The sequence below is a fragment of the Peromyscus leucopus genome, chromosome 9 (assembly GCF_004664715.2).
Source record: "Peromyscus leucopus breed LL Stock chromosome 9, UCI_PerLeu_2.1, whole genome shotgun sequence".
NCBI lineage: Eukaryota > Metazoa > Chordata > Mammalia > Rodentia > Cricetidae > Peromyscus > Peromyscus leucopus.
Window position 1 is genome coordinate 4,046,884 of NC_051070.1, and position 288,358 is coordinate 4,335,241.

A 288,358-nucleotide genomic window follows, 5' to 3' on the forward strand; every position below is an offset into this window, starting at 1 on the left:
TAGAGGATATGTGCCACATCATTTTTTTTAGTTAGGTCTTTTGATAATATTTAATTACCAAAAAAGATGCTTTGTATTTATTGAGTGTGTTGTCAAAAGAATAAAATAAAGGAACACATGGATGGAGAATAAAAGCAAGCACTGGCAGGTGGAGTGGAAGCTTCCTGTGAGCAAAGAAGCAGCCATGTTCCGGAACACCTGTTAGAGAACACACATTCCTCTCCATGTCGGAGTTTCCAGACTGTTAGAAGCTTTTTATCATTCCTGGGAACATGTTATTTAAAGCCGAGTCCCCTTGAAGGGTCTCTGTTGAACTGGCCCCAAGAATTCTAGGCTCCTCAATGTCATCCTGTTTGCCAACTGTTTGTCTTTACTATCTACATAGAAAAGAGGCTGAGAATTTCATGGCCAACTTCCACCCTTCTCTGGGCAGGGTGGAACTACATAATTTGAAAAGACCAGTGTGTATGTTCAAGATCCCCACAATAAGAATCAAGATACCAAGATGGTGGGCTGGGCTTCGTCATAAGCATGGGGACCTCAGTTTGAACCCCAGAAGCCACCTAAAAAAAGCTAGGTATGGTAGTGTGCTATAGTAGTTGGTGCTGGAGAGGCAGAGAAAGGTAGATCTCTGGGTTTCACTCAACAGTTATCTGGTCTCATTGGTGCGATCCAGGTCAAAAAGACCTGTCTAAAGAATGTGAATGGCTTCCTAAGGATGACACCTGGGTTACAGGTACACACATACACACAAGCACAGCACACACACACACACACACACACACACACACACACACTACACACACACACACAGGGTTACAGGTGCATCCATACACACAAGCACAGCACACACACACACACACACACACACACACACAAGGTTACAGGTGCATCCATACACACAAGCACAGCACACACACACATATACACACACACACACACACTACACACACACACAGGGTTACAGGTGCATCCATACACACAAGCACAGCACACACACGTAACACACACACACACACACACACACACACACACACACAGATTGAAAAAAAAAGTTTTGCCCGATTATGATAGCATTCAACAGCCTCAGCCTTCCTATGAGTGGGGCCATCTATGACCACACAAGTGGAACTCTTGACACTGGATGCTGCAGCTGAGTTCTTAGTCCTTGTTTCTGAACAAATCAATTTAAGTTATATTAGAATTGTAATTTTTTGTAGAATTGATGGAGATGGCTTGTATTTCTGCTGTCTGATACACAGTATTCAACATGTAGCCAGTGTCAATTGCAGTTTGGCTAGGGCTAAGAGCCACATACTTTCTTCAATTCAATGGCTATAAATTTAAATAGCTTCATGGGAGGCGATGTAGTCAGTGGCTGCCATATTGGACAGAGCTACTGACTGAATCAGCCAAGCTAAAAGCAAGAGAAAACAGTTCTATCTAGAAAGGACTTGGGAAAGCAAACAAGGTCTTTCCCCTTAACTGGATCAGTGGGAGCAGATAGGCTTGCCAGTTAGCTGGATTCTAAGTACAGTGCAGCTTTAAACTCACACGTGGAACAAGAAGTTTCTTTAAGCTACAAAACTGTGAAACTTGGAGAAGATCCCTGTCTTCAGAATCTCCCAAGACAGAGTTCCCAAGGCTACAGAGAAATCATCAAAGTCACCCAATCATCTCTAGAAGAGGGTGACTAGGTATCTACATTGTTTGGTTCTATACCTTTTACCTTTGCTGATACTTTTTTCATAGGCCAAGGACATGTTAAAATGTATTGTATTGTTCAGTATTGTTCAGGAGGGAGGCCTGCAAGGCGCTGTTAGTCACTATTGTTTAAAGGACATTAGAAACTGCGCATCTAAAATAAGATGTATTCTTGGCTACTATCCGAAATTCCTTTGAGAAGATGAACTATTACTTTAGATTCCCTGTAGGATCACATTTCCTCAATGAAGATTACTGCCAGCCCGACTTAAAGATGTCTGCCTCAGCCTTTCCCAAGAGACCTGTGTCCTGTCTCCCCAGCTTGGTTTTAGCAGCCGAGAGGCTGACGCTAACACTAACCACCTCACTGTCCTGATTTAAGGTTTGAGCTGAGACGATGTTTCGTTGCCTATATTTATGAAAAAACAAAACAGTCATCTAAAAATATTATACAATGAATACTGCCGTATGGGTGAACAAGTTTTGTTTTATATTTTTATTTCATTTTATTTTGGTTCTGAGTCACAACCTGAGGTCCTGGCATGCATGTGCAGGGAAGGCACACACTATTTCTCCCCAGTAGGTTAGTTGGTATCTGTCTTTTAAAGAACAGGCAGGCAGAGGAGACTCAGACATTTTCAGTATTTGAGATGACCGTATGTGCCTCTGTTTCTATGGCCTGCACAGGGCCAAACTACAGAGTAACCCTTGAGATGCAAGGGCTGGAGGAGGCAGATTCAACATGAGCATAAGAAGTAGTAAGTGAGGAAAAGGTGATTTTTTTTAAATAATTTATTTTTAATTTATGTGCATTGGCCTGCATGTACGTCTATGTGAGGGTGTCAGATACTGGAGTTATAGACAGTTGTGAGCTGCCATGTGGGTGCTGGGAATTGAACCCCAAGTCCTCTGGAAGAGCAGTCGGTGCTCTTAACCACTGAGCCACCTCTCCAGCCCACTGATTAGTCAAAGGTGACGGCTCTTGCCTTACAACCCTGGCATGCAGAAAGCTGAGGTGCAGGACAGGAGCAAGTCTGAGGCCAACCAGGGCTACAGTGTGAGAGAGACCCTGAGAAATGGAGCTCCGCCGCTGGCAGCCATGTGACCTTCAGTGTGAACAGACTTGTCTCCTCAGGAGCATCAGGCTGTGCATCCGGTGTCCGTGGTGCATCCACCTCTGTGCAGACAGTAAAGACGAGGCTGTTTCTAGAATGGGGAGTCGGGCCAACTTCCCCTTTCTGGTTTCACTAGTACCTGATTTCCTGCAAGTCAGGCACAAAACACAGTCACTGTACAACTGTAAATATGAAGCACAAGGAAATCTTGGGCAGCTGCACCTTTGAAATAGGAAGATCTTATACTAAACATAAAATCAAGCAAGCCAAGTGTGACCTGAAGTTTCCAGAAAAACGCCTCATCGCCGTGAAGGATTCTATAATATGGCTGATGGTCAGAACTTCTGAGTGTGGAGGCTTGGAGTGTTGCAGATACAAAACCAAAATGTTGGGTTATCTTTAGCCCCCTTGACAGTTGGTCACTGCCATTCTCTGTTTGAGTCAACATCTATCCCTGTGACTAGTAGGTAACCATCATATCCTAATAGACAACCCAAGGGCTAGGAATGTCATCAGTCTCGGAGGCCTACTGTGGTGGTATTGTGTTCCCCAAAATATTGTGCACCCTAATAAATTTATCTGGGGGCAGAGAACACACAGCCACTAGATACAGAGGCTAGAAAATGGTGGCACTCATGCCTTTAATCCTAGCATTCCAGAGGCAGAAATCCATCTGTTCAAGGATACAGCCAAGCATGGTGACTCATACCTTTAATCCCAGAAAGTGAGCCTTTAATCCCAGGGAGTGACAGCAGAAAGAGAAAGATATATAAGGAATGAAGACCAGAAACTAGGAAGCTTTTAGCTGGTTCAACTTCAGGCTTTCAAGCAGCAGTTCAGCTGAGAGCCATTGGGATGAGGACACAGAATCTTCCAGTCTGAGGAAACAAGATCAGCTGAGAAGTTGGCCAGGTGAGGTTAGCTGTGGCTTGTTCTGTCTCTCTGATCTTCCAGTTCACCCCAATACTTGACTCAGGTTTGATTTTATTAATAAGAACTTTTAAGATTCATGCAACAGCCTACTGCGGCCAGACAGTTCCCAACTGCTGTAAGCTGCCAAGCTGATGCTCCCACAAGGTATGTGAAACCAGTCTTGACCTAGAGTCATGAAACTGCTACCTAGTGAAAAATGGTATTTGGGGTCATCTGTGCTCCCAAGCTAATGGCCCATAGTTGGCTTCGGGATAAACGCTGAAGTGTGAGTGTTGTTTTGCAAGGACACAAATGGTCACCCGTGTTTTCCTTCTAATACACACATGCTGAACAAGTTCTTTTGTATTAAATCTCTCAAGCAGTCTGCCCTTCATCTTTTTGTGGGTTAGCATGTCTTGAAGGTGTTCTCAAGAGGTAATGAGATTATGTTTTAGGGAAATATGTGAAGAATGCAACAATGCATCAGTGTACCTAGGAGATACAATTATCCTAAAATCCAATGCTTAATGAATTGGGAGAGAGTGTGCGAGCAAAAGCTATTGAAATACCATGGAAAGTGTAGGCCGTCCAAGTGATCTTGTGTGACAAATTTTTCATTTGTCACATGCTTTATTAGTATTTATACAATCACAGAGTTACTATAAGAAGTAAGGGGGTCCATGGCTTCTCCTGGGACTCTGTGACAACCAACATCTTTGGCCTTGTAGGTCCTAGAGGTCATCAGGGCTTGATACTGGGTGATTCCTGATTCCTCCTGCCAGGTATCTTTTCGTTCATGCACCTCTAAGAAACAGTACGTGCAAACCTGACAGAGTATCAGGGCACTCCTTTTTGGCCTCAGATATTCTCTCACCTAAAGGAAGAATCTGATGAAAGTATACCTTCTAAACAGTTCAAATGAGACTATAAAGCCAGTCCACAGATACTGAGTACGAAAATATAGGCATTTTCCTTGAAATATTGACATTCTGCCTACAGTGCCTCTGTTATGTTCATTCAAATCGTTCTTATACTCTGAAACAATGAAGCTTCTCAACTGGTGGAATGCTGCCAGGGAGTTTGAAGAGCACATAACCAAAGGCAGCCTTTAAATTGGCAGGGGAATGAATGGCTGCCTTATCAGCACAGCTGAGGCTGTAGACAATCAACAGCCACGGTCAGCTCACAGGGCCTCACATACAAGCTGCCCCCCAGCCCCACAGGACAGCAACCTCCAGCTTCTGGCACCTTCAGACCACATGATCTGACAACAAAGACAGCCTCCTGGCGTCGTGGGTGGACACCGAAGACCTCCAATGGTGCTGGCAGGCCCATAAGACAGCTGCCAGTTAATCTGAATTACCGAGAATTCTGCCAGGTTTCAAGTTGACCAGCTATCATTAAGATAAAGAAAATACTTAGAATGTATTTATGCTGATTCCAAAGCTTCTTGTGTTATTTTAAAGGCCATGAAAACGATCAATCAGCCTTCCTTCTTATGGAATGAACCCTTGATTAGTTTGGTTCAAAGGGTTCTGGATGAAGAGTATTTGGTCTTGTTATGTGTCTTGTTATGTTCTGCTTTTGTATATAACAAATACATATCCCAAGTGGAAGCAACCAACAAGCCAAAGTTTCATTAAATAAATTTATTTGTTAAAATAATTTAACTCCAAATACAACTGTTGAATTTGCATTGAGTTATAACTACAATTCATGTTTCAATTGAAATGTCGGGGCTTACTCGACATTGTTACAAAACAATAAACTGTTGTTCAATTTTAAATGGTCAGTTGTATTAGAGTTCAACAATTAACTGTGAACTGTATCTCTGGGAACCCCCAAATCAATAATGGTAAGTCTGTTTTCAAAATCTCCTGCAGCCATTCTAGAACCCCTGATGGAGGATTAACGGATGCACAAGGACAAGTTAAACAGAAGGACCCCACAGTCTAACATCTGATTGGCTGAGGAGACAATTAAAGCTTAACCAGTGCTAACAGGGGGCTACTGATGGAGGACTGGGGAACCAAACAAACCCACGAGCAGCAGACAAAGCAGCTTCACATTCACCAGCAACACTCACACTGGAAAGCACAGAGCAGGCGCCCTTGGGCGACACGGGACGCAAGCATCAGTAGTTTCAGCACAGAGAGTGACGGCAGCTGCAGTGGCCGGGTCAGACCCCAACTCTACAAAGCAAAGGGTGGGAGCATCAGAGCACCTTTCAGTGGTGGAGGAAGACCCCGGAGGCTCCTCAGCACATGCTGGCTTGTCTCACGGAAGCTCACGGTGGAAAGGCATCAGCTACCATCACTACCACAGCGTAAAAGAACCCACAAGTTACACTTTAAAAGAAATAAATCTAAAAAAACCTGCCTTTTGATAAATGTTTAAAAAAAAAAACAAAACAAAGCAAAGCAAACTTGGTAATAGCTAAAGAAAAAGTGGGTCTTTGGGTCAAACCATAATATTCTTAAGGCATGTTAGAACAGACTTTCATTTATCTAGTTACTAGTTGGATGGGGCTTTAAAGAAATGGCAGGCGGAGCCACTGGCTCTCCTCTGCGGCCTGCCATCCCATGTGCCAACAAGCGTCGTGTTCCTGTCCCTGGGCTGTGATTCCCATCTTGGAAAACATCATGCACAGCAGTCAGATTCACACCAGAGGAACAGAGGAGGGCATGGCAGAGTCTGTGGTGGGGAAGTGATGCCTGGGCACTATGAAGGACCAGCGCAAACACCGAGTTAGGAACCTTAGCCTCCCAGGAAAGCCGCCTGAATGTACGGCAGACACTTCCACCTCACCCCCTGCCAGGCTTCTCACACGTGACCCTTTTCCTGTCTGCATGGCCATCCATGATGTGAACCGTGAACCGGGACAGCTGCTTCGAATATGCAATTCACAACCTGCTATTCCTTAGGGGAGTTTAACAATCAGAATTAGTCTCACAAGTTAGAGGCCTCAGGCCAATGCACTACCATTTCTATTTCAGTAGATAAAACATACTCCTTGAATCTGATTTCTCGATATATCTGAGTCAAATCAGCTTTCATATAATGAACTTTGTTCCAAGAAAACTGGTTAGAACTTTTTGCCCTATGAATGCAGTGCCTCCTAACTGGAGAAAATGACAGTGAAAATAAAAACATTCAGACTCCCTAACACCACGACCTGGTTTCACCCACATAACTTGTTTATTTATTTGTTTTTCTCACATATGACTCCCTAACACCATGGCCTGGCTTCACCCACGTTATTTGTTTATTTATTTGTTTTTCTCACATATGACAAACACCATTGACCTTTTTTTCCCCTCTATCTTCTAAGCTTAAAGCCAGTTACTAAAACACTTGCGGGGGGGGGGGGGGGGGCTGGGGAGGGAGTTAATGGCTTATAAGAGACTAATAATTTAAAAACGTTTCCTTATACATTATGTTCTGTAGTATAGATTCTCAGTAGAGGCAATGATCTCTGAATTGTGCCAAATTCTTAGGAATAAACACACATGCACACACAAACACACACTCTTCTCTCAGTTACACACATAAGACTAAGCGGTTACTTGCACAAGACTGTGGAACCAGGAAAGTGTGGGTGCCAAGTGTGTCCGGGCTCAGGGGCACTGATCCGGAAGGCCTAACTGGTCTCAGGCGGGCTCCGGCGTTCCCCAGCACTTACCTCTTCTACACCGACCATGAAACTCCTGGATAGGGTTTTCCTGTGCCATTACTCATGCAAATGATAAACGCTCCACGGCTATGGAAACCAAACATGCTGAGCTTCAGCACCCTTTTAGAACAAAAGCTTCAGTCTAGACGTATGTGCCACTTCAGTAATCAGGGCAGAACAGCTACAAGAAACCCTTCCATGATCCTCCAGGGAAGGGTGATCAAAAGGTTTCGTCCCCTTCCATTCCACTCTATAGTAATTTATATTCTACTTTTAAGCCCAAATTACTTCACAGATTATTCAATCTGTTTTTGTTTTGTTTTATGCCTACAATAAAGCTCTGTTACAGCAAATTGGATTTCCAAAGCAGGTGAGCCAAGGGTCACATTGCAACCACAGCCCTTAAAGGCTGCTTTCATGAACACACACACACACAATGTCAAATATCTGTCCTGTCCTGTGAGGGTCTGCAAACGGGAACGTGTGGATGTAACATGGCTTCATTTTCCTTCCCCGATGGTACTGGTTAATCGACTCGTTAGTAAGGCTAGGCAACCTCTCCATCTCAGTTGCTTCCTTTTTGCTCAGTAAATAGACCATGCCTGCTCCGTTAAGAGAGGGTGGGTGTGCACTTTCAACTCTCACGAGCCCTCATGAGAGCCTATTTCCTGTGGTAAAGCAGGTGAGTCAACAAATTCTAAAGCCAGATTGGATTTCATTCAACCTTGTTCTGACTTTTACTCTACTGAGGATTGAGAGGTGAGTGGATTTCATGTCACAAATTAGAAAAACACCTACAATTAAGCATCAATTTGAACAACAGCAGTGTGTCGGCTGAGCAGACTCTCCCTGCAGGGCTGTGGGCAGGCCAGCTGTTCACCTGGTGGGATACACCGGCTGGAAGGTCCATCAACTCATGACTTCAGCACTCTTGTAGGAAAATATTTCTCCTTTACTTTTTTTTTTTTAAAGACAACAAAATATTTTAATTGTTAGTGGTTATAGGAATTCATCTGGTTTTTCTCTCCTGATTATTTTTAATTAACACAACAGCGGCCTCTGCTAACTCAGTGGCAATACCATCATCACTTCAAGTGAGATCACCCTGTAGCTCAATGGTGTGCCTTCAGGTTGCAGATGCACAGAAGACTGAGGACAGTGGGGGAGACTGCAGTCACTGGACCCACAGTGGACCACAGGGACTCAGAGGCGTCACCTGACCATCCAGCCCGAGGGCTGCGGTGCACTGTGGACTCACACCACCCATCCTACAATCTGCGACGGAGTAGACAGGTTACTGGGACCTACGAGTCTGGACGCGTCCTGTCCGGGGCAGCCATGTCGGTGCTATTGTATGTTACAGGCAGAACAGCACGGGTCGTCCTTGTCAGGCTGGGCGGCATAGTTCATCTGCCTCACAATTTCTGCAAAGAGTTCGTCCACCATGGTTTTACTCTTAGCAGAAGTCTCCATAAAGGGGCAGCCCCACTCTTCGGCCAAGGCGCGGCCTTCATTGGAGGACACTTCTCTCTCACTCTCCAGGTCCACCTTGTTCCCCACCAGGATGACTGGCACCTTCTCATACCTGAAAGAACACACATAGTGCAGCAGTTAGCAGGCGGGGGAAAAGACTTTCTTTCTGTTTTCACAGTGCAGTATAAACGGTCTCTTCAGCCCCATGAAAAATGACCTGCACCAGTTGGCCTGGCGTCCGCCTAGGGCATTCTGTTCTCAGAGGGGATCAGAAACGGGCTTTTCAAATGATGTTTTCAATTAATCAATTATGTATCCTTTCCAGATACACTTGGGGAATCATTCTCAGCATCCTGGATGGACCTCTCTTAATTTAAATGCTATCTGTTTCATGAGATACTTGCTCAGAACTTCAGCCAGTCATGCAATCATGGCTTTACTGCTAACATAATTGTTAGTATTTTACTCTATTCTATAAGAACACAAAACAAATCATGTTCTAAACAGCTCCTGAACACAACAAAGAAAATGAAAACCAAGACTGTAATAGAGTTCATCAAGATGGGAAGCATCAAATAGAAGCACACCCTACTTCCTCAGCCAGCAGAAAGAAAAAGTGAAAGTTTTTTACAGTTAAGGATTAAAAATTTTAGTCATTAGCCTTATGAGATGTTGCCTCTCTTTCTTCTGACCTAGAACTTTGAAACCAACAAATGATTAAAAAAAAAAAAAAAGAATAGAGAAACAGAGGTCCCAAGTCACACTGGCACCCAATAATAATTCTTTCAGCGGGTGCTACATGAAGAGCAGGACACGAAAGCTGCCAGAAGACAGAAACACCCAGCGCTGCTCAGTGTTTATGTACCAGGCTAGTTCTGAGTTCTCGTGCTGTGTTTTGAGACAGGCCCTCGCTGTGTAGCCCTGGCTGGCCTGGAACTCTATATAGACCAGGCTGGCTTTGAACTCATAAGCAATCTGCTTGCCACTGCCTCCCAAATATTGAGATTAAAGGCATATACTGTGGTGGTATTGTGTTCCCCAAGATATTGTGTACCCTAATAAACTTATCTGGGGTTAGAGAACAGAAAAGCCACTAGATACTTAGGATAGGCAGTGGTAGCACACACCTTTAATCCTAGCATTCCAGAGGCAGAAATCCATCTGTTCAAGGATACAGCCAAGCATGGTGACTCACGCCTTTAATCCCAGAAAGCGAGCCTTTAATCCCAGGGAATGGTGGTAGAAAGCAGAAAGATATATAAGGTGTGAGGACCAGAAACTAGAAGCATTTGGCTGGTTAAGCTTTTAGCTGGTTAAGCTTCAGGCTTTCGAGCAGCAGTTCAGCTGAGAGCCATTGGGATGAGGACACAGAAGCTTCCAGTCTGAGGAAACAGGATCAGCTGAGAAGTTGGCCAGGTGAGGTAGCTGTGGCTTGTTCTGGCTCTCTGATCTTCCAGTGTTCACCCCAATAACTGGCTCCAGGTTTGATTTTATTAATAACAACTTTTTTTTTTTTTTTTTTTTTTTTTTGGTTTTTCGAGACAGGGTTTCTCTGTGTAGCTTTGCGCCTTTCCTGGAGCTCACTTGGTAACCCAGGCTGGCCTCGAACTCACAGAGATCCGCCTGGCTCTGCCTCCCGAGTGCTGGGATTAAAGGCGTGCGCCACCAACGCCCGGCTTTAATAACAACTTTTAAAGATTCCTGCTACAATATACCACCACTCCCAGCCTTTCATCTTAAAAGTTACTTGAAAGCTTTTTTGTTGTTTTGTTTCTGTGATTTTAGTATAAATTAGTGCATGTATATGTTTGGCAATACTGTATGGAGGTCTTACACAATCTGACTAAAGATAGCTAACCTTCCAAAGAGAGAAGCAGGCAAGACCCCATTGAGGCACAACTCCCACAGCATATTTGGAAATGGAATTATGGGTAGGTTCCCCCACATAATATCTATACAATTTCACTGTTCTGTCAAGTATCTCCCCAAAGGACACCCATGTTTCCTTTGGCAAGAGAGCAGGTCAATGGCCTAAGTGAGGTCTATTCCAGGCAGCAACACACAAGAGCAATGGGAAAGTAAGTGGGAGCACCCGGTGTGGTGCTCAGCCAGCAGCCCCCGCACTAAGGAGACAGGCTGCTGGACTATTTGGTGTGAGGCTAGCACAGGCTACACAGCTAGACCCTGTCTCATAAAATAAGAGGGCTGGGGAGACCGTGCAGTCAGCAAGGTGCTTGCTTGCAAGCAGTGAGAACCCAAATTGAATCCCTAGAACCCACGTAAAGAGCCAGGCACAGCTGCACATGCTTCTAATCTCAGCTCTGGGGAGCCAGTGAAGGGAGCATTCCTGGGGCTCCATGGCCAGCCGGTCTAGCTTAACTACAGGACAATGAGAGACTGTTTTAAAGATGGATGATGTGCGAGGTTGTCCTCTGGTCTCCATACATACAAGAACATGCAAACACACACACGCATGTATAAAGAAGTAAGGCCAAAAGAGTGGGACGACATCAAGGTGTCTCTTCTGGGAACAGAAGGGCAGCTCGGATCTGCATCCAAGTGGCCTGGATGAACTCTGGCACACTGTCCCCGTGGCCTCTGCACGTGACACAGGGACTAACACCTTCTAGCTCAGGACTCTTGCACACACATACTGGCCTCTGGGGGCACAGATGACAAGGAAGCCGCAGTACAAAGACCCATTTACCAATTTACCAGCCACGGTCCACGTCAGCTTTACCTGGGGACTGAGCAGCCTGACTGTGAGCTGACAGTGCTGACTGTATCAGACGTCAGTTCCTAATCTGTTCTATCCACGAGGATGCCTCTGCACTCTCCTCTCCTGGCTTGTTAATGGAGCAACTTAGGAAAGGTACCAAGGAAAGCTTACTGAGCTGGAGTTAACACCTAACCAGGCAAGCGCTAAAGCAGTTTTCCCTGACGCTGGGCTGGGGAAAGCACACACAGCAGGAAGGTCAGGACTCCAAGGTCACCTTCAGTCACACAGTGAAGTGGTGGCCAGCCTGAGGTAGACTGCAAACAAACAGTTTCTGTTTTATTAGAGAAAACATCTTAAGGAAGATTTTAAAGCTTAAATACAATGCTATATCCTATTTTATACTGAAGAGAGACATACTTTTAGTTGAAAAGATCTAATAGAATATGTGGATTTTTCAAAACTTGCAAACATATCAAGATATCAGCAGCAGGCTGATCCATGTGCCTTTCAGTCTGGAGGTTCAAAGTTACAACAGTCAGGGTGGGCCAGCCTACAAACGCCACATCGCCTCGCCTCTCCTCTCCTCTCCTTGACCAGGCCGACAGCCGAGGGCCTGGCATGTTCTACAGCTGATTCTCAGATGGGCCGGCGGACACAGGGCCTCATGCAGTGGGATCCAACGGCTACTAGTCCAGGTAGTAGTGAGGGTGAGAATCCAGGCAGTGTCAGAGAACCTTGTACCTCTGCTAACTGAACTGCCAATAGTCTTTCCAGCCACCAGGTGTTAAAGATGCTAGAGAAATGCAGATAATAACCTGAACAAGAAACCTGACACACAAAACAAAACCAAAAAATGTGTATTTCCAAGTACCAGATGGTAATGGATTTTATCTCTCTGTTAACACTAACATTTGGGACAGTGGAAAAAACTATAAACTACGGTTTGGATGGAGCTTTCACTCCTGTCCATGAAAGGCTGCAGAGCCGAGCACAGCATTTCCTGATATCTGAGTCTCATCTCTTTGTTGGTAAAATGGAGTTCAAGTGTCTGCTCCCCCTTAGTGCAACAGAGCTGCCGAGCAGGCCAGATGAGCCAGTTCAGGGATCCAGATTAGACAGGAAGGGCCACCCCCTCATCCTGCAGTGCCCACCCCCTCATCCTGCAGTGCCCACCCCCTCATCCTGCAGTGCCCACCCCCTCATCCTGCTGTCCCCACTTATGTTAGACCAAGCTTGGCAGAAGACAGTGTTGAGTTCAGAAATCAAGAGATGGAGAGATCTGCTGAGGAAAACCAACCTGTGCCAAGGGATTAGGGCTGTGAGGTAGATACAGACAAGAGAGAGAGAGCAAAAGCAATACCATGAAGCAACCAGACACTGCCTGATCCTTCTCTGTCTCTTGCTAAGGGTCAGAACAAGAAGCAAGGCAAGCAGAAATGAAATCTCAAAACACAGGGCCTTAGAGAAGACACTAACAGTAGTGGGAAAGGGTTGGGACGACAGGGAGGGTCCTCTGTGGAAAGGTAAGACCTGGAAGAGCTGGGTCTCCTTGGGACACAGATGAAAAGACCCGGGAAAGAGGCAAAGCCTTGTGCTGACAGACCACAGCAAACTGGTCTGTCTACTGCTCTGGCAATATGGTGTGTTTAAGAAAAAATAACACAACTCCCAAACCAGACCAAGACTTTAGCCTCAGAAGCAACTCTAGCTAATTACATGACTTAGATCAATATAATACAGTCTCTGAAGTCCCTGTGTGCTGGACTAGGTCTAAAGCGTTCTTAAACCTGAAAGTTAAAAATCACATCACACATGGTAGACCAACCCACAATCAACACCTACACATTACCAGGTTAATGGCTGAATGTTTGGCACTGTTCTGTGAACACCGGCAGGCTGATCTTTAGAAGAGATATTCAAGTGCACTTGAAGGGCGGAGTCAAGAAGGATGAGAAAGTCTTAGGAGATCTTGTGGGACCAGAGTACTGAGCAGCTACTGTTAGTGCACCCTGACTCTATCGGGAGGAAGGATGCATCCAGGAGCCATACAGCAATACTGTCTACACACAGTGCATGGGATGCTTTAACTCTGCGATACCTAGGGCTGCCCTGAGGAATTCTATTGTGCAGTGCAGAAGAGTAGTGGTGTATAATCAGTAGTACTTTGGGTCATACACTTTGACGTCCACTCAACCTATTTATTTGCTAAGAGCCTATTACATCCTAGATACTACTGTGCCCACTTATGATGCACAAGAGACAAAGACATCCACCCTCATGCTGATTATAGCCTAGCAGAGGAAACAGGTACTAACAAAAAAGATAGTACGTTCAGATTAGTTAGAGACAGAAGAGCCAGACCAGAGAGCATGCTGGGGCACAGGCACCATCCTAAGAAAGATAGTGCACACCTCACTAGGAAGGTGGCATGTAATATCAAGTGAAGGGGTAAGGAATCTGTCACTTAAGTATCAGGGAAAACTCCCAAGTGCGACATGGACTAGATGTTCAGAGTCTGTTGGTTCAATGAATAGCAAGTGGCTTGTGGGATCCCTTCCATCCCTACTCAGTCCTGCAATACAGGTCACACACTTCATCTGAGAAACAGAACTGGGGGGCTGGGGTGCAGAAGTGACCTCATAAGATAGACAGCATTTACAGCAGGGTCAGCTTTATTATTTAGGAGAGCTAGACACTTTGTCAGCAGTGACAGCAGTTACTTTCATGTTTGATTTTCATCACAGTCCTGTGGGTTTTCCTCATCTCTCCCCTTTCCAAAGCATACCATTTGGGAAGAAGTTGAAAATGCAAAATTCCAAAATTGCTCTATTTATGAATCACTCTTAACCTGATCATAGGTGGGACACCAGTCAGGGTCAGAAGGTAGCTGATATGGCTCAAATTACTTTTGTCTGTAGACTGTGGAAAACATTTGTCTTACTATTTATTAACATGAATTTACATGCTGTTTGTTATATTCATGAGTGTGATTATATAATGTATGAATAAATAAACTAGCTCTTAAGCAGCTGTGCTTAATGGATTCTACAAAGCATTGCTTCACTGTAGAACACTGGTGGGCTCCTCAATGAGGCAGCTCTGTAAATACCAATGGTTCAGAAGCACTGGAGTGTGCTCATCAATCAGCTGTTTGTGCTTTATAACTGTCCTAATACGTGTGTTTATGTACACTTTATTCTGGGACTGTCTAAGCATGCTGGTCATTAAAACAACTTGAGAATCTGAGTACTGACTTCTGGGCGCTGTTCCAGAGCTCCTGAAACGTGTATCTATACATCCATAAGCTCTGAAGATTGACTGAGCTTCAAGAGGGTGTCAGGAAGCTCCAGGCTCATCTCTGATGCTGATCCCAAGCAGCGTCATATACTTACCTTCGATGGCTTCAAATGCAGCAAGTCTAAAATCAACACCCTCTCCTCTTCTTGCACCCATCAAGATAAACTGTAGTGAGATCTATGGCAGTTTCTTTTGCGGGTACTGTACTGTGTAGCACATTAAAAGAAGGGCATGTCTCACTGGGATTTTGTTATGATGTTCTTGGCCATAAGCTGGTTGAAATAAAATTCTCTTTGAGTTGAGAAGAGAATCAGAAAGGCTTTTCTTAGTCCCCTTGTTCAACTTTCTGCCCAGTGAAAAAAATCTCCTCTACTAAGAGTCCTGGGGCAAAATGGCCAACACTTGGTGCCTCCATCACCGTGGGGCCAACCTCACCAGATGTCTCTGCAGTGTGTCAGAACACCTTGAGCGACACAGAACTCGCACTAGGCAAGCTTGCTTCGCCCTCCTGTCAGGTCGGTACATATTAGTGATAAGAACTCGGAGTTTAAACGTTTGCTGTGTTCAGAGCTGTGATGTCTGACCTGGTCCCCTTCCCAGGCTAACCTGTGCCCGCAGGGAAGGAATCTTCCTTTTTACAAAATGGACACAGGTTTTCTTCCTCAGGCTTCTTTGCTCAAACCAAACAATGTTTCAAATATTAAACAAACAAGAAAAGCAACGTCCCAGCAATACTTAAATGTGTGTGGGGGTATTCTTAATCTCACCTGTGAGAATGAGCACTTTAACTATTGTGGTGTATAAACTTCCAGACTTTCCTCTTCATATATATTAACATAAGCATACATTTTTCATACAAAGAGATCATATCACTTAGTAGTCTCACTTTTGCTAAGTATTATGGAGTTATCTATTTCAATAAATGGTATATTTTCATAATGGCCAAGCAGTATTCCATTTTATAGAACCATGCATATGTATATAATACATATATATATATATATGTATCTCCTAAAACTACCATAATCTACTCTTACCCCATATATATATATATATATGATATATGTATCTCCTAAAACTACCATAATCTATTCTTACCCCATTAGTGCCATTTTTTTTTTTTTTTGGCAAACATAACCAGCAATCTAATGGATGTACTAAGAAGTGTGATTTCTGTACCAAAAGATATATAAAATGTGTATTAAAAAAAACTAGTATGTTTGTTTTTTTTAGGCCTTTGAACTAGAAAAGTCTCGTTTCTAGACAGTTCATCAAGCTGCTGTGGCTGCAAACATAGCTTCACTGGACGGCTGGAGATCTGCTCTTGAGTGTTGAGGACACCTCCCACCTCAGGACTGACTCTCTGCATCCGGCACGGTGGTCTGGGGCTGCTCTCAGGCAGGTCAGTAGCTGGTGTGAGGGGCATGGAATAAGTGAGGCTGCCCGCTTCCTCTAAACTGATCTCTACTCAGCTGACTAAATATCTCATTTTGTTCATTTCAACAGGGCTTCCTTTGCTTTGACTTTCTCTTGGTGTTTTAAAAACACTAAACTTAAACACTGAGAAACTTTTGTCAGGGACTCCATGTCCATAAGTAAAAGTCAACTTCATTCACAGAAACTATAAGAGTCGACATGGTACCCCACAGTTTAGTTAGGATGGCCCAAGTGATGATCGGATGGAACTCAGGCATTTTAAACACATTCAAAAACCACACCGGGACTACATACAAGGGCAAGGTAACAAAAGCCCACAAACAGTGCAGCAAGATACAGTAAGCAAATCCTCAGCTCTATTCTTCTAACTAAAGAACCAGGAAGGAGGCCAAAGAGAGAAGTTCCCAATTCCTCTCCTCTCATCTACTCACTATGCTTGGAAGAAGAACCCAGTTGTGAGAACTCTATGGAGGGCAAAGAACTAAAACTGTGAGAGAAACGACCTACTCTGGCCGGGAGAGCGGGTTCTGTGGTCTGCAGGGTGTGGTAGGAAGCTGTGTTACCCAGGCTAAGTTAACAGGAGCCCCAAGATGATCGTGACAGGACCACAGACTAGGACCAGGCAGCAGAAAGCAGGGAGCTTGGCAGGCACAGGAGAGGGGCCTGCAGTGCTGCAGGGCTGCATGGCGGGATTCCTTCAGCATGTGCATCCAGCCATGCATCTTAAGGTATGCGGACTCTACTGTATGAAAGTTGTACCTCAATAAAAAAAAAATGAACTGAAACAAGAAAATAGGCAAGAAAACAAAACAAAGTCTTCATCTGAACAGGACAGCAGGATAACCTCAAGACATACTGAGGATATATGCATGTGGGAATGGTGCTTCAACATAGAATGCAGTTAGGGTGGCTAGTGCATTTATTACTTGGCTGAATCCTGCCAATCAATTTTAAATTCAGCTTTTATGTTGCTGAATTTCTATCCTTAAGCTGGCTAAAGATTGAAAGAAGGCCAGGGTGTTCGGCCATCCAACCACCAGAGCAGGTCAGCTCAGGCCCTCTTTCGACCACTGCCAGTAGTCTACAGTGGAGGTGTCTTTGTGGATTTCTGGGGATGTCTCTAGCACTCTGCTTCTTCCTATTCCCCTGGGATCTATTCATCATGGTATCTCCCTCTCTGTTCTCCCACTCTGCTCCTGATCCAGCTGGGACCTCCCACTCCCCTAAGCTCTCTTTCTCCCCAACCCTTGCCCTCCATTACCCCACCCCCACCCCCCAGTTTGCTTATGTAGATCTCATCCATTTTTCTGTCATTGGGTGATCCCTGTGTTTTTCTTAGGGTCCTCTTTACTAGGCAGCCTCCCTGGAATTGTGAGAACACCCTGGCTGTCATGATAGAACATGATAGAACATCCAGTGTCTGATGGAAGCAGATGCAGAGATCCACAGCTGAGCGGAGCTCCGGGAGTCCAACTGGCAAGAGAGAGGAGGGATTGTATGAGTGAGAGATATTGAGACCATGATTGGAAAAGGCACAGGGACAAATGGCCAAACTAGTGGAAATGCATGAACTGTGAACCAATGGCGGAGGAGCCCCCATGGAACTGGGCCAGGCCCTCTGGATAAATGGAACAGTTGATTAGCTTGAACTGTTTGGGAGGCCCCCAGGCAGTGGAGCTGGGACCTGTCCTTGGTGCATGGGCTGACTTTTTGGAGCCTGGGGCGTATGCTGGGACACTTTGCTCAGCCTTGGTGTAGGGAGGAGGAGACTGGACCTGCCTTGGCTGAGTCTACCAGGCTGGGCTGACTCCCCAGGGGAGACCTTGCCTTGGAGGAGGTGGGAGTGGGGGGTGGATGGTGGGGGGGAGGCTGGGGGTGGGAGGAGGGAGGATGGGGGAATCCATGGCTGATATGTGAAATTAAGTTAATTATAAAATAAAAATATTAAATTAAAAAAAAGAAAGAAAGAAGGCATTGAGTATGCTAACATAAAGAACAGTGTGTTACTGGAAATAAAACTGACAATAGTTCTGAAGGCTTTCTTCACTATCCGATCTACAAACTACACCCTCAGATCTTTCCAAGAGTGTCAAGATGTTCAAAACCCACATTAACATGGGAGGAGAGGAGGGAGGGAAAACTGCAATCGGGATGTGAAATAAATGAATACATTTAATTTTTAAAAAAGGGAAATGTAACTATGATTACATTACATTCAGTCTGGCCTTTTGTCATTAGAAATGGAGATTATTCATGCCAGAAACATGTATCTATGAGGAGATGTTTGCAAGTCCAAGCCTGAAGCCTTGTCATTTAGAAACTGAGTGGGAGCCGGGCGGTGGTGGCGCACGCCTTTAATCCCAGCACTCGGGAGGCAGAGCCAGGCGGATCTCTGTGGGTTCGAGGCCAGCCTGGGCTACCAAGTGAGTTCCAGGAAAAGGCGCAAAGCTACACAGAGAAACCCTGTCTCGAAAAACAAAAAAAAAAAACAAAAAAAAAAAAAAAACAAAAAGAAACTGAGTGGGAAAACATAATCGAACCAGTTGATTCTGCTAAAAGCACCACATACATGCTCACGATGAGGGAGAAGGAGCAGCTGTGGGCAGACTCATGGGTAGCCTCTTTTCACTCTAGTCTGTAGGTGCCTTTGGGCTCCAAACTAAACTGAACCATTGAAAAAGAAGTCGAAAGTCAGACTTCTGAACACACAGCTTTATCAAAAGGGGGAAGGTATTCAAACACAAAACATGTATTTCCTCTTTAGTTGAAAATGCTGAACTCTATGGTTAAAAACAGGCTGACTATTGGACTGGACAAGATTTGAGTCAACTGCTAGAATGGGAGCTGTGTCTCCACTACACTGGAGTGCAGACCTTGTCAGCAACCCCCAGTTCAGAAATCCTACTACTCAGTTACAACTCATTTTGTTAAAGCTACCCCCAACAAGGCACACTTAAGGATGCTTGAAAACTGTGATGAGCTAAGGCTTTCAGAACTGTGGACAGAGGAGTGTTTATCCGGGAGACCACTTATTATCATAAAAAGACTTAAACATAGTTCTTTCTTTCCTCCAAACCACTAAGCAGAAGAGCCCCCAACCCCAAGAAAAATTTAAAGCCAAGAGCCATAGGATGTGGCAGCTCATGCCTATAATCTTCACACTGGAGAGGCCAAGGTAGAAGGCCCTCCATGAGTTCAAGGTCAGGTTGGGCTACAGTGAGTTCTTGCCTCAAAACAAAACAAAAACAAACAACAAACAAGCAAACCCACAAAAACCAAACAAGCAAAAATGCTGAATTTCAACAATTCACATTTCTAGAAAACAAAGGTTATGACATTAATGGAATCAGCACTTATTCTCCCCAGCAAGGAAATTCCCCAGAAGAAAATCCCTTCCTTTAGGAGGGGAAGAGGGCATCAGTCATATACACCACACTAGGCAAGCTGCGTCCACTGTCAGGAGACTGACTAGTAAGGTCTACAAATACAGATCTTTAGATTTGAAGCAAGGAAAGTATCAGGTGACCGATAGGAAAAGAAAAAACATTTCAAGTGAAGGAGAGAGGGTCAATTATTATCGGCAGAGTGAGGCTCTTACAGTAGCAAACAGAGTGACAGATACATGACAGAGTTTTAAGTCAACACTCATGTAAAAATCACGTGCAGACAAACTACTTGGGATGTGGAAGAGTGGGAGGTAAGGTGAGGAGTTCTCTAACCATCATCAGGTCCGGGACACGAAGGTCTGTAACAACAGGCCCAGGGCAGCAGGAATCACTGGATGTGAGAAAGTCCATCCCGTCATTTCATATGCAGAAAACCCTTCATTTCTAAAATAACTCACACCTGAGCTCCAGTCTCTAACAGCTCTAATATATTTCTCACCCCTCTACCCCAACTCCACGGTGATTAACTTAAAACATTGCTTTTACCGGCCACTGTCCTGTAACAATGTGTGGTGACTCCATGGTACCTGGAGAAAGGCTTCCTCCTCGGCTAGTAGTCAAGGCTGATCAGTTTGGTCACAGGCTAAAATCAAGACACAGGGCACAAAGCAGCGACTGGGTTTGGGTTGAGGTTTGGATTTAGAGAACCATGAAGATGTTTGTTTTCTTGGATATGTTGCCTGCCTTTCCCGGCCCTGGCTCTTTCCTTGTGAAACAGAAATATTAATGTATGCCGGGCAGTGGTGGTGCACGCCTTTAATCCCAGCACTCGGGAGGCAGAGCCAGGCGGATCTCTGTGAGTTTGAGGCCAGCCTGGGCTACCGAGTGAGTTCCAGGAAAGGCGCAAAGCTACACAGAGAAACCCTGTCTCGAAAAACCAAAAAAAAAAAAAAAAAAAAAAAAAGAAAAAGAAAAAAAGAAAAAGAAAAAGAAAAAAATTAATGTATAATGTTAATGCCAATGACAGCAAGAGCATTACTAACAACTAGCATCTACAGAGGGCTTGGTATATGCCAGACTCTGCACTCAGCAATTCACATGATTATCCACTAAAGTACTACGGATACTGCAAAAATACTACAGGGATGCTAACTATTCATCTTTAAGTTCCCTCAAACTATCTGTTAGCAAGTCAGTTCTAGGATCTTAATTGCAGTAATACAGCTATTTAAAAAAAAAAAGCAGCAGCAAACTGGTGTTAAGTATTCTTCCCTCTTGTTTCTGACTTACAATCTCCGGCCCAAGTGTGACCAAATCTAACTATTTTGACTAAAAGTCATTAATTGCCATGAAAAGAGAAAAATAAGAGACATTATTCCCGCTAATATACGTAAGCTGACCATCTAGCATCTTCTACAAACAAGCATCTTCTTTTCTCATCACATACTGCTGTCACTCGATGTGAACCATGGCTCTGATGTCATGGTAAGACAACGTGGGGCACAAAAGAAGAGAAGCAACTCTCCCAGGCGTGCACAGTATTAAGGTATTAATACTGTGTTAATACATATCAAGTCTTAACCTGCCATAAACCGGCAGTGTTGCCTCTGGAGTTACAGTCGGCACCCAGCAAAGCCATGGCCAGCAGCAATGTCTGATACACAGCTGTGTCCCACTGCTGGAACGCTTCTTGATGTTTACTGGTACACAGAGCAGGACGATAAAGTGATGGATTTCAAATCACAAGTTTCCTCATGACGTTCATGGTGCTTCAAGTGACAGACATGTCCCTGAGACAACGCAAACACACAGCCTTTCTGGACATGCACTCCCTACAATGCCGTATTGCTTTATTATGCCTTCCCGTGATTGCTTAAATTGATTTATTAAGGGTCCCTGAAGATTTGGGGGAGAGGGGGATGGCCAAAACACAGCATGCAATGAACCAGAGGGACCTTTATTCATAAATTCAACCAACATTTGCTGAGATTTTTTTTCTATATTCCAAGGTACTGGATGTCAAATGTCTAAATTCCAATGTACTGGTGCAGCAAACACCAAATACATGGAAGAAGCTTTTTTATTGACATGAATTAGATGGAGATGAAACTTAAAAATCAAGTTGTTTTAAAGACTGTACTTCTGTATAAGTTAGAACTGTCAAATATATATTCACTGACAGTACATTTTGGCACATCAGCTAAAAATAGTATCCTGCATTTATTCTGCATAATGCCCAGGGCAATGCTATGCAAATGAGGTGGCTTAAGCCATATTATTTGATGTTGACAGTTTTGATTTTTATACAAAGTCAGATAAAACTTTTTCAGGAATTGGTTTATTAAGAACAATCTGTCAACACTTTACTATATATAACCAGCCACAGAGTGTTAGCATTATCTTTATCCACCCAGAGCTTCTGGCATTCACAAAAAGGTCTACTGTCATCTCCAACTTCTCAAGATAAACAATGTCATTTAAAAATACTAATACTCTATGCTGATTATGTTTTGTATATCATTTTTGTAATTAAAACACATATACTCAAAACCACTACAATTTCCTCTCAGCAAAGAAGTCCCTGTCACCAGAGTTAAGTTCACCAGGGGCAGGCAAAGACCCAGAACTCAAAGCAGCAAAGGTCTACGGTATAAGCCTCACACGCCCTGTGAGGCTGAGCAGAGGAGCAGGCAATGGAACCGTGGCTCGGATTAGCTCCAGGATACACCTAGTCAGTTCCCAAGAAACCACACAGTCTCACAAAGGTCTGGGTTTAATCCTCCTGTGATTTTTCTTGAACTGCTTTTATTGGTAATTTGGGGTTGTTGTGTATTTCAGTTATGAATCATACTCATGTTGTAGATGAGGAAATTAAGCCGTGGAGAAGGCTGACTGCATAACCAGTGAGGGCCGGAGTTCAGCTTCAGCCACAGCAGCACTCATTGTCTCCAAGATGAAAAGGCAACGTCATTATGCACAAGAAAATTTCATATTTGAGAAGTATAAAGAATATTTCAAGCATTCAGTGAAAACTGGATGAGCATGTTTAGAATCTGTAATAAAATAATATAACAAATTACAGAGGAAAATACTAATATTTCATTTTGAGATCCATAAGGACATCTGGTAAAGTGGAAAATATTAATATGTACTGAATAATTAATATGATACAGGATTTCCACTCTGAATTATTAACTTTTGAGGTGACAAAGTATGAGAAGCAACTCCCTTAAATGAAATGTGTTAAGCAAAGGTTTAAATGTGCCTCCTGGGTAGTTTTACCGAGTGATCTGAAGTCATCCACACTCATGGTCTTCTTCACCTAACTCACAGTCTTCACCTATTTTACTGAATCCACACTATCTTGAACTAATGCAGCCCACCCTCCCAATTGTCTCAGCAACTAGATGGAGTGCCAACTACAGACTGGCTAACTCTATCTGAAACATGGGGGACCAGAAGCACTTCAGATTGTAGATTTCTGGAAGGTTTGCAATATCTTGTGAATAGAACCCATGTCTAAACATGAAATTCATTAAGTTTAATGTACACCTTGGACATCCGGCTTGCAATATTCACACAATATTTGTAGTACACCTATGATTTGAGTGCAAGTGGTCACATGACGTCAGCTGTGGGGCTCCTCCACTGAAGCATCGGGCTGCTAAGTTTTAGGGTTAGGAGCACTTTTGGTTTCAGGTGAGATTGTCGAGTACAGATGCTCATCCCGTACAGCATCCCTTGTTCTACCTTAGGTCGAGACAGGCCATTTCCCCTTCCTGGATGAACAAGGTACATAACTAAACACTACCTTTGCTTGTGACTGTGATGCCAACTCACACTGGGAAGTAGTGTAGCAGGAATCTTCAAAGTTCTTATTAATAAAATCAAACCTGAGGCGAGTTATTGGGGTCCATGCTGGTAGATCAGAGAGACAGAACAAGCCACAGCTATCTCACCTTGCTGGATCCTCAGCTGGTCTTGTCTCCTCAGACTGGAGGCCTCTGAGTCCTCATCCCAATGGCTCTCAGCTGAACTACTGCTCAAAAGCCTGAATACTTAACCAGCCAAAAGCTTCTAGTTTCTGGTCCTCACGCCTTATATATCTTTCTGCTTTCTACCACCACTCCCTGGGATTAAAGGCTGGCTTTCTGGGATTAAAGGCGTGTGTCACCATGCTTGGCTATTTCCAATGTGGCCTTGAACTCACAGAGATCCAGAGGGATTTCTATCTCTGGAATGCTAGGATTAAAGGTGTGAGTGCCACCATTTTCTAGCCTTTGTATCTAGTGGCTGTCTGTTCTCTGACCCCAGATAAATTTATTAGAGTACACAATATTTTGGGGAACACAATACCACCACAAAGTAGTTTGTCTTCACACTCTTAAATAACACAAAATGGTAGAAAGCCAGGAAAACCAGGAGAGAAGAATCGTTTCAAAGCATTAGATAGTTCCATTTAGTGTTCCTGGAGTAAAATTATCTAAGACAGCAGTCTCCAAAGTGTGTGAGATGAGAGCAGTTTGGTAGGTCATGGGGAACACTTAGTGAACAGAACAGAAAAGAGCAAACAGAAATGGGGCACAAACAACAGGGCAGGTTTCACATCTGTGTACTGATCAGCGTGGAAGTGGACGTGGACCCTGTCTGTGTAAGGAAACGTGAAGGTGACTGGTGAATGACTAAGAAAAGGAAGCATACAGTGTATTCATTACTACAAGAGTTTTAAACGCATAAAAGTTATAAGTCATTGTATTTCTCATCAAAATATCATTTTGGGCATGCCTTTAAATCTTAAATATACCATAAAGGAAAAAAAATAAACAAACAAAACAACCCCCCTAAACACAAACGAAAAATAAAACCGAACCCCTCAAACCACAACCTATCTATCCTATTCAGTGACTATATTTCAACATCATGAACAGGAATGTCTAAGTATGTCTATTGAACCAGCTGCAATCTGTCTTAAATAGCATATTCAGAAACACTCTTCAGCAACATGTGACTAAAAGTACAGTTCCAACATTCAGTATCTAGCTGCAGCAAATTTTCAATGCTGACATGTGACAGGGCCTCCCAATCATGACCTTAATAAAACATGCTAATAATTGACTCCAATATCCATAACCTCACTTTAATTCACATGCTTCAAAACATCAACATCTAATGTCACTAATAACCTTCAATTTATAACCGTAATTTATTAAAAGCTAGACTCTTTTATAGGGGCAATGATGCCCACTAGACACTAGAGGCTAAGTAACTAAAAGCCCAGGGTCAGGAAGGAGCTACTTCTTTTAGTTGTTGGCTAGTAAGGTCTCTCTTATAGACCCTGAAACATAACAAGATATTGCCACTGCTCTTGATTACCCTCTAGAACTGGACTGTAAGGCCCTAATGCTGAAGATACCACATACTTGAGTTACAGAATGGGGTAAAATCAAGCTGGTATGGACCTTGGAGCTTCATTCCCATTGGCTAGCTTTCCTAATACTGGAAGATGCTATGCACGCTACCAGAGGAGAAAAGGGATCACCAAGCATAGTCAGCTATGAACCCTGTGAACCACAATGACTGGCCTGACAAGCCATAGCCACTGATGCAATAACAGCACACACATTGGCAGAAGTTTCTGACTGCATTTAAGTCCCACTTCACGGGCCAAGACCCATACCTAGCACCATTATTGGCCCAAGAATCTAGAGACAGGTCATAGACCCTACAGGAGAACCTACTATTATGCTGCTAAATGGACATGGGGATTAAACCTACTCCTAATGATTTAGTGTTAGACCCACAGGCCATGCACCTCTCAACTCTCATCTGAGAAGCTTCTATTTGCAGTAGATGGTGTGCAATGACCTGCAACTGGCCGAGGTGTGGAAAATAAGACACTACAGAATCCTCAGCCCAAAGGGAACAAATATCCCATCCCACTGCCAGCAGCATCAACTGCAAGCCTCAGGAATCACTGCAGAAAGAGGAGGCAGAAGGTGTAAGGGCCAGAGATGGTCGGTGACTATACAAAAACAGTGTCTTCTGGACAGACTGAAGCAGCTGTACCTTGAACTCACAGAAGTGGAGACAGAAAACACAAACCTGTGCAAGCCCAAGCCAGACCAAATCCCAAACAAGACAAGCGAGCTGGGCACCAAGTCCCATGCCTGGCCATTGAACAGTTGGAAACTGTTAGCTGCTGTGCGAGGGAGAGACAGTTCGCTTTAAGTCAGTGGCTCCCAACCTGTGGGTCACAACACTTTGGGGGTTGGATGACCCTTTCACAGGGGTCACATATCAGATATCTAGCATATCAGATATTTTCATGACGATTCAAAACAGTAGCAAAATTACAGTTATGAAGTAGCAACAAAAATAATTTTATAGTTGGGGATCGCCACAACATGAGGAAGTGTACTAGAGGGTCGCAGCGTTGGGAAGGTAAGAACCACTGCTCTAGTCAGCCACGCTCCAGCTGAGGAGGACACATCCAAGAACATCTGGGCAGCATAGCTTAGTTTCAAAAGATTTTCTTTAAAGGACACAAAGTTGGGTGTATAGAAAAGGAGGTGCATCTGGGGAGGGTGGGTGGAGGAGTGTACATAGGATTAATTAAAATTAATTAAAAAAACTCAAGTTGTTTGGTTTCTACTACAGCTCTCACACAACTAGAATAAAGGTGGTATTGTTGGAATATTAGGCCTATGATTTCCAAAGAGATTTCCATCTTTATACAAAAAGTATAAAGTTAAACCATTTAGTATCCAGTATATACCATTATAAAATCATAGTGATTATTTTCAAATATTTTTTATTTCTTTAAATTTTACAGGCATATTTGTGTTTTATTTACACAATTTTATATTTCTGGATACTATAAATATTCCAATAAAATATGGGGCATTATGGCACACACCTTTAATCCTATCACTTGGGAGGTAGAGGTAGGTAAATCTCTATGAGTTCTCCAGAACAGCCTAGTCTCTATAGTAAGTTCCAGGACAGCAGGACTACACAGAAAGACCCTGCCTTTCACAAAAAAAAAAAAAAAAAAAAAAAAAAAAAAAAAAAAAAAAAAAAAAAACCCAAAAGATCCCTGAGAAATTTCCTACAGAAATACTTCTATTTTGACTCTGGGTACCTGGATGAGTCAAGAGATTAACCTCAGGCACTGTCATTCTAGACAGCTGAGATAAGGAAGTTAGTGATTCAGACAGGCTGGCTCCTGAGGTAGCCCAGGGTCCACCACACCTGGCTCTTCCAAGGGTGCTGGGAACCAAACATGCTCTTCACGCTTGTACACCAAGCATTGGACTGCACTCCCTCTCCAGCCTTTACTCTCTATAACTACCCTGTCTTTTTTGACTCTTGCATGAAAAGTCTAGTCTACTCATAGTCAAACGCCAATATTTTTCCAAGTAGATTCAAAAGTGTTTATAACTCTTCTTACACCATTATCTGGAGAACACAACGCACGAGAAAACAGTAGATGAGAACAGAGAACAACAGTCAAAGCGGAAAGTCAAAACCCCACTGCAACCCCAGAGTAGATGCTCAGTCTTCCCCAAGGGCTGGAGTCTGAAGATGAAGACGAGAGAAAAGCTGTGCATGACAAAACAAATCCTCCAAGAATTCTCCTCAATCAAGCACGATGCACATGGTTTCATGTAACAACCCTTGTTTAGAAATATGCATAAATGTGAACTACACTTCACTTTAATGTGCCATATGTAACCTAGAAGCTTCCACAGCCATTAAACCATCCAAGTGTTATCAGCACTAATAAACATTAGCAAATAAGACTCCAAGGTTGTCATCTCTTGCTGTTGCTGTGCTATTTTCAGACATTTTTATCAGTTCCTTTAATCTTCCTTAATGTTAATTAAGTTTAAAAATTCCAGTCCTAGAATAGCCAAGAGAAAAGTACTATATAGTAATAACGATATTATGTTAGCATTTTACAATGCAGCAAAAACAAGGAAAAATAAACAAAAAGAAAAACAAACCAACCGAAGTTGGAACACAAAAATCAACTCGTTATAAACAAAGGTTTTATTATGCAATGAGTTGAGTCCTACAGACTGATAACTGCATGGGTGTCTCTAGCTAACAAAACTAACAGACTCTTAAAAATCTGTTAAGGAAATATATCTTAAGCATTCTTGGAGCACACAGAAACAAATGGATCAAGGTAAATGAATGGACATAGCTCAGGGGATGGTTCCACCGATGTGTGCTGAACATCAAATAAAGATGATGTGTACAATTAGTGCAATAAACTGATCTTTCAAAGAGCAACTGTCTTAGAATTATTTTTAAAGTAAAGTTAGGTTTCTAACTACTTACTTCCTCTAATGAAAGGTAAGGAATTGAACCCTTAAAATTCTTCATTCTGTTCTTAGTAGTTAACATTCTTTCATATTGTTGAAGTTTTTAAAGCTATATTCCATTTTGTAACCACAATTATTACAGTTTTTGTCTTAGTTTTGTGTTTAAATGGATCAACGTTTCCTATTAATCTCTTTCTCCATATTTAAATTCTTTGTTCTATGTTTGGCTGTCAGAATTTAGTCATCAACTTTTCATGACACAGTCATTAATTTAAAAAGTGACTCACAATTATTAGGCTCTGTACCTCACAAGCCTAGCTTTGGATTCAGCTGGCTTCTGAAAAGGGCTGAACACCTTGTCCCCAATCTCAGAACCCCTGGTGGTTCAAAGCCTAGCACAATGTACGCAGTCTCCATTGTTTTCCTTGTGACTCTCCAGCTCTGTCCTTAATTACATTCATTTATTCCTAATTACATCTATTCATTTCTGTTGTACATGGTAGGTCTCATCTAACCTCAACCTGAGCCATGCAGATGACGCTGAGTTTCCACATCATGCAGAACCTGACCTTCAAGCCTTTTCTAATATTCTAGTTATTAGACACAGCTCTAAAAGATCATCTAAGCTGAAATGGCTTCCCAGTTATTCCACTCTAGTCACATTTACTCGTGTTCCAATGTGAAGGGCACTTCTGACCTTCCCCTCTCCCACAACTTGATGAATCCACTCCTGACAACCTTACTCGGGCCTTCCTCCAGACACCTGCTAGTTCTCAATCTTTGTACATCTCTCACACACACACCCAAATGATGCTACTTAGAACAGCTCTCCTGTCATGAAATGGAGCGTCCATCATGCCCCCAGCATCTCACCTCTAGTACCACGTCTGTAACAGTTCTGACTACTGTTCTTCACTATGGGCTCAAATCCAACGCTTTAGCCTTCTGGCACTGTTTTACAATCTGTTACCTCACCTCCCGCAACACGTCTAGGTACGTTTCTAGTTTAGTCATTATGGTCTCTTTAACACTCAGAAACTACTCTGTCCATCTCCCATGCCACTTCTCCCATCCAGAAGATATCCTCCCTGATTCTTTACAGTTCACCTGACATTTGACCTTTCTCTCGCTGGCCTAACTGGAAGCGCTCTTACAGAAAGCTATCTCCTCCATCTGCAAAATCAACTTGAAACACTAAAATGCCCGGGGAAACTGAGTCCAAATGCTTTTCTTTCTGAACATTCCTTTCGTCACATTTTTATTGTTTCCTGTAGGCTGGTTGTTGTGCTAGCCACCTGGGCTTAGAGCTCAGTGAGAATGCTTGCAAGTCATCCCAGTGACAAATAATGCTCATGAGTACTACAAACCATGAACAGGATGAAGCGACTGCAGACTGGAGCCGGCTGTGAGCGCGGTCTACAGAGAAAACCACACAGGCGTTCATTCAGTTTGGTAAGAGGAAAGGGCTTCTCTAAGTTAGGGGAAATCTTTTAAGCAGGGATGAAAGAATGAGTAGAAGTTAATTCTGTAGAAAGACAAACAGGTTCTAAGGCAGAAGAAGAACCCAGAGAGAGAGCTTTCCAAGCAGCTAAAAGGTGAAGATGATGGCAGAGAGGGTGTCTGTACAGCCAAAGTGGGACCAGAACATGCTTGGACTTGAAGGTCATGCTCAAAGTCTGAGATTGTATCCTAAGATGTGGGAACAGTATGTCCCAAGATACTTCAAGTCAGGACCACAACTAACCCTAGAATGGGTATGAACAGAAAATGATGAAATCAGTTAGAATTCTGGTTTTATTAAAATATATGTGCTTACCACTCTTTTTTTTTGTCTGATCCAAACTCGAAGAAGGAAAAGAAAAGAAAGCTTATGAATTATACATAAGGCCAATTTTCAGATGGTTCACTTGGCTTTGAAAAGAAGTTGTGTGTGTGAGTGTGTGTGTGCGCGTGCGCATGTGTACAATTGGGAGACCATGGGTAGCTGTGGAGACGGTGTTTGCCCTAAGCATTAGGACCCGATCTCAGAACCTAGAATCAACATAAAGCAGCACACATCTCTAAACCAGGATTTGAGAAGGCAGAAATGGGAAGATCGCTGCGCTGTCCAGTCTGTCCAGCTGAATCATCCAGGCAGAGGGAAGGAAAGAAGGCTTAGAGGTGAAGAGCTCTTGCTGCTCTTGCAGAACTGAGTTTGGTTCCCAGCACCAACATGCAGCTCACAACCATCTGTAACTACAGTTCCCCAGGAGGCCTAACAGCATGCATGTGGTGCACATACGGATTTGTCCGCAAACATTCATACACACAAAAATAAACACGTTTTTAAAAAAAGGCAGATGGCTGTGGTGGTTTGAAGAAGAATGGCCCTGTAGGCTCCTACATCTGAATGCTTAGTTACCAGGGGGTGGCACAATTTGAAAGGATCAGGAGGTGTGGCCTTGCTGGAGGCGGTGTCACTGGGCTCTGAGGTTTCAAAAGCCCACGCCAGGTCCAGACTGCCCCTCTCTGCCTGTGGATGGAGAGGCAGCTCTCAGCTACACCAGTGCCATGTACCCACGAGGACAATGACAGACTGAGCCTCTGAAACTTTAAGCAAGTTCCCAGTTAATGCTTTCTTTTCTGAGAGTTGCCTTGGTCATGGTGTCTCTGCACAGCAACGGAAGAATGACTGAGACAGTGACTCCGTGGGTAAAGGGGCCGGCTGCACACGTCTGGCAGCTTGAGTTGGATCCCCTGATCCACCAACAGGTGGAAGGAAGGTCAGTTGTCTTCTGACCTCCACATGTGTATCACAGCACATGGGTCATGGCCTCCACGCATACATGTGTAATAACAAAAGCATTTTTTAAATGAGGTGTAGAGCAAATGAATAAGACCCATGTCAAACTCTGGCCTCTACACGAATGCACACACAAACATGTGTGTATGCACACAGTTATAACAATGAAAGAAATAAGGGCCAATTTTAATATTTTAAAAAATGAAACAGTCCAGAAAGTATCAATAAAACGAAAAGCTCCATTTCTCTGTTGCTATGCTCCACCTGAAACTTGGGTCAAATGTTCATTCTCCTGTCTTTTTTCCATAAGGTCTCCCATAAGGGAAAGTAGTTTACAAAACAAACAAAATACTTTCCCATGACTAATTTACATTGCTCCTTAGTCTCACTGTCTATTTCAAACTGTGATTATAAACATGAGTTATTTCCTCCCAAACTGCAATTATGTATCAAGGGTAAAGCCAAAGGAAGTCCCAGTGACAAGTTACAAGAAGGACAGGACCTAGAAGTGGGTGCCCAAGCCCGACATAGGCACTTTGATCTCAGTATTCCACTGGCAGAGGCAGGAGAATCTCTGTGACTTCGAGGTCACTGGTCTACATGGTGAATTCTAGGACAGCCAAGTCAACATAGAGAGACCCTATCTCCAAAAAAAAAAAAAAGGCAGTGGGGGCCCACGGGGTTCTCATGACACCATTATCTATGTTTCCCAGTGGGAAACGCTGCTCAATTCTAGTTCAGTTCATCAATGGTCTTCTTACATCAGGAGTTGAAACTAGGGAGTCCAGGTGAGTAGAACCCTAGTCTATTGTCCTGGGGGGAGGTGCCAACCAAATCAATTGCTGCAATAAACCAATTAATCCATTATCATAACTGAGCTGCACAGAAAACACAACATGACGTAGATCATCCCATCCAGTATTTCAACATGCTCTTGTGTTAAGGAGTCATTCCTGCACAGATGTGTTTGAATTGAGGTGTGAAGGCCGGACAGCTGGAACACTTAGATCATTATTTGTATCTACAAACAACGTCAAGAAAACACATTAGTACACCCACATGTGTGTGCCCACATGCATATACCACGCATGAAAACAAATTTCTAAAAAATAAGACTAGAAAAGTTGAAGCTGTAAGAGTCACCAACTTTGGGAAGAAATCATAAAAATATCCACTGTTCTCTAATTTGGAATTGAACACAAGAATGTAGAAATTTTTAGTATGGTTATTAACACGCATACTCAAGTAGCTGGGAGGGGCAATGAGGAGGGAGCATGTCCTTTGACTTCACATACAGGGTTAAAACCCCACCACTTGGAATGAGTTTTTTGAGTATTCCTTGAATACAAATAAATTACTCTGGGCTCGGAAATGAGCACACCCTAACTGACTGATAAATGTCATTGTATCTACTTTAACTTTCAATAGTGACTTCAGATTTAGCTACAACTAGAAGAATCCTGAAAGATTATCAGTAGTATTAGTTTATAAGGATCAGAAAAGAAAGTTATTAGTTAAGAGGAACTAGAAAATATTGCCCAAACTCCCCAATAACAAGTTAGATTTCCAATATTTAAGTTAAGGGGGAAATACATGGCATCAACTTAAGAGAAAACATTGAAAGCATTCAGACTACCAGCCACATCCAAAATGCATTCTTTGAGCAGTTTACACCCGGAAAAGCTTGCTTGCATCAACTCCTCCACCCCCCATTAACTTTAAATTAGCTGATACATAAGCTACAGCTTACACTAAACTTCTGTCTGGTTTCCAAGAATAGTCTCCTTCCTTTTTTGAGCGGGAGAGGGTAGATTGTATGAGTGAGTGAGTAAGTAGTGGTAGGGGGGGAGGAGGGAGGAGGGAGAGAGACGGGGGGGGGGGGGGGGAAGAGGGGGGAAGCTGCGTTATTTCAATGTAAATGTCACAAGCGTGCTTCTATATGTCAACCCTGATGAATGTTGTGAGATCTTCAAAGTATTTGACAATGTTTCTTTAAAGTTTTGCACTAATTCATTTCTGCCAACCTCTTGGCAATATGTAATCTTTTCCGCGATGAGAAAGGCCCTTTTAACTCATATTGACATTGTCACAGAATACATGTGTGCAAGTTTGGGCTGTCAAACCTCATAAGGGTGGATTTGGGCGCGCGCTCACTCTGCACAGGCGCGCCTACACTTAGCTTCCCTTTTCCCAGCGCCCACCTACTCATCCCTTCTCTCCTTGCAAGTTTGAAACTTTGTTTTCTCCGGGGTACAGAACAAGCGCTACCAATGTCCTAGAGACAAAGCGCTGAGCTGGGGTTTAACGGGATGCCCAATTTTAGTTGTGAAACAAAGCCCGCAAATCTGAGCCCCAGGAGGAGGAGGTGGTGCATCCCGGGCGGGCCGGGGCCGGGGATCGCCGCGGCCGCCGAGCCCCCGCGTGCCCCGATCTGCTCACCGCTTCACGCGGATGATCTGGTCCCGCATGGGCTTGATGTCCTGGAAGCTCTGCTGGTTGACCAGGCTGTAGACCAGGATGAAGCCCTGGCCGTTCTTGATGTACAGGTCCCGCATGGACGCGAACTGCTCGGTGCCCGCCGTGTCCAGGATCTCCAGCACCGACGGCGACGAGTCCACCTCGATCTCCTTGCGGTAGAAGTCCTCGATGGTGGGGTCGTATTTCTCGATGAAGGTGCCGGTCACGAACTGCACGGTCAGGGCGGATTTGCCTACCCCGCCCGAGCCCAGCACCACCACTTTGTACTCGCGCATCGTCCCTGCGCGGCCGCCGCCGCCGCCGCCGCCCGCGACATAGACCTGCGCCCGCGCGCCGCGCCCCGACCCGCGGCCCCGCCGCCCTCGCGGACACGCCGGCTCACGGCCGCGCCAGCGCCCTGGGTTGCCGGCGGCGGGGCGGCAGCCGAGCGAGCCGCGCACGGCCCTGGGAGCGCGGCCAAGCCGGGCGGCGACACAGCCCCGAGGGCGCCGGCAGCGACGGAGCGCGAGCCCGAGCCGGAGCCGCCCCAGCCGCGGGCCCGCAGTGCCGCCCGCCCCGCCCCGCCCCTCGCGCCTCGCGCCTCCACGCCCAGCTCCCGCCGCCGCCGCCGCCGCCGCCGCTTCCCCGGCGCTGGAGCGCGCGCCCGAGCCCGAGCCGCAGAGCTGCCGGGGGCGGGGCCAGCCGGACGGGGCGGGCTTAGAGGAAGCCCCGCCTCTCCCGCCGTCGCCTAGCGACCGGCCGCGCGCTGCCGCGAGGTCCCGCTCGGCGCCGCCGCCTGCGCCGCGCCGAAATAAGCAGGTTCCGCAGACGCCTGGCAACACCCAGCCCCACAGGCCTGCGCGCTGCGCCTGCGCGCTCTTTTCCCCCGCCCCCTAGGCGGGCGGCGACGTCAGACTCCCACGCTCGGGCTTTGCCGGCGAGGTGAAGGTGGAGGGGCCGCGGGGACAGGAAGGTGTGTTCACGGTGTTTGGGGACCCCACGGCAGGCTAGCATTAGGAGGGCTTGGTTTTCTCTTGTGAAGCGGGACGGCGCGAGCCCGGGGGGCGACGACAGCCTCGCGGCCGCTGCCTGAACTTAACACAAGCCGAGGGGAGCTCGGCGCGACTCGGGCGAGTCGGCGGCGCCCAGGCCACACGCAAACCCGGTCTGCGCCCGATGACGTCGCCGGGCCCCACCCACCACCCTCCAGTCCCGCCCTCCTCCGTGATTGACATAAGCCGAGCCCCTCCCACACCTTGGACAGGCAGCCGCGGGCGCCTGGAAAACCTGGAGCGCGGCTGCGCCCGTCACGGTCAGGAGACCTCAGCAACACCTCAGCAACAGCCTGAGGGACGGTCTACGCGGGAGCTTGGATTCACTGCAGCCAATCAGGTCGCGTTCCTGGACGCTAGCCTGCCACTCTTGACCAATAGAAAGGCGTCTCATCTTGTGAACCAATCGGGATGAAACCCAGTCCTAGACGGAGCCAACGCCCCTCCCGGAGCATGGCGGGCCTGGGCGTGTGCGCCTGCGCGCGCCCTAGGAACCAATCATAGACCAGTAGGCTTAGGCTGAGCCAATCAGAGCTCTGCCGGTGCCTGGCCTCCCAGTCTGGGATGGAGGCGGCGCCGGGCTGCGGGCGCTGGGAGGGGCGGAGGTGGAGGGCCCGGCGCGGCCGTGCTGCGGGGAAGGAGCGGGGTGTCGGCAGGCTGGAGGCTGGGTTTTGTGTTAACGTCGCTCCGTGGCGTTCTGCCTGGAGATGGGCATGGAGGTGGTGGCGGAGGAGGCGGGCTGGGTCGTGGGCGGCATGGAGGAAACGGGGTGAGCCATCTTCCGGCCCCCCGGGAGGCGTCCATCCAGCATCGTCGGCTGTGGTCCTCCATAGGCGCCTCCTAAAATGTGTATTTTCGCACTCAGCTTTAAAACAGCCTGTCTCTGGCCACTGCATCTTCGTCATCCTCTCCCAGCCATAATTTATGAGACGTTTGACCCTTCAACCTGCACTAACTGGCCATTGCCATTTATCTCCATTAAACTGTGTCCTTGAGATGACGACCCCTCACATTTCTTGAGAATGCCATATTTTTCCAGTTCTGTCAGAGCTCAGTGTACCCTTCCGCCGTTCAGATTTCCCACAAGGTCACTGTAGAGTGGCCCTGGGTCTGAGTTCCTCTAACAGCAAAGCATTCTTTGCCATCTTTTCTGTCACTTGTCAGAGTACAAATGTGTATTCTAATACAGGAGTCCCTGGCTGCCCGTTATTTCTGAACATTTAAAAAACATTCCGTATGCTTGAATTATCTAGCTCCAATGTAACTACAGATTTTCATTGAAAACAATTTAGAGCAACTGCCCTGTCAGACTGAAAATGTAAACTACTGTCTCTCCTTCTTTCATATCCATGGAGGTTTGGTTCCAGGACACCTCCCAGACCAAATGCCGGCACATGCTTAAATCCCTCACGTGAAATGCCATATTTGAATTTAGCCTACACATCCTCCTATATACCAGTTATCTCTAGACTCCTTGCAATACCTAATATATTGTAAATGTTAGGCAAATCGTTATTGTATAGTATTTGGGAGGGGGACATGAATCACATAACAAACATATGCTCAGTACAGAACACCATTCTCCAATGTTTTCGGACTATTGTGGGTTGAATACAGGAATACAGCGGATTGCTGATAAAGCTCAGTCATTATTTTGGCCTACATAGGCCGGTCATTACTTCTTGATTCTGTGCTGTGAAGATTTAAGAAGTTGAATCTTAGCCAGAGATAGGCAGTGAAGAAAAATTATGAGGAAGCATCAGGATTATTTCTGGGAGTTGAAACTCAAGAGGGTCTCCTCTCCCATTTTAAGCTAGTCGTGTAAGGAAGTGAACTAAAATTGAGAGAGCATGCGCAGGTGCTTCATGTCTGAATGGCTTTGGCAGCAATGTGTCAAGAGGTTTACACAGGTGGTGCTAGAGCTGGGCTTTTAGAAGTCTGATTTTCTGAAGACGAGGAGGCTTGCTGTGATATCTTCAGCTCAGTAGCAGCTATGGTTTTCTGAGGAACGGCAGAATGCTCCTGGTACAATTCAAACTATGTGTTTGGATGATGGCATTTCCAGGTACACTGGGGACTAAATAGAGCCAACAAGTGCCACATTTTCTTTGTGGCTATACCAGCCTGTGTTGGTTGCTTTTCTCACCGCTGTGACCAAACACAAAGCCAGCTTACAGGAGGAAAAGCAGCTTATTTTCACTCTTGGCTCGTGGGATTCAGTCTGTCGTGGTTGGAATGGCTTCCTGTGGCCAGAGCAGGAGCCCGCTTACCTATGTCTCTGAGGGTCTGGAAGCAGGGGACAGAGTTCTGGCTGTCCGTCCTCTTTCCCTTTTTAACCAGTCCAGTACCCTAGCTAGTGGGATGGCAGCGCGTACAGTCCAGGTTGTTCTTCCCTGCCCTCGGTTAATCCTCTGCAGCGTAGCCCTCTCGGACATGCCCACAAGTGTCCGCAGGTGCCGTAGGTGCTTCTTGACCCGGTCTAGGTGGCAACTGCAGGTAACTGTCATAGTTGATCTTTCTAGTGCCATGCAATATGGTGGGGCAGGAAATCTAATAGGGCCAGTGTTTTGGGGTGTGGGCTGGTATTAGGATTTGGGGTCCAGGGGATAACCTTAAGCAAGTCTTTTTCTGATTCCTAGTGCCCCCTAGAGTTGGGAGACTGTGAACTAAAGGAGATGTGATAAAAATTATCACAAGGTCCTGAGTCGATCCTGAGTCACGTCACCTAGCATGGCTGGGAATAAGAGCTCGGGCTGTTCTCCCTGACGTTTCATTTTGATCGTGTGTGAAGAATGCAGCCTGTGGTGTGGCTGCAGTTCGTTTCTTTCCATACTGATGGGCCTCGGTTTTTCACTTCGTGAAAGTCTTTTTTTTTCTTTTCCCACCAACACAAAACAAAAGCTGTGGGCAGGAATGTACCCCCTACTGTGGTTGGATGATGGCACAGTCCTGATCTGTTGTGGCGTGTGGGACATGGGTTGAAAGCAGAGTCGCTACAATAAGAAGGATGTCAGGGTGGAGTGAGGTGCTGCTAGCTCTAATCCTAGTTACTAGCATTTCTAAATGCAAAAGTTCAAAATCCAAGGCTTGCCTAGGCTACGTGGTGAGTTCAAGGCCAGGACTGGAACTTAGTAAGGGCTTACTTATACACTAAGATTAAAAAGGGCTGAGAATAGGACTCTGTGGGAGGACACATGCTTTGCATGCAGAGCAGAGGGCCTTAGTTCAACCCCCCAGTGCAAGGTGAAATAGAGGTGAACATATCCTCACCTTAGTCACATGCATATCGATGTCGGTGGAAGCCCTAGTCCAACAGTGATTCCAACAGTGAAGTCTTCACTCTCGTGCTTGTGGGAAAGACAAGAGAAAACGCGGTGAGAGGAAATTCAGTTTTGCTCAGAAGTGTAAACCTGCTTGGCAGTGGAGACCTAGCGCTGAGCACTGGCACCACAGGACCCCTCAGAAGTGTGCTGCTGGGAGAAAAGGGGAAAAAATGAAAACTTAATTTCTCTTCTCCCCACTGGATCTGAAGGGAGATATCTCACCTATATCCAGATACCCTCAGTTGTCACACTTGTGTTACCATGGAAACAGCTCCGTTCTATCTGTAAAACATGCTGAAAAGGGTGGAACGGAACAGAAAATGTGCTGTGTTTTCTGGCTTCGTGGGTTCAGCAAGAAGCAACTGTGCACAGAATTTAATATAAACGCGTTTGTAACGGGCATTTGTGACTTAACTAGTGCTTCTTAATCGTTAAGCCCTGACTCCTTTTGTTCCCTACTGAAGCCCGGTGTCTCATGAATCAGAACAGGGAGAACATGAAGAGCATGAAAGGCTGTTGGGCTTCTGGGAAATGTTGCTGGTGATTATGAAGGGGATGGGTGACTGACTTTCTAGGCCTCTGAGACTACTCACATAGTATGCAATGAGTCTGCGAAAGAAATCTATCGGGTGAAAAAATAAATGTTTCAGAAAGGCAACTTTGAAGAGATCATTTCGGAAAGAGAAGGCTCGATGGTTAAGGGAGAAAAGGGGAAGCCTGGCGAATCTGAGCTCGAGGTTCTGAGGGAAACAGAACTTCAGTGTGATTCACTTCCCACAGCAGAGGGCGGGTAGTGCTGTTGGCATACCCAGCGGTTTCCCTCCGTCATCGCCGAGGAAGCTGGGGTGAGCCAGGATTGGCCATTAACAGCAGAGTTTTGGCCTCTGCCCCTGGTTATCCAGAACTAGATACACGGCTCTGTTCTTCTCATCAGGATGGAAAGACCACCAGGCTGGGTGTGTCTGGGATTCAGGTACAAGTAAGCAAACACCTCATTTGTGACTCCACAGAGTGGTGTTTAGAAAGCAGCAAGTGTTTGAGGGCATTTTCATCCCGTAAACATTCCCAGTGCAGTGCAACAGTATTGTATTAATTGGGCATTTGCTCTCGTTTTCTGTGTTCTCGGGATACAACAGTAAACAGTTGACCTAAAGAGCTTTATTCTGGTGGGAGAGATGAGCATACTGTCAATTACATTTGAAATAGTTGTAATTAATCCAAATAAGAGAACATCAGATGAGAAAAACTATAAATAAACAATGAAATGTCATATAATAGATAAAGAATTAAAATTACAGAAATAGTTTCCAGGGCCTGATAATATTATATATAACTTATATATGAATTCATAGAACTCAAGAAAAATGGAGAAAAGGGAGTGGGCTAGTCAAAGATTAAGGAGAGTTAATCCAGAGCCCTGATCTGTGGTGGGTAGCCAGCCAGTCCAGCTTTGACCTGGAAGTACCACCCCCATTGAGGCTTCAGTTAATCCAGAGCCCTGATCTGAAGGAGGTGGCCCAGGACTGCCCGGATGAGTCCTAAGGAAGATGGAAACAAAGAAGAAAGCAGGATGCAGATCAAGGTAAGAGAAACAAATTTAATTGTTTTTTCCTTTATCAATAAGTAAAGCACACTAAAGCAACTTCTCCTTAAAATGTAGATTTACTCCAGATTGTGTGATTGAGGACAGCATCCGGTATGTTTGCCTGTCCTGTCATGTTTCATGACTATTCCCAGGATTTCTAATGCAAAAGTGGTCAAAATTCAAGGCTTGCCTAGGCTACATGATAAGTTCAAGGCCAGGCTGGGAAACTTAGTAAGGGTCTGTTTTTAAACTAAGATGAAAAAGAGTTAATGTGACTCAGTGGTAGGGCATCAACTTAGCATGCAGAGTGAAAAGACTTCAGTTCTGTGGTGGTTTGACTGAAAATGGCCTCCAAAGGCTCATAGGGAGAGGCACTGTTAAGCTGTGTGTCCTTGTCAAAGTAGGCATGGCCTTATTGAAGGAAGTGTGTCACTGGGGGCGGGCTTTGAGGTTTCAGATGTTCAAGCCAGGCCCAGTGTCTCTCTCTCTCTCTCTCTGCAGCCTGTGGATCCTGATGTAGAGCTCTCAGCTGCCTCTCCAGCACCACGTCTGCCTGCTTGCCGCCACGCTTCCTGCTGTGACAATAGTGGAGTAAACCTCTGAACTGTAAGCCAGCCCCAATCAAGTCCTTTCTTTCATAAGAGTTGCTGTGGTCATGGTGTCTCTTCACAGCAATGGAAACCCTACCTAAGACAGATTCAATCCCCAGTACAAGAATAAAGTAAAATAAAAGGTTTAGGTGAAATACTGGTGTCCATATCCTCACCTTAGTCACATGCACTTCTATGTCGGTGGAAGCCCTATTCCAACAGTGATTCCAACAGTTAAGTCTTCACTCTCGTGCTTGTGGGAAAGACAAGAGAAAACGCAGTAAGAGAAAATTCAGTTTTGCTCAGAAGTGTAAACCTGCTTGGCAGTGGAGACCTAGCGCTGAGCACTGGCACCACAGGGTCCTTTTGGCCTCAGAAGTGTGCTGCTGGGAGAAAAGAGGGGGGGATCCTAATTTTTCTTCTCCCCACTCACCCTACATCCAGATGTCCTCCGGTGTCACACACGCTGCTTTGGGAAGCTGTAGGACGATGCAGGAATGGACTCGAAGCCCAGCTTCACCTCCAACACTGTGGAACAGGACTGTCCATCATGGGTTTTACCCAGTTCTTTAGTTCAGTGTAGGAATCACCATCTACCAATGCTCTCTGGAGAAAAGTCAGAGGCCAGAGTCTCAAAGCAAGATTGCAAACTGTATAGAATAATAAAAGAAAGATGTATACAGAAGAGGACTGGGGATTTGGTCATTCAGTAAAGAGCTCACATGAGGACAGAAGAGGACACGGAATGTGGACCATTTGGTAAAGTGTGCACTTGAGCGCCAGAGTTTGATCCCTGGAATCCATGTAAAAGTATAGGTATGCTGGAATACATGTGTGAACCCAGGGCTGAGGAGTCAGAAACATGTGGATCCTGGAGCTCACTGGCCACATAGCCTATACTACTTAATAAATTCCAGTCCAGGGAATAATTCTGCCTGTGGAAAAACAGTGGAGGAAAGGTAAAATTGTCTGAGGAACAACATTCAAGGTTGCCTGTGGTCTCCACACTGTGTGTGTGCGTGTGTGTGTACATGCATGTGAACTTGCAGACACATGCACCTACACACAAACATGTACATACATACACAAAAATATTTAGAAGACAAAGAAGAGTGCAAGGCTGCATCTGAAATTAAGGCATTATTCCAAAAGGGTGACCTAACTGTGGGCGTCAGAAGAGAATTCTCGTCAGAAGTAGTGAACTCAAGGGCCTTGAATAGAAAGGACTCAAACTTTTACACAATAGAAGATGGAAGAGTAGACTAGATGAAGACAGGCAAGAAAAAGTTTTGCTTGTAGTTATTGTTCCTGGGAGCTGTCCTGGTGTGTATTATGTGGAAATGAAAAGAACTGGATTGAAAAGAAGCATTTCAATAGACTAGTAAATATAAAAATAATCTTTTTTGCATAAATAATTTCATTTAAAATGTTTCCCTCAGAATGCCTTTTTGTACTTTGTTATAGAAAAGTCTCTTCAACAACAAAATGAAACTGAGGAATAACAAGTTATATATAAATGAAATGTTTTAGGGAAAAAATCCTCAGGTAATAGTAGATAAACTACAATAAAAACTTGTAATTAACATCACAGATTTATGTATTTTCTGGTTAAATATGGTTGTAATGATTTTTCTAATGTTATTTTCTATACCTATGTTAGAATACTTAAAAATCTAAACTAAACACATCTTTTATTATTGGAGGTACAATTTACTGCTCACTTTTTTTTTTTTTTTTGGTTTTTCAAGACAGGGTTTCTCTGTGTAGCTTTGCGCCTTTCCTGGAACTCACTCTGTAGCTCAGGCTGGCCTCGAACTCACAGAGATCTGCCTGGCTCTGCCTCCCGAGTGCTGGGATTAAAGGCGTGTGCCACCACCACTCGGCATACTGCTCACTTTTTAATGACCCTGGGATGGTTTGAAAGAAAATCACCCCGCAAGGGGGGAGTGGCACTAATGGAGGTGTAGCCTTGTTGGAGTAGATGTGGTTCTGTTGGAGGAATTGACTCCCATAAATTGACCTTTGACCTTCACACAAGCTTCATGGTAGTCCACCCCATAGTCGAAAATAAATAAATATAAAAAATTAGTGTGTCTTTTATTTTAAAAATCCACTGGTTGTCACTGCTACTTGGGTTGAGTCGTTCCAAACCTTGACATTTGCACCTATCTTGCGAGTACCCGAGAAGTGACTGTCCTAGGCAGGATGGAGCGCCCCGAGATGGCACAGCTGCCTTGGGCTGGGCCTTCTGAAACTCATGAGGTGGAGGAGTAGGTGAGATCAAGTCTGTAGGAAGAAATACAAGAAGGAACTTTAGATGACCTGGCCACACTGTGGTCAGGGCACAGGACTCAGAAACACGATGACCAGAGTTCAAGAGAGCACATTCCATGCTTCAAGCTGAGGGTTCTGTAGTGGAGGGTACTGGAGGGCGAAGGGGTTCCACCAGGGCAGAATGGGAGAGGTGGCTGTTTGCCTTAGGTAGCTATTTGTGAAACTGTAGGGTCTGTCTCTCTGTGACCACATGGTGTCTGGGGTGGGGTCGCCCCTCACTGTCTGCAGTTCCCAAGTAGCTGACTTCCTGGAACATTGAGCTCCATTCAGGGTCTTGGCTGTGTGCATGTGTGTGTCTTTGAACAGTATATAAAATGGGTCTACAAAAACATTTACTGATAGTAAGTCATAAAAATTATTTAAAATTATTCTTTGGTATGCATATAATTTTAGCATTTATCAAGGATGAAAGTAAATTTGCATGCTAATGAGATGGATCGCTTATTTATTTTTACAGAGAATTAAAGCTTGGCTGAATGACATTCAGGATGCAGACCATCTTTGCTGCTTTTCAGAGTTACTGATATTTTGATTTTATAATTGTCACTGTTGAGAATGCCAATTCAAATAAATGCATAGTACCAAGTAGCAGAAGTATATTTAGGGACATTTCTCAAATTGTTGGAAAATCTGTCTAATCCCAAGCCATAATTCATTGAATTATTTTTTATATTAGTCTCAAGTGAGCAATTCAAGCAGCAACTTTAAAAATAAAAAAAATGAACAGAATTCAATATATAATAATTTGATACATACTGAGGAATAATGATAGGAAAATATTAAAAGTTTTTGTTTTCTCTAATTAAACAATTGTGTTGCCGTGAGACATAAGATGACATTATTCTTTAAAGAATCATACCAACTTCTGTTTCAATAAAATTAGTAAGGTTGTTCTGATTAGGTAAAAGTAAACTGACAGGAATAAACCATTATCAAGGCAAATTTGAGTTTTAGAAATTTGTCATCAAGGATAAAAAGCAATAGGCTAATTTATAAAACTCTTAAGCATGTCCTTGATAGTTTTGGTCCCTTTAACATTTCGTGAGCTTCCCCTTTCCATCATCATTGCTTAGAAGGCAAGGATGTCTGAATTCCAGGACTTGGGCAAGTGGCTAAGGAAGTGTGTGTTCATCCTTTTCTACGAGTCTCTCCTCGGAGCAGCCTGAGGGCTGGTAAAGGCAGAGGACAGCTTAGAGGATCAGAGCTTGACTGCAAGGGGGCTCAGGCAGGAGCCAGATGACAGCAGCCAGGGGGAGACACCAAGGAGGCTGCCTCCGTGAGTCCACAGTGGCTGTCTGGTTGGGGCCTTGGCATGATGCTCATGAATTACACAATAATCTGCTTCTGTACAGAAGTTTTTAGAGGCACAGTTGAGCATGCAAAAATGGCATTTCTACCTACTCAGAACACGATGCTTCTGTGTGCCCATATGCCCAACTTATTTTCAAATGTATTTGGGAAAAAATAGAAAAAAAGAGATTCTTGGTACTGAAGCCATGGAGTACAATGCACACAATCATTTTTATCTCTTTGTAGGTCCCTGTGAATTTTTTTAAATTGACTTCAGAGGATCCATGTTTGTAACACATGTATACCTTGGCATAGAGCATGTCATGGTACATCTTTCCAAGCTCATGGGACAGCCTGGTATATTTGCTTTTAGCAGCTTAGAACTGGAATCCAGAGGACTGGACACTTGAACCCTGTCTGGGAACCCTTTGGACTCTAATGCAAATAAATCTTTAGAGGACAACAACATAGAAAAATGTCAGCAATGTTGATTCTCAGAGCATCTGAGCAAAGCAGCGGTGGCTCACCTAGTTATAGAGGTGGTATCTCTTTGTTCCAGAGAGCTTTCCTCATGGGGAGATCTAGTGCATGAGATGCCTTATCCAGGCCAGCCATATACTAAATGTGACAAAGACTGAGTTATTCTGCTATAATGTGTTCTCACAACTTCCTATTGCATTCACATTAGAAATAAATGTCTTTCTACTGTTATTTTGTCAGCACTAATTACATATTAAGGCCCAGCCATTACTCAGAATCGAATTGCATCTAGCTGATGACAATGGCTTCTGGAGTCTTTGAATGTTCAAGGTCCTGCCCAATGCCCTGAGGGGAGATAGTTTGTTGTTTCTATGATAATGGACTACATTCTCACTCTCAGGTTCAATAATCAAGCATAGTACAGCAGCTGCAGCCAACAGCTGGGTCAGGCATAGTGGGGCCTGGGCTGCCCCGTATCTCCCAGCTGAGCCTGGTGCTAGTCCTCTAGGAGGGTTTGAGTATTTCCTGCAGCTAGTCCACAAATACAGAAGGAGGTGTCTTGCTTGACAGGCACTTACTGCTATTCCTATACAGCAATCATTTTCCAGCTGTCTTCTAGAGAAACCAAAAAGTAAAATGAAGCCATCTGGACCTTCAGACAACATCTAGCTTGCCCAGAAAACAGGTGGAGTTTCGTCTGTGAATATGGGCAGTTCCATACTGGCATCCCTACAATGAAGGGGCCTGGGCACTTCCAAATGGGGACCTATGTCATATTGGCAAATTTGCCCCCCAAATAGCTTTATATTTAATTAGTTTGAAAATAGAAACCCCAGGCCATATAATTAATTGCCTAAATTTGGACAGTTTTGAGGGCAAACCATGGTGCTATGAAGAGTAAGTCTGTGACAACAGGCTTGGAACAGACTCGGGGAAGCTGCCCCCCTATTCATAGGTTTTAGTCATGGTTTCTAAGTAATGCGAAGCCTGCAGACTCAGGACATGGTTTTATGCCCCTTAGCTGAGGTGCTCAACCTGTCTTCAGGCATGGCCCTGGACTTAAGATTGGGGTGAACAGTCTCAACTCCAGTTCCTACTTTGTATTCTAAGTCTGACTGTCTCCTGTCTCTATACCCAGAGATTCTTCTTCTTTTGGCTGCCATTCATGACTTTAATTTTTATTTGTGTGTGTGTGTGTGTGCGCGCGTGCGTGTGTACATACGTGCACTTCCACAGTGATAGGAACAACGCAGGCGAGTCAGTTCTCTGTCCACCGTGTGGTTTCTGAGAATCCACAGGCTTTGTAGCAAGCCCCCTCGGAGCCATCTTGCCAGCCCTGACTCTGATATAATTGTATCTGATATAGATAACATTTTTGTGTGTGTTTGGAATGGGACCAATGGCTTTCCTTCACTGGTTTAGACTCCAGAATTGAGTAAAATAGAATTTTAGCTCCTGACACCAGGGTCCCACAGTGCAATGTCTGATGCCTGTCGTGAACAGTGCCGTCACCAAGGAAACCACAGCCAGGATTCACGTCTGGGCGCCCGGAGGTTTGTCTGTGAGGACAGAGCAACAGCCTTGTTCTGAGATGTTTGTAACCTGGGTCAGTCTAAGGCTTCAAATCTAAACTCGGGGAGGAGCTGGGGCTACTGTTTACCATGGCCGTTAGCTTTCTGTCACCGTGCAAAACACCCAAGGCAGCCAGCTGAAAAGGAGGAAAACCGGCTGGAGTTCACAGCCACTGGGAGCTGGCTCCGTTTCTTTCATGCCAAGGGAGCAGAAGACGTGGAGGGAGGACTCATGGCGGGGCAGTGCTGCTCTCTGCATGGTGGCCAGGAAGCAGGGGGGGGGTGGCTGTACACCTAGGACCTAACTTCCTTCCCCAAAGCTCCACCTCCCGAATGCTGTGGGATGGTCTCTATGCTCTGAATGTGTTGCTCTGATTGGTTAATAAGTAGGGTGCTGATGGCCAGTAGCCAGGAAGGAAGTATAGGCGGGACAAAGAGAGAGGAGAAGTCTGGGAGGTGAAAGGCAGAGTGAGGAGACGCTGCCAGCCGCCACGATGAGGAGCGGGATGTAAAGTACCGGTAAGCCACGTGGGAAGGTATAGATTAATAGAAATGGGTTAATTTAAGATAGAAGAACTAGATAACAAGAAGCCTGCCACAGCCATACAGTTTATAAGTAATTTAAGTCTCTGTGTGTTTACTTGGCTGCAGGACTGGCCAGTGAGAGAGATTTGTCCTGACCATGGGCCAGGCAGGGCCAGGAAAACTTCAGCTACACCTGAAGGTTCTGTCCCTTTCCCGTAGGCCACAGACTGGAGAACAAGCCTCTAGTACATAGCCTCTGGAGTCCTTTAAGAGTCAGATCACAACTGGGTGGTGGTGCACATGCCTTTTATTCCAGCACTAGGGAGGTGGGGCAGAGGAAGGTGGAGTTTGATGCCAGTCTGATCTACAGAGAGAGAAAGAGGAGAGAGAGAGAGAGAGAGAGAGAGAGAGAGAGAGAGAGAGAGAGAGAGAAGAGAGTAAGAGAGAGAGAGAGAGAGAGAGAGAGAAGAGAGAGAGAGTGAGGAGAGGAGAGTCAAATCACGACACTGGAGATATTCACAGAGGTGTGCTGTTACTTTTTGGTAGAAGTGTGCATATCCTATTGAATCAACTCTGCCTTCCTGGAGAATGGAACTTGTCAGGGTGCAGATGGTGTACTTGCTCTTGTGATGTCAGAGTTCCCACCAGCAAATCACTGTTACCAAACCCCAAGGCTCACAGTCTCATATCTTAATATAGGACTTAGTACCCTGACCATGTCTTCGGAAAAGCACCTGCCCATAGTCGCTCGCCTGGTTCCTGGTTTTTTATTTGCTTACAGGTTCGGTTGACTGGTTCCCTGAGGCTCAATGACAGTTCCCAGCACTCTGCACAGGCTGCACTCTGACAGGGACTGAGGAGGCCTCGGGGAGCAGGGATGCACGAAGACTCTCAATATTACTTTTTCTTTCTTTTCTTTTTGGCATTTAAAAATAGCAGATTACATTGTGGATAAACCCACTCTGGAAGGTTACTGCAGTTTCTATGCACCAGTCTGCCAGCTGTATAGACTGCCTAAAGGAAAAGTAGCTGCCAATGCTTTCAGATGTCAGGACTTGCACCCAAGGATCAAGGTCTCCTTGTCTGCATCCTTTAGCAGAACCAAGAAAACAAACAGAAAGGCAAACCCAGGTAAGACATCGCATGCCCACGCCCTTCTCACACCCACGCCCTTCTCACATGTCCCCTCCCCATCTCATGTGACCACCCCATTCTCACCATAAGGCAGCACTACCCCGTGAAGGCAAGCTAGGCAACAATGGACTGCCCATTGGCAGAAAACCAAATATGCAGAATGTGATACTGTATGTCTACATAAAGAGAGTATCATGCACCCAGTAAGAAGAAGGGAATTCTCATATATGCTGTGGTGTGAATGTTGATGGAATTCTTTCCCCCAGGAGAAGTAAGCAACATCTGTATCTTCCCTGTAAGGTACCAATGACAAACCACTGTACTATCTCAATAAAGTTCACTATGGGAACCAATAAAGTTATCAGGCTTAATTACGGAGCATGAGTGAGGGGCTGCTTACAGAACTGTGTGCTGCCAAAGCAGATACACCAGAAAGTCTTTATCCTTCATGATGGCTTCCCCATAGCTGCATAGGTGCTGCCCCTCACCTCCATTACCTTTCGCAGCCTATATTCTAGCACCTCCCAAGGTCCCATGGCCATGTACAGGTAGAACAGAATTGCATACAAATGGCTGAGAAGAGTGGAATTCAGGTGGTGGTCAGATGACCCTCCCTGACACCTTCATCTCTGAGGAAACATCAACAGGCCTGATCATGATGGTCGCTTACAAGCAGCCACAGCAAAGGGAGGAAGATGGCCGTTGTTTGGATTGCAGGACAACCATTCACAGCAACTGACAAACCTTGAACACGTTGTACAAAGTAAAATTAGCCAATCACAGATGCAGAGGTGCTGCCCGAGTGTATGGAAACCCACAGTAGGAGAGAAAGGAAAGGATGGGCATAAGATTCTACCTGGAGCAGCGAGGGATTCTGGGAATGGTGGTGATGGGAACTGTGAATGTGCTCACGCAAGAAAGCGTGCACATTTAGGCACAGAGAATTTATAGTACGGATATTTACCCTGGCCACTGAGGAAGAAAAGACAGGAGGACGGCCACTCTGGGAGAATGACAGAGCTGTATTTTCCTTATGTCTTTGATTAAGCACAGCCTAAGACTCTGGTGGCGACCCATGAAACAAACTTTAGACTCCGAAAGCTAGAGACTAAGCAAGTCTAAGACTGACGCAGAGGGCAGTCACCTGAGGTTGCGTTTTCCTTAGATCCTAGGCTGGGGCCCGGAGACCTTGGCAGCCTAGATGCGCAAACCATTCTGGGAAAGAAGGAACGGAGGGAGGGAGGAAGGACAGAAGAGAAGGGAAGGAAAGAGTAATGGAAGGACGACAGGAGAGAAACATACAACAGACACATCAATGGAACAAGCAGGCAGGCAGGCCCAAGGAAAGTGCCAGACACTGAAGGGGCAGGGTTCGGACGTGATGGGGGAGGGGCATCGGCAACCACAGCAGGGCGACTCAGAGCTTTCTATGCCAGAGCCCCACCACAAAGGTTGGAGTTTCAAACCTGCTTGCATGGACTCAGAGGTATCCAACAACTCCATCAAAGGGCCAGGTGCAAAACCTTGCTTGGTTTAGCCTCCTTCCTTCGTCCCTAGCCTCCGCAGACCCTTGTCAAACGGTGACTTGGTTCTGGATGTAATGGTGTCATCCCAGGCCACGTGGCTCATAGCCCCGCCAGGAGACTTCCTGGTGTGCCCAGGCCACTGCAGTCCCTGATGACCGGCACTGCTCCTCTGCCCACACTTCACCAAACCATGGGTTTCTAGAGTGTTAATCATCATCCCTGATAAAGACGACTCAACCTTTGATTCCGTGAAAACAAATTCAACACAAAGAAGAGCTCAAGTGTTCAGTCTCCTCCGCTTCTTCACGTGCAGCGGGGCAGCGGGAGTGCCAGGGCTGGGTGGGGGCCATGTCACTGTCTCTCTTTGCAGCTTTAGACCAAAAACATCGCACGTTTTTATAGTGATGATTGTTATCTAGTGGTTAAAAAGATCAAATTAACTACGTAGTTAACGACAAAGTCAGAAATCTTGTAAAGTATCCATAGAACATTCCAGAAAGACCTAGCCTGCTTTCTTTAGACACCTAGGCAGAACTTAACTGACCAAGCACTGTGCTCCCTGTTGAGTGTTCAGTACCAATCCTCAAGTACTCTGTGAGCTTTTGAGGCTGTAGAGTGGCTTATCTTTGCATCTCTGTGGCCTCTGCACCTGGTCATGGGTTCCAGCCCCCTCTCATCCCTCGGGCAGGGCTAATGAGTGATATTCTCCACTGAGCACAGTGAAAAGCAACCACGTCTTCTCCCATTTACAGGTCTTCTGGACAGGCTCCCGGTGGTATCATGGCTTTGTCTAGTCTAAGCTGTGGAAGTAGATTTTAACTCTGTCTGCCTTGCAAACCAAAAACCAGGCTGGGGGGTGAGTGGTTATGTTACTTTGAGCCACACTAATTTAAGTAACATAAGAAGTTTAACTATCAACACTTACTCCATATTTTACCTTTAGAGATCCACTCAGTAGGAAATGAAAGAATCTGAGTCTGCCACTCATACCCTTCATGACAGTTTTACCCCTCCCTTGGTTAAGGTATTGGAGGGGCTTTAAAACTTCTAAACTGAAGATTCACTTTATAGTAGTATAAGAAAAACATATACATTACTTTTTTAGAGGTCTGGATATTTAGTCTTTTGTTATTTATTCAACTTTAATGAGGGAGCCTGTTTCAAAACACAAGGTAGAAGCTAATTGAAGCAGACAATGGACAGACAGACACACACACACATATGCACACACACACACACACACACACACACACACACACACACAACCCTCCCCCCCAATCTCTACTTAAAAATCAGGTAGGAGAGTTTTCTTACATAACACTGCACTCTCAGGTGATAGTTAGAAATATGTCAACAGGATATCCTAAGTCAGAGTTCATGAAGTCTGTCGTTTATTCCACAGACTTTATTCTTAGATGTTTGCTCTTGCTTATTTGCATGAATTATTCATCTCATGTCTAGAATGTAATATATGTCACAGAGCTACAGATTACATGATCCATCTTAAGTTCTGTGCATTGCCATCTAAAGGGGTGATCAGTCTCAGCCATTAGTTTTATTTATTAATCCCAGCTCAAGAAGGAGAGTCTCGACCCATCTTGCATTATGCTGAAACTGTAGATATGCTTTGTCCAGAATGTTGGAGGCAGTGCAGCCAAAGGGAAACCAATTTCAGTGAATTCATAAATTCTGTCAGTCCTGCATGTCAGGATGATGGAGGTGGGTGAGATTAATGTGTGGCCTCTGCTAGGCAAGAACCAGAGCACACTAGCCAGTAGGTGAAAACAGAATTCGACAGTCGGTTCCAAACTCACTCTGAATCAGCGAAGTCAACTTTGAAAAAAAAATTTTAATGAGTTGTCAAATGTACAGAATGTACCAGAATCCCCTTACTTTATTTTTCTTTTGTAATATTTGTGCATGTGTGTGCATGTGTGTATGAAGGCCAGAAGACAGCCCTGGTGGTTATTCCTCAGGAACTGTTCAGTTTGTTTAAGACAAGGCCTCTCGCTAGCCTAGGGCGTACTAAGTAGGCTAGGCTGAGAGAGTTCCATCTGTCTCCATCCTCATCCCCACCGCCGCCTGGGCTAGGATTAGAAGCACATGTCCAGCATTTTTTATGTGCGTTCTGAGGATTGAACTCAGGTACTGGTGCTTCCGAGGCAAGCACTTCCTCAGCTGAGCCGCCCCTAGCTACATAATACTGGTTTCTATCACAAGATCCTCCGGCAAATGGATTCGAATGTTCAGTTGGTTTAGTCCTTAAATCCAGGGACAGGCTGATCTCAAAAATTGATGGTGAGAATTCTTTCTGAGTTGTTTTTTTGTGTGCCTGGCTTTCCTTTGAAAATGCACAGAGTAAAGAGTAAAGTAAGAGTTGGGTACGATAGCCGTGCTTCTGGGCTCAGGGAAGAGGTGAGATTATCACATAAAACAAGTGGATTTAAAAAACTTCAGGTCACAGCTATTCACATCTTCTTTTGCTCTACTCCATATTAAGATGTATATATATATCACTCATATTCTTCTTTTAAAGATTTATGTATGTTTACTTTAGATGTCTGTGTGTTTTGCCTGGATGTGTGTATATACCACGTGTGTGCCCTGTGCTGGCAGAGCCAGAAGAGAGGGTTGGATCCTTTGACACTTGAGCCGTCCTGTGGGAGCTGGGAACAGGATGTTGGTCCTTTGGGAGAGCAGCCTGTGCTCCGAACCATTGAGCCATCTCTCCAGCCCTCAAATTCTTAAAACAGGCTTTACTTTTAAGATTTCCGAACAGCTAAATAGTTGTATGAACTCACATGTTTTGTGGGCGCTCAGGTCCCAGACCAGGACATAATGCTGCAGATTGAGAGAGGGCAGTGTACTGAGGTCACAGTGATCAGCTGTTCAAGCTGTCCCTGCCATCTTCCCATCACTGTCTTTAAACGCCATACCCTCCATGTGATGTCCTGCTAAAGACCGCTGCTTTCCAGCTTCCCTTACAACTAGGCAAGGCCAGCAAGGAGAGGCTGCAGGAGGGAAAGCTGGGCTGTGTGGGCTGTGTGCCAACTTTTCTGACCCTTACCCCAATCCCTGTAAAGAGTCACAGTCGTCTTTCCCGCTGGCAATCTCAGCCACTCACCCAGGAGAGAGGCTGCCCTTTGCTGTGTACACCCATAAACAATCTTCTGCTGAATAGCCTCTCTCTCTCTCTCTCTCTCTCTCTCTCTCTCTCTCTCTCTCTCTCTCTCTCTCTCTCTCTCTCACCTGCCCCTTTTACCCTGTCTCAGATTCTAACATACGGTACTGAAACCCAGGAAAGAAATCTGAGGTTCACAAGTGACCCAAGTCCTCTTCCACATGGACAGACCTTCATTACCCTTATCCATGGGGCTGGCAGGGTCACCCATTTGTCTCAGACTGCCATTTTTTCCACTCTGTCGCCATCCTTCTCTCTGCTCACTTTTCTCTGTCTCTCTCTGATACTGTGTGAGCTTCTGACAGGAGACCATACTCAGACAAAGTCATGCAGGTAACACAGCCAAATGTCTGAGCAAGGTAACCCATGGCCCTAACTCAGAGGCTCATCTTGTCTCGAGACTCACTTGGTCAAAGCTTCCAGGGGCTTTTCACCTACCGAGGGATACTCTGTCATCCAATTCACGGCTTTGGAAAGTTATTCAAGATATCCAATGGTGTTTTTTTTTGAAACCTTGCTAGACAATCCTATGAAAATGATGCTGTATGATTCTGTTTCTCTTTTAAATTGTCAGTTAGGTGGTGACTCTAACTGACTTACTTTACAAAGCTTCCAGGTGCTTTTCTTATGCAGGAGTCTAATATAACAGAGAACTAATTAGTTACCATATGATTCTATAGAACATGGTCCAGCCAGTTGTACAATTGCATTTAACCTTATGTTAACTTTATATTTAACCTTCTATTGACTTATGGTAATCTAGATGTTAAAAAATGTCCTCATTAACTCTCATGTTCCCTACTAGGTTAAACCTCCCGGTTTATGCTCTGGATGTTTGCCACGTGATACATTTTCTCGTGGCCTTGGATGGACTTTCTGGTGAGGCACCCTAACTGTGGCCCTTCTGCATTTCTACTTCTTCAGCCGGAAGAACTTACAAAGAGATTGGTGTCTGTAGCTGGAGGGCTTCTCTCCAGGTTCCACCAAAAGCCCCGCAGTCCCACAACCCACGTATAAAATAATCACTCTGACGCTTATATTACTTATAAACTGTATGGCCGTGGCAGGCTTCTTGCTAACTGTTCTTATAGCTTAAATTAATCCATTTCCATAAATCTATACCTTGCCACGTGACTGGTGGCTTACCGGCATCTTCACATGCTGCTGGTCATGGCGGCAGCTGGCAATGTCTCTCTGCCTCAGCCTTCCGCTTCCCAGAATTCTTCTCTCTCCTTGTCCCACCTACTTCCTGCCTGGCCACTGGCCAATCAGTTTTTTATTTATTGACCAATCAGAGCAATTTGACATACAGACCATCCCACAGCAGGTGTCCCCTCCCCACCAATAAAAACCCTGAAAGCAGTTCTGGTGACCTCCGAAAGTGGGACTAACGGGCCATGGGCCACCCAACTCTTTCCTCTTTTTGCCACTCTGACTCCAACAGCTGACCTGGAGCCTTCTTTGTGTCAGTTAGCCTTTCTGTCTCACCAGCTTTCAAAATACCTTAGAAAAATGTCAGATCCGCTTAACAACCCTCAAGATCAACTCGATTCTTTGTCTACCACTGCACCCCAAGACTAGATCTGACTACTACTGGGATTTGAACTCTCCTCCACCAAGGGTGCTGCTTCCACCCCAACAAATCCTAACTGCTTTGAGATGGGGCCTCAGAGCCAGGGACCAGACAAAACTCCAGCCCCAAGCCTTCTCCTCTGTGAGCTTCTGGTCCCTCCTACCTGGCTCCTCCTCTGTGTCGCTTCATTCTTCCTCAGTGTCCCCATGCTTGTGTTTTTACCCTGTCTTTTAAACAGTTACTCACTGAACCTCTATGACAGCTGGAAATCCACATCTGTCCTTGAAATGATCTTCGTGTCTGTCTCTCCCAAAGGAAAGGAAGCTCCATGAGGTCAGGGTTCAGGCCTGCTTTACTGCATCATTTGGTCTCTAGCTGTCGGCCCAGGGTTTGGACCTCTGCCAATAGTTGGTGAATGCTTAGCTGAAAAGCAAGGGCATTCCTGAATTTGGTGAGGAAAGGAATGGAAACTCCCAGGAATTAGCATTCTTGAGACTTAAAGACAAGTATTTTAATCCAAAGGCTGACTGTGTAAATGGGTAGCAGCCTTCTCTTTGAGAGCAGGCTGAACTGAAAATCACTGTGAAAGATGCTGTGAATGGCTGATTCCCTGTTGTTGAACAGATAAACCTACAGCTGGCTTTTGTATGGATGCCAGCTTCCTTCTTTCCATTGGAGGGTGGAAAACCGAGGGAGCAGAGTAGACTTGACTGAGAGTGACTTCGTTCTTCTCCCACTGTTGAAACCACCCAGAACTCCCAAGCCGTGTTGTTTTGCTGTTATTGTTTTTCACTTTCTCGTCCACATTCTGTTATTTGTACATACGTAGTCAGGGATGAACATTCCATAACCAGTTGGCACGCTCTTCCCTAGAGAAGGCTCTCTCTCCCGCTCTCAGCATTTCTTAGTTGCCGGCAGCTCTTTGCTCACTTTACTAAACCCGTGTAATTCCTAACTACAGTCTAGATCTTATCCTTTTACCACAGATAAGCATGGCTCTCAACCCTCTCAAAACCTCTCTTTGCAACAGACAAAGACAATTGCAGAAAATACACGACCCAAAGCAGAGTTTCCCAGCCTAGTCCCAGCTGATGCACCTACAACACAAGCCATGCATCTTCACACCCAAGGCTCAGAGAGCATTGCAGGAGAGAATCCAGAAAGATTGAGAGCCAGTGGAATAGGGGATGTTCTGGGAGGGGGTGTCTCCTGGGAATGTCAGAGGCTAGACCCATGAGGTCTCACCAACATGGCTGCCTAAATAAGTCCTGAACAAAGGGAACACCAACAGACCTGTCAACATGGAAGCAGGGAAAATTGGGAGGCAATTAAGGTGGGCTTGCCTTAAACCACTCCAGAGAGATGGGCAAAGTAATAGTTGCCTTAATGAGATCCTGGACGTTTCCTTCACAGAAGTCCCGCCCCATTGCATAGTCCCTACAAGCCACCACGAGGTCGTTACAGGCTTTGTTGGATCTGCCCACCTTTCTTATTTGGAAAGGTGCAACTTTTCTTTTTCTTGTTTTTGTCTCTTTCTTTAGTATTCTTTTCCTGATACTTTGAATTTCCTCTCTTCTCTGAAGCTGGCTCCTTACCGAATTGCTACCTACTCCAAAGTGGCTAAACTCCTTGCCAATTTAACTCAAAAAGTTAAAAACAAAAACAAGCATGGCCTTTTCCCCCTTCTCCCCTCCATTCCCCCCTTCTGGGGAGTTGTTGGGATTTAAAGCTTCTTTGCCCTGGGGTATATTCCTTTTAAACACTGACAAAATTGTTCTCAAGTCTTTTTAAAAATTCTTTTATTAATGAGACTAAGAACTCGTGTGCGTGTGCGTGTGCGTGTGCGTGTGCGTGTGCGTGTGCGTGTGCGTGTGCGTGTGCGTGTGTGTGTGTGTGTGTGTGTGTGTGTGTGTGTGTGTAATTTCCCTGGTATTATATGGCTCCTAGTAAGGGATTCCCCCAAATCTCCAGTCACGAGGGTTGGTGGTAAGCCTTTACTAGCCAAGCATCTCCCATGCCATGTTTTATTGCTTTAACTCAATAGCATGGATCAACCACTTGGAAATTAGGAAATAGGATTTCCTTTTGTTCTGTGGCCCCACCCTTGTGGATTTAGTTCCTCTCTTTCTTTCAGGATGGTGTCATTTATGGGCTTCCTCTTCAACACTGAAAAGGAAATCCAAGATTTAATTCTTTTTCTGCCCAAGGCTTGACTCAGTGACAAAACTATTGTTTTAAAGATAAATATCGAGTGGAGAAGTAAAAATTGGAATCTGAGAGAGCTAAACTTTTTGTAGTTCATTTTCATCCAGTTTTCTTGGACAAATATTTGTTGCAACTCTGGTGCAGAGGACATTGTGCTTGGTCTTAGCAAATAAAACAGGCACAGAAGCGAAGTTGTAGATATCAATGTGAGACAGACAGGCTGGTATTAAGATAGAAATATGAAGGAAGTCTGTGTAGGAGGAAGAAGAAGGCAGAAATTAATTCCAATGTGGGGATTTTGGAAGATGTTGGGAAGGTTTTAGACCTTAAAAAATAATTTTTTTTTTTTGGTTTTTCGAGACAGGGTTTCTCTGTGTAGCTTTGTGCCTTTCCTGGAACTCATTTGGTAGCCCAGGCTGGCCTCGAACTCACAGAGATCCACCTGGCTCTGCCTCCCGGGTGCTGGGATTAAAGGCGTGCGCCACCACTGCCCAGCAAAAATAAAATTTTAACTATAGTGTAGGCATAATCTGTCCTTCCAGCCAGTTCCCAAATAATCACACAGAGACTTATTATTAATTATAAATGCTTGGCCAATAGCTTAGGCCTGTTACTTATTAGCTCTAACAACTTAAATTAACCCATATTTCTTATCTATGTTCTATCATGTGGCAGTATCTTTCTTTAACATGGCATGCTCATCTTGCTTCTCCCTGAGTCTCCTGATGAATCCACCCTTCATCATCCCAGTGCTCTCTCTCTGTCTGCAAGTCCCATGTAACCTCTTCCTGCCTAGCTATTGGCCATTTAGCTCTTTATTAGACCAATGAGAGCAACATATCTTCACAGTGTACAAAAAGAGTTATTCCACAACACAATGGGGCAGACTTTAGTGAGCTTGAAGAGAAAGAAGAGGGAAGCCTGGACAGTAAGGTGGGGTCACAGAGAATGCTGTAGAAGTACTGAATAATACCCAGTACTAAGAAGTACTCATGTAAACAGACAACATGATCACTTCACGGTATGGTTGAGTGGAAGGTTTTCATTGTAGATATGGGAGAGAGGCTGTCCAGAGGCATCTGAAAGAGTCCAGAGCAGAGAGAAGGCAATAGATTGTACTTGGCCATGAGAGAAGCAGGAGGCAGTGCAGAGAGGTGGTGGGGAGTGGTGGAGACCAAGAAAGAGGGAGGGAGAGAGAGAGAGAGAGAGAGAGAGAGAGAGAGAGAGAGAGAATATTGAAAGAGCAGGGTTATAAGGAGAACGAGAAGCTGGGGGAAGAGAAACCTGTGAACTGGAGGGAGTTTAGGATAAAGGAGGAGGTGAGAAGAGCTGGGATGCTAGCATGGACTCTGAAGTGTGACTGCTTCAGCGGTTGGGATTGGGAAGCCTACTTGGGTTTGACTCAAGTCTGTAATTCTCTTGACTAGTGGATACCCAGGAGCCAGCAAAGCAGCTCAGGAAACTCCTTCCAATGGACTAAAGGAGTAATACTATGGTGGAACACTTGCCTAATATGCTGGAGGATCTCTAGTTCAATCCCAAGTGATGCCTCCATAGAGGTGGGACTCCCTGAAAACACCACTTACTTGCTTCATAAAGGAGCAGCAATTGCTCCATGTGGATGTGGAAGACAGAGATGCTGCAGCTTCAGTGGGACAGGAAGCCCAGAACACTAGTTGACTTATAGGCATGAGAGACACTTCAGGGCCTAAAGTTTAGGCTAAGTAAGGAAGTTTTTTTTGGAGCCTTTAAACTAAAGCTCATTTGGTGGAGTACTTGCCTACAACCTATGAGGCCCAGAGTCCAGTCTCAAGCACCATATAGATTGAGTGTGGTGGCACATGCCTTTGTTGCCAACAGGATATACAGTCAGTTCAAAGCCAGCCTGGGCAACATATAAAAATAAAATATAATAAAAAGAAAGCAATTAAAATGCTCCTGAGATTGAAAGAAAGGGCAGGGTCTCCTTCTAAGCCAGCACTTGGACAGAGAAGAACACATGGATTTAACAACAACAAAAAGTGCAGCTGTATTTTAAAAATGAGCAATGAAGATATTAATGACTAACAGTAGAATGGATGTAGTGAAGAGATAAGGAAGAGCAAAGGGTATTGGTAGGAGCCGTACAGAATGTGTTGCAGAGAGACGCGATGGGAAATACGAGAGGAAGGAAATAAGTGACGGAGGACACTTGAGAAACATCAGTAAACAACCCATGAGAGCTCCAAGAGGAAGGGAAGAGTCTGGGGAGAAATGCTGTCCCAAGGAATCACAATGTTGTTAAAAAGAAATATTAAAATTGAAAAGGCATACAGAACCCCAAGCAACACACCTGTGTGTCTAGGAACTTTGTATTAACTCACATCATCAAAGATAATAGGGAAAACTGCAAAACTGTAGATGGTAAGATTAGGTATAAAGGAAGCCTCCTCTTGACGTCCCATGCTCCCAACTGTGGGGTTCAGGAGGCAATACAGTATCTTCTAAACGTGGGGGAAAATGAATTGCATGTTTTCTTCATTAGTATTCAAAACAGGCATGTATTTTCCCCACTCTTGGGAGAAAGATTACTATCCACTGGCTTTTCCAGCCACAGCTACTAAGGGGACCATTTCAATGAAAAGAAACAAACTTCTTCCAGAACAAAAGAATAGGAAGCCACACGCTGCATATAGAAAATTGATTCATGCCTGTGCAAATGGGCAGACCTGTGGGTGACAGATACACCATTCAATAAATAGTGCCAGGCATTTCAGTACCCTCCAGGGAAAAACAAAATGAAATTCACTCTCCACATAAAGACAAACTCTCAGTGGAATAATTTGAAAGGTAGAATTACCAGAGATGAACATATAGGTAGATTTCTTTATGACCTGAGGGTAAGGAAGAACTTATTAGGCCATAAAGAAAAAGCTTTATTAATCTGCTGATGTTCAAAGTGGAAAAGGAAGAAGTATAACAGGAGGAGAAGGAAGGAGAAGGAGGGGAAAGTGTCAGAGGAAAAGAGGTTGGTGTACAGGACAAGCTTTGGAAGAGAATTCCCAAACAGGTAGAAATGTTAGGAAGCAGAGAAATCAATTTCACAATTAGAACAAAGAGTTCAATCACAAGGGAAGAGCAGATCAAAGGCAGTATCAAAGGGTGGGGGTGATGTCACATGAAAAGCTGGAGATGACCGTGAGGGATGCTAGACCTCAGGGTGTTTCCAGACAGTTTGACCTGGCAGGGAACACCCACCCTGCATGTGGGGCTCGGCATCCCATGGGCCCAGGTCTGGACAGAGAAAAAGGGGAAAAGGAAAAAGCTGCCTGAGCGCAATCATTCATCTTCCCACCTCCTGACTGAGGGTGTAGTGTGGCCAGCTGCCTCGTGAGCTCACTGCCACGCTTTCCCTGACGCGGTGAACACTGCTTTCAAATGAATTGTGAGCCAAAATAAAACTTTTTTTTTTTTTTTTTTAAGATAGGCTTCATCGTGTAGCCCTTGGCTGTCCTGGAAATCCCTGTGTAGACCAACCAGACTGGCCTTGAATTCTCAGAGATCTGCCTGCCTCTACCTCTACTTCTGCACTGGGATTAAAGGTGTGTGCCACTATGCCTGGATTCCTTAGGTTGTTTTTTTCAGATATTTTATCACACCATGAGGGAAGCAATACACAATGTTGACACACGTCAGTGAACAAATATTCACAGCAGTCACCAGGCCAGGGTGTATTTATACAGTGGGATGTTACTTGGTGATGATGGCCATGAACCTTATGCATGTATATAGTGACTCTGTACATATAGTCCTGAGCAAAGTAAGTTACAGGAGAATTTATGAATTTATATTCTATGACACCATGTACATGAAGTTAAAAATTCAAAATAACATTCCACGTGGTTCTAGGAGACATCCCTCTTAAAATCTGTGTGGTACAAACTCAAGAGGACAGGTGTGAAATCAGGAAGGCTTCCTGGGACTCAGCTGAGTTGTATATGCTCATAGAATATGAAGTCTGGAGGTGGGTCCATGATCCTTGCTTTATTTCTTATATCTTAATTCCACAGTAGATTCTTGAATGGCCAGAAATGTGGCAATGAAGTTGATACATGGGTGCCATTTCTCTCTTGATTCCAAATGATTTGGAAAAATTCAAACACCTGTGCAAATGTTTAGACAAACTCACACCTGCAACCAGACTGAGAACTCACTATACTCAACCTAGTGAAAGCAACTTCTCCTGTTTGGATCCCACCAGGTACAGGGACGAAAGCAGAACCCAAGTTGAAGCTGCACAGAATGGGATCAAGATGAGACAAAAATACCCAAAAGATTTTTTTCATATTTATTTGTTAATCTCTTTTGAAAGAACCAATCACATACATAGAGAGAAACTCAAAGTAGGGGCCAGGAAAATGGCCCAGTGAGTAAAGACACTTGTCACCAAGCCTGACCGGATGAGCTTGATGGTCCCCAGGACTGACATTGAGGAAACAGAAAACCAATTCCCACAAGTTGTCCTCTGCCCACCACAAAAGTGATGGTATATGTTCTCTCCTTCTCTCTCCCCCCACATATCTCCTCCTTCTCACACACAAATAAACACATAAGTGAATAAATTAATGTAAAAAACTATTAAAAGTTGAAAATACTGAGAGTCAGGTAAACATATTTATAAGGAATATTCAACCATTAAAGCTGATATTTAATGACATGGTAATCTCTTAAATTCCACCATAGATCAATTGTAGATGCTGTGGTCAAATCTTTACTATCTTGAGTTCTACACTCCATGACACACACATACCCCTTCTCTCTCTCTCTCTCTCTCTCTCTCTCTCTCTCTCTCTCTCTCTCTCTCTCTCCCTCCCTCTCTCTCTCTCTCTCTCTCTCTCTCTCTCTCTCTCTCTCTCTCTCTCTCACACACACACACACACACACACACACACACACACACACGATATCTTTTATGATCTCTGCTTATCATAAAACCTTCAAAGTCTAAGTGCTCACAAATGCTCCTTTCTCCTTAATGATGTGGTATAGATATTTTAAAATGTGCTCAGAAGTTATGTGCTTTAACTCTTTCCCCTTTAAAATTAAATCAGTCATTTTCTGACTAGGGTACAGTGTGTTCTGTACCAAAGGGAAAAACCCTGCTTGGAACCAAGGTGTTGTTGAATGGTTCTGTCAGAGACCTTTATTTCAAAGGCAAGATTTAATTTCACTGGAGATGGGAATGTGAAAGTGTTTTACTAGCAATTAGCTTTTAAAATAGTAGTGACTTCATTTTCTACATTTATGCTCAGAAACTGGACGTAGGATTTATGAGATTCCTTTTCTAACTTAGGTAAAATTGTTAAGAACACTTGTTCAGGCTAAGAAAAACAAATATGCCAAGTGTGACTTTTCCCTGGGACTCACCTGTGGCCTCTGTCACAGTTCTGAGAAGACAGTAAAATTAGATAATACATGAAGTCTAAGCTTGCTGAGTGGAGGCCATTCCAGGCTGGGCCACCCTGGTCTTCCTATGTCTTCATATCCTCTACAATTTTCATTGAATTAGTAACCATAATGACAAAGACACTCACTAAATATTCGCCTGCACTGTTCTCATTTATAGATGGTAAAACAGACCTTCAGAGGTTGTCTTGCCCAGGGATGACAGTTACTATGTGATCAGTTAAGTGATCAGAGACAAGATTGGAGGCCAGGAAATCTGATTTCCAAGGCACTCACCCAACCACATTATCACCTTTGTGGGTTTTTTTTTTTAAAAATATAAGTACTACTTTTAATTTTCTTCATGTAATTTTTAGGTTCACATGACTTCTTTTTTATCTAATTTTTTTCATTTTATATACCATCCACAGTTCCCCCTCCCTCCCCTTATCCCAAACCCCACTTCTGTCACCCAACCCTCCATCCACTCCTCATAGGGGGAAGTCCTCCTTGGGTAGTCAACACATGTTGGTATACCAAGTTGGGGCAGAAACAAGCCCCTCCCCTCTGCATCAAGGCTGAGCAAGGTATCCCTTTGTAGCTGGAAAGTTTCTCTTCAGGTCCCGCCAAGCCCCCACAGTCCTGAAGCCCACTTATAAAATAATCACTCAGAAGCTTATATTAATTAAAACTGCTTGGCCATTAGCTTAGGCTAACTACTGACTAGCTCTTACACTAGGGAATGGGCTTTAAAAAGCCAGTTCATGTACCTAGGATAAGTACTGGTCCCATTGCCAGGGACCCCTTAAACAGACCATGCCACACAGCTGTCACCCACATTCAGAGTTCGGTCCCACGAAGGTTCCCAAGCTGTCAGTCCAGAGTCCAAGAACTCCCACTATCTCGGGTCAGCTGTCTCTGTGATTTTCCCCATCATGATCTTGATCCCCCTTGCTTATATAATCCCTCCTCCCTCTCTTCAACTGAACTCCAGGAGTTCAGCCCAGTGCTTGACTGTGGGTCCCTGCATCTGCTTCCATCAGTCACTGGATGTAGGTTCTCTGATGACAATTAGGGTAATAACTAATCTGAGTACAGGGGAAGGCTAGTTCAGGCGCCCTCTCCACTATTGTTAGGAGTCTTAGCTAGGGTCATCCTTGTGGGTTCCTGGGGATTTCCCTAGCACTAGTGTTCTCCCTAAGCCTGTAATATCTCCCTCTGTGAAGACATCTCTTTCTTTGCTCTCCCTCTCCGCCCCTCCCTCTACTCTGCCATCTCAGTCCCTCCCATTCCCACCCTCCATCCCTTCCCCTGTACCCCATCTCAGTTTGCCCAAGAGATCTTAGTTAAGATCACTTCCCTTTCTGGGGCCCTCCATGTGTGTTCCTCTCAGGGTCCTCCTTTTTACCTAGTTTCTCTGGGATTGTGGATTGTAATCTGGTTATCCTTTGCTTTGAGTCTAATATCCACTTATGGGTGAGTACATACCTTGTTTGTCTTTCTGAGTCTGGATTTTTTCTAGTTCCATCCATTCACCTACAAATTTCATGATTTCATTTTTTTTAAACCACTGAGTAGTACTCCATTGTGTAAATGTACCACATTTTCTTTATCCATTTTTTGGTTGAGGGGCATCTAGGTTGTTTTAGGTTCTGGCTATTAAGAATAATGCTGCTGTGAATACGGTTGAGCAAGTGTCCTTGTGGTATGATTGAGCATCTTTTGACTATGTGCCCAAGAGTGGTATTTGCTGGGTCTTGAGTTAGGGTGATTCCCCATTTTCTGAGAAACCGCCACACTGATTTCAAGAGTGGCTGTACAAGGTTGCGCTCCCACCAGCAATGGAGGAGTGTTCACCCTTGTGTATTTGATGACATTCACCTAAGTCATTGGTGCAAGTGCCTGATACAGGTGGTCCAGTTGAATTTTTATCAATCTCAGCTGTTGTCATCATTGGTTACGATGGGTATAGCACGAATCTTAAAAGGTCTTATTAATAAAAACAAACCTGGAGCCAGGTATTGGGGTGAACGCTGGAAGATCAAAGAAGCAGAACAAGCCACAGCTTCCTCACCTTGCCAACTCCTCAGCTGATCCTGTTTCCTCAGACTGGAAGCCTCTCAGTCCTTATCCAGAATGAATCTCAGCTGAACTGTTGTTCAAAAGCCTGAAAGCTTAACCAGCTCTAGTTCCTGGTCCTCAGGCCTTATATACCTTTCTGCCTCCTGCCATCACTTCCTGGGATTAAAGGCTCTTGTTACCACGCCTGGCTGTTTCCAGTGTGAATTTGAACTCACAGAGATCCAGACGGATCTCTGCCTCTGGAATGCTAGGATTAAAGGTGTGTGCCACCATTTTCTGGCCTCTATGTCTAGTGGCTGTTCTGTTCTCTGACCCCAGATAGGTTTATTAGAGTTCACAATATTTGGGAGAACACTATATCACCACAGATGGGCTTAGCGTTCAACCCAGGCCTTTACTGTTGTACATACTCTGCTTTATGAGATAATGTCCAAAAGTTTTCTAAAGTAATGGTACCAATTTAAACTACCAGCAACTCTATGCTGTAGAATTTATTGTTCAACATGTGATGGTCTGATAGATGTGAGCTGGTGCTGGGACTGAACCCAGGCAAGGGCTCTCCACTGACACCAACCCAGTCTGTGCTCTACTGACTGCTTGGTTGGCATTTTTTGAGTCAGATCTCGCTATGTAGCCCAGGCTGCTTTCACACTCCCACTCCTGCTGCCCGTACCTCCTGAGTGCCGGGGTGACAGGTGTGAGTCATCATGACCATCTCACTGTGATTTTAATGTGAATTTCTCTAAGTATTGATGAAAGTGGTGAATTTTCCACATCTTTTCTCTTCTGTGAATGCCTTTTTAGGTCTTTCACCCATTTTTATATTGGGTTGTTTTTCTTTTCGTATTGAGCTACAGGCATCCTTTACATATTCAGATACTAAGCTTTTATCTCTTGTAAAGACATTGAGCATCTTCTTCTGGCTTGTGCCATCTCATGTCCTTCTAGTGCTTTCTGCATACACGGAAAGTCTCAATCTTGTAAATTTTATTTTATTTATTATTTGTGTGCACTTGGGTGTGTGTGAGGATATCCAGGTACGTGGGTGCCATGGCACATATATGGAGGTCAGAGGACAACATCACTGGAGTCACATCTATTTCTCTACTTCCCATGGAAGTCAGGCTTTCAGGCTAGTGCCCACTGAGCCAGCTCTCCAGGCCTCTGAAAGTCTCACTTTTAAAAGAGTTAAATTAGTCAGTCTTCTCCTTCAAGGGTCTGAGTTTCCTTTTAAGCATCTAAGGTCTCTCGCCCTACCCTCAAAGACGTCCCCCCCCCACTGCCTTAGTCTGCTTTCTATTGATGTGATAAAACACCATGACCAAATGCAGTGTGGGGAGGAAAGGGTTTATTTTGTCATGCAGCTCTCAGGTCACACACCCTGTCACTGATGGAAGCCAGGAGCTCAGGAACCTGGAGGCAGGAACCGAAGCAGAGACGCAGAGAAACACTGTTCTGTGGCTCGCTTACTTTGTTTCCCCATGTATCTCAGGACAACCTACCTAGTGTGGCACCACTCACAATGGTCTAGGCTCTCTCACATCAACCTTCAATAAAGAAAATGCCCAACAGGCACAATGCCGACAGCCCAGTCTTATTTTCTCAACTGAGGTCTCTCCTCTCAGATGACTCTAGCTTGTGTCACATTGACAAAAAACTAGAGAGCACAGCCATGTTCCCCAAAATGTTTAGTTTTACACTTAAGTATACTGTTTAAATGTATGCCTTCACATCTGACCTTTCCATCTGTTGTATGATATTTTGTTTGTGTTCTGACAAATAAAGCTTGTCTGGAGATCAGAGGGCAGAGCTAGCCACTAGTTAACCATAGAAGCCAGGCGATGGTGGCTCACGCTTTTAATCTCAGCACTTGGGAGGGGAGAGAGGAAGTGATAAGGTGGGGTGGAGATGGCATCTCGGCTCTTTTGTTGGAGCAGAGAAGTGACTGTGGCCGCTCCCTTCCTTTTCTGATCTTCCAGGCTTTTACTCTGATATCTGGCTCCTATTTTGTTTTGTTTTTTTAATTGTTTGTTTATTTTTGTTTTATGGGCATTGGTGTTTTGTCTGCATGTATGTTTGTATGAGGGTGTTGGATCCTCTAGAACTGGAGTTACAGACAGGTATGAGCTGCCGTGTGGGTGCTAGGAATTGAACCCGGGTCCTCTGGAAGAGCAGCCAGTGCTCTTAACCATTGAGTCATCTCTCCAGCCCCCCTGGCTCCTGGCTTTTATTGATAAGACTAACGAGGTTCACGCTTCATCCATCTAATTAGAATTGAGTCAACGATTTTCCTGTATGGTGTAGTATTTAAACTTTCTGTTTTTATCCATTGCACAACCAAAATGTGGAGTACCACTTCGTGCACTGTCTCTGTGTGCCCATGACCTTCACTGTCTGCCTTCCCCTCCGTCATGAGCCGGGCTTCCTTATTTAGAGTAGGCTGCCTTCAGCTTTACGCTTGTGTTGTGTTCCAGTGGTCAGACCGTGACTACCTGTTCCATGCTGTCTTAGCTGCTATTTCTATCAACCAGTCTATGTGGCAGATAACCTTGCTGTCTATTGAGGCTCTTCCCCTTCCTCCCCACGCTCCAGCTTTCCTTCCAGTTAGGTATGGCCCCATGTGACTGACTCCTGGAGTGCAGTGTGAGCAAGTGTCTGTTCACTGCACTGGGTTCTGGCTTCGGGCCACCACCGTTAGAGCCTCCACTTTGCATTGCTGGTGTGCTGTGGGATGCTCATGCTCTGGCATCTTTGGAAGTCACATGCTGTATAAGGGGGCATCTCTTGGCAGTTGAGTTCCCAAGTGACTGCACTGAGCTGGGCCCCTCTTGCACCTGCTCTCTATTAATTAGCCTTATGAGAAACAAAAATTTTTTAATGAAACCACTGAGATGTGTATATGACAACAAATGGGATTAACTTAATTAGTTCATATTGACTTTAATCCTGCCTATTTGATATGCACATTTGCATAAACATCTAAATAGCTGATGATTCTTTGGTGTTTTCTTTGTCAAACATGACAGTCTGGAAAAATGAGCTTTGCCTATTTTTCTTCACATTTTTTTTTTTTTGCACATTTCACTTCTTATATCTCATTAGTAGCCAAGAGCTCCTGTACAGTGTGGAAATAAAGCAACTGTGGTTCATAGTTGCCTTGCCCTAATGGTAAAGGGGACCCTTTGAACACATGCCATTCATTGATATGTATGGTGAAGGACTTTTGTCTAAATCCTTTTGGGGTGGTGCTAGTTTGTCAGGAGACTTTGTATTATAAACAGATGCCATCTTATCTAACGCTATGCTAATATCCTAGAGAAGATAACATAGCTTACTTCATTGAACTGGTAATGGAGATGTGTTCTCATAAATGCATTTTCCTGTGGCCTTCCTGTCTTTGTCTAAGTCGCAAATCAAGTAAGTAGCAGTAGCCTATCTTTGTTTACAAGTTTATTGTTTTGTTTACAAGGAAATTTTACAATAATTTTCATTTTTTGTGTTTGTGTGCTTGCATATGAGTATGTGTGCATGTTCATGTGTGCAAGGGTGAAGGCATGTGTGTGCTAGCAAGTACACATAGAAGCTAAATGTCACCCTGAGGTGTAATGGCACTCAGGGGCTATCCACCTTGCTTTTAAAGACAGTCTCTCACTGGCCTGAGACTCACTGACGAGATTAGATAGCTCCCCACTTCTGGGGTTGCAAGCATGTACCACCACATCTGGCATTTTTACAAGTTCTGGGAATTGAACTCAGGTCCCCATGCTTACAGGGCAGCCACTTCACTAAAAGAATTGTCTCTCCAGCATTGATAATTTTGATTAAAAAAACATTAAAGTTATTTCTTGAATCCTAGCAATTTTTTGTCTCTTCCTTCAATTTGTGCCCAAGAGAGGCTGCTGAACACTGGCCCGGCCTTCAGGCTGCCAACTGGTTCTTCATCAGCTTCTCCGCTGGCAACAAGCACCGTCTTGCTGGCGAGTCCAGCTTATTAGGGGAAGATGGATGTGGTGTTGGGTCAGGCTACAGAATCGCCCCTTTACTTCCTCCTTCATAGCTCCACAATCCAATTCAAAGGCAGTTTTGACATTTTATCTAGCTGTCTTTGCTGCTCTTCTCCAGAGACTCATCCAGTGTATTTATTCCATCATGCCCTAGAAATGGTCTTCTGGAATGTTCATTACTGTAAGATACAAATTGCTGAATTATTTGCTGAGATAGGCCAGTACCTGACAAGTGCCCTGGTTCACCTAATAGCAAGGGAACTTGACTATCCATCCCAGTTAACCTTCCCAAGAGCAGGACTGAGTGCTTGGCCTGCCTGTGGAATGACATTCACAAAGAAACTCATTGTAAGTAGTAGACACCAAACACTGGATTTGTCTGTCAAGGGTGAGGCTGTGGATGATTGACTGATAAATAAAACACTGATTGGCCAGTAGCCAGGCAGGAAGTATAGACAGGACAAACAGAGAAGAGAATTCTGGCAACAGGAAGACTGAGTCAGGAGATCCTGCCAGTCACCGCCATGAGTACCAATATGTAAGATACTGGTAATTTATTGGCCAGTAACCAGGCAGGAAGTATAGGCAGGACTAGCAGACAGTAGAATTGAGAGAACAGGAAGGCAAAATGGGAGGAGACACCAGCCTGCCATCCAGGGAGCAGCATGTAAAGGCAGCAGGTAAAGCCATGGAACACATGGCGACATATAGATCAACAGAAATGGGTTAATTTAAGATAGAAGAACTAGATAACAAGAAGCCTGCCATGGCCATACAGTTTGTAAGCAATATAAGTTTCTGTGTGTTTACTCGGTTGGGTCTGAGCGGCTGCAGAACTGGTGGGTGAGAAACATATGTCCTGACCATGGGCCAGGCAGGACTGGAGAAAACTTCAGCTACAAGGTGACTATTGCTTTTTATATTTCAGGCACAGTCCTAAGACTTTTGTGCATAGTAACTCACAATACTCATAGGCACCCCATGAGACCAAACCTTATCATCAAAAAATAGAGCAGTAGTCTTAGCTGGTGTCATTCTCGTGGATTCCTGGGAATTTTCCTAGTGCCAGGTTTCTCCCTAATCCCAGAATGGCTCCCTTTATCAAGATATCTCTTTTTCTGCCCTCCCTCTCTATCCCTCCCCCTACTCGACCATCCCATTCCCTCATGTTCTCATCCCTCATCTCCTTCCCTCTATCCCCCCTCCCAGTTTGTCCATGAGATCTTATCTATTTCCTCCTCCCAAGGTGATTCATGCCTGTCCCTCTTAACAGTCTTATTACCTAGTTTCTCTGGGGTTGTAGACTGTAGCCTGGTTATCCTTTGCTTTACATCTAGTATTCACTTATGAGTGAGTACATAACTTGTTTGTCTTTCTGGGTCTGGGTTACCTCACTCAGGATGATTTTTTTCTAGTTCCATCCATTTGCCTGCAAATTTCATTTTTTTTTTTTAACCACTGAGTAACACTCCATTGTGTAAATGTACCACATTTTCTTTACCCATTCTTTGGTTGAGGGGCATCTTGGTTGTTTTCAGGTTCTGGCTGTTAGGAATAATGCTGCTATGAGCATAGCTGAGCAAGTGTCCTTGTGGTATGATTGAGCATCCTTTGTCTATATGCCCAAGAGTGGTAATGCTGGGTCTTGAGGCAGATTGATTCCCGATTTTTTAAGACTCCTAGCAATAGTGGAGAGGACACCTGGACTGGCCTTCCCCTGTAATCAGATTGATGCTACCCTAATTGTCATCAGAGAGCCTTCATCTAGTAGCAGATGCAGACGTCCACAGCTAAGCACTGGGCCGAGCTCCTGGAGTCCAGTCGAGGAGAGGGAGGAGGGATTCTATGAGCAAGGGGGGGTCAAGATCATGATGGGGAAACCCACAGAGACAGCTGACCAGAGCTAGGGAGAGCTCACAGACTCTGGACTGACAGCTGGGGGGCCTGCATGAGATCGAATAGGCCCTCTGAATGTGGGTGACAGTTGTGTGGATTGATCTGTTTGTGGGGCCCCTGGCAGTGGGACCAGGCCTTATCCTTGGTGCATGAACTGGCTTCTTGGAGCCCATTCCCTATGGTGAGACACCTCACTCAGCCTTGATACAGAGGGGAGGGGCTTGGTCCTGCATCAACTTGATGTGCCAGACCTTGTGACTCCCCATGGGAGGCCTTACCCTCTCTGAGGAGTGGATGGGGGGTGAAGGAGGGGATGTGGGGGGGGGGGGGAGGAGGAACTGTGGTTGGTATGTAAAATGAAAAAAATTAAAATAAAAAATTAAATAGAAAGAAAATGGAGCAGGGAATACACTCATTTACCTGAGGTCACACAGGTAGAAAATGGATGGCCAGGCCTTGGGCTCAGCTGGCATGCCTTCCCCATCCATGCTTGGAGCCACTTCTGAGGCCTTGGATGGTCACAGCGCGTAGTGAGGTTGGTGAATGTTCATCTAAACCAGCAATCAACAGAGAGTGCTCATGCTCACCTACTGTCAAGTTACCCATTAAAAAAATACTGTAAAAGTTACAGGATTTGTGTCCTCAGGAAGCAATCAGCTCATGCCTTAAGTGTGTTGGTTGATCTATGTAAAGATTTGAGCTCAGGGAAAACACCTAATATGTGGTTTGCATTCAAAGCATATTGATGACTCTTAGAGTACTTGGGATAATCTACACATTGACCACATGTACATGTGTTTTTAAATTATTCCTTGATGTCTTAGTGGAAACTGTTATCAATAGTGCATTACCAAAGGTGTTAGTTCCCAAGTGTGACCCACTTAAACTTGCAAACAATATGTAACAACTCAAAGACATCTTCTCAGTTAGCTCTAAAATGACTTTGATTGGTTGTGAGAACTGCATTCTGGAGTTCTATAAATTTTGCTTCTAGTATAGATTTAACAAATGTAAACAGTGTATTTTATTTGAATTTTATACTGATACTTGGCTTTCATGTAAACTTATTTTTTTCCTGGTTTCTTTTCAAAGAAGTATTGATATGGGCTTAGGAATGTAAACCACTGTGAATAAAAATTCAGACTTTAAAAAAAGTTGTATTTCCCCTCAAGGTATGGGGAAATTTGCCATATCTTGAATGGATAATAAAAATTTTAATTTTGAATTTTCTTCTCACTATTCTCTCTTTTCTACAGGAGTGAATTTAACACCGTCTTTGGTAAGAAACTTTCATGATCAAATTACTTTGTTAAAAAAAAGTTAAATTTTAAATTTAAATATATTTTTCATATCAGATTAGAATGTTATCAAGTGCTTGAGTAGTGGGGTTTGAAAATGATTGATCTCTACTTGGATTCCCTGGGAGGCAGAAGACCATCACGCACAGAATTTATTAAAGAGCACTCAGGACCGGTCCATGAGGAAGAGGAAGGAGGCAGCATGGTTGGGTAGAGGCTGTGAAGCCGACTCCAGCAGGCCCCGGCTTGTCGGGGAAAGGGAGCAACTGCAGAACTGTTCCAGGTTCCACAAAGCTGCACGTCGGCAGCCATCCTGAAGGAGGGAGGGAGACTTTGGGCTGGGCATTTCTCTTTGGCTTGTAGGATTTTAAAAGGAAGCTGTGAGCATGGGCTGATTGCTTAGCACTCTAGGATGCAGGAAAGGAATGCTTCACCACAGCACCCATGGCTCCATCTTTTTAAAGTTGTTTGTCCTGTAAAAGCTGACGTTGCCCCCTATTTTGTTTTCAGCTTGTTGAGATGAGGTCCCATGTAAACGACTTGCTGGCCTTGAACTCCTTGATTCTGCCTCCACCTCCCAAGTGCTGGGATGACAGGCACAAACTACCACCTCCAGGCTCCCTCCAGTGTTTGGAGTACCTTTCATGGGGAACATCTTCCATCCATTCTATTTTATTTCACTTATGTGTGTGTGTGTGTGTGTGTGTGTGTGTGTGTGTGTGTGTGTGTGTGCAGGAACTGCCAATACCACACAGTGCATGTGTGTGGGCCAAAGGACAGCAGTGTGGAGTTGATTCTCTCCTCCACCTTTCTGTGGGTCCAGGGATGGAGCAAGTGCTTTACACTGGCCCTCCCTCAGCCACCCTACCACACACGCCTACAGTTATCTTCCTGTTGTTTCCTGTGTAACAGGAGTTCGCACCTTGCCCAGCTCTGTATTTATTGCTCCTACAGCCCATCTCTAGAGCCCTCTGTGGGGCCCTCTGTAACATTTCCAGTTCCCACCAGTCGGTGTGGGCTTGATGTCAGCTTAGTGATTTGGAAAGCATCAGGAAACACCTCCAATACACGTCTTGTGTTTTGCTTGCATCTATATTTTCTCCCCAAAGTAGATTGTAACCAGATTATGGAAACTTCAGGCAGTTTTATAGTCTAATAAGGAAGTAAATTATTATTATTATTATTATTTTTTGTGTGTTTTCTGGTACTTTGGAACACACAAATTAAAGGCTCAAAATATTATTAAATGATTAGGTTTCTAGTTAGCTCCTTAGGCAGGAAAGTGATTGTATTTCCTGTTTTAGATTTTTTTCCTGTCTCTTCTAATACCACTAGTGATTCATCCATGAGACATTTATTGAATCCTAGTGTGTTCCAGACACCATTTTATTTCTCTCCCTCCCTCCCTCCCTCCCTCCCTCCCTCCCTCCCTCCCTCCCTCCCTCCCTTCCTCCCTCCTTCCCTCCCTTAATTTTCTTCCTCCCTTCCTTTTTCTTTCTTTCTTTCTTTCTTTCTTTCTTTCTTTCTTTCTTTCTTTCTTTCTTTCTTTCCTTCCTTCCTTCCTCCCTCCTTCCCTCCCTCCCTCCCTCCCTCCCTCCCTCCCTCCCTCCCTCCCTCCTTTCTTTCTTTCTTTCTTTCTTTCTTTCTTTCTTTCTTTCTTTCTTTCTTTCTTTCTTTCTTTCTTTCTTTCTTTCTTTTGACAGGATCTTATACTACAGCTCAGAATGACCTGGGACTCATAATGATTGACCTGCCTTAGCCTACTTATTGCTAGGATTACAGGCTTTTGCCATCAAATTCAGAGCTGGATACCATTTTAAGCAAGGAAGACATGGTGATGAACTCCATCATAGTGTCACAGTCCAATGAGAGAGGTAAATCTTGCATCCACATCAGAAGTGAGAGAAAAAAATCATTACACGCCGTGGTAGGTGCTAAGAGAGCAATGCACACAGACGTGAGATGGAAGGAGCCATCTGAGAGCCAGGGTGAGGTGACATTGCCTCTGGAAGAAACAGACTCCGCACAATGAGAGAGAGACAAGAACAAAATCCATGAATTCAGGAGGCAGAAAGCACGCCATGTGTTTGAAAAGTGGATGCTAGAGGGGTTGAACAGCAGTTGGTCTAGGATGGGAGCTGTGTTGGTTTGAATGAGAATGGCCCTCGTGGGTTCACATGTGGCACAGTTAGTCTCCAGTTGAGAACTGTTTGGGAAGGATTAGGAGGTGTGGCCTTGTTGGAGGAGGTGTGTCACTGGGAATGGGCTTTGAGGTTTTGAAAACTCACGATAGGTTTGGTGTCTCTCTGCCTGTTGCCTATGAAGCAGGATGTAAAGCTCTCGGCTACTGCTCCAGCACCATTCTTGCCATGCTCCCTGCCATGATCAAGGACTAACCCTCTGAAACTGTTAAACAAACCATCAAATGCTTTCTTTTATAAGAGTTGCCTTGGTCATGGTGTCTCTTCACAGCAGCAGAGCGGTAACTAAGACGGGCAAAGCACAGGCTGAGTGTGGTGATGCCGCTCACCACAGGCTGAGTGTGGTGGTGCCGCTCACCACAGGCTGAGTGTGGTGGTGCCGCTCACCACAGGCTGAGTGTGGTGGTGCCGCTCACCACAGGCTGAGTGTGGTGATGCCGCTCACCACAGGTTGAGTTTATGGTGATGCCGCTCACCACAGGCTGAGTGTGGTGGTGCCGCTCACCACAGGCTGAGTGTGGTGGTGCCGCTCACCACAGGCTGAGTTTATGGTGATGCCGCTCACCACAGGCTGAGAATGGTGATCCTGCTCATCAAGGAAACAAATTTGAATTTTACCAAAATAGTCTCGGGAAACCAGGAGTCAATGAAGGTTTTCTGTTGTCATTTGTTAGTTTGTTTAAAATAGAGGATGATGGCAGACTTTCCCTGTTAGGGTGTAAATAACCTAACATCTTTTAGTTAGGATCTAGTTAGGGAAAGTAAGAAGTTTCAGCATCAGGACATCCCACATGCTTGAGTCCTTTAAAGACATGGGAAGGGTCCCAGTAGCTTCACTGGGTAGGGTGAGGCCTGGGAGGCTGCATTTCCAGCAAGGCCACAGCAGTTCTGTAGCTGGGCTGAGGTCTTCGCTTGGAGGTCTTCTGATGGCTGGTCAGGCCTGTGTGGATGACTTTGGCTAAGTTATTAATACATTATCCTTAGCTTCTCACCTGTAGATAAGGATGTTCCTAGAGAGTCAGCCATAGAGAGTCAGCGTAACGATTAAACGAGACATTCCATGTTAAGAAGTTATCCCAGAATATGGCCACAAAATGTTAATATGTTCTTGTTGTCAACATATAGACAACTTGGGGCTGGAGAGATGGCTCAGCGGTTAAGAGCACCAACTGCTCTTCCAGAGGTCCTGAGTTCAATTCCCAGCAACCACATGGCGGCTCACAACCATCTGTAATGAGATCTGGTGCCCTCTTCTGTATGCATAAAAAATAAATAAGTCTTTAAAAAAAAAAACAAAAACAAAAAAAAACATATAGACAACTTGACTTTTCTTTTTTTTATTAATTAAATGTATTCATTTGTTTTACATCCCAACTACAGTTCCCCCTCCATCCTCTCCTCCTGCTCTGCCCACCTCCTCTCTGTGCCCCCGTCCACTCCTCCTCTGTGTCTGTTCAGAAAGGGGCAGGCCTCCCACAGGTGTCAACTGAGAGTGGCATGTCAAGTTCAAGTAGGGTTAAGCTCCTCCCCTTGTATTAAGGCTGGGCAAGGCAACCCAGTATGAGGAATAGATTCCCTAAGCCAAGCCAAGCGCTAGGGGCAGGTCTGATTAAAGCGACTCTGCTTAACGGGCAAAGGAATTTCTTAGGGGAGAAAAACTCACTGTACAGAACAGAATTGTCATAGGTTCTGGAACACTGTTCCAGCCGCCTGAGTCAGTCTACATCTAAGCCCAGGAGGGAGAGAAGGGAGAGTCTATGTGTGTGTCAGGTCTTAAGGGTCACCCCAAGCCATGCCCCAGGAGTAGGTACTTCAAGGTCATAGGTAGGGAGGGCAGTTCCCTGCTGCATCTTTAGGGTGGTGCTTCAAGGTCATAGACAGAACAACTATCGACTACACCTGATCCCACTGCTCGGAGTTTCACAAATAGACCAAGCTACACCACTGTGAAACAAAAGTCTGTGTGTTTTACCAAGTTACTGTGAGGTCCTCAGGGTGGGCCTTTATAGACATGACCAGTGTCTATACAATGATGCGCAGCTGGTGACAGGAAGAGAAGGCCAGGTGACAGCCGCAGCAGAGACTGGAGTGGCGGTTCCAGAAGCGGGGGATGGTGAGAATTGGGGGTGGCCATCAGAAGCTCAAAGAGTCCAAGAAGGATTCTAGCCGGAGCCTAGAAATGAACATAGTCCCACAGGCACCTTCAGAGCTGTTAGAAATGCATTTCTGTAATTAGAAACTTCTCTGTTGTATCTTGTCAAGGCAGCCCAGGGGAGGAGCTCCTTCTGCTGTTATTACATTGTTTACCTTCCTTAATACTGCGATCAGGTGCCTGAGAGCTCGCAGGGTTGTTTATTTCTGCTCACAGTTTAAGGGGCACAGTGGGAGAGGGCGTGGTGGCGGAAGTGTGAGGCAGCTGGTCACAATGTATCTGCAGTCAAGAAACAGAAGTTGTATGGGGAGTGGAGCCTGTGACCCACTTCCTTCATCTGGTCCTCACCTCAAGGCACACTCCTAGCTGGGAAACTCAGTATTCAAACGCAAGAGCCTTTGGGGAGCATTCTGCCTTGCAACCAACTTCCCCATTTACTTGATAAGGGTCCAAATGTGTTCCTCTAAAGTGCATCTTGCATTCTTAACTCCTGTGAATATGTCTATACTTGAAAACAGTCTTGCAGATGTTACTAAGTTAATCCAAGGTCATCAGTGTGATTGGTGTCCTTATGAGGCAATCTGAAGAGACATACAAGGACACCATGTGACACCAGAGGCAGAGGCTGGAGCAGCATGGCTACAAGCCAAGGAAGCCAAGGATGGGCAGCCCCCACTAGAAACCGGACTGTCCAGAAGGATTCTACCCAGAGCCCCGTGAGGAGCTAACAGAGAGCCTCTGGTGGGCAGGGGGTTGGACCTTGCTTGTGTTCCTGTCCCCTGAACTGCTAAGATGTTCTTACTCTGGGCTTACTGAATATTTGTAGATGATGTAATTGGAGGCTTCCACAAAAAGAATGAGGCTCATTATTGTCATTGTAAATTTCCTATAATTTAGTCATAGGCTTTTGGCATTAATTGTTATTGAGTAAACAGAAGAGATACCCCTTCCTTGTCAATAAATGGATAGAACAAGGGGATAAATAATTCTGGTGGGACCCAAGCACTCAGTTGAATGCTATTTTAGGGGAGTAACTGATGGCCAGCAAGCAATTGTGTGTCATAGCCTGCTCCATGGGGCTGTTACATATCCTCTCACTTAAATCTCATTATGTCTCAGTGGAATAGACTCTATTGTGAGGCTCAGATTATGGATAAAGAAAATTGATGCTTAGAAGTTGTTCAAATGTAGGCATGAGAGTTAAACTTGGGCAGAAAATCAGCTCTAGGCCACTAAACTATTGTGACATGCAGACGCTGATCTTTCCTTTCTTTAGATCAAGAAAAGAATTTGTCATTACAGATGATTAATATTTGGATCATACTCCATATAAATATGCGAGAGTCCTGAGTATGCATTTATTCTGTGCTTTGTTTGGTACATCTGCATAAACCTAATCAATTTATCCAGACACGTCTGGAGCTCTGGGCGCTAGTGTTCTTTAAGCTACTTTGGATGCATTTTCTCCCTCTGTAAGTCCATGTATTTCATATTTCAATGCACGGACTTGACTTGAGGACTCCGTCGAGGCCAGGGAAGGGGTCCCTGGCAACCACTGCACTTGGCTTGTGTGCTCATGAGAGCTTTCCTGTGAACAGAAGAGTTTCTAGCAAAAGAAAAAGACTGACCTCATTTCTACTGTTTCAATGTGCATACAAGAACCAATGTGGATCTCTTGCTTACATAAACCAGAGGCCTGGGAAGACCCACAGTAAAGTAGGAGACAAAGGTGGACAAGAGCAGCAGCCGACTTCTCAGCCTCTCTGGACACAATTGGATTTTACTGGGATGCCTTCCATGTGTGACCTTTATGCAGAAATTCATTCTCTCTGGCTGTTTTCCCCAGACATTCAAATTGCATCTTCTCAGCAACTATATCTATGGGTCTGACTGCTCTGTGACTTCATGGAGCATCATTACTTGGCAAATTCCAATGGCTTTCATTCTGTTTTATTTTAGCAGAACCATATGGAACTTGACAAATCTAAACAAAACTGGGATACCCTGGAGAGAGGGTACTTCTGGTCCTAATAAAGAACTAAACACTGTCCTAAATGTCTAATGGTACTTTGTAGTTTGTAACTACAAAGTATTTCTTATTACATTGTATTCTTGTGATAGGGAAGAAAAGCTATTTATTTGAAGTAAAAATTTTTTTCTTAAGTTTACACTTCACTTTAAGCCTACATGCATATTGTGCTCAGAACTATAAAGAAAGTTTAGCTCGGAGAATGCCAAAGTAAGTTCACTGCAACATGGCTGTGGAGTCAGAATGAGCCAAGGCTTGAAGTTCCAATCCATGAAAGGGTTGCCTAATTTTCATGAGTTTTTATTTCTCATCTACATTGTGGGTGTAAGGAATCCTTTGTAAAGCTTGAGATTGTGTAAAATGCATGTGAACCAAGCCAGTCACTGCCTCTACCCCATTTCACGGAACAGCTCAATGTGGGGGGGGGGGGCATCAGAAATGACCTTATTAAGTCAAGTAACACATGCGAAAGTTACATGCAATGTGCTGGGAAGACACCTCGAGGTGGCAGGCAATCAGCTTTTGAAGGAACTGAGGCAGAAGAAATTGAAGTTGTGTGCTGTCTGGCCAGGCATGTGGGATGTGCCGGGCAAAGGTGCTGGGCGGAGCTGTGGCTCTCCATACCCGGGTGGAGGGGTAGACACTGAAAGGAACTGTTGCCCTCGAATCACACTGTACAGAATGGCATGTGTTTGCTGTGCTCTGCATCAGGAATGTTTGCAGCAGCCGGAATCACTTGTCCGTTATTAGCAATTCTCTTCCCTGACACAGCGTGGACTCAATGGAAATCTACACAGACTGTTTACCACGGGGTCTGGAGCCTGGATCTCCTGCCCGACGACTCACCCCCTCACCTTCTCCACCAAGGAACAGGGCGAAGTCATCATCAATTCATTCTTGGTGAATCACGTTTACTCAATGACTCAGTCATTTCTGTGGACAGGGAAGCACCCAACAGCCACAGCGGCTCAATTCCTCACACACTCGGATGCTTTAAGTGGGGAAATTATCCTCTAGGGAGTCAGTGTGTTGAATATTTCTGATGCTTTAGAAGCATCAGAATGTTGAAGAATATTTCACTTTGCCTGGCTGCTCCTAATTCCATAGTGTTGAAAAAACAAAAAACAAAAAACCCAAAACAAAAACCAACCAACCAACCAACCAACCAACCAACCAACCAACCAACCAAATAAAACCCACCAAACTTTGGTTAAGGACAAAGAATGATTTCTGGTCTGAAATATCCTTTTTATATTAGTTCAAAATGGAAATATTTTTCTTTTGACAGAGCATTACATAAGACACTTGACATCTTATATCTCAATACTTTCATACTAAAGAGATAAAGTAGGCTGCTTTCATATCCTCTCAGGTTTGAGATCAAGTGTTTTCTTATTGTTTATTTATACATATGGGTGATCTGCCTACATGTATCTCTGAGCATCATATGTATGCAATGCCTGTGATGGCCAGAAGAGAGTGTCAGATCCCCTGAAACTGAATTTACAGACAGTCGTGACCCCCCCCCCCCACCATGTGGGTGCTGGGATTGAACCCGGGTCCTCTGGAAGAGCAGGCAATACTCTTCAGCACTGAGCCGTCTCTCCAGCCCTTGAGATACTACACTGTGGTTTGTGGATACTAGGAGTCACAGATTCCCTTCCAACCCAGGGTATGTTCTGTTTTTTGTCTGTGTGGTCAGGCCCTTTGCATACAGCACCTAACTTTTCTGTCCTCCGCATCAGCTACAAATCACACTGCTCACTTAAGCTCCTTCTAGAAGCCTGTATCACAGGCCAATGGTCACTTTCTTTTCTTTTAATGAAACATGTTCTTTCCCCTTGCCCCCCTTTGCTTACCTATGTTCATGTCTCTTTATTATTAGAATCACAAGCAAAAGGACTGTATAATGTTGTGGAATTATTTTAAGGTGTGTTGCACTTGTTTATGCTGTGGAGCATTTGTTTAATGATGCAAAGATGTGTTGCATCTTTTATGTTGCATTTGTTTAACACTCTGAGGCTGTGTTACTGTGCCTGTGTAAAACACCTGATGGTTTAATAAATAACTGGGCAATAGCAAGGCAGGAGAAAGGATAGGTGGGGCTGGCAGGCAGAGAGAATATATAGAGGAGAAATCTGGGAAGAGAAGAAGAAAGAGCAAGAGAACAGGAAGAGGAGGACACTAGGGGCCAGCCACCCACCCAGCTACAGAGTAAGAATGAAAGTAAGATATACAGAAATAAAAGGAAAAAGCCAAGAGGCAAAAGGTAGATGGGATAATTTAAAGTTAAGGAAATCTGGTAAGGAATAAGCCAAGCTAAGAGTGGTTATTTTGGTTATTTATAATTAAGAATAAGTCTCTGTGCGTGATTTATTTGGGAGTTGGGTGGCGGGCCCCCCCAAAAGAGTAAGAACAAAAAATAACCAACAACATTTTGGTGTTCCAATGTGGGCCTGCATTTCCAACAACATTGGATGGTGGGATGTATTATTGCTAATTTTAAATGATGCTGAATGTATTTCCTAAGTGATCATATTAAATTATTTTTCTTGCTGTGAAAAGCCAAAGCCCGGGGCTAGGAAGCTGGCTCAGTGGATGCATGTGCTTGCTGCCAAGCCTGACAACGCGAGTTCAGTCCTTAGGTCCCGTATCGTAGGAGAGACTCAGCTCTCTCCAACTGTCCTTTGAGTTCCACGTGCACAGTGACATGTTCCCCCTCAAACGAAAGTGTGAAAGGAAAGAGCCAAAGCCCGAAGCAAAAAACGTAAGTAGTTAAATAAATAAAACCAAAGCGTTGCCCATCTCCCATCTGAAAGTACTGTTGGTTCTTTCATATCATTAAGTGATGTCTGCACCAAAGTAAAAACATTTCCGTCCAACTAATTAACTGTCTAAACAAGAAGGAAGCCCACACAATCCTTTTAAATGCTTCTTTTATTTCATTGGTTGTACATTGGGTGAGTGAACTGAATATTACAACCAAAACATAGAATTGATACAAATTAGACTCCTGTTTACACTGTAAGATAACGAATGAGGGAATTCTGTAAGAAGTGTTACGGAAAGATTTAGTAGAAATGTGACCAGTGGTATGTGGCTGAAAGAACATGTCTGTGAAGTGCTGTTACACCCTGAAAATCAAGAGTGAAATGGAGTCCCGTACAAGTGGAGTTAGTTTCCTAACTGCTGTAGCTGTTGAACTGACATCTTCCTGTCTTGGATATTGGTGATTTTGTTTTTGTAATTAAACAAAGCATTTAAGATTTATTCATCATAGTCAGACTTCTGAATATAAACAAACTTTTGGCAAATAATATTTATACAGAAAAATAGTTTTAGATCCTCTCAAATCCCAGAATTATTCTATAAAATTACATTATAAATAAATAAAAAGCAAAATCTGTTGTACATATATTTGTACATCTATGCATTTGCCTTGCCTCCTCCTTATTGTAAATGGCATATTTGACTCTCTGCATATTATAATCACAATTCTGGAAAATGGATATCATAGTAAAAAATACAGTCATCTATATTTGCTGGGGGATACAGGTGATGTTTTTGATGCTCCATTATTAAAGGGCTGAAAATAGCTATGTGCTAATAATTTTTAAAATAAAAATCATGAAATGAAAGAAAAAAAGACAGTTACAACAATTAGTCTACAAAAATATTTCAGTGATTCCCATAATTTACCTTTTAGTCTACTATCTTCTCCATGAGTTTAAATGAATAAGCAAAGAAAAAAATAAGTATGAGTGTTTTAGGCAAGTTGTAGCATAACTACATTGTTATAACTGAGAAAATTACAAATATCAATAATACATAAAGATGAAAACTATCGAAGTGATACAAGTTAGATACAATATCTTTCCACAAATTAAAACAAACACGATACAAGCACTACGCAAGATTATACTCAGAATGTGATTTTTCTTTTGATACAATTATCAGATCTATGATGTAAGATAAATAGATAGTAATTAGACTTTGACCAACATGAATTAAATGCAGATTTTTTTCTCAATCAAAAAAAATTGATATGGTTGATGCCTCTAGTTTTCAGAACAGGTGATGATACCAAAATTTAAAATATTTTACATTCAATCTCAAAAGTCAAAATACTTCAATCACTAAAATGTCCACAAAGAAAATGGATGTTTAAAACAATTACACATAATATCCATTTATAACAGCTGTTTCATTTCTTAAACAATAATTTAAAAACTATGTAGGTACTGTGTAGGCTATGTGCAACATATAAAATGTGAAATATGAAATATTTGGTACGATAGTGCTTAAAATAAACTTTAAAACAAACTTTCTGAACAAAATTTAATTGTATCGCTATTACCTTGAAGATCAACCAAGTATTTAAAAAAGTAAACAACATTAAAATATGTTTCATCCATATATAGTATATATATGTATGTGTATATATAATATGTATGTACTTGTATTAAAGTTTTTTATACTTTTGAGACATAAAATATGCTTTAAGGTGAAAGAATTAAAAGAACTATTTTTTTCCATGCTGTAGTTAGTTACAACCCTTTAACCCAACTTTTGAAATGCAAAAACAGTAATGGATATTTTAAAAAGTGAAACTATCTACCTCTTTTTGTTTACATAGTAATTTAGATTAAAGTCACATTTGCAGCTGTAGTGACTAAACTCAGACGAACTTAAACTGGAATATTATACAGACCTCCCCACCTACAGCTTCCCTGTTGGACTAGGCTTTAGTTTAGAAGAGCTATTCGGTAACAGGCAACCGGAGGGCGAGTTTGAAAGACCAATCCCTTAGATTCAACTAATTGGCATGAGCCTTTCATTCTTGTCAAGCTGGATGAAGTCTGGCAAAATCTAGGCACTTCTACAAAGTCTCTCTTATAAAACAACTTTAAAAATATACTTGTAAAATAATACCTTCAAGACTTTGTTGGGTGGGGTATGAAGCTCATACCGTGCAAAGTTTTTTTTTTTTTTTTCAATATATGCAATGTTATTCTAGAATCCCATGATTCAGTGCGGCATCTCCAGGCAACCGAAACCCACACTCTGATGTGTCCCCAGCAATTGTGCTTGAACTGCCATTCAAATTTTAGACCTGCGAGGCAGGTATCCGTTTTACTTCACTTCTCATCTTGGCTGCAGTGTTCATCTCGTCAAGAAGTGAATCATACCCTTTGATCCAGTCAGGAAATGAAATGGTGGTGATTGGAGTTAGAATCGAACCTGCCCTTGGAATAAGTACTTAAACTAATGCTAACTGTTTATTGCTAAATTTGAAATATTCTGAGTCGAAATGAGTATATTGGCTGGACTTTCTGCATCAGCTATAGTTACGGAGATAAGACAATATTCCTAGGACAGAAACTATGCTTAGAACCCTGTAAAAGAAAACCTCATCCTTTATGCCTTTGAACATCGCAGCTGGTCTCAGGTAGTTAACTATCTTAGGCTGGAATATACTAAGCATACCATATTTAATACTCATATATGACATAGCAGAACTAGTCTTAGGGTTGTGATCTGTCCAGAAGAACTAAATTTAGCATGCAGTTTGTGGCAATTCTATCGAGGAGGAAACAGGGTAGTATGTACAGTAACAATGTTTAGTTATTCTCAATGCAGATTCTTGGCATTCCATTCCATTTCTGTTGATTATTTCAGAATTATCTGTTGAAGAAAAAGACAAGTGCAATTTAGACTTTCTGCAGGGAAAATAATGAGCTTAAGTCTTACTCTTTGCAAAAAGACATTTGAAAGTAGAATGATCTTCAATTTCTCATAATTCTGATACAACCATTAACTTTGAAAAATCTCCACCCTTCATGCTGATGATTTCACACTTAGCAGTTTCTTCTGTGTAGCTGTGGTAAGGAACGGTGACTCTAACACACACGTGTTCTCTGTGGCACCATGACAGCATGTATGTGGGCAGGCAGTCTGTTTGGAACTCAGTCTCCTAAATCATTTGCTTCATATTTCTTTGCTATATGTTCACATGACTATCAAACTGATATTTGCTCTAGCAAATAAGAAAGACCAAGCAAAGAACTTATTCTCTGAAAGTTGTTTATGAACTTGACTATAAATATCTAAGACTTAATCAATCAGGTAGTTTAATTATTAACTTATAATTCAAAGATATAGCCTTATCAAACATAATCTTGTTTCCAAGATATGACAGCAACCAGTTTCAAATGCAGAATATGCTTAAATGTCAGAGTAAAGAGAAAACAGATAACAATCTAATTAAGCAGTTAAGATATTCTTAAGAAACCCAAAAGCATAGATAAAGCTCAAACAAGGCTTTAATAGCTTACTGTCAAATTCAAGCTGTGGTCCTCGGGATTAATCTCCAAGGTCCCCATTCCTGCTTTTGCATTACTAGATTTTGAATCCTGGGCCTTGCACATGCTAGGCAAATGCTCTGCCACTGAGCTAACCCCAGTCCAATCATGTCCCTTTCAAACTCTATCCTTTTGTAAAGGTGAGGGAGTTCTGCCTATGGGGTTCATCTACGCCATTAAATATCAAGCTTAAATGAAAAATTTTATCAAAACTATTTGTTCTTTGTGCAATGTTTTGATTTAACTCTGCATAACTAATGAACAAAAGTTTATTTGTTAAATAGCCAAAAATCTCCAAGAAATAACTGACAAAGCCACTATGGCAAATATCAGCTGATATTGCTACACACCAGGCTTCAATTCCTAGTAAAAGGGCCATGTCTATAAACGTAATTTATTATCCTATTATGTCAGAGTTTATGCATATGGATATTTTTCTTTGAACACTTCAATAGTTCATAGGTAGTATTTTTTCGTATGTCTAAGTGATAAACATGTTCATCCTTTATTGAGGCATACAGATGTATATAGAACTGATGAAAATGGGCTGATTTATAGAAAATATTTACGTGAAATGAAAGTTCAAAATTTCAGACACCAAGGTTATTCATTTAAGATTTATTTACTTATATTTAGTTATATGGATGCACATGTGTCTGTGAGTGAGGATGCTACATGTGGGTGGGTGCCCAGAAGAGGGTGTTGGAGGTTCGGAACCGCCCAACCTGGGTGCTGGGAACCAAATTAATAGCATTCCTTGTTTCATATATTGGTAGATGTGAATAAGAATAACATATAATTTTTATATGTAGATACTATCCCAGGATGTAGTATGTGAATGCATTTATCATATTGTCTTCGAATGACACCATTGCAGTTAGGTAATATTTAGATTCTCCAAATAGATTGTAACGTTTTTAAAGATTTAGATAGTTAATTATTAAATAGGAATTTCTTCTATTTCATCCCTCCCCCAGCTTCCATGCTGTCTGTACAACAGGACCATTTCCTGAGACATCAAATCATGTCCTGTTTGCCCCCTATTTGTCATTGCTGTAGCAAGAGATCCTGAAAGATTTAGGGGACTCTTCTAGTTCCTGAGACAAACATATAATAATGTATGTTTTGAAAATGCACAATCCTGCTTATTGGCCGAAATTAAAAAGCCAGACAGAATGAAATTTACAAACACCTGGAAAGACAGGCACCCTACAGAAAGCCCCGTAAAATGAGAATGGGTAGATTTGCATTGTAGAAACTTACAACAATTTTGAACTTGTGTGTGACAAAGAGAAAACTGAGTAGCTGGACTGGAACTCGGTTTCAAAGTTGTAACTAAAAGTTGCCTAGACTCACCCAGCCTGCCTTTCCCCTCTGCTCCAGGCTACTCAAAAGCCCAAAGTGACTTCTGGTGTTGTTGAACTTGAAGTCATGACTGCTACCTTGAATCTAGACCAGAAAATTGGCTGTTCAGGGCTGTGCCTTTGTCTATCTGTGGAATGTATGTGTAGATAAAGAGGATGAGTTATACTCAATAGCAGCTGTGGACTTCAAGAGGTTCCAAAACTTGACCTTAGGGGTCAGGAAAGCATTCAGTTTTTCTCCTTAGAAGTTCCATTTATAGGTGGCAACATTTTTTTCATGAAAGTATCATTTATTATTAATTTTCTTTTCTGAGAACTCTAACTTGTTGGGACTGTCTGAATGAAGTACACTTTAGGACAGTGGTCAACCTGTGGGAGGCAACCTCCACCTGGGTTGTATGTCAGATGTCCTGAACATCAGATATTTATATTACAATTCATAACAGTAGCAAAATTACAGTTATGCAGTAGCAATGAAATAATTTTATGGTTGGGGGTCACCACAACATGAGGAACTGTATTAAAGGGCCACAGCATTAGGAAGGTTGAGACCACTGCTCTAGGGTGAAGTGTCCCTTGGAAAAAAGTGACCCTTGGAAATAGAACATTAAGGTGATGAGCAGCAGCGAACCAATGCCACTCACTTCAAAGCTGTCCCTCTGATGACTGTTTTTCATGTTAGGAGACACATAATGCCTGCGTCTGTGGTGTCTGGGGTGCTGAGGAAGTGAAGAGGGTGTCAGGAACTTCTCTCTAGTTCTTACCTTCTTTCCTTTAGTCGGATTTCATTCTTAATTGATGCTACAAGGCTACAATTCAAAGGCGAATAGGTACCTTTTGAACCTCTTTCTAGAGGCTTGCCCCAGAGATTTTCTTCTACACTATCTATGTATCTCCTCCTACACCTCTTCAGCTCTCCACCTCTCTCTCCACCATTCTTCATGACGGTTTTCATACCCAGGTCTGAAGGCTTCAGAGGTGCCTGGACATTAAGGACGGGCACAAGCCATATTCTTAAAAGACTAGGCTTCTAGGTGCTATAGGTGACCTGGTGCATACACTACAAATCTGATTTGGACAAACCCTAGTTTTGAGTTTGTACATTTAAAAATGGTTAATTACAGTATCAGGGCTAGAGCGATGGCTTAGCGGTTAAGAGTGCTTCCAGCTCTTCAGAGGACCCCAGTTCAGTTCCCAGCACCCACATCAGGAGGCTTACAACTTGCCTGTACCTCCATATGCAGGGGACCTGAGGCCTCTGTCTTCAGCCTTTGTGGGAATTCTTACATGAAAACACACACACACACACACACACACACACACACACACACACACACACACCCTTGCACACACATTGAAAAACTTTTAAAACAGCCCATCAAATTTAAGCACAACAGGCTACATGCCAGTAATTTCTTTCCTGCCTTTAGTCCAAGCTGAGGTTGCTACCCAAGGTGTCTATTTCAGGACACTGTAGCCCAGACATTCTCAGAGGAGGTAACTGAAAATTTTCATTAGGTCCGCAAAAGTCTGCATACAAGTTAAATGGAGAGCTAGCTATCAGTTCTCCTAAAGGGCCTTCTCTGTTTCTGCCTGAGTGTTAGTGTCTACACTCTTGGTTTTCAGTAGGCTCTGAGAACATCTATCAGACATGAGCCTAGTGTGTGCTGCAGCCATATTTTGCAGATATGGAAGTCTGTGCAATATTAACTGTCTCGCAAACCAGATATTTGCTCACTTTGCTCCTGGCATGAGAATTCTCTTCAGGGCATGAAAATGGTGGCCTGTCTCAGACCCATGCCAGGAATGAAAGGAAGCTGTGACTCCAAAGGCTTTTTTGTACCTCATAACATGCTAACTGAGAAGGATGCTCAGAAGAACCCCCTTGAGCTTGTGAATCAGAGAAAGGGGAGGCCATAAGGAAAGTCTGGAGGAACCAGCCAGGTGCATGAAACAGAGGACAGTGTGTGCTGTCTGAAGGAGCTAGTGCTGGCCCTCAGCGATCACCTACACCCCACCCCAGCCTCTTCCCAGTGAATGCAAGAAACTTCTGCCACCCCACCCCACCAAAGAGCCACTGCTTCAGCTTCTGTGAAACACTGGCAAGCTGCGGCAGGAAAAACTCAAATGTATTGAACAAGTCCCATTCCTGTGTGTCTTCCTGGTGAGTGATTCCCTTAAGGAAGTAGTATTTACTGTAACACAACTGTGACTAGAGGGGGCAAAATTCTCAAGTATGATTATGGTCTGTCATGTCTGGTAAGTCAAAACTTTGAACTGAAAATATCGTTTTCAAATCCCTTTCCCACTAAAAGGAGAACAACACAAAAGTGAAGACAGCTGACACCCCCAAAATGTATGGTTCAATTTAGGAAAGACAGACACACCTGACCTCCAATCAGGCGTGCCTTCACAGATCATTCGGGGTTCCTCTGGCTGTAACAATATGTGTGATGCAAAAGCATCAGATGGTTGCAATCTACTTATTAATAAGGAAAGGAACTCATATGAATTAATTAAACTACATCCCTTAAGTTGCTGTATTCAACAGTCTGATGAGTCTCCTCAGGGTGAACACAGTCCATAAGTGGTCTGACTTTTTTTTTTTGAAGAAAAAGCATGAATGACTCCTGAGAGCATCAACTAGGTCCTTCTGTCAGACATGTGCAACCACTGACTAGTTCTCATATCCTTAGTGACATGTGTGACATGAACAACAGCAAAAGTTACAAAGATGTGGTCTGGGTTGGGTTCCATCTAAGGAAACACAAGCCTATCAGGGTCAGTCAGTATGCAGCCTACAGTGTGCTGACCCACATGACGGAGAACGACCGTCTGTGGCTCAGAGCCTTCTGTGGGCTGGGTTCAGCAACAGGCGGTTGGTGGATGTATGCATCAGACCCACTCTGTGGAGGAGATACCCAACCAAGTCAAGACTGCTGCTTCCAGAGTTGAGCACTAGTTGTAGCATCCTCAGGGCAGACAGTGGCGGAGTTGGTGGGACTGGGAGAGAACAGCTATCGGGAGCTAACCCTGCTACGTCCAGACATTTAGTGTTCACCCCCAGAAGCAGGGCACTGGACCAGCAGACACCCGCTACCTACAAAGAAAATACAACCATCCTGTCCCAGACTCAATCACTAGCTATGAAATATTCACATTGTCTTGTCTCTTTCTTAATGATGATGGATTTAGGCTGAACCATCCATCACCCGCAAGAGATCTGGCCGGAGTGTGAAATGGTCAAAAGCAAAATAGTTTGTGCAGAAAAGGAAACACTGAATTTGAACTCATCAGTGCCATGAACTCAGCACTTGACTCAGCCCATCTTCATGCAGGGGAGTGAAAAAGAAAGAAGGCAAGGCATCATGGGACTGCTCTAGTGTTTCAGAGACCACGTATTAATGCCTCTGAGTTTATACTTGTGGATGATCTTTGGGATCTGAATATATATTCTCAAAAGGGCAAGTTTCTACATGGCTTCTAGAAACCTTTACCCTCCCTACAGAAAACACTCATTGCCAAGATTCAGATATCTTATCTTCAGAGATGGAAGTTCAAATACTAGACTCATTAAGAATAGCTTTGCTTAATTGATGTGGATGACATTTCAGTGAATACACCCATGCATCCAAACCACTAAACAATGAAAGAAGAGCAAGGAATGTTTTCCTTAAATTTCCCTCATGACTAGCCATCAAATGCTGTCTTTATAATGCTGACTCTAGGGAGGTAAATAAAATATACCTTATAAAATATTTGTGTGGCCTTCCTGAACTACCAAAGAACCTCAGAGGATCTTTGTATCACGAACTTCAAGCTGTGGAGGACACATTAACCAAGTCCTCAGCAAATTCCTCAGGATGGATGTCTAACTCCCTTTATGTCTCTGGTGTCTAGGATGGGGGCTGGGTACACATGAGTGGTCAGCATCCGGCTGAGTGTCTGGATGAATACATAGGAAGTAACTGAGGACAGTGACACATGGCAGAAGACCATCAGGTGAATTGGGGCAGCAGGCAGTGCAGGCGTGAGCAGGGACCCTTAGGCCACAGAAGACTTCTCTGTAGCCTTTCAGGGTAGGTGAAATATGCTGGAAAAACAGATTGCCCCCTCCCCTGCCCCTGTTCACTTCTTGTCATACAAGGATAAGAGGAACAGTTCTCTAGGCTGGGGCCGGGATATCAGGGAAAACATGGCTGGCAAACAAAACTTCCACCTGAAGGAAATGTCTAAATGAGGCAACTATTCTAGAAGGGCTTTTTCACAGTCACAGGGCTCTGCAACCATGGAAGATTGTACCCATGGCCACAGGGCTCCGCAGCTGCAGAAGGGTGTCTCCCTATTTTCTGAAACAAAACTATCTTTTTTAAAGAGACGTGCCTGTTGCCCAGCATGCTGATATCTATTTCTTTACTTACTTTCCGTGCTGGGATGGACCCAGGACTTGCGCATGCTAAATGAGCTCTGTTGATGACGTGTGTCCCGAACCCTCTCCTCTCCATGTTCTTTACTACCCCACTGACTTTATGCCCTGCTCCGACTTTCCACTGTTTAACTTCTCCCCTCCTTTGCTCTATAGATCCACACCTCTTCTTTGTGGCCGCCATTACTGTCAGTTTCCTGACGTTATCAGAGAGGAAAAACCCATGGAGTACTCTGATTGCAGCACACAGACATCTGCATAGTTTTGGATCAGTGCAATTTGGTATTTAATCATAGTATGAATTACTGAAGCCAAACACAAATGTCTTCTGCCTCTTGGTGAAATGAGATTGAAATCACTAACTAAAGCTACAATTTTAATGTCAATACACGTACACTTTCAAGTAAATACATTCTTCAGCCCATCTCATGACTATTTATAAATTAATTGTATCAAAAGTTCAGAGATAATTAGTGGTACATGCAAGGATACTCTGAAAAGCTGTCTTAAGATTGTTCTTGAGACAGGGTCTCGTTTAGTCCAAGGTTGGCCTCAAACTTGCTAGGTAGTCAAGAATGACTTTGAACTTTGATTATTCTGCTTCTAACCCCATTACTGCTGGCATTATAGGCGTGTGCTGCCAGGGCTTGCTTTCTGAGATGCTGCAAGCCAAACCCAGGGCTTTGAGCATGCTAGCAATCATTCTACCGATTTCTTTATACACCAGCCTCTGAAAAGAAGTCTTACTTGTTACTTTAGGGGACTGTTGTTCTGAGGAAAGGCATCATGCCACCACATTTAGCTTACTTTCAAATGTATATTTTATTTGTGCAGAAGAGGTATAACCCGGGGTCCTGGGAGCAAATGGTCAAATTGACAGTTTTATTCCGAGAAAAGAAAACAGGCTGGATGACATGCCTCTAATACTCGGTAGTTCTCCAAGAGCAGTTTTGTTCCAACTGTTGTTCTGCCTTATGCTTCCATTAATAAATGGAAGATGTTGGGTATATATATATATTATATAATCATGTATATGATAATATACATGGCATGTAAAACATTAGTAACTGGGCTCTCTCTATATGAAAGGTGGTAACACACCCTCATTAAAGATTATTAACCAAGGCCCACACTGACAAGTTATCAGGATAACATCTACAACTCATATTAACACAAGTTGTGTGTGCAAGCATCTAGACTCCGTGTGTTCTGACTGCATGTGACTCTGAAGCTCAGATCTGGAGTGTTTTCACACTGAGGCAGGACTGGTCCTTACTCATGTGCTCTGAAATGCTCAAGGTTGCCCCAGAGTGACTGTTTCAGTTAGAAAGTATATTTCCACACCACATAGAATTCATTACAAATAACTCCTCATTTTACCAAATGCCATACAAATGAAATCACTAGATGGCTTTAAAAAATTGTGTCCACAACTATTTATGTGGTTGAAACATAATATATAATGTAGGGAAGTAAGGGGCTTGCATATGCTTGCAAAGAAATTGCTAATGTACACAAACCAGACAAAAGTCACCTCCCCTTACAGATGGCTCAGGTGTGCCCTGTGTTTGGAGAAGGTGGCCTTTCCTGCCACTGTGAATCCTTCTAACAGGGAAGGGAACTCAGGTGCATCTCCTGTCTGACCTCCAATGTTGGGGTGCATCACCAGCTTACCCATGGGGGAAAATCAAGACTTATGGGGTTTTCCTCACGCAACTCTTAACAGCAAGGCTTCTCTTCCCCACCGTAGCCCTGGCTTTCCTCTTCCACCTGAGGGTGAATCCTAAGGATCGCTTCCACTGTGTTCACTCCGAGGTGGGAGGGCTGTCTTCAGATTACCTTCCACCAACATTTCTATTCGGTTGTAATTGAACAGCACATGAAATTCTAATATGTGTCCCCCAAGGACGACTGACTTTTGCATACAAATAAGGAGGAAGGTAAATAGGGTGGGTCCCCCTGCCCTGTTCTTTTCTTTCCCTCGTATTGGCCCTGTGGTGTTATTAAAAACATATTGAAGGGCGCTGTGTGTTTATTCATAAAAGAAGAGCTGTGAGATCATGTTTGCTCTGCAGCTGTGAATGAAGGCAAGAACTAAAACCGAACACCAGACTGGAAGGTTCAAGTGAGAGCCAGGAAGAAAAGCAGCAGGCAGGGCGAGCCACAGCATAACGGAAGCAGCAGAGGGTGGTGTGGAGGAGTTCATAGCCACCCAGGAACTAGTCTCAGATTCTGTTCATGTGCACGTGTGGTGTGCATGTGCGTGTGCGTGTGTGTGTGTGTGTGTGTGTGTGTGTGTGTGCGCGCGCGCGTGTGTGTGTTTCTGTGAGTGTGGAGTCTTGAGGTCAATACAGGCAGGGTGTTTTCCTCAACTGCTCATCACCTTGTTGGGCGGACAGGATCTCTCACTGGATCCAGAGTTCACCAATTTGGCTAGATGGGCTGGCCAGGAGCCCTGGAATCTCTGGTGCCCCAGAGCTGGGACTATGGATGCACATCCCTATGCTCATCTTTATTTATGAACGTTGCAGATTCAAACGAAGGTCTTCACACTCACATGACAAGCACTGAACTGCCTGAGCCATCTCTCCACACCCCAGGTTTTCACCGTACTGTACATCCCAGTGCTGTCCCACAGTCTGTCCCTTACTGACTTGTCAATGGTGGACTTGAGCATGGACTACGGCTACTCCATCTCCAGCAGGCAAAAGACAGAACAGGGCTTTTTTGTTTTAATCATAGTCTAGGAGTTAGGGTTAGACATGTGCCTTTGATCTCTCTCTCTCCTCTCTCAAATCCCAAAGAAATAGACACTTCCATGTGCATGGACAGTGTTGTCCACACTGCTCTCCAGGAACCATGCCATGAGTCTGAACCACACTGTAAAGGGCGCCTCTAGGGACTGCTGTGGCCAAGGCTTCTGTTCTGCAGAAAGCGTTTTGGGGACTGAGCTCACCTAAGAAGAAAGAACACAAGAACCCTTGTAGTGCATCTCTAGGTAATGTGGTGACCTAACCTAATCAAGGCCACTGCTGTTTCTACAGGAAAACTGAGCTCCAAAGCCACGGGTCAAAGAACGTTAAAAATACACTTTCCAAACGCAGACTGTATATGTTAAAGAAGGCTACATTTCCCTACTGTATCAAAAACCTAAAGTTGTGGTCATATCATTCAAGTAAATATCCTAAAATATTTAGAATATTTGCAGTAAGACGTGTAGGAAGTGGGGCTGTGAGTGAATGGGCAGCCCACTCCTGGTGATTTCACGGGTGCAGACCTCTGGGCATGGATGTTGAACTGAAGAAAAAAATTACATGGAAAAGCTAATTTAGGTGCCATATAATTAAGATGTTCTTTGTTGTATAAATGGATAATAATCAATGTGTCTATTATTGGCTTATGGTTATTTTTGATATCAAGTGTATCTTAAAGCTTTCACAGCGATGAGTTAACAACTCAAGAATGAAGTGGGTATTCAGATGACTTTACAAGCAGCTCTCCCCAACACCTCTGGCAGTCCAGGAACCCTGGTGTGGGGCAAGAGGAGAGCCAGAGGAGGGCGCTTTACCAAGCAGTCACATTCTTCATTGCCAAGTGTCCTCATCAATAGTCAGGTCTTTCTGAGGTGATCTGAATCCCATAATTACTTGGACTATAATTATTTGCAAATTTTCATTGTCTATACCCTTTATTATGTAAGGCCCATGAGAAAGGGGCATAGTTTTTATTTGCCTCGGTCCCAGAATCCCAGCTCTATGGCTCCTAATATCCAGTGCTGAGAGGGAGCAAGAAGTGACACACTGCCAGGGAATAAATGGCAGGCCTTTTTTTTTTTTTTTTTTTTTTTTTAATAAGGCCTGATGTCCCAGGGTAAACCTCACTTCTAACAAACTCAGTCCACTGAGGAAAACTCACAGCTGTTCACAGTCATCGTCCTTGTGAAAGCAGAACTCTTAAAGGGGGACATGGGGACAAGTGGGAATTTCATCACGAGAAGAATGTAAGGTTAGTAATGGCCTAATACTCGACATTTTTCTCGACAATTCTTAATCCCTTCTTTTTTGGAGAAGTCTTCATTTAGCTCTTCTGTCCATTTAAAAATGTGGTAAAGTATACCTAAAATAAGATCTTTCTATTTTAAACACTTTAAATAGAGTTCCGTGACAGAGTCCGTTCCCTGTGCTTCCTACTGTCACCCCAGTCCGCCGGCAGAGCTTGGCTCTCCAGTGAACCCTGCACCCATTAGACACCAACTCCGGATTCTCCTTTCTTCACACTTGAGTTTTCAGTTCCGAGAACTGAACCAGGAATTTGGATGTGCATGATAGGAACACTCTCTACCAGTGAGCTACACTTCCAACCCTTGTTCTCACTGAGACAGGGTCTCGTGCAGCTCACGCTGGCGTTGGCCTTGAGACCCTCCTTCCTGCCTTAGCCTTCTGGGTGCTTTGGTTTCATACAGTGTGTTTCACACTGTGTCTGTCTCTGTGTCTTGCCAAACCATAACCACCTTCCACCCCTACCTAGCCTTCCTTCCTATTTCTGGCTTTAAAATGGGATCCTCACTTCTGCACATGACCCATCACCATCCTCAGCTGACTCTCTAATTTACTTCTTCTGTGCTTTTACTTTGGAATAAATTGAACTTGTAGCTGCTCTTTTTTTTTTTTTTTTTAAAACCTGTCTTCTGCAGGTTGCCCACAACATTCCTTCTTAACTAGTAGTGCTCAGTTTATTTACTGAGGTTGATGTGGCCATGAGGTTCTATGGGGACAATGGAGAAAAACTATCTCGTTCCCGCATTCCCCACTGGCTTATTAGTCTGGAATGGCAAAATGGCACTCTCTTCTCTGCATTCTACTTTTTATAGCTGAGTGAAATTTGAATTGTCAATCTCACCAACCACCAGTATTTGCAGACCAATTTAGACTTTAAAAAGTTTTCACCTCTGTGAGAACTTCTGAAATGGTTGAAATGTTTAAAGGCAGCAGTTGAACTTTTTGTGTTCAATCTTTTGGTAGTGCTGGGGACTGAACATATTCCCTCTGGCATGCATGATGGCCAAAGGCTGCCCTGCTGAATGCCAGCAACTACTCCCTCCTGAGCCTGACTGGCAGGAGTTCTCAGCAGCCGGTCCCCTCACGGACCACAGCTATAACACTGTCAGATGTGCTGGGGAGCACAGGAAATGCAGGCCTGAGGCCTAAACATATCTGGCCACCACATACTTGCTCGAATTGTGGGCTATTTATTCTCTACGATTTGTTCTCATCTGGAAAATGCATGAGGTACTTCATAGAGCAATAATGAGTATTAAATAAAATAATGCACATAAAGAGTCTGATATGCAATGGAGGTTTTTGATAATGGCTGGCTTATTTCCCTAAGGCTATTATTTTAGGAATCATAATCCTAAATCAAATTCAGTTTCAGTTTCTATTTAAACAGTTATTCAAATAATTCTATTGTGTATTTAGATATAGGTTTGAATGGTGCCTCATATGTTGGAAATATGCTGGGTTTTCGATGAGACTAATGATTTTTAGAGTATCAAATGCATTTGCTTCCCTTTCTATAATGCATATACTGACTGTCACTGACAATGAAGTCAGACTGAATTTCTCTGATTTTTTTCATTGAAGTTTTGACTGTCATAACCATCATTTTGCAAACTGAAACCTTTTATTGTAAGAATGCAATCTGCACCAGTGCGCACCACAGTGGGAAGCTGATGTCCCCTGAAGGGTAGAATCTCTCATTCCTTAGAGTTAGGGGAACCCATCGGGGAACCCAGCAGTCAGGCTCAGTAGATGCATCCTCTGGGCAAGGCATTCAACCTCTTTTATTCCTGATATTCCTCCTCTGTATGATGGGAATTCAAAGTCTTTGCACTCCTACAGTGTTGTGAGTATTAGTTGATGTATTTAACAAGTGTCTGTGGACAATATTACATGACAACATTAAACTATCTTTTTTATTTTTTGCAAGTAATAGGAGTTGAACCTAGGACCCCATGCATGTGAGGCAAGTGCTCTTCCACTCAGCTGCAGCCCCAGCCTTTGAAACTATTCTAGTCTCCCAGTCAAAGCCACAAAACATTTCCACAAGCTCCATTATTTACTAATTATTTCTAGATCACAGTGCTTAGAGAAAACGACTGTCTATGGACACTTCTGTACACCCATCCTGTTAACAAACGAATGTCTGGGTTCAACTTTCAAGCCTCCACTTCCCACGTAGCTCCTGCAGAAGCAGCAGAAGTAGCAGGACCTTCCGGCTCGTGTTTAACAAACGAACACACAGCTCCAGGCAAACAACTCCGAACGCCCTGCCCAAGGCACAGAGCAGACTCCCTTTCACCTTTCCAGGCTTCTTAGGTCTCCTCTTCGAAATTTCTTTTCTAGCTCATGTTTCAGGAGTCAATAAGGGCCCAGAAAAGAACATGAGCAATAGGAATCTATTCAAACAATGCCTCCTGTCCTGAACCCACATAACAAGAAGTTTTCTGGCCTCATCACTTATTGTAGATCAACAATGGCACAGATGGAAAAAATGATTGATGGAACAGTTGTGAAATTAATGCTGGGAAAATACTTGTAGAGAAACCAAGGGTCAAGTTTAACTTCTCTGGGTATCTTTGACTAGTTACAGACCTCCACATTCTAAGGAGGAAGCGAAGTTCCAGGCTGTTCCAAAACAACTGATAGTTAGCAACTTGGTGTGAACCACACTTTGATTGGGCAAAAGAGACCTAAATGTGGTGTTAGGGGACCGAGTTTCTCATCCTTATATAACCATGAGCAAGTCACTCCAATACTCTCGGTCTTTTTACTGTAAAATGGACATTTTACAGAAGTTTGGAGAAGTTTGAAATTTGGCTTTGCCTCTTAGCAGTATGACCTTGGGCATGTTCCCCACATCTCTAATGGTCTTCGGGGGCATTTCGGCTTTCAGAGAGATAATCACATCAAAGGCTGTGCATGATGTTTGGCACATGGAAAGTGCTTCAAGCGGGTGGTGGCCCGAGTTACATCCATGCTGTCTGGGTGCTCTATAACCCTCGGGGTCCTTCCACAACCATTTCAAGTACTTTTTCAGGAGGGTGGCTGGCAAAATGGAGAAAAAATTGCTCTAGGCAGACCCAAATAATCAGGTTCTGGGCTTGCTTCCTTTGCTAATTTATGTGAGTTGGGCAAGGCACTTTGGTGACCGATTGCAGCTCCTATTACAATTTATAATATAACTTGTACCACATAAAATGTGATTCTGGGGCAGGAAAGAGAGCTCAGTGGGAAGAGGGCTTGCCGTGCTAGTATGGGTAGTGCGTGCGTGTAAAGGCCGTGGTGCCGTGGTGACTGCATTACAGGCTTGGTTTACAGCCCCAGTGCTGGGAAGATGGAAGCGGGGGGGGGGGGGGGGGGGGGGGGGGGATTCCTGGGGCTTGCTGACCAGCTAGTCTAGTTAAAAGAGTGAGCTTCAGGATCACTGACAGACACTGTATTAAAAAAAAAGATGGCGAGTGATTGGGGTAGACATTTACGGTTAACCTCAGGCACACATGTGCTCCTGCACACATGTACACACACATGACAATGCACACATACCACGTATTAGTCTACAGGTATGGCATAACTGTGGCAAATTTGCTCTTCTGACTTCCTGACCTTTACCAGAATTATTTAATCAAAGTCTTCGGACTTCATGCACCATGACTAGGGGACACGGAGTGACGTCCTACAGTAGCCAATTTAATGATGCTGTTTTTAGAAATGTCTCATGGAGAACAGTGACAAGGGTCTGTATTTTTTTAAGAGAGCTTATCAACATGGGCTCTGCATGTCTGAACCCCATAGAGCAAGGTGTGATGATAAGACCAACAGACTGATTGCTGAAGGCTGGACAAACAGACAAGAATCACAGCAGACTGACAGACTGATTGCTGAAGGCCGGACAAATAGACAAGATTCACAGTGTATCACACTCGATGCCGAGGAGCCATGGGTTCCAATGGACAGAACAGCTGCAGTTCTTCATAAACCCGTCAGAAAACACCAGTCATCGGATCTGTTCAGGACAAATCCAAGTAAGACTGTCCACAGCAAGATGCTGTGAAAAAGGGCTGTGCGGGGTGGAGGAGGGCTGTGCGGGGTGGAGGAGGGCTGTGGGGGGTGGAGGAGGGCTGGGTGGGGTGGAGGAGGACTGTGTGGGGTGGAGGAGGGCTGTGTGGAGGAGGGCTGTGCGGGGTGGAGGAGGGCTGTGTGGGGTGGAGGAGGACTGTGTGGGGTGGAGGAGGGCTGTGTGGGGTGGAGGAGGGCTGTGTGGGGTGGAGGAGGGCTGTGTGGAGGAGGGCTGTGTGGGGTGGAGGAGGGCTGTGTGGGGAGGAGGAGGGCTGTGTGGGGTGGAGGAGGGCTGTGTGGGGAGGAGGAGGGCTGTGTGGGGTGGAGGAGGGCTGTGTGGGGTGGAGGAGGGCTGTGTGGAGTGGAGGAGGGCTGTGCGGGGTGGAGGAGGGCTGTGTGGAGGAGGGCTGTGTGGGGTGGAGGAGGCTGTGTGGGGAGGAGGAGGACTGTGTGTGGGGGTGGAGGAGGCTGTGTGGGGAGGAGGAGGACTGTGTGGGGTGGAGGAGGGCTGTGCGGGGTGGAGGTGGGGTGGAGGAGGACTGTGGGGTGGAGGAGGGCTGGGTGGGGTGGAGGAGGACTGTGTGGGGTGGAGGAGGGCTGGTGGGGTGGAGGAGGACTGTGTGGGGTGGAGGAGGGCTGTGTGGGGTGGAGGAGGGCTGTGTGGGGTGGAGGAGGGCTGTGTGGGGTGGAGGAGGGCTGTGTGGGGTGGAGGAGGACTGTGTGGAGGAGGACTGTGTGGAGGAGGGCTGGGTGGGGTGGAGGAGGACTGTGTGGGGTGGAGGAGGGCTGTGTGGGGGGTGGAGGAGGACTGTGTGGGGTGGAGGAGGGCAGCCTCTGGATTTTGTCATTACTCTTCATCCTACCCCAGAGTTTCTTTTCCCTCGGTCCCGATCCTAGTACTTCTCTGGCAGAGCAGCTTCCTCAGGGTGCTTGCACTCGGCCTCTCAGCCCATGCAGTCTCTGTGGACACAGCTTCCTGTGTCCTGAACTCCCCCGTTCAACGTTCTTTTCTGAGCGACCACAGCACTTTCTGCTCCTTGCCTCTACCCAGCAGGACCAGAGCAAGGTTTTTAGCTCACCTGAGATAAACTGTTACCCTATTTAGATCTATTGTAACCGTAGCATCTCTTAAAAAAAAAAAATGTAGGCCGGGCGGTGGTGGCGCACGCCTTTAATCCCAGCACTTGGGAGGCAGAGCCAGGTGGATCTCTGTGAGTTCGAGGCCAGCCTGGGCTACCAAGTGAGTCCCAGGAAAGGCGCAAAGCTACACAAGAGAAACCCTGTCTCGAAAAACCAAAAAAAAAAAAAAAAAAAAAAAAAAAAAAAAGTATGTGTGTGTATTGGTGCGTGTGTGTGCACGTACGTGTGTGCATGTATGTGTGTGTGTATACAAGTTGGGGCCAGATGTTGATATCTGGTATATCTTCCTCAACCATTCTCAATCTTATCTTTTTTGAGACAGGGTCTCTCACTGAATCTGGAATTCAAAGATTCTATTAGACTAGCTGGCCAGTGAGCTCCAGGATTCTTCCTGTCTCTGCTGGGGTTCCAGGTGTGTGCCACCACACCCAGCTTTTTACACGGGGTGCTGGGGATCTAGACCCCGGTCTTAGTATTTGTGTAGCAAGCAGTTTACCTTTTACGTATTTCCCAAGTTGGTCTGCACCTTACCATCTCTCAGTCTCCCCCCCTATCCCACAGAGGTCTGTCCCTGGCTACTTTAGGGATAGAATCTTACCTTGAAGCTTATTTTCCATGCAGTGATATTTACATATGGGGTTTCATTTTTAATGACAATGTTCTGATGATTTCACATCTCTTTACTAAGCCACTGACCCCTAAATATCTCTAGCATCTCTCCCAACTGTAATAGACTCTGAAATCATCAATAGACTCAAACATATGGTCTTGGAAACCACTGCCTCCTCCAGTCCTCTGTCATGGAGAGAAGGCTGGAGAGGGAAAAGAGACCAGACCAAAACCCAGTTTGCCTGTGACCCATGGAACATCATTTCTGGTAAATTCAGCCACAGTCTCTTGGGGTCAACCCCCAACACACACACACACACACACACACACACACACACACACACACACACACACACAGAAGGCATCCGGATTTGGGTGTAGAAAACATTTGCTCTGTTTGGAGTGGCTGTTACGGAGAAAGCCCACCCATCACTGAGCCCTTAGACACAGGGCTGAGTTCACGCACTGCGGCTCGCCTGTCCTTCCTTGCGAACCCGGGAATAACACACACAGGATGAACTGCATATCCATGCGGCTCCAAGCCAGCAGCCTAAAATCAGAGAGGTGGCTTTACTACCACCAGCAAAAGCCAAAGTGCTCTGGGGAATCAAAGTTTTTAATTAAAAAAGAAGCCTCTTCCCAAAGCCCCATCAAAATGCAAACGATGACAGGATTTGAGGTAGGACCATGCACCAGGCAGGGAAGTGTCACCTTAGGACTCCTGACAGGTTCCCCTCAGCCACAGGGAACTGGAGTTGCCCTGTGACTTCAGGTGCTGTACACAAAAGTCTGCCCAAGCTTCTCACCGTGAGGTGTGAATTATTCATGGAAAATGAAACTGTACTGGATCACAGTGCTTACATAACTCAGCTTTCCTCAGGGACTCTGCAGATCCTTTCGTTAATTAAGCCTCCCTGCAGTCCCCAAAGCAGCGACCTCTGAGGCCAGAAAAGAAAAGGCTATTGTCTCTCCGTTTTCTGATTTCTTTGTGTAGTTCACATACACTCAGATTCACACATGCATACGATGTGTATGTGTCAATGCTAGTGCATGTGTGTCACAATGCACATGTAGAGGGATCAGAGGACTTTCAGGTATCGATTTCCTCCTTCCACTGTGAGTTTGGGACCCTAACTCAGATGTTCAGGCTTCTGTGGTGATGGGAGCTTTTTCCCTGCTGAGTCACCTCACCAGCTGGATCCCTGACTTCTAAGAGAGAAAAAAACAAAACAAAACAAGAAAAACTTCCTCTGCCATTGCTCCTCATACATCTAAGTTCACCTAAGACTTACACCTCAGTGTACTTTCACCTTTGAAAACATTTCCCCCCGGTAATAAATCTGGATTCTACTCTGTACACTGCAAGTTAGATTCAGTCACTAAGCAGCTTCACTAAGGATGCAAGCAAAATGTTCAAAGCGGCTTAACCACTCTGGCAGTGAAAGGTGGAAAGAGGGAGAACTCCACCCAGCGTCCTGTCCACAGGGGGAGACTCTGACGGTCTGTGGGCTTGGCTTCTTTTGGGAGAACAGTATACTTGGACCAGTGCTTTTCTGTCCTCAGCTCTCAGGAATGGGCAGGCTAGGGGAATGGAGTGCTTGGCTTTGATCCTCTGCACAGGGGCTGACCACTCACTCTGTTGTGTATTTCTGGAGACAGATCTGACAGGGGCCTACTCCTCCCACACTGGGCCTTGCAGAACCAGGATACCTTCTTGTGAAACAAACACAGGCCCTAAAATGGGTCAAGTGATGAAGAGTTGGGAAATGCTGGTGCCTCCTACATGTGTCCGAATATAGTCCCAACAGATGGCATCGAATAACAGAAATTCTACAAGGCTGAGCTGTGAGTGGGGGAGGTGGAACATCACCTTACCTCCGTGGCTCTGGGGTTATGTCTTCAGTCATGTGAGGAATGAGGGAGGCCAGGTAGTCTTTCCTTAAAAGCAACTTTCACCAAGGCCAGTTATACACAATGCATCACTCTGGTTACAGACAATTGTACTGTTTTTCTGATAGAGTATTATCGAGGTTGATTATCTGATATAACAAACCTATATCTGGTATGTCTAAAAATGGAATTTTCTAGCTTATTCGATATTTCAATAAAAAGATGGGAGCTGGTGAAATGGTTCAGAGGGTAAGAGCACAGGGTGCCAGGCTTGATGACCGAGGTTCAGTCCCTAGATCCTACATGCTAGAAGGAGAGAACCATCTCCTGGAAGTTGTCTTTCAAGCTCCTCATCCATGCATTCATGCCTGAAAACACACAGGCATACTCACACTCTAAATAAGTAAATGTGATTGAAAAAAGATGGTGATAGATACACGATACATTATATACAGTATCAATTAATTTCCAGTAAACTTTTCTTAAAGCCAAGTCTCTGTTAGTAGGCTTAACCTTTGGAGGGGTGTTCAAAAGGGGTGATAAAGTCTGAAGGTCATGTCCATGAACACGAATTGGCACATTTTAGAGATATGATTGTTAGTTCACACAGTGTTGGAAGCATCATGTGACTTCAGTTTTGAAGGCGCTGTGTTGGAGCTCCAGAGATTCCTAATATTTAGGCTGTAGTAGTTTTCCTCCCAGACAGCTCACAAAGTTGAGTGAACTGGAGGATAACTGTCCTTTTCTACCCATACAGCTATAATGCAGAGTCAGGGACAGTGTGGTGTCTCCACCTCTGAGGGGACTCTGTGCACCCTGGGGTGGGGTGGGGCTCTAGGTGTCAGTAGTTCTTGGTAATCACATATTGGGGAAGACACACTGGATGCATATGACCAGTGAGGCCACCAAGCTCTGCTCTGGAAAGAACACAGAGCCCAAGAAATGACTTCCTGTGGTCACCTTTCAGGCCAGCCCCCATCTCCTCCTGCCACCTCACATTTCTTTAGACAGATTTTGTCATGAAGGTGTTGGTGTTTGTCTTTGACTTTAAGTTATACTCCGTACCTAATACCAAAGGTGAGGCTGACTGGGCACTTGCCGGCCGCCACTGATCCAGTTTAGGATCTTGTTAAAACCTCTCAACATCTCTGCAGACTCTCCTGCTTCAAATCCATCTGCTCAGTTTTAGCTTCTGTTCCCAAGACTAATCTGCTTGAGATCCCCAAAGTGGCCAAGGAGCTGAGTCCTTTAATCTGACATTAAGGCTTGTCTGGAGTCAGGCATACTGACCCCACACCTGTACACCAACCAATCAGATCACTAGCTCTTCTCTAGCAGAACTTCACATTCCTTCCCTCCATTGTATCTGTGCACTTATTTTACTGTCCAAGGACAGTGCTGTAAGCCACATGCAAAGTTCTTGTGGAATCAGAGCACACTTTGAACTGGGGGCAGAAGCCTCAGGGAAGACTCAATATAGGCTAGATTTCAATTGGGCCTTTAAAGGGCTACTCTTAAGGGAACTGAATATCTCTGAATATAAATGGAGAAGCTAAAATGTAAATTATATTTATGCCTCTTCTTTTCAAATAACAGAAGTTGATTTTGAAAATCCAAAATCCTAAACAAACAAAACAAAAATTGTAGCAGAGTTCTATAATCATTTAGGTTATAGGAATTTTAATCTGCATCCTTTTATTAGATAAAATATCTATAATAAAAAAACTAGGTAATCCACATTTTAAGTTGTTTACCTCTGCATCTTTTGTTTATTTTAACATAGGTGCCTCCAGATTTACACATTCTCGTCCTGTGATTAGGCTAAAACTGATTAATTTGTACATTATTTCCCTTTTTGTGTGATTTTGTTTGTGGCCAGGACATTTTTGAGGTTGGTAGGAGCTAGTCCTCCAGTCTGCAACCAGGACTGTTACTGATTTACACTTTACCAGGACTGTTAGCTGATTCTCCCTTAGATTTACTCTTTAGAAATTATGGATGCTTTTCTCTGATTATAACATCACCTAACCCTAGTGAGCTCCACTATATGATTTCTAAACATGACCTGGTGCTCAGACAACTAGCTGGTCTTTATGCCTAAATTCGTCTTTCAAGCTTAGTGCTCTCCTTAGTCTGAGCCTTGAGCAAGACCACTTCCTCTTCCCCCATAAAGATAGAGTTTACTCTGAGCCTGGCTTATAGTTACATTTATGAGATGTGACTTTTGTACATTCTTAATTATATGGCAAGGCAGCACACTATGGACATAAGAGCAAGGCTCTACAGGCAAAATGCCTGGCTTTAAACCCTAGCAAGACCATTTATTAGTTGTGTGATTTCAAGTAATGCAGGTAAATATTCAGTTTCACAATATATAAAATGAGAAAGGTTAGCATATTCTACCAATCTCATAAAACCAGTAAGGATTGAGTGGGTGTCTATATTTAGACACACACACAATTTCATATAATATGTAATAAAGTCAAACATATGACATACTATGTAATATATGAGAGAACATGTAGAATCATAACTGCTACATAGTAAATGTTTTATATTATTATTATTATGAAGCATAGTTTAATATATTGAGATTCAAAGACATTAATTAAATTGGAAAATAACTCAATAGATTTGCTTGCTATATTTTTGTTTACATATCCATTCCTAGAGCTAAGTAGCCATTTTCTTAAAAAAAAATAGAAAGAAATCCTGAATGTATTTATATTCTGTCTTTCTCAAACTACTAGTCTAAGGTTGTGAAACTTTTACAGGTGATCGCCTGAAGCTATGGTTTACTGACTGGTGGCGTGTCTCCTGGGGTTGGTGTAAAGAGCTCTGAGTGGAGAGGCGCTCCTGGGAGTTCTGGCTGCCCTGTTTCTCCTTCAAATCTCTTGCATCTAATTACAAGTATCTGCAGTTTTCGGTATCTGAACGAGGATCTGGATTACCCACACACTGTAGAAACCCAGCTGCACTTGGTGCAAACACAGACGGCTCCTGAGGGAGGGGCCGGCACAGTACTTGTCACTCAGTGACCCCTGCCCTCCCCAGCTCCACTCCCCTCCTTGCGTTTACCTCCTTCCTGATGTCATGCTTTGGGTCTGCCAAACATTCACAGATCTCGAAGGCCATCTATCTGTTCATGAACTTTGACTGACTTCTGTGGGTCTCGTGAGCCTGACTCGATTGGCATTTAACAAGATGGTAGCCTGTTATTTCACAGTCACGGACCACCTCTGAGTTTCCTGTCCTTAGGTGCTGAGAGCTCTTTGGTAGATGCTTGGCTCTTTGAAGTTCATTGAGATAAATAAAGAATATCACATCTGAAAGCTTACATTTCAGCGATCTGCTTCTCTGTGCTTTCCCCCATATGTAAGCAGACCTCCAAAGGAACCGACAGCCCATTTCTCTACACCATCAATGTGCCACCCCAGCAACACCTGTCCTAACAAAATGCAAAACTCGGAAGTGATCTAGGATTAGAGAAGCCACTCAGGTCTCCTCTAGTTTCCTTGATCTAGATTAAATCTCAATTAAACTTGTTAATTCCTTTATCAATCACATCCTCAAGTGGCATTTAAGCTTCTGGCTAGCCTGTATACGCCCTTCTCCCTCGCACACCTATGTAAGTCTTTCCATACCTTTACTACTTCAGTTCTTTCTACAAATAGCACTGAGGAAACACTAGGCCAGAAACTATTATCTGTCACTCATGGCTGCATGCTTGTGATGCAGGCAGGGATTTACCCTAAAGCTCTACAGCATTTCTTTATCTTGCCCCGTCTCCCTTCTTAGGAAAGACTTCTGAGGATCAGGGGTGCTCAATTTGCCATAAAGCACGGGTGAAATTATACTGAAGCAGACACTTTTATAGGATTATATCTGAAGCTTGTTTCCCTATGAAGGGATTTTGTAGCATAAACTGGATAAACTCATAGGAATCTGGTTTCCAGAGGCAGGACATAGACTTACAAAGCAGGCATCCAGCTGCTCCATGACAGGTGAGTGAGAAGGGATTTGAACCTACTTACAAGGGTGCATAGTCTCTCTCCCTTCTCCCATCCCTGTCTAAAACCATTGGATCAACTAGACAACCAACCAGCCAATCAACCACCCAGCCAGCCAGCCAACCAACCAAACCAACCAACCAATCAATCAGTCAGCCATCTTGTCAACCACCCACCCACCCACCCACCCGTCCGTCCGTCCATCCATCCATCCATCCAGTCTGTCAAACAACTAGCCACTCAGCCAACTAGCCAACCAACCAATTAACCAACCAACCAAACAAACAAATAAACAGAACGCAATTTTCCTAGTTCAGGAACGTATTTGCTGCTTTTTGTGAAACTGGTTTGGAAGCCAAGTTGGTGTTCCTTGGTGGCCAGGCTTACACTGTGAAGAGCAGAGAGGTGGTGACATTTCCTCTTTAATTGTCTCTGGTGTCCCCTGGCCTGGCTCCCTCCCGTTCCTCTCAGTCTTCTGCTTTACCAGATGACACAGTGGGGGTGACATTTATTCATGCTCTTCAGTGTGGCCCCTCCTCTCCTTTAGTGCGAGCCCAGAGCACCAGGGTCATGTATTCACCGGAGCCGACCCTGCCCTTGCAGCCTGCAGGCTGAAGCTCAGCAGCAGCCACCTATGCCCTGGTGCAGTCAGAGTCTATACACCACTTTTCCTATCTGCCTGGACACCTACCAGTGTCCCAAACTACTTTTTATCCTTTCCACCTTTTCTCAGCAAAGCTGAGTTTATTTAAAAGAAACCAAAACACAAAATGAAACAAAACAAACCCCAAAATTACCCTATGAAGGGAGGGCCTCTGTGTCAGGTGCCTTTCTAGGTGAGAAGAGAGGACATGGTGCTGTCTTACACTTGTCTCTGTGGCCAGCAAACGTGTGTACACTGGCTGGGCAGCATCAGGGACACGGTCAGCTCTTGACCACAGAGTAGGAGACAGTCCATTGGCTCTCCCCAGTGAGAATAATCGCCGCTGTTCTAGCGGCACATGCTTTAAGCCAACACAGTCAGCTCTCACATTCAGCTCCAGCCCACCATGGTGAGCCCAGGGTTGGCCACACTGGTCTCCTAGGGTGGTGTGCTCTTACACCAGATTTGAACAGATCTTCCAGTGGATACTGAGTCAGCATCTGTGACCAAGGTCAGTGTTCATAAGAATTATTCAGACCTCGAATTTGACACTTAGGAGACAGGAGGAGAATTTTCATTTTTCTTCCACTATAGAATGAACCGAACCAAAGTGTAGCTGATTTGGGAGCACCCACAGGTGTGGTTCTACTCGTTACGTGGCAACTCACAAACCACTGCATGAGAAACGCTGCACTAAAAGGAATTTAAGCCTGTCAGGTTAATTACACAATATTAGGTACGAAAACAAACAGTGCAACACAAAACATAGCTACATCATTATTTGCAGTAAATGTTAACTCTAAATAAGTGCAACCTGTCACAAATGCTTGCTATAAACTAATTAAAAAAATAAAATTTGATGGATAAACATGAAAAAAAAATTCTCACCGAGAATTTTTTTTTTAAATATCAGCACTCATTTAGAGTTCGGGATTTGTGAAAGAAAGCTTTAAAAGGAGCAAACCTGATTGGCTGTGGCTGTTGCTGCGAAGGGGACACTTGTTGCAGGAGTTGTTGCTGCAGAGACAGTGGCGGACGTAGCGCTGTGCATCATGGGTACTTTCAGGAGGGGAACCATGGGAGCAATGAACAGGAGGGTGTAGCATTATGGTAAGAGAAGTGGTGTTTGGCATGGTGAATACCAGAGCGGCAAGCCATCACGGGTTAAACCAGCAGATGGCATGCAATCACAGTGCAAAGCAAGTAAGCATGGGAGAGAAATAAAAAGGGAAAACAGCTTATTACAAGTACAATTAAAGGAAGTCTTCAAACACCATCAGTGATTCCCAGAAAGGTCGAAGCACACTGCTTTGATTGATGTATTTGTAAACATTTTGCTTCCAATGACAGAGCCATTCCCAATTCAGAGTGTATTGTGACTATAACAATATGAGTTCTCAAAATATGAGAACTCGTAATATCCAATGAAATGAGAATATAAGATAATCAAAGTAGACTAATCACAGATTCTAAAACACTGAAGGCTCAATAGACCTAATTTAAGATAAGATGAACTTTGGAATTAATTGTGGTTAAACTAAAAAAAAAAAAATTGTTTTTTCCAATTCAGCATCACATCTATAAACTGGAATTTCAGTGGATCATGTTTTATTTTGATCAACAAACAGTGAGGCAAAAAAAAAAAAAAATGGCCTTGGTGTAAATTCTAGAGTGGTTACTATGAAGTAACCAGATCCATTTTGCCAATGTTTACTTTCTCAACTCTTACATTAAACTGCTTGGATGTCCTGAAGACAGACTTTTGTGCCAAGGCCCTGAATGTGAGAGGTGACTCCACTATCAAAAGCTCCCATCTAAGGGAATGTGGAGATACAATATATACATCACAAATAAGTCAACACTCTAAAAAGATAATTAAGCAAGAAAGTTCAGATACTTGCTTTCAAAATACATCCATGTATAAATTTTTTCCAAAAATAAATACTTCTGGGAAACTCTGATAACTCTAACACACAGCAAAGAGGAGATAAAGGCACACACTATGAAACTTTAAAACACTGATGAAATTAGCCTGCCTCTGTTTGCCTCATGCTAAACCAGATAAACTATAAAGAGAAACAGAACACAAGTCATTAAAAAGCACACTGGTACTTGTGGTTTTATGTCTCTGTAGTGATTGTTCTAGCATAAGAGGTCACATTAAAACCATCATTTTCTTAAATACACAGGCATAGCTTACATGTTAACTCTAAAGCCCTTAGGCCTTCAGATCTACTTCCTAAAGCATTTTCTACCATCTCTGAAATCAATGTCAAACAGTGAAGGCATTGTACATCATATAAAAGACAAATAAAAAAGGTTGAAACCTACCAATACTGGTAGCGGGTGTCATGCACAAAACTGACCCTGAAGTCATGCAATGGGGGGTGGGGGTGGAAAAAGTGATAAAGGGAAAGAAACAGGTTAGCGGTTTAGAGTTAACATTCAAAGTGAGATTCAAGCACAACCAGAAATAAGTAGGGTTAGTTTACACAGTTTTTAGGGCCGTTCACATCATCAGTACAGACACAGATAGATCCGACTAACTTTAAGCCAATAAGATTCCAAGCCCACTCTCTGATTACTCTCTCCTTTCATCTAGGTCAACATGATTCTACTAAGGATGACATGTGATGGTAGCACAGTGTCCTTCTTTAAAGACTTCAAAGTATTTTCCAGGCATTATCAAGTTAATCCTCTAAGGTGGAGAGTGGGTATTTTACAGATGAAAAATCTGAGGCACAGTAACTCCTCCAAGGTTGTGTGCGGTGTGAGTCAAGGGCAAGGCCGGAACAGAGTTCCATGCTGAATTCAGGTCAGATTTGAAACTCCTTAAGAGTGCGCTACACTCATTGCTTTAAACGTTGCTTGGTGATGAAGTGCGTCATGTCAGTAGCAGTGTAAGTCTGAGAACAGAATTGAGATTTCATAGCCAGGTAGGGCAGGGGTCTTAACCTACTACTTGGATGCTAGGAATGAGTATAGAAGCTCCTGAACAGAACCAGCTGCATCGCTCTGGGATCTCTTTTTGCTACAAGATTCGCTACGACAAAGGGGTGGCACTTGTCAGTGAGGTCTGATCATTCAGTAATCATGCCGATCTGGGACTATACAAGGTCCCGGGGGAGATTTGATCATGGTCCTTTCAAGGTAACTTCTGATTGAAGTGTCTAAGAAATCTCAGATTGGCATCTAAGTCAGAGGGGAAGGAAGGACAATGTCTTCCTGGGGAAGAACTGCATTATCTGTGGATGGCCTTAATGTTCACACATTCCCAGGTTCCCACCATGAACAGAGATGCCAGTCATGAGGGTGAAAAAGATGTGTTGGAGCTCTGAGGGATTATCTGCTACCGGTTCTGTCCCTCAGAATGTAAGATGAGGCAATCTAAGGAGTCCTGGAAATTCAGAGTCATGTGAGTGGGTGTCAGAGTGGTCTTTTTAATGAATGTAGGTGCATCTGTTGACGGTGTCAGAACTACCTGCTGAGATGTTAGATTCGGACTCTGGAAACTATGTGTCTTTATTCATTTTGATAAGGATTTCTTGCCTGACCTAATTTTGACCAGCCTAACATTATTAAGTTAGGAAAAGGTTTTTCAAGTGGGCTTCTGCTGGTTTCTTTAACAGGGATGTGCCAGTGCATCCAACTTCACACTTGCACCAAGACATACAGATGGACTCACATGCTTCAAAATTCTTTGCAGCGGATGTAATCTTTCTCCAACCCTGTCCTCTACTTTTCCCAAATGTCTAGAAAGTTCCTACACCCAGTTTCATTTCCTTGAATCCCATTTGTCCTTCAGTCCTCTCCAATTTGGTTCATTTTCACTCTCTTGCCCAAAGTGGCAGAACAGAACACTTTTATACCTTCACTCACAATTCCAGGGCCATTTTGCACTTGCCTACATCTTGTATAATAAGTCACTTTCTTCCTTTGAATTCTTAGTCTCTCTCTCTCTCTCACACACACACACACACACACACACACACACACACACACACACACACACTCACTCATTTTCTAAAAGCTTGTGCTGAATTCCCTATATATGCTGGAGTTTTTAGAACCTGTCCTGGATCCTTTTAATTTTTATTTCTGATCTGTAGGTCTTCCAGGTGTCTTTCAACCTATTCATTTCAAAGTTATCAATAAACTTCTGGCCTCCACATTCTGTGTCCTGCCAGATCGCAGACCTCTCTACCCAAATGTTGTCCTCTCCACCTCGGTTTCACAAGGGTCTCCAATGTCACGTGCTAAGCTGTGCTCTTTCTCACAGCATCTCCTCCACATCTGGAAACACCTGGTGGATGTCATCACCCATGTGGTGCTTCAGCTCCAACTGTTACCTGATGCCATTTTCCCTCGGGAAACGCCCAGGTCCTGCTCCCCAGTGGGCCAGCACAAGGCTGCTTCTGCCCAGCTGAGCGCCTGTCTGCTTATCCGATAGGCGTGTGACTCTGGAAGCCCCATGCCATCAGTGCGACACCATCTGGCTTTCCTCCTTCCTACTCCTCATTCTGCGCTGCTAGTCACCCCACTTCTGGGAAGATTTGCTGGCCTCGGCTGCCGTGAGGCTGGAGGCCCTTCTAGCCCAGGCCATGACTACCTCCCCACTGTATCCCTCTCCATGGTACCAGGGTCCTTCTGGACAGCCCTTTATTGATTTCAACTGAACACACCATACTTTTAATCTGTTTGGGGGCTTCCCACAGCTGTCCCCCTCCTCCTGTCTAGAAATCACTATAGCCATTTCTTTCATCTCTCATGTGTCAAAATGTGTCATTTCTTCAGAAAATCATTTCATTCTTAATTTCCCCACCCTCCTGCCATCGAAGTCAGTTTCTATTTTAATTTCTATTTAATTATTTGAACTCTTTGCCTTTTCATTCATAGTACTCTAAATTTTAAAAACCTATTTATATAAATATTTAGCATCTCTCTCTCTCTCTCTCTCTCTCTCTCTCTCTCTCTCTCTCTCTCTCTCATTCTGCTGTGAACTCAGAAGGGCAGGGGCCATGTTTGACAAGGTGTATGGGGGCATCTTGGGGTACTTCTGTGCGGCATCAATGTTCCAGCCAGCAGTAAGAAGTTCTTTGGGAGAAATTTGTTCCTGAAAGCTTTTAAAAGGCTTGTGTATAAAATATCTGATTTAAAAGTCAACTATGTCAGGTTTCAAAGTTATTTCTTTAAAATCCCCCTTTTCTTCAGTATTCTCTAGAGAATGGGCTTTCTCCAAAGCCTCCTGGGCCACCTGTGAGTAGACAAAGGGTGTGAACCACCCGAAGCAGCTCCGGCAGGCACCACATGGGACTTGCCCAGTGTCATTCTGGCTTGTGTCCTGGATTTGGGAGTGCTTGACCATGCTTCCTCACTGGGCCTCTCTACCTGCCAGGAATTATTGGAACATGGGCAGTGCGGGGGGGTGGGGGGTGGGGGGTGGGGGGGTGGGGGGGTGGGGGCTTCTGCCTGTGGGTTGCTCTCTTTATGCCGAATTCTGGTCCTGTTCTGCTTTGTAAGCTCCATTCCCACCTCTCACGCCCGCCCTGCCCTGCCCTCTGTTCTTCCCATGGATCCTGTGGGTACTTTGTGCTATTACCACGGCGAACGCTGCTTCCTTCTTCAAACCTGCTCTTGCCATACCTGCCCAGTGCGCTCTCCCTCCAACGGTAAAATCTTATTCCCTTTTCAACGTCCTTAGCCAATTTCTCCTGCTGTGGAAAACTCCTCCTCCTCCTCCTCTGCATCGTTTGTGCCGCTGCCTGCTGAAGATGAACACCCTGCCTCTCTCTTTCATCCTCGAGCCCATGCTCAAACCCCAGCTCATCCATCATACTGTGGACTCTGGTTCCTACCCATCTGCATTCTCTTTGTGGGTCTGCGATCCAGACCATAGCACGTGTCCAAGAAATGACTGCTGAACTGAAGGGAATCCAAACGTTCTGACTTCAGGCAGACCGTTTCCACCCAACATAAACAATCCTTTTACAAGTATGTGAAAACTTTATGTGACATGTGTGGTCTCTCATTACTGGGCAATGCCTGGCCTAGACCCTTCCCTATGCACTTCCAATGTGACGAACTATTTCAAGGAGAATCAGGGAAGGACTGTGCTGCCTCTCTTGTGACCAGCGGGCATGTCACCGGGATGCCGATGCTATGGAGAAAGCCCTTCTCACGGCTTCCTCCGTTGCACAGATACTTGAAGTTTCTGTGGGCCAGGACTACCTGGGAACGCTCTTACTTTTACATGCCATTTTGTAGTGTAAACACAGCCTCAGTTTTTCCATCTGCAAAATGCAAATAACCGCTCATCACCAACTGAACAATGTCTACAGGAACACTCACAGCGACTCAGAGCACTTGTCACCGAGGTGCCCACAGCTATTCACAGCACTGCAGGTTCTGAGACCATGCGTGATTTCGCCACTTTCCTACCATAGCAAATGAAATGTGTACCTTCTCGTTTAAAACATCCCCTATCAGGAAAAAAAAAAAAAAAAAAAAAAAACACCACACACAAAGAAGAAAAATCCCACCCACTGGAATGTGCCAGGGTACCAGCCAAGGTGGTAATTTATCTCACTATGGTTGTGGGGAAGAAGTCCACACCCTCTGTGACATTTTACATTAACATTTTTACAGCCTGGAGGCACATCTCCTAAAATCCAAATTCACATTGTGCCAATGGGAGGGTTTTAGTACATATCAAAGCTTTACTATGGATGGCCTTTCAACGCAGGGTAATCTCCAAGAGGACACACAAAAAATGCCTTCGATTCATCTGTGGATAATTGCTTATGTAAAACATTAACAGAAAGATTTTTTTAAAAAAGGTTTGTTAAAAATAACAGGTCAACCATCTGCTAAAAAACTACCATATAACATCATGGCCTGATCAGCAGAGGTTTAAAAACAACCAGGATAAATCTTGAATGATTATTATCATTGCCATAAAGTTGAAAACATGGTTTATAGGTAATATATCCTGAAACAAAGAAACAAACCAAAAAAGCCGACTATAACCATGGAGATGTTTGATATGGATTTAATTGGTTAGAGAATTTATGCTAACTTTATTTTAATAAAATTATTTCCTATTCTATCCTTTCAGGAAAGTGTGATGAATTTCTTGGGAGTTCAGATACCACTCCAATATAAAAAATGCACACGATTATCCACTGTGATCTTTATGGCACATGGCAAATATGCTATAAACACTTGGAATTCACAGAACTGGGTGGGCCACAGCCCATCACTTGGCTTCCAAAGGCTACAGGTTGCCAGCACAGTTGAGCTGTTCCTGGGGAATCCACCAGAGGGCGGGCACACACAACCACAGCTCATAGGGACTGTTCATCATTCACATGTTTCATCCACAGGAATCAAGTTACTGCTTTTAAGCTGTGCTGTTCACCCTTGCTTGGGAAATACTTAAAGTGAGGAAGCTTTTGATGATTTATCCAGCCAGTCATTACTGTTTTCAAGTATTTCATATACCTTAGGAGGCTGCTGAGACCTTTGTAATGCTCAGTTCAGGGTTTCCCTGGTGCTCTCAGGAGATGCTACAGTCTATATGACCCATTCTTCAGAAAGAGACTCATATTTTTCCATTCAATAATTTTTTTCCTCTCTTAAAATATATAGTGGCCACACGGTCTACAAAGTGACACTTGTAGTAACATGCTGGATCCTCAGGTGTTTGTGGTCACCTTCCTTCTGGTAGGTAACCTAACCTCCTGGTAATTATGTCATTTCAGGTGGGTTACAATCACAAATATAGCTAAGCTAGAACAGCATGGAATGCCACTAATTAATGTTGTCATGGGGTAAAAAAAATGAAGGTATTTTAAGACAGATTCAGAACTCAGGTACTTTCTGACATAGTGCATCTATATTAATATAAATATAGTTTATAGGTTACTAATTCATTTAAAATACTAACTCATACAGGTTGCTATTCATTTATAGTTTTTATACAAAGACTATGACCGAAATAAAATCTAGCTACCTCCAATCCTAACTCCTCATATGCTGTGGAATCTAAGGAGATTAATATATTCAATCATATAGATTAATGACAATGTCTACTTGTTATCATGGGATGATGACTTTTCACTTGGAAAAACTCAATGGATGTTCTTCCCAACAAGGTTTAAGTCATCTGTTTCTAACAGAGATTAAAAGGTAAGAGCTGATCAAATGAAGATGGCCATGTTTGTGAGGGTGTGTGGGGGTGTGCGTGTGGCTGTGTCTGAAAGTCACTGAACTGGGCAAAATATGAGGAAGGAGAGTTAGAGTGGATACTGTTTTTCTTCACCTGAACTGATTTTTTTTTTTCATGCCACTTCAAAAAATTTCACTTTAACCTGATTCTGGGGAGAGTCGTGTGGGAGCCCGTGGGCGGTACAATGCTATGTAAGTGGGACCAGGCATCAGACACCAGGCCTGGCACTGGTCACTTGTGCCACCTTGGAAAGTCACTTCTCATGATTATGGGGGGCCTCAGTTTTCTCATTTGTAAAACAGTCAATTGGATGAGGAATTCATGAAGCCCTTTCGCCCCTGAGACCCTGTGGTTAACAGATGGTCTCCGGTGAATGGTAGGCTAAGGGATGGCAGCTGTTCCTCTCATCACTCATTGGCTCAGAAACGGAAGACAAGCACTCCAAATACTTGTGAACTTGGTGAAAGTTGAGAAGGATGGAGAGAGAGAGAGAGAATGAATATAAAAATATGAGTAGAGGATTACTGTAATTCGAATAGCCTTAGACTTTTTAGTGCTCTGAATAGAAGCAGGGAAAAAAGTTAGTATTTATTGGAATTTATATTTTTAGGTCATAGAGTGTTAAGGACAAATTTCAATTATCTAAAAAAAAATCTTACATAAACTATTTTACAGGCCTTGGGTCAATGGAAGAAACACAAAGCTTTAACTGCTCCCCGTGTCTCTGGTGAAACCCCACAGTTGACTTTCAAATCCTAACTGCCTTCAGCTATCCAAGCAAGTCAATAGGTTTAGACAGCTAGGGCTGCGGTGGGATCAGGCTGTATTCGCACCTTCTAAATGCCAACTAGATGCCACCAAACAGCTGAAGGAGATGAGAAGAAAGCACATGACCGGAAGGACACAGGACACGGACATGGACGGTAAGGGCACGTACCTGTGGGGATGAACGCCGCCGTGTGCTGCTGCAGTTGCGCACTGGTCAGAGCCTGCTGGTAGTGCAGGACGCTGGGGTTGAAGACCGCGCTGGCACCGTTACTCTTCTCAAGCGCTTGTCTCTTTGGTAAAGGATGAAGAGCACCGGGAGGGAAGGCCTAGGAGGAAGAATTTGACAGGATGTGTCCAACTTAAGGCACGCGGGCTCCATGTCCACAGAGATCATCATTGGCAACAGTCTTTTTTTTTTTCTTTCTTTCTTTCTTTCAAAAATGACAGCTAAAGAGATGCCTCTGCCATGCACCTTAATTTAAACAGCGGCAATGTTGAATGAGTGAGAATTTGTTATTGAGAGCGAAAGCATGAATTCTGTAACCCAAAAACAGGAGCATCTCAACTAAGGAAAAGAAAAACTATCAAGCAACAACAATGGAAAAAAAAATGGCTTCAGCTTTTACAACAGGTTAAACTACTCTAAGGGGGAGAAAGGAGCATTTGCGTTATTATTAATGTCTATTCTTCAACTGAATGGCGATTTCTTGAATTTAAAGGTTAATAAGAATTATAATGAGCATTTTTCTGAGCCACATAATTTAAATTTGCTTCACTCTTTTGGAAAAGGTATTAAATTTTGTTAGGATTCATTTTATTTCCCAGATTACGTATGCAAATGAGATGACTAAACACCTTATTGAATTTCCTCCATTTTTAAAATTAATAATAATGATTGGCTGCAACCAGTATTTTACATACAAATCTCAGCTGGTTCTCTGAAAAGCTACATGCAAAGCGAAAGGTGAAAGGTCAAAGTACCAGGTCTACAGCTGCTTCGAGAGGTCGCTTCAGTGCTTTGGCAGTCGACTGAGTCTTTTAATAACAGGCAGCGAGCACATGATGGCAGTGGGCCAATGGGAGTCAAGCGAATTAACATACAGGTAAACAGCAAGCAGAGGTGCATCATGGGAACGGCATTGCATTGTGGGTAGGTGAGAAGGAAAAAAATATTCTGAATGCAGTATACAACGTACAGAACACTAGGCATGCACAACAACAAAAACGTTCTCTAGAGAAATGAATATTACACCTTAAATTAGTATTGCAGCAAAAATGCATCTACTGTACCTTAGTTAAAAGCGTATAAGAGAGTAAAATATAGACGTTTGAAATTCAGGAGAGTATATTAAAACAGCAGCTGCATACACACCGTAAGCACTTTTAAAATATTGGTTCTAGGGGACCACGGGGCTGGAGAACATCTGATAAGTTAGTTCAGATATAAAATAATGAAGAAATAAAGTACATCCCAACCCGAAAAGTCTTCACTTAGGTGTGTTTCAATTCAGATCTAACCTAACAAAATGAAGTGGCAAACTGAGACAAAAAACATTCAGGCAAAAAATATTCAAACACAAGATTATTTAGGCAAAACAGTTTGGGTTTGGGTCGTTATTTTTTGTCTGAATCACGTGGGTAATTGTCTCAGTTCTTTTCTTCACTCTGCTAGTGTGCGTCTTATCATGTGGATTAACGTCCCAAACCTAGTGTGATTTGAATTTAACAGGAATGTTCCAAATTGTTGACTTTCACTCTGCTTTGTTTCTAGTCACTAACTTATCATCCGTTCCGTTTCTACTACATTTGAAATTATAATTCATTTCAAACAACTTACCGGGTTATACTAAGAAAGTACCCTTTAAAAAGGCATTTTGTGTCCTTGGGTACTAAAACAATATCTCTTTAGCAATACTATTTGTACTTTTAGCTACGATCAGTGATCAAACCGGTTAATGACAAGTGGGACCTTCACTAGAACAAGCAGTTAAAATGGCAGGAAACTGCTTTCAGAAGAGATGCGAACCTTTAACTTATAACCATACTTTTGGGAAGATAGTTTCATTTAAACAACCAAGGTAGTATTGAATCTGGACTGATTTAGACCACAATGAAAAAAATTTCCTCTTTCTGGTTAATTGTTAAAAGATAGAAAGATTCTATGACAGGATTCTGTGAAAATAAAGAAATCCAGGAGGCAGCTTCAATGCAAGTAGGAACAATGAAATATCCCCCTTTAGGGCTGGCACAATAGGTAAATCCCCAAGGTATGTCTGATAGAATTCACAGTCTGAAGTTCTGTGGGAGAGTGATCGGATTTGAAATGAAAGGAGATGGTGCTTTGCCCTCAAGATGGGAACAATTAATGATATTTTCTTTGGCAAATGCAGGGCTGCTCATCATTTGATGATTCAGGATAAAAAATATGAGAGATAGCTTAGGAGCTATGGAACTTGGAGAAAGAGACTAGATATAAAATGGGAAGAACTGTGGGCAGAGAATGGCCAATAGTGAATAGAATTTTCTGGGAGGCAGTTTGGATAAAGGTCATCAAATAATGGGAAATTGATTTTTTTTCAAAATAAAACTGAATATTGAAAATAAAAACAGCTCAAGCTCATAGATATTCCTTTTTGTTTTTGAGACGAGGTCTTACTTTGTAACCCAGACTGGCCTTGAACTCACAGCAATTCTCCTGCATCAGTCTCCAGAATGCTAGAATTAAAAGCATGGGCTACAATGCCTAGCAATTCCTGAATATTATACAATACCATGAAACTTCCATGATTCCATTTTGGTTAAAATCTTTCATCCCTGTACATTTTTACATTGTTAACTAATGCAGGGTCTGCATTTTTTCCATTTATTTTTTTATTTATTTGTGTGTGCACCTGTACATGTATGCAAGATGAAATGTGTGGAGACAGTTCTCCTTCCAGCATGTGGGTCCCAGTGACTGAACTCAGGTCATAGGCTTGGCGGTAAATGACTTTACTCACTGAGCCTTCTTGTTGGCCCTAAGAGCTTGCTGTGGTTTTTGAGCCTCAACTGACTTTGATTCACTAAAGCAGGCTACATGGCTGCTCCCCCAGGCCACACTGGGATGGCACAGAAGATGGTCGGCAGCTGGCTGAATCCAAAGTCTTCTGTCCTCAACTTTCAGCCTTAGTTTCCCACTTTCCCAGTCCTTGAAGCTCCTAGTGGGTTGGTCTTTTGATGGGCCTGAGTCTCTAAAGGCTGCTGCTCAGGGACACACTTCTGACTGAACAGAGCCTCCTTTAGAGAGTTCTCCAAGTGGAACAAGTCATGTCAACTATTTCTTTTTAGGGCAGGCATATGGAAACTTCATGGCCTTTCCCCCCCCCCCTTTTCTGTATTTCTTTCTTATTTATTGTAGTTGAAACCTAATTTTTAGAGGTTAGAGTGACAGGAGTTAAAGAAGCTGAGAACTGTAAAGTGAGGAGAGTGACATGTCTCCTTTTTTCACTGCACAGTGTATTTCCTTAATTAGATGCGAATGTCTTCTAAGGTATGTTGAGGTTTTGAAGTGTTAAGGTTTTAACACATATTAAGGCTTTATATAGATTATAACGTAAAGCACACAGACAGAATATATTTTTAAATTCTGTGCAGATGAATAGCCACATCACTACAGGGTTTCTGGCACACATGTGCTGGTCCAGGTAAGACTGACTGACTGCTGGTATATTTACCCGCACTGGATGATCGGTCAACCTTCAGGCTTAGACCTGACCTTAGAGGTGGTGGAGCCTGTTTGGTGCAAGAAGGTCATTTTAACTGTAACTCTACTTTATGCCAGATACTTGGGCTCTAGTCTCGATGGCCTTGTCTGTGCTATTGGTCCTCTGGCCTATGGTTGCCTCCAGCTGGTCTGAATGGATGGACACATATGACTTTATGTGAAGCTGAGATTTCCTTTTCAGAGTCAAAGAACCATCCGACTTCAGGTCAAGGTGAGAAGAACAATCACCCAAACCCAGCCTTACAGGGGAGGACCAAACCCAGGGGCCAGGAGACCCTGCAAGAACAATCCCAAGTGCTGATTACTGGTTCATAAAGTGAGACGGATGAGAAGCAGGTGCTCAGAGTTCCTGTGTGTGTTCTCTGGGACAACTGAAACTTCTCTGGCGGGTGGCAGCTTGTCCTGTTTCCTTTTACAAACTAGTTCTTTCCATTGCCATCCCATTTTGGTTTATGTGAACAAAGACTGTGCATGAAGATCAAACACCCTTTGTGTTAAAGAGTACCTTCGACCAGCTTATCCTCACATGTGCAAAGTTCTGCTGAGAGTGATGCTCGTGTTTTAAGAGGTATTATGAAAGAATAAGGTTCACACTGAGATTCTTCTCCAGAGTCGGAGATTTAAATTCTTTCTTAATGTCTGATTATTTCAAATAAGGGGAAAAAAAATCTCTGGACAAGAATAAGAAATGACACCATGGAAGTGTGCTGTTTTCAGCCAAGGAAGTCAGGTGAATGGAATGTTAACGTTTTCTACTGCACCCGGCGTTCCCATTTGTCCTTCTAAAAAAGGAAATAGAATAATAGTCTTCCTGCGGCATTCTGGCTAATCGTGCCTGTAAGGTTCGTCAAACTGTATCCACGATGGTACAAAGAGCCTCTCATGTCAACTAGAAAGACATGACAGATGCAGTAATCTTCCTGTCATTGTGAGAAAGGTGCTGGGTTTGCTCTGAGACTACATCGCTTTGGTTGCCTCGGAAGATGCTTCAGGATCCTGTGACTTCTCAGCTCTCCAAATTTGGGCACGGTGTAACAATCCAAGAAACTATGGTAACTGGTTCTCACAGCATCGACTGTGATGCGTTCTGATGAGCTTACGTGGGAATGTGGAGGAGGGTGTGTGGCAGAGCTCAGCTACAGCTTCAGACTGTGAGGCTGAGGGATGACCTATTTGGGTGAATGGGCATTTCTGCTCCTATCTCCACCACGCTGGATCCCCTGCCATTGACATAGATTAGGTACACTGTCCTTTCAGTGACTGATTGGTATTGACTGTGTGTATTGGAACTCCTACTTACAGGAAATAGGCAGATGTATCCAGAGCTTGGATAACATCAGGGCTGAGCACGGTAGTCACTGTGACTATTATGTTTTTTAATGTTCACAGGTATTTGAATTCATATTAATCTCTAGAGATTACCTTGTCTTATACTGAGGCGGCCACTGTGACCCAGGATAATTGGCTCCTATCACTTTGACCACAGAGACAGCCACAAAGATGACAAAATGATAATGATTTTTCCCTGTAATTAGGGCCTGTGTCAAAAATATTGTTGCTGTTTTTTTTTTTTTTCTGTCATCAGACGTAGGAATGTGTCCTACAGATGTCTCAAGCCATGGGCTATGTCATGGAGAGAAGTTGGTCTTGGAAAGTAGAAGCGACATGCTAGGGGGCCAAAGGCAAGCAGGAGAGGCAGAGCCGCTAGCCACTCACACCCCAGCATTCCCAAGTCCTGATCTTCTTCCCTCTTCCTTGGAGGTGTTACATGACGCAGAAAAGTCATTGGTCAGCCAACTTGGGCATTTAAGCCAAGCCATTTGAGTATTGTCTCAATACTCAAATACACTGAGCCATCTCTCCAGAGTCCCGGTTGGCCCAGGGAATGCCCCGTGTACCTCGTGTGGCTCATCAAATGAGCGACCTGGAGAAACATGACCTTACTGGTCAACACCAGGAGCACTGCCTGGAGCTGGCTGAACAAGTGACTACAGAGAAGAGTCTCATGGAGTAAGACACTCACTGAGTAGATGGAGACAGAGTTCTCTGCACTGATAGACAAGCAACGGACACATCTGCTCTAAAACAATGCACTCTTCACATACATAGAATTATTTGTATGTTTTTATCTTTCCCTCACTTCTCCTTGTTCCCAAGTATAATGAGTTTCAGAGTTCTAGATTTCACTAAAGCTCTTAATGGGTGCATTTCTCCCTCATGTGGGTTCACTTGGCCCCACATGGGCAGGGACTTACTCACACACTCCGTGGACTGTCTGAAGACAGGAGAAAGGACAGAACACAAGACACTATACAGAGACAAAGTCTGAGAACCCCACCCCATCCCAGCAAGGCATAGGAAAGACACGCTTTGAAAGGTGCTTGGAGCTCAGACTATCAAGACCACTTGGGACAGGTCTGAACCTTCATAAACACTTACATAAATGCTGAGTGGCAAGGAGGTGTTTGGAGGTGTTAGCCCCTCTTACATCTTGGTTGCTCCTCACTGTGGGACTCTATCTGCTAGGCTAGGAAGTGCTCTTAAACAACTTTTTAAGGATTTACTTTTATTTTGTATATAAGGGTGTTTGACCCGCATGTGTGTCTGTGTGCACCGCTTGTACACAGTGTCCATGGAGACCAGAAGAGGGTGTGGGGTGCACTGGAAGGGGACTTACAGATGACTGTGAACCATGTGGGTGCTTGGGATAGAACGTGAGTCCTCTGGAAGAGCAGCCAGTGTCCTTAACCACTGAGCCATCTCTCCAGCACTTAGACCACACTTTCAGGTGATCTCGTTCACCTCTGAAGTCCTCTCTATTCTTTCCCAGGAAGGATTGGCCTCTGTGTTCTTCCTGCCCCCACGAGCCCACCACGCTTTCTCTTCTGTGGTTCAGGAGCACCGTTGCTCACACTTAGCCATGCCAAGTTCCTCGAGGGCAAAGCAACCAGTCTCCTTTATTTACTCTTGCCAGCAGGTGCTCCATGGCTGGCAGGCTTCTAAATGTTTCCTGTGAATGGATGCACTGTGCCCACTGTGCATTAAGACAGACTTTTGATGAGGCAGATGTCTCCCTTTGAGATAAATCCACTAGAAATGCCTGCAGCCTAGCACCATGGCTCTCAGCTGTGGGTATACACGGGAGCCGAGTCACCTGGAGGCTTGGCAGGGCACGTCCCGGGTCCCTGCCCAGACCACAGCCCTCCAACAAGCTGCTTCGGGGTTAAGATCAATGTTAGATCCTTTCTAACCATCCACTTGATTCCTCAATATAGCCAAGACTGGGGAGTGGTCTAGGCATGTGATTCTCAAATAGCAACACCATACAAAACACCTGCGAATTTTTAAATATTATGTTTATGTGTGTGTCTGTGTTTGAGGATGCACATTTGCCAGAGGAATTAGGGCCCCTGGAGCTAGAGTTACAGGCTATTGTGAGTCGCCTAACGTGAAGGCTGGGAGTCAAACTCCAGTCCTCCCAAAGAATAGGGCATACTCTTTACCAATGAGCTATCTTTCTTGGTCCTAACTGGGAATTCATTTTTTAAAAATTAAAGTTCTAGCTGGGCAGTGGTGGCGCATGCCCTTAATCCCAGCACTTGGGAGGCAGAGCCAGGCAGATCTCTGTGAGTTCGAGGCCAGCCTGGTCTATAGACTGAGATCCAGGACAGGCACAAAAAAAAAAAAAAAAAAAAAAAAAAAAAAAAAAAAAAAAAAAAAAAAAAAAAAAAAAAAAAAACACAAAGAAACCCTGTTTTGAAAAACAAAAACAAAAAAACAAACAAAATTAGCATTCTAATTCTGGGTGTCTAGGTGAGACAAGATTCTGGAGTCTTAACAGGCTCCCAGGGGGCCAAAACAATGCTGCTTTTGGTGGCCCAGGGACAGCTGGAGACTGAGATCCAGGAGCTGTAACAGCATTGATTCCTAAGGGACAGCAAAGAGAATCAAAGGGCTAGCCTGGGATAGGTGTTCTAGTTCGTTTGTTTTAGCACCAGCTAGCTAGCTCCCTTCCGTTTTCATTCTTTCATGAGTTGCTGCTGTGCTTGAAATTTCCCTGGGGCTGTTGGCAAGCGCCGCCTGGGTGTAAGGCCGAGATGGGCAACAGGAGCAGCTGGTGTCTGGCAGGATCGCTGGTTGCTGGGCATCTCTGAGGGCTACAGTTAGTTTCCCTGCTAGACTGACTTCAGCAGCTGGCTGCATCCGTTGCTTTCTTGTCTGCTCTCTGAGTTTGACTGTTCGTGACTGCCTCCCATTCACTGCAAAGCATTAGGCCCAAGATCGCAGTTAAGAAAGGGCAGGGCTCACAGCCCCGATGGCAGAGGGTCAACGCTCACAGCCTGGATTTCCTGCACCTCGGGGATTTAGTTATTGTGAAGGGAAGGAAAAACAGAACAAAACGAAAAGGGGTGGGGGATGACAACAGAACTTAGGCAGCGGAGCAGCGGGAATGGCAGCCTTGTCTCCCAGCTGTCCTTCCCACCCGCAAGCACCACCCGCGGCCTGGGAGGCGCAGTGTGGTGCAGGCGCGGGCGGTGCACTTACCATGACTGTGGCCGCGGCCGCGGCTGCCTGGGCGGCTACCGCGGCCTGGTTGGCTTGGTGCTGCGCGGCTTTGATTTTGGCCTGCAAGTGTGCAGGAGGGTGAAAATATTTGCATTTCTCCCTCATGCAACGCCCCTTTATGTAATCCATACAAACGGTTACGGTGTTGTCGTTGGTGTCGATCATGGTGCTGTCTGCCGGGTGTGCAAAGCGGCAGTCTGTCTCTCCCCGGGCACAGTTTCCTCGCTGGAACTCCCTGCATACCTGAGACAAGGGGAAAGAGCAGAGCGCTGCAGAAGAAAGCCTGGTGGTCAGGGAGGGGGAGGTGGGGGAGAGGACCAGGGGCAGGGAGAGGAGGAGGAGAGAGGAGAAGGGTAGGGAGAGGAAGGGGAAGGGGGGAGGAGGAGGGAGAGGAGGAAAAGGGGAATAGGAGGGGAGAGAGGAGGGGAAGAGGAATAGGAGGAAGAGGAGGAAGGAGAGGAGGAAGAGTAGAAGGGGAGGAATAGGAGGGACAGGAGGAGGAAGGGGAATAGGAGGAGGGAGAGGAGGAGGAAGGGGAAGATGAGGAGGAAGGGCAGATGAGGAGGGAGAGGAGGAGGAAGGGCAGATGAGGAGGGAGAGGAGGAGGAAGGGCAGATGAGGAGGGAGAGGAATAGGAGGAGGGAGAGGAGGAGGAAGGGGAAGATGAGGAAGGAAGAGGAGGGGGAGAGGACTAGGAGACACCCTTTCCATTTCCCCTCATGGTACTTTTAGGTTCACAGAGGGTAAAACTTATGCTCTAGAACCCCAGGTACCAGAATTGCTAACAAACTAATTTGGATTTCGCTTTGTCCCTTTTTCTAGGGTGAATATTGAAATGGAGAAATTAATCTGAAATCTGCTCTTTACCTAAAACAACAAAAGAAAAATAATTGAACAAAGTCATCACTGCTCCTGAAAAGCATATCATATTTTCATTACTTACATATACGTCTTTGAATGTCTGTCACACTCATATAACACATGCACATATCTACCCATCTATCATTAACTCACGCATCTATGTGTCTGTCTATCATCTACTGCTATTCTTAGCTCCTTTTTACAATGTTGATGAAGCCATAGTTATGTATTCATACACACTATCTTTTCTCTTTTCATTTTTTCCCTCCCTTTCATTTTTACTCTCCCCTCCCTCCCCTCCCCCTCCCCTCCCTTCTTTCCCTTTTTCTTCCATTCAGGGTTTCTTCAGTCACTCTGTCTACCTATGTCTTATAATGCCTGTGTGCTGGTCACACAACACAGACATTTTACAGCTGTCACTCCCTTTTTGGACAGTCACTCTGGGGTGCTATAGATTCCTGGCACAGAAAGATGGTTTATTCATGGTCCGAGCTGCCACAGCATGTAAACAGGTCTGTGAAAATGGCACATCTGCTCACATCTCTGAGGATGAGGAGCAAAGCTCAATGATCGTGAAGGTTCCTGCCTCCCCTCTACAAAAGTGTCATGCCTAAAACTGCACCAGGACATCAAAACTCTCATTTTAAAGTCATGGAAGTATTCTTGATAGCTCCCAAAGAGAAAAGGTAAAAAAAGAAAGAAATATAGTAAGAGGAAAAGGGTAAAGTGAATGGAGGGAATAGAATAGTTAGAAATGTTGATTTCTAGAAATTTTTAATCTCCTTGTCTCCTAAAAACTCAAATAACTGAACTTCTTTATCTTTTGAGAATTTTAGTGAACCATGATTTTCCTATACAGAGAAAGATTCCTGTAGACATCGAAGAGTATTCTTCATTATAGACAGACTGAAATAGAAAAGCCTATGCGTATTAATTATTTATGTAATTCATTCCTGCTTATAGATAGCAGCAGGAAAAGGTCCACAGACTAAGAAAGTTGCTTCTCATGAGCTCCAGTTCCACAACAAGTAAATGTAAACAGTGGCTTGCTTCTCAGTCACCAATGATATTACTGAAGGCACAGAGATATGAAGCTCACGTCTTTGAAAGTCAGTCATATCTGGGACAGTATTTTACTGACCCATGGCCGAGCCAGGCTGACGGGTAAATGGGTTGAACCTCAAAGTTGTTCACAATTTCTTCCTGTCTGGGTATTGTTCAAAGTTCCATCATCAGTACAAAAATTTCTAAATTAAAATCTAGTCAGATATTCACCTAGATTCTGTTTTTTGTTTATTTTGTTTTTCAACAGAATCTCATGTAGCCTAGGCTGGCTTCAAATTCACCATGTACCAGAGGCTGACCTTGAACTCTTAATCCCCAAGTGATGGGGCCACCACACTCAGGTTTATCAGATTCTGACTCCCATCTATTTGAACCTCACAGGTGTGGCTGGAACTTACACAGGTGTACTAGGGGCAGCTGATGTCATTCCTCTTGTGAAATGAACCAAAAACTGATCTGTTAAGGTCATGGGTGAAGAGCATCCCTTGTCTACCAATCCTGTTGGGAAGGACCTTTTGTTTCCAACTATTCTCAATTTATTTGGTTTCCACTGTCATATCCTGAGCACCTAAGCCCTCTCAGACCCGGCAGGTGGAGCCTGAAACACCTCCATTCTCAGAAGAGATCTCAGTAGCCATAGGATAGCCTAAAGTTTCCAAAACAGTATGACTAGACTTTATATTCTCTTCATTTGGAGACCCATATACTCTAGCTAGAAGCTGAATAAAAAAAATGTATTTTTGAGAATGTTTGCAGTTTAACATCCCGAATTCCGAAACACTTGCCAGGGGTTGTAAACATTTCTTGTTCTCAAGATTTATTTGATTAGTATTTAAATGAATGCACCCTGGAAGAATATTAATATGTCTGTATTCCAAGCATATACAGGTTACCTAACAATTATAATCAATAATGGAATTGAAGGGAGCCTTTCAAAACATCTATCAGGATCTTTACAAAATTGTATGGAATGCTCTGTTGATTATCACAGGCATAGTGAAGCACGAATAATAGGCAAATCCTTAGCTCTTATTAAAGAAAAATTTTGTTCAACAAAGTCTAGGAGGATTTGCTTGATCCAAATGTAGTGTGTGTGTGTGTGTAAGTGTGTAAATATACTCACTTAATCCTTTTGAGTGTTATAGAACATTTGAATTTGTGTTAAATTAAATGTGTTATGTTAAATTAAATATGATATGTTAAAGACAACCTATTAATAACCAAATTAATCCAGCCTGCAGCTTTTCCTATTTACCAGCAAAACCATTAAGACGCTGCAGCATCTGCAACATGCTAGAACACTTGAGAGCTAAAGTTCTGTTTCTGCCTAGTCTTGTCCCCAGGTGTTCCCAGTTTCCTGACTGTTGGGCTTCTGTTCTCAGCACTTCCTGGAGTGCAGTAAGGGCTATTGCTGCTGCGCACAGCAAGGGCTTGTGAGGACCAAGACCAGCTCTGTGGCTTACATCCCTATGACGTCCATATTCTATTGGTTGATATTTATTTAGTGTTTTGATACAGGGTCTCAGTCTCTAGCCCACACTGACCAGGGACTTCTCTGTAGCCCAATCTGTACTTGAACTTACGGCAGGATTCTCACTCTAGCTCCTAGATGCTGGGATTATAGACACAGGCCACCATGTCTAGCTCAATATTTTCTTCTTATGCATAGAACTTGTGCAACTGACTTTTGCTTATATCAAAGTTAGTCTTTGCCTTTGGGCTAATTTCTTTTATACTTGGCATTAATTTTACATTAAAGGATTGTGAATAAAAGGGTTTACAGCAGTGCGTGCTTGTGCGTGCTTGTGTGTGTGTGCACGTGCGCATGCACGTACATGTACATGGATTTTCTGCAGGAGGAAATTATTTCACAAGCATTCATCCATTCTAATAGACATACGTTTCTACCATCAATGCATTTCCAAACACAAACATAATTGAAGTACCTCCAGTTTATCAGTCCTGAGAAGTTTCTGAGTCGCAGTTGAGCCCGGGACAGTGACTGGTGGACTTCCGGGAACAATGACAGGTGTAGTGGGTAGAATCTCTGTCGGGACTAACCCAACTCCAGGGGTGACGGGTGCTAAGTAAGGAGCAAAGCTAATAGCCGTGTTTGTCCCTATGGTGGGACCTACAGGAAAAGTGGGCTGTCAAAGGGAAACGACACAGGAAAAACTTATTTAGTACAGAACTCACCGACAAGTGTCATTTGAGCAAAAGTTCACACGATCGCCAGTAAACGCCATTTGAGAGAAAACTCCCCCTTCCTGGAATATCCTTTGTGTTAGTTATACAATTTAACTCTTAATAGCAGAAGTCATTAGACACTCCCTCTCCTTTTTTCTTTTGCTCCTCGAAAGGAAAACATCATAGACCCTTTCTTACCTAAACTGTGTAAACATATTGGAGAGCATCAGAGAAAACCATTGTCAAGGAACAGATTAAACTTTTCCTGGGATAATGTTCTCAGCAACCCAAAATACTAATTTTACCCAAATTACCTGTCATTCCAAATTCCTGAGTGCTCTAATCCAAAGGCAGTGAGATCTACAGAATATAGACTAGTCATCCATGAATTTTCCTATAACTCTCTACAAGGACATGAATAAAACATCCCTTGATTATAACTAGTTGGCCAAATTCACACAAGTTCAAACAGTGGACTTCCTAGGGTCTATTTTGCTCAGACTTACCAGCATGTTTCCATCTTTCATCACTGGGACCTACATCCCCAGCTCACAGCGTTTTCATGTGTACCTACTCTATGTTGTCTACCCTACTATGTGTCAGTACATCCTTCCATTCTTGAAAGGTGGGATGGGAGAGCTTGCAATTTTCAACTGTGAATATTTTGTCACATGACCTCTAAAACTTTCCGGGGTCACACAGTTAGAAGAGCAATGATGAGCACACTCAGTCTCTTGTTAACTGTGTTCTCCATCACTGTAGTCCTAGCTAAGAAGGATTACATTGTGAGTTGGTGGGATCATTATTTTTAAAAGTTCTGTCTAATAAATATCTAAATAATATTGTCTTTCAGAAAAGACATTATGTATACTTGGACAACAAACCTTATTTCACATTTATTTATTTAAACAAAGTCTCAATACACATTCCTGGACAGATGGTCACTATTATATAGCTCATGTTGGCTGCAATCTGAGCATCCTCTGCCTCAGCCTTCTGGGATTATGGGCATGAGTCACTGTGTAGGCTATACATTTTTACCTTTGACAAAGCACTGTAAACATGGTTTTTGAAGATTTTTCTAAGAATAAACTGCACATTGAACTGGACCTAATGGGTCTTTATTTGTTTGCTTGGTTTTCAGTTGTAGATTTTTTTTTCTTTTTTGAAGTGTTGGGGCTTGAACCTAAGGTCTCATATGTGATAGGCAAGTGCTTTTCCACTGAGCTCTATCCCCAGATTTACAGACAATTTTGTAAACTGATTTCACGATAAGTTCTCAAATATGTCCAGTCATGTCTTAATGTGACTTTCTAGCACTGAGCTGTGCTGTTGCCATGTGTCATAATATGTCTCTATTTTTACATTGTGGGTAACATTCTTGTTGTCTGCTTAGATTCCAGATGAGTTGCTTAACACATGGGAAAACTAACGGTCTGTGTGAGTTTATTTTCATTTAGGATAACAGAGCAATGTCTCTTATGAATGACCATGTCGGGAAACAGCAAATTATTGATAGTGTGTGCAGAGACTTCCAGAGAGGCTGCAAGTCTTCAGAGAAAGGCCCGAGAGCTGAAGGGGGATTCTAACGGTTTTGGAGGAATGCTGGGTAGTTCTCCCACAAGGAACTCTCTTCCATCTTTATGGTTCAGAAATAATGTTTGCTTTGGGAGACATTGCAACATGAGCTCTGCACACTCAAGAGGGATGGTGTTTCAGGATGTTTTCTTCCTTGACTTTCTATAGAACTTTCCATGGCTGTGATGTGTTACCCATTGGAGTCACAATTATAGAAAGTTGTGGCTTTTTAGTAACAGTCACTTTGGTAATTCAGTACTACTGAAAAAAAAAAATCAAGCAACTTAATAGTATAAGAACTACGTTTTTTTTAGGATTAAAAATATCAACCTTGAAAGGCCACACACATCAGTGACTCAATGGGCCAATTGTACGTGAACCGCCTTGGGGCTGTGTGGAGTTTTACAGCGACGAAAGCTGGTGGAATGAGTCTTGGCAGGAACCTTACGATGTGAAGGGAGTGTGACCAAATCGGGAACCACTCTCATAAATGAGGAATGAAAATAGGTATTAAAGGCCATATTTGTACCATGTGGTTCAGTCCAGAGAAGAATTAACAAAGCTAGTATTTAGAAAAAATGGAAATGTCCCTGAACACCTCTGATTTGATTTTTATGGATGTAAATACCTTATTTTCGCATTTATTTTATTATTTACATGGATGTGCCTGTGCCTGTGCCTGTACATGTGTGTGACATGTGTGTTTAAAGTATCCGTGAGACCACAGGAGGGACTCAGATGGCCCTGGATTTCCAGGACCTGCAGCCGTGAGCTGACCAACTTGGGTGCTGGAAAGCAAGCTTGGGTCCTTTGGAAAACCAGCAAGCACGCTTAAGTACTGAGCCATCTCTCCAGCCCTTCTTTTTTTTTTTTTTTTTTTTTTTTTTAATGCATGTAGATTCCCAATGCTCTTCTCCCACAGATGAACATGGACCCTTGGGTATCTGTGAGAGTCTCAGCACATATTTTCTAAAGTCCTTTCTGATATCTACAAATTTATTCCATCAAAACGTCAAATTGTGCCTTCAAAACTATGTTATTTGTTCACCTGATTTAAGGTTCTGAAATATATTCAGTGTGTATTATAGATGATATTGGTAACATTTCACTAAGACATAATACCATTTAAAAGAAAAACAGTTATAGGTTTTAGACGTGGAGAGACCTATGTTCAAATACAGTCCTTTCCCACTTATTTTTGTTCCTGAAGAGGAAACAGACTACTTTGAGTTTTAAGTTTTCTCATCTGCAATGGACAGGTGAAGTCATTTAAAGGCTCAGCTGAACAAATGGCTACTTCTCTTCTATTCCCCATTGTCCAAACTCTATAAAGAGCTGCTTTCACCAGCAGCATAAATATTCACATCATTGCAGTCTTTGCCTTCAATTATCTAATGTTTCTAACATGAGTACAATCAGCACAGCAACACACCCAACAGATTTAAAGGGGAATCTAACTGTAGCAAGTATCTTGTCTGCATTTTTTAGAATGTATGTTGGGAAAATACTTTCTATTGGGAAACTCAAATGTTTAAAGTTCCTATGAAGACAGATTCAATTAGACATTAGACAGTTTTATTTGAGTATGTAGAGTGTTCTTCATTGAAGTTGGATGAGTGAAACATACACTTATGGTATTTGCTGAGATGTGCGTTCTCTAGCAGTAGTATGACAGACCATAATATCTGTGAGTGGTTCAAGCATGTTCAAAGCATTGTCACACACATTGTCCTCTTTAATCTTCCCAGACTAATCCGTGAGAAGCAAGCGCAGCCGAGGGAATTACAGCCTGGCAGGTGAGAGCTGGTCAAAGAGAAGATCCTGAAGTATTAAGCCAAAGTCAATGCTATTGAGGGTGAGTCGAAGCAATGCATCCTGGACTCCTGTCTCCCAGGATGGGCTGACGTCCAGCTGGAACATTCCACAGATCGGGTCACTCGGAATCAATATACCATGTCTGCGTGTCTTTGGAGCACAGATGGAGAGCATGCCCCTCCTCTGGCTTGAGCCTTCTGTGGATGGATGTGTGGGCCTGCTCTGATCATCTGTGTAGGTTCCTGCTGACTAGGAAAAGTGGCTCTGAGATCCTGGTTTTAAATGAAACTCCTGAGAGAGACTCCATGTCAGCCACGGATCATGGCATCTGAGATTGGTTTTCCACGGGCAGCTGAGACAAAGCAGAGCAATCCCTCTGGGGGACTCCACTCTTGAAACCACACCAGCTCCAGCCTTGATGATAAGCTTGCAGTTTCTGCATGGTGCTGCCGCCAAGAGGGCTAAGCCACCCTCCGTTTGGTGCCTGTCAGCTCTCAGTGCTAGTCCACAGCTAAAGAGGCCCGAGGGCAGGATCCACAGAAAGCCTTCGTGAGGAAAATCTCTTCTGAAGGGCTGGTCTTATTATTTCCTCCTCCTGCCTTCCCTCCATATTCCTGTTTCCTCTCCTTTGCTTTCCTAGTACACTCTACCAGCAGCTCTGAGGTAACCAGAGCGGGATGGAAAGAAAGTAGACTTCACAGGACTTTATGGGCCACTGTTAAGATTAAATATTCCAGTCATTGTGCCCAGTGACATGGTGAAAATGTAAGGTCCTTGGGTACTGGGGGCAGGGGGCGCAATAGGAAAAGGCTGGGGGCAGAAAGATGAAGTGGGAGCAGAGGGTGGAGGGGGATCAGCCAAAGGGAAATGCAAATAAAATGCTTGCTTTCTAAGCTAAAATGAAAAGCAAGGGCGTTCTAAGATCCTGCTTATGTTTTAAAGGACCCCTCCCTCCGATACCTACAAGAGAAGCGTTGGGCAGGAGAAGTAGAGATCAGGACTTTAGAAGGAAGAGCTTATGAAACATAACGAAAACCAGGTTAATGGTGGCTCAGATGTAGGAGGTGGGAAGCAGAGAAGTGGACAGGCCAGGACCTGGGGATGACCTGCATGCCAGGACAGCGTGATCTACTCTCTGGCTTTGCTTGCGGCTGCTGGCTAAGGGTTCCATTTACTGCAATGGGGATTGTAGCGGGATCCAGACTTCAGTCTTGAATGTGTTCATGCAAGAAATTTTAAGGTGAGTTCAGACAAAGACAGATCTGTGACCTGGGGAGATGTTTGGGATGGGGACACACATTTGGTTCTTAACCAGTTTAAAAAAAAATTATGGCTTTTGGAACAGACTGGGCTAACAAAGAGAGGGTAAATAGAAATAAATGTTCATTCTGGAAACTTCAACACTGAGTTGAGAAGCATGAATTAGGCAAAAGAGACAGAGATGAAGGGTCAGAGGGAAGGGAGTGTCCCACAGGGAGAGATGCTTACCCAGGCTGAGGGCCACAGGAGGCCCGGCACGGTCACACTCACGAATCTGGTCCGTGAGAGCACAGTACCACAGACTGGGTGGTTTTTACACACCTGCATTTATTTCCCACAGGTCTAGAGGCAGGGAAACCCAAGGTGATGGCACCAGCGAATCAAATGTGTGGTGAGGGTTCACTCACTGCTTCATACTGCACTTTTAATTGTGTCTGTTTGTCTGTCTACCTCACACATACCTCTTTGTGTGTATATGTATAGAGGTCAGAGGATAACGTGTGAACTGGTTCTCTCCACCATGTGGGTGGGTCCTGGGATCAAAGTCAGGTCCAGCATGGTGGCAAGTACCTTAACCCACTGAGCCGTGAGTTCAGTAGCCATGAACTATTTGCTAGTTCAAAGATGGATGCTCCTGATGAATCTCTTTTCCTCCGGGCTCCAACCTCCTCTTTGGTGATTGGCCTTAGTTATCAATTTTACTAAGAGATACCAGTGGCTAAGTGAAACACATCTGTGGGTTTGTAGACGTTTCCAGAGAGGATCGTTATATACAACAGTGACTGGGGATGGGTGGGGGTGTTGGGTGACACCTCCCAACAGACGGTCCAGAGAGAAAAAGTCTGAAGCAAAGGCTGAGCAGTGCGTGCCCTGCAGCTCCTGCCTTTCTGGGGTGTCCGCTGCCTCTGCTGCAATTCTCCACTCTCGTCAGACCTGGGTTTCTTCCACCTTTCAACATGGAGTTAAAGTCCACAGTTCTTGAGATATCTTCCAGGCTTTCAGTGCCAGAGAGAGCCTGCTCAGCTTCCTGACTTGGCACCTCCACGGTTATCTGCCTCTCCAGCTCAGTGTTGGAGTACCCAGCCTACTGTGGAAGCTAGTCTAGTAGGTTCCCTTCTCATTCTGTTCCTCTAGAGAACCTTGCCTAATACAAACTCCAAATGACACCACCTCGAGGGGCCAGGGCCTCAACATAGGGAGTTTGAGTAGTCAGATTAACAAGGAAAGCAAAAAGTAGCCACTGGCTTGGAAATATAGAAAATATTGTGGAGAGATTTTCATGGAATGACTTCAGAGATGGCTAGAAGGAAAAAGAAGCACCTCTTAAAGAAGGTAAGGTTGGCAAGACACAAAACGGAGTAGCTTTTGCTTCTTTGATCATCTATGTATTTGTTGCTGAGTTGATTATTGCTGCCATACCATATAACACTCATCTATCCTGTCAGAGTGCAGAAGGTCGAAGTCCGACATCAGTGAGGCTGTGCTGTAAGCCAGGTACCGACAGGACTTTGTCTCTCTGGAGAGTCTGGGGAGAATCCACCCCTTGTTTCTTCCATCTTCTGGTGGCTGCTGGTTTTCCTTGGCTTGTGAGCACATCAAGTCTCTGCCTCTGTAGACACGTGGCCTTCTGACTGTGCCAATCTCTTCTAAGGACACTTGTGATCACATTTACTCCGAGAGAATCTCACCATCTGTGGACTACAATCACAGCTGCAAAGATCCCGTGTTCATATATATATATAATCAACATGCATAGGAAGCAAGAACCTGGGGGCCATTATTCAGTTAACTGACTAAGATACAAAGTCATTTCTAAAATTCTGAGGAAAATTTGTTGGTAAGTTGTCGAATGTTAGATTCAGCATGTTCTTCACTTTAATACATCTTGTGATTTAAAAACCAGTATTACAATATTTAAATGGGTCATTTCTTTTTCAGAGCAGAATAGTGATTAACTTCTAATTAATATCTGAGGCAAATACATAAACATTACTCTCAAATATAGTTCAACTAATATTTAACGGCATGAATATATTTTTCTTATTAGTATGAACAGGACTGAGTACTAGGTTCAATTCTTATTAATTCTAAATAAACAGGAAGTGTATAGATTGAACGACTGAGATACAAAACACACTGTTGTTATATCGACCTGGTTCATATTAAATTTACTGCCATAGACATTATTTAAGATGTATAAGTACATTATTTTAACATTTAGGTAATTTAATAAAATAATTTTTATGTGCACATCAAAAAATGAATCATAAATTATGCATGTGTGGGGTTTTAAATAGAACCGCTGAAATGGCGAGTGTTTGGATCAAGCTCTGCGTGCGTAAGTCTGTACATCTGGGATAGCTCTTCCTGGTCCTGTGTGATGACTGACTTGATACCTCTTTCCTTCAGGCAACCTTTTCTTGTGCAATATCCTCCTCTCTTCTGCCTGACTCTTAACTCAGTCCCATCATGCATCTGTCTATCCCCAAAGGCTACATCTGTCTTACCTTGGAATCATCTGCATTTTTCCCCCACTCTGGGCAAAGGTGGATCTTGGAGTCATTTTCTGCCTGGAGGTTAGCAGAACTGCTAAAAATGGCTGGGGTCTCTCCACTCTTCCTGCCCATCCTCGCCTCCCCAACCCATCTCACGGGAGCACAGTGGAGAAAACGGTACTCACTGGCCGCCATCCCTTTTAATTTAGCTGTGCCCACTCACACAGACTTTTACTTCAATACAGACTGATTTTTATATAATAGTCTTTTGTGAAAATTCACTCACTTTGGCCTTTTAAAAATTGTCTTGCTTTTGACAAATAATTCACATTGTAAGTGAAACCCACTGGCGTCAAATGCACTTTCTCCCAGAGGGCCTTAGTTCGAAAGCGATTTCTAGATCTTTAAGGAGGTGGTTTCAAACACTGACATTGGGGAGAAAACTATTATACAATACATATTCATACATTCAACTCCCTGGGACATTGAGTCTGAGGTTCTTGTGGCAACAGCCGCCCCACCCTTTGCAGGCGTGGGGGAGACAAGAGATGAAGCGAGCAGGCCATCTCCTGGTGTGTTGCTGCTGGTGACATCCATTCTCACAGGGCTGCTGTCTGCCTCCAGCTGGAGCATGCTGTACAGAGCACCCTGGCTAATGACCTAGTTCAAGTTCAGCTTATTAGCTTCATGACATTGAGAGCTCGTTCATCTCCTCTCTCACTTTCCTCATGACTCCGTGATGCCACTCAGCTGCACAAAGTACCCACAGCATTGCTAAACTATTTTAGGCATCAAACCTCTCCAACACATAGCCAGACATCACAATCTCCAAATAAAAATGTGGACCAATTTCCACATGAAGAAGGTTTAAAACAGAGTTTACTGATGAGAAAGAGCTTGTGTGGTGCAGATTTCCCAGGTATTGATTAGATGTTGTCCCTGTCCTGTTTCTACACACGTATCTTTCCATTTAAATGAAGAGAAACACACAGCTATTTTTCAGCATCCATTGCGATTCAGAACTATCTGCTTTAATTGTAATCAAAGTGACAGAGTAAGGGGAGGTCCTTTTAGGTCACCGTGGCACTGCCCTTACCGATCCTGCAGTCACCCGCCCATCCTTAGAGAAGGCACACTCACCACAGGATGGAGTGGTGTTCCTGGAAACATAAATTGCATCTGCTGGGCAAGCATCGCTGCTGCAGTTTTTTGCTGGATCAAATTGTTCCTCCCATTAATTTCTAGTTGAGTTTTTAAGTGTGTCGGAGGGTGAAGGTACTTGCAGTTCTCTCTTGAGCAGCGGCCCTGCAAAATGGACAATCTGGGGTTAGGACTGCAGTAGGGAGCTAACCACTCCAGTGCCAGCAATGTACAGTCATTGCTTTCATTTCATATCTTCCAAGGCAGTGCACGAGTGTGTGTGTGTGTGTGTGTGTGTGTGTGTGTTACAAAGAACGAAGTGTGTGTTACAAAGAATGAATCAAATATTACATGATTATCAGGGTCCCTCTCCTTCCCTTCTTTCCCCTCTCCCCCTTTCTTCCTCCTGTCTTTCTTTATGTCAAGCCTAGACAACCCATTTCAAAGAGATGACAGCTGAGAGCAAGGAGGAAGGCCTCCACAATCAGAGGGGCACTATTATCTTGACCCACAAGGTCTTTGCCGACCACTAGTTTGTACACGCTTGAGTGATGTGAACATATGAAGAGTTGGCTGCTGCACATGTGCCATGGAGATAGGTTTGAAGTGCGTATTCCAGTCTGGCCCAGAGATCAGTGTGCAGCTGTTGATGGTGTGGCAATGTGAACAGAGCTCCCGAACTGCTTGCTGATACCTACCCAGCTGATATCGCAGTGTGAGCTGGAACAAGCACCTGCAAGTCTGATACATAAACAAAGCTGCCATCCTTTCCCACCCTTCCCCAGAATGACAGAATGAGGAGAGTTCCTGGCTATGTTATCATCTAGACATGGAAACTGGTAAAATGAGAAAAAACAAAACACAGCAGGTGATGGGTGTGTATACAAGCAGACCTGAAAAGTAATTGCATATGGAATTGCAAAATTCCAAAGTTTGCAAAACTGCCAGTCATATGAGAATTATACTGATGTGTGAATTATGCAATTTCTAGAGAAAGAGCAGCAAACTGTGTTAGTCAGTTGGAATATCACCATTCCCTGAAGAATTAGTTTATTTGCAACCAGGCAAGAAAAGAGTATGGGTTTGTTTATCAGATAAAAAAAATTAAAGCAAGCTTGGTGGAATGAATTTGTTTATAGCCACACTGATGTATAACATCTGGAGTTCTTTCTGCGTTTCCACTAATTCCAGCTGCACTTTCGGCTTCTCTAGCTTCTCCTTTAGTGAGAATTTCCCCTTGAAGGCATGGTGATGGGCAGAGCTGAGTCCCAGGCTCAGTTCTGGTAGTCTGTGCCATCTCGAAGTTCAACTCAACCATGTGAACAATTGCCTCACTGCCTTGGGAAAGACATGAAAATGAATTGATATCTCATGAATCTTTAGCATAAGCAACATCAGATTCTTAGCCTCAAGTTCTTGTGGACCTCCTGTTCAGCGTCCTGTATGCAAACAGACATCCTGAGGCTGTGTCTACTGCAATGGCACCAGGGGAGCTGGAGTGTTCCTGTGTCTCCTCTAATGGCTAGGGAAGCTGGACTGCTCCTGGACTCTAACCTCACCATCCTCCCCGTCTCTCTGATTCTCCGCAAATCTGCTTTGGATTGTTTGTCTTCATTTCTGAATCCTAGCTTTACTCAATGCTTTGTGACTTCCCAGGGTCTCTCCATTCCTATGAACTTATTTCAATCATCTCTTACTTTACATCTCTTTCTTTTCTCTCTTGACAATCCCCCCAGCCTACGAGTTTGTTAAAATTTAATCTCCAGGAGACCATTCCGATGGGGCCAGCTCCTTCATCTCAGCATGTAGCTAGTCAGTGAGTCAGCCGCCTTGATGTCAGATGTCCAGATGAATTCTGTCATCTGTGAAGGAAGGCGGTGATGGGACCTGAAACTCAGCTACTTCCCATCAGTTTGAGTGCAGAGGGATTAAACAAAGGAGAGTTCTTGTATAAAAGCTAAGCCACCTCTTGTGACCTCAGTCCCAACTCTTCAGCCATATACACTGTACTTGGCACATGACATCCAAGAAACTGCAGACCAGATGCACGTGTGGGTTTGTGTACACAGATGTATAGGTGGGTGAATGCAGGGGATGGAGAAGTAGGATTCTGAAGGGGGGAATGAAATCAGCAGAATGTCCACAACGCATCAGGATGGTAGATTGTTCAGGGGTATAATTATCAATTTGATCACTAATCGTCGAATCAGATGCTTTGTCGCTATTCAAACAGACCTCACTTGGCTGGAAAACATGGCTTTCCTATCAATGCTGCTATTCCTTCTTACAGCCAGAACCCTTGGAGAACTATATTAGCCATTTTTCTGGTGATAGAACATGGTTTGTAACATTAGATTCATCATTTATTGAAGGAATCTTCCTTTTCATGAGAATTAATTCAATTTCCTATTGTCCTCACTTTGAGTACAGAATAGTATTGATCATCAATGTGCCAGGCAATTTATATGTGGTTATCTCATTTTCTCCTTATAACAGCAGTGATGCATCCCTACTTCACTGAATAGTAGACAGGACCCAAAGAAGAAGATAATACTTCCAGATCATCTATTTGCTAAGACTGTTAAATCCATGTCCTGCTTGACTCAGCTCCATCACTTCACTGAGATATTTATTTGCAATAGTTAAAATCCAAGAAAGATAAAAACCTAGTGCTTCTACATCCTTCTCAGAACAACAGGATGCAGAACAAAAGTAAAATATACTGACATACACACGTGTGAGGATTTAGGACGGAGAGACAATTATTTGCTTGGTCTATGCACTGGAGGGTGCACAGACATCAGTAAACGCACACAGCCTGGGCTCCTAGCTTAGCTCTGCCCTTTCCGACCTGTAAGACCTGGACTGGTTGATTGATTTCTTCATTGAGACAATGAAAATAACGACTGCCTTCTCCCTGTAGCACTGCTATGCAGCTAAATAAATTAAGATATGGATAAAGTTCAGAGAGCTGTCTGGCATCCGGGAAGTTCGAGAAATGTTGAGTATGCAAGATAAATACCTGTATATGGCATTTTGTTTAGAGCAAGTACAAGATCACAGATTTACTACTATTCTTATTAGTTCTTTGTTTCTCCTATGGGGTAAACTTTTATGATAAAGGCTAATTAATCACGATTATTCAAATATCATGTTTGGAGTTATTTTCAGTTCTATACTTTAGCAAATGTCCCTACATAAACAAGCAGCCCTAAGCCCCATCTCAGACTGGTACCAATACTTTAAGGAATATTAGTTCCTGGATATCTGAGGCATATTAATTCAAGCGCTATGCGACTCTAGGAAACTGAATTTTAGTAAGAGATCCTATAGGATTCCAAAATCCTAAAGGAAAAGCTACTGTCAAAATATAATGAGCTATCTGCCACAGTAAACAATTTGCAGAAAAATCCTTGTGAAGGCACAAGATTCCTCAGGACATGCATCCTTGCACAGGGAAGCTGTTGACTATCAAAAAACTGTTGACTTGTCATGACTGACTGAGAGGGGGCAGTGTGAAGAAATGCAAGCTTCTCCACGGACCATCCTGAAAGACACCAAGGTGTCAGAGACAGTGTCTCCTGAGGGTAGCCCAAGAAATGAAGACAACAATGTAGCAGAAATTTCCCTACAGCTGCTAGGACTGGTTTTTTTTTCCCCTGGTTTTAATGTTTCTTCTCTTTTGCTTTTTGGGAGAGACCTTTCTCCGGGAATGCAGGAAGCGAGGTCCAGCCCTGGGAGAGCTGGGTGGGCTGGAGTTGGGAGCACACCACCACAGTGCTCTGGGAGGGCCGTTCAGGAACGGAAGGCTTGAGCTCCGGCTGAGGCTGGAGGTGGGCTCACAATAAGGACTAATTTGGAGCCTGCAACTCACGGCTCGTATAAGCTCGTTCACCTCTGATGAGGGGGCCTGCCAGGTGCAGGGATGGTAGATGGTTGTAAGACTCCAGGCCAAAGTCTCTTTCATCAATTCACTCAACAGCTATTTACTACTTACTAAACATTATGCTTCATGCTTTCCAAAGGTGAGACGTACTGTCTTCCTTCACGGAGCCTGTGTGCTGGCGGTAACGGTGAAGTTAACTAAAATTTGTGTAATTACAAATGATGAGATACGATCTAGAGGGGAATGCTGAGGAGCAATGGTGGGAGAGAGCCAGAAAGGACAAGTGTTATCTAAACAAAGAACGGAAAGATACACAGGAACCCAACAAGGGGATGGGGCATGGCCAAAGCGTGTGTGTGTGTGTGTGTGTGTGTGTGTACGTGTGCTGTACACATATGTTGAATGTATGGTGTCTATGGTATGTGGGTATACGTGTTGTGTTCGCTGTGTTCACGTATACTGAATATGTGCATGGTGTGTTGCTGCATGTGCTGGGGAGGAATAAAATCTAAGAACGCCAGAGGAAGAGAATATGTTTGGGAAGGAATGTCCCATCCGAGAACTTGCATGCGGTTTCCCAGGCTGGAGCCCGGAGTGGGTGTGAGTGCGACGTGGGGAGGTGAGAAAGCTGAAGCAGGAAGAAGTGGGTAGAGACCAGAGAAGAGAAGAGGAGATCGCAGCTAAGGGACACGGTCTTCGCTGCCTCTGAAAGTTTGTAAGCAGGAGATTAACACGTCTGATTTATACATTGTGGGACATTTAAGTGCTGCCTTGGATATTCAGTTTTGCATTACTAATTTTATTGTTGTCAGAATGGGTTGCTTAAAAATCCTAGTAGAATTCTGATTGATTTTGTGTGGTTAATTCCACCTCCCCAAACAATCTCCACCCCAGGAAGATTTAGACCAGAGATGGTGCTCAGAATGAAGTTTGAATTTCAAGCAGAATTGAATTTATTAAAATAAGCAACCATGGTGGATTCCAATACAGAGAACCCATGCTGATCCGCAACAGGATGAAGCGAGTTACTAAATGAGTGTAATCCATCTTTGGCAGAACAACAGACCTGAGCTACCAGAATTACACAGTCATTAAATCATGTGGCATGGGATGGAAAAAGTGTAGCTTCGGCAAAGAAAAGACTTCAGAGTCAGGTTGGAGTAAAAAAGAAAGAAAATAATAGAAAAATGTTCTTTTTAATTGCCTTTTTTTTTTTTAACAAGTAGTTTTTAGAATCTTTTCCTGGTATGCTCCTAATTGAGAAAGTCAACTGGAGTATGGAAGCAAGAAGGAAAATATATTAACTAGGGAATTAAGGATTGCCCCTGGACAAAGCGCATCTGTAGGAGCGAACAGACACTCTACCCCTGCTTCCCCTGCATTGGTGGTCCTATAACCGGAACACAGACCCCTGACAGAAACACTGAATTCATGAGGAATAATTTTAATTGTGTGTCTGCCTCAGCCATGTGCTGGGTCATAGATTCTGAAATGGTCCTTTGGGGAAGATGGACTCCTGGTGAGGACCGGCTCACAGCTACTCTTCTGAACGCTGCCCTCTCAATTTTGCTTGGCACTGGACTCTCTACAGGCATGTGTCCGTGTGAACAGGTCATGCTGGGGCCACTGGACTCTCTACAGGCATGTGTCCATGTGAACAGGTCACATTGGGGCCTCTGGACTCTCTACAGGCATGTGTCCGTGTGAACAGGTCAGGCTGGGGCCTCTGGACTCTCTACAGGCATGTGTCCGTGTGAACAGGTCAGGCTGGGGCCTCTGGACTCTCTACAGGCATGTGTCCGTGTGAACATGTCACACTAGGGCCTCTGGACTCTCTACAGGCATGTGTCTGTGTGAACAGGTCAGGCTGGGGCCACTGGACTCTCTACAGGCATGTGTCCATGTGAACAGGTCAGGCTGGGGCAGGACCTGGGGGCAGGCCTTGCAAGTGCAACCATCAGGCCAGATGATATGTGCTCTTAGAGTGACACTCATATCTTAGAGCCCACTGCTGGTCATGGAAGGTGGATCCTGGGAACACTGAAATGTCTTGCATCACTGATGTGCACAGAAAAGCCACCGAAGGGCCTCTTAGATCCTGGCATCCCACAAACTTCCTGAAACCTGCAGTCAGGATGTTTGCTCTTGGCCAGGGGTTACATTCCTGAGATCCCTACGTGGCCTGGAGAAGAGGTTTACATGAAGGACTAAGAAAAAGACTGGGAACCAGACTAATAGGTCTTAAAATCCAGCTCTGTTCCCATTGCTGGGGGAACTTAGAAAGTGTCACCTATGGCCTCCATGTGTCCCATCTGCAAACACAGATGCTAACAGTTCTCTAAACCTCACAGCTTCTCAACAAAGATCCAGAGTTAATTCATATGAAAAGTTTAATAGTGTCTGGCAAACAGGAAGCACTATCTGAGCTTTATTATCATAATTATCATCATCATCACCACCATTAACCCCTTCTTTACTCAATGAGTAATGATAGTATTTAAAAGGCCACTTCACAGCATGTGTAGGTTCTCTGCAGCTGCGATTCTGTCTGGCCGGCCCACCAAGCTCTTTAACCCCTTGTTACTCCCGTTCTCACACCCAGTGCCAACTCTGGATATTTACCTTTTCAAAGAGCCTTAGATCTCTCTCTCTCTTTAATACCTGTCTCCTCTGCTGAGACTTGCTAGGGCTGGTCCACACAGCATGATTCACCCGGAGTTTAAAGCCCTTGGTGTTACAGTTGGAAAGTCCTGATTGTGGCTTTCTCTCCAGATGGCTGTGGGAACTTTCACTAGTGCCTTATAAAAGCCTCCGTCTTGTTTTCTCATCTGTGAGATGAGAGCAATTCTGTTCTCCTATCTCAATGCTCTCTAACATTGTTAGAGCCTGGGGGGTGGCAGAAGCTGCTCCAAAAATATACATAAAAGGATGAGTATGGTTTTTTGACATCTCTGCTCTTGAATCCTCTCAATCTGGTAAAAACAAACAGACAAACCCACAAAACCCAATAGTTACAGTAAAAGATGGCACTGGGACGTCTGCTGGCTGTGGCCCAGAAATGTTCTGAGAATTGTGGGAAGTCAGTGCAGCCAGGTATGAGGAACATTGACAGCAAAGGATTGGGTCCACATTGGTCGGGGCTAGGAGGATTTATTAAGTGCCAATAGTATACACAGCTCAAATGTGAAAACCCTCACCTGGCAGACCACCATCTGATCCTTGTGTCAGAAACAAAATTCATCAGATATTTTCAAAGAGACTCAACTGGCTGAGTAGGCCAGTTCCACAGCCTCCTTTCCCCTGTAGTTTCAAAGTCTGTCAGGATTTGTGAAGTGAGGGTAGGGTGGGCTGTGATTTGATAGGGGAGCTACATTTTCACAGCTTCATTATTCTCAGGTATCAGAGTCGGGTTATCCAGGGTGAGTTAACATTTGACTGGAACTTCTGGTCCTTCTGCACGTAAATGTGGGGAGAGTGGAGGGGTTATTTACATCAGAACTTGATTCATAACATTTACTATGGCCTGGAACAGCTCTGCTCCTAGCACGTGACAGATCAGGCTTTTAGCCTTCTTTTGAATTTAAATCAACGAATTGAGCCACACGACGAGTTCCTTGTATTATTAGCTCCAACCATACAATACCGCAGACAAAACACACACACACAAGGGTGTTGGGATTAGAAGGAAACCGCAGGCTTGGGAGAAAAACGATAACCAGAACGCCCATCAAAATGAACAACTTCTTAGGCAGGGATCTAAAGCAGGTCCTTTCTGCTTATTACTTGGTTCAATTTATAATGCAGTTCTTCTTTTACAGACTTTACGTGCAATAATTTCCTGGTAAATAGCAAAACCGTTACACTTATTAAAGATACTGAAGGGGGATATTTGCAGTTGTCTCTCTTTTGGGACATGCTCCTTTTCCTCTGTCTCTTCTTTGGTGTGGAAGAAGCACGCAGGGAGCTCTGAGGAAGATTTACAATGGAGGAGAAACCAGAGGTGCCAGGAGGTGGTCATGAGCAGTTCCAGCTGTGCCGCTACGACTGAGAGCACTGTTGGAGTTCAGGGGAGCAGAAGGCAGCGGGGGACTCAGGGCGCACAGGGGTGTGCGCCATGCTGCCTTTCCCCCCAAAAGGCCATTTGGTGTCATCTTATCGCCTACACCGAGGGTGCTCCATGGGGCTGGAGAACTAACCTGGGGAGGGGAGGAAGGCCTCTGCTGCTTCTCTCCACATCTGCATTTAGGGCAGATGCCCCCACTGGAGGGCTGGGGAAATGGAGGCTGTCTGTCACAGGTGTGCTCTGCTCGGACGGAGTCAATGAAGGCCAAGGAATTGCCTGCTCCTTTGGGAACTGGTGGTATTGGCACGTGCCTTTATTTTTGTGACAATTTAAAATAGATAAAACAATAAATGGAGAAGAAAGGTAAGGGAGTCAGACTGCTTGCACTTGGCATCTCAAAGCCTACGTAAGCATTTTTTTTTTTAATGGATTTTGATTGCCTGGCAATCTTGGTTTCCCACACTGCTGTGCCACGTGACGGGGCAGAGTGTTCACTGTTGTCCTGACGGTTGAGCCTCCTCCTCCTCCTCCTCCTCCTCCTCCTCATTTTACATGTTAGAACTGAAAACCTGCCAGTAAGGAGAGATCGGTAAAACCAAAAATAACCCCTGGGTTCTCTAGAGATTCAGGGAAACAAATTTCTGGGCACCAAATGTCTCGTCGGAAAACTTTTCCATTCCTATTTTGTTTTCACTAAGATGTGTCTTCTGAGTCACGAGGGGAGGAGGGTTGGTGTAGACCACGATGCCTATCAACATGGCAAGAAAGCTGTCCAGCGGCGGCGTGTGGGTTTTCTGACATGGTGTCCATAAGCGTGTGCAGTGCCAGGGGTGAAGAAGGGACCCACGAAATACAGCGCGGCTCCGGGCTCTTCCTGTAGGGGAGGGCTGGTCCCTGCCGCCGCCTCGTTTGCGGAGCCCACAGCACCCAGCTCTCACACAGTGGCTTGCCGTGGATGTTACCAATGGCTTTCCTCAAGCATATGCCGACTCTGTCATGTGCCACACTCCATGACATGAAATGGTGATTAAGATTCAGAGTGGGGAAAAGCCGGGCACAATAGCGCATGCTTTTAGCCCCAGTGCTGGGGGCAGGTTGGTAGATCCCTGGGGCTGCATGGCGGCCAGCCTAGACCACTCGGAGAGTTCCTGACCAGTAAGAGACGCTATCTTGAAATACAGGGTAGGTGACAGCTAACGTTGTCCTCTGGACTCCACGTGTACACGTACAGGTGAGCACACATGAACATCCATACACACATGAACACGCATACACTGGTACACAGGAAAGGTTTCAGAGCGGTGAACGTCATGGTGGGTTAAATACCAGGTGCCAGGTGAGCACACTGTCAAGAGCTTGGCCCCTGCCAGCAGGAAGGGCTGGACAACGACGTTACAATCCCAACTGGATTATCTAGTGGAGGGCACAGGGTCCTGGCAGGGAGTAAGAGGTGGTGATTCGTAGAATTTAGCTGGCTGCCACTTCCGTCACCGGTCATTACCAACTCCAGAGGCTGGTCAGTCTCCAAGGATGCGCGGTCCATACGGAGGCATGCAACCGTCCCACACCACCTGCTATTGCAGCTGTTTTCAGCCTGATCTGAACGACTGTCTGGAGAACCACCCACCCTCACCCCCGGGGCGGTCCTAGAACTCAGACACAGACAGACTGTCGGCCTTCAAGGCTGACAGTTAGCAAGTGTGCACTGGTGTGTCTGTGGTGCTGATTAAAACACAGGAAAACTGTTCTGGACAGAAAACAGCCGCCTTCCCAAGCCTGTGGTTGTCAGGTATCGTTGCCACTTCTCCGTCTACTCCTGTGCAGCCCGATCGACTGACCAGTGCAGGATCTCAGCTGTCAAAGAGTTCAACTCAACCCAGCAGGGGACCCCCTAGACAGAGCTTCCTTGTGCTCTGATTGGCTGATATCCAATAGATAGGCACTTAAGGTAAACTGGTCTGAATATCACACCTGGTGATGAACATATTTGTGACAACGCCACAGTGCATGGTTGTCCCGTGTATTAGAGACGGTAACATTTTCGGGAAGAGGTGGGTAGAGGGTTGGAGGCCATATGGGTAGTGCTAAGGGAAAGGGGCTAACGGGGGAAGAGTAGAAAGATGTGGGGAGAAGGAAGAAGAAAGTAGGGGGACTTTTCAGGAGTGCATCCGTGCTGAGTCACAGAAGAAAAAGACAGTCTTCTCGGGTTGCTTTGGGTCATTTGGTGGCTTGGAAATGACCCATCGATCCAACTGAAGCAGAGGGAACCTGCGCTTTGTTCAGAAAAGCCAGGCTGGGTAGGTGCAGGGCAGGGCTTGCACACAGCACAGGATTGGGGTACCGGCTGGAGAAGAAGCACAGCGGTTACAGGGGAGATGGTGGGGGTGGGAGGGAGCTCAATGGTGTCTCCATCCCGCTATCCATCCTACAGACGGTTTTGGAGCTTCTGCTTTATACCAGAAGCTGGGATGGAATTGCACACGGGACACGATGCTGTGGCCTTGCCCTTGACAAAAATAGCAAGGGTTATGTAATACAGTACCTATCATGTAGCAGGCAGTTTTTAAGCACTTCTCGAAGATCATTCCTATTTAATCTTTACTACAAGCTCTTAAAAGAGGTACTGTTAACAACCCTGTTTTATGGGATGGAACAGAGTCACGGGGAGGTGGGGGTAACAGCGTACCAAGGCCATGCAGCTCATAAGGAGCCGACCTGGGCTCCCATCCAGCAGACCAGCTCAGATCTGTGCTGTCGTCCTCTACAGAACCACCCCTCTGCAGAACCACCCCTCTGCATACAGAACCCCCCCTCTACAGACCCACCCCTCTGCAGAACCACCCCTCTACAGACCCACCCCTCTGCATACAGAACCACCCCTCTGCAGAACCACCCCTCTGCATACAGAACCACCCCTCTGCATACAGAACCACCCCTCTGCAGAACCACCCCTCTGCATACAGAACCACCCCTCTGCATACAGAACCACCCCTCTACAGAACCACCCCTCTGCAGAACCACCCCTCTGCAGAACCACCCCTCTGCAGAACCCCCCCTCTGCAGAACCACCCCTCTGCATACAGAACCACCCCTCTGCATACAGAACCCCCCCTCTGCAGAACCACCCTTCTGCAGAACCATTTTTAAGAGACTCACAATGGAACATTCACATCACACCTTACAAAGCAGTCTTCACACACACTATCTTATTACAGCTTCACAGTGCCCTTGTAATCTGTTACCCCAATTTAAGGGCAAAGAAGGATGAGATTCAGAGAGAGACTCACGGGCACTTTCCAAGGTCATGTTAAAGTCAAACAAAGATGCGTTTTGGTCCACCGTTAGTAAAATATGAATCCTCTCCATTGCCTCCTGGGCACAGTGGAAGAAACCCCCGAGTGACAGATGTTTGGCTCAGCATATGAAAGATCATTTTAAGAAGAACAAAGGACCAGGTATGATTACGAACTTTTGGGTGGGCATAATATCAGGTGATCCATGTTCTGTGTTGAATTGTATTTCCATGAAGAAGATCTACTGAAGTCCTAACACTCATTACCTGAAAGTGAAAGGGACCTTAACTGGAGACAGGGTCTTCTCAGATGTGACCCAGTGAACACCAAGTCCGTAGGTGAGCGTGATTCAGCCTGACTAGTGCTCTAGTTTTGTCTCTTCTTCAAGTTACATTTTTTCTTAGTAGTAAGGATTCTGCTTGCAGATACTAGGCAAGTCTAGTGCTCCACCATCAAGCCACACACCTGTCCCCCGCCCCATAGTGTTCTAGCTTTGACCCCCATTGAGGCTTCGGTAACTGTCATGCCTACAAGGTGGGGCCGTGAGAGGACCCTTTAAGACCCGAGATCCGGATGCACCAGCTCTCTTGGTTCCTGGATCCTGGACGCTGGAGGTAGATTGAGCAGAGTTCTCCAGAGATCACCACCAGACTGCTCTACCCCTTTCCCGGACCCTGTAACCTATCCCTTTACTTGTAAGTTACCCCACAAAAATAAACTTCCCTTTAACTATGTGGAGTTGCCTTAATACTACAACCAATACCCCCCTAGGCCTTACTTGACTTTTATTAAAAAAAAAAAAAAGTGTGAGACAAGATCTCACCAGGTTATCTGTCTGCCCTGGCAGGTACTGAGTTTGTGATCCTCTTGCCTCAGCTTCCAGAGTAGCTGGGGATACAGGCCCAAGCCCTCAGGTCCAGCTTTTTGTCAAACGGGAAATCTGTGCAGAGCAGGTGTGAGGAGGAAGGAGATGGCCGCTCTCTGCCGGGGACATCCGAGGTCACCGGATGAGTGAGAGAGGCAGGAAAGCCATCCTTCCTGGCGGCTCTAGAGGGAACACAGCTTTGCTGACCCTTGACTGTAGACTTCCAGAGTGGCTACAGCATGGATTTCCGTTGCTCTAAGCCATCCTGTATTCCAACAGCCCCGAGAATCTAACAAGCTTGAAGAAATGTATCTATTTTCCTGGGAATGAAGGTCGTAACACCACACCACAGTGTCTGGCTCTATAGACAGACCAATTTCCTTAACTTGGGCAGCACGATCACCTGGCTTGTTTAGAAACAAATGACCACTGTTGGTAAATCCTTAGCAAGTACCTGATTTTCTACCAATGAAACTCATTAGCCTAAATGCTACCCAATTTTTACTGGAAAATCTAATAGGAGAGATTTACTTTAGTAACAAAAACACTTCACTGAGGAGCTCATCAGTAATTCAGGATGGCCTACTGGGTCTCTGAAGATCTGTTTTGCAAGAGAAATGTTACGGTAATTTTAAAATTCTGATTAAAGGGAGTAACTTGATAAAAAATGATCCTTGATATTAAAATTGCATGTGGGGAGGGGAGCACTCTAGAGGGAAGGAGGGGAGGGAGCACTCTCGGGGAAGGAGGGGAGGGAGCACTCTAGTGTGAAGGAGGGGAGGGAGCACTCTAGTGTGAAGGAGGGGAGGGAGCACTCTCGTGGGAAGGAGGAGAGGGAGCACTCTAGAGGGAAGGAGGGGAGGGAGCACTCTAGAGGGAAGGAGGGGAGGGAGCACTCTAGAGGGAAGGAGGGGAGGGAGCACTCTAGAGGGAAGGAGGGGAGGGAGCACTCTCGGGGAAGGAGGGGAGGGAGCACTCTCGGGGAAGGAGGGGAGGGAGCACTCTTGGGGAAGGAGGGGAGGGAGCACTCTCGGGGAAGGAGGGGAGGGGAGTAGATGCACTTGGACAACACTCTGCAGTTGCTTTACACATGTGGCCAGGTGTCGTGCCATCCCACGCATGGGACGAGGCTACCCTCGAGGGTGGTTTGAAACACAGAGTGGCAATGCTGGGGAAGGGGTGGAGGGAAGACATCTGCCGTCTGATGCACCGTCCAGTGTCACAGTCATCTAGCGCATTAATTCCTCCTTATCCTAATCTCAGGCAGGTCCAAGTTTCCAGGACAGCATGATCCAGAAACGACCCCGAATCTCTGTCCTGGCTAATGCTGCCTTGCTACCCCAGTTCTGAGAACCACGGGGCTACTTCCTTCTCAGTTTCAACACTCGGATGGCAGAGATCTCAGAGCTGAGTATTCCACAGGGCTTCTTTTGGTTTTACTATCATCAGGTGTGGTGAACTTGCCTACCACAGAAAGCCCTGATCACAAGCTGTGTTTTCTTTCCCAAGCCTTTTGAGACTGCTCTTGCTGTGGCCCATCCTTGGTAGACACCTGTGACTATTTCTCAGACTTCTTGCTTTTGAGTGTTTCTCTGAGATGGACCTGGACAATTGGGTTCAGCATCAGCATCGGAACCAGAATCTCTGGCCCAGGACAGAACTAACTCCTGATGGAATACAAACAGATGCTGAGACACATCACTTCCTTTCCCTCTTTGGACATCTGAGTAAACAGTTGGAATAAGTTTTCCTAGCAAACTCTAAATGTGATCCATCCATTGCTACCAGTTGAAGATGTGATTGAGAACAGTCCAGAAATTGCCTATCAAAATGATTTATTTGTAAGCTTAACTAATACATTATTAAAGAATATAATATTTTTGAAAAAGAGCATTACATATACCCACATACCCACATATATGTATATGGTAGTAATACTTGGTAACTGACTGAATGTATACCAGTTTTCTTATTAATTACTAAATGAATCGCTTCAGTTGCCTGCTAGATATTATACTAAATGTTCTGCTTAGTAATGAGAGATAGAGACCCTTCCATTTGACGGCTGGTGGGACAAGGGTACCATGTAGACTATTATCACATCCTCATGAATATACGTAGCAAGAGACAGAGCCAAGACGTGAGCACAGCACAGCGACCCCAGAGCTCCTGCTCTTGGTTACTATCTTTTCACATGTTCATGTAATTATTAAAAATGACATTGATTGAAATCTTGAAACGTACTAAGCGCGGTGCCCAGGGCTTCGCAGAAATGATCTTATGAAGCTTTGCAATTAGCCTGTGTGGTGGGGCTTATTTTTATTTTCAGTTTCAAGTATGGGAGCCAAGATGCATGGAGGTTAACTTGTCCAAGGGCATACACCATAAGGGGAAGGTCCCAGAGCTGATCCCACCCAGCCTTGCCTGAGCACCTGCTCTGAATACGTATTACTGGCTCCTGCCATGTGTCTGGAACCATGCTAAGCCCAAGGGCAGACAAGGATGAAAAGCGAGATGCTCCCATCCATGAGGAACTCTAGATACACAGACCTGTAATCTATAGACATGGGGACAGACAGGAAAGACACTGTAGTGATTAGTTATATGAGTCTAATATTAGCCAGAAGGGTCCACTCAATGTTTCATAAATCATACATCTTTACAAATTCAATTAAAGTGATGGAGTACATTTTATAAATCTGGTTGGATTTTAATACATCAAACCAATCATCAGAGAGACCCTGACGGGCTGCTCTGGATTCTTTTATTTATACTGGGGCTGAAGATGCCCTATGAGGGTAAAATTGAGGCCCTAGATTTCAGGCATGTAAATGGAGTAATCACCTAAGAACTGCAGTTACACTCTTAGGCTTGTGCCTTTTAGAAATCTATGAGTGTTTTGTTTCCTAATGACTAAAACCTAGGAGGAGGTGTCCCTAGGAATGCAGGGCAACAGCCCCGCTCCTCTCCTGCATTGTGAACTGTCTGCCAAACTTTCCTCCCTTTGACTAACTCCCACCCACTGCCCAGGGGTCCCGAGAAATCAAGTTGTCCTTCTGTGCATTTTTAAGACGATCTGCATGTCTGGACGGCACCTGACTCTGACACCTGCTGTTGATGAGGTTACCATCAGTACTGATGCCGGATTCCATCTTTGGTAGAGTCTCTACGCTCCTCCCAGCAGAAGCTCACTCAAGCCTCCATGAATAGCCATGAGCAGGGAGCACAAGGCCCTGAGGAGAGCAATTCCTGAGTCTGTGTTTGCTGAACAGATGAGCTTTGAGAAGACAGATTTCCCAAGGCAAGAGCCCTGTAAACCTAGGGGATGAAAGCTATGGGTGAGCAAACAGAGCCTGAGCATGACTTGAACCCTTCAGAGGCTGTTCTTTGCACTTGGCAGTCCTTACATTGTGTATAGAGGAGGTTCTGTCCTCCATCAAACCAAAGATACTACTGCCCAAGTTTTTTTTTTTTTTTTTTTTTAAATAGATTCATGTATTCCCTAAAGTAAAACTGGCAGCAAGGATAGAGATCCCCACTTTATCAACAATGCAACCTTCTACACATCAATACAGACGGTTTTTAATAGGAACATAGGTCTCACTTTAATAAAGGCTTCTATATGCTCTATGTTTTGCATATGTTGATTCTATTTCTTATAACAACCTTGGGTCCTGTCTGCTCATCTTGGTTCTGCATCCTCAGTGAGCTAAGGCTGGGAAGGTCAATAGTTTGTCAGTGATCCCAGAGCCATGGGTGATAGTAAAGATTCTGATTCAGTCCCTCACAAAGCCAAGGGCAAAACCTTCCTCGGGCCTGGCCTCCACCCTCCTCCCTCCTGTCGAGAAGCCCCTGGATACTGGAGTTCTAACTTTGATGTTCAAGCTGCTATTTCAGTAAAGTGAACTGTGACAGAAAGATGATCCCAACAAGAGTGTCCTTACAGTGAATCTGCTACCAGGTCCACTCCTTCATTCACACACCCAGCCATTGCATACTTGAACGTGGTGGTCTACACAGGCACTGTTCTCACATCAGAGAGAAAGCAATAATGAAACAAGGCAAAAGTCTTGTCTTCATGGAACTTACATTCTAAAACAGGAGGACAGACATTCAACAGGATCAATTAATAAACAGTGAGGAGGAGCCATGGAGATGTCTCAGTCAGTAAAATGCTTGTTGCACAAGCCTGAGGGCCTGAGTTCATATCCCAGCACCCACATGTAAAGCTAGGCATTGGTGGTGGATGCCTGTCATCCTGGTGCTGAGCTGGGGAGACAGGAGGAGCCCCAGGCCTTGGAGGTTAGTCAGTCGAGCTGAATTGGTGAGCTCCAGGCTCAGAGAGAGAGACCCCACCTCAGCAGATAAGGTGGAGAATGATTGAGGAAGGCCTCCGACGTCCTCCTCTGGTCTCTACTAGTGTACACAAATGAACGCTCACTTGAACACACACGCACACAACAGGCACAGGCACAGCAAGTATGATGGTGGCAAGCACTAGAGAGAAAAGGAAGTGTGAGAAGCCCTAAGAGGTGTGAGTGGAGAACGTCTCGACTTGGGATGCAGTGACCAAGGAAGGTCCACTGAGAGGTTCAGGAGACAGGGTCCCAGTGTTCTTGGAATGGCCACCAGGGTGCATCACTGGGCCACTGGGTGAGGTAAGAGCAGTACTTAATCTGAGGAGTCTGAAGAGTGAAGTGCTGAGAGGCTGGGGCTCACCCATCATCACAGAGGGGTTTGGCTTTCACTCTGGTGAGATGCAAAAATCAATGGAGGGTTAATGCACTGCCCCGAATTACCGCGAGACTTCCATGCTCTTCACATATTTTTTAAAATGTATTAGCAACTTTAATAAATTATGAGGAAGTGCATTATGTCAAACTTGCAATCGCTAAATACTGCTGATCTCATACAGAACTCCATTTAGCACTGCCCTTATGATGGGGGGTGGGGTGGGTCAGAGCTAGGAGAGTCTGGAGGACTTAAATACAAGGAGCCCAGAGGCAGCGGGCATCCTATTTCCAGGATGCCACCCTTCAGGTCCCTCTGGGTCCGTCCTTGAGAGGAGCAACTTTCCCAGCAGCCTCATTTCAGCCTTACGATACAAGTATCTGGGGAAGGAGCAGGTCATTGCTGCAGCCACCACTCGGAGCTCCACGGTGGGGACAAAGCCACTGATCTGTGGTGGCAACCTCAGCTTCTCTAGGACAGAGCAGAGAAGAGCCCTGGGCACATTGTTGCCGCTGCCGCCGCCGCCGCCGCCGCCGCCGCCACCACCACCACCATTTGAACCCTACAAGATAGTAGCCCTCCAGTGCCCACCCTTCAGTTTTCACCCTCTGTGGCCCTTCAGTGCCCACCACTCAGTTTTCATCCTCTGTGGCCCTCCAGTGCCCACCCTTCAGTTTTCACCCTCTGTGGCCCTCCAGTGCCCACCCTTCAGTTTTCACCCTCTGTGGCCCTCCAGTGCCCACCCTTCAGTTTTCATCCTTCTGCTGAAGGTTTTATTCTTTTCTTTCTCTCACTCTGCATTTCATACCTTGAACTCCCTATGTAGCTGAGGATGACCTCTGGCTTCTGGATCCTCCTGCCTCTACCTCCCACATGCTAGTGCTACAAATGTGTACGGCCACACCCTGCTTTCATGTGGCACTGGGGTGGAACGAAGGGCTATGTGCATGGAAGGCAAACATTCTACCAACTGAGCTACATCCCCAGCCCTGCTGAAGTTTTTTTGTCTTCTCAGTTTGCTGCAAGGTTCCATCATCTGGCAGTCAATTCAGTTTTCCCTGCTCTGTCTTCTGGGCAGAGTCAGGGCGAAAGAGCCCCAGGGGGACAAAAATGTGCAGGAAGGAAAAGCAAGGGCCCCTGAAAACTGCCTCGTGCAATCATGGACAATCCAGCTTCTGTTTTTCAAATTTAAGCTAGTGCATGGGATGAGACCTTAGCTTGGCAAACACAAGGCTAAGAAAGCCACTGGACTTGAAGAATCTGGGGGTAGGACTAGGAGTGTCCACTTTCAAGACCAAGGTCCTGAGGCTCTGGGGCATTTCTTTCTTTTTGCAATTTCTCCTAAGAATTTTCTAGAGTTTATTTCTCTCTCGGCTTCTGATTGTTTCATTGGGCACTGCTACTCAATTGGATGGTGGTTTTTCTCCAGGGCAGTGTGGCCATACGTGCCACCAAAGGCCACTTGTAGACAAAGCTTTTTGCAAAGACCCATATGACATTCCCCAAGTTATAAATTTTACTGCAAGGGACAAAATACAGACACAAATACAATCATTAATTTTGTGCACAGAGACTTCTAGAAAGTGTGTTCCTCATCAGAGATGGTGAAAACAGTAGACAGGAGCTCAGAGATTTCAATGTTTCAATGTTTACAGAGAAATTAAAACATTTCAAAACCCCACAAGTAAAATAACGTCAATCTGGAATGTTAGCTGTGAGCTCCCTACTGATAACTCGAGTTCGAAACTAAGTGGCAATGGTCAGAGCATCACTAATTATTAAGAGCCATGTGAAGAGGAGACATTGCAAGGGTCTGCCATTGTGGACTCTTCGTGGAGGTGTTTCCTATTTACTCTGGACCATGGTTTTTTGCCATGAAAACAATCTAGAAACCATTTAAAGTGCAATGCAAACAAATCTGTTAGACATTTGCCTCCAGTAAAAGATGGTAGAGCGGAGAGAAATGGGGAGCTCAGGACCCCAAGGCCATGAAATTAGTCCAAGAACTCAGAGGTGCTGAAGGCAGGTAAGAAACATCTTTGCTTTGATCATGAGAGAACGTTGGATTTTATTAATGTCTTTTTTTCAACAGTTGAATTCTATTACTGTGCATGACACTGATCTGTTTTCACACATTTAGAAGGACTCTGCCTAAGGCTGGGGCAGTTTTTGCCATAAACACCAAAACTTTTCTTCTATGTGGTGTTTCTTTTCAAGCTATTGCCTAAGTGGAATCTTTTCTAGAATATTCTTACATGCCACAGAGATTTAAAAACGTCAAAAGCTACAGTGTTCCAGCCCAACACTCAGGGTGAGTTCTTGTCATAACTGTTTGCAATCAAATGGACAGAGGAATAAAAAGACCTTTGCCTTACTTCAGAGAAGTAAGATTAAGAACAGCGTAGAATGAGGAAGAACGGTCAGGTTAGCCACGACCTCAAATGTGGTGGCCCTGGAGCATGGGGAGGACAGGGGTCACTGGACCTTCCTCAGCCCTGGACCCCCAATGGCATCTCATCACATGCTTTCTTCAACAGCTTCAGTGACCTCAAGACAAACACAGAGTGACTACGGCTCATCCACATGATTGCGCCTTTTAAAAACACATTTCTAAATACCCAAAGCAGTTTCAAGAAATTCATTAACAGCACTTTCTAGATAATTTAATTTCAGCTTGCTAGTTTGGCATTTCTGAAATGTTTCTCTTTGTTTTTAATTAAAAACATAATTCCATAAAGCATAACCTAAATGCAGTTTAAGTATGTGAACTAGTTCATCTTCTTAAATTTAACTGTAAACATTGTAGAAATGGGGAAATATGGGGTGTGAGGAGAACTTCACCCTTAAGAGAAGAGTTCTATTACAGTTACTACCATAACTGAGGACCTTCCTTTGACATATTTTGCATTTTTATAGAGATAATTTTGGTAAACACACAGTTTTACACTTCTCTCTCTCTCTCTCTCTCTCTCTCTCTCTCTCTCTCTCTCTCTCCCTCTCTCTCTGTGTGTGTGTGTGTGTGTGTGTGTGTGTGTGTGTGTGTGTGTGTGCAAGTGTGAGCGCAGAGGCCAGTGGTTGATGCCAGGCATCTTCCTCTACCGCTCTCCACCATGCCTTTTGAGACAGACTCTTTTTGAACCCAGAACTCACAAACTGGGCTAGACCAGCTGGCCAGTAAGCTCAAACCCCAAGGATCCTGACTATTGGGATTACAGTCACCTGACCCCATGCTCCACTTCTCGTGGGGTGCTGGGAATCTGGGGGCCTCAGCCTTGTGTAGTTGGCACTTCAACGGGCAAGCCATCTCAACCCAGACCCCACTTCTGACTACTCTTCCTGAGTCTCTGTAAACCCTGTCTCTCTGTTGCTGGACAGCCTTGTCTACAATGTCAATTACGTGTGTTGAAACAAATGCACAGTAACCGAGCGACTATGTTCCTGATTGTGGTTCTTTCTAGTTCCGTACTTTCACAAATGATTCCAAGACGAGCATTTTCAACGCATAGTCCGCCCTCCCCGCCTCCCTCTCTCCTTTTCAAGTTTCCTCAGTATAACTAGAATTACTGGATTAAAGAGTATGGATTTTTGCATGGCTCTTAATGCGTTTTGAATTGGTATATTCTTAAATGTAACTCCATCTGAGCACTCAGCCTATCTATGTGTTTTCCTCAAGAGCTAATCATATTACACTGATTTTTATCAGACAATAAGCACGTGTTTTCCTTTTCGCCTTAACTGCCAGGAAACCCAGTGCTAAAGTTCAAACCCAATAATGAATTCATCTCAGGTGACCTGTACTCTGTTTCGTTCCTTTGGGTTGGTTTTCTATTTAGTTGTTCCTTACAAAAAAAAAAAAAAAAAAAAAGATGCTAATTTTTAAAGTTCCTTTAAATCCCTTTTAAGAACAGGTAGGCTATGACTCTTACTCAAATGCAGAGGCGCACATGGGCACGTACTGATTCTATCTAACACAGAACTGTAATTAACACTGTGTGTTCTTGGATATGAAGCCTAAGACAGTCCAAGGTTTTACACACACACACACACACACACACACACACACACACACACACACACACGATCAGCTGCGCTCCTTTATCCATGGAGACTCTGAGGAAGGGAAGGCGGGGCAGCTGGGATTATGAGACCATCTGGAGTCAGAGCACAAACTCAGTGGAGCTGAGACCTTGCACGTCCAGTCACACACGGAGCCATGCACGAGCCTCGTGGAGCTTCCTGTCCTGACGCTGCGGCTTCCTGTCGCCCAGCGAAGCACCTCTGTGGCACTTTCCGTCTCCCCTCCCCTCTGACCTCTCCCTGCCACCATCGTTGATGGCCCACATGACTCCGTTCCTTCCCACCTCAGTCACTACTTACTGTCCCAGCGCTGACCTGAAACACAGTGAAGGGCTCGACCCACAGAAACGTGCGGACTTAGGTTTCTAGAGGGCAAGACGTCTAAGATCAAGAAATGAGCAGGTTTGTTCCTTCTGAGGGCTGGGGGTGGGGGGGTCTGTTCCAGGCTTCTCTCTTTGGCTGTCTTCCCTCTGTCTTTTCACACAAGATAGGTTTTTCGTGTCAAAATGTCCCCCTCAGTGAGGACACCACACACACTGGCTTCGGACTCCCCTCGGGGACCTGCCTTGAACTTGATTATTTCTGGAAAGGCGCCACCACTTTCTTCAGTAGTGCAGGGTACTGGCAAGGAGTCCACACTCCTATTAAAAAACTTTTCACCCGTGTTCTTGCCAGGAGCATGGAACTGATTGGGTAACCCACCCCCGGGACAGACAGCAAGGCGAAGCGAACTAGTTGGGAAGAGGCTCTGAGTCACCTGGAATGGGAAGAGGCAAGAGAGGGCAATGTGGCATGGATGAATGCGACCAAAATGCACCTAAGATACACGTGTGAAAGGGTCGTAATGTAATTCATCATCATATATAATTACCATATGCCAATGAAGAGTAAAAAAAAAACACATAAAAAAGACAGTCTTCCAATAAACCAAACTCTGAGGTGCAAAAGTTTGTATTTCATCCTCTAATAATCACAAAAATGTTTCTAAGTTTTTTACTTTCCTATTCAAAATTTTTCCTTGTTGCAAACAAATGAATGTCTAGATTGACCTCTCTGTCATCCAGGTCTTTCACAGCCTGTTTGAAGGGGACATTGTCATCTCTATTGTGAACAAGAATTCTTGGAAAGAGAGCAAGGACTGACTGGCTGACCAGAGCTGCAGTGATATGGAGGGGTTGGGATGGTGCAGGTCCAGCATCTCATTATACTCTATCTTGGGCCAGTTTAACCTTCCCTGAGTAGCCACTCCTTGCCCACCTCTGTGTCAGAACTAACGTCCTGTGACAAACAGAAACCTTTTGGTATCTACTAACTTGGCTAGGCACTAGCTTCCACCAATCCACAGGCTAAGACTCTCCGCGACAGCACAGGAGGCCAATAGGAAAGGTTCTCCCACCCTGCTGTAACTGCCTCCCTGAAGTTCCCACCCACGCGTTTTTCAAATGCCTTGATTTATAACTTTCCTTGTTCTTCAACTGAAAGACTCCATGAACCTGCTTCTGCACGGGAACATGGAACCTGGGGTAGTCTAGCTCTCTGCTGCCTAGGCCCAAGCTCACTCAAGTTCGGATCCATATGAACTTTTGTTCACTACCTTTGAGGTGAGAGGATTTTTAATCATCAATAATCTCCACCTGACCCATATTCTTCCCCCTGCATCACTCTCAAATTCCAAATATAGCAAGCAGGCTCTTTCCCTTGCCCACACCCAGAGTAGCTTGCTGCCTACCTCACCCTCTGACTCTACCTACCTCTCCAGGCCCATCTCCCATACTCTGGAGTCCCACATGGAGGCATCATCTTCTCCTCCACAGGGCCATGCCACGCTTGCCTTTTAATCACTGAGAACTCTGCCCATAGTCCTAAAATCATTTCAGTGTTTCCATCTGCTAGAACGCATACGATCCTAGAGCCTTGGCCCGTCCATGCTTGGGTCCTCTCGGTGGTCTTTATTAGTTTTCCACCAAGGATAACCTGTTCCCTTTAGGAACAACTACAAGAAATACCCTGCTGCAGAGGTCAACATTTCAGAGTCACTTGTGATTACTGTTGTTATGATTGCATCCAGGCTAAACATGATGCATGTCAATAATGTAATAAAAAGCAGCAAGGGTTAAGGTAAGATCTAAGACTCCTAATGTGTAGGCTTGGGCAGTGTTGAATGTGGGACGATATCAGTTTTACTAGAACATTCCCTTTGTCCCCACCACTTCCTGCCCCCCACCCCAACAGAAAATTCCAAGAAGCTCATTTCTAAAGAAAAGTAAATATCCAGATGGCCAGAGGGATGACCTTTCTCCAACAGAGGGGATGGATTTGTTATCCAGCCAAATGTTTGAAATTCTTCAACCAGCATGCATAATTGAGAGAAATGTGTTAATTACCCTTACATGACAGCTGGTAGGACTTCCTGAACTAACTCTCTGCAGAGTATTGATCTTGAACTCCCAGTGTAAGCTACTGTACTGTGTTCATAGGAAGACGAGGCTCTCACAACAGGTTCTGAATGGTGGGTCAATGTGCAGGGTCTCCATGAACTTGGGCCTGCAGGCGTTATGGCAGCAGGCCAACGCTCTCGCAACAAAAGCACCAGTGTAGTGCTTTGCATGTCATCTTAATGAGTGAGAGAAGGGAAATCCCAAGGAAATAATCCCTATTATTATAACAGCTCTGTGGCTCCAAGTGGGTTGTTATCAGAGTGAGGCACAATCCCAACGGGTGAGGACTTTTCTTCTTACCCACCCCCACAGCTCTCAACCATCATCACGGAAACGATGCCTGTTATCTGGGGGGGGGGGGGGCTGGCACTGCTTCTGGCTTAGCATTGCTCGTATTTTGAACAGGAAGCAGAAATTACGATCCTTGCCCTAGAGGAGTCACTGGCTTGGCACTTGACAGAAAATAATCTAATTCTCCAAAGTTTCCAGACCCAAGATTTTATGATTCCATGATAAAGGGAACTATTTTATCTTTATACAGAAAAATGTCATGAATATTCTTTTGTTTTAAAAGAGCAATTTATATTCACTGACTAATATAATTTGCTTCACTGCTTCTACATGAAATCGTTCAGTTTTTCTATCATGAGCCTGTACAAGAGAGCTCTTGAATTCACTCTTTCTTCTCCAGTTGCTGACTAAGGACTTTTTCTTCCACCTGGAGTCACATAAGCACGAGATCACTTAACTTTTCTGAAATCCAATATGATGGTATTTTAGCTTCCAAAGTAATTGCTTTGTTGTCCATTCATACATTTCTGGAAAAGGTATCTGGTTTTGGTTTAGTCTAGGGAAAATACATTAAATATTTTCCCCTTAAAATGTGTAGAAGAAAAATATACATTTCTTTTAAACAACTGGAATCAATTTAAGTCTCTGGCATAAAGAGTGAAAAAAAAAATCAATGGAAGTTAAACGTTGAAAGGCAAAATAAGTCTTTGCAAATGTCCCTGAACTTGTGTCCACCAAGAAAAACAAAAAGAAGGGCTGTGACGCCCTGGCAGGATGGCAGGGCAAAGAGTCAGTCAGTCAGTCAGTCAACGTGGGTGTGAATGTGGGCGTGCATGTGGGTGTGTGTTCTGCGGGTGTGTGGGTGGTAGGGGCAGAGACTGACAGTGTCTTCCCTCATTTCTCTCTCTCCTGTTGGTTTGAGACAGGGTCTCTTACGGACCTGGGATTTTCCAATTTGGCTAGCCTAGCTGGTGGCCTGCACTGGGATTGTAAGTACTAGGTCTGACCATTTTTATGTGGGGCTGGAGACTAAGCTTAGGCAGGGTCTTGGCTTATGTTTTTGTGCCAAGAGCTTTACTGACGAAGTTATCTTCCTAGCCCACAGTTAATACACTCTTATGGAAAATATATCATGCATTAGATGCTGAGAAACTCAATCTTTAAGATTATGTTTCTTGCTGTTTTTAAAGAAAGTTATGGATTTAAGTAGGAACGGATTTAAGTATGCATAGGAATATGCATTGAAATGTTAAGATGCTATCCTAATAAGAACTGAGGATCTGAAGGGTATGTAGGAAGACCTCATGAACACTGAAAAATGCAGACAAGATGGCACTTTCATAAGTTCCTGAGAATCCTGCAGAGAATCCATTCCCAACTAGACAGGAACTTACAGTTACTTGGCAACCAATATCAGGTGCTACTGAGTACCGAGAGACCAATGTCCAAAGACTGTTTCTTACTAGTACATGCTTTTTATTCCCTTCTTCCCTTTGCTGAGGCTTGGAATATTTCCAGTTGCTCTAGAAATAGTTGTTCCTCTCTTCCTTAAATGGCGCAAGTTAAGTGAGGACCACCAAGGAGTTCCCACATTCACGCTGACAGCCCAGAACCAGCCTCCCATCCCGCCGCCGACTACCACTGCAGTAGAGTGTGGTACATACACACCGTTCCAGCTACAACGGTGGCCAGAGAGACTGCCGTCAGTTCGTTCCAGGTGATGATGGAGGGCTTCAGAAACATGTGCCAGGAGAAGCGGAAGTCAGGCTTTAAGACAGAAAAAAGGCCAGAGCCCTCTGAACCATGAAACACTGCAGAGAGCTCAAGGGAAACGAAGAGTTTTGGAAAGGGAACACATAAGGCGACAATCAAATTCATATTGGTGATTGGTCAAAGGCATACAGGTGGAGCTGGGCCGCAGCGGGAAGTAAGGTTGGAATGATTCTTTCATCTGAAAAATCCTGTTGAATTAGATTCTTCTGGCCAGGGAGGTTGGAGGATGGAAAGAAAAATGGAATTTACACCATAGAGAAAAATCTGCATCTTCCCACCTTTCCTGTATGCGAAGAGGAAAAGGAAGAGGCACAGGCTAGCCACAGACGCTGCTCAGTCATGATGACTACAGTTTCCTTTAGTCTGTCTGTACACATGGGTGTGCACGCACACACATGTGGAAAACAGCAATTCCTCCATCTGTTATACTCTTTTCCTAACCAAGTTTTTCCCTTTTCCCCTTTTCTTCCTGTTCAAGTCGTGTTAGAAATGATTATCTGAGTCAAATGCATTGAGCTTTTCATGTGAAAGCTACCAGAAGAATACACAAAAGGTAGAGAATTTGGTCTTAAAGTAGTGAGTTAGGCTTTCAGGCAGTTAGTCTACATTTATACCAACCCAAGATTGGTTGAGCACTGGGGACCAATTCATTTGCTGATTTATATTTATGCACATCTTAGATTCATTCTCATTCCCAAGCATTAGATTGCACTTAGTTAAGGAGGAAATACTCCTATTACAGCAATTTCTTAATTACACATCAGAGTAGAAGAGAGAGAATTGAGAATAATAGTAATCCACGCAAAAATACGCTTTAACTAGTAAATTCAGCAGAAGACTGCAGCTAGACCTACCGATAAATGGCGGCGGGAAGCTAAACAGAATGTTATCTTTTTAACAGTTTTGTGAAGGTCATAATGAACATTTCCTCACTTTCAGGGGAGGAAATGGCAATTAGAAGAAGGAAGAATGTGGGTAGACAGCCAGCCCAATGAAGACAGAAGGTTGAATTTCCCATGAAGCCTTAGGTGGATTATCAACATGTAAGTTAGATAGAAGGCATGAAACTCAAATACAGCCAAATTAAGCAAAGTTGATTTCCTTCCAATGTTCTCTTCCCAGGAACGGTCCACAGAGCGCATAATTTTAATCTACCTGGCGCTACACCGTATCTGTGGGCACTTCTAGACCGTCATTTCATCTGTGTAACTACGACTGAAGCATGCCATCTACATTATGGGGGGAGGCAGCTCTGTGGGCCAGGGAAGTGGCTTACAGGGTGAAGGGCACAAAGTAGAGCGTGACAGCCTGAGTTCAGGACTGGGACCACTGGTGAGTGTGACCTACACAGCACGCAAACGTGCACACACACACACACACACACACACACACACACACACACACACACACACTGAGTTCAGTACTGGGACTACTGGTGAGTGTGTGACCTACACAGCATGCAAATGTGCACACACACACACACACACACACACACACACACACACACACACTGAGTTCAGTACTGGGACCACTGGTGAGTGTGACCTACACAGCACGCAAACGTGCACACACACACACACACACACACACTGAGTTCAGTACTGGGACCACTGGTGAGTGTGTGACCTACACAGCACGCAAACGTGCACACACACACACACACACCACACACACACACCTGCATGCACACCACACACACAAGAAATAAAAATATTTTTATTTAACTAAATAACTAGAAAAGTATTAAAAAGGTAGATCTAGGATCCAGAATCAACCATCTAGAAAGCTAATAATCATAGCATACATGTTGAGTATGACTTATCTGAAATGCTTGGACCAGAATTATTTGATATTTCATAAGTGTTCAGACTCTAGATTACTTGTATTAGGAATCAAGTCTAAATATAAAATTCATTTACATTTCATATATCTTATATATGTAGCCTGAAGTCAGCTTTACACCATAGTGGTAATTTTTAGTATGAAACTAAGTCTCATGGTGTGTATCCTCTGGCCACTTTGTGTGTTACTCAGAAAGCTTTAGTTTTTTTTTGTTTTTTTGAACTTGGGGAAAGTCAACGTAGGCTATGGAATCCTCACTTCTCAGATGGTTAGTTATCCCAGTAAATGAGTACCAGAGAATACAGAAAGCAGAGGCTATTAGCAGATACCATTACATGAAAAGTTAGCATAGTAAATAAATACACTTGTTTACAGTTTGACTTACATAAAAAGGTATGCTTTAAATATAAATTTTAACTCAAGACACACAGTCAGCATAGGCAAGAAAGAAACCTCTTTACCACTTAGTCTCACCGACTGACACAATTCCTGCAAAGTTTAGGTGGATAAAAATCTTTCTTTCCTAAACCACCTTCCAGTCCAACTAGCCAGAGAACTTTTGAAAACTGCAGACTCTTGCTCCGTCAACAGTCGTTCAATCAGCAGTTCTGAAGTCTCAGAACGTGGGACGTGGGCTTAGCTTGAAGAGACGCCATTGTAACACTCACACAATGGCCTCAGCTTCCCCAGTCACTTCCTGAGACAGGGCTTTTCAGGTCACAACAGTGCCGTTTATTCCATTACGGCATTAAATTATATCCCAGTGACCCGAAGGAGTTGATGCATATCCTAATTTGTACCCTGGGATGTGCCAATTCTGTCTCCATGTAAAATCCTGGTAGAATCGCAATTTAACAAGCTTGACAGGATATCAAAATTGCTGTTGTCTCCAAACCTCATTAAATGAAAGTCTGTGCTTTCCTATAATGTTCAGTGGGAGTATAAACTATTATTATTTTTCTATTTGTTTATGTAAGGCGAATGTGCAGTAACACTTTATTAGAAAACAATGACAAGTCAGAGGAAGAAGCCACCATGAAACAGAGCATTCTGTAGCCACAGCAGTGATGCCTGGGAGGGTAAGTACCTCATCATCCTTCATGGTTCCAGCATTTACTGGAACATAATATATTTCTAATAAATTTGACATAATGTAAGACATCATGGAAGCATCCTAAGCAGGCTAGAATGAGCTAAGAGCTGGCCGGCTCAAGATGTACTTGAGTTCTGAGGCTTGTTTCTGTGTCCTCTACCTTGAGTTGGTTTGACCTTGGCTCCCTCAGTTTCCCCCGTGATGTCAACTGTCTTCTGGCCTCTATTTATGGGCACACCTTGGCCCGCCCAGCTTTCGGAGCCCTGTACTTGTTGGCATTTTCTAGGGGAGCTGGTATCTGTCTCATGATGTCTGTCATTCGGATCTGCTAACTCTTGTCCACTTATGAAATTTCTACTTGAATAGACTCCTCCTGCCTCACCCCTCAAAATCTTAACCACTTCATGCTCACCACCAAGTACAATTTTCTTGTTCTGGGCTTCAGCTTGGAGCCACATTCGAAGCAGTGCAGTGAGGTAGATTACCAAGAGCTCCAGAGAAGATGGAATTCAAACCTCTCCTCAGGACCTCTGGTTATCCCCAGTCTCTGGACCTGTCTGCTCAACCATGCAAGTGACCACATAAGAACTTTCTCGTGGAACTGTGGGGAGTGCCGATGGTGTGTCACTGAAGGGAGCTGGCCTGGCCTCTGAAGCTCAGTCTGTGTCCTTTCTCTGGAGCACCCTCATTTTTTCTCTCAGTTCTGTTCCTGACATCCACAGTCTGGGCTCGGGAAGTGGACAAAGACCACAACCGTGTGTCTGTTTTCCTAGCTGTTATGGGGAAGAGTTAGGTATTTACCTACACCATATTGGGAATAGAGTTCTACAGGTCAAACTCCACTCTATCAAGTAGCAGGGAAAATAAACCTCTTCAGGCTTCAGTGCCTACAAAGTGGGTATGGTCTCACAGTGTTGGTTATATAGATGATATGAAATGATGCTTTTCAAGGGCCTGGCATGGTGCGTCCATATGCCAATACTCCATAAACAGCAGTGGAGACTCTTTCCACCTAGAGCCAGTCTGTGAGTGATGCCATACATTACACAGGCAGGGTCTTCTCCTGCCATTTTGCTCAAAGGCCCCTGAGGAGTTTACTACCCAACCACAATCAAATCCCTCAGAGGAAAACATTTTTTCTAGCATTCAGTCCCTCCATGTCACAGAAAGCTTTGATATTTTTCTGGAGCTGTCTCGCCTCCTCATTTGACTGAATAAAAGAAGCTAGAGGAAAACCTATTAAAACCGAGACTTGCTTATGGCTTGGATCAAAAAACAAATAAGCAGCCAACACACCAGGGGGACTTTGGTTCTGGCTTTCCACAGGAAAGGGGCTTCCGAGGGAAGAAGAAGGCTGAGGTACCCGGAAGGAATGGCGGCCTCTAAGTGCAAGGCATGCAAAAGCAGCCGCTGGGGGAATTGCGAGGAAGGTAAAGGCTGTGGCCACTGAGCAGTGACCTCAGAAAGAACGGAGAAAGAGCCAACCAGAAGAAATCTGAGAGGTACAGGGTTTACTGCTTGGAGGCCAGGTAGTTCTGGAAACAGGAAGAGGCAGCCTGCTCTTGTTTCTAGTGATTGACCACAAGCAACAGGGAGAGACCTGTGCCCATGAGACCGGATGGCTCCAGGGCTCTCGAGCAGCACTTGTTACTTCAGAACGAATACAGGCTGATCTCCTTTCGCTGGCTAAAACCTTCCTCAGAACTGATTTGTGAAATTGGGCCAGGGATCTGGACTGACTTACAGGGTTTCGTTTCCCTGGGGCTAAGGGAGAAGACAGGGCCGGGTGGAGCCTCCTACAGCACTTCCTGTGGGTAACTCAATCTTCCTGTGCCAGAGCAACTCAGACACCAGGGTGACCTTATCCTAAAAGCCCCCAGTGACATCCTGCCATGGGCTTCTCTTCTTCTGCCTCCTCTACAGACCACGGCATCAGCTGGTTGTCCAGTCTGAAGAGCTGCAAGTCACAGTGAAGTGGCTGGACACCACACAGCTCTAGAACTATCTAGATCTTTGATCTAGAACCAAATCCTGCTTCTTACGTACTTATTAATCCTGAAACATTAATGTCAGCCATTTCATGTAACTGGAAATTTTGAGTCGTATCCATTTTTAGTTTATTCGTATGGGTGTTGTGTCTGCATGTGTGTCTGTGTGCCATGTGCATGCAGGGCCCACAGAGGCCAGAAGACGGTGTTAAGACCACTTGGCCCTGGAGTTACAGATGGCTGTGAGCTGACAGGGGGTGCTGGGAATCGAACCCAGGTCATCTGGAGGAGCAGTCAGAGCTCTTAACTGCTGAACCATCTCTCTAGCCCCCATTGCCTAATTTTCTTCATCTGTTAAAATTAGGCTATCAATTCTAGTGATGTATTGAATTAAATATTCCTGATACATATTGCTGTCTTTATGGTTGAACAATTCCAGTCTCATCTCATTAAGGAAGCTTCACTGGAGCCTTCTGGTCCTAGTCATCACCTCCATTCTGAAGTCCCTCTTAGCTTAATAGATTGACTACTGACTTGAACACATCAACTGCCATTGTGATTCATTCATTCTGACACAGATGTCTTGCTTAGTCTACTAGGTAGGTGTTTCTGAAGGGGAAGCTAGTGCCAATGGTAATTCTAGCTTATTGCTCCAATTTCTCACTATAGCTGTCATTGTTATGAATGACCAATATATTTGTGGGAGCTAAGAAATGAATTGGAAAATACTAGTGAGAGTAAGGTTAGTTGCAACCCAACCTTCTTATTTATTTATTTATTCATTCATTCATTCATTCATTCATTCATTCATTCATTCTTACCAAGGCAGTTTCTTTGTGTAGCCTTGGCTGCCCTGGAACTGGCTCTATAGACCAGGCTGGCCTCGAACTCACAAAGATCTGTTTGCTTCTGCCTCCCCAGTGCTGGGATTAAAGGCATGCACCACCATTGCCTGGCTCAAACTTCTTAATGGTTATAATCTGGTAATGCTGAGCAGTCAGGTTAACCAATGGTGGTTAACATGGAAGCATGAGGTAAAAACATTTTGAAGATGAGTGGAAGGGAAAGGCAATGTTAGGAGACTCGGTTGGCAGGTCAGATGGGCTGCACCCAGCTGCATCACTCCAGATCAGACAGAAGCATAGGCAGGTGAGGCGTGGGACTCAGCCATAATTTCCCTCAACCACAGGAAGTGATTTAAAGAAAACCAATAAATCCATGTCCTCCCGAGATACTCTGCCTCATTATCACCTTAGAATAAAATTTCATGTTCTCCTCTGTTTTCTATTTCTGGCTGTGGAGAAGGGAGAGTTGGTGACTTACAAGTGTCTTCTCCCTTTTTCCATTTACAGTGAAGTTGTGGTTGTATGAGTGGCCATTTTGCTAGAGCCTAGATTTCCAACCTCGAGCTATAAGGGGGTACCCTATGGTCTACAGAATGGCAGATAAGGAATTGGGGGCTTTGTGTAAGAGCTATCATATACTGTGATGAGAGAGGAGAAGCTTCTTGCTTATTCATCTAAGTCATACGATTAAACACTGTATGATTGTTGGGTCATCTACTACTGACACATAGCTATAGCTGTGATAAGTGACATGTAGACACAGCTACTCATTTTTTTTTTTGTATTTTAAATACAAACAGATAATAGTGCACAAAACATGGCCGCAAACTTTTCATTCTTTCTAAATAATACATTTTGGCATTTTTTTCCTGGCCACATAAGTATACATTTGTTGTAAATGATAGATAGACACACAAATAGATATACAAAATCAGAAAAATTGGAACTGTCACAATATTGATGAGCCATGTTTCATCTATTCCTTCCACAGCATCCTTCACTGGTCAGCTTTGTGACGGTCTTCACCTCTCACTGTTACTAATGCCATTGCGTGAACATCTAAACGCTGCTTCTCTGTACACATACACACGGATTTCTCTAGAATAACTCTCTAGACATGAGATGGATGAATTGAACAGAAAGAACATTTGATGATACAATGTGTTTATAATTTTTTTCTACTGGTTATAAACCAGTTTCTACTTCCATGAAGGTATAAGTCCATAATTCCATGTGAAACTGGAAAATTCCCTTTAACAGCATATTAGTGGTTTTCACATTTTATTCAGTTCATAGGAAAACAGAGAGAAGACATTACTAGATAATGAACCAATATTTTTTAATAAAAGTAGCTAAAATGTAGGACTATAAGAGACTCAAACTATGTAATGACTATACTTGGTGAAATCTGGACTTGAAACATTAGAACGAGCACATGATTTTCATCCCCACCCTATTTTTCTCGGGATGAGAACTTTAATTCTCTTCTTTTCCCAGTGCTTTCCCCCAGAAACCACGCAGGCACACTGCAAGTTCTTTGCTTTACTGTTCCCATCCAGTACTACGGGATTACAGGGCTTCTACACTAGCTTCTCAGAATGATCTTGGGCAGTCTTGAGGATCAGCTCTCCTGTGCACTCAGTGAGTTTGAGTTGGCATTGTGGAGAACAAGCCCCATCATCTCTGCGCCGCCACAGAAGGAACATACAACCTGTCTTGCCTCTTTCAGCACAGGCAGGAAGAATAACATACTCATTCCTCCCCACTCCAATGGGCTTGGTGAATCTTCCCAGCACACACGACTGTCCTGTGAACAGAACCTGTGGTAAGTTACAGAGAGAAGAAAGCACTTCTGGACAAACTTAGAGAGCGGCCGTGCTGAAGAAGGCGATGGCCAAGTTGGTAATTCATAGATGGGAAGAGAGGACGAGCTGACTTGTCGACAGGTCAGAATCATCTTGGTTTGTGTGTAACTTCACACCAAGCGCCGGATCTTGGCAAATCTCCATTTTGCTGTTTTCTAGCTAAGGTAAAGGTCCTTAAGGTGTCCTTAAGTTCTGATCTCCTGGCGGCCTTCATTCCAGGATATAGATTCATTAATTAACTCAAGCAACCACTACTGAGTTAGAGCCCTGTCTTAGTATTCTGTTGCTGTGAAGAGAGGTCACGACCACAGCAACTCTTATGAAGAAAAACATTTAACTGGGGCTTGCTTACAGTTCAGAGGTTTAGTCCATTGTTATCATGGTGGGAAGCATGTAGGCAGGCAGACATGGTGCTAGAGAAGGAGCTGAGAATTCTACATTTGGATCTGCAGGTAGTAGGAAGTAAGAGACACTGGGCCTGGCTTGAGCAATTGAAACCCCAAGCCCACCCCCAGTGACACACTTCCTCTAACAAGGACACACCTTCTCACCTCTGCCAAGTAGCGCCACACCCTGATGACCAAGCATTCAAGTCAATGAGCCTATGGAGGCCAATCCTACTCAACCACCACAATCCCCGTTTGTGACTACTGTCCACAGAGCTGAGGTGGTTGTCATTTTATTATTTTATTTTTGTTTGATTAAATTCACTATCTTCCAGAATTGTTTTAAGAACTACATGTAATACACCAAAAAGGCTCCATCCAGCCCACTGCACCAAGTATCTACTTAGTAAACGGCAGCCATAATTATCACTTCTTTCTTTGCCTGTTCTCTCCTTTCAAGAATGATTTTATTTGTTTACCTGTATATTTACTTACTTGTTTGACTGTTCATTCATTCATTCATTCATTCATTCATTCATTCATTCATTATTGTGACTCTAACCAGTTTAGCATTTACTCTGCATGTGGCTTCTAGTGCTACAGCTTCTTGGGAAAGACACACAAAGCCACAGTTTCTTGGAAATGGGAGGCAAACCACAGCAGGGGGTGGATGTTATGCCTGCTGTATGAACCACAGCACATCCATTAAGCAGTGTCTCATTCTGTACTGCTGCATAATGGTCCAAGGGTGGTCCTCACCAGCATCACTCTTTAAGTGGATGATAGAACAGGGAGACATGGAAGATGCCAGAGTCAGAAAGTGGGGTGGGTGAGGACAAGCGACCTCATATGATTTCTGCATTGCCCCCGAATTCATTTCTACCCTATTCTGCCAGTCAAGTCCAGTGAGATGTTTCCCCTCATTTCTCTACCCTCAAGTCAGAGTTCTCTATCCCCCATCCACGGGCCTCTCTGGCACACACTTGCCTTCTCACTGGTACCCATCACCCTGTCTGACGGTTACTTGATACTCATCTCAATCTCTTGTCAGACTGTCTTCAGTCTGCGGTATCCTTGCTGCTGTACCTTTTATCCATAGACAGAAGTTGGCACGAATCAGGCCCTCAATAAATTCCCACTAGATCATGAAGACACAGGTAAGAACTCAGAAAGTCAGCAGGGCAAAGGTCCAGAGATAAGGCTCAGGCAGAAAATGAATCTGTGGAAGAAATAAAAAAGCAACCCTGACCTTCAAATAACTCGTATTCAATGGAACAGGAGCACAGGAGCAGACAGCCCCAGGATGGGGTTCCTTTTCCCATCAGAGAAAATGAAATTGGACCCTTGTCCTCTGAAATCCATTTATCTGTCTCTTCATTCAGTTTATGTACAACCAATTAAATGCACCTACTGTTTAAACGGCAGTGAGTTTAGTTCATGTCACAGTTTATCTAGTTAACCTTTTCAGCTCTGAATCTTCATATATCATTTCAGACCAGAGTTCTAGAACTTGTCTGTAGATTTAGCTTTCTTCATTTTCTAGTATGTGGATTAAGATTCCCAAATAGACCCACTCAACTAAAAATAGCATTTATTCCTCTTCACAGAACCCATTGCAACTATCTGCAAATTTAAATGGTAAAAGAAACTCTTAGGATAGCATCACTCTACCGTCTTATTCAACCATAATTCTATTAATGATGAATCACTGACTGACGGGCCCAAAATAGATCCATGCAACCTTCTATAGCCAGTTAATATATTAAGCATCATTCCACTTAGCTCCTAATGTAAAAAAGGTTCCTCTGGGTGGGAGGTGGGACAGTTTCATTAGATTCTTTTTATAAAAAGCACCTTGAAAAAACTTCCTGATATTCAGACACCAATCTTGTTCTTTTCCCTTGTGTATATCTGATTTAAAGGTTAATAAGTAATTAGGAAGAACTCTCATCCCCAAATTACCAATTAATGTGCCATCACTTTCATTAAAAAATGTGATTAATTATATTATTGCACCAGTGTCTTGAACTGGCCAACAAAAAGTTACCTAGAGCAGTTCTAAATCTTTCAGGGAGAAAGAAATTACTCAAAAATCAATCACTTTCTAAAACTACAATTTGGATTTGAGAGATCACACAAAGGAGCGGAAATGAGTGTCTCAATTATTTAGTGTGGATGGACTCTGACAGGGTGCCATGGTTTATCTTAGGTACTGAGTCATTATTACTAAGAAAACCTATTACGATAGCTTGGCAGATGTTTAATGTGGGACAATGGCAAACCATAGTTCTTTGGTTCTTGTAACATAAAGCAGCTGTTAATAAATGAGATCAAACTCTTAAACGATCCAGATATGTTTTGTTAGTTTCCTAGGAGACCATGAATGGAAAGTTATGACTAAAGTGCATTATGATTTAAATTCTGTTCTATACCTTAAATGCTAGTGTGAGTCATGTGTTAAATATTCACAGGGATTCCAAAGTTGAAGAGTTCATGATTCAACTTGTACCACCAATCCAAGAACTCGCCTAGATAGTCCATTTTTAATAGCTTTGTAGATTCTCTTGCTGCTTTCCCAACCATTGCCTGCCTGGATCAAACATGTTCCTAATGGGTGCACGGTGGCTCAGCTGTACTGGGTGCATGGTGGCTCAGCTGTACTGGGTGCATGGTGGCTCAGCTGTACTGGGTGCATGGTGGCTCAGCTGTACTGGGTGCATGGTGGCTCAGCTGTACTGGGTGCATGGTGGCTCAGCTGTACTGGGTGCATGGTGGCTCAGCTGTACTGGGTGCATGGTGGCTCGGCTGTACTGGGTGCATGGTGGCTCAGCAGAGTAGCTGTTTGATAAACACTGGTACTGTACCAGTCACAGATCAATGCCATTTTGATATATACCAACCTCTAATGAGAATCTTTGTCAGGACTGAAACAATGTGGTGTTAGGAACCACACAATCAACTCTCACACAAACTAACCATTTTCTGATGCATGGCGCAGATATTTACTGGTTGCTGGGCAACCAAATATTTCAACACTGACACCAGAGGAAATATGTACTGCCAAGCTAGGATTGGTCGCTTTAGCAATTAGCTCTGCATGGGACTGTCTCCTAGTATCCCTGGTGTAGAACGAACTTTAAAAGACACTTAATCCAAAAATCAATCCCAGGCATCTACTTGAGCAGTTCCTGAGACCAAAACTTTCAGCCCTTAAGGCATGCTTATCCATTTCCTTCTCATATTGAGCAAAGATGTATCCTCCTACAGATCTCCGGTCCCATTCTTTAGAGACCAAGTAGCCCTTCCTCCTAACATGCCAACTCTAAATATTTGGAGAGAGCTATCATGTCTTCTAAGTCTTTCTTTCTCTGGGGTAAGCATATGCAGCACACCCCTTCATATCACATGCTTTCTCACAGTGACTCCTCTCCCGATGAATGACACCATTGTTATTTCAAGCTGTTCATGGTTGGGACTGGATGTTGCTGTTTATAGTTGCAGCCAGTGATTTACAGGCATTAATTAAAATTGACACAGGAATAAAAAGTTAAAGGATGTGGGCAGGTGCTTGGATTTCTTTCTTTCTTTTTTTTTTTTTAATGTTGACTTGGAAAATGCTGTATTTGAGTTAACATAGTTATGTATTTTATTTGAACCTTGTAAGACAAATGGAAACATCCAACAGGATATACACAATGGATTTATATGTGATGAAAGCAATTTCAGAGTCTGTGATGAGAACATATGCTTGCTAAATCTGGCCATGCATTGAAATCTCTGGGGGAACCACATGTAAACAGAGTCCTAGAATCCATTTTTGGATCTGACCAATAGGCAGCAGTGGCATTGGGGGGTTATTGACATGGAGTCCACAGCGTGAAGATAGGTCTCTTACCTCAGTTAAAATCTACCTAGTCCATAAAGCTTTCTTCCATGTCAGTTTTTTGATGACTGTTGATGTTAATGTGTTTATCTCTTTCCTTGAACACCTGTTACTAATGATGTGTATCCACAGCCTGACATGTAACAATTAACTGTTAACATGCTTTCTATCTAGTCTATGTAAAACGCCAGCAGACCAATGAGTTCCATCTCTGAGTGCAGTCCTCTCGCCTGATACAATGTGGCCAATGACTCACCTCGCAGGTCCTGATGTAAGAGCCCAAACAAGCATGGAAAGGAGCCTCCGATCGCTATGCAGCCGAGCCGAGCCCAGACCAGCATCTAGAGGAGCCTTGGATTGCTATGCAGCCTAGCAGAGCCCAGACCAGCATCTAGAGGAGCCTCGGATTGCTATGCAGCCTAGCAGAGCCCAGACCAGCATCTAGAGGAGCCTCGGATGGCTATGCAGCCTAGCAGAGCCCAGACCAGCATCTAGAGGAGCCTCGGATGGCCATGCAGCCTAGCCGAGCCCAGACCAGCATCTAGAGGAGCCTCGGATCGCTATCCAGCCTAGCCCAGTGTCACTGTTCCCGTGAGTTCATGATTAACGACTGGGTGTTGATTCAGGATCAATTCCGATTTTAAATGTCACATTCAAAGAAAGGATGCTCACATGAGCTAACAGCCGATAGAATAAAGTTGGAAATATGGACATGGAACAAGATACATCAGGAAAACATCCCCCTCCTTTTTTTTTTTTTTTTTTTTTTTTTTTTTTTTGGTTTTTCGAGACAGGGTTTCTCTGTGTAGCTTTGCACCTTTCCTGGAACTCACTTGGTAGCCCAGGCTGGCCTCGAACTCACAGAGATCCGCCTGCCTCTGCCTCCCGAGTGCTGGGATTAAAGGCGTGAGCCACCACCGCCCGGCCATCCCCCTCCTTTTAAAGGCAGTAGTTGTATAAAGTTATGCCATTACTTGTGTCAACGAATAAACTAAACCAAAGGTCATGGTCATAGTGAAGTAAGGTAGAACCTTAAAAACACCAAGAGAATAGGGAAACACTAAGCACAGGGTAACATGACACCACTCCCTGAAAAATCAATGTTAGAAGAAAACGCATATATAAGAAAATAGACAGTAGTATTAAAACGCATTTTAATACTGTAGTTCTCCAGCTGGTCTAGGACACCAAGACAAATGGTTATGAACCTAAAGTACTTGGATGACTTAAGCTTGAGTGAATGGCTGACACACTGGTGAACGTAACCTTGCACCTTCAGAACAGGAAATGCGTCTTCTCGGGGGTCATGTGTCATGTACAAACATCAATTTTAATCTGCACCAAAAACACTTGAGTGCATTTCTCGAGTAAAAAACGTAAGCTTCTTAATGATAAAATGTTGGAAATTAATAGTGCAACTTCAAAAGGAAATGTCCCAAATGGCTTGCATATTTTAGAAACACCTGCATAAGTAAGGCTGAGGGGGGAGAAGAGCATATCACAAATGTGAGGATGTTATTTCACCGAAGTCTGTCAGGTATGGCCACAGCTGTTTCACATAGCAGACGTGGTTAAATAATAAACAGTAGAATGGGGGAGGTGTTTCAAATGATAAAGACTGAACAGGACTACGGCTTCGACTTAGGATGGGACGGGGTCAAAAAAGGAAAGAAAACAAGCACAGAATTAAATTTTAGAAAATCTTAAGAAGAAATAAATTTATCTTTTTTAGAATTGATAATTAAGACCAAACACAAATTCTTCATATAATATAAACATCTCCTTGGTTTAAAAAAAAAAAAGCCACAAATAGTATTTAGAAAGAACACTGACTTAGAAGAGCAAAATTAATTCTTTTGAGGGATAAAACTTGAAACCATGAAGAAACAATAATTTTAGATTTGTAAACCAAAATGAACTTAATGAAAACTTCTAGAAAAAAATAAAGAAATTCAATTATTTATCAAGAAGTTATCGGAACTGGAAGTAGAGCCATCTGAAGATCTGGGAGGACCTGGAGGGACCTGAGGGAGGAGTTTGGATCCTAGCTATAATTAAAAACATGGGTTTGAGATCCAGTAAGTATAATCTAGGTTTTTATTTATGATTGAAGTTGGAAATTAAAATTTATTCTGAGAAATGAAAAATCAAGTAAAAGCCGGCAAGGTGGCACACACCATTAATCCCAGCATTCGGGGACAGAGGCAGGTGGATTCCTGAGATCGAGAACAGCCAGGTCTACACAGCAAGTTCCAGTACTGCCAGAGCAACATAGAGAAACCCTGTCTAGAAAAAAGAAAGAAAGGAAGGAAGGAAGGACAGAAGGAAGGAACAAATGAAGGAAGGAAAGAGAAAAAAATCAAGTAGAATTTTCTGTTTAAAATATTTAAGGGAACAGTTGGAGAGACGGATCAATGGTTAAGACCTTTCATTGGTCTTGCAGGGAACCCTCGCTCAGTTCCCAGCACTCTCACTGGACAGCTCACAGCCTCATAACTCTAGTCCAGTGTTCTCTTCTGGCCTCTGCAGGCACTGAACACACAAACAAGCAGGCACACACACAAATGCAGAAACAGAAATAAACAAAAATTTTAAGATGTGCAAAAAGTGTTCAAGAAATAGTTAATACAATTCTAAATGGTCTCAAGATGTGGCCAAGGAGGAAGTGAACACCATAGAAGCTTCACCTACAACAGCTACATTGAGCCTATAATGAAAAGGAAGGGTGTGATAGGTAAGCAGGAAAAGATTGAAGTCTGTTGAGATAATAAATCACATTCTCCAGGGGCTGTGCCACCTGAGACTCAGCTTCTGTGCGAACATGGAGACGACCTCTTTAGAGACCACTGAGAACAAAGGACCAGGAGGGATGTAAAAGTTTGCAAAGCCACAGCAGAGAACATAAAATGAACTCTTGTGTGCACCCACACACACACTGTAATTCACACACATCTGGCTAGCCTCTGCCACCACCACCCAGCCAGGGGCACTGCCATTTCTTAAAGAGCCAAAGATCCCCACACCAACTTTATGTCCCCAGTGCCTTCTGTAACTTCCCCAAGGCGGAGTGGCCTTCTGCAAGGCAAATCAGGGCCTACTAGCCCTGCATTTTAGCCCAGTGTCAAATAAAAAATGGAAAGTCCTACATGGTTTTGCCCCTACTCATTGCCTAGCAATCTTGTTCCTAGGCATTGGTAAAGACTTCCATCCCATGCTGGCCACTTCCTTTTCTCTGTACCTGGAAAGTCCCTCTTCACTAGGCATCCTCCTCCTCCTTGGGGTCACAGTTGCCAAAGCAACACCTTGGGGGCAGCATCCTAGCCATCTTTTTCTGCATAAAGTTGTCCCTAAGGACACTGTTTCAATTGGAATCCCCTGCTTCTTTTCCATCACAACAGCAGGTGGGAAACACAAATTTATTTTTGGAAGGGGAGGAAACCTATATCCCATTTACTTGCATGTTGCCCCAAATAGAATGACAGCCCATGAGGTCAGCAAACTAATTTCCAACGCTTGGCTCAAGGGTGCTCACACTGTGGATGCACAGTATTTCATGAATGAATAGTGCCTTTGATAAGTTATGGTTATTTTCTTTTGTTAAAAAGTGAACTGAGGGACAATAAAAGCTTAAAGAGTTTATCTGAACAAAGAGTAATTCAGTTGCTGTGGGCTTTAGACTGGTGGAGCCGGGGCCCCTTTTGCTTTAGATGAGGCACTCAGAAGGAATAGCTGGTGCTAAAGTTTGCTTATGTTTGCGAAGCAAACAAAGTCAAGGTCACACGAGGCTCCGCTGGCGTGTCTGCTCAGCAACTCTCGGGGCCGGGTGTCCATTTCAACTATTCTGGTCTTGTGTTGCTACTGCCATTGTTTCTACGTAAAACTGCATACTCCGTGAAAGCAAGGTCCCGGGCTCTTGTTCAGGAACTGAATACAGTGCTTAGTGCTTAGTAGGGGCTGAATGATTGTTTGCAGAGCATTTGAATGAATACAGGTGTCTTCAGTTCTCCAGGAAGTGAAGTTTCTTTGTTCTTGGCCTCACATTCCATTTAGAACACACTGGCTTGGATGGAATTCCTCATTAAGAACGCTGTTACCCAGTGCTTTCCAGATGTTGCGGCTCCTGTGAAGAGCTGGGTGCCCAATGGGAATGGAAACAGGGATCTGTGAATTAGCAGTCTCTGACAAAGCCTGCAGATGATTAATTTTAGATTCCAAGCATCTGGGTCAGAGCTGAGTTTCACGGCAGGTGTGGAAAGGATCTCTCTGGTGTCATTAATGATTTTCCTACGGCCTAGGAACACTTGAGATACTCCTTCATATGAGATTTGAGCCCCAACTGGATGGCTAGTTAATAACAACTTACATACACTGTATTCACCAAGTGAGTTTCCTTTTTTTAAAAATGACAAATGTATCTTTTAACATTTAAAATGATAACTGTATCTTTTGGGTGAGGTGCACACTTATGTGGTGTATGTAAAAGCCTGAGGTTAACACAAAGTGTCATGTCTCAATCATTGTTTGCCGGTATTCATTAATTTAATTTATTTTGAGACAGGAGTTAGTAGTCTGTCAGTCTAGTAAGCTCCTGTCTCTAAATAGATAGATAGATACACAGCTAGATAGAGATAGATAGGTAGGTAGGTAGATAGATAGATAGATAGATAGGTAGGTAGGTAGAGATAGAGATAGATAGATAGATAGATAAATATAGATAGATAGAGATAGCTAGAGATAGATGATAGATAGATAGATAGATAGATAGATAGATAGATAGATAGATAGATATAGATAGATGATTGATAGATAGATAGGTAGATAGGTATAGATAGATGGATAAAATAGTCCTGTCTCCACTTACCCCCATGTTAGGGATATACATGCTTATCATCACACCTGACTTTACATGGTTGCTGGGAATTGAACTCAGGTCCTTCTCACACAGCAAACACTTTCCTCACTAAGCTATCTCCCCAACATTGGATGATTCATGCGCCTTAAGCACCCAATGACACCCTTTCAGCCAAAAATCACGTGTACTATTCTTTTTTAAAAAAAGATAAACAAATGTTCTGGGAAGATGAAAATTTAAAAATTCTTAAATTCAATGAAAATTTAAAAAGTCGAAAGTTGACTCTTCTGCTGTAACTAGCTTAAGGTCTTGGAAGAATTTTCCAGTCCATCATCCTCTCAAGATCACCAGCTGTAAGGCTTCATCTTCAGTGTGGGTCTACAGCCTCAAATTGTAAGAAGATGGTCTTGATGGTCACGTCGCTAAAATTCTAGTTCCTCGGGCAGGGTGGCTTAGCTAATTGTGACTGCAGAGAAAGAGGCCAACACTTCCTCACTCCCCACTTCCTAACCTTAAAGGTCAGCACTCAAGGGGAGGATCTGTCCGCAGAGTATCGGTGCTGTTCTTGGCCATGACAGGGCTGAGGAAGGGTGGTGCGGACTGCGCTGTAATCTCTGAGCCGGAAGAAACCGAATCAAACCAGGTGGAAGGAATATGCTACTTAGCATTAGTAGGGTCAGCTCACGGGAAAACTGTGAACGGGTGAAGCTCGTTGCTGGTGTAGCCCCTGCCGAGCAGGCCCGGGCTCCACAGCTCCAGGGTTGTGCCCCCTGGCACGGTGTGGAGTTGGCATTGTCTGTTTCTTGGGGATTTGTTCCAGCTGGCACAGGCAGGTTCCACGTTCCAGGGTCTCTGCAGTGAAGGGAGGGGTACAGGGCTGTCTCCCACTCTAAAATGGAAGTTTGCGCATTGAAGGGTCACACTGTCCTTATTTGCTAACAGAAAAATGCCCAGGGAACTTTTAAAGTCCTCCCAAATTCAGAGTTTAACAGGGATTAAAAAATAATAACAACAAGACACTTACAGCACCTATGACACAAAGGACAGGGCTCACGTGGGGCCGTTTTGGTGCAGACTGTACCGAAGAACGGCAGAGCCTAGCCTTGAATTGAAGGGGCGGGGCTCTTTAACAAGAGTTGACATGGGCAAAGAATCGTCTGCTTTTTCTTTTGCCCAGGCAGGGAACTAAAGAAAAAAAAGCAAAGTCATCTAAAGATAATGGCTCTATGAAATAAAAGAGAATATGGTAGTTGAGAAAACAACCTTAGACTTAAAAAAAAAATAACTTCTGAATTGAATTTAACTCCATAGGCAAAAATACAAGTCAAGGTTTTTGTTTTAGAATCGACTGGTGAAGAAACTTCGTCGAACACCAGCCTCAGTCTGTACCGAGTTTGGAGAACTGTAGAGACACCCAGCAGTTCAAAAATCCACTCACCGCTCCCCACCCCAGTGTGTGTCTGTGTGCAGTACTGGGAATCGAACCTAGGGCACCATGTGTGCTGTGCAATCAACCTAACACGGAGCCACAAAGCCAGCCCAACCCATGCATTTTAATAGCTTTGCAGAGACACTTGAGACACGGCTCCATGTGTCCTGCCTGTTGGGACAGCTGTAACTGCTGAACGTGATCCACGGATGTCTGGGGACATCAAACCCAGAGTCCCACTGTGCAGAGCCCTGGTGCTGCTGGCATTTACCATAAGCTACGGGGAAACTGAGAAACAGCTACCCGGAAAGGTGATTTGAATATTATCATAACAGTAATAAGTGTAAGATTTCAGGATATATTTCTATATGTACTTCTGTATCCAATAGCTGCCGAACACTGGGATAGGAGAATGAGATCTCTACCTCGTGGCTTTACCTCCTAGTGGAGAAAAACAGACAAACAGAAAACACCACTTCAGGATAATTTCTGAGGGGGCTTTGTGGGCGGGGCTGTGATATTTCAGTTAATGCCAGACTAAAAAGAAGAACCACTAACCTCCAAGCCCACCCCCAGTGACACACTTCCTCCAACAAGGCCACACCTCCTCACAGTGCCACTCCCTGATGACTAAACATTCACACCACCACAATGGTAAGAGCAGAATCAAGCTGGGCTTAAGATCCTTAATTCATCAACTGAATGAATGACACCATCTGTTGAGAACGAGAATACTGGGAACAGAAGTAAGAATGGGGCTGAGGACGCAGCTCAGTGGTAGAGTGTTTGCCTAGCATGGGTGAGGTCCTAAGTTCAATCCCCACTCAGATACCTATGTAGAGACTCAGTAAGCAATGGACGCCAGAGTTAAGGAAGAAATCAGGGCTGAGATAGGATGTAAGAAGGGCTCACCAATATTTCTAGGCACTGTATCAGATGAGGTCATATCAGGAGTCAAGATTTCTGGCAGATGGGCCAGCAAGTTCAGGGCCTTACAGGTGAATACTCATTCGATAGGTCATGATGGATATGAGGGGATGCAAGGATGGAGGACGGAGAGACTCCCCATCTGGAGGAGTGGCCAGTGAGGCAGGGAAAACCTAGCTCAGGGAAAACAAGCAAGGGGCTCACCAATGCAATGCTAACATCATCTTCCATGTGTAAGGGCAGCTCACAAGTCCGTCTGTCTTGGCAATTGTGAGGACGGAAGGCATGGAACACAGTGCTAGACCCACAGTGTCCGGCCGTGGCCATCTCGTGGATGAACGAGGCAGACTGCTGGGAGAACACATCCTTGGTCCCGGCCTGTCAGCACTCCAAGGTCTAACATTATCTCACGGACTGCTGAGTGTAGCCAGGCCACTGGTTCTTTAAGGCACCTGCATCACCACGCAGCTGCAACACCTGCGTGGCAGCTGCCGTCTGCAGAGAGACTGTGTTCTGCAGCCAACGTCTGCATTTCCCATCAACTGCAGTCTCTGGAGCACTGAGAGCAGGGGCACTTGTGTGTGTCACGTTTCTGGTTTCTTTTCAGTTTGCCCATCCGGCTAATGACTGAGAATGAGTGAATGAATGAATGAACCCTCCCTCTGTGTGCATGGGGAGTGGATTTCAGTGCCGCCATTGGATATTAAATCCTAGCTTCCCCAGCCCTCATGTGAAATGGTGCAGTAGTTGTACCTCAAGCACCCACGTCATTTTTTAATACTGATCTTCTCTACTTATCATTTATACTCATCCCTGCTTATTCAAAATACCTCACAGAATCCAAATGTTAGGCACACACTTGCAACGTTGTGTTGATCAGGGAATGACAGATAAAAAGGTCTGCATAGGTTCAGTTCAGAAGTATTTTCTTTTTTAAAATTTCAACCCATGGTTACTTGAATGCCCCTGTGGCTAAGACAGGCTGTGGTAATCAGACCTGAATTAGATTACAGTGTTTGTTTGTTTCTGAGACAAATTATGTACCACAGGCTAGCTTTGAACTCATCATGCATCCCAGGCTGGCTTTAACTTTGCAATAATCTTCCTGCCTGGGGCTCCCAAGTGCTGGGAGACCAGGGATTACAGGTACCACCACACCATGCCTAGCCAGGCTTTCTGTAGTGTTTTCAGTTAAAGTATGCTTTCCCAAAATACACATTAAAATCCTCACCCCCAGACCCACAGAATGTGACATTATTTGGAAAGTGTAATTTCTGATTTAATTCATTCCAGCCATACTGGAAGAAATAGAGTTTGTAGTCTGATATAACTGGTATCATATTATGGAGGAGAAATTTCAGTACAGACTCAAACAGGATGAATAGAGACAAAGGGAGACACCACCAGGAGAAGGGGAGAAAGGAGTCACACAGGAAGACACCACCAGGAGGAGGAGAGGAAGGAGTCACACAGGAAGACACTGCCAGGAGAAGGAGAGGAAGGAGTCACACAGGAAGACACCACCAGGAGAAGGAGAGGAAGGAGTCACACAGGAAGACACTGCCAGGAGAAGGAGAGGAAGGAGTCACACAGGAAGACACCACCAGGAGAAGGAGAGGAAGGAGTCACACAGGAAGACACTGCCAGGAGAAGGAGAGGAAGGAGTCACACAGGAAGACACTGCCAGGAGAAGGAGAGGAAGGAGTCACACAGGAAGACACCGCCAGGAGAAGGGGAGGAAGGAGTCACACAGGAAGACACCACCAGGAGAAGGGGAGGAAGGAGTCACACAGGAAGACACCACCAGGAGAAGGGGAGGAAGTCACACAGGAAGACACCACCAGGAGGAGAGGAAGGAGTCACACAGGAAGACACCACCAGGAGGAGAGGAAGGAGTCACACAGGAAGACACCACCAGGAGAAGGAGAGGAAGGAGTCACACAGGAAGACACCACCAGGAGAAGGGGAGGAAGTCACACAGGAAGACACCACCAGGAGGAGAGGAAGGAGTCACACAGGAAGACACCACCAGGAGGAGAGGAAGGAGTCACACAGGAAGACACCACCAGGAGAAGGAGAGGAAGGGAGCCCACCACACGCCTGGCAGGAGTCTGGACGCACATCTGCTGAACAGGAGGTGACAGTGGGACACTCCTGTGGAGATGACAGAGCCACATGAAGTCACAAGGAGCACAGAAAGGCACACGTCCATTTTCGGGATTCATTGGCAGAGAAGAGAATTGAACCCCCAAGTGTGGACAAGCTCTGAGAGGCAAAGCCCGAGTTGGAATGGGCAGCCGCAAGCCTGAATCTTGGCATGTACCCACTGTTAGGGAGCAAAGGACAGACAAGGTGGCACCAGAGAAAAACAAAAAACAGGGGACGGAGGGCAGAGGGCCAGGAGAAGAGTGTGGCAGCAGAAAATTCTAGCATGACCAAGGCTGCACCATGAAACTGACCCATTAAAGAAAATGGTAAAGTGGCGAATGTCAACAACACCCTGGGGTCTGGAGCTCACTGGTGGACATCAGTGGGTCCACCTGCAGTTGGAGAGCTCCCTTCGTTAGTGCGTGTGTTCTCTCCCTGGCTACTCTTGCATTTCTGCTACGGACCAGACGGAAGCCGCATTAGGAGCTGGGCACCGACGGGAACAAGGTGCGCTCCCGTGGTTTGGGAGCCACGGGCTCGAGCTGAAGCACCGTCTCCCAGGGTCAGGTGATATACAAAGGGCAGAAAGGCATGGAGGGAGTATGCACAGGGTGGGTCCCTGGCCCATCCAGCAACGCAGACGCCAGGGATAGAAAAGTGGATGTACTAGATAGGACCCCTAAAGCCTGGACTTGTACTGAACCCCACAACGCTAATAGCGGACTTTATTTCTTCTGGACTCACATAAGTTACAGATACAGTGCCACCCTGAGCCAAAATCATTTTTGTGACATCAATCTAGTGAGTGATAATATAATATTGGCATCACACAAAGAAAAACCACAACACCAGGCATGGTGGTACGACTCTAATTCCAGCATCCAGGAGGCAGAGGCAGGCAGATCTTTGTGAGTTCTAGGCCAGCCTGGGTAGGACAGAGAGAGTCCCAGGCCAGTCAGGGTTGTACTGACTGACCCTATCTTTAAAAAAAAAAAAAAAAAAAAAAAAAAGAAAAGAAAAAAGAAAAGAAAAGAAAATATTGTGTGTAGCTTGCTTTTTCCTTATAATTTCTCTCTTGTTTAATTTTAAAATTTCTAGTATATAAACATGTTTATTCCTGGGGCCTTCCATGCTAAAAATTTTCCACTTCAATGTACTAAACTTACTAAATATGAACACGTTAAGACAGGAGGAATTCTAAAATCGATCCCACAAGTGGAGCTGAGAGGGAGGAGCGGATGTAGGTCCGACTTGCCTGAGGTCAGGTCCTTTCTCCGCCATTTACAAGTCTGGTGGTCACAAGTGACTATTTAAACTTTTGAATCTACACCCACATTTATTATACTGATTTAACATATTTGTCTAGCAGGATTATGAGACAGTACAAAGGTGACTGGCCTATAGCCGATGCCATATGACTACAATGATTACTACTGAAAATTTAAAAATGTCTGAGACTGTACTTGAATTCAGGTCAAAAGCAGGCACACAGTTTACAAAATGCCCGCTAACTGCTGCATATAATCAGCCTCGCTTTGCAGGCCAGCAGTAATTCAAGCACTTCGGCTTCAGGTCAGCCAATTACACATTTTGACATGGTTTTAAGAAATTTCTCATTGTTTTCTTTCTGAAATTCTTACCCATAAATTGTAAGCCTAAATTGTAGCTTACTGCACCATCAGGCAGCTTATTGCTGGGACCCCATTAAACAATGAGATTTTTTTTCCTTCATCTTAGCATTTAGAAAGAATCGGAAAGAGGAAAAGGCAGGTGTGACAACACACGCAGCGTGGAGGAGGAAATGCGTTGTCCGTTTTTCAGTGAGGCCTTGCACTTCCATAGCCACACCTGTCTTGAAACTCCTGCAGAGAACTTCCTGCTTTTAAACTCTGCTGTGATACTTGTATCAGGGCCATAGTCCACGGTGCACCAGCTAAGTACTGTATAGCTTTCAGGGGCCAAATAACATGGTACACACCCAAAATGCAGCACACCCCATATAATCATACACTGCAACCTGTCCAAGAAACTGGCATGCTTTTGTGACGAACACTTGCTGCCACTGAACAGGTTTTTATCGGTCATTTATTATTCATCAGACACCATTCTGTGCTCTGGGGCACCACAGTGATCTTAGGAGACCCAATCTTCATCCTAAGCAGCTTTGGTTCTCACAGAATAGAGGAAGTAGAATAAACAAGAAGGTATGTAGCCACTCTGCTGCTGGCCTTAGGGAGCACAGAGAGCCTAGGGAGGGGGTAGTAGGGTCCCAGATATGGTGGAATTGGCAGAGAGCTTCACATGCTTTAGAGAAGCCACTGGAGGACGTGGGAGGACAATCTGTCCACAGAATTGAGGCAAGAGAGCTCTAAGCAGAGCAAAGGGTGCAAACAACAGCCCAGAAGCAAAGCCTGCTGGGTATACTGAGAGGAGACTGAAGACCTAGATGGCCGGAGTAGCAGATAGCATTCAGAGGAGGCCAGGTGGCCGGCACAGGATGCAGACACATCTCCCTGGACCAGCGGGTTATCTTCCATGAGGTGAAAAGCCACTCAGAGGCCCTGAACGGTGAGAAGTGACATCCAACCGGGGTGGCGGAAGACTCACACTGTCTCCCTCAGAAGTAGCACTTCTGTGGACGTGTTTTCGTGGTGTATGTGCATGTGTGTGGGTGTGCTGAAGGGATGCAAGTATGCGAGTGTGTAGCTCACCATTTCAGTGAGGCTGCTTGGTGAGTGAGTCCCAGGGACCCACCTGCCTCTGTCTCTCAAATGCTGGGGTTCCAGGACCACATGGCCACCCACGGGCTTAGCTTTCACATGGGTGCTGGAGATCTGAACTTACCACTGCACGGACAGTCATCTCCACAGCCCACCAACTAATTTTTATTTAGAAAGGTAATAGCTAAGTTTCTAAAAATTATCTAAACAATTTCCCCAAGTACTCTGAGAATACTTTCAGCCAAAGTTAGCAAGACGATTTTAAAAGTAGGTTTCCCATTTAAAAGCTGAATTCAACTGTTTAAGAAAACTGAAACCCCTAGTCTCAATAAACAAAGTTAATTCATGTATTTTTTTTTCAGATGTTCCCGTATGCAAAAGAGCCCAGATTAATTCCTGACAGTTACAAGAAAAAGGATCTGAACAGAAAATTCCCAAACGTGGCAACCATTGAGGAAAAGCATCTCATGGATAACAGAGAGGGGGTTAATTTGGTCAAGGTCAAAGTTCTGGCAGCAGATGAATTCTCTGCTTGTAAGGCAGTTTTGTCCAGCTTGGCTTCTGCGGAGTCACCCTAACTTGTGGAACAGTGTTCCAGAATGTGAGCTGTCCTTCTGGAGATCATTGCTGTGATGTCGGCTCACAAGTGAACTGGAACCCTCAGAATAAAATCACAGCTGCCAACGTTCTCTTCCACCAGCTGCAGCCAGGGAACAGCGGCACAAAGCACAAACGCCGCTGTCGGCACCATGATGTGTTTCCCCAACACAGCCCTTCTTAGAGCATTTTTACATGCGCTGCTTTCCTTTCAAACACCTCAGCAAACCAGTTTTCAACACCTACAAATTTGTTTTAGCATATACTTACAGGAAAGTTTAACCACATGTACAAACATAACAACAAGGAAAAAAAAAGTGTGGGGTCCCATTATTGACACACCAGCAGAGATTCTTCTCACAGCACTCCCATAGTGCTTACAAAACATCTTTTAGCAAACGACATCAAAATCTCAAATCTTATTATTACTATTTTTAATGTCGTGACTAATTTGTAGGACTGAGGAGCTGCGGCCTCCCCTCAAGGCCATCATCAAAATCAGTGGCAGTTCCGGGACACTTGTGGAAGGAAGGAAACAACATTGCCACTTCCCGACGTATTCAGCCCTGGGTATTCAGATATGGGGAGTCGGGCAGAACTCACAGCAACCTTGTGGAGTAAGAGCAGACTCAACTCTAAGAAGAGGAAGCTGGAGACAAGGGGATAAAATAACTTTTCTGTAAAGAAGTGGGGAGCAGAGTCCAGGGACAGTCGCTGAAAGATTTGTTCATGGTCTCTGTTACAGGCGGCTTCACCAACAGTGCCGTCCTGTTTAATACACAGCTTGGATTCTTCACCCAGATTTTAAACCATTTTTTTTCTTCTAATTTTGACTGTAACTCATCCCATGAAGTTAGATGTAGAATCTTCCACCGGTAGAATTATGCCAGTGATTTTAAAAATTTCAGACTTTGGAGGTCTGTGGTGATATTTTGTTTGTGCTCTGACAAATGAAGCTTGCCTGGAGATCAGAGGGTAGAGCTAGCCACTAGTTGATCATAGAGGCCAGGCAGTGGTGGCTCGCACCTTTAATCCCAGCACTTGGGATCTCATGCCTTTGATCCCAGTACTTGGGAGGTGCACACCTTTAATCCCAGCACCAGGGAGGAGGAAACAGGAAGTGATATGGCTGGGCAGAGAGAGGAATATAAGGTGGGCAGAGACAGGAGCTTGGCCCCCTTTTCAGTCTGAGGATTCGGCAGAGGTAAGAAGTCTCTCTGGTGGCAGGCTCCTTTACTTCCCTTATCTTTCAGGGTTGACCTCAATGTCTGACTCTGGGTTTTCATTAAGACCAATCAGAATTCACACTACAGAGGTCTGAATAACAGACGATCAACCTGTGTTAAATAAGAAAGATAAGCAGCTTCGGGGGACTAGCTTCGTCATTTTTTGAGCTGCTCTTTTCTGCACGTGTAAGCCGTGTGTCCTGTTGTAGGAACTTCTAATCTTAAAAACAACGCTGCAAAATGGACATGCCAGTGTGCGAGCAGTTGTGCACACCTTAGCCATTTTCACCAGCATATATTCTCACTACTGCTTCTCACTACTGCTGAGGGCCTGGAGTCAGTAAAGCATAAATAACCCGGGGAGGGCAGGGTGGAGGGTGAGCAGGTGTTCAGACTGAGGCCCAACTTATCTCTGGTCCTGTAGGCAACTTTCACATTCTTTACAGTTTGCTAGCTCAACACATATAACATCACATGCAAATTAAGTCACCTGCAAGTCCACAGCTCTCACGGGGGACTGACGGCCTGGGGCAGTTTACCGGGATGCTCCCACACTGGACAGAGAGTGAACCGGACACTTCTGGAAACGAATCTGAATTCTCTTTTCTCTTGGATAATGCCCAACAGGCTCGTGGTTTGTTCCGTGAATTTTGTGTTAAATGTAATGTCATTCGTGTCCTGGAACTGAGTGTGGTCCTGGTGAGCCCATGGTGATGTGATGAGTTGTAAGGATCAGGGCTATAGCTGCAAGTTTAGCCAGAGGTATTTAAAGGGCACTGAGCCTGGGTAGGTTGACAGCATTTCCCCTATATTTCTCTAACTTTAAGAAACTTAGAAAAATGGTAATATTTAATATTATCTGTTCAACTAGAGAAGGCTGGATTAACACAAGTAATTACAGATGACTTGAGAAGTTAGGGCCTCATCTCCGATGTGTTTCTAGATCCTTTTCCCTCTTCCACTGGGTAATTTTAGTAGTAACATTAGACAAACTAATACATATGTTGACAACAGGGAAGTGAAAATTCACAAAAAACAGCAAAAAAAAAAAGGTGTCACGAGGGCAAAAATATTAAGCCATCTAAGTCAAAAATATCAGTAAACTTTTCTAAACGACAAAGCCTGAGATGCACTCTTCATCTTCGGATAGCAAGTCGGGTGACCTTGAGTGAGCTGCTAGTTATGGGTTCCCTGGTGATACTGTTAGAGTGACAAGTATCTTATGCATACGGGATGTCTGGGAGGTGCCATCTCTCCTGGATGACTGAGACTGGACTAAAGCTTTAAAACCCCACTGCTTTTTATAGGGAACACTGCCATTGTGAAGACTGAAGAGGTAAATTCAGACTGCCTTTCCTTTTTTGATGAAAGGAAAAAATAATAGCAATACACAAATGGACTCAAACTATTAGAGTCCAAATCAATTACAATTGATCTGTCCAGCTTTCATTTTAGTCTAGTCTGATGAACCTTTCTGACAAAGGCCTAAGGTACTGGTAACTTAACAGAGTACACATCCCACTTCTCAAATTTTACTTCTGCTGAGCTAAAAATAGAATCTTCTGCTTTTAGTGTAGACAGGGCTTTCTTTTTAAAGATACATAAATATTAACATTGGTTTGAAGACTTAGTTACAGAGTGACAAGTTGGAATTATGTCTCTTAAGACATGATTTTTGTATATATATTTCTATACATGTGTATACGTGTATGTGTGTGCGCGCATGTGGAGTTGAGGACAGCCTGGATGTTGTTCCTCAGATGCAATCTGCTCTCGGTTGAAGCAGCGAAGCAGAGGCTATCCCTGGAACCTGCTAACTAGACTGGGCTGGCCACAGACATCCTCCTGTCTCCACATCCCAAGCACTGACTAGGATTACAAGTGCCTCCACCATGACTGGTTTTTTATTTTGTTTTATTTTATTTTATTTTTTCACATGAATTCTAGGTATAAACTCAGGTCTTCACAAAGAATTTACAAACTGGGCTATTTCCCTGCTTTGAGATGTAATTTTTGACATATGATTTAATCACCTCAAACACCTGAGAATGGGGTCAGGTCACTTCCATAAACTAGCACCGTGGTTTCTCAGGTACGACGTCAGAGCAATATTTTTAAGATTGGTGAGCATACTGGAGTTTTTCATAGGCAGAAACATTAAGCTGTATGTCTTAACCGTCTCTAGTATCACAATGTCACTGTGCCCTTAAGAATACCTCAGCCTATCTGGAATTCAGAGCAGCGTAATGTCAGGGTTGCAGTAAACCACAGAGAGATAAACTATCCCACATCTTCCAAGTTTTTCATTGAATTTTTCCATTTCTCCAAACCCAAATCCTACCAAACCCAACACAACTGGGGCAGGCCAGCCTCCTCAAACATTCCTTGTCCGCCAGAAGCCAGTTCTCTCCTAAGGCCTCCTGGAGAAGTGTTCTGTCTTTTCCTGTGTGGCACACGGCTTTCTTCCCGAACCACAATATTTGCCGCTGTGCCCTATTTCCCCACCAGACATGAGCTCATCAAGAGGACATCTGAATCACACTGAGATCTTTGATGATGTTCCTTACAGACAGTAGGTCCTCAGAGAACCCAATATTGAGTGTGCACTCAGTAATTTCTGCTAGCCGTAAAACATTTTAAGACAGAATGAAAATGCTCTCAAGAAGCATTTTAGGAAGGCTCTGGTTGATAAGGAAAGCCACAAGAAGAGACATTGAGATGTGAGTCAGAGTGACTGGCACACGAAAGTGACAGGTGTGGCTTCTTCACCTTTATGGAACCCAGAGGAGATCAAACGTTGATAAAACATTTATTCAACTGTCAATAGCCTGACTTTTATTTGAGATCCTTGGGTATGTGAATGCCATGCTAGACCAGAAATACACAACCATGTACTTTTAATGTAAACACAGATATGTAAAAGATTCATGTATGCCTGGCAGGAATAAATTTGAGTGAAAACAAAAAACAAACAAAACCAAAACACAAATCTCCCACTGGCCATCACAAAGAAGACAGAATCAGAGTGAATGGTAAATTCTGCAGAGCTCACCGCAAAGTGGCCCCTTTGCAAGCCCAACTCAGCCCAGAGGTGGCAGGTAAAATGACGGTCTTACCTTGAGGGAATCAAAGCAGGCAATTACTCTTCCATTTTCAACCTGGCAACTTTTTGGGGGGTGAGCGAATTTGCATTCTTCGTCAGAGCGAGAGCACGTTCCTCTCTGATACTGTCTGCAGACTTCCAGCGTCAGCCACTTTGTGTCTCTCACTGGGGCAACGTTCAAGGCCATGATGAGAACTACTTTGGATTCTGTCCCTTTCTGTTAAATGATGAAATGAATCCAAGTCTCAGTGATCCCAAAACTACTATTGTAAAAACTCCCACATGTAAATCTGAAGGTAAGTAATGAATTCCTTAATGAAGTCCAATCCAGGAAACAGGCAACTGATCAGCAAGTGGTCGGTCATTCACCGATCACCAGGCCCCACTGGGAAACTGAGAGCCACAGGCGAAGTGCGTTCACTGTCATCTCTGGCTCCCAGGGTCCTAGTCTCTTGACGTTTTGCAGACAGACCTCTCCGTAATAAAGTGACTTCAGTATGATGGCACTCTTTGGGAAAATATTAGTTCTGATGCTCCCAGCTCCGGAGGATGTTGGAAAACACGCCTCTCAGATCTTTGTATTGGAACAGAACGGCGTTTTCCTTTCCTTCTTGTCCTTTTTAAATTCTGAAATGAAAAGATTAGCAAAGTCAGATCACTTCATCCACTCATAGGGTCAGGGTAAAGTATGTTTGACAAAACCCAACCAAACAATTAAACAAACAAACAAACAAAAACCCACAAAAGGTGAACACAAAAAGAGCTCCCTGAGGGCTGTTGCCAGCAAAAGTGATGTCACCAGGCACTTTAAATCACGAACCTGCAAAATATCAGACATCAACTTGCACCCAAGCTCAGAAGAATCAAACACCTGAACTATCTACTAAGCTCGGATCTAGAATTTGTGAAAGTATAGATTAGACCTCTGAGCTTTCGTGAGTATCATGAGGAAAGTGACATAAAGAAGAAGAGAAGGAGAGAGAGGAGGGGGAGGGGAGGGGGAGGGGGAGGGGAGAGGAGGGAGAGGAGGGAGAGGAAGGAGCAACTGGAACAACTAACTGTACAGCAGAATGATCTAGGCAACAGTCCAAGAGTTAGGAGTGACTCAAACAGACGAGTGTGGCGGACACAATAATTAGGCCCTTTGAAACAATTCCATCTAATGTGCTTAATCACCAAACAGTGTATTAGAATTGTGGTTCCCAATTAATTTCACATTTAGGTCATTGATTTTATTGTTGGGAATGCTATAAACAACTGTAGGGATGTGTCTCTCTCCTATGAAACGGAGATAATATTATTTTGGATAGAGCATGGGTTCCCTGTTCCATGAGTTCTTTTGAGTTTACTGTGATTTGATGCTGGCGTAGGTGAACGGAGCCTCATGATATTTGCTCTCTGAATCCTTTCTTGCTTCTGCTACTTGCTTGGTGCCTGTCTTGCCTGCAACCTGTTGTTAGGTAAGGACAATGCTTTGTAGTTATCTGATTCCCAGGTGCTTCAGTTCATGCTATCTATTGGGATCTCAAGAAGTGCTTGCTGACCAATTGAACTTAGAACAGGATGAATGCAAGTTAACTTGAATCAAGTTCCGCTTCGTTTTAATTGAGACACAACCTAATAGTGTCCTCTCCAGGCTGATGGGATGGTTCAGCAGGTAAAAGCATTTGCTGCCAAGCATGGTCTCTGGGACCCACATTGTGCAAGGAGCGAACTGACTTCTAAGGGTTGCTCCCATACAGCATTCACACACACACAGTTTAAAAATGTAGTAAAGTTTTTAAAAAAGGTTCTCTTGTATTGAGGATGTGAAGATTAAAAAGCATGCTTACAACAACACTGTAAGTTAAAGTGCAGATGTCAGAGGACAGCAGATTTCATTTGCTTTAATTTTTCAAGGATTATGAAATTAATAACATTAAAATTGAACATTAACAAGATAAACATGAATAAAAGACTATAGTCTGTAAATTGACCATTTGCAGAAATTGTATGTAACGTAAGCCACTGTATACATCAGCTCAGTCTTAACGTCCTTTTAAAAAGTTACTGCTAAGGGCACATCGTGAAGATTAGAAATAGATTAGTCATGCTAAACCCTTATGGAGGTGTCAATGGCAGGCCACTCATAAGACACTGTCATAAAATTAGAATGGGACTTAAAAGTTCCCATGGCCAAACGAGGTCTTGGTCACTCTTAACCTCCCAGCACAACTTTATAGTGTGATGCGTTTCTCATGTGTTTACATGACACTGGTGTGAACACACCCACTTCACTGCTCGCCATGTAGAACTTCGACAGCAAGGAGTGAGCCCACGACCGTTTCATCTTACTGCACGTCCTGGCACTTCGGAATACACTCTTTGTCCTAACTAAAAAGAGCTCACTGGACACAGTGTGCCATGCTTCATCTGTGTTTAACACAAGTCTTGATTGCATCAAAAGGTCACATCAAGTGACTGACCTACATCATCTGGGCCTGCAAGAGTACCTTTGATGATGCTTGTACAATGACATCACCCAATGATGCACATATCGGAATGCATCCCATCACTTAGGGATACTGACAGGATTTCAATATAGCATGTACTAAATAAGTTCAGAGGGCGGTGATTGAGTGGTTCACAAATGTTCCCCCCCAAAAAAATGAGTCCCCTAATTGATAAAAAATAGTTAACTTTGGGCAAACCAAGTCAAAGAGACTTTCTTGCACTTGAACTTTTCCATCTTGGAGAGAACTGATGTCTCTTTTGGCAGTGACCACGATGGTGTCCTGTACGTTTATCTGATCATTTAACCTTGATTTAGCAAGACTTCTCCTGGGAGGGTGGGAACTGCTCTTTCAACCCCATAATTCTCTCATTTGTCTGAGAAAGCACTTGCATGAGTTACAAACCCATGTGCATTTAAGGAAACGGGCAACACTGAAAGCTGTGACACACAGCTAACTTCAATTATAAAATATTTGAGGGGGCCAAGCAGGTTCCCACTTGTCTGTTTGGCAGTGTGTGTTTGCAGCAGCAACATCAAGTAGCTTAGGCGAGGGAGCTTAAGAAGATGAGTTTAATAACCAAATTTACTCGGTATCAGGTTTCACCAACTGGCCTGGACCTGCAGCTTCATTACCTCTGTTCCACCTCCAAACCGGTGGAGAACAAAGGGTGGGAGAGTGGCTAAGAAACGTTTCTGCCCATCAGCAGAGACGGGCATCGGCAATAAAGGGACCTCAGATGGTATTCTAGACACATTTAGATCACACTCAGAAAATGTTATGTAAAGTCCTGGGCAGGTTACAAGGCAACAAAGATGAGGTCCATGCTGTCCTCGGAGGCAGTAGAGTTCCCACAGGCTTCACAGGTAGGACAGAAATAGGCAAGCCTAGGCATTTCTTCATAGATGGCGAGAATGAGACTCAATGGTCTTTATTCACAAAAGTCACACACAGCGATTATTTTGGTCCAGAGAAAGGATTCCCACGTAAGAGTTATGACAAAGCACCCAGGATTTGGGTTTACAAACTGTCGTGACAAACTGGCCTCTGGTAATATTTATTTTCATTGGCCAATGAAACAGAACTTATTTATGGAGTAGAGCCAATGTTTTAAAACAAGTACAAATTATTAAACAAGATTATCTACCATATGTGTAACTTCAAATACTTTCCTGTTCTTCTGGTGAGAGCACTTAACATCTACTGTCAGCTCAGTACTCAGTACCTTGTTTTTAACGATGACCACTGCGTTATTGAACTGACCACCCCTACCAAACTGAATTTTTAAATCTTTTGATTAACTTTTCCCAACAACCCATGCTATAGTCCCTGGTTAATACAATTCTTCTTTCAGCTTATAGGGGTTCTTTTTGCAGAGGAGGGGCTAAGATTTTACATATAAATTCTTTTAAGATTCTGTATGTAAATATTTAACATAAACTTGCTTTTAAGAACAGAGTTGGCAAGCTTTCGATGACAGTTACTTTATGTTAAAGAAAGGGGTGTGCACCCAACAGGAACACACTGCCGTTGTAAGTCTGTTAATAAGTCTTTGGCATGCATCCATCTACCCAGCGTGCTCTCTGTCCTTAGTCTAGAGATTATGCAGCTAGTCATCAAAGGCACCACTTTCTTGCACTGTCACACATGGATACAAGCAGGTAACTGTAGGACCCTGAAAGACGAAATAGACTGAATTAGGTTTGGGATAGGCCATCGTCGCTGACGAATGAGCAATGATGACAGAAGAGGATGGAGGAGACCAAGTTTTAACTTGTTACCAAGGCACCAGGCTGGCATAAGCCCACACGCAGACCTAAGTCAGTACTGGATCTGCTAGGCTGCATGCTGCTGGAGGAACAGACATGCACTGGGCTGTGCCTTCCAACATGGGAGCCACCTCCCTGTGGCCACACAACCAGTATGGCTAAGTGACTGCCTTTTAAATCTTTATCCTTCCATTTAAGTTCAATTCAAACTCATCCTCCATTCAGCTATTGGACAACGTTCAAGTACGATTGGGCCAAGGTGAGCATATGAGCCCCCTTTCTCAATCTGAAACTTTATGAAATCTAAATACACATTGCACACGTCCAGCAGAAGCTCAGCGTGCAAGCCAAGGTGTACTTTGTTGTAATACACACTGAGGTCAAAGACGGCGTGAGAAGGAGGATGTGATGACGTTGTTATGCTGCCTCGGACTCACTACACGGCAAGCTGGTGCCTTTACTCCACATGTCACCAGTGTCCCCGATTGCCTATTCCCAGGAAGTCAACTTCTCTACTTCCTTCCGTCTCTCCTACATTTCCACAGTGGCTGCCACAGGACTGGTTACAGGGGAAATACAACCGCACACTGTAAACAGTAAGGCATCCCAACGCAAGGTGATAAAACAGAGTCCTTCCATAAATAGTCACTGAAGAAGTCGGCTTTCAAGCCTCTTCCTCCTCCACAGAAGCTCTGTCAGGAAGCCATGACTGCATCTGGGTGGGACATCTTCTCCAGCAGCGATTTTGGGGAGCAAGACACTATCCTGTGGATGATACACATTGCATAATATACCCATTACAGCCCGCAAGCCTCGCCATTGATTTTTAAGCAAATGTTGTTACTTCTTAACTTACAAGAACTGTAAATACTGATAATACTGTAGATACTAACTTATCCAACTGTCCCTCACCACAGTGAAAGCTCTTAGGGAATTTGCTTTGTATATATAATACGTTTTTGCTGTTATTTTTGAATCCTTTAAATCCTGCTCAGCACCTGGTCTGTAGAAAACACTCTATAAATGTTTGTTGAATGAATAACAATGAACATTTGCATTTTAATACAGACCAAGTTCAAGGGTACAGGAATAAGGTTCTGACAGGGTCGCTTGGCTATGACCTATAGACACATTCCAGCAGGCACCCTGATTGACTCTGCTGTTGTCAAGAAGATCGGGGTGGGTAGCTGCCCCAGTGATGAATAACTCCGTCTCAACACCTGCTATCCTGAGCCCGGTGACCTTCAAAGCGCAGGAAGGACCTGAACCAGGAGCACTGTAGCCCCTTGAAGCTTATGGAGAAATGCAGATTCCCGGGTCCTCCCAGAGAGCCTACACTGGAAGTTCAGGGCAGGCCAGCAATCTGTGTTTAATCAGCCTTCTGGAGTGACCAGTGTGCAAGCTTGAGAGCCAACTTAATGACACCCTTGCTGCCTTACTCTATGCTAGGTATCCAGATGGTGAAGGAATAAAGATGGCTGCTCCGGGTCACCAGCAGGATGTCTGTGTACCCACCAATTCCCCCAGAAGCAGCTATAGGGGGGCAGGAGGATCCCCTGGTGGCTACATGTCTGACCAGTCAAAGCAAAGCAAAAGTAGATGAGTAGAGACACCCAGGCGATCAGTTCCAGGTGAGTGTTCTGGGAGAATGAGGCTTCAGACCAGCATGCTCCCCTCAGCGTGTTTCAAAATACAGTCCTTTGAGGGAGGGTGGGCTTGCTCTGTAAAGGGCCTTCGTCTGGTGACTCTGGTGACACAGTTTTCAGAGAGAAAGGGATATTTTGTGAAACACACACACACACACACACACACACACACACACACACACACACATCCTTTCTAAGCCCAATACCCAGGCTCACTATCTTTAAAGGAAAGACGAGCTCAAAGTTAAAAATTAAATGGCTTTCTGTAGTATTTCTTGAAATTCGGAAGGCCTTTCCATTCAACTCCACACACCAATGTCAACTATTTTTAGGGCCCTTTCCTCACGTGGCATTTCCATTTTTCAAAATTTATTTAAAACTATTCTAGGCGTTAGCTTTTCAGAGAGCTGCGACTCTGGACTGCATAAAAGAATTTGCTGCTGAGCTTCTTGGACAATTGCTAAAGTATGCAGCCAGGAAGTTTGGAATGCCTGGCCCTTCCCTGTGGGAGAGGAGGAGGTGGCTTCCTCGGGTTCCACACCCTCAGACAAGCCCAGGCTGAGGACCCCCCAGGTGTCCCTGCAGAGGCATTACTTGGTGGATAATTTGCACATTTCTGAAGGGAAAAACATCAATCATGTCCAATCTTGAGCCTGAGATTGATCAAAATTTAAGACCGCCTTAAGGGAAACTGTTGTGCACCCCAGCACAGCCTTCCTGGCTCACTCCTGGTCACCTGGGCTGCTCTAGCTGTCTGCCAGACAAGGCCTCCTGCGGCCCTGATTAAAGGATCCTACAAAACAAACCGGTTTCTGAGTCAGACAGTCAAGGACTCATTAGCCACTGAGTAACTCATAGGATAGGACGCCTTTAATTTTATTTTGCATACATCTAATTACAGTGAAGAGCTCTTGTCTCTTTGACTTCCTATTTCTCATCTTTACAATCTTTGGGTTTCCCACTCTTAACATTTAAATTCTTAAATTATGTATTTTGTTTCTTGGTTTGAGGCTGGCTCTCTCTATTCACTGTGTGGTACTGGAGAGCCTAGGGCTCAAACTGACCTTCCTTCCTCAGCCTGCTCCTCCAGATAGCTGGGGGTTCCAGGCATGTGATATCATGCTGGGCTTTTTATGGGTGGTGGTGGAGCTGGCAAGTGGGTGTGGTCTTTAAGACAGGCTCTTACCCTTTAGCCCAGGCTAGTTGGGTATATACTATATAGCCCAAACTGGCCTTGAACTCTGGCAATTCCCCTGCCTCATCCACTAGGACTGGAATTATAGGCTATGCCACGGCACGAGCTTAAATACACTAAAATAAAATAATCTTTCTTTCCTGGGAGCAGCTTGATCTCTGAGTGTCCTCACCCCCACCGACTGGTTTAAAGCAGCTCAGGGTGAGCTCTCTCCACTGATCAACTAATCAGCCACATCTCTGGCTTATCCAGTGCAGACACAGTGGCAGGAGAAGAGTCTGGAGGGGCCACCAGCTGAAGCGCCAGGCTGAGAACCACTGCACTCTGAGGACTAGGGTGTCATACTGTCCAGCAATCACTGCCTTGGGGAAGAGATGTCAACCCTGGCTTCCCTCAGATGGCTCAGCAGACCAAGAGACAGACAGCAGTGACAGAGACAGTCCAAGGGGAGAAAGTAAGAACCCAACCATCTCTTCACAGAAATCAGAAGGGCAGCCATCATAGTTATCACCAAAAAGCTTTGTTCTCCAAACTCCTTTAAATTGTGTTCTTTTTCATTTATTAAAAATTATCTATAAACTGGTTCTTTGAGAGTTAAGGGATGAAAACCAACTTTGCTGGCCCGGCTTCTAGCCTTCCCTCCAGATAACCGTGTGACAGGCCAGTCCCTTTGAGCTGGCTGATCAAGGGGACAGTACTACACAACCCACAAATGTCTGTGGAAAGATAATATAATCAGTGGTATAACACGAGGGCTCTCTTCATGGTAGCTAGTCTATGTTCATTTAGACTCTTCAGAGCTATCTGCATGAAGTGTCAGTTTTAAATTCCTAAGCTGTCTTAGTATCACTAATGTCTCTAAGAATGAGGCAGCAGTATAAACTGAGGCAAGGTTGTTCAAAGCTTGTTAGGAATGTCACCAGAAAGTACCGGGAGTTTTGAAAAACCATGTTATTGGGCATAATTGTGTCAGCAAATATATGCTGCATAAACAGACACACAGTGACAGGTGGAGAAACCCTGTATCACTAACAGCCTTGAAAGTCCATGATGACGATGATGATGATGATGATGATGATGATGATGATGATGGGTGTGTGTGTGTGTGTGTGTGTGTGTGTGTGTGTGTGTGAAGAACGGCGGTATATATGTGTATATGTATGTACATTCATCTGAAGAACTCTCTGTGATGGGGGATGTGAGTCATGGAGTCCCTTCTATAATGTAAGCTCCAGAACCTTTGACACATCTTCATCTAGAAAGCTCCAAGCCCTCATTCTGAGTAAGGACAGCCTTCTGTCTGTTGACGGCACCTCCATTTCACATGTTACCCGGTTCTTTTGGACACACCTTCTGATATATCACTGAAGGAAATGAGATGGAGACCCCCAAGGTCACAAACAGGTCAGCATTATCTATGACAAAGGCAATAAAGGAAAATATTCTCAGCTAATTTTTTTCCGTGTGTGCTATGTCTTAAAGTAGAAGTGAAAAAGTCATAAAATCCAGGGTTCATTTTAATATGTGAACATTTTCAATCTACTTTCATGGCCAATTCCAGAAATGCACAGACAGAAACCCCTTCTTTAATTAGAAAAGAGAAAAATTCTAAATATACTCCTATACCCACAGCCAGATAGAATATATTCAGCACATATTTGTATTCAAATTGTGGGGTTTTTTTCCCCATTGTGTTTTCTATCCAAATACAATTCACTTAGGAGATGCCAGTATTGTAAGAAAAGCAACTGTAACATTCAAGTGTGACATGGTACTTGTCTCCTGGGTGGTCAGGACCCCATGGCTGCATCCAGACAGGGTGAAGGTGGCCCCCAATTCCCATGTGAATTCCCCCTTCCTTCCCTGGCACAGTCTGTAGCAATCAATTCCTCCTAGTGGACCCGTGTCCTCTCCTGCCCTCTGGACACCAGCCTGAGGGCCGCTTCATCTGCCGACTGCTATGGTTTGAGTGCGCCATATCCCTTAGATGCTCCTGCTCTGAATGTTTGCGCCTCATCTGGTGGCGTTCTTTTGAGAGGCCGAGGGACCTCTTGATCAGCTCCCTGGGCTGCTGTGATGTGAACAGACTGCCACACACGACCAACACCCTCAGGTGAGATCCACCACGCCTTCCCCACCAAGACGTATTGAGATGCTCTGAAATTGTGAGCCAAAATGATTGTCTCCTTCCTTCAGCTGTGGCTGTCAGGCATTGCAGGTGCCGTGAGGCCAAAGGGGATAAACACAGTGACAGAGGCCGGGGCTCCCCTTTGGCCCACTTTAATGTTAGCAAGAAGAAGGGTTGCCTCACGCAGTCAGTGGGCATACATTAAAACAATCAATGTGCTGCTATAGCTGTACATTAAGCTATCATAGTAATACATATATATTAAGGCACATACATGTATTAGGGGATGCTAGGAAGCTGATGTCTGACACAGGAACAGGCTGGCACAAGCATGACCAGAGGCTTTTCAAAGCTGCACTGATGTCAGATGGAACCTTGCGCAGTTCCGCTTCTGGACTCTTAGGGTTGCCGGCAGTAGTAGAAGGAGATATTCAGAGACCACATGGAGTGTGTGTGTGTGTGTGTGTGTGTGTGTGTGTGTGTGTGTGTGTGTACGTGCGCGCACAGTACCTGATAATAGCTAGGTGTTATAGCCTGTAACAATCCAAATACCCTAACACAGCCCAGAATGAAACCTTGGTGCAGACAAGACGAAGCAGAGCTGAGATCTCAGCTCCTATCACTATGAATAGACTTCTTACATTAGGAGACTGGCAGGACATTTAGTGGCCATGAAAGCCCATGGCAGTTCTTCATAGAGTCGTGTCCATCACAAGACATCCAAATCTGTGTACTCATGTCCATTAAGTTCCAGAGACGTGCCCTAAGTTTCCACAGCGCACTTTGGGCAGGGGTGGTCCTCATCGAGAGCAGTGTCATGGGGTCTGGGTTGCCCAGATATACTTGAACTGGCACAGTGCATTGGCGGAGTGAGCATAAAGGACCTCACATAGTACCAGAAAAAGGAAAACGAGACTTTGCCTTGGGAAAACTCCATAGAGTAGCAAATCTCCAAACATTGGTCCGGGAAGAGTTTACAAGAGGTAGGGATCTGGCCAAAGGCTAGAGCAACAGTTGAAGAGGAAAGGAAAAATTCAGATAAAACTCCACTGTAACTATGGACAACAAGGAAACTTTCCAACTTCAAAGTGTGTGTTCTATGTGGGCAGAAGGACCTGATGTTGTGCCCCAGGTGAAAGCGTCAATCAGGAAGTCGAGGCCATTTGGAAATGGAGTGTAGAAGTCATGGGCACGAGCATGAGGTGGAATCCAAGTTCCTCAAGCCATGGGATAAGAGACATGCACACTCACTGAATGAGACCAAGGGCAAACCAGACTTGTAAATGTCTCCAGGAGACTAAAGGGCCACCTGAACAGGACAAGGCACAGTTCACTTAGTGTCTTAGAGGTGACAGAAGTAAGAAGCACCAGGTGAATGACAGAAAAAGAAAAAACGACGGATAGAAACTCCTCTGAATCATCCAGCATGAAGGGAGAAGGAGGCAGAACACTAAGGACAGCCTGGATGGCTGCCACTGCCAGGACATCAGGGCACGTGTGTGGACCACTGTCAGCAGCGAGGTAGGTGTTCCTGATTCTCCACATGCAGAGAGGACAGAGCAGCCGAGGCACAGACACAACCCTGGGGTACTTGGAGGTACAGGGACACAGCAGAACAGCAGAGCGAATTAATGTCTCATGCTTTCTGCACTGATGTCAGATGGGACTTTGGAAGCTTCTGGAACCTCAGGGCTGCTCGGAGTAACAGAAGGATGGATAGAGCCCCTAGAGGAGGGGCAGCCTCCCCAACTCACCTTCCCAGGCTCCTTTCTTTCAGGGTTGGAAGCAAGGAAACAGGAAGGAGCTTGGGAAGATGGTAGTGGGTGGAGGTGGGAGCGGGTGAGCTACAGATGACCTGAAGAGGGAGGAGGAAAGGAGTCGCTGGTTCCTGGGATGGAAAGATAAGCTACTCAGTCTTCCCTCCTGGGTAGAAAGAGAGTGGCTTGAAGCCACACACCTGGAAAATCAGCTCTAGGCAGCTAGCTGTCTCACAGCCCCGCCACTTCAGCCAGGTAAGCTGTCCACCTGCCACGCAGGAGGGGTGGGGCTGGGTCCTCAGATGCTGCCCGAGGTGAGCGTGCGGACTTCCGGTGGCAGCGTAACATGAGAGGAAAGCAGGGGCAGAAATATCAGCTGTGTTAGAAACTGGAGTTTCTGTGGAAAGGCAGGACCTGCTCCTGGACGGAGGACTCCGGTCTTGTCTCTCTCTTTACCCATTCCTGGCTGGCTGAGAACAATGGCATGAGAAGGAAGGCGCACGTTTCAAAGGTTAAGGGCCTTAACATGTACAGTGTATCAGAAAGTCCAGAGGTCCAGGGAGATTAGAGTGCAGGAGGCAGCAGCTGAGGTAGGTGGCAAGGCTATTCCCCCCGAGTGGAAACTGTGCATGGCATCACGGGAGCCCATAAATATCTCCATGTGTGCATATGTGTGGCGCTGCACATGCTGAGCCACAGAAGTGTGTGATGTCAGAAGTGGGTGTGGCTGATGTTCCTCACCAAGAATGGTTCAGCACAGCAATATCACACATGATCAGAAAACAGAAGTCAGGACAAAAGGTGCAATAAGAAACACACACAAGCGTCACCGAGAGAAAGGCCAGAGCCAGACCCTGTTGGAGGAAGTGCAGTGTGGAACCGACTCACAGGTTACCAGGATACCAGCTCTCACCCTGGGGTTAGCATATTTAATGGTGAGATAAGACCAGGGAGAGCTCTTAGAACAAATATTTACCCAGCATCATTTGCGATAAGATTTTTCAGGTGGAAGGTAATAAGGATGAGAATTATCACAGAGTTCATGCCTGGTGGCCTGTGCTAACTAGAAGAGAAAAAAGCATGTGGGAGCTGGAAAGGCTGGAACACAAGCAGACTTGTACCCACCAGGCCTCTGCGTAGGCATATCTCTGTCCAGTTTTATGGTGTTAAACTCGCTGTCAATTTCTACAGCTTTAGACAATGATGTCTCCCAGACGTCTATCCTCTCTGCTCCTCCTTTTCTCCTCTGTCCTTCTCTTCCTCCCCCAGATAGCATATGATACAGATGAAGAGCGTGGATGCCGTCTCCCAAGCAGTCTCAGTAGCTGGTTGCTATCTGTCTTCCACACTTCCCCATCATCACCCAAGCCATCTTTATTTCTCTGTGTTCCTTTGTGCTATAGCCTCTCAAGCTATCTACCCACACTACTTCCCACCTCACCCCTACGTCCCCTCAAACAGATCAGCAGGAAGGAATCTAGTCAGAAGTGGAGGCAGTGGAGGCAGATCAGCTCGCCTCTCTGCCCACGCCCCCGAATACCACAGTCAAAAGCCTTACAACGGTCTGCAAGGACCACCTTGGTTGGTCCCACAGCCTCGATGACCACCCACCCGTCTGCAATGACCTTTGTGACTGGCCCCACAGTTCCTCTGGTAATCTTTCTCCTTGCTTCCTTCCTTCCAGCCATTCTGGCCTTCTTCTTGGTCGTCAGCTTACCAGACACATTCTGCCTCCGAGCTTTAACCTCACGGACCCCTCTGCTGGGAATACTCTCCCAGACAGTCACACCTTGGGGGCCACCTATAGGGAAGCCTTTTCTGATGTAATATTGCATCAGTCCTCTATGTTCACGCTGGCTCACCTTGCTCTGTCTCCCTCCCACCATAGCGGGAATGTAACAGCTGTGAGAAAGATACAGGGTTCGTGTATATCCCTCCGACATCTGGCACAGCCTGTAACTCTGGGATAGGGTGAACACTGGACAAAGCCTTGCTGAAGGAGGTGTGAGCAGATGAACGGGCGTACACACGGCTGGACGGACTCCAGAGCTCACAGTCTGAGCCTGCCCTTACAGTGCGCTTTGTTCCATCTTCATGATGGGACTTGAAATAGTCCTCAGCCGCTCTTGTTCTTGCTATTATTTCTGCTCCCCAGGAATCCGGTTTCTGAGCTTTAAGAGGGAGGGGGCTTGGCCGTTTCTGAAGCCACTTCTGTCCTTCAAGCTCTGTAGCTGCTCGGTGACTGGCAAGGCTGATTTAAGGAGAAATGTATTTTTAGGGACTCTTGTGAAAATCTTATCAACGCAGCTGTGTTTGGCCTCGATTTGTTAGCAGGCCCTTGGAGCCGTGGGATCTAATGGGAGCACATGTCATGGGAAGGGGGACATTTGCAGAGCACAGGCTTGGCAGGGTAGCACCGTGAAGGGGGTCTGCAGGGGAGGGGAGGTGCCGGTGCTGCTTCTCTTTCAGTCGGCACCTGAGGAGGGTCAGGAAGAGGGTCAAGAGGACTGAGCAGAGAACCGCATGAGGGACAGGGGTCTGGGGAGCCGGCACCTCACCGCCAGTTGAATTCTCCTTCCTCCTGTTCTCTCTCCCATCAACACAGAATACAGGTTACTTCCGCATGCAAGACCCTGGGCAGCCGCCATCCCAGTCTCCCCTGTGCGGTGGGCGGAGCTGTGGAGGGTGCAGACCTGGGGAGGGCTTCTGAATGTCAAGAGCAGTGGTGCCAGTACTTTGGACTGCCTGGGGACTTGGCCACTGGCCTGAGAGGCCATGAAGAAGATGGCACTCCAGACTTCCCTCTTTGGCTTGGCTTTTTTGAGCTAACGCACATCTCTTGGGATCAACAGGTGTCTGGGGAAGGCCTCAGAGAGTGGCCTCCTGTAAGGCGGGGCCTGAAGAGTGCTTTTTGAGGTGGAGAGATCATGCTGAGAAGCTTCCAGCTCTTGGCCTTTCTCTACATCTGACCAACCCCACTACTTGTTCAGGAGACAGCAACCCTGGAACAGAACCAGATATGAGCTATGGAGAAGGAAAGTTCCATGGGTTTCTGAGACCCTAGAAAGACAGAAAACTACCGTCTTGTTTGAACCCTGTAGGCCACTGTGTGGATAGGCAAGAGACATACAGATGATGGTTCTCCACTGATGCTGGCCAGAACAAGTCTTTCCCACGCCCTACCATTTGACTTAAGAGCAGAACCCAAGAGTTCAGGGGCAACATGAAGAAACTGGTTGACAATAGCTTAAAAAAAAATCTTGTTTTGCAGTGATTTCACTTAACTCTGGAAAAAGGGAAGTTGGAAAGTCCATTCCAGCCATACTTCCTTTAATTGCCATTGACACGGAATGACTCAAGCCACAAGAATGAAGTGGGCTAGAGAATGGGTTTGAGTCAATGATTTGTCTTATCTTTAAGGAAACTGAAACCAACAACCAAAGTTGACTGTGTTTCAAGTCCGAACTCTGAGGAATAAGATGACCCAGGCAATTACGTATAATCGATAACCTGTAAGCCCAGGGACATGTGGGCACTGCAAGATGACATCAGTGTTCACTGTGGGACGGAGGGATGCCAGCAGCTGGCTCCCGGCAGCGGGCACCTCTGTCTCTCCCTGTTTTTGGGCACAGCTCCTTTTGTTACTTCTCCTCAGACCCAGGCGCTCCTCAGAGGCCAATCACCACCCAACTCCGCCTCCTGCTGCCACCACTTGTCATGATTTCTAAGCAACTTCACCCAGTGCTGTGTCACCATGGTAACGGTGGGCCAACAGTTTGAGGAGTGCCTCTGAGAAGCAGGGAGAGAGGAAGCCACTGCAGGCTGTTCTGGCCTTGGTCCCAAGGCACATCTGGGGTGCCAAACAGGCTTCTTCCCATTATATAGAAGGGGAAACAGAGACCAGGTCAAGGGCCTCCTAACTCCTGTCCACGGATGACGAAAGTGCCAGGGCCAATGAGTACACCCTACAAGGAAGCTGTACCTATAATTCACGGTCATGTCCACTGCAACCAACGCCGAGGTCTAAGCTCCAGGGTCACATCTGTGACCAAGAACCCTGTAAACGCTGGCGCTCTCAGCACAGTGGACCTCACTCCTTATTTTCCAATACACAATTAGTACCCAGGCGGAAACACTTTGGTTTCCCCGGTTTTCAGGCCTGCTGTCTGGTGGACTCCACTCAGCCTTGGTATGCCCTCTACCCATGGCACTGCATTTCTTTAAAAAACATATCCATTTCCCTTTAAGTTTTTTTTTTTTTTAAGAGACACACTGCTGAGCTGGAAAATTAATAACCCGGCATAACCTGTGATACCACCCTCAAGACAAACTCTCAAGTTACTTGTTCATTATTTTCTGAAATGATTTTATCATCCGTGTTCCCATGTGCATACTTCAATTGCTCTTCTAAGCCTGCCTGCTCCTCAGACTGGTCTGACCTCTTTCTCAAGAGAACCAATGGCTTAGAATGAAACCAAACCTGACAGTGAGAGGGAGGAGGGAGGGAGGGAGGGAAGGAGGGAGGGAGAGAGGAAGGGAGAGAGGGAGGGAGGGAGAGACAGAAAGAGAGGGGTCAGGAGGGAGGGAGAGAGAGAGGGAGAGAATGGGAGGAAGGAAGGGAGGGAGGGAGAGAGGGAGAGAGCGGGAGGGAGGGATGGAGGGAGGGAGGGAGGGCAAGAGAGTGGAAAAGAGGGAGAATATGGATCTGAACACCACTTTTCTCAAGTATGCAGATTATTATACAGCTATTCAGTTAAGTACTTTGGATATGTGTCCGGCATATTCCAAAACCAAAAAGGTTTTATTTCTGTCTCTTTTTGGGCATTAGCACATGTATGAAAGGACAACCATGCATTAATCTTTTGTTTTTAAAGTGTGACTTTGCACAGTCTATTTTTAACTAGCAATGCAATGTGAAGTGATTGTTAGGAGTGATTGTTAGGATTACAATAGAACTCCCTGCGTATGTGAACGTAAATGGCATTTCGCCCACTGAAACGTGTCTTCTTGGTGGTGATCAAAAGAACTCACTCACAATTTAGCAAAAGGACATGTCTGATGGGAAAAATCCTGCTCAATTAAATTCACAGGGCTCAGAGTCCAGAGACACAACCACGAGCCCTGGACGAGACGCCCACCTTGAAACCTCACCAACTGTCTGCTCGCTGCTGAGACTTGAGTATCGCACTGGCCCCTGAGAGAATCTGGAAGACGTGAAGAACACTGGTACCGCTGCCTCTGGAGCCCGGGTAGGCTGCCACACAGCCGATGGTCACTGATCAACTCTGCAGCAACTGGCGAGGGTGGGAGTCTCTGCCTGTTTCCACTTTTCCAGTAAGAATGACTCATCTGCTGCAAATACTCTGAGTCTACCAGGTCGTCACTCTGCCAGTTGCTGTAACTAGTAACTAGTGCCTCATCACACTCAACTAGCAAGCATTCCAAACTTTTTCAAGTTATGGTTCCAACATTGTTTGTTATTTTTTAACCAGCCAGATAATAAATATCTATGACCCCAAGCTGGTCCACTGTAAGGGTTCACTGTTCTCTGCCATAAACTGATGGCTTCGTTTTCCCTGACTCTCCTTCCACACTTGGTCACTTAGAGTGTGAGTGTGTGAGGCTGTGTGGATGGCGGATGCTCCACAGAACACTCACTTGGCTGCCCTCTTCCTCCACCCCAAACACAGCTCATTAGTTCCAAGGCAGGTTCCAGAGAGAAGAGGCGGCCAGCATTTCTTCCTCCAGGGTGCAGAAAGCAAAGGCCCTCCTCTGCATACACAGGGTTCCCCTCTGGGAATAGCCTAATTGCCTGTTTGTCCGAAAATGGACAGAGCTGGGAGTTCCAAGAACCGAGTCTTAACTTCTGCACATCACATACTAGCCGGGAGATCTGGGGGCAAGTCACAAGTGCCTCCTCAGCCTCAGTTTACCCACATACAAGTGATGAGTCTGGACAAAGCAGAGGTTGTCAGGCCCAGACATAAACAGCTATAGAGCCAAATGTGAACACTGCAGCTTTTAGAAGCCTCCACTGTACTTGAAGCTGTGGGTAGCCAAAGAGAAAGTCAGATACTGGGAGTGGTGGGTAATTTGAAACGTATCTTTGATATCAGCACAGACAGTGATGCAGCAGACATTAAGGTTTGGGAGCCTTTGTAAATAAACAAGGCTTGTTAATCCAAGAGAAACACTTGAGAAATACTGACCAGCAAGCTATCTGTCCCAGGCTTCTTCTACCTCAGACCTGCTAGCAACTGTGCCTCTTAGAGAGGAACAGATCTCCAGGGAGATGCCCGTGACCCGTAGGGATTCTCTTTGTTAACCCTGAAGCAGAAGCCTAGGTTCATTATGGCTAATAATTCTGTCTGACTCTCTAACCCTCCTCAGAGGAGGTAATAACACTGCTTCGGAGTTGAGGGCTTGGAACCAACATGAGAACAATCTGATGTCAGCACCACCACTGAGGCTGGGAAAACCAATGCACTAATTTATTTAATAAAAAATAGGGAAATCAGCTGTGTATGCAACCACAAAGTAACGTGCCACGTGCTCATCTCAGTATGAGCCATGATTGCTTCCAAAATAGCTGTCGGGTATATATTTTCCTTTAAAACTTAAACTCTGTCTGAGCACAATACAGTAAATTAAAGGGAGATGGAAAATTGGAGAGGATCATGTAATCCTCCAATCCTATGATTCAAAGATAAAGGATGGAGCACAGGGAAAGGAAGACGTCAAAAGGGAAGTTCAAATCAAATGTTCAGATCTGTAAGTTTTCTGGAAGTGCATTTCAAAGGTATAGCAAACAGCACTGCTTTTATTTCCCTGAAACTTTTACAAGTAAAATCTTCTAGGCCTAACTTCAGAATGCTATTATTTCCTTTCTGATTGTTACAACTAAATTCCTCATTCTGTATCTAAAATTTAAGGTAGTCAATGTTTCAAAATTTTCATGTGGATTATAATTTATTTTCACAAAGAAAAATCAAAATCATAATTATTATCACACTTGGAAATGGTTTGTTCTAATTTGCTTCTCTATTGCTGTGATAAACACGATGACCACAAGCAGTACGGGGAGGGAGGAGCTGATCTGACTTACGTGTTATAGTCGTCATCAAGGGAAACCAGGGCAAGTGCTCAAGGCAGGAGCCTGGAGACAGGAACTGAAACAGAAGCCATGAAGGAATGCTGCTTGGTGGCTTGCTTCCCAGGGTTTGTACAGCTTTCTTTCTTATATAGCCCAGGCCCAACTGCCTAGGGATGGTACCACCCACAGTGGGCTGGGCCCTCTATGCCAACCAGCAATCAAAAATGTCCCACAGACAAGCCCACAGGCCAATTTGTTGAAAACAAATTCCTTAACTGAGACTCTCACTTCCCAGAGGGTCTGCGATAAGATGACAAAAACCAACCAGTGCATGGCTCAGTTTCATACAAGTTTTTTTTTTCTTCTAAATATCTAAATGCTTCCTAGCAGCATTTAACAGTTTAAGTTGGCTATGTCTAGAAAAAAATTAACTGACAATTCCCAAGAAAAATCTAACACATTTTCTGGAGTGAAAGTTCTCAGAAGATATCTTGTGATCATTTCTATGTATTAATACACGTTAATGCCATTTCTAGAGAGAATGCTTGTGCCACTGTTCTATAAAGGAAAAGGCTTTCCTTTAGTAAGAAAACGATCAAACTTGAAACTTGCTCTGATTCTCTTCATTTATCTACATAATGCCAAACTATCTTCAAATGAGAAACTTTGGGGCCCAAGAAGCTGGGCCTCTGATAAGAAATAAACAGCATCCATGAATGAAATCTGCTACAACGTTTCTGTCACAGGCACCTCTAACTTATTAGTATTCACTAGAACATAATAAGAGCTTAATGAGTATGCATGTTTTTGCTTGGTAGCATTTGTTGAACTATGAGCATTTTGGGATAAAAATTATGCCACAAGGGTGGATTAAGGAGTTATAAGATAGAGGTGGACGGATGGACTGATGGATAGATGAAGAAATGAATCAAAGCAAGAAAGGGTTACTCATCTTTATTTTAAATGTATGCCACAATCAATTTTTTTAAAGCACAGAATTTATATATAATGGTCTTAAACATAGTACCTGAAACTTTGTTTTTAACATCAAAAATCTAATAAATATGCCATGTCTAAGTAGATTTTAGTTAGAAAGATAAAAAATCTGCTGCTGGTTGCTATAATTCATTAAAAGTCTCTTGGAGACACTTGTATCCACAATAGGCTATAAAATATAAGCTGCTCACAATTTTCCAAAAGTCAAGAGGCCATTAATATGTAAAAGGAACGTGTACTGATATGTAGTAGGACTATGTGACCCAGTTATGGGACAAGGGGAGAACATGTTATTATCATCAAATGATGTGATTATAGACCAGAAAACCCAAGAGAATTGAATTTAACCCTCATACAGAAAAAGTGGGTTCAGTCAGACTGCTTTATTCAGGGACACCTGAATAAAGTTCAATGGCGCCTATAGCCTTCTGCCAGTCATCAGGTAGAATATATAATAAGAATATTTAATCTACAGTAGCTTCATAAACATAAAATAGCTAGGATGACTAACTGAAAAGCACACTGGACCAGTACAAACATCGGTGACCTTTACTTCAGGATGTAAAGTAATGTCTGAATAAAGTCGACACAGGTATTGTCCAGTAGCTTTCTTTTTCTCTCTTCTTTTTCTTTGTCGACTCTTTCTTGTAGCTGTGGGGATCAAATCCAAGGCTAAAGGGTTTGTTGTTTCTTTTTTTAACACCATCCCTGTGTCAGGGATTGAACCGAGGTGCTCACACATACTAGGCAAATTCTTTTCCACTGATGTGTATCTCCAACTTCACCATTATTATTTAAAATGGAGAAAGGGCTCAGGGGTTAAGGGCATTTGCTTCTCTTGCTGAGGACCTGACTTTGGTTCCCAGAATCTAATTTAGATAGCTCACAACTCCAGCTCCAGGGTAGTCAGTGCCCTCTTCTGGCCTTCGCTGGGACTCAAACACACGTGGCATACACTAATACAGACACACAAATATACACATAAACACAAATCAATTTAAATTTAAATTTTAGTTCTTACTAACCCAAACTGTAGAGTAAGTACAATTTTATTAACAACTCAGAGATTGTTTTAGTGTTAGGAAAGGTTTGTGTAAGTGTGTATGTATGGGGGAGGATATAAATGATTATTTTGATATTTCTCTAAAAGAAGAAACAGACTTGAACAGAGATTTCTAGGAAAAAAATCACAGTACATGGGTAAGTCTTAGAGCATAAAGATGCTTTTCAAAACCATGAAAGCTACAGTTTGTTGCTGTTGAAACAAACACATAAATCAGTGGAATCAACTAGAAACTCCTTAAAAAAATCTTTTTTCCGTTTGTGCATGGGAGTGGCCATGGGCACCTGTGCAATGTGTAAACAGAGGTCGGGCACAGCTTCTGGGAGGAGTTCAACCTCTTCTTCCCCGTGGGTCTGGAATTAAACTCGGGCCATCAGGCTTGTATGCAGGCCCTTCTATTCACTAAGCCTTCTCACTCCACCCTCAACTGGAAATTCCTTGAACAAGATCTTAGTATACATAAGAACTTAGAGTGCAAGATAACAGAAATGAGGAGCGGGGAAGCAATGCCCGGTTCAGCAAGTATTACTTGGAAAATTGGAAAACACAAAGAGAAGGCTAGTTTGTAAAGTAAAATTATGCTATTTATTCCCCATTCAGAGTCACCGCCTGATCAGATTAAAAATATAATCCGAAAAGGGGAGAATAGGACTCTCTTGTTGAAAACAGGCACCTGTATCCCTCTGAGAATCAAAACTATTGCAAGCAAATAAATAAAAATGATATAAAAGCCACCACACGCCAAGCCTCTGAGGACAGGAGGAGTCAGCTTGAGCACTAAGCAGACCTAACTTGACCGGAAGTCTCTAGGACAAAGACACCTTTAAGTTTATTAGGAACAAGGGACGGTATCGGCTGAGAGACTTGACATCCCCATGCTTCTACAAGTCACAGCGGAAGCAAGGCAAATCAAGAGCTGGCAGCCCAAGGTACCAGCCCTCAGAGGGGGAGTGGGGACAGGAAGGAGGCCTGGCTGAGCTCATGCTGGCTGGTAGAGTGAAGGAGACAGGTAGGGAGCAGTTACTCCTGGTAACAGGAAACTGAGGCCACGCCGTGCTGAAGCTGCTGCATCACTGAACTGAATCAAATAACATCAAGGGATCTGCTTGACACTTAAGAGGGAAATCTTACCGATAGGCTATAAGATGTTGTGCCCTGGCTTGAGCAGAGTGGAGGCAGGCCCGGGCAGGTCTCTTTTCATCCAACATGAATGAATGAATCAGAACAAACAGCCACGTACGCCAGGAAGATCTGAAAGGACTGAGCAAGACGTTCCATACACCAAAAGGAGGATTAAGAGGATTGCACAAGGTCTGTTGTTGAGAAAGTAAAATTTAAGAAATTGTCATGTAGCTGCATATTTTCCAGTTTTCAATGAAGATCAAGAAAACTGAATTTAGGAAAGATAAGAAGAGTTGGAAAGGAATCAAGAGACTGAGCAAGCGTGGCAGCGGTTGACATAAGATAAGAAGAGGGGTCACAAAGCAAGTGTGGCAACCATTGATGTAAGATAAGAAGGGGGCCACTGACATTTTAACTGAAGAATTCAAGTCTGAATTTGGTAAAATGCACTATCAGTGTTCAAGTAGAATCCATCAGATGGAGATACATGAATTTAGAGACTACAGAGAAAAAAAGGAAGAGATTTAAAATAACCCAAGGAAGAAGACAAAGATTTCATCTCAGAACTATTAAATGTTCACAGAGAGAAAATAATGAAATAAAAGAACAAATTAAATGTAAGCAGTGATTCAAGAAAGCTCTGAGAATGGAGATATTGAGAGGTATAGGATAAATGGGTAGACCACTGAATCTACACTGGAAAGAAAAAGGGGAAGATATAAAAATGACAAAAGGTAGATTACTGAATCTAGTATGAAAGGAAAAAATACTTTAAAAAAGGAATTACTTGTTTTAAATAGGATAAGTAATGAAATTTTTTGAGTTTATCAAATTTTACTGGACTGGACATTGTTAATATATATAATGGAGTTTTTTGTCTGAATCTGTCAAATGTTAATGGACTAGACATCATTAATGTAATCTTGACTGTGTATACTGTACATACTTATTGGATATAATTTTCCTTGTATTAGTTATAAGCTTTTTTTAAATTCTAGACAAAAAGAGAGGAAATGTGGTAGTATTGTGTTCCCCAAAATATTGTGTACCCTAATAAACTTATCTGGGGTCAGAGAACAAAAAAGCCACTAGATACTTAGGATAGGCAATGATAGCACACACCTTTAATCCTAGCATTCCAGAGGCAGAAATTCATGTGTTCAAGGATATAGCCAAGCATGGTGACTCATGCCTTTAATCCCAGAAAGCCAGCCTTTAATCCCAGGGAGTGATGGTAGAAAGCAGAAAGGTATATAAGGAGTGAGAACCAGAAACTAGAAGCATTTGGCTGGTTAAGCATTTGGCTGGTTAAGCTTTCAGGCTTTGGAGCAGCACAGTTCAGCTGAGATTCATTCTGGATGAGGACTCAGAGGCTTCCAGTCTGAGGAAACAGGACCAGCTGAGGAAATGGCAAGGTGAGATAGCTGTGGCTTGTTCTGCATCAGATCTACCAGCATTCACCCCAATAAATGGCCTCAGGTTTGATTTTATTAATAAGAACTTTTAAGATTCCTGCTACAGGTATGAATGTCTTGGCCACACCCATGGGTCTGGACTCTCCCAGCAATTATGAGGGCAGCAGCAGATCAACAAAATCACTGAAGCCCTCGGCCCAGAGCTAACCACAAAGGACCTGAGTGGGGTCCAGTTTCTCCTTCACAACACAAAACAGTAGAAGCCAATAGCAAAATGTGCAAGTTTGGGGGGAGAAATTTAATAGTCATTACAAAGTATTCAATCGCATCATAGTTCTAATATGCAAGTAAAATATTCTGAGAGATGTAAAGGATTAAAAGATATAGCAACTCCTCAAATCCCACTTTGAGAGAAGAAAACAAAAGTTAGAAAAATTAGAAATTAGAAAATTAGAATTTATGTGCCACAATCACACCATAATGCATAAAAATAAGCAATTAGAATGAACTGAATATTAAGTGACAAGAAATGCTAAAACAAAAATGGCCTCAAAATATTGGAGTTTTAAGAACAGTTATTAAGTCTTTAAAAGTGGGTTTCCAGCAATGTAGCAGGGCAGGTCCAAATACTTATTATCTGATTTTAAATATACTTTTTTTCTTGAGGAAAAAAGGTTTTACCCTCAGAAGATAAACTGAAACATAAACAACCTAAGATAAAAAAACAATCTAAAAATTCCCGGTATAGCTTGAAGATACAAAGATATTATTTCTTCATTTAAAAGTGAATAGTGGTAGGTCATAGGCTACTAGGATCTAGAGATGATCATTTCTGAAATGTGGACATACCTTCCAGAATGTCAGAACATTCTCAAATAAGAGAAGGTGGAAAAATAGACAACACGCGATTTCACCAAGCCTGGATACAGCTCTATTGTTGAGAGCCATGTTCGCTCAGACATTCCAAGAGGCATATTAAATATCAGTCTGTTGTCCAAATTGTGTATCAGAAATTATGTGTTACTGAAGAACAAGTCATGAGGTAAAATAGAGTTTGGTATTTAAACAACTCAACGATAATTTGGATAATTCCAATTCACAGTAAGTGGGTTGTGGAAGGGGGCTGGCCGGTGTCTAAGAGATCAAATAAAAAAGGCAGAGAACAGAGTGACAATGGCTTGCAAATTGTAACTTTCTAATAATAGTAAAATTTGCATAGTACTTTTCATAGGCTTGGCATAAAATGTTAAATTATAACTGCTTATTATTGTTTCTAATAATAAAACATAACTAATGTAAAATCAACCGCCAAGACACCATAAGTGGCAGTCAGACCGTAACATGAAGGGTTCTGCCCGGCAAGTGCGGTACTCCCTTTGATCTCATGAGATGTCAGAAGGAAATCTGGGGTCCCCAGAAGAGTCTGGTTTTGAGTGTATTGTTCTTAAAGCAATGATTAACACACAGCTTCCGGTCTTCCATGATTTACACAGAGATACTGAGCTATGGCGTGGTACCTTTGGAGACTGACACCCAGGATTTGGAGATGGGTGGCCAAGATGTGGGGTGAACATCGAATCTGTGGCATTAAGGACCCATGTCATTGTGTGATACTTCGGCCAATTCGGCTATTCAACCAGGTACAAGAGTCTCAACCACAACTACAAAACACAGAATGAATTGTTGTGGGAAAAATAAATAATTGCATGCTAAATTGAGGAGTAATAAATACCAGGAGTTGCTGTTGGGTGTTTCCCATGGGACACAAAAACACTAGACAAGAACAAGGCTGTGTCATGGCAAAGAGATAGAGGTGAAAGATTTGCACCCCAAAAAAAGGTTTTTTTTTTATTTGACTCAATGTTATTTATAGGAAGATCAATTGACTAGCCTATAAATTCAAATATTAGCTGCCTATAAAGGGATTTGAAATAAAAATAATGCTAATAAACTAAAATGTGATTTAAAATGTGAAATAAGTGACATGGTTAATTAATCCACCTCCCTCCCTCCCTCTCTCTCTCTCTCAGTTGTTTGATGAATGAACTAAACAAAATATCTATACTCCCAAATGGATTTAATGTCAGCAGTACCACTGTCCTAACCACGACCCTTCACGTTGCAACACACCCGCTAATGCTCCTGACTGTATCATCGACTTCCATCAGTAAACAGGAAGGCAGGGTATGGGAGCCTAAGAGCCCGAGCAGCTGGGAGTGAAACCTCGCTTAGCCATGTCCAGTCCTGGCCTGACAGCAGAGCAGGGATCATGTGGCAATCTGGAATTCTCAAAAGCGATGTAGCACACCTTTTAAAGGGGAAAAACATCCTTCAGAATTCTAATATTGCGAACATGAAGACAGAATCCAGGTGCTCATTCCTCTAAGAAGTCTTAAAAAGAAAAACAAAAAAAACAAAACAAAAAACAACCAGTGCCCTATGCTGTCATTTGTAATGAATCGTCTTCTCAAAGAAACACACTGGGCCATCCTGGAGCTCTCTTCACGGTTTTATAATTTTTTAAATATATAATTATTACCACGGATATTATCAGCTGATGTTTACACAGAGCTTTACCCAGTGAATAAAAATGCTTTTATCATGTGTATCTCCTTAAATTCCACAGGCAGACAATAGGCCCTCAACACATGGACTGTGCCACAGTCACAAAGAATAAACTGCTGGTTTAATTCTTGGGGCTCATCAACACTTTCTCCCCAAGATTACCAGCGCCGATGGGTCTCACTGTGACCCTATAAGTGATTCAGATTTATGATCCACCCACCCCATGCTATTTTTGGAGCATCACTAAGTGTATTAAGACAATCTCCTGGCTCTGTGCTAAAAACTGACTGTTGGCAGCTCATAAAGCCAAGGTCTGTGTCCTTCAGCAAGAAGGAAAACACCATTTGGGAGGCCTGCCCTCGAGTGCGCTTTTAGACAGTGAATCTTTCTCAGCACAGGGTCAAAACTGGAGCAAGAAAAATTAATAAAAAGGAGAGAGAGACAGAGACAGAGATAGTGACAGAGGCAGAGATCAGTAGCTAACATCCTGACATTGACAGAGAGTGCACACATTGCTGAGTTCTCCAGTTCTTGTTATTGGATGCACAAGATGTCACTGCACGAGTCCTGCTTAATACTTGGGACAGATGACACATATTTAAATCTAAAACTCTAAACAGAATTGTTCTAAATTCAGCTCTACACTGGATGAACAGTCAGACTTTCAAAACCGTGTTTTTCTGGTCTATAGACTGGGATAATAATATCCATATTTTGGACCACCCCCCCTTTGTTTTGTCTTTCACGTTATCTATCATTTAGCTTCAAAATGGAAGGAGATGGTGGCAATCTGGGGACTCAAATTGATGTCCAAATTTATTTTCGTGGAGAGAAATAAGTGCTTCCTTCCTTAAAATAACAGTTACACTTGAAATTATTGTGAAACAGTAAAACACAATTTATCAAAGGGCTCATTTCAGAGTAACGGCCCTCTCCCACCTTAAAATAAAAATTCAAAAGAGTTATAAAATAATTTTGTCCTCAAAGGTAGTGAAAATAAAAATGTTTTCTATGTAGCTAAACAAATGCAGCTCAAACATCCTTCTTCAAAGTAGAAGTAAATTAAGACCCTGGAATGGCCACCATGCCAGTAAAAAGAGTCATTATTTGTTGGGCCTTGAAGACACCCAGAAACAGTGTCAGAAGTAAGACAGAAGTCATTATCATTTCGTAGGTGATGAAGATTCCCAAGAACGGCTTGGGCCAGCCTTTGCAAGGGTAGCAAATGAAGGTCCTTCCTCCCTCCTCCAGTCACGGCAGGTACTGCTAACGGATCCCAGCTTCTTCCCCTCTAACTTACGCGTGGTACCTAAGAACATCTCCCAACAGATTTTCCAGGCAGACAGCCACCAGTAACTGATCAGATTTCCCATGTGAGTTGAAACCGCCCCCAGACTAGGCCAAAGTTTACCTCTGAACTCTTGATGAAATTAAAGGGCATAAGGGGCTTGCTTCACGAATAAATTAACAATCTTAACATAATTCTGATGTGAATATTTACCCCACTTATGAAACCAAACTTTTCAGGCATTTCATTACCATTCATTTAGATATAAATATCTTAATACCACTTATAAATCATTCTTATCTCTTCATTAATAAGAGCTTCTTAAGGGTCATTATTAGATAGCATATCCTTGGGCCTCTCAAATTGCTGTATGTCATCATAATTAATAAAACTGTACATCTCTATGAATAATGTATAATTCAGGTTCTTCAGTAATTAGACTGAAATGAAGTTTTATCACATTTCACTTTCCTTTTCCATAGTAGGGGATACATGGGATCCTCCCTGTGTCTCTACAGTACAGCTCACCCGGAGAAGCCTCTATTTTTATGGGCAGTGTGAAGATGTACCCAGAACTGATTTCTTCAAAACAAGCACTGGGTAACAAACGCCTAACTCTCTGGCCAGTGTACACCAGCTTCAAAACAAACAGGCCATTATGTGAAGGGTGAAGAATTGAGATTACAAAGCCAGAGGAGAACAAGGAGCATTATCAGTCGGTCTGCATCGCAGAACCAAGGCACAAAAGCTCCACGAATACCCGAAAAGTCAAGTGTCATAGTTTCCAATAAGCCTCAATGGCTTAGGGGAGTCATCCTGAATATGTTTCCCCCCTTCCAGATGCCACATTTCCCTTAGGTTTTCTGATTTTGATCTATTCAGCTGTATTTCTAGGCTCTGGCCTATTTCTCTCTCATGTCCTTCAATTTCTTGCTTTCAAAACTACACCCTGCATTTACTCAGAACAGCTACGAAAGTCATGATGTCTGAAATGCAAGAAAACATAAACTCATCGCAAATAGTTTATGAGTTGGCTTTAAAATTTTTTTGACGTCCAGTACTATGTGAATAAACTAAATACAAAAGTCACGTTGGAATTTTCCAGGCAGTCCTATGACCTCACCCTGTAAATTAGACTCAACTACCACCATTATTCAATGTCATGTGAGAATTTTTGTTGTTGTTTTTCTCTCAGGCATTTCTAGCTTGAGGGGAGAGTAAAATTCTGTCCCCAGCATGGCCAGGAGGAAGGATGCGGCCGCTCTGCAAGTGTTTGCCCTGCTGTGGAAGACAGCGGTGTGCTGAACAAGCAAGAACCCAGGTACACGTCTCCCTGTGTTATTCTTTACCCACAGTCCTGCTGAACAGTACTGAGATCCAAGATGTGTGCCAGAAGGTAAAAAACGGCCACTCCCCAGCCCTGGCCACACTGCATAAAGCCGGCTTGTTTCTCCGCATCCCCTTACGCTATTTGCTGGCAAAGTTAACTCTTAGTGCCTATGGTCCCCTGAAAGAAGAAGGAAGCAAGTAAGCAGGGAGAAAGCAAAGCTGGCAGCTTATGGCTCAACTGCCCATTAATTTCAGTTCATAGATGAGGCTTGATAAGTCCCAGAAGCAAGTAATTAGCAGGCCTTTGTTAATTAGAAGGACCGGGCTGCTGTGATGCCCTTCTCCCCTTTCTCTGCCTACTGTCCTTCAGCACAGCTTCCAAGCTCTGTTCAGATTTCCTCAGAAAAAGCCGGTCCTTTGATCTGCAGTCAGGAAGAGCCAGGGCCACCCACTCTGAGCTCTGTCCGCTCTAACCTTGCCCTGTCTCCTTGAGGTTGACCATGCTGTCCTCTGTTTACAGCTAGAAGACTGGCCAACCGACCCTGAGGCCAGGCCAGAGCATCTCTGGAGCCCAGCACCCTGAACAGCATCTGGTTCAGGCTGGAAAATAAGGACCAAGACTGTTTTACCCTCCAGGGCAAATTGAAAACCGCCAACTTAAACTGCACTGGAACTTGATGCATTCAAGGAATATACTGTCTTTTAATCAATTTTTCACTCCTACACACAGTGTCTATAGATGTCACGGGCCACAGCTGCAGGCAGTCCCTTGGGAGCCACGGGAGGGGCCTGGACTGGGTCAGCCAAGCTCCGTGTGGAGGTGGAGTCTGCAGGCAAGATGGCGGGCTCTCCACCCAAGGCACTCCGCCTCCTTCGCCTCCCTCCTCTGCTTTCATTTTCCCTCTCTCAGGAACCACTTCCAGAGGATGATGTCAGTGGAAAACGACTCCACCATGCACGCCAGTTATAGCAGCATCCCTGCAGATCTGAGCTTAACTGTACTCAAACTGTCAATCAAGCAACATAAAGAAGAAAAAAATAATAAGTCCTTCTCAATCTAAGCTCTTTTAAGACTATTAGGTGTCTCCAAGCCCCACCCTGGGGGCTCCGGAGACCTAGGTAATTCACTTACTGTGCTGACTGGAACGTAAAATCCTTTGCCTCTGCTCTACCCCTCTATCTTCCAGGACCGAAAATGGCTGGTCTCTGTGGTTCCGGACGAGTGCCAGGCAGCACACGGTGCCCAAGAAAGTCAAATGCTCATGATGAAGACTGTATTTCTATAGATACTGCAGGAAACAGGAGTGTTCGTGCTGTTATTGTCCATGTAAGAGACCTGAAAGTAAGGCCTCCACGAGCCAGTCACAGGGCCTCATCTCTGATGGTCTGACCTTCAACCGAGCAGTGGTGTCCCTGCAGAGAGGTGGTCCACCCTGAGGACACCTACCTGGAAATGGCTGATGGGCCCTAAGGAACGGATGAAGTCTATAAAGAGAGCAGGATGTTCAAACTAAGTACAGCCTTATGTAGGCACACAGCCTCGAATACAACATGAGAAAAGCCCTAGTAATTGTCTTCAGTATTCCCAAGACCTAGTCTATAATACAAGTTTCTGGAAGTCTAGGAATGTGGGTGGACTTGCTAAAAATCCTACCCATTTCCCTGCAGCTTAGCCCAGGCTGAGGGAGACACCATCTCTGGACTTTGAGTATAGGCCTCGCCTTCCCTTGGCAGCTTTGGAAGGTAGCGGAAGTGTGCTGAACCAGGCAATTTCCTTCCCAAGGAACTTCATGTGTATACACAATAGGAGCTCATTTCCTCCTCTTGGCTTTTGTTCGAGCAGTTTCCTCTGATATGGGATGAATTCTACTCTCATTCATTGCTGTCTACTCCGGGTATACTACTCAGCTTAAGGCAAGGCCTATGCCAATCACAATCATATCCAACTTGCTTACATCAGATTGGCCTCCCCCTCTTTGCTATATTATGTGAAGCATCATGTGTTCAGGGTCAATACAAACAGAGTTGATGTCAGGTTTCTGCATTGTCTTTGTATACACATGTATGTATGTATAAATGTGTGTATGTGCGTGTGTATACTCACTCATGCCTTTGTAGGGTGGCCCTTATGCATATCTCTGACTTCTTGATTGGCTGCCAATCATTTTGTTTTGCTTCCTTTCCATAGCAACAGGGTACGAAACAAACAGATTTTAATCCATATTCTCTGAATGGAGGGACTGAACTTTTTTGAAGATGATTCGGGATGTATTTGAAGATTTTCAAATTTGAAGATTGGGAAAATTTTGAAAATCTTTCTTGAGTAAAAGCTGAGCCTTACACGTTTAGTTCCCAGGATATTATATGTTTCCATTTTCATTCCCTTCTCTGTTTTTGAATTTCCTTTTCACTATTCTGTTCCAGATGCTCCCTGTGTGCTGATCAAATGGATTCTGTTCCACGCTCCATTCCTTTGTTTGTACATGACCCAAATTGTATGACCCAGAGCTCCAGCAAACACTTTACTTGTGAAAGTTTCTCTACTGTGAAGGGTTCTCAGTGGGGGTTGGGAGGGAGGCTGTGACACAGTCTTCTAACACAAGCAACTGGGTCATCACATCCAGGAAGGAAGTGGGGTCTGCTTCAAGGAAGCACCTGGAAGCATCCTTAATTATTCTTTCTCTAGGCAACAAAGCCATTGACCTTCCTGGGGGACCAGAGGGCCGGAATGGACTGACAGATGTCACAGGAGTATTTCTTAGCTCCAGAGAGGAAAATCACTCTTTCACTCACTCACTCATTCATTTCCAAAGTTTAAATTCAGGAGTTGGGTCCTAACATAGTCCAGTTACCATCTGTTTGAACAATCTAAAAACAGGCGGAGTAGAGACAATTAATTTTATCTATGTCAAAACAGCTCAAGGCATGGCCTACTATGGAGCTTGTTCAAGTGCTCTATTTTCACACATGCAGTATGAGAAGTTTTCCAAATGTAGGCCCTTCCATTTTCATAAACAACCATGTTTCCACTATGCTGGAAATAGGATGGTCCCTTTAGTGTGAGATAATATGTTCCAGGGGCTCACCATTTCTACCAAATGTAAACATTCCCCAAAGCCTGGCATAAAATTCCTTTGCAGCGATAAGGCCTTCTGCATTTTGCTGAAAGAACAATGCGGTCTTTGTGAGGGATAACAAGAGTTGATGAATTTGCAGAAATCCTATGTTGAAGTTGCTGATCTTTCTAGAACTGCTTAGAAGGCTGTAGTTGTATACTCACCCCAGAAAACATCTTAACTATTACACACTTAATTGATTGTTTAATCTGTGTACCCCCTTTATGTAGGTGATCCCATTTAATTCTGTTCCTCAGAGAAATAGACAACATACACCATCTGAAAGACGGGAGATCTTAAGTTCAAATAGATTTCCAGTTTCCTGAAGCTGTGCATCTACTCTGCAACAAGGCCAAGATTTGAATGCAGAGTTTGAATGGCCCCTAAGACTGTGTGCCAGGAAGTCTGTGAATAATTTGTGTTTAAATCACTGGATTCTTCCAATAAATGTAGATTCCTGTGCCCCACCCCAGACATCCCAAGTCAGAATCTTGGGGAACAGGCCAAGAAATCTGCTCCTTTTTAAACCAAGCTTCCAAAGAGTTTGGGCAGCAAACAAAACCAATTTTTGGAGCAGTGTGATGAGTTTATGAAATGAAGATGGCAAGAAAACATGTTTTTCTTCTAGAATCACACTTGGGTGAAGTTGGTGGAGCAGACCCATGGCCTTGTCACACTGCTTCAGATCTCATTCTGGCTTTGACCATGAGTGCCTGTCTTTTATTTGGTTTTCAAGTGGCCAGGCTCTCAAGGGTGAAGAAACAGGCCAATCCATTTTGTGAGATGTGTTGTCCATCTTCTTCAATGAACATAACCAGAAGTATTATAACCAGATGTGTTATAACCAGAATTCTATGGCAACTGAGCAACTAGAACTTGCTGTTTAAAAACTTAGGACACTCTAGACAACTCCCAGTTCAACATTGTAGCCCTAGTCCCTCTCTGCCCATTTCCTTCATCTGTCAACATTCTTCTCTGAAGTTTAAATAAATAAAGAAAATAATAAAGATCCTTGGTTGAAGATACAGGGGTTCAGCTGGCCTGTCTTCAGTCCTACAAAGCACTGCTTCCTAGAAATGTGTACACTCCCAGGGTGAAATGTATTTGGTTTACATTGCAATGGAAAATTCTGCCTCTGTTTGGGTGAATGATGAGGCATGATCTGTGTGAGTCTGACTCACAGCTAATCCTCATCTAAAGATAATAAAACACCTCATTCATTCCTTCTCATTCTGAGAACATTGATTGAGTATGCACTAAATACCAGACACTGGCTTATGCATACCATACTTGAGGATTACTAAAGTAGACAGCACAGTCCACAAGCATATCTACCACTGTAGACCATGTTAAGTAAGGGAACAGAGCTCGGCTCCACATGCAGATCTACCACTGTAGACCATGTTAAGTAAGGGAACAGAGCTGGCTCCACAAGCATATCTACCACTGTAGACCATGTTAAGTAAGGGAACAGAGCTCGGCTCCGGAATCATCCTTTGCTGAAGCTCAGGGGATGAACAAAAGTCCAGGAGACACAGCAGAAGAAAGACAACTGTCAAGTTCATCGAGCCTTTGACAGCAACAGTGTTGCATCCCAGCTAAGCCTGTAAGCGATACAAAGCTCCTCTGTGATTAGCAATGGGGACCAGTGCAGTCTTCTGGCCTCTCCCCAATATATTCTGATGGGCACGATTCATTTCTGACAAAGCCCTGGAAGCTTCCTGGAGAAGCATTTAGACCTCAATTTACCACCTGCCATCGGATACATCTGATTCTTTTCACCTGTCTCATCAAGGAAGAATCAAACCCACTCATACAACTGTTCTCAAACCTTTTCTTCCCTGTGGCTTCAGGCAATTCATTCCCAGAAGCTTCCTCTGGCTCAGAGGTGTACCCTTGTCAGCCAACCACACCTTCCCCACCAAACTATCTTAACTCTTGTTTCCTCTTGCCTGTTGTGGTGGTTTGAAAGAAAATGGCCCCCAAAGGGAGTGGCCTTGTTGGAGGAAGTATGTCACTGTGAGGACGGGCTTTGATGTTTCTTTTGCTCAAGATTCCCTCAGTGTGCCTGTAAGTTGACCTCTTGATCCCTGCAAGCTAAGATATAGCCAGCACCAAGTCTGCCTGCATGCTGCCATGCTCCTCATCATGATGATAACAGACTGAACCTCTGAAACTGTAAGTGAGCCACCCCAACTAAAGATTTCTTTATAAGAGTTGCCGTGGTCATGGTGTCTCTTCACAGCAACAGAAGCCCTAACTACGACACTGCCCATTGCATCTCTTTGGATATCCACAACATCATACACTTGGCAACATTTTCACATTGCACACTTGCTGTACCTTGTAGTTCAGGCTCCCATTCACTATTCTCCCTAGAGCGCTCCCAATGGCCAGGCATGTCTTCTTAACCCCCACATGCCAGGGTTCCACGCCCAGCTCCTGTCTTTCTTAAATGTCAGGATCTGGCATTATTTCTCTCTACCACTTGGTTATGTAAAACCTTAACATAGGACAAAGTGGATAACATAATCTGTTATACAGATCCAAAGGCACTTAGATAGGTCATAAGGCCCACACACCTGTGCCGAAGCACACTCTTTGAAATGTCGCCCACCTTGGGTGTTTATGTCTATAAAGTGCCTAGGACACCCCTTAAACGTATTCTCCAAGGCTGTGCCATCAACTCTTTTCTAGATCACTTGTGTCCTTAGTAAACTCCTGTTTTGATCTCAAATATCAGCCTTCTGTGGATAAATACCAAACTCACACCATGCTCTGCACCCCACAATTCTCAGAACATCTAGGACCCCAGTCTCCCACATGCTCCAGACATCCACATCACTCGGTATTTTTGGTGTTTTGGTTTATGTCTCCAGGTCCTCTCTGACCTCCATAAATCCAAGCTCTTACTACTTTGCTCTGTATCACTCCATCACTTCCTGCTTTCCAGCTCTTAGAGCCTTTAGGACTCACCCAAGTACCTGTCATGTGGGTCTAAATTCAGCCTTAAGCCATGACTGATCCTATCTCACACCTGTTCACAAACACGTGGTGGCTGCCGTACTCTGAATAAAGTCTGAAACCCAGGTTATGACGTCCAGAGACACCTATAACCTAGTCGGTGCCAAGTGTCCCCTGGCGGGCAGCCTGTGGTCCAGACAGCCACGCCTGGTTGCTCCCGAAGGGCGTGCACTGTCATTGGACTTCTCCGAGGCCGGTGAAGATGCTGTCTCTTCCAGGAAGCTTTTCCGGCCTTATCTGGATGGCCAAACACAACCCATAGGGTGCCTTGTGGCACATGTGACCTTTACCACAGTGACTTACCTACGTATCTTCCATCTCACATAAGAGTGTAAATACCATGAGGGAAAGAAGAGGGAAGAAATCTTTTCTTACAGTATATTGTTTCTGTAAAGTTTTTTAATAGTTCACAGGAACTTCAGGAAGTAGAATGCAATGGTATTGCAGGTCAAGGTTAAACTGACAATGTCCTCAGCCCCAGCCACAAATCAAGAGGCCCTCACTGTGGGCAAGGTACTTCCAGTACTGTCGTCTCAATTCTAGAGAGCTAAGCATGATCAGTTTGACTTTAAAAGAAATCTTCTCTGCGCGCGTAGAGACTGGGGGCGAACCCCAGGCACTGCCCACTCTTTTATTGAGGCAGGGGCTCTCGTTGACCTGGAACTCGCCAAGCAGGCTAGGGTGGCTAGAGGCCAGGGGTGTCTCTGCTTCCCCAGAGCTGGGGTCACAAACGCACCATAGTGCCCAGCTGTGTCTTATGTGGATTCTGAGACTCAAATGATCGGAACTCTGACTGACTGACTGAGCCATCTTGCCAGTCCTATCTTTTTTTTTTTTTAATTTTTTTTATTTTTAGATATGCATTCCCTCTACCTGAATGAAGTGACAGGAACTGAGGGCCACACTGTGAAGGATAAAAGGCAATGATCTGAGGTACCCAGCTCTTTCTTCTTTCTACTAATCTTAAATTCCAGGTAGAAAAAAAAAATCCTAGAAACTAAACTTTCATGTATTTGAATAAAACAAAAATGGAGAAACGGGAGTTATTTTCATAGAAAATGAAAGGTGGCAATAATAATAATAATTATTATTGCTGTCCTTATCATTACTGAAGATTTATTTCCCTTTCACGTTTGAAATATTAATGTCCTCAGGGCCTGGGGTCACATGTCTAGCTGAGTGACATGACCTTTTGCAGTTTTGGTTTCTTGTGAGAACACTGATATTTTGAGAACCCGAAAGACCCACTTGCAGAAGAGACATAGACATAGTTAAGAAGAGACATAGATGGGCAGCAGAGGAGACCAGGGGGGAGCAGAAGCCGTCGTGAGCCTTCTGTGTGAGCCTTCTCAGGGTTTTATACTAGCCACAGCCCACTACGACTGATAATATTTTTATTACAGACAGAAGTGGCCACACTCAGTTTTCACAAAGCAAACATTATCTGTGTAACACGCACTCAGATGAAGAATTCAGGCAGGGGAAGCAGGGTCCCAGCGAGCACCCTGGTCCTCTTGGTCCCACTGGCTGGCTACATTTTCAGGAAAGCTCCAGTCATCACACAGGAGACCGTGTGCTTCCAGAAGCCTGTTCTGGCAGCAATCGTCATTTCAAAGCAGGAGGGGGAAAATGTGTGTGAGGGAGTAATTTTGTGTGTAGGAGAGAAGCGTTTCTAATTTTCAGTCCCGCGAGTGTGAGGGGAAGAAGGGAAACGTGACAGAGGGGAAGGACTCAGGCAAAGCCTTCCTGGCTCCTCTTCCCTGGCAGGGGCTGGAAGGAGTCCAGAGACAGGCCATTCTGAGGACTGATGCTGTGGCCTGTCTCTGCCTTCCCCAGCGCAGGCCAGCGCAGGTTACACCCCATGACTATGGAGAGTGAATAGGGGGTGTAATCGTGAGTAGGAATTAGCCAACAGCAGCATGTTTCTCGAGAACCTGCTATTGTATTGAACATACTGTTTTATCTCCTTGCACTTTTAACCAGTGAGGAAGGTGGAATGTCACAGACTGAAGTAAGCGCACTGGTGGTCCTCACCTCCACAGCTCTGGCAGCCAGGGAGGAAGGGACCAGGGAAGGAACAGCTCCCCTCCATTGCCCTGACAAAGTGCACAGGCCTGTTGCTACTTTTTCTTGCCTTCTAATTCATCAAAATAGGCAGTGCAGACGAGAATGGCCAACAGTTAGTTCTACAGCCACAGAGCCGTTAGCCCAAGAGTCTGCCCACCCCTGGAGAGGGAAGTCAGTCAGGCATCTACAGGGTACTGAATGGTGACATTTCCCAACTCTGCACATTGAGTTCTCCCAGGCCAGGATTTCTACAGCCATCGGCCCCTCAATTACTTTTCCTCTTCAATTATTTAATCTGGTCTGGGTTATGTAACATACATTTCAGCCTGAGGTGGGGGATTTGTGCTATTTAGTGGTCAGTGAGAAAATTAGCAGTTTTCATTGAAAAGGTAAAATTTCAGTGTGGCAGGGTGTGGGTAGGGTTTCTTTGACACTGATAAAAGCAGCAGTTGGGTGGGGTAGAGGGGGGGAAGGAGACAGAGGCAGAGAGGAAGAGGGAGGGAGAGGGAGGAGAGGAAAAAGAGGTCCCAGTGTGTGACAGAACAGAGGCCTAGTGATCTTCAGGTTAAACATCAACCTAAGGGGTTTCCTAGCAGAAGTCTACCTCAGAGCAGGTCTGGAAGGCTTGCAGCATGCCCTGGTTTTCTCCACATTAACACCTGGTTGGAGCAGGGAGCCAGCTAGGTGGTCTCCTCCCTCCTTTACCCTGGGTTCTCTGAGTAGGCCAGGCATAGCTGAGGGAGAGAACCAGAAAACCCTTCCTTGTTCCTCCTTCTTCAGGAAGGGAGGGGAGGTAGGCACAGCCTGCTGCTGACTGGAGCTGAGATTAATTAGTTCCTTCGGTGACCTTGGCACCTACTGATGGTACAGTGGGTCTCTGAGTGTCTGAGAAAGAGGGCCATAGCTCAGGACTGGGCAGTACTGCAGAAATGATGGCCACGTGGGTGGAACTGAGGAAGAAATGCAAACTGAAAAGTGAAAGGCAACCCAAACCCTGCGCGTCATCTTTGAAAAGCAACTCAGTGTGTTCTACCCACTGTGTGACACGGTATTCCTCTCTGCGTGCATACCATCTACATCTTTGCTGGCTGATCCAGCTATCATTTTCAGACCAATGTCCTGATCTATCCATCATTTTTAGACCAATGTCCAGCATGCTAGCAGATGTTTTCCAGAGGCAACAGCAGCATATTATTGGGGTAGAAGATGATAATTTTAAAGTATTGTGGAACATGCATCTGCTTTTCCGATTGTTTTTGGACCTGAGCAGATCTGAGGAGAAATGGTGCTCAACCCTTCCTCTGTCTTTGCGGGCTCAGTATTCCACAGGGATCCACCATGGGCTAAAAATGCCTGAATAATGTGGTGTGTGTCCCGGGTTGCCTAAATGAAAGTATTATATCCTGAATAAGGGAGGTGCCATAATGACCCGCCTAGAAGCTTACAGACTCTCATATGCAAAGGACTGGCCTTCTGTGGAGACATGTGGCCAGCTTAGGAAGCGCATCAGGAGCTGGAACAGGGTGAGCATTGAAGGTGACCGGAGCCACGCTCCCATTTCAGCACAGGGAAGAATTTTCTAAGCAAACATTGTGGTTTATGTGCATCTGGGGTTGTGATGGTCTACACTCCGTGCAGTTGTTAGAAGCTGCTTGTTAGGGTTCTGGGAGAGGCTGGGTAGGACCTGCATCACTCAGGAACTTTTCCACTGGAGGCTTCCTTCTGATTTTTCATCTGGGTGTCAGGGAAAGTGCCGTCCCATTCTAATATGTCTCCCAACGCCTCCCCCATTCTAGTTCCTGAGTGCCAAGAGCAGGCTAGCGGCTGGAGTACAAGCCATGGGAAGTAAAGAGTTAAAAAAGACCAAAGCTGTCCAATGGCCCCAGCAGCCCCAGAGGCAGCGGGTCCCTTTGATCCTGTTTCTTAATTGCAGCTTAGTTGCACCAGGGAACTTTAAAGAAGAGAAACAGGGAGACTTGAGAGATAGGGCTTGTTTTGTTTCCTGAGGGGATGGTCTTTGTGGCGGCTGCCAGGAAGCTGGTACCCCAGGGCTCAAGTGATGGGTTTCCTAAACAAAAATGCATCCTGTCTCCCATCCAAGCAGCGGATCTGAAGGGATACCCAGGAATACTAAATCTCTGGAGGCCACTTGGTAAGGATGCTAGGAACAGGGTTGGGCAGGAGAATCAGCAGGAGAAAGAAGTCCATAGCTAAGCACAGCACTAGGCAGAGGAGACCACGGATATCCCAGAGCAGCTACACTGGAGCAGTGAACCCTTGGAGGAGGACGGAACTTCCGGCAGGAAACACACTGCCCTGGCTGGGGTGGGGGGGTGGGACGGAAGACGGAAAGTGTTCCTAGCCAGGTGGCAAAGGCCAATCAATGATCCTAACCGATAGGAAGGCTGGGGCAGAAAGACTGCAAACTCGTGACCAGACTGAATATTTTAGCAAGACCTTGCCTCAAAACTAAAAGTAGAGAAAGACCAGCATGTAGCTCAATGGATTTGCCTAGTGTGAGAGAGGCCTTGGGCCTATCCCCAATACCCCACCATCCCACCATGCACACAAACATGTTTCTAGGAATTCTCTCAGATAGCAATGTCAAAACGGCACAAAACTCCTCAGACTTGAATAAAGTTCTCTCTCTCTCTCTCTCTCTCTCTCCTCTCTCTCTCTCTCTCTCTTTTTCTCTCTCTCTCTCTCTCTCTCTCTCTCTCTCTCTCTCTCTCTCTCTCTCTCTCTCTCTCACACACACACACACACACACACACACACACACACAGCTGAAAAGTAACAAAAGGCCAGCTAATTCTCAACAAATAATGGAGATAATTCCCTGGCCATGACCTGGTACTACACCGAGTTCCTTTGTGAAAAATGTCCCTGGCTAAGAAATGACTTCCTGTCTGCAGAGTATGCCGGCACTTCCTGTCTGCAGAGCACACCGCACTGGCTTTGTCTGTCTAACTCCACAGGGAGTAGGTGTGCCGTGGACATTTTCTGAAGCAAGCCCCCTTTGCAGTCCCCAAGGAGGCATTCTTGCCTGAGGTGTCAAATCCTGTCAAGGTGCGTCTCACCTTTGTTCTGCCCCTGATTAGCTTGTGACTTTGGCAGGTAACTCTCTCCCTGTGCTTCGCTTTCTTCATAAAACGTTTTAATGGAATTAACGGACACAGCTCTCAACAGAGGCTGGCTATATAGCAGGCACTCAGTATGCTCGATGAACCTTTGCTCTGTTTCATTCTTAAAAGGTTATTGGTCAATTAAAAAGCATGCCCCACCCCCACCATCTGTACGTGGACTAAACAGGCAATCAGGCAGGAAAGACTTCCCCTAAATCAGTTTAGCTCCATTCCTGGCTCCAGGAAAGGGAGAGCCTTGCTGGAGATAGAGAAAGAGGAAGCGCCCAAGAGGAGAGAGGACTGATGGGCACAAGCTACGAGACATAACAAGATGTAAGATCTCTACGGAGGCCTGGACTTCCCCTGTGCGCTCTACCGGTGTCTTCGTTTGTAGGCTGTAACATGAATGCAGTGGGGTTGAACACGCCATGCCGAAAGCACATGGCCCATCCTATTTACTCTTCACACCCTTTGGAGAGGACAAGGCGAGGAAGATGTTCTCTACATCTCAAGGTAGAGCGAGACTGACAGAGTCCTTCAAACTCATTCACTGAGTGTTTAAGGTATGGGGTAGATACATTTTTGGTCTTTAAATCCACCCACTGCCTAGAAAAAAAAGTGGGGGGTTATTCTTGGCTGATTTGTAAAACATGTGTTTCTTCGGGAAGAAAAAATGGGGAATCTCTTAAAGCAGATACCTAAGACTCAGAGGCCGTGCCTGGGGGTGGCGATCAAACTTCTTATACAGGTTGTGATCACAGACACAATGATCACAGACATCTTCGGCATAGGAGATGTCCACAGACGACTCTATGTAGTCACTTGTCGTCACCACTGCCTTCACCTTTCCCGTCCTAGCTAGAGTAGCTTAAGACTAGGAAGTGACATCGGTATGATCTGACCTCTAAGGGAGACTCAGCACCCTGCAGAAGCTACCCAGACTAGTGGCTGCTGGCCTCTACCCTACATGGGCTCTTCAGGTGAGCTATCCCAGACTCATCAGCTACTGGCAGGCATTTTTCTGCAAGCTGCCCCAGTGTTCCAGAGGCTCCGGGTGAGTAGGATGAGTGGTATCATCATCTCCATCCTCTGGGAGCTTGTTAGAAAAGCAGAGTGTTAACCATCCTGCCCCCCCCCCCCCACCTACTGAATCGGAATCTGTGTTCTTAATAAGATCCCCAGGTGACCTGCAGGTACATGGATGCTGGAGAAGTACTGTTCTGGTTTAGTCCTGGGAGGCATCTGGCAAGCGGGTCCCAACCACACCAAACACTTTTTCAACCTGAGAATTTGTTTCCAGGCAGTCCTTATGCTGAGTTCAAGAGAGACCTCCAGACCCAGGAAAAACAAGACACCCAGTGTCTGGTGACACGTCACTTTGGAATTACCATCCTAACTAGCGACATCCCGAAAATACGTATTTTAAAAGGCAGATGCAAAAGTCTCAATAATTTTGCTTTTAAATGCTCTCCCTCTGAAAATCTATTTCTTAAGTCACCTATACATATGGAAGATGCAGCTAGGAATGTTCTCTTATACACCCACTGTTCTGTAACTTTAAACATGACTATAAACAAATGCTTGCCTCCAACAGGACCATTGCCAGAGACTCCTGCTTAAGAGGGTGAAATACATGTAGGAGGCTGTGATCATTAATTTTGATTGTCAACTGGATGGGATTTAGAATTACCATGGCAACAAACCTCTGGGCATGTCTGTGGAGGAGTTTTGAGATTGAGTGAATTGAGATGAGAAGACCCACCCTAAACGTGGAGGGCACCATTCCAAGGACTGGGGGGTGGGGTGGGGTGTCCTCAGCTTTCTTTTCCAGTCCTGATTGTGGATGTGATGCAGCCAAATCTGTCAGGTCCTGTTATCCTAGCTTCCTGCACTGATGGCCCATACCCTCAAACCGTGAGCCACAATGAACCTGCCTTTCATCAGGTGCTTTCATTGGGTGTTTTGACCAGCAACAAGAAAAGTAAACAAATGATTCTTGTGGATTCATGGAGATTAGGATATGGTCCTCAAGAGTTTTGCTTACTTGTTTTTTTAAACTATCTTGTTCTTTTATGTCTACCTAGTTTCCTGATTCTTTGCTCCTAGCTTCTTCTGGGCCACCAACTACTTTTTTCAAGGCTCACCATTGGTCAATTGTTTCTCCTTAATGTTCCCTCTTTCCATGTGGTAGTGAGTATCCATGACATCAACTCTAGCTTCAAAACAGCTGTCTCAGGCTTTGAAACCGGCAGCCTGGGGCCTGGGTTGCTCTCCACCCCCTCTCCACCCGCTTCCCTCCTTGTCAAGTGTCTACAACTCCACAGACTACCCCATTATTGGCTAAAAGTGCTGTGTTGAAAGCTCACAGCTCATCATCTCTCCTCCTCCAACCCTGTTCCCACTGGCTAGTCTCTTGCTCTCACTATCTGCTTTTCAGTCACGGCACCATCAGTATCTCTTATGATAGAGCTATAATGTGTTTCGAGTTTTCCTGAGCTCTGGCTAGCTTCTCTTGTTTTCTCTGTTCTGATGTCTTTTGGATCTCCTCCTCCACTTTCATCTACCTCTTCCCTACGTTGTGCCTGGAATATTGTAAAATTTTTGTCCAGTGGCATCACTCATGACAAATGGTCTAACCTCAAACCCTATCTTAAAAATCCCAATAAAATCTTTAGGAAGTGTTATATTGTAGGATAAAAACACTAAACTCTGCTGCATGGCTCTTCGGCTCCACCCTGTTGATTCCAACTGTCCCATGCAGCCTGATTGCTCACTATCCCCTAACCCTGACTCCCTAGTCGGCAAAGTCAATCTCCGTGGTCCCTTACCCCCGCCAGTATTCCCCCTCCCTGAGCTGTTGATCCCTGGGCTCCCCATGCCTCTTGATCATTCAGTTCCTATTATAAAACATGATCTTAAATCAGAAACCATCCGAACAGTAGTTCCTTAATAACAATGCCAATATGATCTATACATTATCAAATACATATGAAAATTGACAGTTTAGAACACTAAGTAATATATAAGTTGCACTCTCCCCTTACTATTAAATAATCTTATCCTTGGCCTGGGGTATTGACTTTCCAAATTAGAAAGGCTGATGTGGACAAAATGCTTGCATTTACAGCCAATCAAGGTATCCCTTCTCCATGAAGTCCTGTCTACTTTCTGACCCAAACACAGCTCTTCTTTCCCAAATTCTCAGAACGTTAAAACTGTAAGCACTAAATCATCTATACCATATGCACTTCCCTAATACTTTTAGTTTGATTAATTGAAGCTTGCATTTAGGATGCCAGAAATTTATAGATTTTTTTAAAGGATAATTCAATCTCTTAATTAAAAACATTACTATCTTCTCCAGATTGCTAGGGTCGGGCTCTGCTCAACTGTGTAATATGCATTGTATGAAAGCTTCAAGTCAGACCACAGTGTGATTCATTTGGCTCATTAAATGTCCTGTGTGTAAATTTCCATTGGTTTAAGGACTACCTTTTCCACTTCGGGGCTACTAAAACTTGTAGTATATTATTTAACCTCACTCAAATCCTGTTTTCATTTAATTTGTTAAACAGGAAGTGGGGGTTCTGATCACTAGAGGAGATAATAAACATCAAATCTGAAATACCATATATCTGTAAGATGTCACCATAACTATTACACTTAGAATTTACTAGAGACTAAGTGAGTCTGAAATTTCTAAAACAATTTATCTTTCTACCTTGAGACTTCAGTTCTTTCTATAAGTTATTTAATTTCATCTCTCTTTTATTTATTCAGCTGAAAAATCTACAATTACGTTACCTATAGGACTTGGGACTCTCAGAGGCCTTAGTTTAAGTCCTAGCCATGCTGGACTTTTGCCATGATGTGGCTGTTACCAAATCTTCAGAGTTCTTTTCTTCTATCAGCAAACTGGGAGCACTATTGATCTGGTGGGGCTCTGACAATCTTCTAAACTCCAGTTGCATAAGATATATGTAAAGCATCTCGCTTGTAAAGAATGCCCCTAAAATAGCCACACACACCCCATCTTTCTAGCAGTTTAAGAGACTCGGTGAGATGTTCTCTGAGGAACAGAAGGCTGTGAAGTTGCTGTCATTGTTGACTTTGGTTATTCTCTGGCCTTCAGGGCATTCACAACCATTCACGAATTGTGCATTCTAGAAACACCTCACAGCTGTGTGACTGGGTTGGGGTATGGGGTCAGCATTGGCTTTATGCCGAAGCTTACTCAAGTAATCCGAGCTGAGAAATCTACCTCTCTGAGGGCTTTACCTTTATGCTGTCTAGGTTTAATGTTGTCTACGAAAGTACTTAGGTGGCGACATGACTCTGTATCCGCACATCTGGTACCTGGGACATTCAAGAGTTTTTCTTGTGCTTTCAAAATCCAAGTCAATCAACCACAGAGGATGGGGGAAGTATAAAAGCACACACACACACACACACACACACACACACACACACACACACACACACTAGCCCAGGCTGGCCTAGAACTCACTATGTAACAAAGCATGACTCTGAACTTCTGGTCCTTCTGCCTACAGCTCTTGAGTGCTCGGATTACAGATCTACTCCACCATGCCTGGTTGTCTGTGGTACTGGGTAAGGACTGACCCAAGGCTTCAAGTATGCCCGAGATGCCCTCTACCAGCTGGGGTATATCCCCGGTTCTCTAACAAATAAAAGTTTTAAAACCTAATAATAACTCAGCTCCTGGAGTTTTACCCAGAGAGCCTTAATCTAGGTCCCCACTTTTAACTCCTCACTGGGGCTGTTAATGGAGACAATGCCAGCAAAAGCCCTGGTCAAGGGCAAGGAGCCCCACATCTGTTGATTATTCTTCTGAGGACAAGCTGTGCTTTGCTCTTATCTTGTTTGTAAGGATCTGTTTTCCTACCCTTTGTGTGCTGCAGACAGCTCAAGGAAGAGACTCGCCATGTCACACAGTCTCTCCCGTTCCCACTAAGGTGACTCTCAGGGAAGAGACTCGCCATGTCACTCAGTTTCTCCTGTCCTACTAAGGTGACTCTCAGGGAAGAAACTGGCCATGTCACACAGCCTCTCCTGTCCTACTAAGGTGACTCTCAGGGAAGAGACTGGCCATGTCACACAGCCTCTCCTGTCCCACTAAGGTGACTCTCAGGGAAGAGACTGGCCATGTCACACAGCCTCTCCTGTCCCCACTAAGGTGACCTACACCCCCCAGCTCTTCATCAGCCAGTTTCCATGGATGCTCCTAACCTGGGCCCAGCTCCTTCAGCAACGGATACCCAGGGCTGATTTAGAAAAAAAAAAAAAAAAAAAAAAAAAAGCTTTAAAGAGAGAGGCTGCGTTCTGAGCCTTCTCCCTCAGCTCTGCACTAACTGTGTCCTTCAGCCTCACATAATTTGTCTTCGTCCAAAGAAAATATGTCCAGGGGCAAAATCCCCCAAACGACCACCATCAAAAACAACTTAAAGAGGAGGAAATCAACTAAAACAAAACAACAACAACAACAAAAACCCTGCATTTAAGAAAGAATGCGGGGAAGTATAATCCTCCAGAGGCAGCATCGGGTTTCCTCATAATTGCATCATGGGCTGTTGGGGGCAGGCAGCAGCTCAGAAGTGGGAGAGGGTCTAAGATTTCCTTTTGTTCTGGCTGGCATTTAAGGCTTTATAAATGATTTGCCCAGGGTCCCTTGCCACTGCAGGCTGAAGCTCTGGTTGCTGAGACTCTGAAAGCTCCCACAAGCTCTCTGTGCTGGATGTTTCAAGCACCCTGACACCATGGCTCATCTCCCTCTATGTTAATCATACATCACTGATGGTTAAGAAATCCAGCAGAGCTGAAGAAAGTGCAGATAGCTAAGTAGAGATGTCTGTAATCTAAAAACCTCTTTAAAATCTGTTTTGTTCTGGCCCTAATTACCAGAATTATGTCTAGATTAAAATCAATATCTGATGATTAAAAATGCTAACTTAATAATAGCTAATAACGATGTTTTAAAGCCTTTGAAATTTGGGGTTTATGGCAGGTGTATTTGTGCTTATACACAAAGGCAGGTACTAGGTAACTGTGTTCTAACAAATGCAAGAGCCTGCCCAAAGGATGTTTAACAAACACTTGTTGATTGATTGATGGAATAGCTGACCCAAGAGACCTTAGACAATGCGTTCTTTCTCGAAACACTAACGCACACTGTTGAGTCCAAGATGTTTTGTCATATTGAGGGGGAGTAAGAGAAGGCCAGCTGAAAACTGTCCACCAGCCTGGGGCTCAGGCCCCGCAAAGACAGCTGAGGCCTTATCAAACATACCTGTTTTTACTCAGTGCCTCAGTGGAGGCGGGGCCTAGCGATGACGAAGCCCAGCCCTCGGAGGCCCAGGCCTGGAGCAAGCACTGCTGGGAATCACCTTTGACTCCCCACTGAGATGATTACTCTTGCTGCAAGGGACATTTTGCACACATTTTCAAGAAGGAAAACAAAAACTGGTCTGACTGAAATGCTGGAAGCGACAATAGTACTGTAACCGATTGCCCCCAAGCCCAGCTAGGACTCCATCCTTCCAAAGCGGGGAAATCCAAGTTCCCTGCTCCACACAGCAGTGGGAACGCGTGTATCTGCCTGTCTGAGTGGCTCTTTCCAGAAAGGAAGCTCTCGGGTTCCTGACCCTTTATTTGTTTTCTGAGGTCTCCTCCCTGCTCTCCTCAGAGCTTCAGACTGGGCCTCTGCAGCTTCTGTGGGAAGGGAAAACTGTCCTGTTCTCTGTGCAGTGGTGACCTTGGGGTTCTTCTGGGCTCCCGGGGTTGACTTTTGACCTGCAGATCTGTCGTGATGGAGGCTCCTGTCTGCTGTCCTCACCCCCACTGCCCACCTGCTTCCTCTTGGCCAGCTCTCTGTCTGACGGACCAGACCAGGAGTAGCTGTTAAGGACCCAAGGGCCTCTCAGGAATAGCTCTCTGTGGAGGTGCTGAAGGCACCCAAACTATGTTCTCCACAACTACTGCCTCTCATCCCCGTACCATCTCTTCATTAACAAGAACCCAACGCCCACTGCAAAGTCCTCTTCCTGCTTCTGCACCGCTACTCTTTTGTTATTTTGGAAAACATAAACATGTCAGCCTGTCTTTCTTCCCATATTTTTTTTCTTGCTGGTAAGAGAAGGGAAGAAGGAAGGCAGAGAACACGTGGGTCGGGTTGACCTACTCCTTCTACAGGAGGAATTCGCTTAAGCTCAGTATCTAAATCCTCTTCTCCCGATTCCTGCTTGAAATCCTGAGTACCTGCTCTTGGATTTCTATGGCGCTCCCCGAGCGCGGGACTGGCTGGGAGCCATGTGATATTGATTTGTTTTCACCATGGCAACAGCAAATTAAAACAACGAGCAAAGAGAAGGCAGGCTGTGAGGCAGGAGCGCGACGTGGCCAGTGTATTTCACAAGCGTCCTTTTCTCCCTTCCACCCAGTTTTCTCTTGTATTCACTCCACTTTCACAAATTTCAGACAAGAGTCAAAGTAAAAATAGCACTGAACACTTGGGTCACTACAGCATGGTGATGCCTCCTGTTTGTGGGAAGAGGCCGGCTCGCTCAGCCTCTAGAGCGTTAGACCAGATCACTTTCGGCTCTAAGGCACGATGATGCCTACTGTTGGAAAGAGGCCGGCTCACCTAGCTTCTAGAGCATTAGATCAGATCGATGGAGGAAATTCAAACAACCACGCTTGGAAATTTCATTTGTTGGTTTAGGCATACACATCCTTAGAAAACGTATATGGAATTGACAGAGACTAGAGGGTTTTGTATTTGTGGTCTTATATCCAGACACCCTAAGACATTGCCGACAACGTCTCCACACAGAGGTCTCTTCCCTTTGTACTTTACACAGCTCATAATGCCAGGAGACAAACAACTTTTGTTATTGTTGTCTGTACAAGATCCTTTCCCTGGAATTCTAGAATGAGGGAAAGTGTAATAAGTACTACATGTTCTTTGACAAGAGAGAAACTGAGGTAGGCGCTTGCTCAAGGCCACATTGAGTGAGTGGTGGGAAGGAGGAGGCCGGCTGGGAGCAGGGACTCCTGGGAACTGCAGTGTCCTCTAACCCAAATTCTTTCTTTGAAAGGCAGCTCAGTGCGCACCACCCTTTCCCCTGATCTGTACAATCAGAGTCTCTCCGGACTGCCACCTGTGACGCGGGGTTAACAGCAGGCCGTATTGTGTTTCATTCCCTTTGAACCCTCTGCCCTAGGACATGGGGCTTTACCCGTGGAAGCGGCTGCCAACCGCCAGCCAGGCAACCTTGAACTTGGTGGCATAACCTGGGCCTTGATAATGGTTCCAGGGGAGCTAGGAATGCCCCCCACCCCCCACCCCACCCCAACCCCGGCCCGGGGATGGTCCACATAGATAGCCTTACAGAGCTGCACCCCCACGGGAGAGTTAGGCCAGAAAGAAAGTGAAATTCAGCTCCCCAAGGCTCCCCATGGCTTTTCACTAGCCAAGCCAGAAGCCTGCAGAAACCTGCGCAGACAGGCAGGTAGGAGAAGCCACCCCATTTGGCCTGTGAAGGGGGATGGATGGGCTGTGGGTTTAAATGGGAAGACATAACTCAGGTCCTGCCAACTGGGAGTGCGAATGTTCCTGGCCTGGACAGAGAGAAATATTCCTCTCCACAAGCTGAATAAAAGAACACACAGCAGAAATAGTTGGGGGATGACGTCAGAAGTTCTGGGCTAGTGTCCTGCACTTCTCCTTGAAAGTAAAAACAGTGGGTCTAGAAGAATCTACGTGGCATCGCCCTTCTGTAAATGAACGCGGCTGCCCCTCAGAATGGAGAGGAAGAAACTTCCCCTTATGTAGACTGTAAAAATGTCTCCTGCTTCACTTTTGTTCCACATTGTCGCCTAAATATACATATTTTCCTACTTAATCTTTGTCTTTTAAAGGGACAGTAAGACTTTTAGAGGAACGTTGGAACATTCCCGGGGGTGGCGGTTAGGCAAGTTGTTTTTTTTTTTTTTCTCCTCCGCTTCAGCGCTTGCTAACTATTCTAAAAATGTTACACATTTATTGTAAACACATGCTTCCAAGGCCTAACAAAAAAGCATGGTTTCCTCATGCCTGGCAGAAATTTAAAACGGAAAAGGGCAGAAAGAATTCTTTAACACAGAGAGATCTTTTCCTTCTCCTGGGCCAAGTGTGTTAAAAATAAATCTGCTTCAACCTTTCTAGCCGCTGCTTCTCGGCAAGAAAGTTGATCTGGCTGGGCATAGTGAGAACCCAGCTTTAAAAGCTAGCCTGCTCTCATTAAATTATTCTGCTGGCTGTGTGTTCTCATTAAAAATGCATACAGATCAGATAATTGCAGTAAGCAGTATTAACCCAGCTTTACTTTTGAATATAATGGTCCCACTTTTAAGCTGGAAACAAAGACGGAGGCTGCCAGGAAAAGCAATGTAAACATTGAACTACAGTGTCTAAGACTAGCCAGGAAGCTACCTCTGGCTTGGTGGTTAAAATGTGCTTTTGAAACTCAATTAAAGCCGTTGCCCTGGAGCACCAGGGTGGCCCCCAATTTCTAAGAAACAGAAATATTTCGGTTCCAAACGTTCAACCGATGATTATTTACCATGATTATGTTTTTAATTCTTAATTTCAAGTATGTTTTCAAAGAATAGGATCCATGTAAACTTTATCCTGTATCTCACTATAGCAGTAAAAACATTCTCTAAGAAAATAATGGCCAGAATCTCTCAAGTAATTAAAAAATAATGATAAATGGGTCTGTTCTTTAAATAAATAAATAAAACCCTCGGTTTTATGCCTCACCCCCAACCGGGCGGCGTAGATTCCGGCTCTGCCACATCTTGTTCTCAAATCCAAATGTTACGTAAAACTCCAGGGTTTCCTGCGAGTATTCCGTTCGAATTAGTGGAATCCGGTCTCCCTGGCTTCCCTAAGCACACACATGGAATGCAGCATACTGCAGCAAACTCTAAACATTTAAAAAAAAAAAAAAAAAAAAAAAAGGTGGGGGGGTCCTCCTACCTTGTTTAGCTCTGCTTGTCCTCCTCATGTACAGTAACCCCAAGAACATCTGGCAGGACCGAGTGGCCGCGGCTTCTCCACCGCATCATGAGGAAGAGAGGTCCATGCAAGGAGTTCTCCGTCCGTCCCTGTTTATTGTACTCTGCGAGCCGCCGGCTGTGGCTGGAAAATTTTACCTTCAGATGATGAAGCAAAGACAGTCTAAACTCTGTTGCTGTGAGCTGCAGCCCTTCCTTCCCACAGGCCCCGCCCAGGCGCGGCCAGCCAATCCCTGGCCAGCTCGTCAGTCCTCCTCGTCTGAAACTGGTCCTCATAGGATGACTGACACAGCAACCCAGCGCTGGCAGGGTCTGAAAACAGTGCGTCCATACTGATGGAAGAGGGATCTCCCTCTCCGAAGAAAGCAGTCATAGCACCGAGACAAAGTGGTACATAATTGGCAGAGCACAGAGACGGGTAGCTCAGACAAACACGCTTCGAGACAGCCAGCCCAGAACTGGGAGATGCATCGTAAATACTCCGGGAGACACGAAACTCCTAAGATGGCCAGGAAATACAGTAGTTGTTCCCCAAACTGAAGTCCTTACTGCCGGTTGACAAAAAGCATAAGGATAGAGACGTATGTATAAAGAAAATAATTCAATGTTTGTCACGGAAAGTAATACCTTACGAAATACATGCATGCATTTTCCATGACTGAGGAAGATTATCACCAAGTCCCAGTACCCATTCAAGACCAGAACATGCTTGCAGCCCCAGCACACAGCTTTGCTAGAGATCTGCTGTCGCTGCAGTGGTTACTTCCTGGAACCCATCTGTCTTCCATCTAAGTTTCCAGAGCGATAGGGACTTCAGTTAGGGAATGCCGAATGACAAAATGGATATCTATACATTAAGCTTTGAGGCTGCTAGCTGGCACCCACTAGAGGATTAGGTGTGCTGTAACCGTCTTAGATGCCATCTGATAAATACTCCTGCCTTGGCCCACAGTGTCCCTAATGCAGCGATAACTGCGGGAAGGTGTTGACTGCTGAGCACACAGGAAGCTTGTCTAAGGGGCATCCTCTGTCTCAGTCCGCAGAAGATGACCCAGAAGATGCTGGGATTTCCCCCAAGACAAAGCAAGAAAAAAGAACAGAAAGGGTTATTTTCCCCCCAGTCAACAGCATTTCTGCACGCTTTGAAAACAAAAACAAAAACATATGGCATTTAGAAAACACAATAAGCACACATTTTCCTTCCACAAAACACAACGTTTTGAATCTTAAAAATTAAGTATGATGGTCCTGTGACTAACTCCAACAAGAACAAAGACCTTATTCATCAGAAAGACTGAGCCTAGCTCTATATTTTTATAAGCAACGTTCAATGCATCTGCAATAGAGCAACAGGATAGAATGTAATGGTTTCTACTTTTTTTTTAATTTTGCAGTTGCATCCTTAAAACACAGCATTTGTTGTGATTTGTAGACTAATTTTCTTCAATAGACTATCATATTTTATTCCTCTTTATTTTAATACTTAATACTTATTCTAATTTCCCCTCGATATCATTAGTTCTAAGCTTTGAGTCTGTTTTTCTTTCTGAAAATTTAAATTAGCTCTATTCAAATGGGTGGACATCCTTTTTCAGTATTCACACACTGATACACACACACACACACACACACACACACACACACACACACACACACACACACCCCTGCGTGATCTCAAACTTACAATTAACTTCCCATCTCTTGCTCCTGACATGAACTCTCCATTCTCCTCATCTTATCCCTTAAATGTTAGCCCCAGTCAACCCCCATTCTCACCCAAAGAAATTAAGTCTGGTAGAACTTTCCTCCAAGCTAGGCCAGAGTTCTGACCTATTGCCTGTATGATACAAAAGCTAATTGGTGGCCTCTGGGATACAGGGCTCTTCAGCTCTGGTCTTCTCTGTTGCCAGACAGGTTTTTCCAAAGTCATGTAAAGTCATGTTCCCTTCACACTCAAACCTGTCCCTCCATAAAATCCAAGCTATAGAGTTCCAAGGGCCTGCTGTGGCCCCTGCCTTCATAGTCAGCTCTACCGCTCCTGACTTCCTAAAGGAACTTCCCTTCTCTCTGCCTCGTGTTTCTTTCTTTCTTACCAAGAGTGTAGACCTCGGGTCACTTGTCATACTCTTCTGTTGTGCCGTCCTCGTCCACCCTAGCTTCCCTGATACTCAAAAGGCCTTCTGTACTGTTCATGGTACCAGGCTATTTTAAGGCCCCAACAATGCAGCCTTGTACAGCTAGCTCGCCTGAGTTGGTCTTGCCATTTTACAAGGCAAGGTTCGTGTGCTACATGAATTAAGAGAATGTGCATAAAACATCCGCATGAAGACTGGTGCGGTAGAGGGTCACTAAATGATGGATATCCTTACAGAAATTTCTATGTTGGACAAGAGGCCACACACACGTGCTGATTATCTGTATCACAAGAAATGACATCATACTTACTCATTTGTACAAGCCCCAAACCTGGCGCTTTTTCTTGGCTTTCCTCCCCAACCACAACTTGAAATGCTTTGTCAAAGTCTGTCAAGTTTAATGCCTGAATATTTAGAACATTTTACTTTGTTCCTTCTCCGCCAGTGTCCCTTTGTCCAGGTGACTGACATCCTTTACCTTAACTCTTGAAATAATAGTTGCTCCCCTGAGTGTTGTCTTAACTCTTTCTTTCTTTCTTTCTTTCTTTCTTTCTTTCTTTCTTTCTTTCTTTCTTTCTTTCTTTCTTTCTTTCTTTCTCTTCTCTCCCCTTTTCTTCCTACTCCTCTCATCTTGTCTCTTTTTCTCCTCCTCCTCTTCTCCCCCTCTTCTCTCTCTCCCTCCAACACGCTCTCTTTCTGAATCTATAATGTCCTTAGAGCTTTGTATATAGTGTGTAAATTCTCCGCCACTAAGCTACAGCCCAGTCCTTGCCTTCTAAAATTTTGAGAAATGATTTTACTAAGTTGTTCATGCTATGGGTGACACTTTGCGGCCCAAGCAGGTCTTGAATTCGTGTCCCTCTGTCCTCAACCTCCAAAACAGCTGAGGTTACAGGCCTGTGTCATCGGCCCTGGCTTGACCCCTTTCAAGCCTTTCAGAATACTTTATCTGGAGTAGTAACATTTTAAAAGAAATCTTGTTTTTCATATTTCTTTGCTTAAAACTTTGTTAGGTGCTGGATTGCTCACATCCTCTAACCAAGCTTCAGATGCTGACGGGCTAACCTTGAAAGGATGATATTTAGAGAGGGAGCATTTGGGGAATTAGGTTTAGATGAGGTCATGGGGCTGGGATCTTCTTGAAGACATTCCTGTGTTTACAAGAAGAGATATGAGAAAGAGGTGCTTTTCTTTCTTTCTATCTTGGGAAGTCACAGGGGAATGGATGTCCTTCTGCAGGCCAGGAGGAGAATCCTCACTAGATGCAGACCACACTTGGACCCTCTCTCAGAGCTCCAGCATTCATTTGGGAGAAAAGAGATTCCTATTGTGTAACTATGGAGTTTATGGGATTTTGTTATGGCAGCAGTCCTAAGTCAGGTTCCCCAGAGCCCATGGAAGGCCAGCTGTGGCACTGCGGGTCTTCAGACCTAGAACTGGATGGTAAGTGAAGACAGGAGAAGCCAGTGGGTTGGGTAGCCAGCAAGCCCCATGTACAAACAGCGAGAGACACTGCCTCAAAAAGATGGGAGAAGACTGACGTGCAAAGCTGTCCTCAGATGTCCACATGCGAGCTACAACATTCACATACCTACATTCACACACTTCCCCACAAATTCACACACCCATAGGCACATCACACACACAAACCTGCACACACCACATACATACACAGACCCACACACATGCACGCACACACCTTACACACAATATAAACATATATAATACATATATTTACATATGTAATCTTTGAATTGCTCTTAGGATAAAGATGTAAGTTCTCTACCTGTCTTCAAAGACTCCACGGAGCCTTTGCCTCCCTCCCTAATCAGAGGCCATCTTTGCAGGGAACCTTCCCGGACCCACAGGCTGAACTCAGGTCCACCTGTTGTTTTCTCTCACAGCCCTGTGAACTAGAGAGCCATGCTTCTCAAATTCAACGGTGCATGCAAATCCCCAAGGGATCTTGTTAAGATGCAGATCCAGTCTCAGGAGTTCCTGGGTGGATACTGAGTCTCTGCTTTTCTAACAAGCTCCCAGGTGAGCGTGCCTGTCCATGACTACTCTTCAAACAGCAAGATTTTACAGATGTTGTTCGCTCTGCTGCTCCTACTATGGAGTGTGGTTATACATTAATTCTGTTAGTTATTATTTCAGGTTTACCTCCCTGCCAGCTTGTGAGCATCAGAAGTCATCAGGTTCTCTCGTGCATCTGATCGCTACGTGGCTGGCACACGAGGTGATCAATGGTAATGTGTATTAAAGAGATAAACTGATTAATCCCACGCACTGTAGAACTAAGTTGGATTCCCCTTTTCTGTTTTCTTCTTAACTCCTCCACTACTTCTTTTTTCTTCTTCCTTCCTTTTTATAACTTGATATAAGTTTCTTGGAAGTGTGTAAAGTGATTGAATTGATATGGGAAAAACCTTAGTCTTTATTGATGCTACATGTTAAGGAAAAAGGAAACTGGGTAAGAAAACAAACATAAAACATATCCAGATGATGTCAGGACAGAGTGGCTAGTGTCTGCCTGTAATGTCAGCACTCTGAAGGAAGATGCCAAATATTTCTGAGTTTAAGGCCAGCCTGGGTTACATAGTGAGATTCTATCACAAAATAGAAAAACAAGGGCTGACACTAGAACTCAGCAGTAGAGAGCTCACCTCACACACATCAGGTTCCCTGTCCAACCCTAAAGAAAAAAGATTGTGTCCAAAGTAAGGGGGGCACAGAACAACTAAAATAAAAGCTATCTTTGATTTGTCCAATAGCAGCTCTCAACAGTGATGAGTTTTAGATCAGCATGTCTATGTCAAATACGAGAATGGTTGAGAAACCAAACAGAATAATATCAAGATGCTTATTAGAAATAGTGACAGCTGTCTGTGACCTCTTGACCTCTAGGCCCCATTCCTCACTCGAATGTCCCAGAGGTCACTTACCTTCTCCTAGTCTCTCAGTACAATTATTTTGATAATGTTTTTGCTGGGTTGGTTTTTCTTTTACTAAAAGACATTTCTCTTATTGACTTCATTTCTCTCAGAGAGAAGGGTGGGAGTTGGAATGATACATGTGTTTGAACACTTTGGTCCCCCAGCTGACAGCACTGTCTGGGGAGGTGAAGCCTTGCTGGAAGTTGTACATCCCTGTGGAAAGGCATGTGAGGGTTGTAGCCTGCCCACACTTCCTGTTTTCTCTTTCTTCCTGTGTATGGATGGAAATGTGATCAGCCTGCTTCCTGCCTCTGTCACCATGCCTTCCTGGCCATGACGGCCTTTCCCCCTCTGGAACCACAAGCTAAAATAAATCCCGTTCTTCTCTAAGTTGCTTTTGGTCATATTTTATTGCAGCATCACAAAAGTGACTAATATAAGAAGTGAGCATGCTTTTCTTGTGGGTAGTTGGCTCCCGGGGACCGAAAATGTGCAGTTATTGAACAGGCAATCAGTAGGTGCTGGATGGCCAAATGGACAAGCTTGAAATGGTACCAGTGACAAAACAAAGGATTGATGGAGATGCCACAGAGGTTATGGATCTAATATGTAATATATGTGTGTATAGACAGATGGACAGATAAGTAGTATAGTTCTCCTTTGAGTATCCATATATTTTTATATAATACTACATCCATCAATTAAGTATGGTGTATGTACATGGTACTATACCTATCTTGAGTACTTATTACAAACGAAATATATTGTATATAAGTGTATGTGTGTGTGTGTGTCTGTCTGTCAGTATATGTGCATATATGTTGTGTGTGTGTGTGTGTGTGTGTGTGTGTTTTATAAAGTTTGGGTAGAAGAACAAAAGCAGAGGTGATATCAATGCTAAGATGCACATACATGGAGAATGCACCTCTTTTGGTGGGTAAAACAAAGTTAGCAAGTTTTCAAGCAAGGAAAACATTGATTTTTGATGATGTTTATAATGATGGTGAGTTCCAGAATGTCCTGGTTAGTTCTGTGTAAACTTTACACAAGCTGGAGTCATTTGAGAAGAGGGAATCTCCACTGAAAAAAATGCCTCCATAAGATGGGCTCGTAGGCAAGGCGGTGGCCAATTTTCTCAATTCATGACTGATGTGCGAGATCCCAGTCCACCGTGGGTGGTACCATCTCTGGGAAGGTGGTCCTGGGGTATATAAGAGAGAGCAAACTAAGCAAGCCAATAATCAGCATTCCTCCAAGGCACTGGCTCCAGTTCTCTCCTCCACGTTGCTGCCTTAGCTCTCATCAGTGTGGTCGGAAGTTTCTGTCCTGCCCACCAGTTCCCAAATACCCAGCAGCTGCTTCCCAAATAATTGACTTAGAGGCTTAATATTACTTATAAATGCTTGGCCAGTAGTTCAGGCTTATTACTAACTAACTCTTACACTTTAAGTTAATCCATATTTCTATTTATGTTTAGTCACATGGCTTGATATCTTTTCTCTGCATCTGGCTGGTGACTACTGACTCCACCACTCTTCCCAGAATTCTCCTAGTCTGCTTGCCCCGCCTATACTTCCTGCCTGGTACTGGCCAATCAGCATTTTATTAAACCAATTCAAGTGACAAATCTTTACAGTGTACAAGACCATTATCCCACAGCACATCAGTGATGAGCTGAGGTGAGAGGTGTAAGCCATATAAACCTTTTCCTCCTCAAGTTCTTTTTGGACATGGTATTTTATCACAGCAATAGAAAGCCTAACTAAGACATAGAAAAATCAAGATTTCCTGTGAGTGGAAAGTGGAAGTATTTGACACACCAGAAGAGAAGCCAGGGAGAAAATGATTGCTCACAGCTAGGGTAAGACAGGAAGAGTCATGGCAAGTGCAGCTGTTCTGTGGCTATTCAACTTGAGGCCCCTTCCTCTTTCAATATGATATTTCTAGCCTATCCCTCCCCATTTAGTCCTTTATCATGCACTATTTTTTTGTATTTTTCTTTGATTGTGTAAACCAGGCTGGAAGGCCCTTAAGGGGAAAGAACACTCATTAATAACTTTTATCCTTTTTAATGTGTAGTATGGACATTTCACTGAATAAATTTTAGTTGATCCATTTTTCTTTTAAAATTTTAATTTCTTTTTCTTATGATTTACTTTTATTTTGTGTACATTGGTGTTTTGCCTGCATGTGTATCTGTGTGAGGGTGTCAGGCCTCCTGGAAATGGAACTACAGACAGTTGTGAGCTGCATTGTGGGTGCAAAGAATTGAACCCCGGTCCTCTGGAAGAGTAGCCAGTGCCCTTAACCAGTGAACCAGTTCTTCAGCCCTGATCAATTTTTCTTTAAAATATGAAGAACTTTTATGTTCTGTAGAAATGCTGTATTTTTCCTTTTTAGTGTGTGAATTTTTGAAAGCACAATAGGGAATAGAAAATTGGTTTTCTAATTGTCAGGAAAAGTTATCAAATTTTTCATAAGAAATTTTAACTAAGTCCTAAATTTTCTCTAATAGATGTAGGGGCAGAGGACTCTAGGAGAAATTAGGAATGGCATTTTTTCTGGATTGAGGAAAATGAAATTTAAGCAAATTGCACAGGATATGTGAAGGAACCAATGTGTGAGAGATCCCTACATGAAATATAGCAGCCCCCGTGATCAGGGCACTTGAGTTCCACCCGTGGCTGTGGCTTCCATTACCGCCGTCTGTGAGCTCTAGAACCTTCCTGAGATTCCCATGAAAAGGAAAATGCTGTATGATAAGGAGAAAACAGTATGAACGCGGAGGCAGGAATTTCCACATTCTCTCAGCTCAGGGAGCTCTTGTCAGTTATGATCTCACCATATTCTGAGGCAGAGACAAGCAGCTGATGGGTACATTTTTTTGAAAATAGAAATTTTCATACCATATATTCTGATTATGGTTCCCCTCGCTGATCTCCTAGATCCTTCCTAGCTCCCCACTGTTTCAACTCCAAGCACCCCTTTCTTTCTCTTAAGAAAACAAACAGACAAATAAAAAAGAGACAAGGATAAAACTTGGTGAGCAAAGTGACAAACAAAAAGATCAAAAATCTAAAAAAGAGCACAAGAAATGCATGCATGCATGTACACACACACACACACACACACACACACACACACACACACACACACCATTGAAAACTCAAAATAACCCATAATATAGAAGCAAAAATAAATCCAAACAAAGCAATATGAAAAAAAAAATCTCCACAAATACCTTTGGGTTCATTTTGTGTTGGCCATCTTCTGCTGGGGATGGGGCCTTCCCTTAAGTTTGATTTGTCTACTCATGATACTCCTCTGGAGAAACTAATTTTTCCTTTTCAAGCAGTTGTTAATGAGAGATAAATTCTTTGTTGGGGATGAGAGTTTGTGTCCACGTCCACATTTCAGAGTTGGGACTCGTCTGGCTTGGACCTGGGCAGGCCCTATGAATGCTGCCATAGTTTCTGTAAGTTCATACATACATCAGTCCAATTGTGTCTAGAAGACATGGTTTCCTTGGTGTCTTCTGTCACCATTGGCTCTTACAGTCTTTCTGCCTCCTCCTCTACAGGGTTCCCTGATCCTTGAGAAGAGGGATTTGATGAAGAAATCCCACTTAGGACTGATTATTCCAAGATCTCTCACTCTTTGCACATCGTCTAGTTGTGAGTCTCTGTATTAGTTCCCATCTGCTGCAGGAAGAGGGTTCTGTGATGATGGCTGACTTAGACGCCGATCTATGAGTACAGCAGAACGTCATTAGGAGTCATTTTATTTCCTTTAGCAGAACAATAGTATTTGGGTTTTCCCTAGGTTCATGGCCTATCAAGTCTCAGATTCTCAGCCGTCTTAGCAGTGGCAGGCATGAGCTCGTGGAATGGGCCTTAAATCTAATAAGATAGTAGTTGGTTACTTCCACAACTTTTATGCCACTATTATCACGTGAAGATAGGTCAGCATTATGTACAAAAGGTGGGTGTTTACCTTTCTCCTCTGGCAGCATGCATAGCACCTTCCAGTATCATGAACACCACTCAGTAGGCATGAAAGGTCCAGTCCTAATGGGTACACTTGCTAAATAGTTACAGCCTATACGTTATGTCTTAACAGTTCAGTAACTAGAAGGTTAATGCAAAATATTTGAAAAAAGAAGATTTTATTTAACCCCAATTAGTTATTAATGGATTGTGCTTTTCTATGGGGGATATAATGCATATAATTATCAAAGTCTGAGCTCCAACTGGAACAGTATTCCTAGCAACTGAGAATCCCCCTTTGCAAAGATAAAAGTATTATCAAAAGTAAGGCAGTATAAATCTAATGCAGAAACTGCAAATCACGTTGACCTAGCAGTTGGCAGTGCCCAACATGTGTTCAGTCTTATCTTGCTCTTGAAAATACAAAGCAGTCCACAGAATTCCTGTGAGCTCCTAGGGTAGCTGCTGCCACAGCCTGGGACACAGTCAGCAATCCAACCAGGCTTCTAACAAACTGGTTAATGTCAAATTGTCCTTTTTTTTTTTTAGGGATGGTTGCATCATGCCTTTTACCTCTGGTCCAAGGACATTGGAAGTTTCAGAGAAAAGGTTAGGCCAAAGGTTAGTGGACATTTCCAGCCCTGGACCTGAGATCATCTGAAATCTCACAAGTTTTGAGATTCGTGTTTAAACTATGGTTTTTTGTTGTTTTTTTTTAAATCACAGATGCCTGTGACCCAAAGGGAGTACTAGATAAGGCAAAGACTGCCTGGTCCTGCAGCTCATGTAGCCAGAGGCACTCGTAATAACCACCTACTTTCCTGCCTGGCTAGTTGTGATGATAATCGCCCAGGAGTAGCAGCTGGGACAATGCTCCCGACTGTTTTCTGCAGTGGGAACTTGTCCATCTCGTGAGTAGTTATGGAGCATGAAGCATCCTTCAGTTACCACCAGAGTGAGTTATATTGGACCAAAGACTGTCAGGCTCTCTGCTCCCATCTCTTCCTCCATAGTGTTTCTGCAGTGTCCTCCAGTTCTGAATACTACATTTTAACAGCGTGATTTTTCCTCCTAAGTGAGAGCGCAGGGAAAGTGGGTCGGATAGTACACTCATCGGCGTGAAGGAGGCACTCACCCTGCTCTGCCTCCTATACTCTTTCATGGAACTCATCACCCCTTCGTCACAACCTATAATCTGTCTGGTATTTATTGATAATTGTCTGTTTGCTTCTTGGGAAGCAATATACTCAACAATCAGGGTCTTTAGGTATTGTTTGTTGACATATCACGTTACCTGATAGATGGAGTGGGCAATAAGGTTTGTTAAATAAGGAAACAACATTTGAGAAACTAAAATATGGCACAGGACTGATACGCAATTGCGTTTGATGCACAAAGCTGACATCAAAGCTGGACAGACCCTTCCCAGGGGGTCTTAGAGAGTTCCCAGAGGCAAGCGTTTGAAACATGGGTAGAGTCACAAGGTCAAACTCCCAGTCTATGCTACTGGTGAGCTGGGTTTTCATCTATTCTGGTGTTGGATGAGTAGTCCAGGTTCCTAGAAAGTATCTCTCATGCAATGAGGGGAACCTATTCTTCCAAAGGCTCATGATTAAGAGACTTTACAAAGGAACATTCTTGTGTGATTATGGCTGGGCTCCTGTGACAACGAGACAGTGGAAGTGTGGATTAAATAATGGGGGATAAAGTGTGGCACCCCTGTCCTCAAAGCGGTGACAGACAGATTGCATAAAGCAACTGGTATTGATTTAGTCCAATAGAATATTCCTCTTGACAGACTTCAGGGTGTATTTCTTTCTATCACCAGCTCTCTTCTTCCTACTAGAATCATCACTTGGTGTCTTAACCAGCAAGGTTCTGACACCTACTCACAATACATGAACCCCATCTGAGACCAGAAGATATTAAGATGAGTGACACAGAGATCAGACCCCAAGAGCTTCAAGCATTACACAGTGGTCCCCAAAGTGAGATGGATGGATGTATGGATGGGCACATGTCTCCAGATGTTCCTGCAGGAAAGGATTTGTGGTAAGTTAGATGAAAAGTTTGAAAGAACTGGTTTTATGAAACTTCTTGGATCATCCATTCTGGGAAAGTGCTTTGTAAATCTCCAGAGTGTGTATGTCACTGTGTTGGAGAATTTATTTCACCACAGACCCTCTTGTTTAGAAACACATTTAATTACTGTGATCTACTATTAGCAGTACTAGGAGATACATTCTGGTATTTTTTTCTTTTTAATTTTTGCATTTCCCATAGAAGCTTACTTTCTTCAGCTCAACGTCTTCTGCTTGGTCCTCAGTGTAGTCCACAATGTGAGAAGTGTATATGATCTCAGGGCTACATTGTCCCCGTGGGGGACCACAGTGTGTATGATCTGAGGGCTACATTGTCCCCGTGGGGACCACAGTTAAGCTGGAAGTCTGTGACTCCCGCCAAGTTTGGCCACCAGTCAGTCACCTAGTTCTTCTGAGGGCCAATTTGGAGACCAATTGCCTAGGTTTTCTGACTAGCCGAGGGCCCCCTGGTGGCTGGATGTGAACTATACACCTAGTTCGCTGCCTTTGCAAATCTTAACCCTTACCTAAAATCCAGTCTTGGAATGAAAACACCGACTTCTGGAAAATATGCTACACACCTTTTCCCTCTGCTCAGTACTTTCTATGATGAATTTCTCTGAGGTGTTTCCACAGAGTGGGTACAGGGAGTGGTTACTATGTGTCTGGCACAGCATGTCAAACATGTAACATGATTTTCTGTCCTTACTTTATGCACTAGAAAATAAACCAGAGAAATGGGAGTAATAACATGTCACTAGTCAAAAGAGGAGACTGTTTGCTCCAGGTGGATGGCTTTTTATTCCATACCCTTGACGAAGAATCACACAACCTAATGTGAAAATTACATGGTCATTAGAAAGGGCAACACTAAGACAAATAAGAGAAAGTAGACATCGTGAGCAAGATCGAGCAAGAGTTATGGGTAAGGAGGGAAGAGTTTGTCGTGTCTTACAGTCCCGGGGGATGCATTCTGTCAAGGTTAGGAAGGCATGATGGCCGAGAGGTAGGGCTGCCCCTAAGCCATCCTTAGCTGCGAAGCAGAAAGAAAGAACAAGAAGTGAGGCCAACCTATAAACCCCAAGACTGGCCTTCAGTGACCCACTTTCTCCAACAAGGCTCCATCTACCATTTGCAAGTTCTAGAACCTTCACACACTTTGTCACCAACTGGGGCCCAAGGGTTTAACACATGGCACGATGGAGAACAGAAAGTAACTTCGGTGTCGAATCGTTCTGGTCACCAATCTCCCTTGTTTTAAATCTTGCTCTTAAGCGGTCACTGCAGTACGGCAGAACCCTTTGTGTAGAGAGCCAATGTGATGGTTCTTCTCCTGCACAGCCAGCATCCCTTTGTGGTCCTTTCTGTCAATGACCATGAATTCTGGGTATATGACTATCACCCTGTCCACTAGTTCAGTAGAGTCTTATCTTGGCAGCTATTTGGAAACGTGTGTGTGTGTGTGTGTGTGTGTGTGTGTGTGTGTGTGTGTAGAACACATATACACTGACTTTTTTGATTTGCTGGGGAATTTTTTGTTTGTTAATTTTTTCTTTTTTAAGACTGTGTCTCACCATGTAACAAAAGCTGGCCTTGAACTTGATGTTCCTGTTTTGACCTCATCTCAAGAGTGCTTGGATTATAGGCATCTACCACTAGCCCAGTTTGATATGTGCTCTTGATGAATATAAAATCTCAAACTGATATGAAGTGTTTGGGCAGTTTTTCTCTAGGACACATGTTATATTTTATAACACAAATTTTGTCTTTATTTTACAAATAATTTGTTCAAAGAGACAACATCTGGCTTTGTTTTATTTGCTACTCAAAGGAGATCATGTCATGGGTGTATTCTTTCCTAGGACTAGGCAATTATTCCAGGGAGATCAGAGAGAAAAAAGATTCACCTTAGCAACAGCATCCAATGTGCACAGATGCGGTTACCTCACATCATTCCGGTCCTGTATCACCGCATGCTTCCTCCAAGATCTCAAACCACAGCTTCATAGACCTCTCTGCCTTTCAGGCTTAAGGGAAGAGGAAAGCATTACTGTATTTGAACATCCCTGAGTCATCCTCTTACAGAGCTTTGTGAGCAAGGCATATGGAAAAGGCTCTTCTGCTACTGTCTGCACTGTGTGCAGGGCACCATCTCCCTCCCAAGCTGGTACCCAGACACCCCTGTGGTTGCCAGCCTCACCAACAAACCTGATCATTTACTAATGGGATAATATTATTGTGCAAAGTAGTCCAGTCCTGAGACATTATGTGGAGATTACAGTCTCGATCCCAGAGCTGGAAGATTATCCTCTCCGTGCAGTTTCCAGCCCTATTTTTGAGGGCTAGGGAACAGATAGCAACATATTCTTGGATTATTTTTCAAGACTCCCTGGAAGTTTGCGGTTCTTCCAAACCTCGGTGTCGAATCTTATAGTGTGTGACATCGTACATCCAATGTCATGCTCTCCCCAATCCTGGCTCCCTCCCCCCTCTTTTTCCCTAGTGTCCTCCATAACAGAAAATTCTCCTTACCCAGATGACTGAATTGTAACAGCCAGAAATCCATCATGTCCCAGAAACTGGGCTGTGACTCCTCTGCTTAGAAATCCCAAGACTGGCTTTGATAATTAGTATAATTAAGACCCACATTTTCATAGAATCACTTAAATTGTTATATTTCCACCCATTGGCATGTTTCTATTGACAAGAAAATATTTGTGGTCAATAAACAGAAAACTATTCACATACATGTTGCATTGTGGGAAAATCAGACCGCGCTTTTGAAAGGCAGAGCAAGGCTGAAGCAACAAGGATTCTTCTACCCGTGTTTGCTCATATTAACTGTCAGGCTCTAAAAGGATTTTGGAAAGTTCTTACTTCGCTGGATTCCTGACTGAGAAACACAGATGATATTTTCCATCTATTTAAATCTTAAGAGTTATTTTTAACACAATTAAGCATTTATAACTTCACTTTAAAGATATACACTTTTGAGTTACGTAACTCACTGAACTATTATTTTGGACTGCACTTCGAAAAATTCTCTCACCTCAGGATTTCACACTTAGATATAATGAGAACATTTTCTTTTGGTTAGAAACCAATGTCTTTCTTTTAAAGGACTTTGAAATTTATTATTTTACATTCATTTATTTACTTATTTTCTGTGTGTCTGTCGGGTGGATGCTTGACACAGCATGCTTGTGGAGGTCAGAAGACAAAGTGTGAGACTTGGCTGTCCTTATACTGTGTGGATTCTTGACATCAGGAGTCTTTACCCACTGACCATCTCTCTAATACTTAAGAAAAATTTTGATATTAAGAATAACTAAAAATAGTTACTAAACTTGTAGGAAAATATGAAATTTAACCTAGTGGGTGATGAGAACACATTTTTCATTCTGACCCAACTAACAAGTACTTACTACTTTAATAGGATAATCTGATGCCCCAATGAGGAATATGTCACTACTTTCAAAGGGACAAAAGTGCTACCTGATTCATCTTCCAGTCTGCAATCCTGGAACGATTGTTAAGCATTCATCACACATGCTTGAAACACGCTTTCCAGTAATTTATCGTTTCCAAGTGGATCTGGGAAGTGACTTCTTTCAGGTATGGAAAGGGAGTCAAGCAGATTATAGATAATTCTAAGTATCCAGGAGAGTGTGGGGGCTAAGGCAGCCCTTCCATAAACTTGAACCTGTTCTCACGCAAATCTCAAGCAAAGATTCATCCCTAGTTTGATGGTACTGAGCTAGGATTTGGCAAGTGAAACTTTGATGTACAGTTTTGTTTATATAGAGGAAAATAAGGATAAGATTGTCTTTGGAAAAAGGAAATGTACAAAACTTACTGAAATATGAAAGAAACACAGAGATTAAACTAAAATGTAGTTGATTTGTCCGAATCATATCTTCATGGGAATTCTGATTATTTCTTGTGTCTTGTAGGCTGGTGAGGTTGTCAGTTAGAGTTTTTGATTCCATCTTTAAAAATATGTTTAATGGCCAGGTGGTCAGGAGGCAGAGGCAAGCATATCTCTGTGAGTTCCAGGTCAGCTTGATCTACAAAGTGAGTTCCCAGACAGCCAGGGATACACAGAGAAACCCTGTGTCTGGAAAAATAAAAGAATGTGTTTAATGGAAACATACACACTCAACCAAAATAGTGCTTTGTAATAATTTGTTCTTGGTTCATTTGGTTGCTGAATGAATATTCTAGTTCATTCTTGCAATTTTGAGGCTAAACAATCTTGTAACCATGGGTCCCACATTCTTTTAACCGTGGATTACATACACTTGTAACCATGGAGTTACACACTCTTATAACCATGGGTTAAACATTCTGTAACCAGGGGGTCACAAATTATTGTAACCATGTGTTAAACATTCTTATAAGCTGGGCTTACACACTCTTGTATCTGTGGGGTTAATTCTTACAACCATGGGATTACATACTCTTGTAATCATGGGGTTACACATTCTTGTAACCGTGGCATCATATTCCTAAATCTCTAGAACATTACTCAGATATTAATCATTCTTCCAAAGTCAACATTATTGAAGTATGGGTATAACACAGCCTGTACAACTTTACACCTGCCCAGTCAACTGCATTGGGCAAAGGTTGAACCAGGTAGATTCTATTAGCGGCTGGTCACTTTTGGATATACTCTGCTTCTTCTCTGATTCTTTTTTAGTTTTCTTCTGATTCTCTCAAATTCTTCTCAAGGCCTTGATCCACATGTGTCTTCCACTGAGATTCCTTCCCATTGTCCCTAATGGTGTAGGGACTAGGGACCAGGTTTCCATATCTCAGGAGGCTAGTGAGATAAACACTTAATTAGCCCTCTAGAATTCAAGGAGCAGCCCTGTTGTATTGTATTATCAGGGCCAGGCTATAGGTCTCTCAAAAAGCTCCAGTTTCAGCTCTGCAAATGAACCAAGGGTATGAATGAAGCGCAGGTGTGAACGAATCATCAGGCTATGAAGTCACCCTATCTTCCAAGTCACAGATTGGATATGCAGTCCTTGAGTTCTGCATTTATTAATCAGTACCTCCCAACTCCAAGACATTCCCACAATTGTTCTTGCTAAAATACCACCCTGAAAGATAATTTAAGAAGATTTAAAAAGACATTGTTAGGTATTCACTTAAGAAATTCACACATTTGGAGATTCCCAGTGCACACTGGAGTAATGAAGGCTCTGAGAAGTCCTGCAGGAAAGAAATGTTTGATGTTGTTGAACGTCCAATGGGTAACTCCTACTGATATAACAGTTACACCTCGGGAAACATAAGTCTTCAGAAAAACAAATTCACTGAGGAAGGATTCTCTGTCTGAGCTGAAACAATCCTTTGGACTCACTTTGTCTGAGTAGCTAGCATTTTTAGGTCCATTTTAGCAAACACAATGCAACTAGGTACTTGGGATTTTCCACAAGCTGGTGGGGTTTCACCATGGTGTCCATGTGGGGAATGGGAAGGGAGACTGGAGTATAAGGAGAAGACAATGAGTGGAAGAAAAGGAGACACACCGAGAGACCCAGGGCACCCAGGAAAGCCACGCCTGTTGCTTGGCCTTGGCTTGCTGATTCCTTGTTCAAGGTCTGCTGCAGCTGGGAGCTTTAATGTAAACTCAGGCTGCTGACCCCAACCCCATGCTTTTCCAAAGCTCTTTCCCACTTTGATATTGTGTTATTACACTGCTGTTAACATTATCAAGGTGATCAATCAAAGAGGCATCTGAGGAACGTGGGTGGATACAGGTGCCAGTCAACACTCAAGTTCAGGTGCACCTATTCTAGATCAGCCTGAGACCCCTGCTCCCCAGGAATCTTCATTCTTGCCATGGGGAGGGACACTTCAGAGACCTAAGTGCATTAGTGCTTAGGAAATAATAAATACTCAATAAACAGTGCCTGTTATAATTAATGTGGTTCATTGCCTAATTCTAATATTATGCAAATTTTATAGCTGGGGCTTGATTTTTACTGCCAGTAACGAAATGTAGACTTCCCTCTCTTTCCACTCCCGTCAGCTGAAGGAGGGCTGAGAGATAATAATCTATTGTACTTGACCCACAGCCTCCGGTAGTGGCCTCAGTGATAGCCCCAGCAGCCATGTGGTGAGTTAGGTGGGCGAAGATTGCCTAGAGACAGAAAACACCCATGGTTCCTTCTTTCCTCTCCAAGACTCAGCAGCAAATGCATCACAGGTAGATCTTGCTGGGTCAGGTGATTTCTTGCTGAGTCATGACTATGGATACAATTGAGAGACAAGAAGGGATGTTTACTGAGAGCTGACGCCATTTCTAGCTACTCATTGGCTTTCTATCGACTGATTTAATAGCTTTGATCTTTGATCTCAGAAATAACTGTGTGTGTTACATAAGAATGAAGCTGACCTAATGAAGGAGAACAAATACTTGGGTTAGAAAACATAAAAAAACAGGTAGAGAATGTTCGCCAGGTTTACCAATATTTTTTCCCTTGGCACTCCACATATGTCTTAACATATGATTAAATTTGAAATTAAAATTTAACTTCGGGTGTGCATTTAACACATAGGTCTGTTTTGATGACACGTCACTGTGGAGCAGGGTTGCGTTTTGTGTTCTATCTGGGTCAGCTGAGTAAATCGACAACATTAATGAGCTTTATTAAATCATCTTAGTAAAAGCCCCGCTGTCGTAACTGTTTACTTAATTCTACATCCAGCAGAAACAGCTGCCACCCCTGACGATACTGTTCTGAATGAGAGTCTTTTCTTATAGGAGAGGGACTGAAATCCAACAGCAATGCCCTATTTAGAGTCCGTTAAAAGGTGCTCTGTGGTAAGTGCCCACCAGATAGACCCCAGCTTCCCGTTCAAAAGGAAAATAATTCAAGGAGCGAGGTCAAGGGGAACACTTTGTTCTTGCCTTTTATTTACTGTGTGTGTGTGTGTGTGTGTGTGTGTAGGTGGGTGGGGGGCATGCATGGAGATCTGCACACACATTTGGAAGCCAGAGAGAAGGATGTCAGACATTTTTTTTAAATCACCCTCTGCCTATTCGCTTGACACAGGGTCTCACACTTGCAGCCATGTCTGGCTTTTATGTAGGTGCTGGGGATTTGAACTCAGGGCCTCGTGTTTATTTGCAAAGTGCTCTTAACAATTGAGCCAACTCCCAAGCTCTCCATTGTATTTTACATTGTTTTGACTCCTGGGACAGAACAAACTTGTGGTGATGCTCCAGCCACTGGGTGTGTCACAACGCCGGCTTCTGCCCTTGGTTTATGCACAGAACTCTGCAAACACCACTCAATTAATTACTCTACAGCTTGCTGCATTGACACGGAATTCAATATCTACAACGATCTGGAGTCAGGCTGATGTGAGGTGGGCAGCACTACTTCCTACTCACTAAGAAGAGTTTCCATGAATAAGTCCACCAGTCATTTAACTATTTTTAAAATTATTTGTATCTGTGTACAAGTTTGTGTGCCTGAGTGCAGTACCAGTCATGGCCGAAAGTGGGCACTGGATCCCTGGTAGCTGGAGTTACAGGTGGTTGTGAGCCACTGGATGTGGATGTTGGGAACCAGTCTCTGGTCTCCTGTAAAAGCAGCAACCTCTCTTAACCTCCGAGTCATCTTTCCATGCCCTTAGATCTGTTGTTTAATTGCTAGACAATTAACAGTTTTCAACATTCTTAAAATAGTGTTTCTTTTTTCCCTCAAACTGTAAATTTAACCAGCATATGAAAACAAATTCCCTAATAAAAAAATGAATTCTTTATGTTTAGGAAACAAGGTAGGAGTCTTTAGCTTGCTTGCACATCACTAAGAGCTTGATGAGATGCCCATAGCTGAATAAGACTGTTGTCTGCTTTTGAATAGATGTTGGGAATATTTAGAACACAGAGGTGCTCTAGGATGTGTTGACAAAGCCCCGCTTCATTCTACCTGTGCTGCTCAGTGGAAACGTGGAACCAACTGCACAGAGAAAATCATCTTATGTGTAGATTTCAGAAGGAGGTCCCATGGCTTTATCTCCCAAGAAGGAGACATGCATCACTGTTCCCAATATCTCAGACTGACATTGGCCTCCGGAGACCCACCTTTGCTCAGAACAGCAGCTGCTTTGGTTACTGTGGCTCCGCTGTGTACATGCAGCCTGCTCTGTCACCTTTGCTCACGGGGGCTCGGGTTAATTAGGGGGCATCTGTGCTTGTATATGGATTTTATGAATCTTTTCTATTCATGTGATGAATGGCACCAAACTTTTATGGAGACGTGCTATGCAGACCACTCTGAGTAATATGGATATTTTAATATTCCCTCTTCCAATCCATGAACAAGATATGTCACCCACATTGTGGTGCCATCTTCAACATCTTTCCTCCGTGTCTTGGAATTTTCACTGTAGATTTCTTTTGTCTCCTTGGTAAAATTTATTCATAGTTTCTTGGGTAGCAGTTGGAAATGGGATTGCTTTCTTCATTTCCTTTTTAGCTAGTGTACTGTTGGCTCACAGCAATGTTGCAGGTTTTTGCATGTTGATTTTGTGTCCTGTAACTACTGGATTTACCAGTCCAAACAGTTTTCTTGGTAGAGAACTTAGATTTTTCTCTATATAAGACTATGTTGTCCGCAAACAGGGATAATTTGTATTCCTCCTTTCCAATTTAGATGTTATTTATTTCTCTCTCTTGCCTAATTGCTCTGGCTAGGACTTCTAGTGTGTTGAACAGACATGACAAAACAGAAAATCTTTCCTCTTGTTCCAGATTTTAGAGAAAATGTGTTTCATGTTCCCAGGTTCAGTATGATGCTGTCTGTGGGTTTGAAATATTTAGTATCAAATGGAAGCATGTTCTCTCTGTACCCAATTTGTTGAGGATTTTATCATGAAGAGATGTAGAATAAAATGAATAAATGAATGAGCTATTGTGTATAGTTCCAAATTGTACATTTTTGTGTCTATTTTCCTTGATGGCTTAATTTGTTCATTCATCATTCACTCATTTAAATCCATATTTTTCATGCTATGTGCCAGTCAGGGCTGTAAATACTGAGGAGCTTAAGAATAAGGATTGGAGAGATGGCTCAGTGCTTACGAACACTTGCTGCTTGAGCAAAGGACTTGAGTTCATTTCCCAAGACCCACATGCTGCCTCGTAACCAACTACAACTCCAGTTACAAAGAATCTGATGTCCTCCCCTGGCTTCTACAGGCATTAGATGCAGATGGTGTGCATATATCCATGCAGGCAAAACACATACATACAATAATATAATACAATTTTTAAAAAGTGTAAGACATCTATAGACACATACCTTTATAGAGAAAGGAAAGACTGATAGTAACTAACTAAATGAAACACCACGTTTAAACATGGTAAATGTGATACAGACTAATTAGTCAGAGAAAAAGGATACAGAATAGGGTCAGGTAGGTGGCTCTGATATCAATCAGCTGTCAGAGGCGACCACACTAAGAAACCTGTATTTGCTCAACACCGAGAGGAAGCACGGAAGCAAGCCACAGGGAGGAGGGTGTTTCTGAAAGATTGGCGGAAACAGCAGCGTGGGGATCTCGAGGTGAAGACGTGCTCTCCTGGAGCACAGGGAGGCAGCAACTCAAGTGTTTGGGAAGCAGGACAGGCCAGCAGTAACAGGAGGAGGGTCGAGGTGTTCCACACGGGGCAGAAGCTGAGACAGTGTTCTGACGGTCTGGACCTCGGTTCTTAGGGTTGTTTATCCATTAAATTACAAATCTGTGCATGAAATACAATACCAGGGTTTGTTTCCACATACATCTATACACTAAGATGAGCTTTGGAAAATCCTGATGATCTCCCTCACCTAAATACCTAGATGTCTTCTGCAAAGCAATTCGCTTTGACTGTTCACATACAAGTGGCCTGTATTGAGACGAAAGTTGAGAACATTGATTCTAGTTATAACTTCCCTGTCTCTGGAGACATGTGTGTCAGTGTCTGGGGCCCTCATTACTTCCCTAAAGGAAGGACAAGAAGATCAGAATGGGAAGGAAACACAGACCCAGAAGGGGAGACAAGGGTTCAACGTTGGACAATTTCTTTGACAAAGAAGGAAATCTGCAGGGTTGTGCTATCATCCAGCCCCAGACCAAATGTACTGAAGATGCTTTGCAGTGAAGAGACTCACTTCACAGCTGGGGGGGCGGTACCACACCGTTTTGATCTGGATAAGAGTTTGTCTCCATGATAAAGACCTTTTCCTGTTTCCTTCCCTTTTCATCCTACAGCATAACCTACTTACTTCCCCACTGCACAGTGCCTGAGACCCTTCCTAAGCGTCCCATCTATCTCAGGCCCTGCAAAGGTCATTGGCGTCTCTTATTTACCTAACACTTACTCCATGCTGCTGCGGACATGGAGATGAGGTTGCTACAGAGAAAAAGGTTTCTTCTGAATAATGACGGTGACAGTGATGACATACATATTAGGTGACACTGAGTAATGATGACAAGTGTCCTTGGGCTATTTGAAGATGTTTTGCAGACACCCCATTTAAGCTTCACACCCCTCTTCTACTTGGAGAGCTAGGAACTGGCCAGTCTGTAATGACAATCTTGCTCATTTTAATCCTAGGGTCCATTCTCACCCGCCCCATGTTCCAGTACTGAAGTTTATATTTTTTAAGTTTCTGTCATGGAAACCCTGAACGTGAACAGAAGCAGTGGGATGAACATAATAAGCCCTCCTGCATGCATCGCTCGACCTCAGTAATTATCACAGAAACCAGTCCTGTTCATCTATTTTTTTCTCCAGCGAAATAATATTTTGAATTAAATCCAAGATACCAGAGCATTTCATGTGTAAATATCCCAGCATGTGTTTTTAAATGAGAACTTAAAAAATATTTTAATGTATATAATCATGGTACCATTATCACATCTAAAAATATTCATGAGAAGTCTCTCATTTCAAATTTCTCCTCTCACGCTGTGGTTTAACTACAAGGCCGTGATCTAGTAGGTACTGTGTGATATTATACAGGAGAAAAACCTAAATCTAGCACCCCATTAATCACAACATCTGTATTCAGGCATTGCACATCAACAGTGTTTGATCAAATGAGACTATTTCACATGCAAGTTACTTAGGCAGTGTATGTGTCTATGTGGTGACAGAAATGTGATTTAGAAAGCCAACATTAAAAATTTTGGTTCCCATGTTTACATGCCTCATAAACACCCTGGCAAGCCCTGTGGTCTTCACACAATGAATTATCACTGGTTTATAATGTAAAAATCTTAACTCCTCAAACCTTCTGCAGATTGTATCATTAATAGATCTACTGGCAAAGTCCTAAAGAATTTTATTTAATAAAGAAAATCCACCAATGGAAAATATCTATGAAGATTTGTAAGGGCAGAAATGTTAATATTTAAAATTAATATTAAGTAAGTGCCTTGAAGTGGTTTCCTTTTCTCTGCTGTTGTACCTGTGTATGTGAGCACACCCGCCATCCGCCTACACATTCACTTACCTCTTGACCTGTGTTTCTAGCTGCACACACAGCAAGATTCATGTCTAAAACTAGTTTTTTGCATATTTAATTATTTTTGTCACAAAGTCTTATGACATGGGCCAGGCTGGCCTTGAACTCTCAATCCTCTTGTCTCATCCTGCCAAGTTGTTGGGATTACAGATGCAAAGTCATGCTCATCTGAAGGGACTTTAAAAATACTATGTGTAAGGAAACGATTATTTCTCATAGTCTTAAACAAGAAGAACATTGATTAATTATGTGTTATGAAGGGGAAAAATAAACAATTTTTATATAAGCTCTGATGCAACCCAGAAAGGGTTTGTGTGCCTCCAAAGGTAAGATGGTCATTTGAGACTCTGCTTTTCTTCTGCTGACTAGATGGCTCTGCCTCCAGCCTCATGTCACCAAGAAGAAAACGATAGGTCATTAAACTCCCATCTCTCAAAGTCCGCAAGGAAGAAGTGGATTTCAGAGAAAGTTTTCTCCTCCTCCTCCTCCTCCTCTTTCTTCTTCCTTTCTTGATTTCACGATCTTAATGAGTCAGAGAGGGAAATGATCTCAAGGAGAGAAGTCAATCTGAGGTTGTAAGTGGGAAAAAGAGATGAATGAGCAAAGAATAATGAAGTATCGCTATAATATTAAATTAAATACTCAAATGAAATGCATGCTTGAGACATTGAGAACACCATAGATTCTTTAAAGATATATATTCAAAATTTCTTTTAAGGGGCTGAAGAAATGGCTTAGAGATCAAGGGTACTTGCTGCTCTTCCAACTGACCTGGGTTTGATTCTAAGTATCTACATGTCAGCTTACAAGCATTTGTTAATTCCAGGCTACTCAATGTTCTCTTTTGGACTTTGTGGCTACCAGGCATGTGTGTGGTACACAGACATACTTCAGGTAAGACATTCATACACATGAAATAAAATAAATACATCTTTCAAAAATGGTTATAAGCTAGGTGTGGTGACAAATGCCTTTAACCCTAACATTCAGGAGGCAGGGGTGAACAGATCTCTGTGAGTTTGAGGCTAGACTGGTCATACACAGTAAGTTCTATGACAGCCAGGGCTACACAGTAAGACCCTGTCTCAAAAAAATGTTTATAGTCAATTCATGACAAATATAATTTGTGAATAATGTAACCCAGGGTTTTTGTTCAATGTGGATTAATATTCCATAGAGTCAAATGAACTATAAAATATAAATATTATGAGTAGATATTCTACAAACTGTAATGAATCAGTCTAGCCAAATGGGGGTGGGGTGGTTCTACATTTCCTCAGATTCCTTTCCATGTAAGGTTCTGGATTAGTTCAGGCCATAAGAGGCAGTTGACATTTACATCTGAAGCAGAGTATCTGGAAGCCATCTTTCTATGCTAGCTGGATTGAATTTTATGACTCAGCAGCTGACCTCATGTTCCTCCAGTTCCCAAGAGATCAGCTCCTTCAACTTCACCAGGACCTGGAGAATGTGTATGTGCAACTCTGTCTGAGAGTTATGCCCTCCTGTAGAAGGTCTCATCAGACCTCAGAGTTAGAGGTCATGAGACACAGATGGAGTCTCCAGATTTTCCCGGTTGAACTTGTGGGGATCTAGTTTATCAGAGCAATGCCTTATTTGCCCTTCTTTTTGTCATACCCAACTTTCTTTTGTACTTACTGGTCTAACATACCCAGTGGTTTCCATACGTTAAGCTCCAGGGTACATTCCAAGCCAAGTCTGCAGCTCCAACTGCCCCCATCTCTAGCTTCCACTAAGACGTAAAGGTTGAGCACCTGCAACTCCTTTACCTTTTAGTGAATGGTAATTCTGCTTCTTGACCAATCCTTGACTGATACAACCATCTGAAGAAACAGGGAAACCATTCAAAACTGAAATTTATTGAGAGCAGGAGGGAAGAAAATCCTCTCAAGTCTGTGTAAGAAGCCCCCAAATTGGCAAATTAATAATAGCAAGTCTAATAGCTAACCTTATTTTTTCAATTTATCAACATAATTATTACTCAATAGTATGTCCATTAAGACTAACAGCTTAGTCTTAATGAAAGAATTCCAGAGCTTCTCAATTTATTTGACATTATTTTAGCGAATAAGAGACACATTTATCACTTAGCAATGTCAAAATCTATGGATTTCTGAGCCTCATTTTTAAATTTTGTTCTGCTAGCTATACATATATTCTTGGAATTGAAAACTACTATCAAGGACAAATGTATATAAACTCCTCTTAAGGGTTCAGCAAGCAACTGCTTCCACTTGCACTTATCAGTCTTCATGTTTGTGTGACTTCTCCAGATGTCATTCCCTGTTCCAGATGTCTGCCACACATATCCCACTGACATTCCTCAGGCATTGAAACCCTAAACTCAACTTTCCAGAGTCTTCTCACTTTCTAGTTAATATTCTTTCACCCTGGCTTTTCAATTTCTATGAGCAGTAGAAACTGCTGCTTGTGTGCTCTTTGAGAATACTTAAAATGTCTTTCTTCTGTGTCTGGGGAATTGTCTTCATCTTGGGTCCCAGCTCAGGAAGATCTCTTTGCTGGCCTTATTCATAGCTCTAGTGTGACCTGGGCCTGTCCCTGTTTAATGGACCTCCACTTAGAGGATAACCCTGGACTCTAGTAGATCCTGCTTGGAATTGCGAAGGTATCAGCTGGATGCTTTCCGCTTTCCAGGATGCCAAGGTGGAGGTGCTGGCTTCTACCACCCTGCTCAGAGGTGTGAATTACGTCTGTTCTCCATGGCAACAGTAGACTCCGCAGTATGCTCTGTGTATGGTTGCTCTGAAATAGTCTTCAGACCTGATTTTTGGTGCATCTGATGATGATATGAGTTTAGTTGTAGGATCAGCATCTCAGTGCCATCAGGGCAGGCATTCTGAATTGTAATTAAAGACACTGACTGGTGGAGGGATGCAAAAAAAAAACACCCAAATTTACTTTTGTTCTGAGCAGTTGCAAGATCTAAGACTAGTTGCCTCTATGTATAGACAGGTTCTAAGAATGTGTTCTCATCTACCCCAATGTCACTGTTTTCGGGAGGTTCTGGAGACAGTCAAACGTAATAGTCCAAGGTCAGAATGGTCTACCCCTTTTTGAACTTTATTTAATTTGTTCATTAATTTTTATTCGAATGTTTGAGATTATGATATAATTACATCATTTTCCTCTTCCCTCTCCCCCCTCCAAGCCCTCCCATATACTTCTCTCTTTTGTTCAAATTCATAGCCTTTGTTTTCATCGTTATATATACATATATTCCTAAATATATAAATACAACCTGCTCTGTAGTCAGAAGTTTTTCTGTGTCCTGCAGCCATTGGGTCCCAAACAAACACACCAGAGGATTATATTAATTACAAACTGTTTGGTCTATGGCTCAGGCTACTTGCTAGTTAGCTCTTACATCTTAAATTAACCCATTTCTATTAATCTGTGTATTGCCATGTATCTCGTGGCTTTACCTGTGTTCCATTACATCTTGCTCCCCCAACAGCACTCAGCATCTCCTCTGACCCTGTCTTTCTTCTCCCTCTATCTCTCTTGGATTTCCTACATGGCTATAACCTGTCTTACCATAGGCCAGAGCAACTTCTTTATTCACCAGTGGTAGCAACACATATTCACAGCGTACAAAAAGACCATCCCGCAGCAATGCTCAGTCCATATAATGTTACTTGTCCATACATATTTTCAAGACTGAGCATTTGGTATTGGATAACCAGTTGGTGAGCTCTTACCTGGGAAGACTATTTATTTCTCCTACTCCCAGCTTTCCTTATTTGCTGTAGCTCTTTGTGTAAGGTTGAGGCCTCCTGGGTTTAGCACCATCCTGTCCACATTAGGTCTAGTGCTGCTTTCTTTGTTCAGCTCATGTTTAGACAATCATACTGGTGAGGCTTTATGAATATAGTTTCCTACATTCCTAGGGGACACAATCTCACAGTAAATTCTCCGTTCCACTGGCTTCTTCCTCTCCAGCCCTTCTTCTGTAATGATCTCTGAGTCTTAGGTATAGGAGTTGTACTGTAGAGGTGTCCATTGGGACTGGGGTTCGCAACGCTGCATTTTGACTGGTGTGGTTTTCTGTAATAGTCTCCATGTGTTAAAAGGAAAGTTCCCCTGATTATGAGGGAGGACTATATTTATCTGTGAGTTGAAGGACGAGTGTTTAGAGTGTAGCTAGGGATTATGCTGGTTTGGTAAAGTGGCAGTTGTAGGTTGTTATTTCGAGGTGACATAGCTGTGTGGGACTGTTGGTGGCCTCCCTTCTCTGGAAGTTTGCCTTCTGGTTCCAGGAGAGCTAGTCCGCGGGGAGAAGACATTCAGGTCAGTTTCAGTTCAGGGGCCTTGGAGCGCCGCTGCTGCTGATGTTCGTGGTGTCTTCAGTAGTAGTGTAGGAGTGCTCCTAGGTCAGGATGTCTTAGGCTTTTTATATGGAGAAGCACATTTAACCTTTATACCAGAAAGCAGATGGGGGACACCTTGATAAACATCGCAAGGCTTAGGTTAGAAGCCCTGGAATATATCTGCATGTGTTACTCCTTTTTCACACTGACTAGCAGGAGTCCATCATGTCATTACTGCAATCCTACTCAGTACCCTCGATGACTTACTGGAACCTTTGGATGAAGATCCCACTGGTTGCGTGTTCCCTGTGTAACTTCCAAGTTCAACAACACGAGGCTTGAGCTCTATCTGACACCTTTCACTTCTTTGTCTCTCCCCTGTGATGCCTCTTTGCTCATCTGAAAAAAGTTACCATGTTTCAGGTTTGTCAGACTTTGGCCCGACTTACCACACGGTCTTCTACAGTTCGCAGGGTAACCTCAGGAAAGGGGCATTTCTGTGCAGTTACACTGCAGGACATGGAGGGGCAGGTGAAGAGCTTCGCCAAAGGGCCCTAACCGTGTAAGCAAGTGGCAGGGTCGGGGTGAGTCTAAGGCTGTCTAACCCCATGCTCAAGTGATAACACTGTGCTGCCAGCTTCCTGTGGCATTGCTATCACCTTTCATCATGTTCTACAGTGAAAATTGTTCACGGAAGATTAAGGCTTCCTGGGGAAGAGCCTTCCTTTCTATCTCTAGATAAGAGTCATCTCTTTCCCTCACATCCACAGCACATTGTTCAGAAATGTACAATTATTCATTTTTATACTCAATGGTCACTTATAAATGTTCATTAATCCAGTCAGTAAATACTTCCTAAGTACCTGCTTTGTGCCAGGCAAGATCTTGATGCTAGAGAACCATCAGAGAACAGGTCCCACACTGACTTTTACCATCATGGAGTTTATAATCCAGTGCAGGGGTCGAGAGGTCAGCACGCACCTGTACTGTGTGTAGTCATGGCAGGCACAATGGAGAAAGTGAGGGAGGTGGGATGGCCACAGGAAGAGAGGGCTGCTCTTCTCAATTGCTAGGCTTCCTGACAGACGGCGACTGCCATACAGATGAGGATGAGAACCCAGGAAAACAGAATAGTATTTGTGAAAAATCCTGGAGCAGAGGGGGATGCTCTGGAGGCACAGCTAGAAGACCAGCATGGCAGCCAATGCACATGGGAAGGGCCAGGGGTGGAAGAGGTAAGGACAGAGAGGCAGCTGGGGAAAGGTCTATCTGTTGCTTTTGTTGGGGGTCTGGTGGTTTGATAAGCATAAGAATGACGATCTGATTCCTATTTCAATAGACAATTGGAAACATGGTGGCCAATTAGGAGGTAGTTGACTGCTGTAGGACTGGGGCAATGATGACTTGGGTCAGAGCAGTTGCAGAGAAGATGGCAAACGCAGTGTCTGCTTATATTTTGGAGTCAGATACAATAGAGTTTCTGAAGAATTATTGTAGAATGTACTAGAAAATTAGAAGCCAAGGATGATTGCATGAATGTTATCCCAAGAATCTGGAAAGATGGAATTGGCATTTATTGAAACCAGGGAGACTACTAGAGAAGATTGGCAGATGAAAATTTTAAAAAAAGTTGGTTAAAGGTGTGTGAAATTTGAAGTGACTTATTAGTCAGAATTTTCCAAAGAGTCAGAACAAAATAGGAAAATTGCCTCTAGTTCAAGGATATAGTTTTGTTCTATTCAGCCTGTCAACTGAATTGACAAGGCTCACCACCTTAAAGAGGATAGTCTGCTTGTTCAACTCATTGATTTAAACGCCAACCAAAAACATCCACACAGAAACAGCCCCAATAGGGTTGACCCAAATATTCGGGCAGTTCATGTCCAAGTCAAGTTGGCACATAAAACTAAGCATCATAGATGCCTCCTGAATGTGTGAAAGAGTGTGGAAAAATAAGAGCCCAAAGTTGTGGACCCATTTTTACTAAACTTCCCTGCTAACAGGGTCTGACCTTGCTCAGTGTTCGCATCAAACAGCAGTGAAGTGCACTCTCACAACCATGGAGGTGGAGAGAAAACAGGGATCAAAATCAGGCAAATATTTAAGAAGTTAATAACCTTAACTAGTCTAATTGGATCCTGATACAATCCAAATACCCAATAATACCACTCCCTAGAGAAACACTACACTGCTAAAATCAAAATTAGGGGAATTAGAAATACTTCAGATAAAGTCGTGGCACATTTGCAGATCAAAGAACACGGAGACAGTGTTTGTGTGATTTATATTAAGAGACGTAAATACCGGAGAGAAAGCAGAGAAAATGAGCACAAAAAGGGCTGGAAAAATGAGCTAATCACAAAATGCCTGAACAAATGAAAAACTGTCTCTGGAACAAATGAAAAGAAAACCAATTGTAGCAGAAAACTTACGAGAGATTATCAATATGGTTCCAGGAAAATGAATAAACATCAAGTGGCTCTTGACACACAGATGGATAAACACAGAAACCCAACAGCTAGGAGCCAGAAACCATGTTTAAACTGGTTGTAGGATGGATAATGTTATTTCAAAATGTGCATCCATTGTCGAGATTATGGACTTACTCTTCAGTTTGTTCTGATGTAGTGAAGAGAGGAGGGCTATAAGGCAGGGTAATTACACACATAGAGGGTAATCATTTTCCAAGTAAAAGCAGAAGCATGATATCAAGACAATTTCTCTGCCCACCAAACAAAGTGTATTTTTTACTCAAACTGGAGAAAAACACCCAGCTGAGTTTACAGATAGGAGAACTAATGTGGGAGGCATCTGACCTCACTCCTGAAGCAGCAGACTGGATAATCGATGTCTTCGGAGGTTCTGTGACTCTGCTTTTTAATTTGCAGTATCACTGAAAGCAATTTCCTGGCATTCCACAATCTAGCTCTGGGGGCAAAGTAATTGGTGACCCTTGGTCTTTGTAAACAATCTGAATAACAAAGATCATAGAAGTGACTTTAGAGAGACCTTCAGTTTAAATTGCATCTTTCTAGGCTGCTGACTCTCAAAGATGATCTGCAGAACCATGTGAGAGCAAACATCTTGGAAATGGAAACTGTTCTGGAAGAAGTGTGTACATAAGGGGGTATGGAAGAATGACTAGTGATTGTCCTTTCTTGTCGCCCTTATTCCTACCTGTCCGGAGATTGACGTCTGTGGCCTGAATCCAGGAAGAAGCACTCTAGTTCCTGGTTCTGAGCACATTTCTGGAAGTCACTGGGAAGCTCAGTAGCTTCAGTGGCTGCTGTGTTTCTTTTCTGTGGTTCCTTCCTTCTCTCCTATGGATCTAAGGGGATAGTGCGTTCTCACTGTTACTAATCCATGGGTGCCTCGGTATCTCTTATAGGTGCCTTTCCCTAAGACAATCCATCTATAAATATAGACCATTGCTTAAAATCTTCCAATCAATTTAAAATAGATTTTGCTTTCCTGAATGATATAAGAGTGCCAAGCAATATTTAAGAGGGGAAGAAATATTGAAGTGTAATCTTATAATTTACAAAGTATTCCACTGTACTTCCAATTTGATGCAATCAATATTTATGTACAGAAACTATTGATGATTTATAGGCTGTATGTAAAGGTTTTTGTTTCTCTTATCATTTAGCTCCATCTTGCACTTAGAACCATGGTTTCTGTTTTGCTCATGTCCACCAACAACAATAATGGGCCCTTCAACATTTCAGAATGAGCACATGCCAAGAGGATTATGGTAGAGCATTCAACCATCACTTGATCTGACCATCTTGTACAATCTGAGTCTGCATTTACTGCCATGCATTACAAAAGAGGCTTCCCTAATGATGACTAAGAATAATATATAAATATTGGTATGCACATAAGTATTTAGAAAGTGGCTTGGATCTGTATTAATTTGGATAAACAACAGTAGTAGGTTTTCCCCTACAGCCTAGAACCTCCTCAGATGTGTATTTAAACCAAGTTTACAGCTGCCAGCATAAATTCCGTCTTGTGGAATGGGCCTCAAATCGAATTAGAAGTACTTGGTTACACACGGAAGGGTCATGCCACTATTGCCTCGTGGGCACATTCTGCATGCTAAGTTGTGTTGTAGTTTGCACAGCTCTCAGCTGAGTCAGACCACCGATACTGTTTCTCTTCTGGCCGCCTTCACTGTGCCTTCCGGTAGTACGGAAGCGGGCCAGCAGGGAGAAGCTTCCAGCTCAGTTCCAGCTTAATTTTTTAGTTATTTTGGGAGAAAGGAGTGTGTGTTTTTAAATAACAGGATTTTATTGACTAGTTCTTGATCTGTAGTCTCACAGATAGCCCTGGTTAAAATCTCTGGGTCTCAAAATGACATGTGGGGAAGGGACTTGTAGGAAGGTGCAGGATAATGGGGATGGGAAGAGACAAGAGAGGGGGTGTAGGGGACAGTAATTAGAATACATTATATATGTGTAAAATTATTCAAGAAAAAAATTACTAAAATATTTGAAAATTAACATTCTCTGGGCTAGAAGGAATGTAGCCATTTGGACATGTTCATCTTCCGGAGGCTCTGGGAGTCCTTGGATTGTTTTCTAGTTACCTTTTTCTGATGCTGTCCAGGGTAATTAATGTATAGAACCATAATGGTGGTGCCATTAGAGAAAAACAACAACAGTCTGCAGAAATGAGACTCCCACAAGTAAAATGGATCATCACTAAGTTACACACCAATCGACAATATTAAAATGCCCAAGATTACCAAGAATCAACCATTAGTGAAAAATGCATCTCAAACCTTTTAAAGTAACTTGTCACATCTACTTATCTGATACCATCCAGCTATAATTACACTATTATGTATAATTTTAGTACTATGGCTTACATCATGCTAATTCACCCTGTGTGCCATATTGAATTCCTAGCCTAAAATTATCAACATATTGATTGTAGTAAGACTGAAAAGGAGTAGCTTGAAACAATTATTCCAAGAACCCTGCTGAGAAAGACATGCCCATTCATTCATTAAAGTTTGATAAATTTTTTTTCTGAGTACCACTTATGTGGTATGTAAGGTCATCAACTCTGATGATATAGTAACAAATAATATGTCCTTGGGACACAACACAAAGGAGAGGAGGATTGTAGACAAATGAAATACTTTCAAGGGAAAAAATCAGGTCATAGTGCATGAGGGTGTCTGGTGTGTAAGCTGAGTGAGCCGGGGAATTATAGAACACTGGGATAACTCTCAGATGAGGTAACACCTAAATTCTCAAAGAGGACAAGGCATAGACAGAATGTTCAAGGAAGTAATGCCCCAAGAGAGGATGTTCATTGAAAAGATGCATGGGATTGATATGGCGGAGGTACAGACTGTACAAACAGGTGTTCAGAGAACGGGGCCAGATAGGTGGCCTCGGTATATGTGTGCTGAAGAGTGTGAGCAGCCTCAGAACATCTCTGAAGTTTTAGTAAGCTTAATTCTTTTGGTTGCTTAACAAGTATTTGAGGAGCCTACTTAGCTAGGTAGAACACCAGGGTTCAGGATATGATTGAACAGAAAGGAATTTTGATCTTAATGAGGGCGCAGCTGGGGGTGAAACAGCTCTAATGAATTGCATAAATAAGTATAAGATGTTGTTAATGATATGGAGGAAGGTGGTGCTGGCATTGAGCATTGTGGGTCATGAGGATAGGTTAGGAGTAGATATTCAGAAGACATCTTTATGAGGAGATACCATTGAAACGCTTTAAGGCTGAGAATGATACTCCCATACACCAAGTGGGTGAAGACTCCTCCATGCAGAAGAATGCTCAAGTGAGAGTATGCCATGAATGTTGAGGACGTTGACCTGTTTCAGCAGCAGAAGGAGCAGTGAAGTTGGAGCATAGCTAGAGGGAAGACACCAGCCAGGAAGCATTGGAGGGCTCCCGGGAGGGCATTGATCAAGGGAGGATGCCACCAGCTACACAAAACATCTGAAGGGTGCATCGGAGGTGCTCCAGGAAGATGTTTAAACACAGGAAATAGTAAGAGGGTGTGACCTTAGCTGCTATATAGAGAATGGACTCCATTTTTGTCAGGAATGGAAGCAAGCTGAGAAGGAAGGCGTGAGATTTTAGGTGTTGGCTGCAGACATGGTTGTAGTGGGTGTGCTTTCTGAGGCAGCACTGTTCTGTCTTCTGAAACTTGGACGTGGGCTTGCTGTGGATATTGTTCTGTATAAATAAAACACTGATTGGCCAGTGACCAGGCAGGAAGTATAGGCAGGACAAGGAGAGAGGAGAATTCTGGGAAGTGGAAGGCTGAGTGAGGAGACACTGCCAGCCGCTGCCATGACCAGCAGCATGTAAAGATGCCAGTAAGCCACGAGCCACATGGCAAGGTATAGATTCATAGAAATGAATTAATTTAAGCTATAAGAACAGTTAGCGAGAAGCCTGCCACAGCCATACAGTTTGTAAGCAATATAAGTCTCTGTGTTTACTTGGTTGGGTCTGAGCAGCTGTGGGACTGGCGGGTGACAGAGATTTGTCCTGACTGTGGGCAAGGCAGGAAAACTCTAGCTACATGGGATATTGTGGAAAAGCATTTCATTAGCCAATTCTGGGTTGTTTGACCTGGATGACTTTGTCAGTGGTAAAATTACTCAAATGCAGACATTTAGGAGTGGTGGCAAGAAATAAGGAATCAACATTTTAGGCATAAAATCTTGTTTGGTATTTAGTAGATTTACTAAGAATTGAGGAGTGGGGGAGGCCTGGAGAGACAGGGAGACTTCTAGACAGGGGCATTTCCATGGTAAGGCTAAGGAGGCTATCCTAATTGACACACTGAGGCTCTGGCTACAATAGAGGCAAATACGGTGAGAAATGAGGAGCCCAGAGTGACAACACATGGTGGAGGCCATTGAGAAGGCCCAAGACATGTTGACAAGGTCCAGTTTGGTTACTGAGTAGAGAAGAGGTGAACCTGTTGGGTGGGTAAGAAGGTTGGAAACAGAAGTAAGAAGGAGGAAGAAGCAGAGAGCCCTCCATGAAACCTTCCTGCACATTCCTACAGACTAGGTAACAATTCTAAGGAGCCATTTAGAAGCATTTTAATGGGTGGGGTGGTAAAGAGGACGGTGGTAGATGAGGAAAGGGCAGAACAGAGATGAACCTCTCAAGCAGCTTCATTTGAAAGTGAAGTTGGAATAAAGTGGGAAGTGCAGGCCGATGCCAGCGCATATCTGTGCTAAGGGGAGCAAGTCAATAGTCTGAGAGCACTTGAGAAGGAGGCTGATTAATAAAGACAGGGCTGAATGGGCAAAGAAGAAACTCCTTAATGTAGCCATATCTATCCCAGGTAGCATCTACCTAATAAATGTCAGCTATTGTGCTTATCATGTTTAATCCCCACAAAGCCCCAAGAAGTGGGCACTATAATTGCTTGCAAGCTACTGATAAAGTATTTGAAATTCAAGTATTTTTGCTTTTGGTTACTCAACCCAGGCAGTGAGAACATCAATCAAATCCAGTCACAGGGCCTTCTCTCTTCACCCCTTCAGGGAACTTTATTCTATTTGCTCAACATTTATTTCCTGTCTTGAGATGGCATCTCATGTAGCCCAGGCCGGCCTCAAATTCAATATGTAGCCCCAAATGACCTTGAACTTCTGATTCTTCCATTTCTACCTGCTGAGGTCTGCGATTGCAGGTGTGCACTATTACACCTGGTGCATGCATTGCTGAGGATCACACTCAGAACTAAAGCAAGGCAGGTACTGAATGCAATCCAGCCCCACTGGCTCAGCTTTGATCCCTGTGGAATCTGAAATGTCTTTCCATGTGTCCCTACCAGCCCTGTGCCTAGCAAGCACACCTTCTGAGGTTTGACCTTTCTACTGTGGCCATACATGCTCCCCTCCTCCACCCCCAGGTCCTTCTAATGCATCAGAACCCAGATGCCATCTAGAGAGTGTCTCCACCCCCAAGGAAGGCATTTCAGAGAACACCTCAGTCCCAGGGAGGCAATAGCTCTCTGGCTTCCATGCCTGCTGGCCTTCTTTTTCCTCTCTTTCTGACTCTTCCTAATAATCCATGTCCAGTCTGATGCTGATCATGACTCATTGACTGTCACCTTCCCTCAAAACAACTCCTGTCCTGGGTAATCACTCTTCCATGTGTGGCCCACCGGCTCCTAAGCCCAGCATAGGGCAATGAATTAGAATATCGACAAGTGATTTCTATTTTTAAAATACTTGTATTTATTTGTTGGTAACAATACACATATATGGTGTATTTTGATAACATTCACTCCCTGCTACCCTCTCTTACCTCCTTCTGGCCCCTTCTAGACTCCCTTTTCTTCCCAACAAGAAATCTTCTACATTCATGTTTTTTTTTTTTTCCCCTTAAAATGACTCATTGCCTTTAAGACGGTCGCCTGCATAAGCATAGATGTGACCTGTTTGTTGGACTACAGGCAACTTAGTAGTGGCTATGCCACTAAATAAAATGACTCTCCTCCCAAGGAGCCATTATCTGCCAATAGCTCCCCAGCGAGAGGTGAGGCTTCAGGTACCCCTCCCCATCCATGCTGGGATGTAGACAGGTACCATCTTGTGTAGTAACCACAGCAGCTGTGTGTCCATGATTGTAACAGCCGAGTCTCATTCAGAACACAGCCCTCCTCCCCATCCTCCCTGGCTCTCAGAATGGTCCTCCCTGCCTCTTTCCTAAAGTTCCCCGTGCCTGTGGGAGTTGGTGTGTGTCTTAGTTAGGGTTACTATTGCTGCGATGAAACACCATGACCCAAGCAACTTGGGAGGAAAGGATTTACTTGGCTTACACTTACACAGCACTGTATATCTTTGAAGGAAGTCAGGACAGGAACTCAGACAGGATGGGAACCTGGAGGCAGGAGCTGGTGCAGAGGCTGTGGAAGGGAGCTGCTTCCTGGCTTGCTCCCATGGCATGCTCAGCCTGCTTCCCTATAGAACCTGTAGGACCACAGTCTAGCGATAGCACCACCCACAATCACTAATTAAGAAAGTGTCCTACAGGCTTACTTACATCATGATCCTATGGAGGCATTTTCTTAATTGAGGCGCCCTCCTCTCAAATGACTTTAGTTTGTGTCAAGTTGACATAAAACTATTCAGCACAGTGTGCGTGATAAAGATATTCTGTTTATAGCTGAACCTTCAACAGTCATCTGTTCTCAGCATTTTGAGCAACTAGGAGCCTCTGCATTAACTGCTGCCCACTGACCAAGGATGAAAGCAGCACTAATCTATGGCTAGAAACACAAACATTTGGAAGGTGGTTTAACATCATGGGCATTTAGCAAGGCATGTGCCTCTACAGCTATGGGCTTTTGATTAGCTTTACAGTATTAGGCGTTAATCCCCACCCGTAGAGAGGGCCTCAAGTCCAACCGAAGGCAGTTGGTTACCCTAATATTCGTACTGTGATATTGCTTGGTAGTTCAGTATTGCACCATGCATTCTTCACCACTGTATGAGACAGTTGGTGACTTTTCCCCAGTGGCCTGTATAGCACCTTCTGGTATTGTGAAAGTGAGCTCGCAGAGAGGGAGTTTTCAGGTCAGATCCACCTTGATTTCTCTCTGTGCTCTAATCAAAGTATGTCTGTCTTCAGCACTAAGGTCTTTTCATCTACTTACGGTGAGCAGCCAGGAGCAACGGCAGTAGCCTGCATTACTCTGGGTGCCTTCGCATGCTCCCTAAACAGTAGCACCTCACAGGGAGGTGTGCCATGTGCTGGTGAGTTCGTGAGCAATTCTGTTCCTTGCTGTATAATCTCAAAGATCTTTCCAGTACTCTCTTAGGATCTGGGGCAGTACTAGGGCACCTCACTTGGGCATCTACAAGCCTGCCTAGATTCAGAAATATCAGAGTCCTCTGTGTGTACCAGGCTCCTCAGTTCTCTCTGCTTTCTACCTGGCATTATCCGTGAGAAAATAATTATTTTTTCTAAGCTCTGGTGTTTGCCCAGCCTTCAATTTCAAATGATTAGGTTTCATTTCAGCTTCTGATTGTTTACATTGCTACCTGCCAGGTGGGCTCCGTCTGATCTGGTCTCCAGCAACGGATCAGTTCCCACCTGAACCCTTCTCCATCTTGGTAGCAATGAATGTGTCACAAGAATAGGTGACTGTGTTGGATCAAGGATAAATAAAATAGCTGGTACATTTTTTTTTGTGAAAGAATGAACAATGAATATTTTTCTTTTTACCCCTTATTTTTATCGGGTAAATACCCTTTGATACAGATTATGCCTCAATTTCTAAGGATACTATTTTCTCCCTCTGCTTTCTTCCAGTGGACGGTTTAGGTGGTAACCTATAAAGACCAGCCAAGCTGCCATAGTAACAGCAGTGGTCATCCTGGGGTCAGGGTATTTCTGTGTTTCAGATCTTCCAGCTAACGAGTGTCTGTGTCTGTAACAAGGAGTAGCAAGGCATAAAGGTTGGAAAAGGCAGCCCAGTCGCTCCCCAGCCCACACCACCTGAACTGCGAGTGTCCTATATATAGGAGCATCTTGCTCTGGGCCCCAGTGTGTGCCCGGAACATGTTGTTTTTCTTCTTGAGAGGACGCAGCAGATGCAGGGTGGGTGATCCCTTCTGGCCCTGTGCCAAATGCTTGGTGCAGCTGCAGAGGGAATCTCCCTTCCCTAGCGTCTTCTCATTGGCAGGGTGGCATCTTTCCTCACTGTCCTGAAAATAGGAATGTCACTGTGACATCTTGTGTTACCATTCACAAACATGTCTGCCCTTGTAGCAGGAATCTTAAAAGTTCTTATTAATAAAATCAAACCTGAGGCCAGTTATTGGGGTCAATGCTGGTAGATCAGAGAGATAGAACAAGCCACAGCTATCTCACCTTGCCAATTTCTCAGCTGGTCCTGTTTCCTCAGACTGGAAGCTTCTGTGTCCTCAATCCAGAATGAATCTCAGCTGAACTGTGCTGCTCGAAAGCCTGAAGCTTAACCAGCCACATGCTTAACCAGCTAAATGCTTAACCAGCCAAATGCTTAACCAGCTAAATGCTTAACCAGCCAAATGCTTCTAGTTTCTGATCCTCACGCCTTATATACCTTTCTGCTTTCTACCATCACTCCCTAGGATTAAAGGCTTGCTTTCTGGGATTAAAGGCATGAGTCACCATGCTTGGCTGTTTCCAATGTGGCCTTGAACTCACAGAGATCCCAGATGGATTTCTGCCTCTGGAATGCTAGGATTAAAGGCGTGTGCTATCACTGCCTAACTAGTGGCTTTTCTGTTCTCTGACCCCAGATAAGTTTATTAAGGTACATAATATTTTGGGGAACACAATACCGCCACATGCCCTAGAGACGGTGAATAAACAACCTCGTTTGATGTGGACTTTCCTCTAAGGCAAAGCATAGAAGAACCATTACTCTAGCATTCTGTCCATGCTGTGATGGTATCCTCATGAGAAGGCTGGCCAGACCTGGATACACTTGAGGTGAAACTTCAAGCAAGTCACTTAGAAGCGAACATTTGAAACACGGCACAGTGTGAGTTGAAGTTGCTTTGATGTGGGTAAGGTTCTGGTGGCAACCCTTGTCAGAACTAATCCTTCTCTGCTGCATGCTTGGTAGTACAATTGTAACAGGAACATGATTTATTCATTTGTGTGTATGTGTATGAAAGTGTGTGGGTGCACATGTGTGAGCGTATTTGTGGAGGTCAGAGGTTGATGTCACTATCTACCTTCTTCAACACATTTTAACATTTTATTTGTTATTATGTGTTTGTGTGTAGGGGTGGGTGGGTATGGGTGTGCACATGTGTGAGGGTGCACAGAAAACATGGTGTCCATGTGCAGGTTAAAGGAGAACTATCAGGAGGCAGTTCTCTCCTAACATGTGAGTCCGTGAGTCCAGCTTGGAGTGAAGCACATTTGTCTCCTGAGCTGGCGGCCCTCAAGGCTGTTTTCTGAGGCAATGTCTCTGTACCCAGAGCTCACTGAGTGGCTAGACTGCCCGGCCAGTGCGCCTGAGGTATCTGCCTGTCTTACCTTCCCCGGCTGCACTTGGCTTTCCTGTGTGTGTCAGAGTTCTGAACGTGCACAGCCACCTCACAGACGGAGCCATCTCTCCAGCCCCGACTTCATTTGACTTACTTGAAATAAAGTATTCGTCTCTCATTAAAACCTCGATTTAAGGTGCTTGCTGCACAAGGCTGGCTTACCCGAGTTCATCCCTAGAAACTACATGAAGGTGGAAACAGAGAAGTAACTTCACAGAGTTGTTTTCCGACCTCCACATGCATTCCCTGGTGCCCTTCCACAAACCCACCACACACACACACACACACACACACACACACACACACACACACACACACACACACCAGCAACAAATCTTTATGCTGTTATTATGTGTATTCAAAATAACAGGGGACTGTGCTAGTCAGCAGATAATAAATTATGATGAAAGATAAATTCTGGTCCTGAGTTACAAATGCGTGGCCTGATCTCCTTTGCGTAGATGGTTGGGGGTTGATTCTGGATACGGTAAGGCCAGCCTCAGGCTTGAGCCCATCCAGCTGGCCCTGGGAAGAAGTGACAGTGGGTAAGGAGGGGGCATGCAGTGGTCCTCCCTTACAGGGACTGTGATTGTCTAGTGTGTGCTGCTCTTTCCAGGAGAGCATCTTCTTGATGTGAATGGTAGATGTGTCCATTTTAACAATGAGATCATCAGGTCCAGACAAGGTAAATGAGCGGCCTCGGGTCACAAAGTTCTATGTGCACCAACCTGGAATTGTCTCCCTCCAAATCTGTCATTTTGGTATGAGGCTGCACTTCTGGTTTCACATAAATCTCGGATCGGAAATAAACCTGGCTATTCAAGTCTTATAGGGGATAATTCTGGGAAATTAACTTCACCTTTCTGATCTGATTTTCTTTATTTCTTATGAAAACAAACTAAATCATTCCATCTCTCTTCCTTCACTGTGGGAGGGAGTCAGGGCAACGCTACATGCAAAACACTGGACACAAACTGTGAAGAGGCAGCCCAAGGAGAGGGAGCAGTGCCTGCTGCTGGCCCTTGCCAAGGGTTTTGTGTCTAAATGGTTGTTATTTCTTTTTACACACTTATTTACATGGAACAAAGGATCTGGAAAATGTATTCTTATCATTGTCATTGTCAGCGAGGGCATGGGTCCTCTCAGGGAGGGCCGGATGCTGGCTCTTGTCACCTACTGTGGCCAGTTGGAGTTTGTTTTCTGCCATGCTAGCAGAGCACGTGGACACTGTGCCAAGGACCCGCTGTGGCAGGTGGCCAGAGCCACATGCATCTTATATTGCAGCTGACATCCATGGTTTGAACTTCTTTGCCCAAACTCACACTGAATGATAAAATACCTATCAGCCTGAACTCACTGGTGTTTTTCTCCCTCACCGTCATAATCAGGCGTGATTGAGAAAGCTCTAGGAAGCAGGTGGCCTACGTAGTCTTCCAAGCTGCTCAGGTGCTCCCAAAAGTAAACACCAGTAACCACAGGCTGAAAATTGATTAGAAGTCCTTATGTGTCCCTTTAAGTTTGAATCATACTAATGTGCATGGTGTGGGTTCTGTAGCTGGGCTGATAGATGAGCCAGGAAGACTAAGAATTTGTGTAAGTTAGTGTGCATTTGCAAATATAAATGTGTATACACACATATATTTGTATACAGACAAAACATGAAGAATGCATACAGGTATACAAGTAATGTAGACACACACATACACATATTTGTGCATATCTATATGTGTATCCATGCACACATAAGTGTAAATATAACTATACATATACAACCTTCTCCATAGAGACATGAAATTATTTTGGTTCTTCTATCGGATATCAGTGTTATCTTAACAAAGCCAAAAGTATCATTTCCACCTTTATTTTCCATTTTCCCTCCTTGGTTTCTTCTTTTCCCACTTTGTCCCTTCCTTCCTTCCTTCCTTCCTTCCTTCCTTCCTTCCTTCCTTCCTTCCTTCCTTCCTTCCTTCCTTCCTTTTATCCTTCCTTCCTCCTTCCCTCCCTCCCTCCCTCCCTCCCTCCCTCCTTTCCTTCCTTCCTTGCTATAGACACCTACTGCTTCCCACTACACACATGTCCTTATAGAGGAGAGTGGAAGTTCCTCTCTCCTATTCCACCAGTGAGCAAGACAACTAAAGTGGCCACTAGAATAGAGCAGATGGGCATCCTGATGCCTGGTGCAAGTAGCACGGAGCATGGAGGCCACATGGGGAAGATGCCAGATCAAGGTATGTGTAAGTTATTAAACTGATATGCTGATGTTGTGGAGAGGGTGGGGGTGTATGGGTGAGAGAAAGATGTCAGACATGGGACCACGGGACAGTGAAGGATGACATGGAGGGGACCGACAGGCATGGAGTAATGGTGACTAGATGTGAGGAGATTTGGTGCTTGAGGAGACATTGGTCCCTAGCCAGAAAGAAATTAGTGTGGGCTTAGAGAAAAACAAGTTTCCAAGACAGACCTTCTGGTCACCGATCTCTGCTTTCTGTTTGGCTTGGTGTGCATGTAGCTGATTTTCTGGGGGAAATTATTCACACGTCAGTTGCAGGCAGATGTTTGATTCATCCTGTCAGCTTCTCCAGGAGGCTGTAAGATGTGAGAGGTCAGGTGATGGGCATTTCAGTAAGTGTGGCAGATGTGGGTCTGTGATTCTGAGCTGTGACATAAGGCAGAGGGGATAGTGTGTGTGTCCAGCGAGGTCCAGCCTTCCGAGATGACAGTATGACTACAGCTCTGGAGGAGGTAATGATTTCGGATGCACCTGAGTGACAGCATGCATCTGCGTGTCCTCACTTGTGCGCTGTCACCTAGGGAAGCATCCTATGAGGTGCCCTGCTCATGGGTTTTATGCCACCACAAACAAGAGCGGGGAGTTGGGTCTGCTGAGCCTTGAGAAGCCCCCCGATTCCTGACAACGACTGTAGCTGGGCCGTCCGTCACCGGCACTTCCCAAGCGTCATTCACCCTCTGTAGCTTTATTCAGAGGATGATTGCTCTGTGAGTGAATTTAGGGAAAATATTCCCCATGAAACCCAAACCAGCCTTGCTCTGAGCATGAATCTGTCAACAGGGCCAATGAGAAACACACTGTCCCCTGGCGGAGTCCCCCAGTAAACCAAGCGGTCCACGGTTCCCATAGGCTGGGGTCTAATACCTCAGCCATTGGTGCATTGTGGGCACGATGCTGCACTACCTCCACTTTCCCCCTGTTGCAGAGTCTGAAGTTCCCAACAGCAGAGGGAAATAGATAGGCCTGTCTTCCTAATTACATTAGGGAGTATTATGTGTGGCTCTGGGCTCCGAGTCCTTGTGCTTGCTGCCATGACACAGATAGGAGATTGCTTTTCCTATTTTTGAACCTTATAGCCTCTCTGGTTCATTTCTTACCTCTCTGACACAGACAAAAACTCTGAGTTACTTGTTAACTAGATAAAAACATGAGATATAAACCAAAAGCAAACACATGCCAGTGGTTTTAATGTTTTTATTTGTTAATAAGATGGTGCTTTTTCAACACACAGCTCTATTAGTTGGTACTTCTCTATAAATTTATTTTCTAATAATGAGAGGTAGACTTGAAAAATAAATCAAAATGTGTGTGTGCTCATTCGTTTGTATAGAGGCCAGTGGATGACTTTGGGTGTCAGTCCTGGACTTCTGTTATATTTGAGACAGGGTTTCTTTGTTTTTCTACCTAGTATTCCAGACTATCTGACCCCTCATCTTTCAGAATTTCCCTGTCTCAGCCTCCTGTCTCCCCCCAGAAGTACTGTGACTACAGAATCTTTGCATCTGGCTTGTACATGAGTTCTAGAGATTTGAACTCAGGTCCTCACACTTGCCTGGCAAGCATTTTCGCCACTGATTCATCTCCTCGGCCCCAAGAAATGGACTTCTTATAAGCAGGAAAACCCTATGACTAGCAGAGTCCCATGCTTTCTCTTCCAGGCGACAAAAGACCATGGTGTGCACATTTTCATGTTGTCTGCACTTGGAACATTCCAAGTTGTCATCAAAACTCAGGAGGAATCTTCAAGAATGTCATCACCTAGATGAGAAAAATGCAATGCACAGGGATGCCTTTGGATGAAAGTCCTTAAGGAGGGAAAGGAGTCAGTAGAAACCAATGGGGTCACTGAGTGATTCCTTGGGGAAACCCTGGGGCCCAAGTTCATTATATTGCCTTATTGGGAGGGGGCACAGGAGGTAACAAGAATGGAATGTTTCTTTCCTGGAATAGGTTATGATCTTAATGAAGTTAAATGTTCATTTTTAATATTCATCAGAGTAACATGAGAAAAGGAATAAACTCTTTCTTTAATATTAGACTAATCTTAAATTTGAAAGTTCCCACAAGTAGAGAGGGATGAGCCTGGCATAGGCCCTTGATGGCTCAGGGCAATGTTCCAGTTAGGAAGCAAATAATGCATCTAACATATGTCATATGTCATTTAGGTTAACAGCATTCATTGTTTAAGATTATGGCATTGTTTATTTGGAACAGGATCCTGCTACGTAGTTCAGTTTGGCCTGGAACCTGCTTTGTAATGAAGGCTGGGTGTGAAGGGCTCCTCCTGCCTCCGCCTTACAGATGTGCACCTATTCCCAATGGGTGGAAAAGTCTTCCATTGATTGGTAAAACACGTTTAGTATTATATTTATTTATTTATTTTTAAAGATTTATTTATTTATTATGTATACAGCATGTATGACTACAGGCCAGAAGAGGGAACCAGATTCCATTACAGATGGTTGTGAGCCACCATGTGGTTGCTGGGAATTGAACTCAGGACCTCTGGAAGAGCAGTCAGTGCTCTTAACCTCTGAGCCATCTCTCCAGCCCTATATTTATTTTTATATAAAGTCATATATAATTTTTATCAATGCCCATTGATAGCTTAATTCTAGTAAAAATAATAAAAAAAACTTTTTTTTTTTTTCAAGACAGGGTTTCTCACTGTAGTTTTGGTGCCTGTCCTGGAACTCACTCTATAGACCAGGCTGGCCTTGAACTTACAGAGATCCGCCTGTGTCTGCCTCCCGAGTGCTGGGATTAAAGGTATGCGCCACCACCACCCCAACAAAAGTCTTTTTTAATCAGAAAATATAGATAACCCAAAGTACATAGCTGGATGGTTTTTTGTATTGAAGCCTGGGAATAGAAGACGGGAGGTTCTAAATTAATTTGGTTTGTGGTAGAGGCACCTGGCTTGCTGATAACCAGAACTGGAGCTACAGAGGAAGGGAGAAGGTGTGAGAGTCCTTCCTTCTGTTTTAGTCATGTCTTTAAGCACATACAGGAAGAGCTGTGTGGACACATGATTCCAGATCTCAGGAAAGTGTAGTGTCAAGATAAGTGTATGTGGCTTATGGATCTAGAAACCTTTGTGCAGTTTGTGCCTTTTGGACAAATGTTGAGCCCAGACGGCTGTTTATTACTGGTGGAAAGTCTAGGTGCTCCCACCGCCTGTTAAAGGAAAAGAGCAATGTTTTCAAGACAGCGAGTCCAGGTCAGGGTTACCTGGTTCAGTCATCTAAATCAAGAGTAGCTAGAGGAGAGTCTGGGACAAACATTGCAAAATGAAGTGGGGTAGTGGAATGGAAGGAGGGGACAAGTTCTTGTGGAGACGCCCAGCCTCTGAAGCGGAGCCGTGGGTGCTGCGTGGGGCTCCTGCACTTTTGACTTCCAGGAGGGAGAAGGATCATGTTTCCTGTGGCTGCTGTAGCAAACGTCCAGGAAGTTAGTGGCTCTGAACACATGAACGTATTATGATGTACTTCCGGGATGGGCATTGGAAGCCCTGCATTTCCTCTCAAGGCTCTAATGGAAAGTCTCTTCCGTTGACTTTTCCAGCTTCTAGGGTGGCTGATGGTCTCGACCTTCAAATCACATCTTCCAATCTCAGTTTCGTGGTTACACACCATCTCCCAGGCTCTTTTCTCTTCCCTTGAAAGGATGCCTGTGATTCTATTGAGGCTAGTGTGGATAATTTAAGACAATCTCATTTCTTTTACCATGTAAGGAACATAACAGTGGCTTGCATACTCTAGGGTATGAGATTGAGGCTTATTCAGACTCTTGAGCAGACTTAGAGCAACCTGGACAACTACATTCCCACTCAAAGTTATCCAGCTTTAAGAAACTGGGTGCTGTTTGATTTATGATGGGAAATGAGTCCTGTTAAGCTCACAGTAACATGAAAATACTGTAAATTGATACTGAGGGTCCTAGCTTAGTGACTCTGTGTGCTGTAGAGTGTCTGTTGTTTCTGCTCACCGTTGTGGGGATGCCTGGGGACCTCAGGTCTCTGTTGCTGCTGAATATCATGCTACACATTGTTAACTTGAGAAAAAATACAAATAAAAAACTGAAGTATGGATTCTACTGATGAATGTCACTTTTGCACCATTATAAAGTCAAATCAAATCATATGTCAAGTCATTACAAGTTGGGGACCATTTGCATTTTTAAAAAAATGAAATTACATATATTAAGTAAACTGCTATAAACAAATTAAGTCAGTTTCAGACCATCATATTTTGCATTTAACTGTCATTTTGAGGGTCTTCCTAGAGTAATAAATATTTGGTGAAATCATTAACATATCTAAATCAGCTTTAGGTATGTTGAATCAAAGCATTTTTAAGAAATGAAGACATACCCAATAAGTGATTGGACACAGGGGTCTAGATCTTACTTAGGGTCTGGTGTTAGAATAAATTATGCATACTTTATGGATCTAGGAACAATTGTCTATTGTCTTTTAGATATGAATTTTATTCTTTATTCTGGATATCATGTGTCATTGTAAATGAAAGTATGATAGTGCTATTGAATATGATATAATAATTACAATAATTAAAAGCATAGAAACCCCTCAAACAGCTGAGGTTACTTATAGAAAATGTGATAATATATCCAAAGGAAATATATCCAACCAAAAACTGTTATTTCATTACAAACACGTAGGTATATGCCATGATTTGGTTCTAATCTCTATTTCTTATGCATCCTATAATCAAAAAAGTCACACTGTTTCATAAGATGCCAAAGAATACATATTTGATTCATGGAAGAGATAGAGAAATAAGTCATTAGTGCCAAATGAAGACAAGAAGCAAAACATAATGGACACAGGAACCCTGCGATTTGAAAGGCCTCTGGGCACTGGTGAGATTGGTCATTGGTGGAGATCTGCTTTTGGATTGGAGTGGAAAGGCTCTGGTGAGATCTGGTGATTGGTGGAGATCTGCTTTTGGGTTGGAGTGGAAAGGCTCTGGTGAGATCTGGTGATTGGGGGAGATCTGCTTTTGGAGTGGGCTGGAAACGCACCTCCTCACTGGTGATTGGTGAAAGTCTGGTTTTGAATTGGGGTGGAAACGCTCTGGTCACTGGTGATTGATTGGTGGAGGTCTGGTTTTGGATTGGTGTGGAAAGGCTCTGGTCACTGGTGATTGGTGGATGTCTGGTTTTGGGGTTGGGGTGGGAACACAGGTTACAGGATGAGGACATGGCGTAGACCACAGGACAGCAGCTGGGGACCTCTGCTGTGGGAGAGAAGGTGAGAGTCACACATCACTGGAGTTCACTGATGTTCGGTGATTGTTTTAATTAAAAGTTTGTCGTTGTGGTGGTGGTGGTGGTGGAGGAGTGGATGTGGGTGGGAGGAAGGAGCCCGTGGGGGTACAGTGGGATGGAGGGTAGAGGGAGGAGCCTGTGGGGGTGCAGTGGTATGGAGGGTAGAGGGAGGAGCCTGTGGGGGTGCAGTGGTATGGAGGGTAGAGGGAGGAGCCCGTGGGGGTGCAGTGGTATGGAGGGTAGAGGGAGGAGCCCGTGGGGGTGCAGTGGGATGGAGGGTAGAGGGAGGAGCCTGTGGGGGTGCAGTGGGATGGAGGGTAGAGGGAGGAGCCTGTGGGGGTGCAGTGGGATGGAGGGTAGAGGGAGGAGCCTGTGGGGGTGCAGTGGGATGGAGGGTAGAGGGAGGAGCCTGTGGGGGTGCAGTGGGATGGAGGGTAGAGGGAGGAGCCTCTGGGGGTGGAGCGGATGTGTGTGGGAGGAAGGAGCCTGTGGGGGTGCAGTGGTATGGAGGGTAGAGGGAGGAGCCTGTGGGGGTGCAGTGGTATGGAGGGTAGAGGGAGGAGCCTGTGGGGGTGCAGTGGGGTGGAGGGTAGAGGGAGGAGCCTGTGGGGGTGCAGTGGGATGGAGGGTAGAGGGAGGAGCCCGTGGGGTGCAGTGGGATGGAGGGTAGAGGGAGGAGCCTCTGGGGGTGGAGTGGATGTGGGTGGGAGGAAGGAGCCTGTGGGGGTGCAGTGGGGTGGAGGGTAGAGGGAGGAGCCTGTGGGGGTGCAGTGGGATGGAGGGTAGAGGGAGGAGCCTGTGGGGGTGCAGTGGGATGGAGGGTAGAGGGAGGAGCCTGTGGGGGTGCAGTGGGATGGAGGGTAGAGGGAGGAGCCTGTGGGGGTGCAGTGGGATGTAAGTGGGAGGGGCTCAGAGAGATCAGTGGGATGAAGAGAAGTTGTTTGCCAATCTGCATCTCCTAAATGGAAACCCAGGCTTTAGGCAGCAAGTAAAGGGAAGGAATGTAATGGCTTCTCATGCCATGCACAAAGGAGCAATGTTCTGAAGTCTGTAATGAAGTGAGGTAAGAAGAGCTTGGGAGACACAGCAGCTGCAGTTTGAGGAATTACCACGAGAGATGAAATTTGCTGCAATCTCTATTATCTCCCCTCACGGAAGGGATGAGTGCTTGAGACAGGTAAGGATCAGTTGAACTGAACAGTGAAGTGGGAAAGGAAACAGTGGTGACACACAACTGTATTAAGCTTTCCCCAGTCTCTTGTTGAATGGTTCAGGTTGATAATGGAGCCATACCCTGCAATGCATGATTTCTGTTCTGCGCTCATGCCTGTGAGACTGTGCAGCGATTTCTCAGTAAACCACATGTACTTTCAGTCTATAATAGCAAATCAGGTATTTTTATCGACAGAATAAAAGCCTTGAGCTTAATTTTCTTCTAAATATAGCAATAAACATGTCTATACTTGCTGTAACTTACAAATTATACTTGTTCATCGCCTTTTTTTTTAATTACTGGCTGGTGGCCTGTGTTCTCCTTTCCAAGATAAACCCAGGTCCCTTGCCAAGACTTAAAACATAATAGAGGGGACTTATTCCCAGGAAGGACGTCATGGTGGACTGGAAAGTTTGGTGGCAGCAATGGCAGCACCAGAAAGTCGTTTCGTAAAAGCCTGATTCTTGATTGTCCTACAGCATTTTGAGCCTTGCCTTGGCAGATCAAAAATGTCCCAAATGGACTAACACAACTCTTCTGATACATCAGTGAACTAACCATTCCTGAGAAAGGAAGCTAGCTCAAAGCTTTATTACCACTTCATCCATCTCCAAGTGGTTCTCATCCGAGTGACGCGACCCCCACCCCCGCCTGCCATTGTCCATTGACATCACTATGTCACTGATACTCAATATTCACTGTGAAAGATGGTGGAGGGAGGGAGGGGAGGAGGGAGGGAGGGAGGGAGGGAGGGAGGAAGATGGAGAGATTGAGCAAAGGGAACATTTAATCCACACAGAACAGCAGGGGAATGGCTGATGGCTGTGCTCATGACTGCTGTGACTTGTCAATGGGTGCAAGCTGAGCCCACATGAGGCTTCCTTTTTCCACCCCCATTCTAGTTTTGCTTTGATGAGCTCTTTACTGGATCGATGTGCTCATGTTGCACTAGTCACAGGCCAGGGAAAGGCCTGGGTTCTACCCTTATATTGTCCTTCCAAACTGGTGTGGTTGCAGCTTTTCAGTGGCTTGGAGTCAAGGTCAGCACCAGCTGAGACAGTAACTCTGTTTTGCTCACTTGTTGGGCTTACACAGAGGCCCAAGCTAACCAGACTGGGGAAAAGCGCTACTCTGTCAGAGCCACTCTGCATCCCCCAGCAGATGTAAGAGACACAGGGGCAGGAGATGAAACTTCCACAAACAATTCATGAGGTGTAGTGAGGAGGCATAGGAATACTAAAAAGTCCATTGTTCCTGGACTTAAGCTACCTCTTGATCCTTGTTGATCAGACTTGGGGAAAACAACAACTCATTTAAAATGTCTCATTCCTTTCATTCCCCACTTAATAAATGTCAAGAAAGTTGTGTTTCCCCATCTGTGTAGACGGAGTAACAGTCCCTTGGAGGTGCTCACAGTCTAGCCAAGAAAGCTGTGACTACATTGCCTTACAGATCGATGAAAGCAGAATGCATGTGCTCTCTAGAAGGTAAGGCGATGGGACAGACCCTGTGTAAGGCTTCCACGTGGAATGGAAGGGAAACTTACTTTGGACTTCTAACCCACAGAACTAAAGGGTAATAGACCGGTGGTTTCTAAAGCCACTAACAGATTTTGGCAATGAAGAAGCTGTTCTACCAGCTACTCCCTCACTTTCGATTGTAAACTCAGACTTTCTTCTACATTCCAAAACTGTGTATGCAATTGGCTTCTTAGAAACCATCACTACGAAGTCTCAGGTATGCCTCAAGCTCAGAGCGGGGTTCTGCTCCGAATGAGTTACTGCTCCAGTGTCCTCTTGTCCTTTGAGTGGGACCGTCGACTTCAGAATTATTCAAGCCGGAATCCCGGGTCATTGTTATAGCTTTTTCTCT

At 44.2% G+C, this 288,358-nt stretch overlaps 2 protein-coding genes across 9 annotated transcripts; both read right to left on the bottom strand.

Moving 5' to 3' along the window:
* Positions 1-5,365: 5,365 nt before the first annotated feature.
* Positions 5,366-33,650, bottom strand: Rap2a (RAP2A, member of RAS oncogene family). The gene is made up of 2 exons (XM_028868227.2): positions 33,268-33,650; positions 5,366-8,989 (listed from the first exon to the last, which is right to left on the bottom strand). The coding sequence occupies exons 1-2, from the start codon at positions 33,579-33,581 to the stop codon at positions 8,752-8,754; spliced, it is 552 nt and encodes a 183-aa protein (XP_028724060.1). The 5' UTR covers positions 33,582-33,650; the 3' UTR covers positions 5,366-8,751.
* Positions 33,651-79,659: 46,009 nt separating this feature from the next.
* Mbnl2 (muscleblind like splicing regulator 2) lies at positions 79,660-238,825 on the bottom strand. 8 transcript variants are annotated; one of them, XM_028868220.2, is made up of 10 exons: positions 238,577-238,825; positions 189,361-189,974; positions 135,027-135,191; positions 126,498-126,698; positions 122,605-122,868; positions 115,278-115,331; positions 114,466-114,622; positions 107,633-107,668; positions 106,266-106,360; positions 79,660-82,425 (listed from the first exon to the last, which is right to left on the bottom strand). In XM_028868220.2, the coding sequence occupies exons 2-10, from the start codon at positions 189,532-189,534 to the stop codon at positions 82,411-82,413; spliced, it is 1,161 nt and encodes a 386-aa protein (XP_028724053.1). In that variant the 5' UTR covers positions 189,535-189,974; positions 238,577-238,825; the 3' UTR covers positions 79,660-82,410. The 8 variants fall into 8 exon arrangements, with proteins under 8 accessions (XP_028724053.1, XP_028724055.1, XP_028724052.1 ...); XM_028868222.2 differs by lacking the exon at positions 107,633-107,668 and having other exon boundaries at positions 238,577-238,824; XM_028868219.2 differs by lacking the exon at positions 106,266-106,360 and having other exon boundaries at positions 238,577-238,824.
* Positions 238,826-288,358: the final 49,533 nt, after the last annotated feature.

Coding starts and splice junctions, on each gene's coding strand:
- Rap2a (XM_028868227.2), bottom strand. CDS start 33,581: ATGCGCGAGTACAAAGTGGTGGTGCTGGGCTCGGGCGGGGTAGGCAAA. Junction 8,990..33,267: donor CAGATCATCCGCGTGAAGCG/GTGAGCAGATCG, acceptor GTGTTCTTTCAG/GTATGAGAAGGTGCCAGTCA.
- Mbnl2 (XM_028868219.2), bottom strand. CDS start 189,534: ATGGCCTTGAACGTTGCCCCAGTGAGAGACACAAAGTGGCTGACGCTG. Junction 115,332..122,604: donor CGGCCGCGGCCACAGTCATG/GTAAGTGCACCG, acceptor TGTTATTAAAAG/ACTCAGTCGACTGCCAAAGC. Junction 82,426..107,632: donor GACACCCGCTACCAGTATTG/GTAGGTTTCAAC, acceptor TTTCTTCAACAG/ATAATTCTGAAATAATCAAC.